The 252,257-nt window shown below is 38.5% G+C and overlaps 1 protein-coding gene across 9 annotated transcripts; it reads left to right on the top strand.

Moving 5' to 3' along the window:
* Nucleotides 1-60,605: 60,605 nt before the first annotated feature.
* On the top strand, nucleotides 60,606-249,889 carry CDC42BPA (CDC42 binding protein kinase alpha). 9 transcript variants are annotated; one of them, XM_054820846.1, is made up of 41 exons: nucleotides 60,606-61,049; nucleotides 61,850-62,074; nucleotides 119,176-119,267; nucleotides 125,158-125,241; nucleotides 129,827-129,922; nucleotides 134,225-134,373; nucleotides 164,456-164,549; nucleotides 165,318-165,518; nucleotides 166,103-166,351; nucleotides 169,914-169,993; nucleotides 171,077-171,243; nucleotides 171,706-171,828; nucleotides 176,944-177,077; nucleotides 178,699-178,941; nucleotides 179,182-179,292; nucleotides 186,274-186,521; nucleotides 191,444-191,549; nucleotides 193,273-193,397; nucleotides 200,392-200,497; nucleotides 201,116-201,264; nucleotides 203,247-203,338; nucleotides 206,039-206,115; nucleotides 207,284-207,331; nucleotides 211,206-211,244; nucleotides 214,372-214,491; nucleotides 215,166-215,246; nucleotides 217,317-217,422; nucleotides 218,188-218,324; nucleotides 218,986-219,125; nucleotides 220,004-220,085; nucleotides 221,261-221,477; nucleotides 222,227-222,289; nucleotides 223,221-223,814; nucleotides 225,748-225,845; nucleotides 227,463-227,547; nucleotides 229,279-229,402; nucleotides 230,710-230,827; nucleotides 237,421-237,606; nucleotides 242,574-242,691; nucleotides 243,584-243,741; nucleotides 244,943-249,889. In XM_054820846.1, exons 2-41 carry the CDS (start codon nucleotides 61,879-61,881, stop codon nucleotides 245,072-245,074), a joined length of 5,568 nt encoding a protein of 1,855 aa, XP_054676821.1. In that variant the 5' UTR covers nucleotides 60,606-61,049; nucleotides 61,850-61,878; the 3' UTR covers nucleotides 245,075-249,889. The 9 variants fall into 9 exon arrangements, with proteins under 9 accessions (XP_054676821.1, XP_054676823.1, XP_054676825.1 ...); XM_054820848.1 differs by lacking the exon at nucleotides 237,421-237,606 and adding an exon at nucleotides 237,214-237,282; XM_054820850.1 differs by lacking the exon at nucleotides 178,699-178,941.
* Nucleotides 249,890-252,257: the final 2,368 nt, after the last annotated feature.

Here is a 252,257-nt window from a genome sequence, read left to right as displayed (position 1 = left end):
AGAGCATCTGCTTATTTAAAAACTCCTCGATACATGCACATCAGTTAGTAGGCTCACTGCAAGACTATTTCACTGTTTTTCCTTAGAGTTTTAAAGCTACAGTGTCCTCCACCTGCGAGGACAAAATTTAAGCAGATATATATTTGTCCAGATAAAAGGAACTCTAGAGAACTGAAACTCTAGTCCAGCACCTCTTCTGATTTAAGACCATAATGTTTTCACTGGGCTCTTACACCCTTTGGACTTACCTTTTTTGGCTTAATCCTCACGTCCTGGATATTAGGTACACATTGCCAGTCAAACACAGAGGAAAGCCAATTCTTTGAATAATTTTTTGTCTTCCTTGGTGGTGGTTTCTTCTGGTTTCACCATTACACAATCATGCATTTTGCATTGCTTAAATCTTGCTATTTTTTCTTCCAAAGTAGTCGCAGAATTGTCCACAGACCCCCCAGACATGACATGCATTGGTTTCATGAACAAGATACTTAAATCCCTAGTTCCAGTTTAAAATTCCTCCACAAAACAGCACGATTCCAAAGTCTCATGGAAGTTTCCTAGCACTGCACTTAATCCTGTCTGCTCCATTCTGATATTTGTGACTTTGCTTTCCATTTTCAGTGTATCAGGCTTATTAGTTTCAGTGAGCTTTTCTGGTTTTCTTAAAATCCATGGGAAAGCACTGCATCAAAGTCTCCCTCCCAGGAACCTCTCTGACCAATTCATAAAACAGCAAAACCTAATTAAATTACCATTTTCAGAAACAGTCTTTCCTTCCGTATTGCTGAAATATGTCAGAGTGAATACAATACATACCTTTTTTTTTTAACCAGCTTTTATCTTCTGACTTATGTATTCTATTGCCCAGTCTATTTTATAACAAGTGTCAAACATTATCTCAGCACTTCTTTACAGGCATTCAGTGTGCTGAAAGTATAGTTCACAACAAACGTGTTCTTAACACCAGCTGCCTTAATCTACATTTGCAGTGAAGTTGTACATAGCTGAACCAGTGCTGACACCTATTGTCTGGCATCTCCCACTTTGTAACAGAAGAGTATTCAAAAAATGACACTTTTCTCCAAGAAATCTTCAGCTCTGTTGCTCTATATCTATGTGTAAATTTACACAAGCACTACCCTCACGTAGAAAGCATCCATCTCAAAATTAGTGTACACAAGCTTAGTACTCGTAAATAGTTTTGTAATATTTTAAATAACAATTATTACTCATAACCACAGGTAACATGTTACAGCAATCTTAAAGCAACTAGCCATTACAGCATTAACATGAAAATCAAACATGCTTAGTTTCCTAATCTGTGTTTTCCATAACACACAATGCTGCTCTTAGGTTTAAAGAACACTTGTAATCATGTCATCTCTTGTTTAAGGAATCCCACGTGCAAACTTTTGCCTAACCTTGGTGACAGCCTTATAGTTTAACTATCCCTTTCTGCTAAGCCAGTAAACAGTATCCTATCATAATTCATCACAATGGTAATTTTTGACCCATCAACCTACTACACGTGTCATATAAAAATAAAGATAATACATCCATGATAGTGACCTCTACATGCAGATTACACAGTAATGTAAAACTTCAGACCTCATCTCAACAGTGTCACTGATCACACAATACCAAATTCATTCATTCTCGCACCACCCTAATGGGATAGTGTATTACTATACCCATTTCACAAGCAAAGAACCAAGATGCCTAGAACAGGAATTTTTTAAATCCTCTAAACTCTGGAGCCTGAGAGCTTGTGCTGTTGAAGTCTCTTAGCCATTTTTGGAAATCCCACCCCAACCAGAACAGAGGATTACCAGAAATGACAGAAGTGAGTGGGGAAAAATCCCAACCAAACAAAATCAAAACAAACCAAAACAAAAACCCCAAACAAAACCAAACAAAAACCACAAAACCCCAAACCCTCAGTAAACTTCTATAACATAAGAACACCTCCATTAGCAGAGAACTCCCTTAAGTGAGCTAAAAATAAAAACTTTTGTCAACCAAATGCAAATCGTTTATGAGAGAAGGTATTCTGACTTACTAGTCAGTTAAAGTCTAGCAGGTCTCCCATTTTAGAAACCATCCCTTTGCCCATTCATAACTCAGACATGGATATGTTTCACAAGTTCAAAATTCCCTGCAGTCTCACTCGCAAGCTCAGAAAGCAGTTGATATTAGTCAAGAACAATAAAAAAAGCAGCTAGCTTTTCCCCTTCTAACTGGTTAATCCTGCAGATCTGGCTGTCGCAATCATAACGATAATCTGTTCTGCAGATGATCGTACACGTAGCTCAATAAATACAGTGAAATTTACAGAAACACCATTCCTGCCTAAGGAGTTTACCACCAGAATTAGGTAAATGCATCGAAGTTCAACAACAAACCAGTGCTGGAGGTAATGAAGGAAAAGGTTTAAAACAAAGGTGAGAAGGCCTGTTCGGTTGTTCTCACGTTCCTCTTACGGGAAATGGGAGGGAAGAAAGTACAGGCAGCTCTGAAGAGGATTCTATGGAGAAATTTATGAGGAGCAGTTCAGTAAAGCAGATAGTAAAGAAAACAAAGCCCCAAGTCACTGCTTTAATGCAGTACCCCATACATCAAGCTTCCAGTGTTTTCACATTAACTCTGTGTTCCTGCTCCCCTCTCTAATAACTGGATGACTTCTACAAATTTATGAAGCATCACTGTTGCTAAAACACGTGTACAGCATCTTTCAGCTGAAGTGGAAATAACTTGTTTACTTTCAATCTGGAGATCCCTGGGATATCCCTTCTGGGAGCATGCACTGGCACTCTTTTCAGGGATCTCAGCCTCCACCGGCTGAAAGAGTGTCAGCTATGAGGGCATACCAGGACTGTTAGGGCTTTACACATCCTATTTCTTCTTAAAGATTCCTTTTCAGGGCATGTTCAGTGTTGATTTGTTGCGAGAGTTCTCTGTGTAAGTTTAAAAAAAAAAAATCACACTATTGATTACAGACTCTGAATGTGAAGGCAGACAGCATTGCCTGAGGATGTCTGTTCTTCTCCCTTGGCACCGCCTCTTGACCACTGTTGAAGACAGGCTCCTGAAATAAGTGGACTTATCTGACTGGATAGGGACATTCATACTTTATTGGCAAAGCTTTCCCAAATATCTCAAAGCAATGCAATCTTTTCAGGATCCCAATACAGGCAGCAAACATATTACTTTGCAACAACAAAAAAATATCCAGAAAATTACCATATGAGTATGAAAGTAAGGTATTACTTAATTTTTCAAAGGCATTTGTCATGTTAAAAAAATCACAAGTTTTTAGACACCTCATAAGAAAGTGCATAATTCCTTTCTAGTTACAGATAGAGGTTTGAAAAAGATCATGGTCACACAGCAAATATAAATTGGAAATGCTCATTGAGGTTTGCAAGTGAATACTAGCTCATTACTCATGAATCACTAATCATTCAGTGTTCGGCTTACAATTGTATGAATATTGTCTAATTGTATGGATACATTTCATGAATTATGATCTCTTCACCTGCATTTGAAGATGGGTGGAGTTTAATTATAGTTCTTTTCCTAGTCCTACCACCTGGCTTCCTCTGACAGCAAGAAGAAATGAACTAAGTTAGCTAATTCTGCCTTCTGTTGTCACTAGTTGTCACTAGTCTTCAGAACAATTAGCAAAGCAAGACTTTTGTTTCAATTCATTTGCAGTTTCTTTCATAATTTAGTTCCAGTGGACCAAATGAAGGACATTTCAGATATCTGACTCAAAGCAACTTCTTTTCAAGCAGGCTTTAATATGTGTTCCTTGTCTTCATCAGCATTGCCTTCAGCAGCAGCTAACTTGACACACATCAGTTGTCTTTTACGTCCTTCCAGGATATCATGAGAGAGAAACTTCAGACACCTGTCCTGATAATCTAACTGAATAAAATCAGTAAGGTATTTTAACTTTTCTTCTTGGCCTTTCTTTCTCTTCATTTGCTGATGTTCTAGGAGTATCTTTTGTGTTTAGTCATTATAACTCTGTCCCAGGATGCACCAGAAGGATGCAGGGTCCCCTTACAGAGACCAGCTGCTATCTTTGTCACAAGCAGAAGCATTGTCTCCAGTGGGTGTTTCAAGGAGGAAAGGGGAAGAGGGCAGCTGCAACAATCATGTAGAGCTCTTCATTCTTCTGGACAGCTGCTAAAGTACCTCCTCTCTGACATCAAGTAATACCCTGATATTCCAAGATCACTGAGCAGGCAAGTAAGAGCTTCTGGACCAGTGTAAGTAAAAGCTAGTTCCCATACCTAGCTTGCATAGCACATGACTAATTTTCCACTGCTTTTCTTCACAGGAGACAGTCTCTACAGAGGTCTGCCTCACTTGTTTTCTTCTGCCACTATGAAGGTATGGGCAAATTTTGCTCAGGAGATCATTAAATCTAGTTTTATCTTGTCTATACACAGATGCAGTCTAGCATATGGCTTCTTGTCAAATAGCTGGTATCAGAGTTTGGATGTAAATTTATGTTTAATGTACTGTCCTAAACCTGTCAGGGCATCTGCACAAGTCCTCTGATTGCCCTATGCATTTCACTGCTAATCACTTTCTCATTTTAGAATGCAGTGTATTTTGGTGGACAGTTTGTTCAAAAGACAAGACATCTTCCACAGCTGTTTCTGCTCACAAAAAAGGCTTCCCAAATCAACCTAACATTTGACTGTTCTGTTTAGGAAGGATTTGTATGCCAAAAGCTTGCGAGCGTTCTCCAACTACTTAAGTTTGTCTAAGGAAAAAACTGCATCTCTTCACAGACCCTGCCTAAACAGAGACCTGAACATCTTAGCACCTTGTACTATGATTTCCTTCTAGCTCCCAACTAGCCTCTACCATTAAGATGACTGACAGTTGTCAAAAGTAGACTTAGACTCGACAAGTACGGCAAGTCAGTCCCCCAGAGAATTTCAGAAGAGCTTTGTTATCAATGATAACAGAGCTTTGTATCAGCAGATGCCATCATCGTTGCAACAGGCTAGTTGTCTCAAATTACAGCCATCATGGTCGTCTTGTATCCCCCAGATAGTTTTGATTTCTCTTCAAAACAAACTTAATCTAAATAACTTGCCACTAAATAATAGTAACAGACAAACATCAGGCAGGAAAGAAAGCTCCACTGGAAAAACATGGACAGTGCTGGCTCAAGAGCAATTGCTATAAATTCAGCATGAATCATTTAAGATGAAAATTAGAAAAGCCATAAACATTATAGCAGTAACGATGAAGAACACCCTTCCAAGAGAAGCAGTGCATGAAAGAAAGATTAACCACTTTCAAAATGAACCTTGAACAGCCTACAAACTGGCCAATGTTATGCATATATTACAGAAATTGTCCTGTGTTCCCCCTCCAATCCTACCAACAGATAGATTTTCTTAAGTCATGTTTCTGATATCCTACAGTCTTAACCTGAAATAAAAAAGCCTTCATACTCCCAAAGTTATTTTATTAAGATTGGTGAGGGAAGAAAGTTGACTGTACATAGGAAGCCTGGAATGATGTACATCTTAAACATTTCTATGAACCCCTGGCTACTCAGAAGCAATATTCTTAATTACCTGGATTATTTTCAAACACAAATACGTGATAGTAAGACCCGCTGCTTTCAGTGATAGACTTTATGCCCAAGTATGGACATTTCAACGGCACTGAACAGAAATCTTACATTTTCATCACTCCTGAAGCTTTCCTAATTCATGAAGAACAAGTTACCTCCACTTTTCAAGAATTCACTTGGAAACCAGCTAGAGATTAATGTATTCCCTCTATTACACTTCTTCCTATATTTGCATGATGAACTTACAGATCTCAAATACTTCTGATCATTTACCATGACTGCCCTTTGTACAACCTGATGACAAATATGACACACAGTTTTCATCTCCCTTTTGAATTGGAGTGGCTTCCTCTTATAAGACTGGTTTTCCCTCGCTGTTATTCTGTATCCTGCATTATTTTATATCTGAACACAAAAGATAGAGCTGATAGTTTTCATGGCTTGGCAGGAGGTTACTTAGCAGAATTCAAGCAGGCAAAATGAGGTTGAGATATCTACCAACAACAAATGAATTACAGGGCTGTTGCAATAAAATAGCCAGCATGACTAATGCAGACACCTAACTACAGTACAGATATACCTGTACTTTGAGGAGAATGCTGCTGATGCATCTTGATGTAAACACGATTAACCACCTTGTTAAATTAAGATGATAAGATGGGCTTTAACCAAACAGCTTAGAAAAATACTTGAAAAAAATGATGAAAGAGTAAGATAAAGTATAAAGATGTGTGCATAGGAATTCTCAAAGCTGCTTTTCCCAGGACAAGGTTAGGACTGTAAAAATTGATAACAGACTGCTAGTTGTTTTCTGCTCTGTTATCTCTATTACTAGCAATACAGGAACATCCAATCACATCTCTGACTGGCTTCTGAGTAAACACGTGATTTCTTTGCAATGATTTTTCAGTGATCCTTCCAGGAGATAAGTCAGATCTAGACAAAGCATCTAAAGTTTAAGTGGTCAGAGTAGCCAACATTACTCACTTTGTTAAAGGCAACACGAAAAGCTTTTATTCCCTTTAAAAAAGTATAAGCTATTCTATATAAATAAAACACAGTGGAGCTGAATCCAGAATTTCAAATCTATCACCCTTGAAGTCTATGTTGGTTCCAATCCTAAATTGGATTCCATACACAAAAGCTTTGGCATTTCTGTCCCAGGAGAGTTGCAGCAGTGGTCCTATAATATGATTGGATTTATTACCACGATAGAATACTTCCAGTAAGAGGGAGAGATTTCAGTTTCTGTGCCACAAAGCTTGCAATCTAAAACAAAAGCCTCTGAAGAAAAAAAAAAATAGGCTAAGAGAGCCCAGAGGAAAGACGTAGTTCTTATTATTTTTATGATAGTGATTACTGCAGCAGATAATAGCTTTTAGGAGGGACTAGCATGGAGCCTGTAACATGCAACCTGCTGCATATTCCATGTCTTACGGAATATTAAGCACAAAAATACAAACAACAACCTGCACTGAAAGCTGATATAACACAAGAAGAACTGACGGGATTCTAGCATCATCAACACCAAGCCATTGATATCAAATACCTAGATCCTAAGGAACTTCAATGGTCATCTGAATTAACCTCTTTTTTACACATCATTCCATATCACAGCTGTGCATGGCAGAAGCAATTTTTTTTATCAGCTATTTATTTTAGTGAATTTATCTATTGCACTCGTTAGCTAGTATTTGCATATATTCATGGATTTTTACTTGTTACATTTAATCCCCCTAGTCCAGAAGTTTATTACTGTCAGCCACTTTTACTGTGACAGTGAACAAAGATCAACAAGGCCCCAGCCTGCTAGTCTCTTTGCCAGTTCAGAGCATAGAGTCAGTCTCCACTCTACCCCTTCCACTTCAGACAAAGCAGCTACAGACTAGGGGAAGAACCGCAATCTAGCGGAACAACCGTAAGATCAAGGAGCTGCAGCCAATTAGGTACATGATAATTATTACTTTAGAAACAGCAAAAAGTGATGGTAGGCAGCCTTTCACTAGACTGTTCTGAAAGCCACATTTTATTCTCTGAAGGCAGGGTCCATTTCTTATACTTGTCTCTTCCTCTGAGATGCAGACCTTAACCAAGCTGGCCTTCAAACCCCCACTTTGATCTATCTATTGGAGTCATGCATTGAGATGTCTCCACTTTTCCATGAGTAGAAGCAATATTTGGACAATGACATTCAGTTATTTAAATAACCTAAAAGGTAGATAAAAAAGTGCACAAACCCTTCCTTTTAAAAGGAACATTCTTACAAGACCAGCCTTTTTACACTTCACACTTCTCATTTCTATGTGAATGAAAAAGCTAGTTTGAGTTTCTCATCTTACAGAAGATATTATTGCAGTGCAGAAAAGTTAGACCTGACCAAACAGCAGGACAAACAGTGACGACACCAAGGGTGAAATTTTAAAAAGTATTCAGTACCGAGCTCCTTTCTCACTACACTCAGTGGGAGAGAAGTTAAATAAACATCAAATGCTTTCTGAATAATTCCACCTAGTGAGAAACCACCCACTGTTTTCACTGAAACCAGAAACTGAACCCAGAACCTATACCCCGTTGACTGAAATGTAACATGTACATATCTTTACTTTGTTTACAGTTCCCAGCACTGATGCCTCAGCAAAAGGATGCAAAGTCAAAGTAAGATCAATTAAAACAACAGTAAACACACTAGACTCTTTTCCCACACTGACCTGAAAGGCATGAAAGCAACATAAACTTGAAGAACAATGCGAGTACTACCAATTTTCCTGGAAGGGTTTTGTTTTGTTTTCTAGAATAAGAAACAACTATGGAGTAGCTGCTTATTCTACAATGCATAATCCAGTGAATTTGCAAGAGTCAGAGAGTTTAGAAGGTTCAAAGCATACTGTGTTATTATAACTCCTAGATGTCCATTATACCTTATTTGGATAAATATTTGTAGCAAGTACAGCCACTCCAGTAATGTTGCAGTCCCCTAAGATATAAACTTAATGGTTTATTTATAGTTACTCACATCTCTTCTTTGTATCTCAGGAAAATCTCTTTAGCACAAGAAATGCTTTTTACATTAAAACTACTTTTTTTTATTAGTGTAGATAAAATTGAGTACCCATCAGTTTTGGGGCACCATTGATGACATCTTTGATTTGATATTTTTCCCATGCTTCAAATTTATCAGGTCTCCTAACTTGATCAGTGTTCATGTCAGCATTTCTCATAAGAAAAAACATAGCTGTCCCTGATCTCTGACCTACACTGACGTCAGAGGAAGTTTGGATGCAGAAAGATGACACAATGTTCAGGATAAACTAAAGGAAAAAAAAAATTTAAGAACTTTCATGGTCAGGGTCTGCTGATCTGTAAAAGCCCAACTCAGCAGCGACTTGGCAAAAGCAGACCACTATTAGGCAAGGAGAGGGAGCGGGTCCCAGAACTGGTCAGCTAGAGAGGTCAGCGGTGGGACTGCCGGGAACATCAAGGGCCTGGCAGATAGTGCCCAGGCCCTGTGCCCAGCGAGGGCAGGCAGGGATGGCCAGCGGGGCACCAGTAGGGTACTTTCTTGCCTGCCCTGCTCTTGCCACCCCACAGCAAGACCCCAGCTGTGGGATATGGTTTACCATCCACTGACGGCAGCTCCTCCATATCAAAGGCCTTGTGGAGACCAGCTTAAATGTGGCAAACCCTCTCAAAAGCAGACATTAAAAAAAGAAAGAGGAGATGCAAAAAAACCCAAAAAACCCAGACATCCCACTACTTATGTAAATGATAATGGTGAGCAAATATATACAGTATATGGAGCTTTAGTGGTTCTCCCTGCCCTTATCTCAGCCTGTGGCATGCCATCTGGTGGCTGTTGTTCGCAGCTTGAGATGGGTCCCTTAACAGTCTGGGAACACCCACTACTTCTAGAGGGGCCATGAGATAGACATGTAGGTAATGTAACCACTAAAAGCTGAAAAAGCCAATAGCTAGAGAACAGGAAGAACAGAGACACTTTTAAAGCCATTTTTTAAAAAATTATGAGCACAGGAAAATTTGATGAGACAAATAAGATACATTTGTTTCACTGGAAAAATGGTCTATTCATTAAAAAGTCCTCTGGCCCTACCCAGACTGACAAGGCACAGAAGGGTGGCTTCCTATCAGATTCAACTTTTCCTGCATTGCATAGGACACTTCAACAGCTGCCCTGACAAGCTATAAATAATTAACTTAATCCACATTGTGCAAGCAACAAGGCAAAAGATTACAAAATCCATTTATGCAATTGAGGCATGTTACATCGGGACACTCAGAATACAGCTCGGCAAGCTGACTGTCCTTTCCTAGTTTTTATAAATAAAATGGAAAACATTGAGAAATAAAATTTAGCTTATGCTATGTCTGTATTTAAAATACGGAACACCTATGTTGGAAGAAAAGAAAAATTGTTTTAAATACGCATTGAGATTCTGTCATACAGCATTACTGAAGCTGAACTTCAAAAAACATAACACAAAAATAGTTGTTTATTCTGTTTATTCCACTGCAAAAGCTGAAAGTGATCTGAAATCTGGCAATTGATATAAATCAGGGTAAGTAATCCATGACACTTTTTTCCTTCCCCCTTTCAATTTATGTTCTGGCAAAAAGATGACAGTTTTCCTGTAGGGTTTTTATTTTAAAAAAGCCTTCACAAGTCATTCCAGCACATTTTTCCTAATGCAGTGATAATGAAAACTTCTGCAAGTGTTCTCCACCATGCAAAAAATTTCCAAGCAATTGTGACTGACTAGTTACAATTATGAATACCATTCAAGCTTTTCAATATCATACAATTGATAGTATTCATTTCCTTGCCCAGAGAAGGCAAACTTGTCACTATTGCTTGGTGAGACTTTATAACCCTCTTCACTGACTCACAATGAAAAAAAAAAGACCAAATTCAGCACTTTTGTTATAGCCTTTCCATATACAGGATGTTTCAAGATCTTTTTATTCCACATCTCACATGCTATTTTAAATAAGCATCTTTAAGTGACAAGAGTGAGAATCATTGGAATGAAGAGCTGGTTGCAGAGTTATGGCAATGCATTGGAACTCCCTTTCCTCAAGGGAAAGGGGAAATCACTCTAGATGACACCATCATTAATAGGGCAAACCCCATACTTGGAAGAGCACAGGCAGGCAACACTCAGAAAATATAACAATGCTCTGATGAAGAGGTACTGAGTTATGAAATAAAAAGGTCTAGAGCTTTTTTCCAATGAGATGTCAGAGGACACTTATTTGATATCATATTTTGTATTGCAAGAGTCTTCTGCCAGCTCTCAGCACAGCATTCAGCCCAGGCCGAGCAGTTCCACAAAATGGAAACTGATCTTACAGGGCTGTTGGAGCCAGGCAGTCTTGCACTCCCAGGTGAATGTACCCAAGTTCAACAGGGGACTGTCTGTGCAAATATGCCTACAGATGAACTCCAGCAGGGGTCACAGTGTTCACACAGACATCTCATTTGTGATTATGACTAGGTATTTTGAGTTTCCCATCCAGCTCCACAGAACTTCTGGGCACAAGAAAGGAAAGGCTGGAACAGATGGATATTAATGTTTCCTTCTTGTTATTCCTCATTTCCTTCAGCTTTTAGTCTTACTCTTCCATAATCACTGCCTTAAGACCATGACTCTTACCCCTTTCAGCTGAGAGTTTTCACTCAATCTACTCTAATTCATCCAGAACTGTTCCTTCAAAGTTTCCAAACAGAATAATAAATATGCTTTGGCAGTGATTCCCCTAGAGAAGTCTCTTGAATGGATTCCACTACAGTATCTATACCTAAATCTTGTGCATCTCCACTAATTATCATGAATTCCTGAAAATCCTGGTTGATTCAGGACACATGCCATGTGGCTCAGTCTCTCCAGACCATGCCTGCTACTTGCTAGCCCGCAGAATCTCACTCCTCAGCAGATCACTGCTGCCTCAAGTTCCAAGCATGCTGTCTGAAGAAGATTGATTACCATTTGATCCAGGTTGTTTGTCTGGAAAGGGGATAACGTAATTTCCCTTCTTTACATTTGTCCCCTACTCAGTTGTCTCATTTCTGCTCTGCAGCTTACTGACTCACAGCTGGCTGACTGCTCCCTTCATATAGCCTTCCTGACAAACAGCTTGCATGTCTTTCATTTCGTTTCCTTCTCCTGGGCTACATTTCATAAGGACCATGCTTTAAAAAAAGCAATGTCCTCTATGTGACTTTTTCAAAATTTGTGATCGCTAAGGTGTGGTGGGTTTTTTTTTTACTGGCACATCTCATTGGTCACACATCAACAGAAACTTCCTTTTCCTTTCAATTACTGCTGGGGATCCTTAAGGCAGTTTAAAAGCAGCTAAAACCTGCCCAGATAAGCTGAAAACACATTGCAAACAAGTGTGTGTCAGGCATTCAGGTCTGCTGTGGACAGACAGAAAGTATACATTGTTCTAAAAAAACAAGACTGACTGCAGAAACAGCTCTTTGATCAGCACATTTAAATAACAAGTGCTTAGAAACCTGACTATCAAGTAATCAGATATATGCATTTAATATCTTATCCAGACATCTGATTCTACAGTTTTCCCTCCCTCCTGCTGCTATGACACTGAACTCCCTTCAGTGAATGTTTCATGACCACACTCACCAGAATTAGCTTCCATTCTTTTATTTTCAGCTGGTTCCTCGTCCATGGAGGAAATAAAACCCAAATACATACTCCATAAGTTTCATCTGCTTTTGAAACAAAAAAGTGCCCCTAACACATCAAGGATTTTGACAGACTCTGCACTTTCTTCCCCAGCTGGTAACTTCAGTCCCAATAACTTCCTAGTTCCAAGAAAGCATAACCAGCTTCTTCCATTTGGTGCAACATGAACCTCTACCACATTATCCGTTCGCCACTTCTGCATTTCCCAGCCTCTGATTAGTTTACCGTTTTCTTCCTGTGGTTCTTAGTCTTCAGCATCCAGAAAAACTGGTTTAAGCCCTCCTTTGTGTCTGTGCTTTTCTCCCCAAACAGTTAAAGTCTTTCAGTTGCCACCTCAACAGTACTTTTTCCCATAACCCAACAAGTTAGAGCCCCCAGTCAACTTCTAACACAGCTAAGCATTCCCCATCTAGACTTCTATGCTCAGCTTAGAAGATGTACCTGAATGCTTCTACTCTAATTTTCTGACCCCTGTAGTATTTCATAAGAGCTTAGGAACCCAGGAAACTGGCTGAGAACACAATCATCACCATGAAGAATCCACAGGTATGTCCATCTGGCACAAGACCTTAGGCCCCATTAGGGCAAAGTCTTGAATCATTACCCCCCACTGGCTTCCTTGAGGGTGAAGGCAATGAACCTTCATCCTTGGCTATGTAGTGCTCCTCTGCATCTCCCTTCTTATTTGTGACCTCAGTGGAGAGGAAACTTGGTTGCAGAAGAGACCATCATCTGGCAAGGGGGATGGTCAGTGTCCAGCTCCTTGGTGTGGAGCAGTGGGTTGTTCTCCTCACAGCAGTGTTGCTGCATTCCAGGATCAAGCCAGCTGGCTTCCTCCAGCTTTAGTGTCCGGCAGATGAAAACCATGTACTCCTACTTTTGCAATTCAGTCACCACCTACAGTAGCTGTTGTAGCTCATCTGGCAACTGGCATGTTTCACCTTGGGTGGTACCTCTTATCTGGCATTCCTTTAATAAAAGAATCAGAACTACATTCCCAACAAGTCAGGACCAGAACCAAGGTGGAGAGCTCCACAAAGACAGAAGCAGAAACAGCAATAGAGTGCCTTGTTTTCCTCCTTGAGAGGTGGAAAATAAGCACCTGTGGTCCACTCTCACCTGAGGAAGTCAGATGGTCTCTGCCAAACAGTAGTTAAGTTTTGTTTCCTTGCCACCCTACACCCTCTTAGTAGCCTAAAGAAAAAGTCTGCAATCCAGCATAGTTCACTATTTCTCCATTTGTTGGAAGTAAAAGCTCACTGTCATCAAGTTTTTTGGGCATAAAACAGCAGTAGACCCTAAATGAGCTTTTTCCTTTTCACACAGGTTTGGCTGCATGAGCACCATGTCCAAAGTCCCTGCTCTGCTAGACAGGAAACCATAAGATGAAGCATCCATACCAGCTTTGCCCAGCCTCTAACTTTTTCAATATGCATACAACCTTAGAAAGGAGCAATTTAGATCTAGCTGTGACTTCTCTAGCCCTAGACAATTTCTTCTAGTAACAAACTGCTTTGCCAGTTACAGCTTCCCTTTCTGTCCCATCCCATATCACATGATGTATCAGTTAAACCAGTGCAGTGGGAGTACAAAGAGCATAGCAATCTCTTCTTGCTAGAATTCTTGGACACCTCTCTTCCATCTCTCTCTACTTGGGCATCATTTAGTCTGCCACACCTATTTCCAGCTCCTTCAAACAAGGGCCCACCCCATCCTGTTGAAGAGTAAGGCAGCACCTACTGGAAGGCACTGACCTTGTTTAAACCATCTAAGTGATACCAGAACCACAGGTTAGTGCACGGGGGCAGGACTTGCCCCATGGCTTGATTAATAGTACTTCCGTAAGTATCAGTTACCAATATTACAGAATCTTCAGGCACATTAAAGAACGCCCAGCTAGCCATTTGCTAGTCAAGCAAATATTAGTATTGACTGAATTCTGAAGTCCACAAGCCATGCTTAACTCACAGCAAACCCTCCACAGCCAACTACACTTAGCTGTAATGTATGTGTGAAGTATGTGGATTGCTAGCATGGCCCAAGTCCAATATTGACAGAGAACTAGAGTCCCAATGACCCAAGCTAGCTACCTTGCTGCTGGAAAGCAAGAGACTGAAGTGTTACCTCATCATCCACTGGAATGGAGTGAGAAATGCTCCAGAGCCTAACTGGAGATGCAAGAAGAAATTAACATTTGGAAATATCACATTCCTCTTCTGAAGTTATGCAATCCCACAATGACAAAAACAACCTGAGAAACAGACATGGCAGAGGAATTGTGAAATCAGACCTGGGATACTACACATGCCACAGACTGATCCTTCAAAGAGTATACCAGAAACAAAGTAAATAAGATTTCTGCTCTGACTCACTCATAGGATACTTCAAATGACTAAATGGTACGCTATCAATGATGTCATTCTGAAGTTTTATACAAGTGTTTACAATTACCCAGGAATTGTTTATAAATTGGCAAACCAAAGGTGATGTCCATTTACAATATAATCCTATTGTATCCTCCTAGTGTGGCTCTGAAATTAATAGAATATGAACAGTAAACTTAAAGCCATCTGAACGGAACCCAATTTACCTATTAGGTACAGACTAAAAATTACACCTTACAGATGAAGTAGAGCACATATGAAAATATTGACATTTTGCCAAAGAAAACGTTGTAAGAAAAAAATTATAGGGCACAGAAATTGTCAAAAAACACTACAAAGCAACAGAGAACAAAAATGTTTGTGTATTTATTCATAGTGTTAAACTCATGTTGCTGATACACACAAGTCAACTACAGCAGTGACTTGAAAGCTGTATCTGTACAAAGTTGTGGAATGGTATCATCACAGAGGAAGCATCTTAAGACTTAGTTTTGGTCAAATGAACTGCTTAATAAAGCAAAAAATCCTAAAATTCCAAATACAGAAACTCTTTACTACAAACCATCAACTTACTTTTGGGTTGTTTTTTTTTTTTTTTGGGGGGGGGGGGGGGCGGGTAATGCATCTCCTGGAGAATTATAAAGTTAACCTTTTTTATCTCACATTTCCAATTAAGCTCACAGAGTCAATTATTAAAGGCTTAGAAGTTATAATTCAGATCTGAAATTTTACATCTTCAATGTGCATATTGAAGATTTGATTTGAGAAAAGCCTCTAGGAAATACCAGAATTCCTTTACATCTACTTTACTCAATGTTTTTAAGGTTGATTTGATTGAATCTATGCTTCAAAAACTTTAAGAAATTATTCATTATTTTTTGTGCATTATAGTACTGGGCCACATACTATTATTTCTCCATCTTCATGTTGCTATGCTACCAAGAGCTAAAGTAACCTAATAAACATTAATTAACATTTGCACAACACCCTGTAATGTGGTTACTTGCAGTTTTACAGACAGGAAAAGCTGAAACACTAAGAGGAACTTAGATCATGTAGTGAATCAGCAGTAGCACAGGAACAGAGACAATAAATCCTCATTCCCATTTCTACCATGTCTGGGCTAGGCCCTTTTTAAGTGACTAAACAAACCAACTAATTCTATTACTTCAAAGTATTGCTTCAAATTAATTTGTTGAAATTGATGTTACAGCTTTCCACCCAAAACTGATGGGTTTGATTTTCATTTGCCCTAGATTCTTATAAGAAAAATCAAAGTTTCTTCTTAAATTAGACAGCAGCCACTGCAATACTGCAGAGCTAAATTATGGAAGTTCCCATCATTTCACTTCCAGCTCCCACCTGCTTCTGTGGCAGAGTGGGCAGAGAAAGAGTTTTCCCGGTCTGCGTATACAGAAGTTTCCACTGGACTCCCCCAGTTGATCCAGCAACAGCCACAGGAGAAATCACTGATTACAGCTAGAGCTCTTCACTGTCTTTTTGCCTGCAAATTCTTTCTCTTTTCCAACAGTTACATTGTCCAGCTATATCTGAGAACATCTAGTACTTTTGGTTACAGCTTTACCTTCCCACATATCAATAAGTCAATCCACTCTAGCATTTTTAGAGCTGAACATCAGCTGTCAACTTCAAAGCTCTCCGAGGAGGAGGATCTGGCATGCATAAACTCCTACCCACGTGCTTTCAAGACACAATGAATGCTCTTCTGAAATGACACGGCCATCCAGGAAGAATTGTCCTGCAGAGACAAATCCAGTCCACACATCAGTTCAAACACTCCCGTCATGTGTAAGGATCACTTCCAGATGTGTTTATACCTCTTTTGAAGGTTTAATTTTGGACTATTAAAAGTTGGTTCAATCAAAAAAATTGCAAAAACTTGATGTCCTTCACCAAGGGACATGAAACTAAGTAGTTATGCAGATCGCTCTAAGGACTACCAATTGCACAAGCTTTGTAGAACCTTATTTGTCATTTTACCTTGCCAACTTGTTTGCATAATAGCTGGAAAGAGTGCTGATTAAATTTGTCCTGCAGTGTGATAGGCCAGTGCTAGCTTGCCTCTGGTTCAAAGCCAAAACATAGAATAAAGTGAAAGCTGATTTTTACAAATGCTTATCTTGTGCTTCATTAAGCTGCTAATGTTTCTCTTAAATTTAGGTAACTACTTCCTAGTTAGTATTTTACTAATTCCTGTAACATAACCAGAGCCCTTATCAACAGTTACACCAACTCTACTGCAGTTAAATCTTACCTTTTATTTCTCCAGTCTTCAGCAATTCTGCCTCTTGAAGTTTGTTCCTTTCAACTAGAGAACATGTCCAACCCAAAGTGATCTTCACTGATTTATGCCAATTAAGAATCTGAGAAGGTTTGCTGTTGCCTGAGATGCATACTTCTTACCGCTCCTTCTAGATTAATATCCATGGTTACCAGTGATGAAGTTCTCATGTATATTCAGTATATTGCTGATAAAATCAGCAAGATATGCAATTAGCAAGATACTATCTAAGATTTTGATTAAATTTTAACATTCAGAAGTTCTACATAAAGCTTTGTGCTGCTGGATCGAACAATTAATAAAACTTTGGTTGTAGCAGTTAGGCTCAGAACTTATTCTCCGTATTGTTGTAACAAGTTAGACATCCTGAAGTTTGCTAATCCTGGCAACGATATAATCAATAAAGCACTTGTGTTTATTCTAGAACTAGTACCATGAGATTTTGTGCCTGAAGTGCAGTCTACAGATGACACGTGATTCCCTAGTTATAATGAAGACAATTACAAGTAGCATCAAGCCAGTAATGATGATTTTACAGGTAACAGTATCCAGTCTATTTTCAGCTCAGACAATGAAATATCCTACAAATGTGTGTTTACAACCGCTTGGTGAAACCACAGTAAACTGAAGCAATTCAAACTAGCTCTGCTTTTTCCCCACTTCCATTTATAAAGAAAGTCATGAGATATCCATTATCATGAGATCTTTTTAGATTACAAATCCATCATTTGCAATAAATAATTGATGCTAACACTTTAATAAGTCACATGAAAGCACTCATTACTACCTGACTGGCTTCTGCTTGTGCTTAACCACAGTAGAAGCAAATTACTCCCGTGGCCTCCAATTGACTGACACACCTCAGAAAGCCTAACATCACTGTTAGGAGGTCATTTTTACAGATGTGTGTGCTCTCCCATCGCAATCACAAAAGATCAAACATTGACTGATTTAAGTAACCTGTTGTTTTGAGATGAGTATGTGAAGAATTAGCATGACCTTGATCCATCTTTGTGTAGCAAATATCTAGATGACCTATTAGTTGCAGCTTGCAACACTCTTTCCCACCTCTTCCCACTTAGGGTGAATGGCGCAACTCTGAGCAGAGCCAATGCACTTTGGAACATTCACCAAGGATTTTACTGTTCCCACAGAACACAATTGGTTTAAGGATTATTCATGACAGGAACACCCATGTCAGTCCTCTTGGCAAATGGCAGAAAGAAAATGCCAGAACTAAAGCTTTTTAAGAGTGCTCCTAAAGGTTAAGATTTTGTCCAAACACAGTGAGAGCCCACAAAGCATATTTTGATGAAACACAGTAACCTCACCTATAGTTACAGCAGTCACATGCCTTCAGGGAAGAGTTTATTAGGAACAGTGCTATCATCTAGCCCCTCCCTAGTTTAGTATTCCTCACAATACTTAATTTAACCACATCTAGTGAAATAAGCATACGCTCTCCTTTTTTTGCAAAGGATTAGATATGTTTATCATGTCAGTGATGAGGAAAATAGGGAAAAAAACCACACACAATGCCTTTCAAAAGAGGATGAAACTGATATTGAATATTTTCCTAGTTCAGGTTACCTTTGGTTGTTTCATGAAGGAAGTGTATTCAACCACGCAGAGCTTTTCAAATCTTCTAGTCACCTTCTTGCAAGTTCCAGTGTCAGACCTAGAGTTTCCTGGACATGCTAATCTATTGCTCAGACAGGCACTCCTCAAAAAATGGTTTGCAATATCCTTCTAAAGACAATATCTGTCACAGCATAGAAGTTCCAGGAAGCCGTATGTTTGAGTATTTACCCTGGCTAAACACTGCATTAACTCAAGCCATTTAATCTCTCATCTCCAAAGGCAACCATATTACCTTTCAAAAGCTATTTATATAATTTTGTCCTACTCTTTGCTTCTTCTTTTATTATTTTTGCAGCATGAAAAAATGTGCAAGCATATCTTCACCCTTGCAACATTACAGATTTTCTTTTCTAAGGCACCCAGACCCCACAGCCTCCCCAGCCATAGCACATCAGGAAATCCCTTCCCTGCAGTCTGTTACCCACCCACATTGATTATGCAGGTTGCTCTTCTCTGCAAAGACAACTACTTGCAATACCCTGCCAATTCCTTTCAAATCCAAGTTCTCCTGAATTCCAAGTCACTTTTCCCATATGCTAAGCATTCAGCCAAGCCCAAGGCAAAGACGTCTCACTGATGCTTATCTACATGACACAGTAAACTTCCCTAGCCCATATCCACTGCAGTGGCAGCGCTAATGTTTTTTAGCCCGTGGGAATCAGCAGATCATATCCATGAAAGACTTTCCTGACAGAACTGCTGTGTGCAGCTAATACAGGAGGCCTGTTTTTCTACCCCAGCTGTAGCTGCATCAGGAGAATCAAGGTAGGAGGAGCTAGTGTTCCCTCTTTGGACACAGGGACCCATTCTTCCGCTGCTGGAAAGGGGAATCTTGAAAGAGACAAAGGTCTGCTTCCTGTTTCATTCTGGCACCTCTGTGAGACCGGGGTGCATACAGTAGCCCACACACCATGTACATCCAGTAGGGCAGGCCCTTTGTCATGCTAGCCTGTTCACTAAGGCTAGTGGGAAATTTTAATTCAAAGTAAGAGCCTAGCACTGGGCTTCTTGGTTATACAAAAGCTAGATTTCAGACTATATCACAAAAACAAGATCATATCTTAGATTCATACTACACCAGTCACACCTCTTTCAGCTACTCTTGCTAGCTGTCCCAGAGAATGTATATGTAGAATGTACAGACTGCACCCTTTACTTGCCCTAAAGTCACCCTACCAACTTAAGGGCATGCTTTTGCCCCATAAATCAAAGAACTTAAGGAATGTCCTGAAGTTCCAGGATACTCTGCTGTTGCAGACATCTCTTCCCCCTTCAGTTTAAGGAGTTCAGGCAAGTCAGACAACAGGACTGCTAACAATGTCATGGGCTTGTTGCTGGTTTGTTTGGGGTTTTTTTGTTTGATTGGGTTTAAGTAAGCCAGTCAAGAAAGACTGTTCTTCATATCTCCGAACATTAGCTCAGCCTTCTCACTACTTTCCAGGCAGATAAGTCCAGCTGCATCTGTAACCATGAAATCTGATATGTAATATGTAAAAAATACCTGCAGTGAAGGTGTAAACCATTCATGACATGCAGCTCCTCAGACATGCCAGCATTTTTAGAAGACAATTAGTAGCAATAGTAGATGGATACTTTGACCTAGAAGGACATAAAAAAAAATAAACTGAGCAGATTGCCAAGAGACCTGCTAATTAACTTCTTCCAGGACCAGTCCATCAGCAGGATGTAGTTTTAAGCAATTAAGCATAGGAGATTTTCATAGCTTCACTGTTTCATTTTCTAACTGCTTTGCTCTAGCTACACACATATTGAACCTTGCACTGTGTTCCTTACACCAGCCTATCATAAAGGCATATCTTATCACTGCATTTCTATAGGCAGCTGGAATATAACATTAACAGTAAAGTCACTAGCTCAGATTTTAACGCACACCGCTGAGCTTTGCAGAGCATCCACAGAAGTTATGCCGGCGCAATATATCAGGACAGTTTCCCTCAGCTGAACTTAGCAAGCAAGAGTTAAAAAAGTTTTTCATCTAGCATTACAAAGGAGCATAGCTATGAGGGCTCCTCTTCACTCACTGAGCAATCTGCTGCTTTGCAATACTGCTAATTCCCCCACTCTTCTATTCCCACAGAAATCAAGAAAAACTTTATTAACAATATTTATAGGTTGCAGGCTGGGCTTTTATCTTTCTCAGAAACTTTGCAATTCAGACAATACAACTGAAGTTGTTCTCTTTCTCAATGGGAAACTAATCACCTATTTTACTCTCAGCTCCTAAAGAAGGCACCTACCTTCTAATTGTCCTTTGATAGTAGTGAAAAGCATACATTGAGTAAGAAAGTGAAAGTTATACCACAGGCAGATTAATTCAATGAACTCAGGAGTGGCTTTTGCAGACAAAAATCAACTTGCATTAGCAAGTTTGCCCTGATATGCTAGCCTAGGTCAGTACCTTTGCAGTCCAGCATGTCTGTTCTTTCAAGCTTCCTGCACTCACCAGCAGCTGCCACAGAGCTGCTTGTCCACCAGGCAGGAGGGAGCCAGCAGTCTTCCCCAAAGCCAGGGCTGCCAAATTTCTGACAGCACTGTGGCAAGTACTCCAAGCAGCCAGGGCAGGGCATGACCAGCTGCAGAGGAAGAGGCTTTGCTCCTGCTTATAGGGGGCTCAAGCCACAGATGCAGCAGCCCAGGCCTGCTTGCCAAGGGACACCAGAGCACCAGCCAGCCCTGGAGTCACAAAACACATCAGTCTCCCCATTCGGTCTCAGACCCCTTTGCATAGACTTGAGCCTTTGAACCTGAACCCCGGTTATGGGGAGGTTACACCAAGGGGGCTGCCAGCAGGACAAAAAGCTGCCAGGACCTGCACCGACTACTGGGAGGACACAGCCCACCTCATACTGCTCTGCCCCATGCATCTGTGGGAGGCTGGGACACAAGATACCCATCACCTTACAGGGTCTGCTCCATGCCAGGGGGAACACACAGATGCCACTGCCAGGGCTAGTCCCTAATCACTAGCAGGAGCCCAAGCTGGGAGGATGCCCAAGGAGGAGCCCATGGACACAGCTCATCCCAGCAGCTAGGAGGGGGCTCACACTGGGAGAGCACCAGTAGGAGCACTGGACTGGCTGCTCTGGAGCCATCTATGCTCACAGGCAGCTGCAGAGCTCCAGGTGACACACACCTTGACTGCAAGGCTGTCGCTCTCATTCTGCTCCCAGCACAGCCAGCCACAGACTCCAGACCTAGTTGTATGGGGGGAGGAGGTGGGGGCACATTGCCCAAAGTGCACAGAGTGGCTTACCTCCACCCTAGAACACAGGAGGCCCGGCCTAAGGCAGGAGTCAGCACTGACCTGTCGGTGCATCACCCAAAATATTCTACAGCATTTTGTTTGGTTTTAAATGGGAGAGGACACGTGCATTCAAGCTCCTGCACAGACACAATCAAACATCAACAGGTTCCCCAGAAGAGGAAGGCGACTGCAGTCAGCCAGGAGCAGGCGGCCATTTTGCTTACTCACCAGCAGGAGGAGCCTGTCAGGGACAGGGTGTGTGCTGGCCCACAGCGCCCAACAAGCCGAGGGGCTGCAGCGCTTGCCAGACGGCAAACGACGGAGGGGAGAGAGGGCTGCCGGGCCGCCCGAACCGCCGGCAGGGGCCATCGCAAGTGAGGTAGCTTGCGGTTCCCCGCCCCCAAAGGCGGGGGGGAACCACAGCTTGTCCCACCAAAACGCTGGGGTACCAGAGGAGCCACCACAGCAACACTCAACCACCAACCAGGGCTCTTCTTCCCTTTCCTCTGCATTTATTAACTATATACAGGTGCACTCAATTAGTTACCCTCTGCTGCGGGTGGGCTGCCCCAAAGTACAGCTGAAGGTAAAAAGCCTTATTTACTCTCCACTTTCCCTGTCATTCTTTTATAAATTTTTATTTTTTAATACCAACATGAATATTTTGCCTCGGGTGCAATGCCAGCAGTTTTTCAGTCAGGCACGCGCTAAAGCACTTGTTTTGTTATGCTCCACTGTGCTGCTTGTTGCTCAGCAGCCCCATGTCAAAGGATCAGCAAAGGGATCTCTGATGCTTTCTTACGTTCTCCTTAGGTTGAAGGAAATAAACATTTGTGCTAAGACTTGTGAAGAGAGTCATTGTGCCTGCTGGATACAGAGGCAGGGAAAGGGCAGACATTAAACCTCAGCTACCCCGTAAGCCCCCAAGAGGTATTGAATTCTGATGGGGGTGTTGTAGTCAAAGAAAAAACTTCTCCTATGGCAGAAATTTATCAGTCCTTTATTTTCCCCTATGAAGAATCTCATCCCTACGCCTTGCATTTAAAGACACATGCTTCTAATGAGTTATTCACCTCTCCACCTGACAGCTCAGTTAATTTGGGAAGCACTCATCTGACCCTACAAGCTTCTGGGTAGACACCACACTCCTGTCATCAACTGGGTGAGCAGCTTTAGGCAAAGTACAGCAATTGAAAAGAGCCATCACTGCCGTAGAGGTTATTAACCCTTCCCTGCAGAAAGAAGGGAACCTATGTAAACTGTCATTAGGATGGTGCATCATTGCAATACATTATTCATATGATGGTGGCATCAATAAGTTCCAGTAAAGTCATAATCTTCTCTGTTCTGTAAGTACATAGACCCAGCCCTAAATGCCTGAAATTTAAGTAGGTGAGACAGACAAAGAGTGTGGAAATGAGATATAAGAAATTAAATTGTTTTCCCAAGGTCACTCAAGAGGTCTGTGGCAAGCTGAAGAACAAAACCTGAGTCTGCATCTAGTTGTTAACCACAGAGGCCTCGTTCTCTCATCTCCCAGTCAGTGCGTCTGAAATGCTTTTTGCCTCCAGCCTTCCTCATCCTTGATGTCACTTCATTTCTGAGGTTTAGCTCCTGGCCTGTGCCACATTTGGCAGACACTGCCTACACATCACAGCCCTAGGAGCTGTTATGTTATTATAGTTGTCCATTTCAATAATGGTGCATGTGTCTGCTTTCCTTGTTTTGCCTTGTCATGTTGTCCATGACACCATGGACACCTTGTCCACCTGGTGTTTTTGAATTGTTTTTACAGGTTGCAATCCCATTCAAACCCAGGGCCTGATACACAGGTACTAGGAGTTGGATGAAGTAAGGATGATAGTGCTGCATCACAGATGTGCTTTCATCTGCCACCACACACAAAAAAGCCTCCTTAAAAAGCCTGTAAAGTCCAGAGTAAGTAATGTCAGAGTTTCCCAGAGCTACTACTTTTGAAACTCTAAGAGTTTCTTCACTAGGCTGTAATAGCAGAATGACCTATAAAGTGGGAAATGACTGTGTCCTGTTCAGCATTTGGGTAACCTATAAACACTCCTTATGAATCAGAGATACAGGTGGTAACAGTTTTTATTACTTGCTATCCGCCAGTGCTAAAATGCTACCAAGAAGTTAAGCAATGTATGTGTTTGATCGTCAGATCTGGTTCAGATTTGATAGCATCTAACAAAACATCTTTTACTTTTTTCAGTGTGGCTGCTGCTACAAAGCTCATGCATGAGAAACATTCCTATTTACAAAATCATCATCTCTCTATTTTTTTCCTGCTTATCAAACAGCATCACCGGGTGGGCCATTCTGAGTATGGGGGCAGTTTCTACACATCAAACTCATGAAAATGCAGGGATTCTCTCTGATCCTTGAGTGAGACGAGGACACCAGCTCACAAGCCAGCCCACGCAGCCTCTTTGGAGGCAGAAGGTGTTTGTTAACACTTAGGCCTCAGTAGCCTAGTTTACAGCTTCACCTGGGATAAGGAAATGTTTTGCCACTAGGCAGCCACCTCGAGATTCAGATCAGGTTAATGTAAACTGCAAACGAATGTATTTGTGATGTACGAAAAAGACAATGTAGAGAGAAATACTTATGAATGGTATACAGGTGAAGAAATTAAAGGAAAAAAAGTATAATGTATTTGCACCAGGTTGAAATTCTCAAAACACCTTTCCCTTATCACATCTGAACTATTGTTAATCTTTTCCTTATACACATACAGATTATTAATTAACACGTGAGGGGATCTTGACAGATTAAATTCCCTTCCTTCACTTACCTGTCTTTCTTAACAAGCTTTATATATTTCATAGTCATTTCAGAGATAGCCTCGATATTTTCTAACCAAACAAGGAAGTGAGAGAACATTTATTTTAATCAATAACAGTTAAAATCAGGACTCTTTGTTCTCCCTTAGAGTGTGTATTTCAGTTCAAAGCCTCTCCATCACTGAACTATGCATTTGATATCAAATTGTCCATAAAACACCTATGTTACAGGTATGTAACTAAAGTCATTAAGCTTATAGCTGATTCTTGCTCAAGACTGACCCTTTAGCATCTGTACTCTAATGATGTAATACCATCAACATACTCACAGATCTTCATTATATTAGGCAAACATTTCAGGCTCAGATTTCCTCTGCTCATATTTCTGCAAAGCTACAACAGCTTAATAGGTCACATTGGCAGCTTGTCCTAAAAGAAGCAAAAAGATAAGCCACTGCTTACCATGGGTGACAGGAAAGAGTTCTACACATATCTAGGCCCATGGAATCCATTAATTATCTTGATCTGTTAAAATACCATGCTTTTTTCTTTTCCTGGGATGCTTTTCAGTTTCTCAGCATAGAGCAAATCATGTGATAAAAGTCTTACTAGAATTCAGGGAATTCATACAACTTTGGGATTAGATTCTCTTTTACTTCAATTCTCTTGTTTGCCACACACATAACTTTTAGGACTATTTTCAGTATTACTTATGTCACCTGAGTCTCCCCCATTATATATGCACAGAGGAGAGGCAAATCATTAGGATGATAGATGCTACCAAACTGATTCCAGTATATCTGTCTTGTGCTGTCCAAAGCTACAAAGTGATGGCACTATCAGGCAATATGCAATGTAAGAAAAGTGAGGATTAAATTTACATCAGGCTCAGAGAAAGAGACTGCCTGTGCACCACCCAGCCTCGTAACTATTTCTAGTTGCTGTCAGCTTCCATGAGTGAAAACATGGGCAAGTAGTGACAGGACAAGGGGTAATGGCTTTAAACTGAAAGAGGGTAGATTTAGATTAGATATAAGGAAAAAATTCTTTACTGTGAGGGTGGTGAGGCACTGGAACAGGTTGCCCAGAGGAGCTGTGGATGCCCCATCCCTGGAAGTGTTCAAGGCCAGGTTGGATGGGGCTTTGGGCAACCTGGTCTAGTGGAGGGTGTCCCTGCCCGTGGCAGGGGAGATGGATGATCTTTAAGGTCCCTTCCAACCCAAACCATTTTATGATTCTATGATTCTATGCCAACATATGCTACAAGTCCCCAGTGGCGAGAGACATTGCAATAAGAGACAGACATCTTTGGCAACTACCAAACAGTGGCAATGGTTCCTCAGTGTATTTTCCCTAAACTTCATAATATCTTCATCTAATACAGCCCAATAAGCCAGTCTACAGGCAGGTCCTAATATTTGGCAAGTACCAGGTAACAATTTCATCTAAGTGAGATGAAAAGGAGTTATAAAATTATTTCACCAGGATAATGAATGTGTGCTTCTAGAGCTACAAATATTTTTTGAATAAGCAAGGTTAGTAGAACCCCTTATTTTTAAACCTGCCTACTGCTTCCTATTGCTGAGCCCCAATTTCAGTTGTTTATGCATTTATCAGCCAAACCTGCTGGGCTACAATTTTCCATACTAGGTGAAAAACTATTAGCCTTAGTCCCCCATTATTTGAAAACGTTCAATCAAAACTGTCAATCCATTTCTAAGAACAAGGCTAAGGGTTGATTTTGATGGTAAAAAATGACAGTGTTGACAGTTGTTTTCTTTGGGTGGGGGGTGTTGTTTTTTATTTTTATTAAAGGAAAGCTAGAGAAGCATTTTCTATGAAGAGTTTAAATTTTACCTGAACCTGGTGTTCCGTAGAAAATCTGCCCATGTTTGCACAAAATACAAAGCCTTTGAATGATGACAGTCTGTTTGTCTTCAGTAGAGTTATTTAATAGCTTAATCTAATGGCTAAAATTTCATCCTCGCTGACCGTGCATTCACACAACTCCTCTGCATGCCAAGGTTGTGCATGTATCACCCCCGCAGAGCAACTGTTGATGCCTAGACCTCATAGATCCTTTGTGTTACTGTTCTGTATGTTTATATGCCATCCTCATAAAAATACAGCCCAGGCCTTTGCGTGACAGAACTAAATTTTCTATGTTTTGTGTGTGCTAGCTACCTGTCAGCAGGGTTTCTGGGCCAGAGTGCTGCAAGGGCAAGGGAAAGCAGGGAGGTAGTTTGGGCAGTATGGGGAAGGAATGTGTCTTATTCTACAGCAGGACCCAACTGAAAACGTGGGAAATAAAGTCTGGGAAGTAAATTGGGAAAAAAATGTCTAGGCAACATAGCCTGGGATGGAGATGGCAGACTCTGCAAGGACTCTTTGAGGTCCATGGATAATAAGGAGGAGTTGGAGGACAACCAAAGGACTAAGGAAAGGAAGGAATGTAGGTTAACGCCAGAGAGAGGGAGAGGAACTAACAGAGTAAGTATATTACATCTGGGAACAACAGGGATGGAAGGTAATACATGGGGGAATGAGTGGATAAATCTATGCCCACCAGAATATTCCCCTCCAAGGTCTGGAAGGACAGGCAAGACCAATGAAACCTGCTTGAAAAGAGTCCTGACTCCTTTGAGTACTGATTCGCTAAAGCCATGACAGCCTCCTCCTGGTGAGGGCTCACCAGGATCCTCAGGAAATCTCTCTCTATTCAGCCTGACTGTGTTTTTAAACAGAGCAAATTTTAAAACAAGCCGAAAATGTGAAAGGAATATTTTTCACGTTGCACAGTCACCCCAAAGAGATTCCAAAATTGGCAGAAGAGCTCAACCAAAGCAGCCCAAAGCAAACAAAGGCACACACTAATTTCAGCTGGCTTTACCTAGCAAAACCAAAAAAAAAAAAAGAAAAAAGAAAAGAAGAGCCAACAGGCTGGTGGTGTGCATGGTTGTGAAAACAAACTTGTCACATTGAAGGTGGTGTTGCCACTCACTCAGGAGTCATACCAACCCACAGCAACTTTTTTCAGTCTCCCACTGTTACAACATGGGAGCATTCACCTGGGTCAGCCACTGGTATTCAGACTTTGCCGTGCTTTAGTTACTGCACAACCAACCAGCTCTGTAGGACAGTGTGGTTCTTGTACTGACAGTTACTCTTGCTTTATTTACACAGAGCAAATCTGTTGCTCATTGCAGTGGGAAGTTTTAAGAAAGGACAAACATGGGATTATCACTCAGAAATTATTGGCTTCTTTCTCTGTGCTCGGAGCCTTGTCCGAGGCCACCCACACAGACGTAGCTGGGGTTAGCCGGGGTTAGCTGGGGTTGCGTGCAGGAGTCCTGGGCTTCCAACCCCACGCTCAGTTACTCGTCCCCTCTGGCAACTCTGCTTGATATAGAGGCAATACTGTTGCAGATTTTCCTCAGCTGGCACCATGGGCATCCCCCAAGATGACTGATAGCAAGAGAAGTCCCTGCGTACTTTGATGCCTTTCTCTAATAATGACTAGATAACAAATCTATAAGTGGCCAGCCCGGCCACAGGCATACTGGGAGAGGTTTAGGGCAGTCCCATTAAGGTCAGCAGGTTCCCCCCAAACTGTTCCTGCGGAAGAGGGTGCACGGCCATGCTCGCTGTCTTGTTTGCTCACTAGTCAGTGGGGCCACAAGGAAAGCTTTGACATGTCAGATATTAATAAGCAAAGTGAATGTTCTCCTCAATCCCACAAGATGGCAGGAGGTGCTCAAAAATTCACCCTTGGTCAGCTGGAAGGGTTTTGCAGGCTTTTGTAGTTCTCCTCTGACAAGCCCTTGCTCTGTGAGGAGTTAAATGAAACCATATTTTTTAATAAGACAGGAGAAGCCTGGCAAAGGCGTATCAGCGAGTGTTCATGGATCTCTTAGGAGCAGTGGGGTGTTATGTCAGTGACTCGGCGGCACTGACAGACCCATGTGGGGAAGTGTTTCATGTGGGAACAATCTCCAGAATTTGCTTTCTTGTAAGGAGAAAAAAAAAAAAAAGAGAATGAGCAAACTAAAAGTGGTCAGAGGAAACTGCAACTGTCTTGTATGAAGTTTTTATTTTTAATATCAGAGGTTGCAGATACTCTGCCTGCAACATTCCTTACATTACTCACAGCATGAAGACATGAGAAAGCCACGAAAATTCAGACAGTTTGTCCAGAAAGGTCAATTTTTATTCCCTCTAGTTTACAGCTGACTTTCTCCCCCTGTTAAGCACTTTTTTTCCCAAGGACCTAATTAAAAGCAAGTTCCTGCACCACATCATATTCCACCCTTAGGATAATAATAATCCAAAGAGATCTGAAATGGCTGAATTCAGTACTAATTAATAGCCCTGTGAATGAGTCTGATACTTCATGTAAAAAATATAAAGAAAAGGTCACTGAAAATTGAATGAAGTTTCTATAGTGATATTTCTGATGCAGGAAGCACTGAAGATAGTTTTTGTGTCATCGCCTTCAGAAGGAAGAGAGAGGAAATAACCAAATGGATTTAAACACCCCAAAAGATGTCAGCTCAGCTACTTCAGTGAGTTTTCCTGTGACTGCAGAGAGTAACTCTTCACAGGCCAAAACTCCTCCCCTTCAACTGATGAAGGAGACTGAGCCCTGACCTGATGTGACCACTTGCAATTTGGGCTGGATGAAGCTCTTTGTCTGCAGAGGTGCCAGCTGGGCAGTGTGATGGGGACCCTGTCCTGCAGTGCTGAGGCAGAGGTCCGCTGTTTCTCACGATGCAATGCTGCAAGCAACAGTGCTACAAGATGTTAAAAAGAAGATTTATTTTTTTTATGCTCAGAGGGTAGTTCCTGACTGCCATTAAGTCTGCATTGTGGACCTGAATCTAAGAATAAGAGACCCTAAAGCACATTATTTATCCCTGATCTATCAAGTCTTCCCTTTCATGCCTTCTCCTCCAAACATTTTTATAGGGCTGAAGCCCCTGGCAGGCACCTTACGCCACTTAATATGTTGCTTCAATCTCCTAACTTAAAATACATTTTTTTAATTATAAACACTTAAACATTTATGGCATTTTTTCCTACGCTGCATCTGAAATATATACATATGTACTTTATTTCTCTGATCTCTGCTGTGCTACTTCAGCAGATATATTGTTGTATCTGATTTTTACTGACTAGGATACATTTTTTTGTAGACTTTCCAGAAATAGTTAATACTGTGGCACTGTCTTCGATGAAGTTATTCCAGGACACAGTGTCGTCTTATTTGACTGTTACTGTCTGTCCCCTTGTGGCCAGAAACCAGACTGAACTCAGCCTACAGATTGAAACGGATCATTTGCCTTGAGTAAGAAGGAGCAGCTTATTTTGCTGAAGAAGGAAGCTCTTGCATAGCATACTAGTCCCTAGAAAGCCTTAGATTTAACTGTTATGGAAGTAATTTTCAACTCCAAAATTCAGATTCCCTTTTTGAATATCCTGACAACTTGTCACATTCGTATCTGAACTCTAGGTTCTGGTATTATCCATTTGCAAGCAAAATCTGGATCCAGGCCTGAATTTTAAATAACTTTGGTGGTTGAATCGCTACAGAGGCATGGCCAAATTCAGAAATAATGGTTCTATTTCACAGGTTCTCATTCACAGTGAAACACACACAAAGTCTGGCTACATGTGTACAAAGCTTTGCACAAAAGAAGGTATGCAGAGAACGGAAAATAACCTTAGATTCTGTCCCAAAGTCTTTAGCCCCAAGCTGAAATGCCTGTGAGTTTTGTTCGGACAAATGCAATTAAGTCTTTCCTTCAGGTAGTTAACACTGTAAATTCAATTAACATTTTCTAAATTTTAAGTTGAGCAGCAACTGTAACAACAGATACTCTGAACATGAAGGTTTGGGAAGAACGATGCCCTCCTCAGCAAAATGTGAGAAGACAGAAGGATGCATAGGTGGGAGGCACTGTGTACTCTTAACGTGGGGGAAGACTCACGCTGCCTAGCAGAAAAGGAAACTGCCCAGAGCCGAGGAGCTGGAGTGAAAGGAGTTGCACAGTAGAGCGCCAAGAACAGAAATGAAGGGTCCTGGGTGTGAGACTACAGAGAGGACGAGGATTTGTGGACCTTTGATTTATCATCTGGAGTCACTTGGCAAACCTTCCTCTCTTCCTTTTACTCCTTCTGTGCTTTTAATTACCTCTGAGTAGAAAGACAGTTTTCAGAAGCAAGCCCATCTCACGAGGTGGACATACCATATGTACAGAGGCTTCCTCCCTCCTGATGCGTTTCCCGAAAGCTGCTCCTGGCAGCCCCAACGCTAATCCGTTTCAGTGATAGGGTTTCATGAAGCACCAAGCATACTCTTGGCAGGCAAACTGTTTGTGCATCTGGATGTAATAAGGAGCTAGACTCTAGCTAATGTGGTGGCTCAGCGCAGTGAGCCACCAGGCACAGGATGGTCAGTTTTTTCCTGCTGCTCAAGTTCAAATCACAGCAGCACATTGGAAGCTGGTTGTGGTGTGAGCCTCTCACTAAAAACGGCCAGGCCGCAGGGAGGGAAGGGAAAGGAAGGTCACCAGGAGTCAGTCGAACAGCTGGTTTCTGGCTAGAGGACTCTGAAGAGTGTGACAGTATCTCCCACCAGTGGAACTAACCAAGGCTCCCTCAACATGAACAGCACAAGCAAGAAAGGATCTTCACTGAGGTTGAGGAAGGAAGAACGAACCACCCTCCCAGAGGTCGGGGAGAAGAGACGTGGGCATGGCTGGTTTTGGTAACAAAGAGAAGGTTGGAGCAGAGTCCTCATGGCACTCCAGTGGAGCACTCTGCACCGCTGCGCTTCTGTGGAGGCTTTTAGTTTAATCTTTGTCACTGCAGGAGGACCCCAGCACGGCACTAGCTGGGCTGCTGCCGTTCCCCTGCAGGAACTGTTAACACAAGGGTGACGCTGGTGTAACGCAAGTTCTCCCTGCCAGCAGTAAGTGCTTAGAGGAACAGGCCTACCTAGGGTATAGCTGGTCTCCAGCACTGCTGAGCAGCAGAGGATGGCAGAATTTTGGTAAGGAAGGAAGGACCTTTGGGACTACTCTGAAACAAATTGGGCCCAAACCAGCTCACACCAGTCTCTAGGATCCCAGCTGCAATCTTTGCCCTTCTCTCCAGTCCTGCACCGATGCATATCCTCCTGACTCCATGTCTTCACTGCACACAGACAGAGAAATAAAGGAGAGCAAAAATGATCTTGCAGTTAAAAGTCATGCTGAAGAAGAGCAAGTTCTCTTTCCTACAGTTGAATTGGCTCTGCAGGGCTCACAGATGTTTTTTTCTTTAAAAAAATCCCAGTAAAGCCTTCATTTAAATGTTATTTAAGCAGATCTGACTCTTAAGATACATGCAAGAAACAGATGTGCAGAACAGGGAAGTGCCATTTTTATGGAGTGGTTCTTCAATGTTTGAGCCACACTAGATTACATTTGGAGTGTAAGCTCCTCAGCTACACCATGTAATATTTATAATAGTTTACAGCATATGGCCAAATCTTTTTTGCCAGTGAAGCCACATGCTGCTTTATCAACCTCAGCACAAGGTGGCAATATACCAAAATAAATGGGATATTAATACCTTGTTGCCCTACACTTTCCAGATATCCCACATTTCACCCTACATTAGATTTAGTTCTCTCTCTCTCTGTTGTTGCTCAAGCAAGGAGTTACTTCTCCCTTACTTTTATGTCCTGGGATGCAAGTTCAGGGAGTACAAGTCAGTGTAAGTTGTTTATCAGGCAGAGGCAGAGCCCATACCGTTGTCAAGTCCCCGAATCCCTCATGTTAGTGTTTTTCTCTGACACTCTGTCCCATATTTGGGCTTTGGGTAAGCTGACAGGAATGTAATTTCTATTTAAAGATACGCTGTCTGTTACTTTTATACTAAGTAATAAACGTGGGATTTGAAGAACAAGCACCAGGAAAAAAATGGTTGGACAACTTAAACGTTGAGTCACCTCTAATAAAACACCATTTTTTTTTTAAAAAAAAGCTATTCTTATGCACTTCCTCATAATCTTCCCCAAAAAATTTCCTTGGCCTGAAATTTCCCATGTTTGGTCTCAGCCCAAATGTGAATATGTAGATTCCTGCCAATTGTTTTCAGTCAGTTTTCAATTACATGAGGATGAAAAATAGACATTCCTTCCTATTCCTAGGACCAGGGCTATATTTTCCCATAGCTATGCTGAAGCAATCTGAACACTGAAACCTAAGTTCAGTTGTAAAAAACTATCAGTAGGGTACAATGCCTTCTGTGAGTCCAGGGAATCCTTTTTTAAGTTTTACAAATGCATTTTTGCCAAGGAAAAACGTTACACTTGCGCCTCCTTTCACATATGTGCTGCACGTGTATATTCAGTCATAGATAATTACTTATTGTTGAAAGCAAATGTATTCCTCCTTAGCCCCATTACCCTTCCTGAACATGCTCTTTGATAAAAGAGAAAACTGGATTCTGTTATCTCAATTTCTGCAGATGGCTTTCAAAAGTACTTAGGAGTAAGTAATTGTTTGACTCTTGGTGACTTTCAGCCATCATTCATGTATCTCTTTAATGTCCTCACCCTCATCCAAAATTCACGTTGAAGCTGATATTAATGTCGAGGAAAAAGCCAGAAAGGATCCAGACAGTGCTGAGAATAGGCAGTGAACTAAATGCAGCAGATATGATACAGAAAATTCTGCAACATTGTGTCGGAAACCTAACATATCACTCTCGCAATTTCTTTGCAGAGACAAAACCCCACCTGTGGTTGAACCACAACAGCATCTCTGCTAAATTGATGGGACACTTGTCTGAATTAAGGCTAATGTTTGCTTTTTTTAAGACTTGATTTAAAACACTGATGGTGACCTCCCTTCATATCTACTAATACAATTACCTCTCCACTTCCCAGTTTCCCAGCCCAGTGAAGCACAAGGCTGCTCCTCAGAATTTATTAAATACTTCTCTCACCCAGTAAGAGTATTTGTGCACTCAAGTGCTACTCAGTGCAACTAAGCATGACAGATTCAGCATCCTGCCTGTAAACAAGCTTTTCAAAATCTAAAGCCAAATGAAAGATGATAAATCCAATGAAAACATTTCGCTTATAATTCATAAGCCTTCACCCACTGTTTATAATCCACACACTGTAGTTTTGGGAGATGACATGAAGCGGATACCAATTACTGACAAATAAAGCAGGTTCAATGCTGCTTATCATTTCAGAAGTAAACAAGCCTAAGGGCAACCTTCAAAACTTTCAGATCCTTAATCATGACTTAAGGTTATTATTTAGGAACTACTCCTGATACCCTCTTTCATCCTGAATAACACCTTTTTTCTCCAATTATTCCCACTAATTTCAGTAATCTCACTCCTGCAGCAAAAGCCACAGTCAGGTTACAAATGCATGTCTTTTCAGATAGATTTCTCCTAAGCATGTGCAGAGCAAAAGGAAAGTAAAGGTGCAGGATCCAACCTCAGAAATAAGGAAGTGAGTTCTAGCAAGAATAAACTCCCGGAGAGGAAAGAAAAATGAGAGAGTGCAAAAGGAATGAACAAAAGAGATAAAGGCAGGAGAGGAGAATTTATCTTACACAAACAGAATTTGTGTTGGCCCATCCGTCCATGACACAAGCACTAATGAGGCTGCCCATTCAGGAGGCCTCAGATAAACATACAGATGGCCATTTAAACCACCACAATGGAGTATGTGTATTACGTGAGCCAGTGTTTTCACTTGGAGAGGGTAGAGAGGAAAAGACAGAGCACTGGAGATGATGAAGATAACAGGCCAGGATTATTGGACTTTTCCTATGCCTCAGCCTTCTTAAGTTCTTCTATGAAAATGCTCGTAAAGAACTGGACTATAAAAATTCCAGACTTTACTGTTGGCATAATTGATCTCAGATATGTCACCACAGAAGGAGACAGAGGAGTATTCATGTAAGACATACAAATCTTGGAGAGGAACCAAGTGTAATATATAATCTTTCCTTCCCAGAAAACCATTCATGGTGGTTTTGGAATAGATTTAGACTTTTAAAACCTGTTCTCTGACCTGCAGCACATTTCAAACAAAAAGCTCTCAGGATTACAATAAAGAACATTTGAGTTTGATAGTGTATTATTCATCTAGTTTCAAAATAATAATTCCTTGATGATACTTTCTTATTTCACAAAAAAGGGACTGAGGAACTTCCTCTTTAAAAGACCTTTCAAAGGATCTGAAATGTTACAATAACCAGAGACCAAATTCACAGCTGGCACAAGTGGGCTCTGCCCCATTTAAGTATGTGATCTGAGGCTTATAGAAACATTTTTGCTGTAGTTGGAGGTGTCTCCCAACACCATATAATTATTACAGTACCACTGCAAGAATTTTTAGAAGCCTGTTTTTTATTTATGCACCATACTGTATGTTTTTTAAAAAATATGTGGTGGTGGTGGTGTTATTGGCAGTTTACCCCTGGGGGTGGCTGGGAAAACCTGGTTTCTGTTTTGAGTCATTTTTTGCTTTGCAGCTTCCTCGCATTCCTCTTCACTTCCCTTCACAAATGCTGATCTTTGGCGGTCCTGAGCCGCCTTTTTCAATACCCTGTTGTCTCTCTTGTCTTCCTTCTCTAGGGAGTACAAAGTCTTACCTTCTCCTCTTCAAAGTTGTTGCCACGTCAGTAGTGACTGTATGATACACCTAGAGGCCACAACTGACATCAGAAGCCGTCATACAGCGTCGGACACAGATAGTCAGTCCCCTTTTATGACTCCTCTGCTATTGTTTTACACTGTCAGCATCTACCTTGTAAGCATCAGGACGTGTGGCCCAAACTGATTGCTAAGGGCTTGGTCTGTGGTCTCTTGACTGAACATCAAAGAGAGACTCACACTGGGTTCAGCAGGCTGCGAATCAGACCCGAAGACACCATCAGAAATCTCCATCAGGGTGTTAGAAAACCAGCTGAAGGAAAGCAAAATAAATTTTCCTGTGGAAATTAAACCCTATGCCCAAGCTGCTTACAAAGTTAGTCTTGAGAGGAGGGAATTGCTTGTCTAAACTCTGTGTGTGTCTGTGAGAGCATGAGCAAGAGACATCCTGTGGGCCTTTTAGAGGTTACATTTAGCTGCTTTGTGGCTGGTGCCAAATGTTTAGTAGCTGTGACTCATTGGCCGACTAGCTGTCTCAACGTCTTGCTTCATTGTCCTTTTCTCTTTGTAAGGGTTTCCCCTCACCCCCATCCAAGATGTCAAGAACAGTGATACCAGATGTAAGCAAAACGTTTTCCATCGTAGTGCATTACAGGACCTACAGGCATGCCTTGAATGAAGATTGCAGATGAAGTAGATGCTGTTAGACTGCTGAACACCTTGAGAGCAACGCTGACGGATGAAAGTGAATGCTCAAGGCAGTCTGCCTTGTTATATGGCCTCCAGGTGAATGAAGGATTAGTTGGTAAGATATTTTGAAATGTGCCTGTGCATAGCTCAGGAAGCAAGTCGGAGTTCCTTGTGAAACAGGCAGAGGCGTGTGGGATTTTGGGGGTACGTGTGAATACCCACAAGGTATTCAAGAGGAAAAGGAAACGGGGATATTCTGAAGCAATTTTATCAAACCACACACCAGTCCCTGCCCAGTTTTAAAGGAACAAAATGCAGTAGCTATTGGAGAGGAGCGATACATTGATGACTGTGTTCCTCAAAAGAGCTTGATAGGAGACAACAGCCATCCTTCTCATGAGACTCAGCACATGCTACCAGGGCAAGACATGCCCACGGACATCAGGACAGACGAACTAATGCTCCAGCTCAGCAGTGCTTCCAGAGGGGTAACGCTGTCAGCCTGGTGAGCTGACAGTCTCAGCTCTTGTGCAGAGATGTTCCACACTTCGCGGGACTAAGTTCCCAGCTTGAGGATATTAGGAGGCTGGCTGGAAAACCCCTCTCTAGACATGCTCAGTGCCAGAGAGGCAGTGACAAACAGACCCTGGGCAGGGAGTAAACCAGCAGCGTTTAGTGCTGTGGATATTGAAGGCTTTTGAGCTCATCTGACTCTCCCTAGGCAGGAAATTGCTAATTACCTTTCCATGGCAGGAGGAGTTCAGCTCCTCCAGGGCAGAGGAGTGAGAATTGGCCGTAATGACAGGAGGAGCGCACAGAACACTCTCTCCCTGGGTAGTGGAGGGGCTGAGCTGCAGCCAGCGTTTAAAGGCTGATTAGTATAACTGCTTGCAGTCACCACTTCTCAATTGCCCTTACCCTGGGAAAAATGAGATGCTGTCAGCATAAACCTTAAGAAAAAGAACAACAGAAATCAAATTATCTGTTTTCTTTTGATATTAAATCAATCATAATTTAAACAATTATATTAACAATAAGATTTTTTTTTTCTAGCCCTCCAGTGCTCCTTTTGAATTTTCCCCGCAATCCATGGTTTGGAAAATTTGGTTTCAGAATGAGTGAACTGTACATGCATTCAATAACGGCTTGAGTGGGGGTGAGGGGCATTGTTCCTAAAAAGAGCTGTGTGAATATTTTAAGTTATTGAGTAGGAGGGGTGGTAACAAGAACAATAGGAGAACTAAATTATTGTTATTTTGTCTCTTCTAGACCTCAATGCTGTCATGCAGTTGCCCTTTCCCCTAAAGCAGGGTTTGTCTCCCTGATGGGCTCTTCTGGGGAGCTGTCTGAGCTAACACAATTATTGTGTCAAACTCTTATCTCAGGGACCGAATAATGGAACCAGGCTTTGACTGACTGTCTCCTCTGATTGTTAATGAACTGGTTATTGCAATTAGCACTCATGTGCTTTTAGCTGGGTCTGGTGGAGGAGTGTGTTTAGAAAGCTCTCAGAGGAAAGAAGTAACTGGTAAGAAGCAGATGGATAAAAAAGGGGGAAATAAACTGTAAACAAAGAATATAAGGGGGATGCAGGAGGAAAAAAAAGAGAAGGAATAGGAAGAGAAGGGAAAAATTTCAAGGAATAGAATTTGCAAGAACATTTTCATGGTGTACTATTTATGCAGATCTTAAAAGACTGATAAAAGTGCAGGAAAAACGTGGACCTTTTCATCTGACTGCGGTTTAGCTCAAGGTGGTCACAAACACGGTTGCACGGTTGGTCCCACAGTCTTTGCTTAGAAGCAAATCACCCAGGTCAAGAGTGAACAGGAGAGGGCAGCATCGCTTTAAACTTATGGTAAGAGCTACCAGTGAGTTAAGTGTTTGGAGAACTGCATATGGACAAACAGATCATGATGGGTCACCAGGTAATAGATTTGATGAAGGGAGTTTGCCGGCAGGTAGCTCACTGGAAGAAATGCTTGCATGGAAAGAGGATAGAAGAAAAAGGGGGTCTTTGAAGTATAGAGTAGACAGCATGTGAACGTGGTATTTCAGCAGTGCTTTTGGCTTGGCTCAGTTTAACTGCTGAGTGAAGAATCGAAGCTTAGTGTTAGGCAGCATATACCTAACACAGAGACTTTTGGCAGTTCATTTAGTTACATTATATCTCATCCGAAGATCATAGAATCATAGAATCACAGAATGGTTTGGGTTGGAAGGGACCTCAAAGATCATCTAGTTCCAACCCCCCTGCTGTGGGCAGGGACACCCTCCACTAGACCACGTTGCTTAAAGCCCCATCCAACCTGGTCTTAAACACTTCCAGGGAGGGGGCATCCACAACCTCTCTGGGCAACCTGTTCCAGTGCCTCACCACCCTCACAGTAAAGAATTCCTCTCTAACATCTAATCTAAATCGACCCTCCTTCAGCTTAAACCCATTACCCCTTGTCCTGTCACTACACTCCCTGATAAACAGTCCCTCACCATCCTTCCTGTAGGTCCCCTTCAGGTACTGGTAAGCTGCAATTAGATCTCCCCGGAGCCACCTTTTCTCCAGGCTGAACAACCCCAACTCTCTCAGCCTGTCCTCATAGGAGAGGTGCTCCAGCCCTCTGATCAGCTTCGTGGCCTCCTCTGGACTCATTCCAACAGCTCCATGTCTCTCCTGCACTGGGGCCCCCAGAGCTGGACGCAGTACTCCAGGTGGGGTCTCACAGGAGTGGAGCAGAGGGGCAGGATCACCTCCCTCGACCTGCTGGTCACACCTCTTTTGATGCAGCCCAGGACACGGTTGGCTTTCTGGGCTGCAAGTGCACACTGCCGGCTCATGTTGAGCTTCTCATCAATCAATACCCCCAAGTCCTTCTCCTCAGGGCTGCTTTCGATCCATTCCTCGCCCAGCCTATAGTCGTGCTTGGGATTGCGCCGACCCACGTGCAGGACCTTGCACTTGGCCTTGTTGAACTTCATGCGGTTCACACGGGCCCACCTCTCCAGCCTGTCAAGGTCCCTCTGGATGGCATCCCTTCCCTCTAGCGTGTCAACCACACCACACGGCTTGGTGTCATTGGCAAACTTGCTGAGGGTGCACTGGATCCTACTGTCCATGTCGCCGACAAAGGTGTTAAACAGTGCCGGTCCCAGTACCGACCCCTGAGGAATGCCACTCGTCACTGTTCTCCACTTGGACATAGAGCTGTTGACCACAACTCTCTGCTGATTCAGCTTCAGCTGAAGGATCAATGCTCTGCTCTAATGTGTTGTTTCAAATCAATTTATTTGGTTATATAAATATATGAGAACATCTTACACTCTGGCAAAGATACAGTATCTTGGTTACATCAGTGAGAACTCCAATGTAGTGACTTTTAACAGAGGACAAAATTTGGTCCGTTAACTTTTATTTTTCTTCTCTGACAGCAGTTATTAAAGGCAGTTGTGGATTAATGAACTGCGCTGGGCAGGAGTTCTCTCTGACATATGACTTTTTCAAGTTATGCAGTGTGCAAAATCACATGGCAGAGAAATTCCCACCCACAAAAAATAGCCATACCTATCAGCTGCAATCTTGGCTCTGCTTCCTTTCTGCCGCTATGTTATGCCTACTTCAGTGAAGAGAGAGTAATTCTCTTTACAATTGATGGTTCTGCTAGTACATTACTAAATCTACACAGCCATACAGGATTTGCTGCACTGAACCCTTTTCAAATCAGGCTCACAATCCAGAGAGGAAGATGAGTGCTGTTTCAACAGAGGGTAATGGTACATTGGTTCCAAGGGAGTTATTTTGTTCAATCATTTTGCAATATAGGTGAATCACAGAAATCTTTTTCATTTCATAGACAATGTTTTAATATCTCTGTTCTATTCCCGAGGCATAGAATGAGAAAACTGGATTTTCATTTACTGAAGTTTGATGGTTAGTATTTCACCATCCATGTAAATTAATTGTTTGATCTCTCTGTGGAAATTATCAATAAAATACTGATAAGGAAGTCATCTTGGAGATGACTGTGTGAGAAGCCTGCGACTGAGAACACCAAATACACATAAACCTACATAAACCACCAAACATCTGTTCGAACATGGACTGAATTCTAGAAATACAGAGATAAACGACTGCCTGACCTTTTTATCAAAACAGACATTTCAAGTAACATTTTCTAATTGTAAAAGTATTTTTGATCCACTGTTTTGTTACCTGTGAAGTTGTATTTATTACACTTAGGATTTTCAGGGAAATGTTGAAATGGAAGTGGGTTTGGTTTAGTCTTTTGTTTGTTTAAAATTTGATGTTAAAAATACCTTTTTTTTCCATTCCATTATTTAATTTCAGTAGCTGTGCTAGAGTAAATGAACCATTATTACTGGCACATTATCATATAACTGAAGGATTGCATATGATTGAGGATAACTGAAATATGCTATTTTAACACATTTTCAGAATAATACTGCCAGATGCTCTTTAGTACTGAATGAAACATCTTATCTTTTCTACCCCAGTATGTAGGAGTAGCATTTGATGATTTAAAGGCAAGTTTCCATCAGTAGTCTCATCACATCATGAAAACTAAAAATATTGTGAAAGAAACACTAAGCCTCTAAATTTTCAAACAAAGAGGGGTCTGAAACAACGCTATCTTGGGTTTTCTGCTTTATGGTAATATTTTTGCTTTAAATATTCCGAATCAGAATGAAAAGTAGTATTTCAGTGTCAAATTTCCCAGAAAACAGAAATTCCATGCCTTGGCCAACTATACCAAATGAATGAGTAATCCATTTTCTCCCAGGCCCTCAGTTTTGTCAGCACTAAATTTACAGACAATCATTTTTTTAAGGAGATATGGGAGGAAATGCATAAATGCCAAGAATGTTTGTTCAGGGAAATGACACACCATCCTTTTCCCAACATCTGGTTATTCATGAAGGGCTGACAAATCTTCTTTTAGACTTATTAAGCATGAAGTTATCTATTCTGAAGGGATCTGTGATAAAAGCCATTTTTTTTCCTGTAGGGAAGTTTGAGCTGGAGCCGAAGGAGAGCTGCTTTTGTTGGTCCGTGGCTCAGGAGCATTAGCCGTCTTCCTCTCCAGGTCTCTATTTTTAGATGACCTCCAGTGCATTAGATCAAATGTATAAATTGGACGAGGTCAAACCGTCTCTGTCTGTGAATATGCAGCTCTCAGAGGTGTGGCGATGTCTGTGGAATTCAGTTAGCCAGTATTCACCTCAACCTTGTCAAAATCAGACTACAATGTCAGTCTTTCTATTAAACACAGGCCTAATAACCTTTTGACAATTTGAAGTTAAATTCTCATTTCATTTATGCTGATGTGGAGATGTCAGCAGATTTTTTTTTGCTTTTACATTGTCTTCCTTACTGTATTAGCAGCTCAATGCCATCATAAAAGGTCTTTGCAGGAAAAAGATTATCATTCCTGAGAACAGTAAAAACCCCATGATTTCTACTTTTGTAGCAATTTGATTTTATTCTAACCAGTGTCATCAGAGCAGATTTTATAAAATGGAGCATACTTGTGTGGGTATAGGTGTGTACTTATAAATATGCATGCACACAATTGATAGTACAACACTTATTAATTCATTATCCAGACAATAGAATAAGTTAAGTACACTTACTTAAGTTCTCTTTTGCAAAGCATGAGCCCTCTTTGCCCCACAGAGCTCTGAGTCACTTGAACATCGTGTGTCATTTGCTTAGCCCTTGTACCGAGAAGGGAATTTCACCTCAAAACTGCGCGCCGTGAACTGGCAGCCCTGAGCTCTGCAAGATTTATGTGAGGCTGCTGGTGGTGGTGTGTCACTTGGTAATGCAGGACTGTGTCTGTGGAGGGAATACCATGCAGTGTGGAGGCGAGCTAAAGAATTAAATGGGATGGGATTTGCATTAGAGCTTCACCAGGGTTAATCAGCTTTATCCCTGAAATCTGGCTGCAACTTGCTGATGGCTTCCTGCTCTGGTCAACAGAAACTCTAAGACTACGACATATAAAAATGCCTTGAAGAAATACAAGAGGAAAGGAAGCAATTATTCCAGTTCAGCTAGATAAGTGCCTAAGGGATCAGCTCCCTGTCTAAAAAGTGTACTGGCATTCTCAGCCTCATGACACGGATTCTGCGATGAAGAAAACCCACATATAGAATGAGGTCAAAAAGTTAGCTGTGAGTGTATTGTCTGGGCTTTATTTTAACCTTGCCTTATGTCTAAACCCAGATGACTGAAGCATTCTGCTAAGTCTTTGTTGCTTGCGATTACATATATTTTAAAGTATGTGGAAAGCTCTGTGGCTCCTTCTCTTCCAATGGAACTGGGGATTCAGTTCAGCAAGTATACGGGCTGATGGATACAAAGGTCACCAGTTACTTCTTGTGGCAAATTTGTTTGACTGAGTAGACCTCATTATTTATCCCGCATGCATCAAAAAGAACACCCAGCTTAGACTGAAATGTGTCTGGATTCACATTCATAGAGAGATGAGAATTGCCAGACTGGACTAGCCCAGTGTCAGTCCACATAGTCCAGCAATCTGTCTTTGATAATAACTAGCACCAGATACTGTAAAGGAAAAAAAAAGCCTCTACCGAGCAATAACCACAGTCATTAAAGTGTTTTACCCCAATCAGAGAGACGTTGGTGCCCAAAGCATGAGGTCTTTTCCAAACATTTGCTAATCCGGCTGGAACATTATCAATGTAAATGTCTGATTCTTTCCAGATCTTGCTTGCCTCTTCAGAGAAACCGTGTGGAATAAAAGAGCAGTTCGATGAAGGAGAAGAAAGAAATTTCCAAAATGTGGGATATAAACAAAGAAGGTTTGGGGCAGAATGAAAAATAAACAGAGAGAGTGTCTGGAGGGGAGGAGGGAATGAAAGAAAAATTCTGTCCTTTAAAAATAACACAGGCTTCCTTTATAGCTCGCAAACCAGTGAGGCTTACCTTACAGGGAATAGTTTATGACTCATACCCTGATTTGGAAGTCCAGCAGAGATCAGCAAGATGTCAAACCAAAATTCAGCTATCTCTGCAAATGTGCTGATCAAAGTTCTGCCCAAGACAGAGCAGCAGACACTGTGGATTATGTCGACTCAGTGAAGTCAGAGGTGACCATGGAGGATCTGCAAGCCCAGATCCTCTGCCCCTCGTCCTGCAGAATATGACGGTACAAGGGCTTGATGTAGAAAAGGGCTGGGATTTTATCTGCTCTGTAGCTCAAGAGGGTGGAAGGAAAATCTCACTTCACTGATAGCATAACGGTTGAAAGCTACAGTTGAACAGATTGAACTCTGAGAGTCATAACCTCAGATATAACAGAGAAACTCACTTTCTAGGGTTCTAATATTGTGAGATCTTCTCACAAATGTGGACTCCACACGTGATAAATAACCCTGCTTTTAGATCTCCTGAAAAAGTTTAAGGGCATAGCAAATGGCATTTGTAAAGACGATTTTTGTGCTGATAGATGGTAGTGCTGACATTTTGCATTTATTATTTAAGATTGTTTTGCACTTGTAGAAACAGTGAGTGAGTGCATTTTGAAACTCTGATGGTAATTTGACATTCACAAATTTCTTGTCACCTGGCAAAGTCTGTTAAAATGTTAGAAGCAATTATTTTAATCTTCCTGAAAATTAATCATACTTTAAAACATCGGTTCTGGAAATAAATTCTAAATGTTAATACTGATAAATTACCGTTGCGAATGGATCATTATGTAGAGGAAACATTTAGTTTAATTGGAGTTGTTCCTGAGCTACTCTACATTCATTATATGCTGCAAGAAGCTGAAAGCAAGTTCTGTCCTTTGAAGAAAAAGCTACAGTCCCATCCTGGTTTTAGCCTGTATTGTCAAGGGAGTAAGGGAAATCAGATCAGACTAGGCGCCTTGCTTGGATGGCAGTTTTTAATCCAGCAGACAATTCCAACCAAACTGGACAGAGCATTCACAGAGATTTAAGTTTTGGCAAAGTGGGCCAAAATAAAGACTTTACTGGGGCTCTCCCATCATGAAAAGAGACACTTCATGGGATACCACAGAATCTGCAAGAGACTGAGATTCGGTCTGCAAGGGATGAGGCTTCTTTGTGCAGCAGGACAGACATTCAGGAACATCTTTATGCAGCTGCTTCCTTGAAAGAGAAGCACATCATCCAAGGCTGCTAAAATACACCTGTTAAGTCATTTAACCTTTCCTTCCCTTGCACTACCTTGGTCCTGGCTCTATCCAAAGATAAACTAGCTGCAAATAGAGCAAAAAAGCTGTTTTCAACAACACTCTTTGGAGAAGTCCTGTGCTATGTTGGCAACACAGATGGATATGAAAAAGAAAAGCTGTGTAAAGCTGACACATAACTGGAACATCCTTAGACTAGGAAGATCTATTATTGACAGATCGTTCTTGCTGAAAACGCAGTATAAAGTGAACTTAACACTCTGAAAGCCAAGCCTGGGACCTGTTTCACATCGGTTTGGAGCCTGTTTTTGTGTGACCTTGAGCATCCTCAGCACCTGTGTTGTTTGGGCTGGAGGGCTCCCAGACCACTTTGATGAGCCCAAAGCACCGTGCAGAATTAGGCCCTGTGACTCCTCTGTGCCCCGGCACATACCAGAATCTCTACATTTCTGCAGGAGTTCCCAGCAAGCCAGATGCAAAGACACACTAGAGAAGCCTTGTCTGAAAGGTTACACTTCTGCTGCACAGCATGCACTAGCCATATACGAAGACAGCAGCCTGTTGGGTAACAACTCTAACATGGTCTCTGAAAGCCAACTTCTTCAGAGAAGACAAGGGTCTTAAAAAAATTCCTCCTGTATCTTCCACAGAAAAAGCATCAAGGGAGCTAGCTTCCAAATGCCAGGATCTCCTGGAAGTGCTGTTCATTTCTACAAAGGTCCTCATTTTTTCACTACCTCCAGCGGCACTGCTATGCTCCCATGTGTTGCACGCAGCGTAGCTCCTGTGCCTTTAAAAGACGGAACTGTCTCCTTACAGTCCACCGACTCCTCACCATTCCCTATGGCCCGCATGGCCAACATGATGGGGCAGCGCTACTTGACCTGACCATTTCTTTGATGAGGAAGCTTTTCTGCTAGAAAGCTGGCCAACAACACAGACTATTTCTACCCAGGCAGCCACATGGCCCCACAGTAAGAGCAGAGCTGGATTACATTCAAGGCCACGCATGGAGTCTAGGGTTCTGTGTCCCATCCCTGACGAAATGAACCAAGACCTTGAACTATTTCAAGCTACCACATAACCCTGACATGTTAACAACTTGGGCTGTTACTAAACTGGGTTAGATTCACATCCATGGATGAAGGTAAAAGGTTTTGTGTTCCATTACTGGTGCCAAACATTCTGTTTTCTTACTTGGCTCCTTTCATTACCTTGTTTTTCAAAGCTGTTAGAAAGCACCCATTAGCACTTCATTCTGTATAGCTAATCTAATAAAGGGACAAGTGAAGTGGGAGGAGGGAGAAGGTGGGCAGGAATTATTACCCAAATTAGGTGTTAAGCTTTGGCTTCTGCCCCCACCTTGGGTGAGGGTTACAAGGATTAGAGTGGAGAGAGGGAAAGGAACTTCTGTTTCTAAAGCATGACTATGAAAATAGACACACTGGTAACTATGAACAAAATGGAAAAATAAATACAGTCCATGAAGTAACACCATCGGGAAAACAAATGTTCTCAAAGAAAAATTTCAGAAACTGCATAATTCTCTGCAGCATGAAGCACTGAGAGCCAAGGTCTGTTTTTTTGGAAAAGTTCCTTTGCATCTGGATCCCCATCAGACTTGGAAGATGGAGAAGTCTAGGAGGGCTGTGGTTTGGAGTGCGCCGGCATTCTCATTGCATATTGTTCCATTTTCTTTGTAATAATAGCAGAAGTTTCATGTCTGACATAGCAAGTCTCCCCTCCTCTGTCTCACCTGAGATGTTTCCCACCATTGTCCAGACACTGAGGAACTGTAACAAAGCAAAAGCAGAATCTGGATATCAATCTCAAAGTGAGACTCAAATCACACACGGCACACAGACTACTTTTGAAGATTTGCTGTAGCATCAGGCACTGCTTTGCCTCAAGCCCTGCATTTGCAGTCGATGTGTGAGAAAGAGCTCGACACAGATAGCAGCAGAAACTGGGAAAAAAAAATCAGTATATACTAGCTCAATTCAACCCCTGAGCAGAAAATATTGTGGTGTATGGTGATGACTTCATGTTCCCAATGCTGACACAACAGCTGTTAGTTATGTCAGACCATTGTACCATGTAGCATTCGCCTAAGAACGGCAAAGCCAGTGCAGTGTATTTGTGTATAAAGCATTATAGAGCATCTCCCCTTTTGTGCCTCATCTTAACTCTGGTGCTGGTAATGCTGCCGTACAGCTAGGAACACCTGCAGATTTCCATAGTTAAAAAGTCATTGACAAACTGCATCTATCTTATGTGAATAAAGAATTCAAGCAAATTTCTCTTGTCACCTTTCCTCCTCTTCTGAGGAGGAGTTTCCATGAACTGAAGTCATGAGGCCTTTCTTGACACTGTCAGGAATAATCCCTGAACATAGTGGAAGGGTATTACAAAACCAAACAAAGTATATTTCAGTTACAAATTCCTGAGAACACCATCGCCCACAGACTGCAGAACAATTTTTGGGTTTAGGGAGTGATACATAATTTAAAAGTCATGCTCTTTGGGAATACAGGGAGAAAAATCTGCAGAGTTTATTGCCTTCCAGATTCTTAATTTTTTTCAGTCTGGTGGTAAAACAAACATTTTTATGCATTTGTTGACATGTCCAGTGTATTTGGCAACATGCAAAATGCTTGCTATTTGGGTCAGACAAGTGTCCTCAAAAACAAGGCAATCCAACAAACCTTCCAAGATGGGCAGTGCCGGACTCCATTCTCTTGGGTTCAGTGGAAGTGGCTGTTAAAGACAACCTGCAGCAAGCCCTAACTGCGGCCTCTGCGGGGAGCTGGGTCATCTGACTCAGCCTCCTCATCTTCTTCCTGACCGCTCAAGGTCAGACCCAGGAATCCACTGCCCTCCACGTGGGGCATGCGGAGAGGCAGCAATCTTCACCAGCTCCCTATCGCTGCCTCTTGGCCCCGGCCCCAGAACTGGCTGATACTCATTTGGCAATACACCCTGACTTCATGCCTCCCTGCTAGAAGTCACAGTAGAGAGACAGAAAAACAAATGGGCCACAAGAGCCAAACCTCTCTTCCCAAAACATAAGCCTGCGCATAAGAAGTGTTTCTGGTGCATTTGTATGAGCTTACTGCATGAATCGACTGAATGAACAGCTGTCTTTTTTGGGCATGCAAGAGATGCACCTCCTAGGTACCACTCCTCCCCTCCAGGTTCAGATTATCATAGGCAAAAAGAAGGATTTAGATCCTTGGTCCCCTCCCACCAAGCCCTACCCTCATTCTCTGCTTCAGCCTCCCTGGTTGCTTCTTTGTGTCACTGGTAGCCTGAAATTAGAAGCTGTTGTCTTGCTTGGCTGGTAATTGTACCTCCTTTAAAGAGGAATCTCATTGTATGAAAGTTCAAGAACTGAAGAAAAGTTTATCCTGGTTAGCAAGTTTGTTATCTTCACCACACTGACTCAAGGCAGTTTAAAATTAATATGGCACATATATCCGATGGAAACTCTCATATATATAATGGAAACTCTCCGTAGGCTTGAAAAAGGTTTGAAAGCTGTATTTACAAAGCATTACCTAGGCACTCTGTGAATACACTGTTTCTTTAAAATATAGCAGGTGGGATCCAAAGAGCAGATACATTTACAGATACGAAGATAGAAGATGATAACTTTTGTTAAGATCTCAGACATGGAGATATAATTCTCACAAACTGGTGTTTGAATCAACTGTTTTATCTCTCCAACGTAACCTTACATTGCACATTGTCCTCGTCAATTGGGTAAAAGCATTTCTTTGAGTGACAAACCTGTAAATCCACTTAATAGCTGTGAGATCGGTATTGCATTGTCTTTTCCTTGCTTTATCACATATATGTCACTCTACCAGCCTACTTGGATGACCAACTGTGTCATTTTAGGCGTGTACATTGTAAGACCCTAAGTGTACTTTTGAAGCTGTACTTAAGCAACAGCGTACTAATGAGATACGAGGTGCAACCTGGGGAACAGCAGCTGTCAAAACCATCACAACCAAACACACTCAGCCCATTTTTCTTGGTGACAAAGACATACGTGTTGAAATACATTCATATTTACATCAAATATTTATCAAATACTAGAATGCCTCAGTTTGCAGAATACATAAGCAGCATTCAGCACATGATTTCTCTCACTGCCACTTTCGTACTGGCAGCCAGGCAAACCCCAACGTACAAACACTGTTCCTTTCCCTCTCCAACGCTCCGCAGCTGCTGCATTTATGCAGTTCGCTATACAGTATTTTTCATCCCAGTGGAAAGCGCCTCTGATCTCTCTCTCCAGAGGCAAGGCACAGCCGTAAGACCCCACAGATGTGCGCACTGCAGGGGAACCAAAAGAGTTTGGGAATCGTCAGGTGAGGATGGTGGGAGACCAGGAGCGTGGAACACCCTCCGCGTTCCACCCACTGGAGCACTCCCACCAAATCCAGGTCGGGCCGCCCCGCGCAGCCTGGTGAGCACGGGAAGAAACATTTCTCTGCTGCGGTGCAAGCGTGGCCAATGTGCCCAAGAGGAAGCACTGTGGGACGGGCTGATCAGTCCCTGCTGTATTCCTAAAAGGGATGCACTGAAGCTAAAGAAGCGGATGGGCTGAAATCTTGTCCTAATTATGTTAATAGCAGTATTGTCATTGTCTTCAGTGGAGCTAGGCTTTCTCCACAGGGAACCTGCCAGAAAATCCCAATATACATTTATATTTTCCTGTTTCAGGATGAAAATTAGGTACAGCATGTATTTCACCCACTGGTGTACAGTTGTCACCGTGGAAACCCTGTTCAATAGAGTGTGAAAACTTTTACAGTATTGGCTGGCTTCATAGAGTGTTAAGCACCACTTTTTCCCCATTAACTTTATTACGGGTGCCATCATTCAAAAATTTGACTACCCACATGTGTACAAATAGCTGTAATTATACACATAGCTGCTACGTATGTCTCCTGAAACAAATCCTGTACTGTATTTCTCAATTCAATTCCGCTCTTTAAACATACCATGATGATCTAACAAGAACTTCTATATTTTTCCAAGCATATACTAATTACGTTTTCCATTGCAACATCCTATAAGCAGATACTGCCCCATTTTGGAAATGGGGAAAGCAGGGTACACAGGAGTCACAGACCTTGTCAAAACCACGCAGCCAAGTCCTGGCGGATTTGGGAATGGAATCCATGAGTCCTGACTCTTTAGTTCCCCTGCTCTGATCACCAGACAACACTCCCTTCCTCTGAAATAGGCTATTTTGATTGAAAACAGATGGTGTACATTTTTGGCACAAGGTTTGAACTATATTAAAATGCTCTGAATGAATATGGGCTTATATCATACCTATATATGTATACATGTATATACATGCATACTACATCTATGCATGCAGAAATAGGTATGAGTTAAGGACATATTAATTTACATATATCATATGCAAATGTAATGGATATGCTGAAAGATACTTAAGTGCAGTTGGACAGCTGACATACCTAAACACGTAAGCTGTATTCTTCGGTGGTATTGTAATTACACACTATGTATTCTTCTCTCTCTCTAAGCAACAGACTTCACATTGTTGATGGAGCATACACTTTGATGTAATGCATGTATTAATGGTTTTTATCATTTCATAAGAAATTTTAGTGTAGTTTCAGTAAGGGATGAATCACATCCTTTTTCATTAGCTCCAGGACCAATCTCCATCCTAGCTGAACAATGCACTTAGCGGACACCGCCTGCATTTGTAGTGGGTTTTTTCTGCAACTGAATTGTTATGTCTTATCTTTTGAATTTGCTCTTTCTGTCCTAAGATTTGCCCATCCATTAAGTCTTCTCTAAACAGTTTGTTTCCAGCTAAGGACTGGCAAATCCTGTCTTGGACTCGCTGTCTGTCAGGATTAAGCTCTTCCCACACATCATACCCTGGAGGAGATGACAAGTGCCAGTTTTTAATCACCCAATTCTTTGCCTGGTCACCTGCAACCTTGGGTCAGATAAAGATGGTCTGTCATATCAGCCAGCAAAGAGCTCAGGAGATCTTTCTAATGGTTGGAAATCACCAGAATGGGCTTGCATTGCTTGCTGTCTGCTGTGCAACCCCGGCAAAGATGGGAGGGTGAGCCTTGAAAGCTACTCACACGGGATACAGCCTACTCACAACTCTCTTTCCACAAACCCCTTTTCCACAATCCCTTCCCATTGACTGTATTTCCATTTCTTTTATTGGTCGACTGGATTTTCCCCTTCACTTACCGCAAAAGAGGTAAGGCAATAAGCCTTCAAATCCACAGTTATACAGGGGGAGCTGAAAACAGCTCATTCCCCACGGGTGCTAATCCTTTGTCTGCACATTGGCCCCAGCTACCTCACGCCTTATACACACAGAAAGTGAGCCAGAATTGGGGGCGAGATTAGAATTTGGGAATTCTATCTTTGCAGAAAGGGGAGCCTGAGCAAAAATAGTTATTTTGGTCTGTGCTAATTCCTGCTGGACTGACCCATGAGTGAGTAATAGAAAAAAGGAAATATCGCTGATACTCACTGCTCTTCAGTCTTTTTTGGTTCTAAATCTGCAGAACTCAGGAATCAGGAAATGCCTGCAGAAAGGTTTTGAGGAGGTCACAGAGACAGAAGTATGCTACAGTGCCACTTTATCTATAGATAAACAAAATATGGCCACTTATTATAAAGAAAAAAGAGTTTATTCTGTTTTGAAACTGTAGCTCAAAATCCGCAAAAAGTAACATTGGCATTTTCTGGTTTCACAAACAATGCTGCAACATAATATTAAGATCTCTGCAACTGTGCTTACAACATCTGCTAGCAGCTCTTAATCAGGAGAGTACCTTACCTCAGCCTTTATCTTGCATAGGGTGGATTAGCATGTTTAGATTTTCCTGTCTGTTTGTTATGCTACAAAACTAATATTCTGGCACAATCTATTCTTAGTAAAGATTTTTTATGCTAATTTGCTCTGTATCAAAAGATACAGTAAACATATGTAGTCAGGATAGCTCTCTTGCAATTCAATACATGAAGTTATTTTGCTCTAACTTTGCAACGCATAATATAAATTTCCAAGTAGAAAAAGTGTTAAAAGAAAAGTCTGTTCTTACAAACTATTACGTGGCAATCAGGCCTCTCTCATATCAATAAAAAGGTCTGCACAGTGACACTCTTGCCCTTTCTCTAGCCACCTTCTGCCAGGTAGGAGTCAGAGAATGCAAAACAGCCTTAAAAGCTCCATATCTGATTAGAGGAAATTCTCCCAGTGCAGGCTAGGCAGAGACTGCCAAAGGCTTTGTTCCAGTTCCCTTTTAATAAGCCATTGCAAAGGGGTCTGAGTTAATTTTTCAGGCTGCTGTATTGCATGAAAGTAACAGCCTGGACAAAATCCACTGGATTCACCTCCTACAGCAGGCCAGTGCTGGGAGGATGATGAGGCTGCTTGAAGGCAACACAGCCTGAGCCATTCTGGGCTGCTGGTTGTGTGCAGCGCTGGATCTTACTCCAGCTGGTTTCTGTGGGATTCAGACTACACTCTTGCCCTTTAAAGTGCAAGGGGACTCTCTGCTAATAAGGTACTTGAGGTTTTTCACGAATACCAAATAATCCAGAGACTAAAGAAAAATCGTAAGGAGAACGTAACATGAAATATATACCCAATGCAGCAGCCTGTTTTCTCTACAGCACTTTTCCCCTTCCGTGATGTTCTGAAGAGTTTTTTCATGTTCCCTCGTTATCTCCCTATCTTTACCAGTCAGAATAGATACACTATGATAAACATGCAGAGGAAACTAAGCCCCAGAACAACTCTGTGATTAGCCTGAGACTACTTGGTGAACTGGCTGGAGATGGGAAGACTGCCCAGCTCTCAGTAATCCACCCTTGGCCCCAATTCAGCAGAGCACTTAGGTACTTGTTTAACTTAAACAAGATACAGTGCTTTACTGTGAATCATAGACCTTTTTATTATTATCACTTTTACTGCAGGGTGAGGGAATTAAATCCTAGGAAAGGCCTTGAAGCAAACGGGAGCAATAAATTCAGCATCCTGAGGCTCTGCACCCCAGGTCTGTCGGAGTCCCCAACCAGAGGGAGGATGAGGTTCAGAGATGATGGCCCAGCTCATTTCCTCCTCCTGTAGGAGACAGCAGTGAGATTAGCAACTGTAGGATTGCTGCTGTGTAGAACTATGCTAGTCATAGCTGGAAGATAATTATCCATCCACTAGCCACTTTCCTCATTATTCAGTCAAGTGAGAAAATCTTCACTTTGTTGGAAAAGCCAAAAGAACAGCTAATAACTGCTGACGTCTTTTTTTTGAGAACGCACAACTATGGCTATCACTCTTCGTTGTAAAAATATAGATCTTTTCTTTATAGTATCTTCAAAAACCTTTTTTCATTACCTGTATGGAAACCCAGTTTTCACAGCCTCTGAAATGAAACCCTCCTCTTCAGGAGAGAGACAAGAAATCAGTCACAGTGAACACTGGACTCCACGTAATGAACGTAGCTGGACCTTGCTTCCTCCTGATGCACCACACATAGAAATTGTCAGTCTTCTGGACAAACTGGGCTGGTCTCCATGTCTGGGGAAGAAAAGGTTTGAGATATAGCTGTATTATGATTAATATTTCTATGGCAGATAAATACATTACTTGACTGAAGTTTTACAAACATTCAATTTCACATGATGATTTTAATTCATTTACTGTGTGCTTTGGCATAGATTGGGGATGCTAAAGGGGAGGCAGCAGCATCTCTGTGGTTGAGGCTGAAGCTAGCTTCCGTTATAGCACCCTATTTCCATCCCTTCATCATAACTTTGGCGTGGAAAGCTGCTTAAGTCTGAAGCTTGCCAGGTGTATTTTAGTCACTTTTGCAAAAACTGAGGAAAACCAGCCAAATGACTTTCAAGTTACGGGTTGTTTAAACTTACTCTGATTGGAAATATTTACTTTTAATTAGTATTTTTAGTCCTTGTCTTCGGTTTGATTGATTGAGTTGAATTAATGCAGTCCATAGCAACACTCCAACCTTAAGAAAATCTCACTGTAACTTAAACTTCTCCCCAGCTGAATGACTGTGACTGTAGAGCAATGTCTTCTTCCCGACCCGCGTGTGCCCCATTAGGAGAGGTCATTGTCCTTGATCCCCTCTCTGATGCTTGTCTTTGCCCATCTGCTGGAGACTGTCCCTCCTTTGGACGTCTTGGGAGGACTAAGTGAGCCCCAATTTATTTCAGCCAAGGCGAACTGGGTTACTTGAAACAATTACATGGTGATTTATTGCGAACCTTGCTCTCTTGCACTGATGCAGGTAGGGAATACTCATGCTGGCAGATCTGCTCTCACTTCTGTAGGAAAGGTTACCTTCACCGAGGGAGCACTATTAACAAAATGAAGCTGTAGCACTGGCCAGCAGCTCCTTCCGCAAGTACAGTTATTTCCAGTGCACAGGCCTTGCTATTGAGAGGGTCCGAGCCAGTGTTAGGTTCACACTTTTGATTAAACTAGTACAAATATTTGTCTTTCTCTACCTCAAAAAATACTTGGAATCACACTTCTAACCTTTCCGTATAATTAAATCCTCTTAATTTGTTTACAGTTTACAAAGAAAAATGGTCCACATTGTGCAAAGATATAAACCACTTTCATTATTCATAAATCTGAGTCCAACTAGTTTTGTTTGTTTCAGAAGGAATTATGAGCTCACTTATGTTCTTGCTGAGATCAGGGAGACTTTCTTGGTGTTGGCTTGAGTGGGATCATGACTGAACACCACATAACATTTTGAAATCATCTTCCATTGCCCACTTCTCTTCAAGATTTTCTTCTCTTTGGGAGGTGACCTAAAGTTACCTGCTGAGTGGCAAGAGGTCTTTATTTATAACAAATGCTTTCCACAAGTCTCTCAAGTTTTACAAAGCACTTCATTTTTCTATTAGTTTTCACCGCAGAAGGAATCAATCCACAAAATGTAGCACTGGCAAATATAAAGGTGCTGGTTTCTAGACATCGTTAGCTGCACTATTGCCATTCACCTGCTTAAAATGTGACGACTGATTGCAAATTTAATCCATGAAGAGAGAGATGGGGCTTGCTGCCTCCCTATCAAAATAAAATTTAGCAAACAAACTAAAAATGCTAATTGTTGATAAGCCACAGTATTGTGATTTCAATATGCAGACCATGATGGAGGTGTCTCTTTACATTAAGTGTCCTATCTCTGATTAAAACACTGACTTCTGCCTGAATTGCCACTGTCATCATTGTCTGTATCTATTTTCTCAATGAAATACATACTTTAGAGCCTTGTTGCTGTTTTGCAATTTTTAAGTTAAAAATAAATAACACATAAAATAGAGGTACCGCTGTTCTCAATATATCAATGTTCTTTCAATTAAGATTCAAATAAACCAAAATACTACTTCAAAACAAAAACTGCATTGGTCAGACTTCTGATCTGAAAACTCCACAACCTGGGGGAAATTGAGATCAGTGTGTGATCGCTCACACTCCCTTTTGTAATGAGCTGGGCACTCTGAGCCCTTCTCTGGTGTAAAGCTAACCCAGCTCAATCCACTCTGGCTCACATTCCAAATTATGCTTCTTGCTAGGCTTGTTTTCATCTAACTGCAGAATTTGCTGGTTTTTACAAATAAAGGGGTTTTTTTCCCCCCTCTCTCTCTTCAAAAGCTTCCTTCTCTTGCCAAACTCCCTGCCCTTGGCTTCCCCTTTCTAAATCACTCTTCCTTCCCATATGATCTCCAAATTAATCATCACTCTCCCTCCCTCTCTCCTCTCTATCCTATTTTCCTCACTTCATCCTGTTTCCTTCCCCCGTCAAAGATCTTTCAGTCACAAGTTTCCTCATTCCTCATCTCTTCCATCATTGTTACTTATATGACAGTAGCAGCTCGTTGCATTTTTTTTTTTTTAAATTTCTTTAACAGTTAGGTCCTCACTGCATTCATCTCTAAGTATACTCTTTTTAAAAAAGTCCATAATACAGTATTGAGTGTTCACCAGAAGAGGTACTAGTTTTAGAGGAACAGATATCAAAAGCCTTGGTTATGATCAGTAGAAACTATGAAACATTGCGAGTAGGCTTAGAAGCAGCTCTCATGACGAATTATTGTAATTGTAGGATGAGCAACACTAGTTTTGTACAGGCATCAGCCAAATGATGTACATGTAACCACTTTTATTTTGATTCAATGGATTTCTTCCCGTGCCTTGTGTGGTGGTGGCAGAAATTTGCATCCATCCAATTTCACAAACAAATACGTGGTCTTCCTGAGAACTCTTCAGTTTGAAAAGCCACTTGACCTGAGGAAGAGTTCTACCTCATTAAACAGCTTCATTAAAGGGACTGAAGTATCTTGAGGATGGATGCTTGCAAAGGTGGCATAACATGGGTAACGGATTCAGGAGACAGTGGAAGAAAACTTCAGTGTAGATAGAGGAATCCACACGAGAGAACTGGACTATGGAGGAACTAAAGGCTTGAAAAGTTGCAGACATTATAGACTACAAAAACATGAGAGAAAAGAAAATAAAAGAACAGTCTTAGATTGAACAGTCTTAGATTTATGTTGCTGAAGAAAGGAAAGAAAAAGAATCTCAGATTGCTACGCAGATGCTAATTAAGCTTTACAGCATCCCTAGGAGCTTTGGCAGGCTTGATCCCACTTTTACAGGAAAAAATGACATATCAAGAGATGAAACAGCATTGTCAGAGTGCAAACAGGGTCCTGTTTGGAGGCCAGCATGAGATATGATTTTGCTAAATTCCTAGTTTGCATCAGAAAAGCAGGATTCAAAATAATAGCAATTTCACACAGTTATAACTGTAATTGCATTGCTTTCTCTTCTCTTTAAACAGAGAGGCTGTCTTGTTTCTATTCAGAGCACAGCACCCCTGGACACTTCAGCAGGGCCAAAAGCACTTTATGTCTTCACAGAAAATTGTATCGTGGTGGTGGCCACGTTCTCATTAGTTTTAAATGAAGACTAAAAACCAGGGGAGTGAGGCCGATACAGAACCAGTGAAGTGAGATCAGTATGACGCAATTTGTCTCTGAGGTAAAATTAGTCAGTTTGGCCATTCACAGAAAATCGTTAAGGCTATAAATAAGACTCCAAAGACCAATAAAAGAAGCACGAAGGAAGAGAAAGATAATTCCATATTTACAATATGTATATATGCATACACATTTATGATCACTGTTTTGGGATTAGGTAAATAATAAGCATCAATTTTGCCAGGTACCATTTAACACTTGTACTTGGACTTGTCTGTAGACCTCACAGGAGAAATAGGTCTTGGCAAGACAGTTAGAGACGAAAAACATAATAGACTTACAAGTCTTTGAAAACATTAAAGCATGTTACCAAATGCATTATTATAGGTAGTGAGGCTAATTTAGTTCTGCAATAGTCATTAGTTTCAGTGAAGAGACCTCTCTGTCCACTGGGATTACGTTTGCCCCAGTAGTAAGATTTATGTGAAACTACAACGCTACAGATATTAGAACAAGTTTTGCTCACTTTACACATGTGAGTCTTCAGTGTCATCCTAGAGTGTAATCCATGTGTGCTCTGCCTGTAGTTACCTGCAATCTCTTATAATAACCAAAGTTATTACTACAGTTCAGACGACAGCTGTAGGACCCCTTCCAAATGGTACCATCACGTGTCTAAACAGACGTCCTCTACATTGGATGCCAGCACTGGTTTTGCATAGTACTGCCCAAGTTTTCCTCAGGAGATGAACTGCTATGTCAGTAAAAACAACGTATGTCTGTAAAGTGAAGTTTTGGATAACAGAAAAGCCTGGATGCAAAATTTTGTCAACACATAAAGGCCACTCTTGAGTACTTGTCACTAAGCATGTAACAGATCTACCAGTCGCAAGCATTTATTCATCTGTAGGGGAAGCGTATGGGAACTCTCTCGACCTGGGTCTCAGTCTCTTCTCCCAAGTAACAAGTGATAGGATGAGAGGAAATGGCCTCAAGTTGTGGCAGGGGAGGTTTAGATTGGGTATTAGGAAAAATTTCTTCACCGAAAGCGTTATTAAGCACTGGAACAGGCTGCCCAGGGAAGTGGTGAAGTCACCATCCTGGGAGGTATTTAAAAGACATATAGATGTGGCGCTTAGGGACGTGGTTTCATGGTGGACTTGGCAGTGCTAGGTTAACAGTTGGACTTGATGGTCTTAAAGGTCTTTTCCAACCTAAATGATTCTACGACTTTAGAAATGGTTTGCATGCCAAAAACAGCTATATCTGCAACATTTCACCCAAAACAACAAATCTCATGTCCCTGGAGAGAAAAGGCTGTTTATTATACTAACATTAAGTATTGCAACACTCAACATACACATTGTTAATACATAAACTCTCGTTTCAGCCATATCCTCCTCGTTTCCCACTATTCCCTGTGTTGCTATCAGCTTGCTTAATTTATTGTAAGATATAAATTCCTTATTATCATTAGTTACTTTTTAAGTACCGTAAACATTTGTAAAGCTAAGCAATAAGACGCAAATATTATTGTGATATTATTAAAATAAGACCAGGGTGAAACAAACACATGATAATTATGAAAGATACTGGGGTATGTTTGCACAACTTGGGAGTATTTTTAGGATACGGTCTATCTTAGTGACAGAACATACAAGAGGGAAGGAATTTCTGAGTGTTACACTAAATTCTTCTGTTGATTTTCTAAATATTCTGGACCAAAGTATCTCTTGCATTCTTTCTTATAAAACAGAGAAAATATTTTCCATCCCATGGGGGTATTGTGAGGATTACTCATCTGGTACATAGATAATTCCCAGCAAATAAAAATGCCGCTAGACATTGTTGGTATTACCTGTTCCTCACAGGATGGCTGACTACAGCCCAGTGGGCGCATCACCAGTTGTCGTGGGGACCACCTATATAGTTTTGGACAGGCTATCAAATGAGTAGAGAACAAATAATTCCTTGTCTTTTGTGTTCAATTGCAGCTTATGTAGCTCGATTTTAATAGAAAAATGTGTTGTGTACCTCTCGGAGCCTCACTCGAGCTGAAGACATGCTGAAAAGAACTGGCTTGATGTGCAACTTCAGTCAAGTGGTGCTGACAGAAACAGGGGTTTGGCTTCAAAACCAGAAATATAGGGAAAGTGAGTGCCTTTGTTAGGCATCCTTCCTTGTTTGCAAACACTTGGTCTGTGATTAAAACAAGGAAAGACTTTATTATCGGCAGAGGAAAACGCAGTAACATAAGTAAATAAGTGAAATATCCACACCCATTGTATCTCTGGCAGTAGTTCTTTAGTTCACTTCCCTACCAAGTGGTGCCAAAGACCAAGGAGTTAACATCCCTTTAACTCTTTGTCTTCTCCCTTTTCCCTCTGCAAGGCTATCAATGGTTAATGCATGTTCGGGATGAACTTGGCTGACTGTCTCCAAGCCCTATAGGAAGTGCTATCTGATCTGGTCCACCTACCCCCGGCAATAGCAATTTATTTTTATTGCCGTCATCAGGCGTCCCCCACCCCCAGCTTCAATCCTGATTTCCACAAGTTCAGCAGAGAGCCAGCAGGAAATACCTTACTTGCGCTGTAAAACCGCCTGTGTGCCACAGCTTCGCAGCAGGCTCCTACCGTGGAGGCACCACGGTGACTTGTTCAACGAAGGCTTTACTAGACGAGGACCAGCAGCACCCCAGATCCTTGCACAGGGCTCATGTCATACCAAGGGCGTACCCCAGTATGGGAAGGGAACCCTTCCCATAGTTTAATCCTATCTTCTACCATCACAAGCTCACTTAAATTTTTAGTAACGACGTTTCTTGGAGAGTTTCTGCGTAAAAAGCTTTTAGAATTAGAGTCTCTGCACATTTCTTCATTCACCAAGAGTTGGCAGGAGAATTTCTTCCTTCGAAAGGCCAGAGCTGGTGGATCCCCTTTCCCATGCTCACCACAGCAAGCAGACTCTTCCCTGCCTCACAGCCCATCTGTTCTGCCTTTTTGCTCGCGCAGGGCGGGGGTCACTGTCCTCTAGCTTTGCACCAGTGAGTTTACATACCGTTGAATGACTCTGAGCAAACATGTGAGATTTTCATTTAATCATATTGTGCATTCCATCTTCATGGGTGTATAAGACTGTTGATGTTTTGTATCAGCTGGTAAAAAGGCCAGTTTAGAAAAAATCAAACATATTATATAGATGCTTGTTATGGCAAAACCCAGCTGAGGGTCTTCTGTTATCAAAGCGAGGGAGCGGATGCCTGAGCCATTTTCCTCCCTGGAGCTCCAGCAGACAGAGGACTCGGCAGGCTTTCAGAGCATGCTGAACTTCACCTACGGCTGGCAACCCTCGGGGGCTGCACTGCCTTCCTCACGCTTCACCCGACTTCGGAGGAAGGACGAGCTGGAGTCACAGGTTGGCTTAGAGATGACATTAGCCTGAGTGCAACACTGCATCCTTTACACCTTTCGAGAGGAGAACCGCCACCATGTGCTGACAGGCGGCTGCCATTTTCCACCCCGGAGGCAGCCCGATCTCGGCGCCGAACAAGCCTGTTCCCCCGTGTGTGCTGGGGCAGCACGGCCGGCTCCTCGGGGAGGGAAGGCGCTTTGCAAGTGGGGACGGAACCGCCATGAACCGCCACGTTTTCTGTCACGTTTTTAATTGAGGCAGACGAGGTCGGTGCTCGCACCCGGAGGTCGGTGCTCAAAGGTTCGGCAGAGCCAACTGTGGAAAAGACAGACCAGGCAGGGCACTGCTTGCCCTGCCCGTCAGCCTTAATGAGGCTGTGTTTTTTAATGAAAGGCGTAATTGCCGGGGAGACAAGCCGGCAGGGCGGCTGAGGGGAACCGGGCCGGGGGCGGCCCGCGGCGGGGAAACGGCGGTGGCTCCGCTCGACGAGGGGAAAAGGCGGTGGCTCCGCTCGACGAGGGGAAAAGGCTCCGGACGGACCCCCGGCCGGGTCGGGGTAGCCTAGCCCGGGCGGCCACAGCCCGCGGGGCGTTGCGCGGCAGCGGCCTCTCCTCTCCTCTCCCGCCCTCCCCTCCGCCTCGGTCCGCCCGTATCCCTGCATTCCCTGCTGCAGCACCCCCCTCCTCCCCTCAATCCCATCAGTAGCGGCGGCCCCGGGTTTGGCTCCCCGCGCTGCGGCGGTGCTCGGCGGAGGCTCCCCCCCGCCGCGGCCGCCATGTTGGGCTGCTGCGAGCTCGGCGGCGGCGGCGGCTGCTGCTGTTGCGTGTGACCGCGGGAGGGAGGGAAGGAGGGAGCGGCGGGGGAGAGGAGGGCGCGGAAGCGGAGGGGAGGGAGGGAGGGCGCCGCCGTTACCCCTCCCCGCCGCCCCGCGCACGCACACACACCCCACACACGCACCGCGGGAGGATGCCCTTTGCCCGGGGGGGCGAAGCCGGGAGAGCATCTCACCGCCGGGAGTGAAGCCGCCGCCGCCGGGACCTCCCGGCCCGCAGCGTGCGGCCGGAGCGAGGACGCCGGCGCTTTACCCTCCACCCCAGGACGCGCACCCGGAGAAGGAGGAGCAGGAGGGCGCCGCCGCAGCAGCAGCAGCCATGGGAAGGATTTGACAGGGCTCGGAGCGCTTCCCAGCCGCCCCGCGGCGGTGCCGGTGTGTAGGGGCGCGCGTCCCGCCCGCCGCCCCTTGGCGCAGCGGAGGAGAAAGGGGCGACGATGAAGACTTTAGTTTTTTTGAATCACTGAAAAGCCTTAAAAGGAGACTCGGTAAGGAGGAGGAGGAGGAAGGGAAAGGCTGCCCGGGGCAGGACGTGGCTGCGCCCTGACGAGGGGCGGCCGGGGGGACCTGCGCCCCACCCCCACGGCGGGCGCGGTGGCCGCGGAGGCGCTGCCCGCCGGGGCCGGGGGGAGGCGGCGGGGGCGGCGGGGCTGCGCGGCCCCCTCCCTCCCTTCGCTGCCTTCCTCCCTCGCCGCCGGTGTGTGCCGTTTTCTTCTTCCTTTCGTGTATATAAATATATAAATACATATATATATTCTTTTTTTTTCCCTTCCCGTCCGTTCTGGGAAGTGAAACGCTAGTGCGAGCCGAAGGGGGCTGTTACACTTTAATGATGCGGTGGGGCTCCTCTCAGGATCGTGTTGCATGATCTGCATTTTGAATGAAGGAGAAGACCTTTTTAAATATATAAGTGCGTATGCCTGTGCACGCACAGTGAAATCGGTGTCAGTCGGTCTCGGTTGAATTTGAGTGCAATTATTACCATTAAAGCGTCAGAAGTGGCCATGTATTTTTTTTCCTTCTTATTAAGCGTATTAAAAGATATTTCTGTAGGGTAACTATTTTTCTCTCTTAAAAATGATGCATCCACAGATACACGCTCTATGCGTGTGTCTGAAACTCGCAGGGGTTTAGTTTCAGGCTGGGAACACCGAGGTGGGCTGGAAATTAAGCACCTCTACGATTTGACACTTGTTAAAAATACTGTTGACTTCTTTTTAAAGAGCAAAACCCTCAAAAGATTTTTTTTTGTTGTTTTATTTTTTGTTGGTTTTTATTTTTGGCAAAGTAATAATAATCATTAAAAAAGAAACCTCAATGCAAACTGAAACAACCATGTCTGGAGAAGTGCGTTTGAAGCAGTTGGAGCAGTTTATTTTGGATGGGCCAACTCAGACTAATGGGCAATGCTTCAGTGTGGAAACCTTGCTGGATATACTCATCTGCCTTTATGATGAATGTAATAATTCCCCTCTGAGAAGAGAGAAGAACATCCTTGAGTATCTAGAGTGGGGTAAGTTTGAATGTGTTTATTTTGTGTACATCCGTCTGTGTTCCTGTCTGCTTTGTATAATGGCTCTGTTATTTATGTGTAAGAGGGGATTGTTTATAACTCAGTGTTTTACTGGGAAGCGTTATCAGTTTTACTGTATTTAAATCTGGTGGTGGTGCTAAAAAGAAATCCATATTGGTTATTTGTCTTTGAGGTATGCATGTAAAACATTATTCCTTTTCTTCCTTTTCTTTTTTGACATGGATCAGACTCTGGTACATGAGGCATATTTGTTTGCCTTCAGGCCCAGCTGTTGAGTTTTGTATCCGAAAGTTGCTGGGAATATAGAAGGGTGAGGGATAAATTCTCTGATTTGCTTCTGCAGTCAAATCTATACTGCTTTAAAATAAAAGGTGTTGATCAACAAGAAAATCCTTCAGCTCTCTTAAGTGATCTGGGTTTGAAATGTCTGTGAAAATGGAGAAAATGTCATTCTCTTCTTTAACATAAAATCATTCCTGACTTGGATTGATTTTCCTGATGAGGAAAACAAAGTTGAAAAGCAGAATGAAATCATGTGTCCCCCCAGCACTATTTTGATTTTCTTTTTACGTTTTGGAGAATAGGGTATTTGCAGATTTTTTTAAATGAAAACATGTGGATGATAGCATTCCAGTTCTTCTTAAGTTGTCACAGATCTGGTTGTCTCTGTTGGTGTTTTTTTTTCTTCTTAATTCGTTTTCTTCCTCCTCCAAAACATAGATGCAAAACAGAAGATGCAGTTTGACATAAGAACCTTGATAAGAACGGTTACTGTATCTGACCTTCAAACTTCAAAGTCATGCTGCACTTCTGCATCTACATGCAGAACCATTTACCGTATTTGCTTTGTAATAAATACATCAGCAGGCCTCCTTTATTAAAAAAAAAAGTGTATTTTTGGCACGTGTAACAGGCGTTTGATTAATTAGCTGGTTGAGCTCTTCATAATGAAGTCACTGTTTTGATAACTGATCTAACAACTTGAGGCTGATATGTGTGTGTTTTATTTTCCTGCTCCTCACTGTAGTCATCCTGACATCTAAGGGACATCTGACTCAGTAATTAAGTTTCTTGTACTGTTCATATTGCACTGGTCTTTGTTTTCTTATTATCTGGAGAAACAGGCTATAATTAATGCGTTCTGGCTAAGGAGGAAATAGTAATTAAAAGTACTTCTGAAGAATCTTCCCTTTAAAACCGTCACTGTGGCATACAGAAGCTGTGGAAGACTAGGAAAATATGGTGGCTCCAAGGGTATATTGTATGTAGGAGCTTAGTGTAGTCTAGAGCGGATCTAGCCAGCTGATACCCTGTAAATTAATACTAAAAAAAAAAAAGCGAACCATATCAATATGATCAGAGTAACAGTGCATTTGGGACCCATCGCATTGGGCGCTGGTGCGTTCAGTGGTAGTTGTTTGATGGATAAATTCATCATTATAAGGCTCTGACAGAACCCGAAGATTTCTGTAATAAACTTTACAGGCTGCTGATGGAAATAATAGACTGGTTTGGAAAGGCTGGAATAAGGTTTCTTGCTGGCCTGTTTTTCCTGCTACTTTTCCACTCTCGTGCTCCAGCTGTGCCTTAGCAAGACTCTTGAGCTTCAGATGACACCGGTTCCTCCATTTTCAAGGCTGAGTTGCCCAAGTCCTCTGCTCCCAGCTTTGCTGCCTGGACTTCTACCCTGAGAATTTTTTCAAGAGGGTTTGTGAGGTGAAATGCAAAAGCAACGGTTTCTAGTACCTGTCGTTGGAAGCATCTCTCTGAATGATGTCTTTATCCTGCAAACACTCCTTTGAGTTGTCTCTTCTGAAAGCCAGCCCTCCTAGTGAAGCTGGTGGTCTCTGGCATTTCTGTTGAGGTTGGGGGGTTGGCAAAATCAGGTTCCTGCAGCGGTAGCATACCCTCCAGAGCTCTGGCACAGTGAAGTTACTAAGGGTACCCTGTTCTTTGATGTAATCGTGACCTCGCATATCTCTCTCCCCAAAAGGGGAAACAATGCAAGTGGTTGATTAGAGAGAGGTTATATGTGGTTTTAAAGTCTGAGATGTGCCGCGTAGTGGCAGAAGCGGAAGGCTGGTAAGCCAGAAGTTGTGGGCTCTGCCCCTGCCTCCCTCAGTGACTCGATGTTGAAGTGCTTTCAGCTCGGTTTTTCTTCACCTTCGCTATTTGAACAGTAGGGAAAATACCACCAATTTTACACCAGGCAGTTCTGAAAGCTGCTGTATGTGAAGTGTTCTTAGTTTTGAATGCACTGTATAAAATAGCGTGTGTTAATTTATTTTTCCCATCGGTGAAATAAAACTTGGTGCGTGGTATATCTACTGGAGAGTGTCAGTTGGCTGCTGTCTTGGAAGGATGTTTTGTAGGTTTATTGCAAGCATCCACAAATTCGCTTCATCATTATGAAGAGGGCAATCTGAAATTTTTGGAACTGGTCTTGGAATGGTTTGAACTGGTATATTTGTGCATTTAGAAATTGCAAAATACAGATTTACTCCTGAGAACTGTTCATCACCTTAACCTTAAACTGCTGTTTTAAATTAATCTTTCTAGAAGCAAAAAAGATTTATTTATATAGGTAGTTATTTTTAAGAAAAGGCTAATAAATAGCTGTTTGGTGATCACAGACTTGTGTTGAGCACAACAGCAAAAAAATTTGTCTTGCTTTGCAGTGGTGCAGTTTGGTTTGCTACCGTTTGGTTTTGTTGGGATTTTGGGGTGGGATTTTTGTGGGGGGTGGATATATATTTTTATTTAAGCCGTGCTAGGTCTGAGATGTTACATGCTGTATTTCGTGTAAGACTGAATATGCTAGGAGGTATTCTAGCATGGAAAAGCTAATGTAGACTTAGTGACAGCCATGTGACTGCTGCTGTATTTAGGGCACTAAGCAGCTTCGTGTTCAAGTCCTTGGATCTTTTAGGACTGTTTTATGAACTTGTTATCTAGATATCTGTAATATATTAAAAAATGGAGCAGGATGAAACATTTGAGCATCTGAACTGGTTGCTCATCTTTTGTTTTCATTTGATGTTGCAAGTTTACCTCAGCAAGTGGAGAAAGTAAGGTCTCTGCAATGCGAAGTCGAGTTTTACATTTTTGTAGGTTTTCAGTCTTTCTGAGGTGCTTGAAATGACATTAGACTGATTTGATGTGTCAGGTTAATTATTTTGTGATTTAGAAGCTGCATTACTTCTAAAATCCTTTTTGCTTAAAGTGAAATTGTAATTCCTTTGCCTATTTTAATACATTATTAGTTTTGTGATGTGTGAATAAGATGATTTGATTTTGTTGTTTATTTTATATATGTAGTTTATATGCAAAGACAACCACGGAAACAACTGGTGTATTTGAGTTCTGAGGGTTAAATCAGGGCATGTTTTGAGATGACGGGAAGGAAACATTTAGATTTGGCTTGTTCTATGTATTTGATGCTAGTTTTCATTTTTATCTCTAGTGATGGTTGTATTTGTGATATAGAAGCAGGATTGTCTAATTATAGCAACTGGAGCTTACCAGAAAAAGCTATTGAGAATTCCAAGCATTCTGTTTTTTCTTTTCTACATGTGTATGAGTTGCCACAATGACTCAAGACTGTGAGGGAGGTAATGAAGGCTCATAAGCCTTGAAAGAAAAATACAGTGATAGAAAGAAGCTTTTAGAGATGTTTTTGTTCTGGGAAAACTTCCTTTACAATAACAGCAATTTGAATTGGTTTTAAAAAGAAACTAGAACAATGTTATTTAGGATGCATTGGAAGAAAACTAGAATAAACTTCAAAATGTGTGGAGATATGAGGGAGGGAAGATGGAGGGCACTGCCAATAGCAGTGACTTGGTTGAATCTGTTCTCTTGCAGGAAGTAAACTGTCCTTTAGTGGGTTTTATGTTACTGTGGGGTTTTTGTTGTTGGGGGGTTTTTTTGTTTGGTTGTTTGTTTGGGGTTTTTTTTCTACCAAAGGAGGCTTTGGAAGATGGGTTAAATTGTCCTCATTTCATCTCTAGTAGAACTGAAATGTGGTGTACATGCAGTGCTGATGTGGTCATAGACTAGACTGTCATCATTGGTCTCATACTTCTGTCATTCAGATGTGCAGCATCTTTTCTGGCCATTAAAAATGATTCTATCATCATAAAACCATTTTTCAAGACAAAGTTGTGGAGAGGTTGTCTGAGTTTTCCTTGTGGTAGTCTCTCTCTCCCTCTCATGTTTTTTCTTAAGAAAAAATGGTATGCCTGTTTTGAAGTTAGGCTTGTTTTAAAATATCAGTAACAAAAGAAAACAGAATCTTGCTGTGGTCTCCTGTACCTCATCTGTGTTACCTGTCTGCTTGTAGGTCATGAAGGAAATCACAGGCATTTGCAGCTATGAGTTGCTTATATTTTGTTTTTAAAACAGGCTGTTAGAAAAAGTACTTCATTTAGGTCCTACTCTTAGCAGAGACAGCAGCAAAAGACTTTAGAACACTTAAAGCTGAGTACTTTTTTTATTAAAGTAGACTTCAGTGCTTAGTACTATTTAACCCATTAGAAATACATTTAAAAAATACATTTTAGGAATTATAATTGGTTTTTTTCTTATTATAGTCATACAACTGGGAAAATCTCTTCATCTGATTGACATAAGCGAAAACAGTTATTAAATTATTTTTGGGAAAGAATGAGCATCCTGCTTGACAAGGCCACATAATGTGCTTAAGCATATATCTAATTTTAAATGTGAGTTGTTTTACTGCCTGCAGCAGAGGTATACGGAGGTATGGGGATCCATCTATATTGAAGTCATTGTGGCATTCTTGATGCATAAATTTCTGTCTTTAATGACACTTTACTGCTTATTTACATAAATTATTGTTTCTGTTAAACAGTTGCAGCTAACAATTAAATGCTTTTTATTGATTAGGGTGAGAGAAGGAGGTTCTTCAATACTGGCAAATAGAAACGACCTTCAAATCTCCATGTTTCAGAATACTGTGTAAACAGCTTTTTAGAGGTGCAGTTTTATACCAAATTAATTGAAAAGAGAAAGAAATTGCAGGAAAGTATGTAGAATGGTTGCCTGTGCAGACCTTACTGTTAGGTAGCTCTGTGTTTAACCTCTGTACTTTTTGAGTTGGGACCTCTCTCACATTTATTTCCATTTTGATTTGTGTCTTGAACAGAGGAAACTAATTACTGGAAGTTAATCAACAGTTATGATGTGATCAAATGAGCTGTGAGGCCGTCCAGTTAATTCTACTTGGTTTGCATTAGGGTTAAAGACAGTTTCCAGTAGAGTGAGGCATTAACCCATTGTAACACATTTGTTTCTTAACACATTTACAGTATACCAAGTTTTTTAAACTTACTTTTACTTAATATTAACTTGTTGGGGTTTTTTTAAGGATGTTCTTTTTGGTTGTTTTTATTCCTTTGGGCTGGGGAAGTTTGGAGGTATTCAGAAGCTGCCTGAAAGGCTTTGGGATTTATGTATTTAGGTTGACTGATTTCTATCAGTGATGTCCTTTTTATTTCAGAGGAGTATGGCTTGCTTAGATAGAAAGCTAACTAATATTTCATTTTCAGGAATTTTAGGAATGCCTTTATTCTGTACGGAAATTCCTAGCATGCTTTGGTCTAATGGGGACAAATGGAGAAATACAATTATATGAGTTAGTCTGCTCAGTGGGCATTATCATCCTCATGACAACACAAGAAATTCCCTGTTTCTAAGACATTTCATGTTAAAGGGTTAATCCAATAGTTTTTCTGTGGGACGATCATAACTGTAAAGTGTACTGCTGAAGGTGTGTTTGAATTCTTAACCTCTGTGTAGCATATGACGCTGTGCTTGTGTTTACCTGATTAAACACCTTCCTTATCTTTTGGCCTTTCTCTCCTGAACTTTACTGACATACTCTTGTATAACCTGTAGTGTATTATTAGTTCACAGTTGGCTGAAGGAAGGATATTGTACTATAAGAACCATAAGCTTATTTGGCCCAGTATAGTTTAATACTTTTTTTTTATATATATATATATTTTCCCCACAAAGATCAAGAGAAACTACCTTTCTTTTTGAAGCTCTATCTTATGCCCACAGATCAGTGCTTGAATTCTGAATAGCAGCAGCAAATAAAAGTAACTTCACTTCTGAGTCATACCTGTGGCTGGATAGTCAGGTGCCAATGTTGTTTTGAAATTTTATTGTGAATAAATTGCAAATACAGAATTTCCAGATACAAAGTGGATGCAGGCTACTATCCTGGAAATTATTTTTCCCATATTATTTTCTGAAAGTGGACACTATAAATTATCCTGGATGCATTTTGGCAAAATATTAACCCATTCATAGCATCCCTAATTACTTTTATACTGTAAAAAACTTACCATCTTCATTCTTCATTTGCATAGAAAACTTCCAAAAGCAATTAGATCCTGTTGCTGAGCTGTAAAGTCTGACTGAAAAAGGTACAGTGGATAGCTGAGACAAAATTAAAAGAAAAGGCCAGCTTCTAGACTCCTAACTTTTATCTTTTGGCAAAGCAGGCCTTCCTGCCGTAAGCATTTGTGCTTGTTTAATTTTATTTTCTTTTTCTGGCTGAATAACTAGAATATTTTGTTCAACTCTGGTTTAACTTACCTCAAAACATTATTTTTCTGAAATCCTCATTAAGCTTGGGGAATGCCACTAATGTGGACTAAAATCTTTAAAAAACGCAAGTGAATTAGGTCAGTCATGTGCAATCTTTTGTTAACTACAAGATTTTTATTTCAAATAGTTTAAACATGACATTAGGCTTAATAATAACTGCTAAAATCTTCTATTCAGATGGGTCAGTTTGCTTTATTTCTAATAATACACCCTAATTAGGTTTACTAGTGGTCACCATGGATAAAATCCACATGTGGTGTATCCAGGCTCCTGATACTTTGTGTTTCATAATTCTTCCTTATCCCTATCCAGACTTCCAGTTTAATTTAAATTGGTTTTGTTACACAATATTGTAGGTTTCTTTTAGTCTTAGGGATAAACTTCTAAGTGCACCTTCTCTCCGCATCTTTTTGAAAAGTTTTTGATCTGGAGCTCGTAGATGTTATGAACTGCAGTATTTTGTAGGCCTTTTTGAGGAAAAAGCCCAACCTTTTAAATATATTTCTACCAAAGTGCTGAACAAAATATATGGTAATTCTTTTTGTAGAAAGACTAGGTGAGTTTAGAGTGGCATGCCAAAGGGGAGGGGAAGAAGCATTTGTAGATGTTAATAACAGTAATTACATTTCCTTCAAACGTTGTGGGATTAGACCAGCTACACTTTGTTGCTCTTTTGTTTGGTTTCTTTTCAGTCTCAGCAGTCTGGGCTTAGAGGAGGACGACTGTTGTCTTAGCTCGGCAGCTTGGAAGTACTTTGTTCTCAGAGTGGAGATGAGCAGGTTTTCTGTGTAAAGGGTTTTGTTTTATTTATTTATTTATTTTTAAAGTGTTCCCTCTCACTGTTGCCCTCGTTTCATCCTTTTCATCTTAAAATCCTACTTTATTTTAGGCTTGTGTGACTGTCCTGCTTGTGAGGTGTCCTCACCTGTGGTGAAGGGCCCGCAGGTCTCCATTTCTGAGTTCTTCCTCCTTTCCTTTCTGTGTGTTTTTTCATGGGTAATGTTATTCCAAAGCAAAGCTTTAATGTATTTACCTTTCTCCTGCTCTTCTTCCCCACTCCCATTCTGTTGTTTTTCATCGGAGCAAGATCTTAATTTCTCTTTCGAACATGATGTGGATATCCATGTGTCAGTCTCATCTTCCCATGGCCCAAATCTTGGTTTCTGGATTCTAACTTTTGTTTTTCTTGTGTTTCTCCTGAGTCATTTCCACTCTTTCATGATTTTGTTGGTCAGGTTCAAAATAGAGAGATTGTCCATAGAGAGTGGTAACAAAAAGAAGTCACCTGTGTGAGAAATAAGCACAGGTTTTACCCACAGGTGCACACACATAGCGTTTTCTGTAAGCACCCTGTTTATTTCTTGTTAGACCCAGTACATATCAATTGATTTACTATCGTGAATCATTTGTACTTGTAAGCTCTTGCAGAACTGGGGCCTTGGCTCTTTGTTCTGGCCATGAGTAAGCATCTGTGATCTGTTTTAGTCCTGCGGTCTAAATACGAAGTGACTTCAGTGGGAGTACAGCTTTATTATTGTAAGAGCTAAAACTAAAATAAAGAAGTGATGGGAAGGGTGGCAATGACTTTTGTTACAGGAATGCAAAGTGGTTTAAGAAAATGTCATTTGTGCTGTGGGGACACCGTAGTCCCAAGGTACTTCCTGCTCTTGCTCATTAAAGCCTTTTCACCTTTACCACCTGCCTTTTGTAAATAAAGCACTGTGTTGTTCGAATGTTTTGCGGGACACATAGTAACAAGAGGAGGAGGAAATAGAAGTTGGTATTTTAATTGTAACTTGCTGGTTTTATCTTGGGTGGGAGCTGACTTGATGGTGTCTTAGGGCTGGCTAAATCCACCAGTCTTTTTTTGCTGGTGCTTATGTGGGCAAAGGGACATAACCCAGTCAAAAACTAACACTGAAAAAACATGTTGAAATCTGTCGGATCCGGTTGTGTGAAGAGATTGTACTGGTGTTTGTGCAAAAGGAGGGGGCTAGGACTGTGACAGCCCAGGCTTCACCTCCTGCGGCTCCTGTGCTCCGTTTAGAGGCTGCCTCTCACATTCCCCCTAACATACAACGAAGCTACAATTTTGAACCAAATTTTGACATTACCACCTTCTTCTAACAGATATTTGGTGTAGAAATTCAGTGAGCCTTTTTGTTTCCACAACAGTTACCAAAACTTTTCTTCTTGCAATGAGAAAATGTCTAATCATGACTAGGGGTCTTCAAAATAGCTGTCTGATTTTGACGATGGCAATTCCTTGGAAAAAGAAGGCGTTGGTGTATTTGTGTGTTTTGTGGTATTTGGCATAGTATCACTCAGTGTCTTTAAACATTTTTCCTTGTACATTTTGTAACTGAAAGACAAGGATTCTTATATTAACAGACTTGGAATAGTTTTGTTCTATTTCCCTCAACTTTTAGAAAACACTTAACATCGTTCTATTTTCTGATAATTTAAAAGGATCCTTTTATAATTTTGGTAGGGAGTGACACAAAAGAGACTTGTTTTTGCTGTGATCTGATATGTTAGAGGGAAATTATAGAAGCTGCTTCCTACGCAAATAGAAATTTGCAGAGAAAATCATTATCGTTTAGCTGTGCTGTTTCTCTCCTAAGACGCTTTATTTTTTTCTGTGTCCCTCCACCCCCAATATTGACTATTTTTACCTTCATAGCTAGTAACTATCTTTGGCTAATTAAAGATGTATTTCTAAACTTCAGTATCTTTGCAAAAGCCATAATTTAACTCTTAAAATAAATTTGGGCAAGTTGTTTTTTTTCTAGATCCATGTACTTAGTAGGCTGGCTTTTTTGTTTTCTTTATACTCTTGTGTGTTAGCTGTTTTTCTGAAAGTAAGGAGTGACTTAATGTCTCTGCTGATGGTAATCCAGACTCTCAAAAAGCAAACTCTATTTAGAGTTAAGGTTACTAAGAGAAAATGGTATACTATGCATATTACCACAGCTGGTGTGTATTATTTTGTTAACTTGGTATTTCTTGGTTAACTTGATCCTCTAGTAACACTTTGACTTGAGAGAAGATGATCTGGGACCCAGTTGTTTCTAGTGACATAGTTTCTTAGCTCCTTCAGTGAATATCTGCACAAATACGCCATTGAGTATACGCTGCCTGAGTTCATGTGAACACCTGAAAAGTCTCTTCCTGGGTGATTTAGCAGAGATGTCATCTGATCTTATCGGTAGTAGCACACTGCTTTATCTGTGGGGAGGGGGGAAGGATACCGCAGGGGCAAGGAGTTGCTGATATGCTGTCTAGCTACACACTTCTTGAATTTTTACATTCCTTTTCTCCAAAACTAAGGTTATTTAATGGAATTAGTATTATTTACTGACAGTGTTACATTCACCTTGTGATCTTTGGCACTACCAGTAGAAGGGAATTTTTTCCAAGAAATGCTTGATATTAGTACTTAAAAAATTTGCTTTAATTTCACCATTAAGCTTTCTTCATAAGGGAACAATCCATTCTCAAGGGTTTTTTTTCTTTATCTTGGTCATGTAGTTTATGTTGTCAATAAATGTATTTAACCATGTATGTGGTTGTAGTTATAATTACAAAAGCTTCTTAAACACCCCAAAATCTACATGATATGTTGCTGCATGTTGACTGTTTCTAAAGCCTCAATACATTCAGTTCTAAGACATGCTGAATTTGTGGCACTAAAAGCTTTCAATGACATCAAACTGTCATATGATTATTCAAAACTTGTCGAATTTTGTTCCATGTGATCTTGTGACTTATTTTTTCCCCACCCACCTTAATTAAGAAGTAGAATGTTAATTGACAAGTCTTAGTGATGACTGCTTGTGTTCAGTAAAATTAAATTTTACATTTTAAAACACAGGAGTTAAGCAAATGTTATTCTGTCTCTAAAAGAAGCAGTTTCTTGCCTTGTGCCTTTCACTTTAGAGAGGAATTCCAACTTTTGGGCATTTCCTTTGATTTTTTTTTCCCCCCCCCCCCCAGTTTAAAGAAACCATTTTCTCTAATAAATCACTGTTGGATCTGGTTAGATCAAATTAATTCACTTGTTTGAGGCAAGTACTTTCTTTAGTAAAATAAAGTAGTTTTGATGTTATCCCCTGATTCTAAAGCAATAAAGAACACTTCGATAGATTTTCATGGCATTTTTGCTAATGTTAGGCTACCATTTGCTTTTGCTTTTACTTTAGATTTTCAATTTCTTTCAGGCACACCTCCAGTTCTTTCCGTATTCCTCTCCCACGGCACGTGAAGTCATATGCTCTTACACCGACTGGGCGCAAAGGTCATTCTTAGCACTGTTGCAGTGTCAGGGCTACAGAACCATTTCCTATGGGAAGCGGCAGAGGAAGCTTGCAGGAGATTGAAGACTGTGACTGAAGTAATTTTGGCAAAGCTACAAGGATTTCTTCTTGGTGTGCCGATTGTTGTTTTCAGTAACACCCCCACCATCATCCCCCTAAAAGCTTACGGCAGAATTTGCATTAGCTTCAAGAGAAGCCAGGTCAAGCATGTCAAACTGCACGTTTGAGTTAAGCATAAACACCTATCACAGGAGTTTGGGGTCCTTTGTGTGTGTGTGTTTATAAAAGCCATGTAGCTCTTCTGCATTGTGTCATACCTGATGTCCTTTCTCACTCAGAGTACCCAAATAAGACAGAAATATTTGAAATCTGTAAGCGTGCTATTTGCAGACATTTCGAGCCTCACAATTTCAGCCTAGGACTCTGTGAATAAGCCCAGATTCTCTTATTTGTCTCTGCCTTAGTGTCTGTCTCATACCATATTCTTCTAATCCTGGCACTTAAGGACTTATGTGCTATTTTTCCCTGCTGCTTTTTTCCTCTTTTAGAGAAAAACAGGCTCTCCAGTGAAAAGTACATTTCCCAGTCATAGGTGGTGTGTCAGGGCTTCAGAAAGTTAAGATGTCTCAATGAGGAAGGATTCACTTAGTGGATCTTTAGGAAGGAGGACTGTCTATCAAGATGAGTATTTGTAAAAGTATTAAATAGAAATTCAGATGTCATATTTAGAAGACTCTGTGTATAAATAGATATAGATTATATATAGGAAAACATTTTTTCAATTTTTTTTTTTTTTTTTTTTTTTTACAATAAACTTACAGACTTTTAAGTGGTAGGCGTTGACTTAGAGCCATGAGCCAAAACTGTGATGTCTGTCTGGTTGGAAGAAGAAAGCATTTGCAAGCCAAATTCAGCTCTCATTTAATGGAGATAAACATGAAGTTAAAGCACTGATTCCTGTGCGATATTACAGCAGTTCATATTTGCTGCTGAGCTTTTAAAGAAAGCCAAGCCGCTTACTTGAGGGCATTAACTAGTTAAGTATTTAAAACTGCAGTTCAAGTACTGTAGCTTTTTCTAGGCATCCAGAGAGATTATTTCCTTTATTTTGCTTTAATTTTTTTAAAGTATACTGTAAAACATGTATATTTCTTTTCAAGTTGGGAGGGTCTTAAATGTTCTTTTTTTTTCTTTAAATAGTATGATTCCTGGTGAGAAAGTCATTTACAATGATACTGGGAACTTGCATATATTGCCTTGAAAATCTGTTTGAGAAAAATAGGTGGTTATTAACATCTTAAATATCTCTGCAAAGAAATGGAGGCAGAGCTGTGATTTGTTGAAGGCCCTTCAAATATTCAGTGGAAAAGCAGTTTCTAGGATTCAGGTTTATGTGTATTCCTTCCAAATATTTTTCTTCAAAGTTTGTGAAATGTTTGCTGTGGAAATTCTTGAAGGTGTGGGTGGTTTGTAACTTCTGTGTGTCTAAGTGCTTTATTTATTTGCTTAAATTTTTAGCATACTGTTTGAGTATGCTTTTTCTTGGTGTCGTTACTTGAGAAAGCTTGGAATCTTATTTCTCTGGTCTTGTTGCTGTGATGTCCTCTTTCCTCCCTCTCCTGTAACTTTAGCATTGTACAACTCAGAGCAGCGGCAATTGTTTAATTTCTCATAAGGGAAGTGCTCTTTTCTGCAGCGGTCAAGTGGATGCTTGCCAGAATTGTGTTTTGAGCAACTGTTTATGGATGTTGAACTTGGACCTCCATAAAAATTAAGCTTCTTTTAACTCATACAGCAGTTGGTACCTCACCTATTCAAAAATCTTTCCTGCAGCCCCACGAAGTACATGCATTCCACTGGTATTGCAGAAAAGTTTTCCCAGAGTGTCTAAATAGCTCATATAAAATGTAATGTGTGCATTTAAATCTTGTCTCATACTCAGTATTTATGAAATAGGTCTGCACTGACTCCTGCTGCGTGTAGGGTTTGCTTAGCTTGAGTGGACTTTGGGGAAGACTGGTGGTGGTGGTGTTGGAGCAAGTAACTGTTAGACTGCAGAATTTAGTTCAGAGAGGAGAAAGGGAATTTGTACGTAACATTGCTACGCTAGAAAATTTTCCCTGTAAAACTTTGTATGCTTTCAGGAGGACAAATGTGATGACAAGAGAGATAACCAGAAACTTGATTATAATCTCCAGCTAACACTGGAAATTATCTCCTGGAAAGCTGTATGTGCATAGATATTGCTCAAAAAAGGCTTAACTGAAGGTTGAGGCAAGTCCTCTTAGAACGTTGTGTTTAGTCATCAGTTGAGGTAAAAAAGACAGTATAGGTAGGCAATTTCACAGTACGGTTACTTCTGTGGATCAGGAAATTTCCCCTCCCTACCCTTCCACCCCTCCTTTTTTTTCTGCCTGGTTCTCCTGAGTATCTGCTTCCTGCCTGTTCCCACTGCATGCTGAACTGCCCTGTGAGGAATTTATTTTAAAGCAACTGTACTAAGTGAAACTCAGCTTTCCATTAAGAATGGATGCTCTACATTTTTAGTTAATTTTTGTTTCGATATTTTGCGCTTAAGGACTTTTGAACACGTTCTGCAGGGTGCCCTGAGGTTGGTTGGTTGGTCAGTCTGTTTTTAGAGCAACTTAGTCATGACATGCCAGAAGGGAAGTGCTGAATTTTTCTTTTTTAAATAGTACTGCAAAATAAAAATTCAAGAACTATTCCAGAGATATTACTTTGCAGATAGCAGCTATGTCCCAGGCACAGTGTAATTTATGTAATACATAATGCTTTGCATCAGAAGTTATCATAATTTATTTATGGGGGAGTTTGTTTAATAAGGATATTTCGGAGTGATTTCACTGTCTCATTATAATTTGCATTTACTTTGTGTTTTATTTGTGGGGAAACATTTTGTACAAATCGCTGTAATTTGTCTTTTTGCTCTGCCAGATTCAAATGGCAAAAATTCTTGAAGTGTCCCAGGGTATGTAGTTGTTATATACCTGGAACAGAGGAATCGGAGCAGGCATTGAGTTTCTCCAAGTTCTTCAGTGAATGTACGGCAAAGGTTGGAATTTGCCTTCCATGGCCTACTGCCATAGTCAGCCCTTGCGTACACGTTCTGAACATGGGGAAGGAATAGCTATTCCTCTGTTCTACTATTGCACATTTAATATTTGTAAAATGAGTGATTTAGGGTTCTCATTCTCGATTTGGTATCGTAGGACTTTAGAAACTTGCCTGCTGTTCTTTCTTTTACAGTGTGGTGTGGAAGGTCATGAATGAAATGAAGCTCTGAGGTTATAGGCTTACTAAAATGAATTTGTTTTCTTGCTAGTGCACGGAGAGTGGAATGTGGGATTTTAGTCCAGTCTTGGCTTCATTAGCAGATGGATAGAGAAAAGTAACTTTTAATTAATTCTTTGATTGTTTAAAGTGAGCTTTCTTGGGGGAAAAAAACCAAACAAAAACCCAATGAAGTATTAAGACTTCAGCCTGACCACATGCCATCTGAAGTAATGGATAGTCATTCACAGCTGTGTAAAATCAAAGGCAGTCAGAACAGTAGTGGGTTTTAAAAATCTTCTTTTGGTATGGAACAGTAACATCTGAATGAAGTGCAAGCTAGTACAAAAGCAGATCCTACATCAGTATTTGTTTTGGAGAGCTTCAATAGCTCATTTGTGGTTTTCCTGCTTGTAAATAATGCAGTTAGCCCATCTCCTACTGAATGTTTTTATTCTTTGTATTTTCTGCTGATGAATGTATCCGAGTCTCTGAGTTGTATTAAGGAAGGGTATAGAGCCAGTTATGTGCTGATTTCTTGAGCTAAATCCCAACTTGCACAGAAGAACTTAATGTTCTCCTGGAGGTTCTTGGGTCCTGTCCTCCTTCTCTTCTCAATCCCGTGTAAGGGAGGAAGCTTTCTTTTATGTAGTATTAGTATAGTAAGTCCCTTCCATCTTGTGAGCTCAGTACTATAGTAGGTGAGCTGCGGATTAAATGGAGAGTAATTCCTTTATTCATCCCTTTGATGCTTTTTTCCCCTCTTGCTTCTTGTGTCTTTAATGGTAGCTGAGACCGAATTGCTGTGCTCAAGAATCTCCGTGAGTTTGTTAGCACAGTCAAAATAATCTTTGTTTTAAGGTACTTTTCTGCACCAAATATGATAATACTTTTCCTCAAAAATGCTATTGTGGATGGTTGCGCTGGAAAAAAGAGCCATGTTTCTCTCTTGTGATTTCATTAACTGTGTACTGTGCATCATTTTGGGGCTCATTAGCTGAGAAGAGTAGCTAGGATTCAAAACTTAAATACTTGAAGTAATCCAGTCATATTTTTCTTTCTGATGTTGTTCACAGTGGTAAGAGAAAGACCAATACAAGAAAAGTCAATGTGATAATTTTTCTTTCCTTTTTCTTTCAAGCCTGATAGCTCAGGAAGGAAACCTTACCATGAAAAGAGAATTGCCATTTCAGTGGTATTGTAGAGCACTGACCTTCTGGTTGTGTTCAGGGCACTGCCTTCTGCTTAGCTTCCGCACAACTGTGGAACACATGGCTGATGGTTCAGAACTGTCTTTCCATGTTTGTTAAGATTTATGAGTCATTCTTAAACAGTGTTTTGATGTGACCTAAACGTGCCTCTGTTCCCCCACTATAAGTATCTTGCTTTTGAATTATTTCAAAGCAATGACAGGATGTGTAGGACCAAGTCTTGCTTATCTAATTCTCAGAATTATTCCATGTGTAGGAGTGAAGTGTTTCACGCATTGAGTATGACTTGAACAGGATACAAGGATTGTTCTTGAGCTGTTTGACCTGGGATGCTGTTTCTCCTGAATTTGAGGATTTTATGTTATATGTGGAAAGATGTCTTCATCTCAAGCAGTCCCTAATAAGACCGGGAGCCAGTCGTACCTGTCATTTGGAAATGCAAGGCCTAATTAATGATTCTGTTACTGCTTTTTTGCTTGATATCAACTGGTATTTTGAAAGCACTTGCGGAAGTAGAATCCTTTCACACTCACTGGATGTTGAACATTTTTGCCCAGCCTCTTGGTTGCTGTTCCAGTGATTTACAGCTCAGCTCCACAGTTTGACATCTGCACACCTGAGGGCAGTGAACTGATTGTAGGGTGAGATGTATCTATGATAGCAGCAAGGCTAGGTTAAGAAGTTGAGGGAGATGTATTGTGTAACTGTACCTTGTTGAGCTGTCAGGAGGTTTTTATTTGTCTCTTCCCAGAAATACACCACCAGATCCTAATGGTGTAAGAATGGAGTAAAGAATGGCAATGTTAGTGTTAGGAAGAAATTTGCCTGGTGTTCTTTGTGCATCTATGATGTAATTTGGCTGCGTAAAAGCTTGAGCTAATTCTGGTTTTGCATTAAAGGTCAGAGAATTCCTTCTAGTCTGAAAGAAAGGGAATATGAGTATCACTTAGAGCTTTAGCCAAAATAGTCCATGTTGTACTTTATCCGCAAATGCAAAGGTAAGATGCATTCCAAATTACAATGGGGAGTCTTCCTGGGAATTGCTTTGCAGGTTAATGGTGTTCCTTTCTATACTTTTCTCTATTTGAGGGCACTTGAGCGTAGAATATGAAGCATCAGAGGCCAGGAAGAAGGAGCTGCAGGCAGGCAGTCTCTGCTGAGCCCCTGAACACGTTTTAAGCAGAGAAGAGAGGGAGGGTGTTTGCTGCACCTTCCAGGGGCTCTGCCAGATGTCAGGCCTGGGAGCATCCACTTCAGAAGGCTGGTAAAAATTGGCTTTAGGAGCAACTTGAAGGTGATTTTCGGTAGATGTATCCTGAATGTTACGTAAGTGGATTTTGCGTGAAAGCTTTGACATTATTTAAGTGATTATTAAATGACTTAAGAATACAGTAAAAATTTCTGAAAATTCGTTTTGTTGCTAGTATGTATCTATGATAGAAATACTGAAAGAAATCGTTAAAATTGTATAAATACAAACTGATAGAATTAATAATCTACCTGTGTGTATTCTATCTTGGTGTGTAGCTGTATGATTGTGGTGTTTTCCCTGTCCTCCCAGCATCTGTTTTGTGTATCACATAGGACAGTAGGGCTCTGGAAATTCATTCAGATTTTGTTGGGGTGTAAACTGTCAAAGTTAGCAGTTATGTAGGGAATGAAGTTGTGGTTTGCAGAAAAGGAAAATGTGGGGGGTTTTAGGGGGGAATTGAATGATGCAATGGAGAATTTGATTCTCTTGCTGACTGCTACAGAGGTGTTTTGTTTTTTTAATGTGATGCTAGATATTAACCACGTATTTTGTATGTAGCCACTAACTGTGCTTTCATCACCATATGGATCAGTTTGTTGACTTCCTGTGGTTTGACGAGAAGAGATACCGAGAACTCTCAGCTGTCACCGAAATCACTTGGAGCTCTGCTTTAAACTGTAAAGCTCTGTATAATGCTACGTGCTCTAAAAAGTTGTATATGGAATTCTAAAATTATTGGTTAATGTTGGATGACTACTTTTTCCCCTCATTTATTATGTCCCGATTCCTTTTGTCATAAAGGTGATAATATCACTGGCTCTTGGAAGGATATTTTGAAAGGTAGTGTATTTAGGATACTGCCATAAAGAGTGCATTTAACAATTTTTGTGAGAGTTAACAAATCTTGCTGCAGAATAAATAAGATGTACTGTTTTCAGGAAACACCTGAATATATCTTACCTGAGCATTGAAAAGGTTGTAGACTGTCATTGTTTTTATGTCCTCTAGTTTGTCACCATCCCAAACTTTAATGTTCTTCAGCATTGATGTCTTAACCCATTCTTGTTTGTTTTTTTTCTTTGACCCATCTTTGTCCGGTCAAAATTTTATTCCAATGAATTATCTTTGGTTTGTTGTTTTGTTTTTCTTTTTTTTTTTAACAGGGTATTCACTTTATAAATTGCACATTATAAGACATGCATGGAAATCATAATATATTTATTCTACCTACTTTATTGTTGTAGCTGTTCTTGATCAGAACAGACAGTTTCTCTGAACATAGCTCATGTCAATTTTGAGAACAGCTTCTGTTTTGGAAGAGATGAGTAGAATTTTTCTGAATTAAAATGAGGTGTGATGGAGCTACTGATAGCTGAGGGAAGGGAAAAATCTATCTAAAAGAAGTGGTGACAAGTTTCATTTGGCTTTGTCTCAATGTCACTATGTTTTGTAGATAGTTAAGGAGAGAGTGTACTGTGCCTAAAATAAGATAGTCTGTGTGTTAGAGAAGTGCGTTTTAGGGTGCATGTTGAAAATTCCTGTAGATTCAGTGAAAGTATGTAAATGTATTTAAAAGCTTCCAGAGAGGGATCCTGTATGCCTAAATTAGATGCTTTCCATCATATACTTCTCTCAGCCTTTAGGAGAGTGTAGTTCAGCTTTCACATAGTGCGCCTGTCAGTTTGCCTTAGCAACACTTTGCAGTTGATGCTGTTGTATCTTTGAACATCCAAAGGTAACTCTAATGCCATAGCCCAAAATATTTTTTTTTCCCTGTTCTTTTGAGGGAGGGGTGATCCTAGGGGAAGCTACAGCTGCAAGATGTTTCACTGTTTAAAGTAATGTGCCTCAGCCAGTAGGGAAGGAAGCCAGTGTTTCAATTCCAGCTCCAGTCACTTGTGGCTAGAAGACAGCATCCAGGCCCAAAGATAAAGGACATTCTGTATCTCTTCTGCTTCACCATTTTTGGGAAAAGAGCACTATGTTTTCCTTCTCCAGTGGTAGGTTTGTAGTAGGAATGTACTTTACCAAACCTTAAATTAAGAAGAAGCATAACACCGATTGTCTTTCCAAAATTCAAAGTATTGCTTTTTGTACTTTCCTCTTTTAAAATCTCACTGCTACAGAACAAAAACAAAGCAAGCTGCTTCTCAGTTAATCACAAGAACATTTAAAGCTGCGCTGCTGCCATAGTGCTGCGTATCTGGTACAGGAAAAACCTTTCTTTTGATGGAGATGTGGGCATCTTGAGCCCCTCTTCTGTCTTGATTATGCCTTAAACTGCTTCCATGTTACTATTTCATCAGCAGCCTCTCTTATTTAAAGTTTTCCTTGCCTCTGGCGATTCATTACTGTCTCCTTCGGACCCTTAGCTTGGAAGCTTACACACCATACGCCTTGCACTAGGCTTGATGTCTCTTAACTATGCTTAAAAGGATAGTGCAGTAATACCAGCATCGGATACTCAATCCACAGAGTTCCTGGCAGCCTGTCTGTATTTCACGTAGAGGTAGTGCTCTACCTGGGGAGGTACAGGTGACAACAGTGCAATTATACAGGTGGCAAAAAGGTTGCCGAACCTTGCTAATTTGTGCAGAATGATGCAAATTGCTTAGCAGATCTAGCAAGGGAAATTCAAGACAGAGTTTATTGGCAAATTAATATGATTTTTCTGATCGTATTTTCTGACTACTTCCATAGAAGTAGTCTGGAACCTGGAAAAGCAATACTTCTGTTCAGTCTGACTAGATTTGCAGGGTATGGGGAAATTGTCTACGGGACCTTCTTAATGGTCTTCTCTTTCAGGAATGAATTTTCATAGTATAGGTTTACCTTATCAAGTTTACCTAAAAGAGAAAAGAATTGGCACAGCCCTGTATTTTATTTTCTGCAGTGTTGTATGAGTCTCAGTCTTCATGTTTGATTCTAATCAAATTCCTTATACTTGCTTTCTCTGTTTTTTAGTTGCAAAATGTAGGCAACAGTTCCTATGTGCTTCTCAGGAGTCTTGAGACTTCCTTAGCCTTGTGGTATGTGATGCGCTTTGGAGAATTTACGCAAAATATAATGTTTAGTATTGAAAGCCATAAACTAAAAATTTAATCTCGATCTCTGTCATACTCTACTCCATTGATAGTCTCAGGTGAATGAAGGGTCCTGAGAACTAATTGAAGTGAATCTGTTGGAGTTTCCCACAAGCGATGCTCAGAGAGAACACTGGCAGAGACCAGGTCGTGGCCTGCATACCCCGTATTTGTGGGGGAACAAAACTCAGCGCGTGGGAGGGCTAAGCCGTTGTATTGCACTTCAGAGCTATCTGGAGTAATTTCTGTTATTTTTACCTGCACTCTCTTTTTAATGAGTGTTTTTAATGTGAAGTGTTGTGCAGTGTTGCTGCCTGCTTAGTTCTGCCAGAAGGATCTAATCTACAAATATACCCATGCTTACCACCTCACATGAAGGTATATTTAATCTATATTTTGGTTGTGGGTTTTGGGGTTTTCTTCTGGCTATGAGCCTGTTCTAGGCGAAAATGTGAGAAGTGGCACAGGTATGGAATCCAAAAGAAATCTGAAATGGTTCAAAGGTCTTAGCATTTCTTTTTAGAAGACGGTCTGTATTCAGATCTAGTCAATATTTTTAACTATTGTCAGCTTCTTAACCGAGTTTTTGTTTGTGGGCAAGCAGTAAAGCTTGTACTGAAAATAAGTTGAACACTTCTATTCTTAAGAACAAAAGCAAAATCCTCACGGTCGTGTTTTGCTGTTACCAAAGGGCTACCTGAGGTAGTGATCCATGTTTTGAAGTCAGCACTGAAGAAGAAATGCTGCTGCTAGTCCTATCTTCGCTGTTGATCTCATGCAATTGTAACGCATATTACTGTGATACAGTAATCATGTTGGTGTTGATATTTTATAAGCGAAATGTTGTTTTAAGCAGCACCTATGAAATTTGATTATTTCAAACTAAAGAAATGAAGGGTTTGTTTTTTTTTTTAAATAATGGAAACATGTCAATTGGCATGTGATACAGAAGAGAAGGTGTGTGGGTTTTGATGCAATTTATTCCAGCTCCCGTGTCTACATGCAAAAGGCATTAATAGACTTGTACAAAACTTCTGAGTTTAGGCAAACACTGTGTCATTGCCTGATTCATAATATTTACAAAAAGTCACTGTGTGCTCAGATATGACTGTGGTATCAAGCAAAGCTTGTTCATTAAATGTTTTTAAATGGGTTTTGAGATAAATTATCTTTTCTAGCAGCTCTAACAAAAGATAAATGGCTTTTCTGTTAAGTGTAGCCATTTTCTAATGAAACAGTTGTATGTACTGATTTTCTAATACTTTTTATTTAGAAATCTTTTTGGGCATTCACAGATAGATGGATAGTTGTGCGAGAACAAAGCACAGTCCAGTATAAAAAGAAGTGTTAGAATGTGAAAAATAAGTGTGAGTTTAATAACTGCTTCTGATCTGCTGTCCACTCAGGTAAAATAGGAATTATAGACTTAAAATAGATGTTTATATACATTAAAAAAAAAAAGAAATAAAACAAAATGTGTATTTTTCTACACAGAAAGTCTGCAATATATAAAGATAATTAGAGCTATGTGAGTGTCTAGGTATTTTGGTGTGTGGTGCCTTTTTTTTTTGCAAGACAGACTATCAGCTGGGTTTTCTTGTGTGTTTTCTTGTTTTAGTATTTCTGAAGGCTTAAAATAAAAAATATTGTAAAGAATTTTTGTGCATTAAAATCTGGATAATTTATTAATTTTATTAATATATTTTAGTTTTGGAAATTAATTGTGGGTAAAAGCTGAAGGAAGATGTTGCAGAGATTAAAAATCTATATTGTTCTTAATGCAGAAAAGCCGTTCCGTAGTGGTGAAACGTAACTGCAAACACTCCATGTTTCTCTGAGCACTTTCCTTTTCAGGAACGCATGACCACGCTTAATTTTGTTCCTGAAGTTAATTCTTGCATTGTGAATGGGATGCTAGAGGCATATAGCTTTCCATAAACAGATGGCAGCTTAGTGGAATTTGATTGTGGGGGACCAGATAGGAAGTAATTAAATGTTTGAGGTTTGGTGTTCCTGGGTTCATTTGAAGTACCTTAATGGACGTCTTTTGGTTTTGGAAGCCTGGCCCACTGCATGGGTAGGTAATGTCGAATGAATGACTGTTACCAAAGAGTGAAAATGGTGTTTGGGTGTTACTGTTATATTTGAAGAGCCTCATATAAAGGAAATTGAAGTGCTTTCCCACAGACCTTATTTGCTAAATCAAAGCTAATGCTAGTGCGTGGCCGAGAAAGACATCAGGTGGCTGGGCTTTTTTTCACACTTCAGAAATAGCCTTAGCGTATTATGATACTGCAATGCGCAGATGCGTTTATGGCAAAGCCGTTTTAGCAGTTTTCTTATATTTATTGTGTAGATTAGAAAGGGCCCACGGAGGGCTGCAGGGCAGTCCCTGCTCTGAGGTGCCTGAGGGGCCGGGTGGCTGCGGAACCGGCTGGAACCGGCCCGGCCCGTGGTGAGCAGCTCCTGCCTCTCCTCACAGAGACCGGCCCACAACCTCCCCCCGCGCTCCCGATGCCCCCACAGGGCACCCGAGGCACCTTAATAGGTGAAAATGGTAAGAAGTAGCCAAGAATCAGGGTTAAAATCGTTTTTGTTACATTGGATTAACGATCCCTTCTTAAATTTGTAATTAGGCAAGTAAAAGAGTATAGGTTGAGACGACTAGCACTGAAATTAAATGGTGTTAAATTATCCGCATTGCTGCACAGCCGTGTTTTCTGTCTCACGGTGCAACAAAACTGTAGAATTGTAATTGGATGTGGAATTGTAACAAAAATTTATCTTATTAATTCAAACAAATGAAAGAGTCAAGACTCCTTCTTCCCCCCCCCCGAATGCTTTCCAATTCTAGTTGAAAATTACTTGCCTATTGTGGAATCAACTTCGAACCTTCAGGTTTTAGGTCATTATGCATTAAGATTAAAGTTTATCAGTGTTGCTTTCAACCTTGTGAAGCTAGAGAGTTTGAAAGTTAACTTTTAGGACTATGAAGGGGCTTCGCTTGCCCACACTGAACTGAAAACTCTATGGTACAAAGTTTTTGTGTTGGGTCCGGCCCGTTGTGTGCTTCTGTCCCTTCTGCTGCCTTTTCTCAGAGGGGGTCAATAGCTGTTCTTTGGGTGCAGTTTAACCAGCAGTGATAATCAACAAATGCTGTCTCCATCATCCGCCTATGTGTTCAAAACACAGAGCAATCCGGAGCCGCCACCATCATCTCCATTTCTGTAGCCACAGAGCAGTCCCAGGAATGAGGCTTCCCCAGCTCCCGACACTTGAATTGGCTTGTTATATCCAGTGACACTCTCGAATGCATCTGCCTGATTCCTGCTGCTGATGGGGTTGGTGTTTGTAGGGCTAGTTTGCTACACATTGGTCGTGTGTCAAGGAATGTAACTGGTAATCTTGAAAGACTGTCTTTTGTCTAGCCCAAGCAGCACCTCATTATTATGAATATGAGCAGGCGTTAAATGCAGAGCCCATTTTCATTCTCTGGTATGTCCGTGTTGCATTATGCGATATTCTGCTGGTAAACAGCAACAGCTGATGAAATGTTAAGCAACTATAGTAATTTTAAGAACATTTCCATGTTTCTCAGACTCTTTTCCTGGTTCTGTTACTTGATAAGAAAAAATATTTACATCTAGGTATTAGTGGTATAGAAGTAACTTTTAAAATTTAGCACTGTATGTGTGGATTTTTATTAGCTTTCTGTTTTTCAGACCTATAAGGGAGCTTTTCATTTGACCATTTGAAGACCAAAGAATCTCTCTGATAGATGTTCAGTAACTACTACTAGACCATTTCCTGTTCTTCTGTGAAGTATATGTGTTGTATTTAAATGCCTTTAGGGACAATTTTTTAGCATGCGAACTCTCTTACTGGTTTGCCTACAAATTAGGCAAAATTAGCTCACAGCCGCTGTGGTAGAAGTCAGTCTTTTTTGATTGGGAACAAAGTACATAGAATGTAAAACAACAACAACCACAGAACCCTCTTTCTGCTCAATAATTGACTCTTAAAATTTATTTATTTTAATGAGGAAATGCTGAAAAGATATGTGAAAAGCTTGCAGTCTTGTATGCTGGTTAGTGATCAATCTTCGCTTTACCATGGATGCGAAATTTATATGCTCAGAAGGCTGGAATTACCTGTCCACCATTGGTCTTAGTAGATAAATAAGTATTCTGAAATTGCGAATTATAAAAAAGAATTTGCTGTATTTACTGGAATCATTGTTTTAAAATACAAATTAGCACTTGCTCTGACAACTACTGTGTTCATGAAAACCCTGCTGAGGAATAGCCTGCAGAACAATTTCTTCTAGTACAGTTGTTTTTAAGTAATCCCTGTCAACACTAGGCATTGAAAATGTGCTAGCTATGCTGTGGTCTGAAACAGCTGTCAAATGTAGTTTCTGGCACAAAGCCATCTTTAGATACTGTTGTATCCTGTTAATATAGAAAATGAAGAGATTATTTTCTTCCAAATTGGTTAGATTTGTGGTCACCAAGAAGAGGAAGAAAAGGTCCTGAGTTATAAATGAAAAGAAATTTGTTCAAGAAGGGTGTAAATGAGCCTTAATCTGTGGCTGCCTTTTTTCATGTTGTGAAGTGTTTCCCAAGTGTAAGGATGTACTTAGCCTCGTACTTTCCTGAGTCTGGGTCAAAGCTCATACTGCTCTTTGACTTTGGGCTAAGATAAGCCGTGCAATTGTAATTATAATGAAGTTACTAGATATCATCCAGAAAGTATATTTTTAAAAAAAGTAATTTCCAGATGCTTTGTCTTTTTGATGATCCAAAAAGTCAGTGCAAGCAACAATAAATTTGAGGTTAGAGAGAAATAGGAAAACAACTATAGTAGAGAATTCAGGAAGAAGACATTTGGGGGCGGCAAGTGTGTGCGCAGAAGGGGAAGTTGTTCTAAGGCACCTTCATGTCTTTTTCTACATACAGATTTCACCTTGGATAGGACTGTATATGTTCCAGTTGGCAGAATTCAGTTTACAAAACTGATTTTTTCATGGTAGCTAGATGACATCCCACAGAATCCTGAGTCGATACGAGAACTTAATAGTTCGGATAAGTATATGGGTTCCTCTCAGGGTCTTGAGTTTGGCAGAGTAGTTATGGTCCAGTAGAGGACACGAGGTCTTGCATGCATTCTTTACTTAAACCATATTAAAGAATCTTTACTAATAGGTAGCTTATATTTAGTTCTTGCTTCCTTTTGGTCACTATGGTGACTTTGCTCATCCCTGACAAAGCGTTTTCATTTTCATTTTCCTTGAATTGCAGAAATTAGAAATGACAAAACCCTGTTAGGATTAGATCATCCAGCACATTCCCTTGCCAATGAGGGATTTTCAGCGATTTCTTTCTGCCTTTTATTTTATGAAGTTCCTTATTGTATGCATCAAGGTTTTTACCAAAGGAAAACTGGATGAGGGCTTGTTTTGGAGCCTGTTAGTGAATTTTAGTGGATCAGAGCACTGTAACGTCATACCAGATCAATGTCATCTAGTCTTGGTTTAGACAAAATATCTTGTGTTAGGAGTTTCACGTTCTTTCAAAAGAATCGTTGTTAAAGGTGATGCTACAGGTTGTGTTTAAGTACTGTATTTACGTAGTTAATGTGAATAAATTCCTGTCTAGAAATCGCAGTTACATGTTATCTTTGCTTAGCCATTTTTCTGTAGTCAGTATGTGTCATTTGAAAACTACATGTATCTGTACTAATAGGTTTTCTCTACGTGATAACTAATATGGCAAAAAATAAATGAATCTAAAGATAGTGTCCATACTAAGAAAAAAAGGCAATACATAGACATCACATATGTCATGTTGAAATTGAGTGGGGATTTTTAAGTACAGTTTGAAGTGTTGTCTTGCACAGAATCCATCTGGTATGGGTTTTAACCATCTATTCCAGGTAATGAGCTGTGAAATTGCGTGGGACTGTATAAGCTGATTATATTCCATGGTTTACAGATGCTTAACTCTTTTTAACTCTTCATTTACTGTAAGCAAAATCGGTTGACATTTGTATGGCTTGTTGGCTGTTTATTTCAAGGTACTTATTTCTGAAAGACAGTAAATACTGTGTGTCCAATAGTAGGAATGTTGTTACAACAATTACGGTGCTGATGTTTATTTGGGTGTATAGCAGGGTGTGTTTTATGGAGAACATGGAAGGAGCCAATCCAAGGATATTTCCACTACATGCTTGTGTATTGATTTTTGTTAAAATTAGGTTTAAATAATGCAATAATTGTTGTATCCCAGTATGTAAATGTTACTCTTATGCTGTATTTAAGATATTTGTAGCTACTTGCAGTGTCTTCAACTTTTGGTCTTTTTAAGTATGCTATTTGCAGCCCTGTGCAGGTTGTATGCTAATATACATACACACTGGAAAATATTTCCATACCCTTCATTTCCTCCTCTTCTCCTTCCTACCTCATGTATTTGCATTATACCTTATGCAGTAATCAAGAACAGGACAGAGATATTGGCAATGTATCTATCTTAGTTTTTCTTTAGTTTGAAATCTTGGATTTCATAATTATTCAGTGAACCCACAAAGTGCATATTTTTATGGCTAATTTATGTATGCTGCTAATTTGATACCAGCTAGTACTATTTTACTGTTTGTCTAGATCAAATCAGATCTTCAGGTTGCAACTGTACAGATTATGTAACTTCTATTTATTGTAAGTATATTCATCAAATTGCCTAAACTGAAAGATGCCTGATGTTACACCTCATGACCTGCAAAATTTACTTATGGTAGAAATAAAGCACAACTGCTGTGTTAATGCATAGTCATTGCTCATCTGCAATTGTTCTTCTTAATCTCTTTGGTTTTCTGCTTTCACTAAATCTAAGCATTCTTTGTAGAAACTCATAGATTATTTGTGGTCTATGATATCACTGAGACTTGCGGAACTCTTTTCATGTAATACTGGTTGACGGATGAGTAAGTTCCTCATGGTTTCTTCCCACTTTGTCATAGGAAGTCACATTTAATTGATTATGTGACTGAAGAGTAATGATACAACCACAGGAAATCCTGTGGCTGAAACCAGTTTTGTTCTCTACTTACTTTTCGTAATAATTTTGTATTTGCAGAATGCTAGCTTTGATTTAGGACTGCATTGTGCTTTGACTTTAAAAAGGTGGTGCTTTTTGCAATGTACACACAGAACGACAGTTTTTGAGCTGGGGAGTCTTTTTTACAAAAGACCTAAAAGTAAATATAAGTATTGCTGGTAAGAATTTGTGGATGAATCTTGGCAATGTGGGTCACTTCAAACAAAATGAAAGCCAATAGTGTCAAATGCAAACACACCCAAAGGAAAAAAAAGTGTACTGTGCACATGCTATATTTGGAGATTTTGAAAGGTAAGGGGTGTATGGAGGCATGTAGGACTTCTTGATCAAGAACAGTTTATATCTTGTCTTGGAGCCCTTACTTTCAGGATATGGCAATATGCAAATTTCTAATTATTTTTTGTTTGGGACCTGCTCTTCTGTGACTTTTGAGGCACAGTAATAGCGTTGGTGGGTGTCAGTCTTTTTATAAAAAATTTCTGAAGGAATGGAAAGATGAGATTTTAGATACAGGTACAGATTTTTTTTTTCCTCTTTCCATTTTAAAGTAATTTAAATTACCACGCCAAGTAAAACTAGGGAAAGACACAATTCATCAGAATGCATTTGCTTTCTTCCTTGTACATGCTGTTACCATTAGGCCTTTTTCATCTATAAATTTGGGAAATATATGTATGCCTAAGATAAAAGAGCAAAGGAAGGATAAAATATTTTGAGAACATATCTCTTGGCCTCGTAGAGAGTGTGTGGCATTACCCTGACTTGACAGCCCTTATGAAAGGGGGATTATTGTGGTCACCAGAATGCTAAAGCAAGCTGCTAGTGTTTCCAAACTGAGGCATGACTTACTGGCAAGAAGGGAAGAAAACCAACCAACATAGGGAAAAAGGGACAAGAAATGCTGAAGTGCTGGGTGCCCCAAAGTACTGATATCTTCGAAATGCGTGGTCCTCAACTCCTGTGCTCTGGGCAACGACCATCTGATATTGTTGTGGCAGCGTACTCACTGGATGTGTACAGCTTTGGAGCTGTGTGGTGCTAGGGTTGCTGAACCTGGCCAGGAGCCCATGCTTCTGTGTCGCTCTCATACGTCATGAACTAGTGCAGGAGTAGGTATTGATCCCTAGCTCTTCAGTGAGATGTGGATAGCTGTAGCAGTGTTCCGCAATTTGAGTTGTTAGAATATACCTCTAAAGCTCCCTAAGGACACGTGCCCTCTGGGAAGTTATATGGAGACTTGAAAAAAGAGGGGAAGGAGGCAGTAATGGTACAGACAAATTGGGATGGCAATATGAAGCACAGTAGTTTGGGGAATGTTTATTTAATAGGAATTTCAGTTTCTTTTTTAATTTAAATTCTGTTCCTATAATTCTTTTTCTCTCTATTAGAGACTAGTACCGAGAGTGTTCAGTAGATCTAACAGAAATATTATCGGTAGAACTGTTGACCTCAGAAACTTAGGTGGTGGAAGTGCTGTACCAGCACGAATGACAAATTACCTGTTTATTCATACTGATACTAACAGTATTAGCGTGTGCTTCCTCTGTTGAGCTAAGCGTATGTATCTTAAAATGAAACTTAAAGCTCAGGAATAATAGAAATTAACTGAAGAGATTGATAATACCTGAAAATTGTCTGGAATAACTTGTGGAAAGTGGTCTTTCGGAACAAGTAGCATTAAGATTTTAAAAAAAGTAGTTGAAAGATTATTGAAAATGACTTTGCAGAATCTGGACTGAATTGACTTCATTTCCTTCCCCGCTTGAAGCATCAAGAACATTCTGTAATGTAATAATTTTTTGTTGTCATCAGTAATAAATTTGGGGAAGAATGGATTTATGATGCCAGATTATCTGGTTCAGAAGTCTGGGCCAGAGGTGGGAATGTGGGTGGCTCTGCTAGCCTGCTTGGGTCATCAGAGTGTGCCCATGAAATTTATCTATAAGAGTAGTCTAGATTTGATTTTTGGGAAAATTTCTTCTTTGAACTTGCTTCACAGCAAAGTGTAGGGATGTTTTCATAACATCTTACTTGAGCTATGTTTTTATGCTATTGTCCATGGAAAATCTAAAGATTGGCGAGGGGAAGTGCATAAATTGATGTTGATGATATGCAGTTCTAAGTGGCAAAATAGGTAAATGAATTCCTGTCATCCAGCATAGCTTAAAGCTTTGCAGAGTTAGCTCCTCTTTGTGAAAGTACTTCAGAGAAGTTTTAAGGCTATCCTGATTTAATCATAAAATACACTGTGTGGTCATATGAGGACTTAAACATAACCCCGCAAAAAAACCCCCAGTTTGACCATAGTGACCTTTAAAAGGATATCACTGAGCATGAGCTGTATGAGACTTGGAAATGGATGAAACTTAGCTTGTTTATGTCAGCTGGAGATCTGGACTAGTATTTAAACTGAAACAGTTTATTGGTTTGTTGGGGTTTTTTTCTCTAAGGAGTTATTAATGCACAGTACATAAACATAGAAACAAAGAGGAAACACCTTTTTCCTCGTAGCAATTGCAGGTCTAGTGAAAGTGGATGAAAGGAGTGAAAGTGATGAAAACTATGGTGGAGGGAAGAGAAATCATTCCTTGGAAAGACAGAGTGACTATCTGTAGCAATGTTATGAAAGATGTTCATAAACCATAGATGTGGACGTGGAGAGCAGGCAGAGCAAACAGCAAAGAGTTCTTATATCATAGACTCATAGAATGGTTTGAGTTGGAAGGGACCTTAAAGACCCTATGCAGACTCTATTCTATTGAAAGTATAGATTCAGCTGATTTACCAACATCAACTAAGGCTTTAGGTTCGTATTTTTCAGAAGGAAATATTTTCTATTTGTATTATGTTAAGGAGTAGACTATGCGAACTTACTTTGAATCAAGCATGTTCCCAATATTAGACACTATTTAGTGGTGGTAATGTTTTAATGCTTCCCCCCCCCAAATTAAATGCCTGGGAAACTAAATACTAAAAATCAGATTCACCGGTTAAGTGAAGGACGTGTTCATATTGCAAACATTCTTTCTAACTGGTGAAAATCTGTAGGTAGTGCCAAAACTTGTGCAGTAACGTTGTACCTAATTACACAACACACAGCTCTTAATGAAATCGTATGACTAAAGACCTGCAGAATCTGTAGGTTGTATTTAGTTTTAATTCATTTTATTCAACTATGTTTACATAGAATTATATGAATAATTATGCTATGTTCATACATACATGTATATGTATGTAGGTATGTGTATAGATGCAAACGTACATGCATACATATTTGTGTATTAAAAAAAAAAAGCCATCTGCGTGCTTTGGTACTTGGTCTTGGTTAGAATTTTAAAGCACAGTTCCATAAATTTCTGATACCCTCCAGAAACGTTTTAAACTCTTCATTCCCAGGGAGAATTAAGATTGTTTTCTGCTCAGTATATGGAAGAATCAAATAATTATCTCTGTGATTTAGTACTGGATTAGCTGCTATGTTGTGCATGTTAGGTTTTTTACCTTTTTTTATGTCTGATTTAAAGGCCACTGGAAAATGTGGAAAGATTCTGACTTCAAAGCTTTCAAAATCAGGCAGTAACTAAACTCAGAGTAGTATTTTACAGAAAAAATTACATTATCAGTTCAAGCTGTGATGTTCCAGGTGCTTAGGTTTTTTTTGTCTTCTACCTTTCTGCATATGTATAAAAATAGTAGATCAAACACTTTAACTGTGAAGTCAGTTCCTTTTTGGTATACATCATTGGTGTTGTAATAAGTACATATTGTAATGCCTGAATTCTAAAAATGAATAAATAAAATTGCCATAGTACTTAGTAGAAAAACAGATAAGTATTAAAGCAGCTCTTACACAAATGTACATACTTGATAGAAATTATATCAAATTATTTCTATAAGTCTGTGATTTTAATACCAGTATAAAATGGAACTTGTATTTTAGTGTTCTAGACTCTGTGCATACCAAATAAGATGAAAAAGCTATCAGGGAGGGGGGAGGACATTAGAGGGCAAAAGTATGTGTAATGTACACATAATTTTTTCTTACTGAGAAATACTGAGAAATTTTTCATTTTAAAAAAGTGTCACTGCCTGAAATAAAATTATATATTGCTATAAATATCTATACTATTCAGAATATATTATAATCTGTTATTTAGAATATTCTTAACTGAATTTTTGACCATTTAAAAGATTTTTAAATGTAGGATTTTCTATGGCAGTTTTTCCTGCTAAGTTTTAATATGTAGTGACTACTTTGAAGGTTAAAGAGAGCAGTATTTGTTAACTGCTCACAAATCTACATAATGTTATCTTATTTTGTATTTAAGTCTGTTTGAGATAACATTATTTGAAGGCTTTCCAACTGTTGTATACATTTGAACAATTTTCTTAGCATAAAAAGAACTAATTTCCAAGTCCTTGTGTAGGGAGAGAGTCATGAAGTTTTCCTTTTTGCTCTTCACTTTGAAATGGTTCCGTTTCCCCTCTACTAGCTCTTTGTTGGCAAAGGTAGCGAGACCTCTTCCCTCCAGGAGTAGCCTCTTATTTGTTTTTGTTTGCTTCTATCAGTCTAGTCTGCAAATAAATGTGTTATCACACAGACTTTATACTTGATTTTACTCTAACAAAACTTGTCAGCTCTCCTTATAAATGTTCCAGTCGCCGATGAGTCGTATTTGATATTTGCAGGGGGAGGGAAGGAATGTCTTTCATCGTTGCCATCAGTTGAACCGGAGTTTAAAATACAAGTTGAAGGTGGTTGGAAGTTGTGCAGTTTTTTATCTCCTAGAAGAAGCTCTAAGCTGTTGCACTTGATAGTAGTTCTGGGTAACCATCACATTACTGAAAATGTAATGTGCTGTTTCAGTCCTTGATTGGATCAGCACAACTGTCTTTACATGTGGGTTCCTGTTAAAGTACCTTTGCCTTTCTTGTAGTTATCGTAGTAGTATGAGCCATACTGCTGGCTCTCATGGGAGGTGGTTTGTCCCGTTGGCATTGCTGAGGTATGAATTTTGGAGGTCAGCAGAACAGCCTTGGGAAGAGTGGCAAGGGACAGGCGAAAGATCCTGTCCTGGTTGTTCTTGCATAGCACTGCTGCGCAGGCACTAGTGAGCTAGGGAATGATGCCTTTGTGCTTAAAAGCCTTATGCCATTTTTTGTTAGGTTTTTTGTTGTTTCTCTGCTTTGTGGGAAAGGTGCTGCATTTTCAAAAGGAAATTATTTAAACTGCTAACTCATCATTCTTACGCCTTGGCCCTTTATTTGCCATGAAGACTGTTTTCATGGAACCATAGAATGGTTTGTGTTGGAAGGGACCTCAAAGATCATCTAGTTCCAACCCCCCCACCATGGGCAGGGACACCCTCCACTAGACCAGGTTTCCCAAAGCCCCATCCAGCCTGGCGTTGAACGCTTCCAGGGATGGGGCATCAACAACTCCTCTGGGCAACCTGTTCCAGTGCCTCACCACCCTCATAGTGAAGAAGCTTTTTCTGCTTTGTGCTGTATTAGTGTTAGTTAATTGTGCTTTATCTAACTGATGAGAAATTCAGCTGTCTCCAGACAGTGGGGATATTTAGTTATGTAAAACATAGTAATCGCCAGATTTTTCAGTTAAAACATGACTTTCTGGGGCTATCCCAAATTTTAAAGTTGTGAGGTGTTTCCTTATATATGACTACAAACATAGAAGATTTTTAAGCAAGTGAAATCTCAAGATTTCTGCTATAGGTATAAAATGTTGAGGACCAAGCTCCAGGTGAACTTGTGTAGTCATGATCAGATACATGGTTGGAACATGGATACATGCTGTTGTGTAACTTAAAAATGGATGTACTGATCATAGAGTATGATCTAGTTGCTAAACTTTATCTCTTTCTCTTTCTTATCTAGAATATATGGTACTGTTGGTAGTTCAGTTTCTAATGAGAGCAGTTTTCGTGAGCTTTCAGTGCCCTTGTCAAAGAACTGAGTATCCAGTTGTGGGCATGTTTAATATGTTAACGTAAAAGAAACTGTAATACGTGGACTACATATTGACATTAGAAGGAAGTTGTGCCATTAACAAAAATATTAAAAGCTTGTTAAAACATTTTAAAGATATAACAACGTGGTTGGAGTAATTTAACACATTTTACAGGAAATTACGTTGTTAAATATGTAACTGGGCAGTACTGCTCCAGTTGTAGTAAACAAGTTGTCATGACCCTTTTTAACTTTAGAGATAAAAATGAAAGCTGGGAGATGGTTAAAAAGAGCTGTTCAGTAGTAAACATGAAGAATGTGTCGAGTCTTACAGGAGCTGCTACAGAAATGAAAGCTGCTTTGCTTTCTGAAATCTATTTCACTGTTGATCAAATGGCTTGTGTTTGGAGCCTTTGAAGAGTAGTGCCCATTATGGTCTGCAGGAGCAGCATTTGTCTCTAATTTTAACACCAGCTGACTGTTTCTTAAAAGACTGCAGCTGTTATTTACTCAGAGCAGTGTAACTAATTTGATTTTTTTTTTTGTCTGCTGCAGAGCTAATGAATCATTTTTGCTCCTTACTGGGTTATACACACATTTAAATTATTATTTCAAATGTTACGTTATTCTGAGGCCTTTTAAAGGGCCATGTTGTTGAGGTACTAAGTGTAATGTAAGTGAGATACCAAATATAATGTGCTTAATCAATACTGATTTCCTTTATTAATAATAATATTTTTCTCAGTTTATTGAATCCTATTTGTAAAGCAAGCAGATAATACAGCAACTGTGCACAACTTGTATCCCTTGAAGGTCATTTAGGCATCGTACCAGGAACATTGGAGAGGTATATTACCGAGCAGATTGCAATAGGAGTGGTTTCAGCTTGGGAGTCGGTGCAAATTGTGAGTTACAGGATTCTGTATCAGTGGTCATTTGAGAAGGTGTGGAACAACTTTTTGGCAGAGGTAGCTACTCTTTACTAGTACTGGCAAAGTAATACTGGCAGATCAGTGCAAAGCTGAATCTTTAGAGCTTGATTCCCAGTGTTGTGCAGCTTTTATTTCTTCACATATCTTCATTAGCATAAAAGCTAACAAAGCTAATCGGTATTCAAAGAGGATATTATGAAAGAAAATGCATACTACACACAAAGCAAGCATGGGACGTTTTGGTTAATACAGATAATGTTTTAATCTGTAAATAAGCATTAATGTCAGTACGCATCTGGAATGGACGTATTTCTCCACATACTTCAAATGTTCTTGGTTTGTTTTAGTTTTTAGGACAAAATGCTGTATATAGTAGTGTATTACAGCATAATTGCATGATTTTTCTGGTATCAGTTATTATGAGTAGGCTGTAGACAATTTAAACAAAATTGTGGCTGGAGGGTTTTTACTGCTGTCATTATTTGGATTTCCTGACCTGTTTGGTTTTTGCTTTTTTTTGTCATGATTCTGAGCACTTTGGAAAGATAGTTGGTGAACGTCTGTTATGAACTTCCATAGGAGAAATCAGTTCTGAACCTCTGAAGATTTTCTACTACATATTACTATGCTGTTCTCAGAAGTGGCATTGTTTTTCTGCTTATGCTACAGTTGTTATGAATATGCTTTAACAAAGCATTATGTGGTTAAAGTATCGACTGAATGTGGGGGAAAGCTGTAGCATTTTTCAAAGCCATGTCTATTAACAGGGGCTTTAATAACATAGATATTAAAGTAATGACAGTAAATTGAATGTCTGATTAGAGTTTCTGAAAAAGTGTCAGTTATAGGGATAATGTAAACAGCATTCAGAATCCCTTAACACTAGCTTTCTACCTTTTTGACTTAAAAAGAATTTCCACTGGAAATGTGGACTTCTGTACAGCACATCTAAGTTTGTGATATCCGTGTGTTTCTTTCAGTTACTCATGAACTTTTGCAGGCCCCAAAGTGTTCATAATACAGAGGTCAAAGACTAGTGAGTTAGAAGACTTATTTGACCTGCTGGTGGAAGGAAGACAGGGAAGAGAAATTGTGTATCCATCTGTTCTCTCCTTCAGGAATTTTTGTTCCTGACTAAAATAAAAGTAAATTGAAGAATGTTGGTAGGAGCGAACTCTGTTTGCGAGTACTCGGAGCAGTCTGTATGTAGATAGGTGATAAGGACTGAATTTTCCTCCCTTTGTTTTAATTCAAATAGCTGGAGTTATTCTGCAGTTGGAAATATTTTCTTGTATGTTCACAGACAAACAGGGATGACATTCTGACGATTTTACTTTGGAGCATGTGTGGCTGTGGACCATTGTAGATATTTTTAAATCGTATGACAAAAGGCTAGCAAATATAAAAGTGGCAACATTTTTGAAGTTCAAAGAAATATTCCCCACTGAAATTTAACACAACTGCTTTGTGTGTGTATGTTCTGCAATAGCTGTGCAATCACAAGCTTAGCATAGTCATGTTGAAATATCTATAGTTGATGTCTTGATCATGGAATCTGACTTGCAGGCCTTTGGCAGAAAGATCCTCTCATCCTCATTGGTGGTCAGGACAACTACATCTTTGATTTCTTTGCTGTTAATGCTGTTTATGTTAATTCATTTGCTAGTGCTTAATTAAAGCTGTAACTACTTAAGCACTTTCTTCAGAGTGTAGGAAGCATATTTAACAAACCTGATACTCTGCGGTGGCTGAATGTACCTGATCAGTCTGTATGTTTTGTTCACATGAGTAAGTATCCCAGAGGAAAGTTTTGCCAGGAAATATTCTGCCTTCCAGCTGTAATTGAATGGGCTTGAACAACAAGCTGAGACAGCTGGGTCCTGTTTTGGTCTTGATTTGTAGGGACCCAAGGGATTGGGAGAGTGGGAAAGGGATCCTGTGCCAGTTGAATGAGTTCAAATGAGGAAGAGCGCTTTACTCCCTCGGCTGCTCTGCATTTCTACTATTAATACAGCAATAAAGCCTATTCAAAGAGTTCTGTGTTCTTTGTGTTTTTTGAAAGAAGGTTTGTGTGCTTAGCTATTGTGTCTTTTTTGAAATTTAATGTCTTATCACATGAGGCAGAATTTTCCAGGTCAACCACCCAACTTTAATCATGAGGTCTTGTTGAGTGCAGGAAGGAAGCTGAGAAGTCCTTACAATAACCAAGGAATAACATCCTATTGGAAGTGTTCTTTCATGGGGTCATTCACATTATAATTAAGAAACCCCAAGAAACAACTAGTTAAAGCATTTGACTTCAATCTTGAGCAACTTTTTGAGTAGTTTAAGTCCTTGATGTATCTGTATTTAAAATGAGTTTTCTGTGGTGTTGAGGTATATGACAGCAGCTTTTCCCTAGTCGTTTTAAATGTTGCTCAGTTCTGAACATATACTTCAGATCACTGGAGGAAGGTCAAATTGCTGCTTTCAGAGGGAACCCTAAATCGAATTTTTGCAGATTACATTGAAAACTTTAACTGTTTGGTTAAACTTTGTATTTGTCTCAGGCTGACCTGTTGTTGACGAAAGTAAATAGCCATTTCTCCTAAGTGAATCAGGCTGTTTTAACAAATGGGTGTTTAAATTCTCCTGTCCAAATCCAGCTAATATGATTGCCCAATGAAAATAATACGAGGGTAGAAGTGAGGCAAAATGAACTACATCTAGTGATCAATCACGTATATTAAGAGTGAGAAGTATGCAGAGATTTGTGGAGGAACTGCTTATTTTTAAAAATAAAGCTAGAAAGAAGAGATCATGTCAGAAGAAAATAGCGTATCTATGCTACAGTATAAACCAGAAGATCCTGTGCTATGAGATTCATCCTAGCAGTACAATCTTACTAATGTTAAGGGAGGAACAGCTGTGTGCTGTGGTGGCTAGATCACTTCTGGTACTATGTCTGCCCTGGGTATTACTACATCATTGCCTGCAGTGTAGACAGGCTCTTAGTTTAGACACACCATCACAGAAAGATACATTCTCTTTTATTTATATGCTGACTTTTGAATACCTGATGTATACAGACAGCTGAATGTAGACCATCGAGTTGAATTTGTAGTAGCTCCTGGCTTTTCTTGTACGATAGTGTACCTCCATGGCTAGGGTTTTGCTGATGCTGTAGTGCAGTGGTGGGAAATCCAAATATAGAGGGCTCTAGTTAGTACAATGCTGTAGTGATTTTGTGGTAGGCATCCTCTAAGTTTACATGGGGCGGAAGCATGTTTATGCATTTATTCTGGTTCATCGGTATAATACAGTCTAATAGCCAGCTGATCTTGATGCTTTTTACTAAATAGTAATTTTGTTTATTTACCAAACCTAATAGTGTCTCTGTGTATCAGTGATTTGGTGCTCATTTGGTTGTTTGGATGTGTGGAGTTCTGAAAAGCTTTCCCATAAGCAGTTGTGTTCTTGCAAGTATGAGTTGTAAGCTAGCTTAGACAGTTAAGAACTTCTTGGCTAAAGAGCGTTTTTTAATTTTTGTCCCATATAATGTTTCATGTGTTCACAAATGATTATTATGCATGAGTATTGCAACTGTTAAGAAGTGTGAGTGTTGTCATCAGCTTTCTTTGGGGCAAAAAAGGTTATTCTCAAGAACTGTACAGTATGCAACATTTCTTCCAAATAAAACTTCACTTGATAACAACTAATTTTTATAAAAGGAAGTAGAAAAGATGCGACATGAAATTCTTCTGAAGCTGTTCTGCCATCTTTAGTTAAGAGTGACATTGGGCAGAAAATCCTATTGTCTTTTTCTGCCTCTAGATCAAGGAAAATGTTTTAGTTCTATTACATTTAAATTTTTCCCTAGGACAGAAGAGCAGAGTTTAAATAAACCAGACAAAGCCATTTTCTACAGTTTTTTCACATTCTCAAAGAAGAGTAGTTAACTCCTTAGTGGAGACTTTTTTTATTTGTTTTTTTTCTGGTCTCAAGGTACTCCACAGCGTTGCTTACAAGCAGGACTGGGAAAAGCTGGTTTACATCATGTCCAAGTGGATCTTTTTTAGGGGCAATCTTTCTGTTGTCAAGGTTGTTTGAAAATTTGAGAGAGGAAGGGGAGTAAAATGTTCTTAGAGCTAGTGCTGTGAAGGCTATATTTTGCAAAATATCTTACATTGGAGGTGGCACTTGCTTTACTTCAACCATGTAGCAGAGGGGCTTCTTAGTGTCAGGGTCATAGCTGGGGAGAGCATTCTGGGAGAATTATTTTTTTGTGAGGTAAAAGATCTATAGCATATGAATTTGGGAATTTTAGGTATAATTTTCTTGGAGATTAGAGGAGATAAACTAATTTAAAAACAAGTAATTGAAAATACAGTGTTTCAACTTCACCTTTTTTGTAACTTTTGTTTACAGCCAATACTAAAAGCATTTATACGTTTCTCTAGTGTACTAACAGGACTGCTAGCACTTTATTTATGTTTGTACATAGCTTTGCATATTATATCTCTTAGAGTGGTAACATATAATAAAAATAAATAGATATCTAATCCTCCTTTATGTCTTTAAAGATTAAATTTATACTTGATTATTTCTCTTACCTTGTTGATCCCTGCAATGAGTTTTATAGATTAAAACATCATACAAAAAATTTCAAGATTTAAATAAATAAAATCTTACTTGATGGATTGTCTGTACTGAATGTTTGGTAATATGCTTTAAAAGTCAATAGAAATCATTAGTATATATTTCATTTGAGACCTGATTTTTAGACTAGTGGCTTTTTAAATGCATATCATTAGAACAAATGTTGATGTGACAAGTATTAGTTGCTTTTGTTTAATTATTATTTATATTAATAAGAAGATACTGCTATTTAAGAAGTTGAGCAAGAAGCAAGGAAAGTGACTATCACCTTTTGCATAGCCAAATGTGACAGCTGTGTGTACTCTCCGTGTGTGCACATATACATCATATAAATAGCAACAGCAGTGTTGTGTGGAACTGGAGGGCAGGAGAATAGTGCGGTCACAAATTTTGCCGCTTTGGTTGCTATCTAGCCTAGTTTTTTTACTGTCAGGTACTTTTTAACTTTTAAATGGACAAAAGGAGAGAGTAGCAGAAGCCACTGACTAGAAGGAAGGAAGAAATAAAAGGAATGAAGAAATTTTATGTTCTTTTAGATGACTTTCTTGTTTCCTCTGGAGGGGAAATGAGGCTGATCATGTCAATAACAGTCCCCTAATATTATTGATTAAATAACGGTCTTGTTTCTATGGTACCTTTAACTATTTAGTTTTCAAAAACAGAGAGGAATATTCTTGTCTCATGGAAAAAAAAGGAATTGGTTATACTGGAGTAATATCAGAAGATTTCAAGAAGAAATATAATCTATTCAACAAGACCTCATGCTTCTTGTCAGATATGACTCGTTTTTTGCAGTTTTTCTTTCTGTTTATTGTATCTTTGTCTTTTATCTTGTGATTTGTGTTCCAATGAACAATTCAGTTTGAGTATACTTTTTATTTCAGGAAAATAATATAACTTTATATTGTTACTCAACTTTATGTGTATATTTTAAAATCTCTCTCCCAAACGAGGCAGAAATAGGTAAGATGGCTCTTGCAAAGTAGGTTTGATGTGGTAAGGTCTTTTTAAAATGCCAAACATCCTGGTTTTTCTATTAAAATTGCTCAGTTATCTATTTACTTAAATGTTTTCATCCATTTATTTATTCCAGTATGTTATTTTCATAAGTCAAAATGAAATAAGTCAAAATGTCATCTCAAAATGCCAATTTAAATTTTTTGAAAAATTCAGGCCTGTAATCTTCACAACAAATTTGTGTGCCTGTACACACACATACACACACACACACACGTGTGTGTGTGTGTGTATATATGTGTATATATAGCATTTGAAGTATTTCCCAAATAAAACTGGCCAGGAAATCATTATTTTCCCATGTGCAAAATGATAAAGGGTTCTCTTCTGTTTTGAATAAGTACAAAATGTTTATTTCTTGGATCAGTGAGAGAAATTACTACTCATGGGGCAAAAATTCGTTTACTCTGTCACATGTACTTCAAGGCTTATGGGATGGGGAACAAAGCAAGATTTTCTTTTCCTGGAGGCACAGAAGCAGAATTCAGAGTAGTTTTTTATCTACTACCTATATTTGATAAGGAAAGAATTGGAGAAGGAGCTAACCAAATCACCCTATAAACCTGCCTAACCCCAGTAAGTCATGGTAATTTTTCCTCCTCTCTACTTGACTTTAGGTAGTGGGAGAAATAGCAGATCATGTAGATTATATGCTGTAATGCTCTCAGATGCATCCTGATGACATCCGTCATGAATGCTCCCTTAAGCCTCTTTCATGCTTTATTAAAGCTCCAAACCACCATAGTGTTTCAAAGATGGGAGGTAGAGTTTAGTTCTTTAAAAGCAAACCAAAGCTGTTGTGGTTTAACCCAGCAGGCAGCTAAAACAACTACACAGCCGTTTGATCACTCCCCCCACCCCAGTGGGATGGGGGAGAAAATCGAAAAGAAAAAAGGTAAAACTCATGACTTGAGATAAAGCTTAATAGGACAGAAAAGGAAGAGAATAATAATGATGATGATGATGATAAAAGAATATACAAAAGAAGTGATGCACAGCACAGTAGCTCACCACCCAAAGCTGATGCTCAGTTAGTTCCTGAGCCACGTTGCCTCCCAGCTAACCCCCCAGTTATATACAGAGCATGATGTCATGTGATAGGGAATATCCCATGGCCAGTTTGGGTCAGCTGGCCTGGCTGTGCCCCCTCCCAGCTTCTTGGGTACCCCCCGCCTTCTCGTTGGCAGGGCAGTATGAGAAGCTGAAAAGTCCCTGATTGCTTGGCAACAACTAAAACATCAGTGTGTTACCAGCATTATTCTCATCCTAAATCCAAACCACAGCACTATGCCAGCTACTAGGAAGAAAATTAATTCTAGCTCAGCCAAAACCAGGACAAAACCCAAAAGATCTTTTATGGTCTCTGGGAAGAAATTGTTCATAACATTATTTTCACAGTGTTCCTTCCATTGCATACTTTTTCTTTGAGTTCAGATAGCGAGACTTCATGCATGAAGAAGGTGGTCCTTGTTCCTTAAATGGCTTTATGTACATAGCTTCACAGATTCTAGCCATCACATAGAGGAATATGATTTCCTGTTTGTACAGTGAGTTGGTTTAGATTAATTTACTAGTTAGGATTCTCTAATTTACTGGTCAGTTTTTGGAATGAATTAAAACTTACTGCTAGTAATTAGGAAATCATTGTATATGATGTCTGGGTAATTATGTTTAATTTTTTTAAAAAAATCCATGCAATCTTTGGTATTTAAATTGGTCATGTTTTCAAAAATAGTTCAGAATCTTTCAAGAAAATAGCTGACTTCTAGATTTAAAATAATGAGTCTGTAAAGGGTGATAAGAGTAGATACTAAAATTATTTCTTACAGATATAGTGAGATTGTTTGTAGTTGTATAGTCATTTTAACTTGGAAATGTCTGTTGTTCTTTTACAGCCAAAAGGATGGAGTCTGAGTTGTTTGCCTATTTTCTTCTAAAAGTTGAATGTAGCACAAGGGCCTCAACTGTTCTTTTGGTTATTCATCCCCCTACCCCCCCATGAACATTGTTACACTTCTAATATATTGCAGGGGGGGTTTTGCATAATGGCATTATAGTACTCTTCTGTGTCCACTTTCACCAAGTCTTCTAAGGTTCTCCACTGATAATGTATTTCTTGACCACTACATGCCCTTGCAGAATTTCAGGTGTACTAGGTCCTCTAATAACAGATATAAGTCACTGGTGTTGACATTGCAGTGTACTTGTGGTGTCTGGAAAAAAATGCAGCTTATCAGAAGAAAAAATACTTCGTTGAACCTCTGTTTGCTGGTTCCTTCAGAATTAAGTTAAAAATTTGGGAGCTCAGTTGTAAGCTTTTGATTCTGTTTTAGCATCCTGTTTGTTAACTATGTTACCTTTTGCTTACTGTTTTGAACTTACACTTCAAATCTATATTTTAAAAAAAACCCAAAACATAAAATCTGAGATTTTAGTTTCAGTTCATCTCTCCTGTAGCTTTGCAGCAGGTGAGGCATACTTCCCATCTTTTGTGGGAACACAGTGATGTCATCTGCTGAAGAGGGCGAGCGGTTGTAACGCTCTGCACAAAAGGATTTTTTGCTTGGCGTTTTTTTTTTGCTTGTTTTACCGGTACATCAGGGCTGCTGTTGTCTGAGTTTGGGGCCAGAAGGTGTTGAAATATGTTTGTTTGGTGTTGGTTTCATTTGATTTCTTCTGATGGTGCTGTCTCTCATATCCGCACAGGGCCTGGGCCGCAAGAATTTGGATGTGTCTGGAATAAACTTTATGCTGCTTTCACTCCCCAGATCATGGTACAGACGGAGAGGGAGACAGCCATTGAAAGTGCTTCAAAATTGCCTCCACTGTGCATGGGTTCAAAAAACAATGGGCCTTAAAAAGCAGAGCACCTCCTTGAAGGCTGTCCTCCTCCTTAGGTCTGCTCAGGCATCTGTTGTTTTGTCGTGGTTTTTTATTATTTACTTTTCTCACAGAGGATTCTGTAACTTATGTATAAATATCTTCATCTGGCTATGTAATTGTATTAAGATTCATGGGAATCTAGGTGCTTCTATGAGAGATAGGAACCTTTTAGAAGATTTTGGGTTTTTTCATAAAAAAAAAAATCAGTGTATTGTTTAAATGGGATGTTTGGCCACCAAACATAAATAGCAAGGCTAATTATTAATACTTACAATTTGCTTTTGTTAACTGTGGTGCTGGTTTGATATCAAATTGGATCTAGGTCTTAGGTTGCCACAGAAGTTGTGTCATCACTGGAGGACTGAAGCTCTCTTCCTGGAATGTATGTGACTTGGCCCCTGAATTTTGCAAAGTCAGCCTCTCTTTTGGGGGATTGTTTAAATGACACTCTGTGCATTATTTTCAAGCTTTTCTCTCCATCTCCCATAGAAAACAGTTAGTTTTCTAAATTTGAGAAGTTGTTTTTTTTTTTCTTCCCTTTGTGATCCTTTTGATTGAGATTTGTTTTGAGGTACTAAGTTGGTCTAAGAAACTTGGTGTTACCTACAGGCATGCTCTTCCTGTGGGAACTTCCATTCAGTGGAATATACATATATGTGTGGAATACACATACACACATGTATATATAAATAAAAATACACATACACACATGTATATATATAAATAAAAATATTGATAGCTCAGTTAACACAGACTATTTCCTATGATCTCTTGACAGTCATGGAAGAATGATAGATGAGGAGCAGGCTTGGTTGTAACTCCTTCAGTGATCTGTATCATAATTTTGTTATCACTGTTACTTCCGTTTGAGTGCAGCAACCTGTTTGCTTACTGGGATTCAGCTAACTATAAGCAAATTTCAGCCCTCCCACTATTCTTTACAGTATTACATCATTGGAAATTAATAGATTGACTTTCAGCTGGAGAGTGTGTATTTGTTAGTCCCCTAGGGATTCAGACTGCTGATTTCAGTGAGTTGTTGAATTCCTGCAGTGGCACTCATATGTCAAGCTTGAAGTCTGCTTCAATCTGTCAAGCTTCTAGGCTGCAGGACAGATTTTTTTTTCAGGAGGTAGATGTGGATGTGGAATTTAGGTTTTACAAAAATCAAAATTTCTTTTTTTGCCCATCTTAGATCTTCTGGAGCTGTGTTCAATCTATGTGTGTCCTTGAATAGAATCTCTAATGAGTCAGAAATTACTTTGCCTACTTCCTTAAGCCCTTGGGAGTAAATTTCATTAGGCCTTACTGATTGAAGTGTATCTAATGCATTTTCTTGTTTATTTAATCTTTATATTAGTATCAGCAGAGATATTTGTGATTTGATTGAGCCAAAAAAGTTGAAATGCCTTTATCTGTGGAAAAGTTACTCAGATTAAGGCACATTGGTCAGTACATTGTGGGGAAGCCTGCCCTGCCCTTATTTCAGACAGCTAGTGCTCATCAGTCCAGTAACTTTCACAAATACTAAATTCACATTTTTAAAAAAATGTACCAAAATAAGTGTAAACAGGGAAAATACTGCAGTGTGACTGGTTCTTAGCTTGACAGATGGAGCCCAGGCAAGCTATACTGCCAACTGGTAACAATGAGGAAAAACTAAAGCAAGTGTTGTCTGTTTTGATGACTAGCAACCCAAGTTACTGACAGTCACTGTTTCTTGAGTTCAAGTTGAATTCTTCTTGAGATTCAGAAGGATTTTAAGATGAAAGCATCCATTTATCCTGAGGTTTGTAAAGAAGCACTTTAACACAATATGGGTGAAAAGTTTGTGCAGCTTGTATACTTTACTATGATTAATATTGGTGCTACCATTTTTGACCATGAATTAAATCAAGTATTAATGTTGGGCTAAACTATATGCGCTTTCCATTCTTTCTTACATGCAGTAGTAGCCTTTTTAAATTAACAGTTGTGTTGACCTAGAGGTTCTGTTGACACTTGAAATAGTATCGAGTGGTTTATTATTTGAAATTTATAAAGGAGCAAGCAGTAATATACATCTCTGCAATGGATGTTGGTCCATAGTGGGTTGATACACAGAGGGGAGGCACCACTGTGGCTTATGTAGAAAACACAAGGGAAGAAAGAATCCCAGCTAGGGAAAACTCACAATGACTAGGAGAACATGCAGTAACTGACTCCAGTAGAAGGAGACTTCTGCAAGGGTTGTGTAAGTCATCTGAGAAAGTTTGATGTTGGATGAATTTTGATATTCAAGATCCCAACAACTTCATTGTAAGTTAGGTGTGTAAGGTGATGTTTGATTAAAAGATTATGAGAGATTTACCTGGAAATACTCAAAAGAATCTAGAGGAAAGTAATTTGATTTTAAACTTCCCTCAGAGTAACTTTTTAGAAGCAAGATATGAAGAAGTAGTAATTGTTCACATACACCGCTAAACTCTCTCTCTCTCTCTCAAATGTATGATCTATTTTATTTAAAAAGTTAAATTGTGACGATAAAGTTGCTTTATAATTGGAAGGTGAGACTTTCATGGTTAGATGTATATAAATACCTGTTTTACTAAGTCAGGAAACAATCATAATTAAAAGCAAGAAAATAAATGTTTTGAACACTTCTGATGGTATGTCATATCAAGGTGCTCCCTGTCATTAAAGTTTTGTTTACCCCTCTGTGTAAATAAGTAAAAATTGCAATGAAATACAAACAAAACAAGGAGTGAGGAAGTTGAAGGTCTTGTGTATATTCATTACTCCCTTTTAATGGACTTTGGACATCTTTCCAATACATGCTTAAATACTAAATTCTCATTCTCTGAAGTGCTCTTTCTTTTCCTTTCTTTTGTGATGAACCGTTGTGTATGCAAATTTCTCAATTCTAATTCTGTCTTGTGTGAAGTTGGCAGTTTGCATCAGGGTTGACGTAGTTTTGTAGTCACAGGTGTCCTGTTGATTTCAGTAGAAATTAAATCTTTGCATTCTTCTGAGCATTTGGGCCCAAGACATCTTGAAAACCCGTTGCAGTCATTTCCCAAATTAACGTGTATTATTTTCCTAGAAGAAATATTTTCTGGATGTCAGGTTTCTAGATGAAGGTTTCTCAGCTTCATAAAGTGAGATCTCACTTTACTGTTAATCATCTTTTCCATATTTGCATCTCAAAAGAAGTAAATCAGAGATTATATTACCTTGGAGTTGCTCAGACTTTATGCAAAGTATTAGTCAATTCTTTCCCCCCGCCACCCTCCCCGCCTTTTTTTTTTTTAATATCGCTTTGCTAAAAGAGCTGGAAGGAGTGGTCAGTTCCCAAGCAATTTTATCTGCTGGTTACACTAGCAGTCTGGACAGACACTTTTGATTAAAAAAACCCCCTAGAAAACAGAAAAACAACAAGCCCCCAGAAGTAATTCCATGAGCAGAAATGACTAATAAAGCTTGGTTTCCTGTTAATTGTGCCTTGTGGTTGATTTGAGTCCCTGAGTTTAAAGGTTTTGTTGCAATTACAGCACCTGTGCAGGAAGGAACTGTCATTGAAACATTTTCTGCGTAGTCATAACTGGTTCAAGTCAGGTGATGGGCAGAAGTTAAGAGGAGTCCTGGATTCAGACACGTGCTGTGACTGTGGGAGCTTTGCTTCCTTCCTATCTGTGTCACTTTCCTGACAGTGGTTCAAGTATATTTATGTGTAAGGGGTTTTGTTGGTGGTGATGATGCTTAGTCAAAATTCTTACTTTAAAAAAATAAATCCAGGTCTGTCTGAGAACACTCGTAAATCTAGAGGATGAAAATCAAATGTTTCTGAATACCACCTCTGTTACAATTCTTTGCAGAAAAATGTACACAATGGCTATTGTAAATACCAGCCTTCCGTTTGCTGCTGTATGTAAAATTTTTAATTTATGTGCCATCATTATTTGAAAAAATAACAAGAAAGTAATCCCAAAATACCTTATTGTATCAAAGAGTCCTTTCCATTTAGGCAGTTAGATAAACAACCCATTTCCTCTGAATGAATATTGCTAAAGTTGCTTTCAGTAGTTACTATATCTGGACTGAATTCACGTTTCCAGGTGTGTGTTTCTTATTGTACAGATGTTTTTTTGAATGCACTTGGAGATAAACGAAGAATGTTTTAACAGCCAGATGATTATTATATATTTATGATAAATAGAGAAATATTTGGGTGGAAAGAAGTATCAATATAGAAAGTTGGCAAGGTATGGATAGGTATGAACAGTGGATGAGTTCAGTCTGAGTTGTTGAGGCGGAAGCGCATTTTGAATTTTTGCATGGGTGTTGCATATGGATGTTAAATTTTCCCTTATGTTTGACGTAATAGAGGCCTCAGAAAATTACATTCAGTGTGCATAATCAGTTTTATTTGCTGCGATATAATTAGAGAATTTGAGTAACAAATGGAAGTGTTTGGGGTTTTTTGGGTTTGGTGGTTTTTTTTAGTTTTTTTGATAAGCAATGCTGCAAAGCTAAAACTAACAGAAATATTTTATAGTAAGTTCTGAGTAAATATAGGGTAACAATCTAAAAAATAGGTGTTAATGAGGGCCAGGAGTTGCCACACTTCCCTAAAGGATTTGAGATCAGAAAAAAACAATGTTCAGAGTGTGGGAGGGAAAACATTACAGTTCTCATGTTTTTTGTAATAGTTAGGGAGTGCAGTGTGTTATTATGCAAGTAATCTAGGTTTGACCTAGGACTTGACCCATTTGTCGAGAATGGTTTAAAAATAACAAGCTCCGTTTGGCAATTACATGGATGGGTACAGTCATAACCCATACCTTGAAATATAACTAATTCCAAATATACATTTGATGCTTCATTATGACTAATCTTTTTGTTTTTAGTAATAGCATCTTTGCACTGTTTTCATATGGATAAGTGTTAAGAATTTGTAGGATTCAGATTTCAGAAAGTTTTGACCATCTTTCACATTGTTGTTAACTTTGCACTAATTTAATGTGTTGCTCAAGAACATGGACTAAAGTCTGGAGGAAGAGGAGGTGTCATGATCAGGTGTTTGAACTGGGGACTTGTGCTGAACAGGGAAAGACAATGAAATAATGGATTTAGTCATATAATGTGGAACATTATAAAAGAAATGCTTATGTTTGTTTGCATTTTACTGTGAACTACTTAACTTGCTCTTTTGCGATCTGTGGAACAAGGTGACATTTTGAAAAGTGAGCTAGGAATACACCTCCCTACAAGTAGTTTTTTGGTAGAACAAACCTTCTATAATCTAATTCCAGAGTGAAAAGTAATGAATTCCTAGCATTCATTTTGCTTATGACTTAATTATGACTTATATTTTAAAAATGTTTTAGTACCTGTAACTGGAATCCATTTTTATTAGAGTGCAGTTGCCATTTAAATATTTATATGAAGTAGCTAGATTGATAATATTTAAAAATTACAGGCACTAAGTAAAACTTGTGTATGTTACCTACTTCTGAAATGTGGTTGCTTTATTGAGGTAACTAAATGAGTATCCCTCTCCTGAAAACTGCTGCGTTTGTATAGAAATTATTGAATTGGTGTTCTGTGTGCTTCTGAAAATGTGTCCAACTTCCATATTATCCCATTTCTTATCTCTATCTTGTTTGTGTGTGCTATGTCTTGCCATGGCCTTTCCTTCCATGTTTCTAGTAAACAAAACTTTTGAGATAAAACTTGGGTAAAAGCATTCAAAGAATTTTCAGAACTCAGTGGATATTTTATCTATTTAGTATCACAGCTTGTGAAACATTTCTTCTCCAGTGTGTGATGCATACAAATCCATCTTTCCTGTCCACATTTGAGGGAAAAATCACACAAAATTTTATAAAAATGTCTAGAACTTGAAGGTGAAGAACAGTTTGTATTTATACTAATTCTTCTTTTTTATTAGTTTATAGTTTGAAACTGAAGCACTTAATCCTTCATTTAAGGAAGAATGTTAGTTTCACTTTATGCCTCCTCTTTTTATCTTAAACTGATAAATAAAACCAAGTAATTGTATCTTGTTATAAAATTACTGGATTGTCATAGATAAATTGACTTTAATCAGTGTAGTAATAAGCAAATGTTTACGTAGCCTATTGTAACAGGCATACAGCAATACAATTCTGTGTTGCTGTAGGGAATAAAATTCAAAAAAGACTCTTAATTTAGACTCAGCCCCGCAAATACATGCATGCAAGAGTTCATGGTTTTGAGGTCTCTCTTATTTCTGACTTGGCGTCAGTGGGGATACTGAGATAGATGCTCAGTAGCATGGAAGTTCAGATGTACTGCTTAGCGCATCCCTTCACTTGATTCATTAGGAACTCGGCATAATTCGAAACAATATGCCCTTAAAGGGTGGTTTGAAAACCTTTTAATGTGTAGGTAATATAAGCATAAGGAGGCCGAAAAAATTAACAGAGAAACTAAATTAAAAGCAGGTTAAAGTTTCTCTTTGGTTTCATAAAGAATTTGATCCATCAATGATCTGGGTTCCAGAATTACTATTCGCTACATCCTTGGTGGTACAAAGGAGGTGTGGATCAAAGCAAAAAGGGCTGTGGTACAAGAATCTCTTATGCATGTACATGTGTGCGCAAAGATGTACGTGGTTTATGTGGGGACTTACTACTTACAGAAAATGTATACTATAGGGTAGTTACAGGTCTTGGGAAATGTATTTGTCATCTTCAAAGTCAAGATTCTGTTGAAAGTTTGATTTGTATTAATGGACATCGTTGATCTCTTTTGAAGTAGTAGTAGATTTTAATGATTCAACTGCAATGAAGATTGAATGATTAAAATTACCATGAGTTGAAATGCGGTCAAAATAAAAATATCTTAATCAGCATTATTTTACAGTGATCACTTAATCAGGAAGAAAGCAAAGATGATGGTAGTTGAGAAATAGAGTGCCGGATCTGGTGCACAGTTAGGTACTTAAGCATTATGATATGGTCTTTATTCTCAAGTGGGCCAAATCAAGTTTATTATAGGCAATTTACATTCTAATGACACTGAACTTTGTGATGATTAATTATTTTTTAATTTTAATTATGTTAGTTTTAAGGTAACTCTTTATGAGTTCTGAAGTTCTAAGGTCTTTGAAGATCTTTAAAGGAGTGCTGTTAGTTTAATAAAGGAATATTGTTATAGTCACAATTTCCTAAAATGTGGTAAAACACTTCTATATTATTACAGTATGAAGCAGAATTTCTAGATGATTATTTTTTATTTTTTAAATGAGAGGATTATTTGAATTATAAATAAAATATATATTGAACAATTCTTTAATTAAGGATGCAAAACCATAACTGCAGAACAAAGAAAATGACAGAATTAATGATGGCTCCATAACTACCTTGAGAGAGTACCTATTGCGGGCTTCCGTTGTGACCACAAAATACCTGTTCTTTAGAGTGAAGCACTGTTACTTGACACGCAGTCATCCTTTCCCCCCTCCCCCCAAATTTTCTGTGTGGTTGCACACTCTTTGTTTATTGCATAATACTAGATTTTTTTTTTTTCTCTGATATTCATCAACACATAATCTTTCATGAACAGTAAGATAGTATTTTTCAAGAGCCTGGTCAGATTAGATGGTGGTACTACTATTTTACGTAATAAAAAGTAATCCATTGAGGGTCTAAGAATTTTACCTAAATAATTCATTTTTGATGCCTGGTTTATTTTGATTTTTCAGAACCTTTAGTAGTTCTAAACACAGGTCTGATTGATTTTTTTATTTACAGCTTAAATGTCCAGCATTTTTTGGCAGTTAAATACCAGCATATTGAGCTACATGTCAAATACTGAGGAATGAGCTTGACTGTCAGAAGCGTGATTTTAATTGTCTTGTCTCCAGCTCTATGACAGCATGAGGTATGGAGTCTAAGCAGCGTTCTGCTTTATGAGTGTAAGACCACCTTTCTCCTTTTCCTTTCTTAGCCTTTCAAGTTTTTTAAATACCACAAAACTTTTTTTTTTCCTGCTCTTGATTTGCTCTCAGAGCATTTCTGCCCTCTTTACTAGGTGGAACAGGAGTCCTACAGCAAAGATTTTATGGACCATGCTACAAGAATTGCATCAGAAGTCCACTGCACAGCACAATGAATTAAAGTTCAATATTTCACTTTGCTGCTAGTATAATAATATTTAAACATAGGGTGGTTTACTGAAATTCTTGTGATGAGAAAGAATGGTAATATAAAAAAAATGGCCATATCTTGATGTGGTGTGGAAGTGTTGCCCAGATCTGCAGTGGGTGTTTCATGAATGCAGGGATTATTTTTCATCTGAGTCTGGGGAGGGAAAAAACAGAAGTACTCTCGTATGTTTGGGAAAGATATTTTATTTCTCTCTCTGATTTTAAAGTTCCTGTTGAAGAATCTTTTGTGGTAGCTGTAGCCAAAGATGGCTGGATGGTCTCCACTTGACCTAGATGAGAACAGATTACTTTTTTTTTTTTTTCTTTCTTTCTTTCTTTCCCCAAGATGAACAGGATCCAGAATACTCTGTCTATACTATAGTACAGGAATTTGTGGACATGCTTCTCATTCTTGGAAAATGCCAGATTCTTAACTTGTACTTACAGATGTTGGCACTTAACTGTTCATCAGGAAAAACATGTTAAAAGTGTTCTGAGGGAGTGAAAACTGAATCTTAACTGCTAAAACTGAGAAGGATATTTGTGGCTTATGTTTTTACATCGCCTTAACTAATGTTCTGTGGTTCAGCTGCTATCACTGTTGACTACAGTGTTTTGCCCCTGGTTTCCTCCAGAGAGTTGGCAGAAACTGCAAGAAAGCTTTCTTGCACTGTTGTGCCAGTCTTCAGTTGAGTGGAGAGATTTCTTTTCCATCTTCTCTCAATTACATTAGGCTTTAAGCAGCTCTGCTTTGCTGATTGTCAATTATTTCTCTTTTGTTTTGAGAAATACTGTTTATTTTGGGAGGAGTATTCTCTCACACCTCCTTTCTGGAGTTTTTGGAAACCTCCAGTTATGGTCTGTCTTCACTCAAAAATGCTATTTGCACATTTCATAATCACAGCTGATAGAAGCCAGTGGAAAAGAAATACCTTGGGTTTGGACTGTGTCTGTAAAATAAAAACACTTGTTAAATTCCTTCCAGGAATGTAGGAGAAATTTTAAAACTGCAGAATGCTTTTAAAAAACAAAGCTATCAATGTATTATTTTGTTCTTTATTTTTTAATTTTTTGATTTTTTCAAGGACAGCATTAGGAAGAATTGGGGAGCCTTCTGGCATTCAGTTAAGTGACAATCTCTTAGGTTATGTGATTTTTCTCCTTTGCATGGGAAAGCTCTGCATGTAATTTTATAATTATTTTTAACTAGTGAAGGAAAGGAGGCTTTATCTTGAAATGGCAAGCAGCTAGTTTCCCATGGTGGTTGTTTTCCAATCTATTTCCTTCATAATGAACTTCCACCATGCCTATTGACAATTCTGGTGGATGCAGCTTTTAATTTCTATGTCTTTGGTTTGACATGGTATTTTACATTGAACAGTGCAGTGGGCAGAAGGCTGGGTTTGTTGTGCGATACCTGGATCACTAAGGAAGCACGTTTTGTCATTCCTTTGGGAAGTGGGTATCTTACTGAGACCTGCCAGTCGAGGTCGTAGTCTTCTATCAGAGCAGAGTTAGCCAGCCTGTTTATCCCAAAAGCAGCTATGGCATCAGTGAGGCACCAAGAGGAATCCCTAAATGCTGTCCCATTCTGATTTGTTTTCTCTTTAAATCAGTTGTGGGGACCCATTTTCAATTGCTGCTCCAAGTCTGCAGCACTTTCTTTAAACACTCAACATGATCTTCATCTCACTTGGGTTTGATTTCAACCCATGGCTACACCGGCTCTGGTTTGCTGCAGTGCCTTGCTGGGGAGGGCAAAGGGCACTAGCAGGTGAGGGAGGAGGAAGGAGCTCACCACTAGCTCCTTCTCCCCAGCCAGTAGGTTAGCCCTCAAAAAATCTGAATTTCAGGGCTAGCCCTGCCTGAGCTCTGCAGACAGAAACTGGGAGCTGGAGGAAGAGAGAGCAAGGCAGGAGCATGAGACTAACTTTGCAAATAAAGCATCCAATACTGCTGTTTTATTATTTTGATATTGTCTGGTATCATGTGTATAATCATCAAACTAAACTGTATTGGGTTATCAACCATGTTGCAGTCCTCCCTGTGTCCGCTCTTCAGGAGATTGACTTTTATCTCCAAGAGTTTAAAAATTAAACTCCTTGGTATTAAACGTGCTGTAAATAATGCTAGTAACTGCTCCTCCCCCCCCCCCAATATGATAAACAGACTGTTGAAGCTCAATGTCATTACTGCAGGAACCATTGTTTTGCCTCTCTTCTGTTGGACAGTTGTTGTAATTGTAATAAAATCCTCCCTTCTCAGGGCCAGGGGGTAGGACATATGCTTCTCTGTATGCCTGGCTTGGCACCTGGAGTCCTGCTGACTGTTTTTCTGTGTGCTTAACATGTTACTTCAGGTGAAGTTCTAGTTAAATCTTGACTGGAAAACTAAATTTCAAACACTTGTAGAATTCTCCTTTTACTGATTTTTATTGTTTGAATGTATTATAAACATAAATGGAATGAATGACTAGAACATAAAATGTGGGCAAAGACCCACAGAGACTTTAAATAACTTGAAGGAATAGTCATGACAGGTTCACCTTGTTTGAAAAAAGAGCTTAGCTTACTACTTCAGTACATCGGTTACCCCTGAGGGTGAATTGGGAGATTGGTTTTTCTTGCCATGTATAACCGACTGAATAAGTGCGAGAAATCTTGCCAAGAGGGTGGTGGTGCAATTTTCCCAGGCAGGGTGAGACCAAAAGTATTTGGCCAGGTGGGGTGGCTAATGTTTTTGTATAACAGTTTTTATAGATAGTCTTATCTATCCATCTCCTCCACGGTGATTGATAGCAACATAGAATATTTTTCAGAGTAACCTCCTCCACAGACTCTATGTATGACTTGCCAGCTTGTGGCCATAGAGAGCATGCTGGGGAAATTTGAAAGTTTTATATAACGAACTTGGTTTTCGGCCGAGTTGAAAATCCAGGAGGAGCCAGGGGACATGCTGCCCACACTTACTCTCTGGTTTGGAGGAGGAAGAATCTGATTTGACACAGCAAAGTCCTGGTCCCTGATCTGTATCCCACATGGCTAGCAACCTTGCAAAGGGATGTCTGTGTGGAAAAAAATCAGCTATCCCTCTGTGTATTTCTGTAGGTTGAATGAAGCACCAAAGGAAATGCCCAGACTGCCTTTTGCTCTCAAAAAGCTGCAAAGCAGCCAGCGTGTCGCTCTGGTATCAACAATCAATGAAACTGCAGCTCCTTGTGAAAAAAAGGATGTTGTTTTCTGGATGGGGATGTAAACAGGAGAGGGCTGTGTACCTGTATGTTTTAATAGAGCTGCATTGCAGGGACCCCTTTGATCACATTGCATTTTGAAAAGTGGTCTCTGACCTTACAGTTTGCTGTCTTTATAACAACTCCTGTGACACTGCCAAACTGGTTGCAAAAAGTCTGCCTGTTAACCTCATAGTCTGGAAAGCTGGATGCATGAAACGGCTGTCTGAAGAGATGCCTTCCAAGACCCTTGGCCAGGCCAAGTTTTCTGTACTTAAGATTGCTGTTGCCACAAGAACAGCAGATGTTTGTGCAGCAGACAAACAACATTGATGATAAAGCAAATTGACCTTTTTTGGAACAAGCTATTTGGAGTGCATTCCTAGGGCAATTCTTTTTTTTTTTTTCTTTTCTTCCTTCCCTCATTCGTTCTTTTCTTGGACTGTATCTTTCTTCATACAACTGCTTGGCTATACGTTGACATGTCTGTTGCTAGAGGTGATAAAAAAATTAGAGAAGGATTTACAAACTTTTCCACTAACACTGATACTACAAATCATTAAACCTAATCCAAACCTATTTTTGTCGACTGTATTTTACTGAAGTAGTTATAATGATATTTATTTTTCCAGTGTCCCTATGGGAACCCTGGAAGATTCCAAAATGTAATAATTAAAGAATGACAGGCCTTTCCTTACAATATAAAGTGAGGAAGAGTTTTGTGGTTTAAACAGCTATGCTGTTGCTTGTTAACAAGATATTTTGCCTTGTACTCTGGCCAGGCCTATAATGGTCAAAAAATGTTGAAGTTGAGAACTACAAGTTTGTTTTCAATCAGTTGTTTTTTAAGTTAAAAGGCTTTAATGGCTTGTTTTAATTTGTTCAGTAGTATTTGTCAGTAGTATTAATATTTGTATTAAATCACTTGGTACAGTACAGCTGAGGCTGTCCCTGTAAGGCAGTACATTTTGTTGTCACTTATTTTTTCTATTGCAAGACTTTCGTTCTAAGGTACAAAAGATTAATTGAAGGTTCAGGGAGTCTCTGTGAACTTGAGTAATATACTTCTGTTTAAATTACATTTTAAAAAGTATTTTAAATCTCATATTAAACCTGTATTTTAATTGTATAATTAAAAATTTTGGAAAAAAGCATTATAAATTAAAAGTAAAAATCTCACTAAAGTAAAAATCTCAGTGTCGTAGGGCTGCGTCTTTACTATTTGGACCTAACCCCTAGCTTTTTTAATCATAAGCTGATGTCCCTGTAGTTATAACAAATATAACTCCTGGTAGAGAATTGATTCCTGGTGTCTGAGGAATTTTAGAAAAATTGACTAAGTTCAGACTTTGGCACCTCTGAGATTTTTAAAGGATTTCATCCATCATACCAGTAACATTAGTGGAGGCATGCATGCTGTATGGCTTAACAGGAGAAACGTAAGACCCTGCATTTTTGCATCGTTGTTTTTCAAATGTGATTTACAATGCTAATTTATGGACTAGCATAAAGAAGTTTTGTGGGGGTTTTTTAGGTATTAAAATACAGGTAGTTTGCATCTTGACTTAATTTATAAAATTGCTTTGCTGAATAGTAGGCAGTAGACTTTTGGATTTTGTAGTGCCTTGAAGGGGTGTTTGTTAATATCAAAATTCTAAATTGAATGGTGATTATCTGTATCAGTATTAGGGTTTGGGTTTTTTTTTAGCAGGATTAGTTCATAACATTAGAAAGACAAAATACTGAATTCTAGGAGAACCTAAATTGGGTTTCTTACATGTGTCTAGATATAATTAGGTTGTTATGTAGGGTCATTTGCTTTTGGAGCTTTTGAAAAGAAATTGCCATTTCTGTTTAGAAATATTATTCTGGACAAATTGTTCTGCAATATGGTACCTGTTACAACTCTTCACTGCAAATAAAGCTGTACTAATTCCTTCAGTCTCTGTATAGATAGAAGTGGACATAGATGGGTCCCTGTACCATGAAAGCTAAAAAGGTTTTTCTGGGCCATGTAAAATGGCTATTTTATGATGGGCTTTTTTGTTTCTATCTTGATCCAAGTATGTGATGGTCAGTGCCTGGTCTGTTACAAAAAGTACTGTCCCTGTTCTATAGATGTGAAACTATGGGTGAAGTATCTGAAGTTGCTTGTTTAGGAAAGTTGGGAAAGACTGCCTTTGAGCCAGAAATTGACCTGGATGTTTTCTGAGACCCATTCCAGTCCTGCATACACTGGGTTATACAACCTTCTTTTAGGGGCAACTTTTATGGACCATATTTACTGAAGTTTCTGTTTTAGTAATAGATTTCACTTGTGTAAAATATTAAACATGATTTTAAAACAGTTATTTTTAAAAGAACTTCTTTTTTCTGCTTATTTAAAGTTTTGTGCGTTTTTTTTCTTCTTTTTTTAACCAAATGTGTTACATGGTTTTTGAGGTAGAGTTATCAGTAACTTGGATGTTTGTGTGCATGCAAAGAGCGTGTATGAATGAACTGGTACTGGTTAGTTGTAGCCGTAAATGTGGCTGAAAGATGGGAACAGTCTTTCTGATACTGTTTCATTGCAGAGAACACTGGGGTTACCTGACTGGAATACAATACCTTATTTTGTTTACTGCTTTCAAAGATATAAAAGGGGGGAAAAAGAAGAGGGAAATTAAGCTTAACTTTATATACATGGGATTTTTCTACTGAGTGTGTTAATAATGTCTTGAGTACAACTATTCTTGCTTCCAGAAGTCAAGAATTGACTGTTAAGTGTCCCCTATGTTGAAGAAGTGGTCTCCAAAAATATTGCATAATACATCGTCTAGGCCAATATTGCCCTTCCAGTTATCATTTATCAGCATTTTAATTTTTCATTGAATACAATATTGCTTTGCTGTTTTTAATTAATATTGTCGAAAGCAAACTCCTCATTATATTATACTTTGCTTTTGCAACCAGAGCTAGTAATATATAGCACAGATGCAGTGGATGTCTATGAACTCAAAAGGCTGTAGAAAAATATAGTCAGTTTGACTTTTTTATTTCCCCTTTCTTTTTTTTCTTTAAAAAACAAAAAACAAACCAAAAGCAAACTTCATAAACATTTTCTCACAGCAGTTTTGGCTTAGTTCTTACTGGTCGTTATTTCTAGCTTTAAACTTCATTATATTACATTAGGAAATACAGATATATAAGCAAAACAGTCTTATTTTCAGGGCTCCAATTACATCTATTTTATGTTACTGTTATCTTGTTTGGTCTTTTGGTTTTGGTGTAGGGGTTTTGTGTTGTTGGTTTTTGTTTTGTTTTGTTTTTAAATGATTGATATTTTCCTTTGTTTCAGCCAAACCTTTTACATCTAAAGTGAAACAGATGCGACTACATAAAGAAGATTTTGAAATCCTGAAGGTGATTGGTCGAGGAGCCTTTGGGGAGGTATGTCTGTGAAGGAGGTGAAAGGAAGGGTTTGAATAATGCTTTTGCAAATCTGCAGCACAGAGGAGAGACAGTTAATAGCAATATGATGTACAGGGTTTTACATTATTTAGGCATAATGGATATTGTAGGCCTACCTAATGTTTGATGCAAGTACATTTTGATTTATACATTCTTTGACAGCTCTTTTTAAGTCTCTTAAATTTTGAGAGAAGGCAAGTTCACATGGATTAAAAGACCATGTTTCAACTGTCTGATGATAAATCATTTGCTTAACTGTAATTCTTTCCAGTCAGTAGGTGGAGGCTAGTGAGCTACTGATGGTATAAAAATTTAGCCATTTCTAATCATCCTAATATCCAAATAGTCTGAAAGTAGTTTTCAGCAACTTAAATAGCCAAATACTGCTATTGACATTCTAAGAACACAGAGAAATCTCTCTACTCATGTCACTTAATTTCCTGTTTTTCATGAATGTTTGAATATTTTTCCTGTATGAGAGCATCTTTGAGGCTCTATGGCATGTGACAGAGAACAGTTGGTTTCAGCTTCACTTACATGTTTGCATCATGTGTGAAAATTAGTCTTTACGAAGTAGTCTGTGGTTATAGAAGAATAGACTTCTCTAAGTAGTACGTTAGGAACAGGAATTTTTACTGTAGTGTGTGTCACTACATACTCTGATGCCTACATGCAAATGTCATCATTAGGCAACTGTAAAAATAACAATAAAAGAGGAGTATTTATTTAGCTACTTTATCACTTTTTGTTGGTTTCGCTTCATCTGGAGTAATGCTTCTTTATAAAGGATACTGAAGGCTGAAGTTACTCATGGGTAATTTATCTTTAGTCTGAACCTCTGCCACAGAGAGAATGTTGCATTCTCTGTTTTGACGTAAATGCTTCTGCTTATAACATTGGCTTTTCTCAGTGCTGCCACGGCAGTTGCAGCTGAGTTCATGTACAGATTGTATAAGAGGTAAGAAAAATCACTGATGTGGGTGCATTCTTGTCAGAAGAATCCTATGTGAAACCTGCCTTATATTGTGTTTTTAAGAGAAGTCACTTTTGTCTGCTAAATCAGCATCAAACTCTACAGCAGCTAAACCACAAAAAACCTGTGGCTCTTTCTCAGGAAGCTTCTTTGTGGTGAATCATCCCATGAATAGTGAGAGCATAACTTTCCCCATCCTTCTGGGGACAGTCTGTGTAATTGGTTAGTTCTCCTCTTTTAGCAACAGTGTTTGTTTCTAATTCCTTATCTGAGAAACATAGCATGACCCTACTTAACTGTCAGAATCTTCAGTAAGGGGAAGACTGAAGTTCTTTCAGTGAAGATGTTTGGGTTTATATGTTCTTGAAGTAGGACTTCCTAAATATTTGCAAGGATGTATGTTAAATTTTGTTACTAACTTACAGAAGACAAGTTTCCAGTCCTACAGAGACATTTGTCTAAGAAAACGAGTTCTATATGAAATCACTAATGTTCCTTTAAAATAACTAGTAAATATCCAAGCAAGGTTGAAAAAAGGACAACCAAATTTTACTGCTACTTAAGCCACCGAAAGCTATATTAATATTAAATTGCAGAATACTTGTATGATTCAGTGGACTACAGTAGTTTACTGAGACAGATTAAGAAATCTGTAAGAATGTATTTTCTTTCCAGCAAACTATAAATGAGACCAAGGTTACTCTGGGTTATTGGGAGGAGTAATTTTTGTCTCCTGAATCAACATAATTCTGAAATTCTGTAGACTGCAAACTTAGTGCAAGTTTTCTTTGGCACAGTCTCAGACTTGTTCTTATTTTGATTTTACGCTACTCATTTTCTTCAATTTGCATAGTCAAGAAATATTTCCCTTTTTGTTTTTACAAGTTTGATGTACAGAAAAAGTAGTTTAAACTAGTTATTGCTTATAACTGTAAGAGTTCATTGTTCCTAGTGTTCTTTTTCCCCTTACCCTGCTTGCTGCCAGTCTGAGAATGCTTCCTTTTTGTCGAATTAATGACGTGCCGCTTCCCTCTCTGTGCATACATTTACTTATTTAAAATTTTATGTAAGAGACTGCTGTCTTTAGAAAACACAGATGTTTTGCTTGGAGGAGGAGGATTATCCTGGTAAAATTAATAATGTGGGCATCAAGTGTTTCATTGTGCTGGCTTCAGGCAGCATGGTTTGAAAAACTTAACAACCAACTCTAAACAAGAAGACTTTAAACTTGGGAGCTGAAGAATGCTACTGGGAAAGGTGAAGCAGCTGGGCAACAGCCCTTAGCAGCGGTGTGTCTCAGCACTATAAAAGTGCAGCTTATTTGAAGGTTCTAGCTGATACTGAAATTTTCAGTTGATTCTATTTTTGCTTTTTAAAAAAAAGTTCAGTGCTTGCTTATGCAAGCAAATACTATGTCATTATGTTGTTGATATATTGAAGATGATGAATTTTGTAGCTCCAAGAACTAGTTAGTTACTCCTAAATTTTGGCATCCAGTTATGAACAGTAACATTTCCTCTTCCTGTTTCCGGAGGACTGCCTACTCACGATGAACAAGAAAAGCAATGCTGAGTGCAGAGTCTTTTTTTTATTATTATTATTATTATTAAATTTTATTTTTCATGGTTTTTCTTCCTTTTTTCTTTTTTTCTTTTTTTAATTGCAATTTTAATAGCTTCTGGTTTAGCTTTTTTCTGTATAAGGCTGTTGTTTTTTAAGCAAAGGAAATATGCAAACATGTACCATAGAGACAAGTAACCAAGTTTGGGGCAGAAGGTGTCTGACAGCATGCCAGACTGTATTGCTCTTTGTGGGAAATATGGAAAACTGCTGGAAGAATGGAAAAAAAAACCTATCTGACTAAACCAAAATGTTTACATCAGCACATAGCAATCATTTTTTGTTGGGCTGCTCACAGGAAAATATAAATTTAAAAAAAAACCCCAACCTTTAAAAGTCTAATTGTAAGAAATTCCAGTAGCAAGACACTTGAGGATAACTAGACAGGAATGATTACCCTTTTTTCTGTCCTGACAGCTTCATTAGGGAAGGGAGAAGATCAAAACAGCACTCTGAGTATTTGGGCCTTTGTATACATGGTATATACCTCTGTGTGTGTATGTAAACACTGCCTGGGTCTGCAATCATGTTTCAGAAATTTTTGTTACAAGTAAAAAATGCATCAGACTCCTCATTGCTGAAGTGGCAGGTATTTCTTTCACAGTGTTGAAATAAGCATTTTAGAATTTACCTTCATAAAGCACTGAGACACCCCCAAAAAGATGCTGTGATTGCAGAAAAATGATGATGTTTGTGATCTTTTTTTTATTTGGGGTGTGTGGTCGTTATTGATATGGAATAACATTAATGACTTTCACAGACTAAAAGACTGCTTCTTGACTGATTGTAAACACAGCTGGCAAACATGAGTTTATTTTTGTTCTTTAGTCACTCTTCAATACTATTACACGTTCACAGAAGGTACCAAGCCCTTGATCTTGTCATTGAAGGCCTTATGCTCCAGCTGTTAACCAAAGGCAGTGCTGTAGCTCTTTTGGTTGTGTCCAAGCGAATGCTGGATAGGAGACTACAAATTTAGGCAGCTGTGTAATTTAACTTATGTCTTTCAATAACCAAGTCTTTTGCAGAATAACACAACCTTTCACTGAGCATACTACAGGCAAGAAATGAAATCCTGAAGTTGAACTTGAAATACCTGTATTCTCCTATGCCTCTGGCCGCCTATACTACAATGGTTAATGGTGGGGAAAAACTTATTTTTCATGCTGGGCAGCAGCAGCAGCAGTCCAGTCAGCTCTAGGACCAGCCTTTTAATTTTTCCCAGCAACAATCACAAGGACCTTTAAGGAAAGGTCTTTAGGGAAGAATTACACTGTAGCTTCATAGCACAGACTGCATCATGCTGAGAGGGTCCCTGTCATCCAAGATATGGTACAGTTTGAAAGCTGACTAGTTTCAATGTTAAGGCTTTCTCCTCCTGCCATTTCTCATTAGAAATCGATACAGATATGGCTTATCAGAGTTTCAAGCTAGTTTTAGCTAGTAAAGTAAGAGGAGACTCAAGATTCAGATCTGCATTGAGGGTTATGTATTACTGCAGAGGATTCATCTTTCCTTCTGAAGGAAAATTGTGATGCTCAGTCTTGGGGTACCATGCGCAGAAGAATAGACAAGAGTAGACATTCTTTATGAATTAAAATTAGATTATAGTCTGAAGTAACAATCTATTTTTGTGTTTCAAATCTGAAAGTACCTTGATGGATCCCAAGTCTGGATTTGAACCTCAGTTTTTATACATGAAGTAATCTTTAACAATTTCAGTTCCTAAACTAGTTTAAACAAGTAGATGTAGTACTTTTCTGTCTTCTCTCCTTATTTTTAACTGCCCCCCACTCCCACCTCCCCACAACCCCAGAAGGCAGCAGTGTCAAGAGCAGGGCTGATAATGAGTTGCTGCGCATATGGGAAGTGACAACTGCTTCATCCATGAATCTATAGCTAAGCAAGAGGTACACTTTTAGATATGCTTTAGTTTAGACATCTGAGTATTGCAGTCCTTCAGCCTGTGCTTTTGCCATGTTCATGAAGCTGTTGCAGCTGATGACACATTTCAAGATGGTTGAAAGAGGTTTGCATGACACTTTCTTCAAACTGTCTGATCCTGTATTTTGTTTTCTGTTATCGCTGTCTTCACACATAGCTGGCTTACTGATTATGAAAGAGGTGGAAGGAATGTAGGATTCAACCTTAGTATTTTTTTGTCACTGGCCTGCAGGATGAAGGTGATGGTAATCTGTGTGACAGCATGTTGGTTTGTAACCAGATGCACACAGAAATAAACTTTTATCTCCTTAAGCCTTAAGATTTATTTGAAAAGGAAGAGGCAGAACGGAATAGTTGGAGAATGGTTGTTAAAATGGATTGATTGTTGGACTTCTCTATAATTGAGATGGTAGTGTAGTGGTCTGGTCTAGTTCTGATCAGCAGCTGGGTCTGTGGCAGATTCATGGCCATTTTGGGAAAGATACTTAGCTTTCTGTACCAGGGAAGCCTGAACTGTGAAAACATGTTTGTGTAAACTTCTTCCCTCCCTCTTTCCTAAAAATATTCCATGTTAGCTTTTATTATAGCTAAACAAAACCATAATATTCTCAGAAAAGGACTGTGTCACTTGGCTTTGATATATATAATTACATAAGCCTATGGTATATAATGTTTCAGAAGCAATAAGAGGGAGGGGAGCTTGTGTTTCCTAAGTTTTATTTCTCTAGAAAATGTGGATTTCACTGTTTCCCTGCCACTGACAACAGATGTGATAAAGAGCTCCTTGAACTTCAGGTGGAAAAATGTGAAGTAATACATTACTATATCTTTGAAGGACGTCTAGTTCATTATTTGAAATAAGAGTGGAAGTTGTTTTATGGCAAACCTAGAGTCTAATTTGTGTCTAAAACCTAAAAGATACTGTTTATTTTGTTTTAGAAACTACCATGTAGTTGTCTTTTCTTGGAGGTTCTGTGATTTAAATTATTGTGCAGGACTGGAAGGGTAAGTCCAAGAACATAAAGCATACAGTTGGTGATAGCTGCATGATAGTATGATAGAGCAAGAAGTGTGATGGTGAGAAATGCCATTGTCCATCTACAATCACCTAGAAAAATGATACATAATGAAAGCTTAAAATAGACTTGAAACTTTCACAGAATAAATATCCTGTACTGTTGTGATGTTACTCTTTCTTGACGGTGATGGTATGGTATTGTGTGGATAGTAAGGCTAACTGTCCACAACACTGGAAAAAAAAAATCCTCCAGAAATTAAAACAATATGCATTTTCATGTTTTAACTTATTTGTCTTTCATTTACCTTTTCCAGGTTGCAGTAGTAAAACTGAAGAATGCAGATAAGGTTTTTGCCATGAAGATACTTAATAAGTGGGAGATGCTGAAGAGAGCTGAAGTAAGATTACAGAAATGTTTTCTATAATCATGCATCTTCTTACTGTGTTAAATTGTTACCTCTCTTTCCACGAGACTCTGTGTGTATGGAGGGATTGAGGAGGTGCTTCACTACTTACTGACAGTATGAAGATTAAAATTAAGTTTAAAGCAGTTCATCAGAAGGGTTAAAATGGCATGGAATCTTGACTTAGGTGGGGCTGTTTCAGACATTATACCTTTTCTGTAATTGCCCAAGAATTACTAACTATACAAGCAGTCTTTTAATGCATGTATCCCAGTTAGGAATGTAGTCTTTAGCAAGTATTTTCCATGGTGAAAGGTAATTACTGAGCTATAACTCACCAAGCCTATTAGTTTATCTATAGTTAGAACTTAGTCAAGGTCCAATTTGAAGACTGAAAAATCAGAAAGATAAAAGTTTCACATTCATTTGTGTGTTTCATAAAAATGTCCATCTGCAAAAATTTGTGATGAAAAGTTCCTCATTAAAGCTTGAGTCCATTCTGTGTTCTGAAAACAGTGGAACAGCTCTTTCACCAGCCCTGCTTTGCCTTGGGTTCCTACTTTCATTATACAACCCCACTCTTCAGACTCCTCAATATATGTCCCTGGATTCCTTTGGAAAGAAACTTATAAAATACAGTCTATACCTGAAGACTTGTGCATTAATTTTAAATAGAACATGTATCAAACTCTTTAAATTGTTTTGAAATTCTTCATCTATGCATACTAAAAATAAACTGCCTAAAAAATAGACTCATAAAAATACAGCTCAGTGTCTTAACACATACAAATTACCAAATGGCCAAGTTGCTTTGGCTGTTGGGCTTTTAGTTTGGACAGTGCGAGCACTATCTTGGTGTCTTTTCCAACTTGTCAGATTGAATTATCTCTAACCTCAGTTTTTATTTGAGACTTCAACTTTGCTACTCTCAGACTGCCTTGCTGTTCAGTTGCTTCCAAGTTTGCTCCGATTTCCGCATTTATGTTTTAATTATATCTTGTTAGGAAATGAGATCAATGGGAAACCATCACACTTTAAAAAAAAAACACACCACCACAAAACGTATCCAGACAAAGCCCATTTCTGATGTATGCACATCCTGTCTCTTTTAATGGAAATGTTATCACATTAAAAAGTATAAATGGCATGCAGATTGTGGTTAGATGTGCACAATGTGTTTCCTCTTTATCCAGAAATTATTCAGATACTGAGTAATCTGGCATTAGTCTCGATAGAAAGAGGTATTTCTCTCCAAGACAGATGTCATTACTCTAAGTTTGATTATTTCAGTGAAAAAGGAAAGACTAGAAATAAAGTTCCACTCTATTTTTAAATGTACCCTTTTAAAGTCAGTTTAAAAGCTATTTCTTTCCATTAAAATACAGTTATAAATAGGTTTGAAAGATTTTTCTCTATGCAAGGTATTAAAAATACCCTTCCCATGGGTCCAGCTGAATTTCTGAAAGTCTGAACCGTTAGCCTAAAAAGAATTACAGCTATGTTTTTCCATGTATTTGTAACCCATGGGTATGCAGTGGAAAGAGAACCATCTGGAGTGAAAATGCATTACAAAGCATGACCTTCAACAACTGTAACCTGTCGTTTTTAAATGTTGATGAACGCATCTCGCTTGTTACTACTGCTAGGAAAAATGACTCATTTTGACTCTTAGCAATGTGCTGCACTAACACTGAAATACACAGGAAAATCATACAGTCCAAAAATGCAAGACAAGCGTATAGGTAGGTGTATACGTAAATGGCAGAAATAAGTTGTTCATATATCCCTGTGTCGACTTTGTGGGAAGCGGGAGTCATTTGTAAAAGCAGGAAGGGAGTATGTTCTCAGGGGCTTGCAAATGCGAGATTAAGGTTGATGACCACAAGCTCTGTGAGTAATTGTATGCAAAAACTTTGCTACAGTGAAATTATACAGGTTGCAAGGTCGGTGTTCTCTTTTGTATTATAAAGAGCAGAAGTTTTCCAAATACTTGCCACTGTTGAAAACTCAGAGATGTGATGTAGAACTGGGAACGTTACTGATAGAAGGAGTTCCTGACAGTGTGCGACAGCTTGCTGTTACACTCCCAAACCTGTCACTCTGAGTGTTGACAATCACTTACAGTTACATGTGCGCCACGGCAGTGCCACATGAGGCTCAGGAGAGACCAGGACAAATATTACGCAGCACGGAAGCAGTCAGCACTCCCAGGAGGTGCTAACTCTGAGCTTTAAGGACATAAGCACCAAATAGCTGAGCAGCCTGAATTCTTTGCTGGTTGAAGGCCACGATAACAGTATAGATACAACCGAAGCACTTAGTTGGCTTTGCTGCGACAGAGACTTGGATCAGGTGACCTCTGGAGGTCCCTGCCAACAAGTCAAGGAGACCGTGCCTAGGAAAGATGAGGTGCAATGTTGAAATAATGAAAGACACAAAAAAAAAGGCTTCATTTAAAAAAACCCAAAACTTAATTGAGCTATGTTACAGTAATTACAAGAACCGCTGCTACCATCCTCTCCCCCCCCCCCCCTTTTTTTTTTCCTCCCCCATGAATTAATGTAAAGGCTATGAATCACTTTGACTCTTTGGCTGTTACTGTGTCAGCTGTGATCTACTGTGGTAATAGCTGTTGCTATCAGCTCTAGGCATATTGCCTGGAGGTGGGTGTCTAGAGTGCTCAAGGAATGCATGGTCTTTTGTTAAATCATGGCAAAAACCAGTGGAATTATATAAACTCTCTGTAGTAACTAATCCTGTGAATTGTGTCATAACAAGTAGAGACACTATGTGTCATTTATCCTTGTGAAAACAAGAGTTCATAGCATCTCTCTGAAATATGTCAAGAGTTTACAAACAAGGAAGGAAAAACATCAAGCTGAAGCATAGAACAGCTTTGCTTCATTCTGAAGATCCTCCTTTCTCCTTCCCCCACCCCCAAGTCCATTTTTCATTTAATAACCTTTGAGGGTATTTGGTTAAAGTATGTTTTTTTTCTCAGATTTCACTGATTTATCTCATACATTGTGCTATGATGAAAGTGTACCATCTTTTTTTTTTTCTTGATCTGTTTTATTCTTACTGTATTTACCGAAACAAGAGTTGGTATGGTTTATTTGCATGGAGGAAGGAATTATTTTCTGCTCTGTTTTTACGGCATGTATTCTTGTGCAAAGCTCAATTTAAATGCTACTTCACTTTTCATTTTTCACTCTCCAAATCTCACAGTCAACAATAACCATATCAGAGTTCTCATATTTGCCTGTTGTTTTTGGAAATTAAATTGGAAAAGTATAAAGAAAAGCCTTGATTTTCCTTTAAATTTAGCTGTCTCCTAAGATGGAAGAGACAGAGCATGGTTCAAAGCGATGAAACATCTTTGTGAAGTAGCAGAGTGTGCTGGAAGAGATTATGGTCTGTGTTTTTCTCTAACTCTCCATCTGCCTTCTAAATAGAGCCCATGCAATTATTATTCGTTCTTTCACACTGTCTGTTAGACCTTTTTCTGAACAAAATTTTGTTGGCTTTGCTATTTGGTGCCTTTTGTTTTCTTGTGATATTCACTTGAGAACTCAGTCTCTTCAAAACATTTATCATACTTCTTTGCTATAGTTTCTTTTTGGCTTCTCATTTCTTTGGTCATTTTCCTCTGTCATTCTGCAGTGCTGCTTTTGCTGAGGTATTTTATTCACTTCTTGGGGCAGGTTGCAAGACCTCCATTGAATTAACTGCCTTCCTGCTTTCCAGTTGGTTATTTTCTTCACTTTTTATCTTCTTTTGTTTCATACAAACCTGTGTTGTTGTTCTTAGGTATTCCTTAGCATTTCTTGGCAGTTCTTGTTCTTCCTCTGTTCCATTTACTGTGAAGGCACCTTTTGCCTCCTGTGTTTCTTTCCAATATATTGAGGGGAGGTCCTCCTGGATGTCTTGTCATATGGCTTGTATCTGGCAAGAGCAATATTCAGTTCTGTCCTACTTTTCCTGAGCAAAAAGTGTGGAGAAAACCCCAACTGGTTAATGATTATCAAATTATGACTACATGGAAGTTATTGGCAGCTACTTTCAAATGAAAACAACAGCCTTGCTTGTGTGAAAATTCAAGTGTAAAACTAGGCTAATGGCACGATGAGGTAAAACAATGACACAAGACTCTAGATCCTAGTTCTTTAACTCCTATTGCAGTTATAATTTTATAATGCCATTACTGATTGTTTTTTTCAATCTTATATTGCTATTGTGTCATTATTGATACTTGATTTCAAAATCTGTATGTACAAAAAAGACAAGATTTTGACTTGGTATTTTTAGACAATGGGAAGCAGCAGCTTATTTCTCCCTTTGCATCATTTAACAATATAGACAAGTACAACTGTTTAAATTTTAAGAAGGTGGACTTTTCTGATACCTAGTTTTTCATAGATTTTTGGCATGCTGGGAGAGTGTAGTAAATGACTTTTTAACTGAGAGGCAGTTTTGAATTTTTTTCCCTGAAATATTAATGTTAAAACATAGTCAACTTGCAAAATGTGTTTCTTTATATTTTTTATTTAAAACCTGTAATTATTTTTCTCCCCTTCAGACAGCCTGTTTTCGAGAAGAGAGAGATGTGTTAGTGAATGGAGATAACCAGTGGATCACAACATTACACTATGCATTCCAGGATGAAAACTATTTAGTGAGTGTTGCTTTTATGTATATATGGATGGAAATGCAGATTCTTAGTTGTGGTTTGAGGCAGAAATATAGTTTGTTTATTTTTAAATTTTGTGTTCTGGACTGTACAGACCATGTGAGGATATGTGATTTTGTGCATAAGATTCTGAAGAGTGGTCAAAAACTTTTAAAGTTTTGCTATATATATCTCAGGAATGCAGCTTTGTTTACTAAACCACTTGGCATTTGTTGGTTGTATTTATGCCTGAAAAAGTAAACAACTACACACTGATAGATTTTGCTTATTTGGGTTTTAGTGCCCTGTGCTGTGGATTCTATATCATTAGTAAGTTCTAATGTTTTCTTAAAAATCTACTGTGCAGTCATAATCTTTTTTCCCCCTAATGTGTCCAATAAAAGAAGTGCTATACATGGAATTCTTGCAGAATTGCAGTGCTTTTTGCCATGATACTGCTTTCTGTTCTGTCAGCTCAGATACTTGGAGATCCATGGATTTTGGTGGAGTTTATGTAGAAACAGGGCTCTGCATTTGTGAATCTGTCGGCTTAAATACCTCCCAGCCAGCTTCATGCTTTGTTAATGTGGACAGTAAAAATAATGTCATGTTTTATGTAATTCTGATATTACTATTAACAGTATTTCAAAGAGAATATTATATATACTGCAACAGCCTGCTAGAATTTGTATTAATTTTTGCCAGTTTCCTTATTTTCACTAAGCACAGAGCATCTTCTGTTCTTTATTTTTGATAGTCTGCTAACAGGACCTAGTTTTGCAGCCTGCTGGGGAAAATATCAGTAATACTGGTTTTCATCGTTGTAATGTGAACGTATAGCTAGCTCTCTATGTGCTTTTTATTAAAATAAAATTTAACAGACGTGGCCTTTTAAAAAAGAATAAAAATCTGTGTAGATTGAGCAGTAGATGTGGTTGAGCACTGGATGTTGTTTACCTTGACTTAGTAACGCCTTTGACACTGTCTGCCGTAACATCATCATAGACGAGCTGAGAAAGTATGCATTAGATAAGCAACAGTGAGGTGGATTTAAAAACTGGCTGAACTACTGGGCCCATGGAGTCGTGGTCAGTGACACAAAGTCCAGCTGGAGGCCAGTCAGTGGTGGTGCACCCCAGGGCTCAATACTGGTGCCCACATCTTCTTTAAATGACCTGGACAATGGGATCGTGATAAAGAAGGAGAAGTGACTAATAGGCCAGATGGCTGTGTTGTCATTCAGGTGGACCTCACTAGACTGGAGAACTGGGCAGAGAGAAATCTCATGAAGTTCAAGAAAGGGAAATGCAATGTCCTGCATCGGGGGTGGAATGAAATAAACGCAGTACATTCTGGGAGCCAACCAGCTGGAAAGCAGCTTTGCTTGAGTTCTGTGTGGATAACAAGCTGACCATAAGCCAGCAATGCACCCTCACAGCAAAAAAATATAGAATATACTGGACTGCAAGGTAAAGTGTTGCCAGCAGGTCAGTGGAGGTCCTTCCTCTCTGCTGAGCCCTGGTGCAGCTGCACCTGAAGTATCATGTCCAGTTCTGGGCTCCCCAGTGCAGAAGAGAGATAGAGCTACTGGCACAAGTCCAGTTCAAGGCCAGAAAGATGATTAAGCTACTGGAGCATTTTTCATGTAAGGAGAGGCTGAGAGAGCAGGAATTCTTCAGCCCAGATCAGTGAAGCATTGGTGCGCTTATCCTCAATGTGTATAAGTACCTGATGGGAGGGAGTGAAGACAAGGGAGCCAGATTCCTCTCAGTAGTGTCTGGTGACAGGACAGCAGACAGTGGACACAAACTGAAACACGTGGAATTTCATCTGAACACAAGAAACCACTTTTTTACTGTGACGGTGGTCAAACACTGGAACATGTTACCTGGAGAAATTGTGGAGTCTCCATCCTTAGAGATACTCAAAACCCGGATGGGCACAGTCCTCATCAGCCTGCTCTAGCTGACCCTACTAGAGCAGGTGAGGTTGGAGTAGATGATCTCAAAATGTCTCTTCTGACCTAAACGAGTCTGTGATTTAGGATTAAATGCCCATGTTAAACTTCCACTAGTTACTAGAATTTAATGTCCTTAAACCTGTGCTTTTTCTTTCTCTTGGAAAGATGATGCTGTTGTACAGTAGTATTTTTAGAAGTATTTCAGACTTGAATAGAACTGGATGGTTGTGTGCATTTAGAAAGTATTTTTAAAGCTTTTTAAAAAACCAACTCTTTTTAAGGACATGGATTTTGACATTGGATGGCACGCTATACATTGACTGAATTGTTTTGTTAAAAAATAAGTTGAAAACTTAGCTCTGGTTCCTATACATGTGTTTAACCTCAAGTGCACAACTTAATACAGTTTAAATGTTGGCATGTTCGAGGAGTTGAGGGTTTCCTTGTGCTTAGGACACTGTGTTGCTCTTGCAAAATGGGAGGTGCAGCATCCTATATTGTAAGAGCCAAAATGCCTTTATTTTGGTATATCCAGTTACTGAGTTGTACTGCTTTTAAAAATGCTGAAGAAAGAGTGCAGAGATCCCACATCAATTATGAGAATCTTAAGAAGTTTTTCTCAATGTACATTCAAAGCAACGAGTTAAGCTCTTGCAGATCTCACTAGATAGTGTATCAGTTAATAATAATTATATTAAGTTCCAAAGGCTTAATGTATTTTCTAAAACTGTAAAACATGAGAATCTAATACTGTAGATCTTGTTTCACAGGGAGTGTAGGAGCACCACTGAATAGAAGATATTTATCTTGTGTAAGGCTCATGAGGATAATTTAAGAAGTTTACTATTCATGTCACAAAGCAACAGATGAGATTTTGATTGTCAGCAAGAATTTTGTGGAAACGCATTCTGTGCTTTCTTCATGCACTTGGAATCAGTGAAGATGCCCAGGTTATTCTGTATCAAATTGTTAAAATCTTTGTTCATCACTTTTATTATTATGGAAAGTATGAGGGAAAAGAAACAGGCATAAGATTTCTGCCTGTCTCACATCTTCCTTATAGCTGGTATAATTTTGCAGATTTTTTCCACGTGTTTTAATTTCTTTTTCTGAAGGTGAGAAAGACAACAGAAAGAACAAATGAGGAGAACTATTTATAAAAAGTCACTTTAAATTGCTTTACCCAAATTTTAAAGAATCAATTTGGGATATACGTTATTGCATCTTTATTTTTTTTTTTTATTACTTGTGATTCATTATGCACTATTGTTAAGAGTCACTGCTTCAAATGTGGATATATGCTGCCTTCCTGGAAGCAGAGGTTGGAACTCTAGGCAAAAGCTTTCAGTTACTATATACTTTAATAGGAAACTATGCTAATTAGTCTGTCCACAATGATGTTTGAAAGTAACGTTATAGCAGTAGGTGTTAAATTAGATTGCTTATAATTAGTTAGTTATAATTAGTTTGATTTTTGTCTTTTCCCCATTTGCCCTTCTAGTTGCTCTTCCACAATTAAAACAAACCAAACTAAGATAAAAAGGTATTAATGGTGAGTTTGCTTTGTCCAGTCATTTTGACCATGTCTCTAAAGGAAGTGGCATTTTGTTCTACCATAATATAGTAAAATGGATAAAAGTTCTGGTCTCTTTCAAGTCTTTGCATCTGATTCAATGGCAAGCAGGTTTTATGTTTCATTAATAAATCAGAAATCAAGTGTATTTTTCCCTATCAGCTCAGTTAGAGAAGGTGACACCTTCCACTGTATGTTGAGAGATCCTGTATTGTATGCAATGTCAACAATACCTGGAATTGTACTGTCAGCCATTGGAAGTCTCTTAATCTTTGCCTTAATCTGAGTCGTCTAAAGACTTTTTTTTCCCGAAATGAGAAAAGATGATGGTAGGAAAAAGAGAAAGGGAAGCCTGGGAAATTAGGGCCCTTAAATAAGATCCCAAGTTAACACAGTTGGTTTTGTTTTTATAGGTCTGTACTTTAATCCTTTACTCCTTTTGCATTCTATCAAAGGATATCATTTTTATAGGAGAATCCAGGGTATCTAAATATTTTATGGTTGCTGATGAGACAGTGGATGAAGCTGATATTGTTTGGCATGAGGCTTACTGTATTTGGAGAAGAAGAAATATGAAAAATATTCAAGTAGGTTAAATTTTAAAATGCGGCTGAACCAGCTACATTTTTTTTAGAACATCTAAGCATCTCGGTTAGCTTTTTTAATGCCCACAATAATTTTATAATTTTTATGCTTAAATTCATTTTTAGTGTCTGATTCACTCAATAAATTGTTTCCCCCCCCCCCGTGTTTTCTTATCATTCCCACTCCATAGTACCTGGTTATGGATTACTATGTTGGAGGAGACCTGCTTACATTGCTCAGCAAGTTTGAGGACAGACTACCTGAAGATATGGCTCGTTTTTATTTGGCTGAAATGGTGATAGCTATTGATTCAGTTCATCAGTTGCATTATGTTCACAGGTAAGTAATTTAAGCTCCAAATTCCTTTTGGGGTTATGGGGAGTTACTTGATGGAGTGAAAATAACTCCTGTTAAAGAGTTTAAGCTAGTAACAAGTATTTGCTGTTATAGTAAGACTGATAGAACTGACCTCCCTACATCTTGTGGTTATTGAGAACTGTTGCTAACCTTGTACCATATGGTCAGAGACATGAATGAATATTTGAATGTATATGATGAATCTTGCACACTGGCATGATTCAAAGTTAATGATCTGTAATTTATAAAAGCAAAACTGGAAACCTGTTTGTGAAATATGATCAGCTTTGAACAGGTTTATTAAAGGTCAGATTCTATTTCTTAATCAATTTGTTCAATCTATATGGAAGTTGGAAACACACCATTCTGTGGTCTGCTTTGGATTGTTTTCATCATTTTCTTTTGGACTTAATCAAATTATCTTTAAATAAAAGCATTTTGCTAAATAAGTGGAAGTACTTGAATTGTGGTACTTACCTTGTTATATTAAAAAAATATATATTCTGTTCAAAGGAAAATATTAAGTCATTTGTGTCTAGCTTTTTTGGAGGCCATGATTTTTCCACAAAACTGCCATCATCTTTTGTTTAGTGTATCATTCTCTACTGAATTCTATGGTAGTTCTTGTATGCAGACCAAAAGATAACCTTACAAGAGGCAGAATTTTCAAATGCGCTCAATAGATGTACTTTGACAGAAATTAGGAGGAAAACTCCCAATTGTTTAAGCTGAATCATTGAGTTGGCAGAATGAGCTTGTTTGATACGACCATGTATTGCCCTTGATCAGAGTCTATACTGGCCATTCCTTCTTTTACTGTTCCCACTTGACTGCTTCACTCCAGAGAAAGGGGGGTTTTTTGCCCTAAAGGCATATTGCGCTTGATTTTGTTTTGTTACTGGACTGTGTTTTGTTTCCACTGAGATTGTGGGTTTTCATGAAAGAGCTGTAGCGAGGAGTGCTTTAAGAAGGGGTGGTGCTAAGCTGCAAATTGCTCTTCTGGAATATTTTGAAGTCTGCTACTTTTGTTGAAGAACCGTGTCTACCTGCTAGAAAGAGCTCTTTATGATAATGCTTTGTGGAAAAAAACCCCAAGCAGACTATTTTTTTAAGCAATTTTCTTGAATTTTAAAGATTTCGGTTGTGTATTTTCTGAGAAACTGTTCGCTTAGGACCTGATGTGAAAGGTTGTTGTATTCAGTTTAATTTGGATCTAACTTTTAAAATGTGTTTGTGGGTAAATTGTTGAGATGCTGTCTACTGTTAGCAGGTGGAGAGTACTTCATCTACTACATAAACTGTTGTATTTTACCCAATAAGTCTGCATATGTGGTAGTAACTCTTCCCAAAAGAACAGATGCCCACCATCTCCACCTTTTCCTCCAAACAGATCAAAACCTTTGTAATACAGCACTGTTAGTACGTAATATGCAGCAGATGTGGTTTCCGTCCTCCAATAGCTAGTGTCCCCAAGATGAAATAGGTGTTGATGTAAAATTTTGATAGAAAATTCAGTACCACTGCGGTTCAAAACAACATACTAATTATTATGCTCGGATATTTATTACTATGTATGTTTAACAAAAACAAAAAAGCCCCTATACATTCCCAGTCATTTGTTTGATTTGTGGCTTTACTGGTGAGGTTCCCATGTTTATGAAATTCTAACTGCCACTTTGGCACTTTATCGTTAATACTGCTGTAATACAATGCCTGTTTATAGGGGGATGTTTTGCAAAGGTTAAAAAATGTAAAGAGCGCTTGAATATATGTTAAATGATCAGCCTTTGAAACGAAACTCATTCCACTGTTAGTTTTATTAGGATGTTTGCAACTGGTAATGCAAAAGAAAGGAAAAGAAAACACATCATCTAAATGCCACTAAATGCTCTTTTCCTGAAAGTTTAACTGTGGTGGCCACATCCTTTTTGGGAGTGTGCTGCACGCAGGAAAGGACATAGGAGAAGGAGGGGGAAAGTACTACTAAAAGACAGATAATGATGTCACAACTGTAGTAGTGGTATTTCAGATGAATAGCCAATATGCATCAGGATTTGATCTGAGTTGTAGCTAGTGAACTAGAAATCATGCTTTAGGCATGTTTTGTTCCAGTTTTTTTCATACAATGAGATAGCAGATTGTTTTGGTTTGTTTCCTTTTAGTGCCCCAGTTCTTTCAGGATAGATTTCCACATTAACCATACATAGTGTTGTACTTTGAAGATAATTTTCTTTTTCTCTGAATGTTTTTGTATCTTTTAGAAATTGTATTTCTGTTTTTTATTCTTAGTGTGCCGCTCCTCTTGCTTTTTTCTATTGTTAATCACTTTTCTGTTGTCAGTTGATTTTTGTTTAGGAATGATAGGAATTGCAGTGGTAATTGGTGTGCAGACCACTCCAATGTCAAATGCAAGTCAGTTACTTTTCTTTCCTAAAGTACATTGGCCAAGGTGCTCAAACATCAAATACAAACAACCTCAGCATTAATTAAATGAAATTGCTATGATTGTATTTCAGGTTTAGGAGTTCCAAATTTGAATGCCATTTCTGCACCAGAATTGTGGAATTATGGGATGAAATTATAGTGGGAAGGAGATCAAAATCTAGATATTAGTAGAATTGTGCAGAGAAATTGCATGATGTTTTCAAAGTTGTCTCCTGATACCTACTGAATTGAAGAAGGAGAAAAGTTGCTAGCTGAAAATAACATCAGTACTACTGCTTTCAGGATATTCTTAAATTTTTTTTTCCTAGTTTTACCTGTTTTTTAGTTTAAATAAATGTGTGATAGAATGTTTGTGAGGTAACATCAATCAGAACACAAAACTTTGATAATTTTTCATTTCTGATCAATTCATTTCTGTGAGCAAATCATGTGGTATTTTACTTGATAGCTAAATGTGATGGCTCAGAATGTTAATAAAACGGCCTTTTCTTTAATGTGTATCTTAGCTTTTGCTATTGTTATAAATGCACCAGTGCTGGCATTACCAAATGGCATTGACAGCTCCAAGACTAGCTTTAGAAAGAAAACTTCATCTAAGTTAAGTATATGTGCAGATGTTCACAATGAGGAAGAAAGCATGTATGTATATTTCTCAGAAATGCACGACTTGGGAGTTCGTGTAAAGCTTATACCTGCCCCTGATACCTTAAATTACTGATTTGTACTAATGAAGTGATACTTACTTGTAGGCCAAGGTTAAATATTGTCTTGTGCCAGTTTTTTTCTGCAAACTGTAGTATCGCACAGAATAAGATTTTACATTTATTAGGAATCAACATCAATTTGTGTTTTATAGATTTGTAGCACTTTTTTATTGTTGGGTTTTTTTGGCTAAAAAAGCCTCCACATGCATTAATATTGATTTCAGTTTCAAGGTTGTGTTGTTACTTAATTCCTCATGACGTATGTTAAAAGCTTATATTTGCATGCATTATCAAATATCCAGGTGTGGGCTGGAGTAAAACTCATATTAGCTTAAGCTGGGTAGCTACACTTTATTTATGCATGTTGCATTACTTCAAACATCTAAAATTTGTTTTTCTTACAACTGAAACTTTTAACTCCATAAAAAAATTATTTTATTGGTGAGCCAGGTTTTCTCTCCATTTTATGTAAGGTGGAAATTGAGGTGTAAAATGCTTGGTTTTGTCTAAATCCTTTTAAGAAAAAAGACTTTAGAAGGCCTGGTTGCCACTGGAAGAAGTTTCCCCTGAGGACTGCAGAAGGTACCCTCTGGGCACGTACCTGTCCTAGGCACAGCGAGTGTGCCACGGGTGGCTTTGCATGCCTCTTCAGTGTGCCTGTGCTGCTGCCTTTCGTGCTGTCTTTAGCAAGGGTACATCTAAGTCTGTCCTAAATATCATTTGGGACATTCCAGCTTCTTGAACAGTACAGAATTATAAGTGTTAATGTGCTTAAGTCATTTACATCTTGACTTTCTTTCCTCCATCTATTTGTTCTGTGCAGGGTTGCAGAGTGATTCAGTTCAGAGCAAATTTCCAGCTAGGGAGTGTTCAACATTTAGGCTCATGATCCTTCAGACCACTGCAAAAATATTCATTTAAAATAGTTTTCATATATTGGCACACACCCACATTAAACAGTCTTCTTTTTCTATTGAATGGTAAAACAATCCTCACTTACCTTCTTACTAAGAAAATATTTTGAAAGGATTATGAAGCACCTATGTTAATTATTATTTTTGTTGGTTAAGTTTATGGGAGGATAGTTAAGACTACAGGGCAAACTCTCAAGTTACATACATTTCAGATGTCATCTTTTGCATGTGAAAAGATAGGCATGCAAAGCATAAACACACCTACTTCCATAAGGTATAAGAGATTACAGTTAGCTTGATTAGTCTGTTTCTGGATTTCTGGTTGCCACTGTCTTTTAGTCTGGAGGATTTTAGCATTCTAAACCACCAGATGCATTTTTTTCCTTCTCTTTCCATTTTCTTTATCGGCTTCTGAAATTTAAGTTGGGCTTCACTGGAACATTTGACTTCTTAAAATGTAGAGCAACAGAATTCTCTGTGGAAGTGACATCCTTTCTGAGAAATACTGAACATAAGGGAATAAATCCGTTAGAGGGATAAAAGAACTGTCTATTCCCTATCAAGCCAGCCTCTTCTTTGCTTTTTATGAGAAGGTACTATTTGTCCTCAGTAAAAATCATCTTAGGGACATCCCTGAAATATTTACTGCAGTTAGCAGGCAGCTGAAATCTGGGATTCTTTGTAGGATGCATTTCACTTTCAACTATAAGTTTCAGCGCCAGGATATCCATTTTTGACTTGCTGAATAAGTGGTTTTCTGTCTTCTGGGTGTGGCCCATCTTTCCTGATCATTAATTTGCTTAAGTGGAAAATTTGGGGGTGGAAGGCCTATCTAGGGAGTTAGCTCTATTGCACGGTATGTCTGAGTTGAGTTGGCACAAGGATGAGCCAAGTGCTCTGGCCTTTGGTAAAGTGAACCCTAATTGTGGGTTTGAAAGAAAGCAACAACATATTTTAAATGTTTACCAAACTTTGCAACAGACATAATGTGGAACACACACATGAAGATGTCCTTACAAAGTGCTGAGAGTGAAGGAAACAGGGCTAGAAAAATAAGGAAAAAATAACAAGATTCTTTTCATAGTCTACTGAAAATGTATTGCTTTGAAATGTTGCATGGTTTAGTTTTACATGGAAAACGGCAGGACAGAAAGTTATTTCAGTGGGTATGTGGTAAGCTAGTGCTTCCTTACAAGGTATTGCTTTACAGAGAAAGGGGTTCTGTGAGTTTAGGCTCTGTGTTTCCTCTCCATTTTTTACCGATGAGGGGCTGTAAACAAAGTTCATCTTTACAGACTCTGGGCTTTTGTTTTGCCCTGTGACCCTGTATCTTCTAAACCCTGGCAGCTGCTCCCATAGTACCCCCTCAGGGTGGCATCCCACCTGCAGTGAGGACTCTGTGAGGTTAATGCTGTTTGACTAGAATTTGTTGGTAGGATTTCTGAAGGAGCCTGTGATGACCTAGAAGTATTTTGAAATAAAAGACTCGTATATGCTTGGAGTGCCGAGAGCTAGTGGATCACCCTGGCTGTGCCATCATGTAGAAGGCAAATGCTTTCTTACAGTATACCGTGTAGTGGGAGTGTTAATTTAAGTGAAAGCTGTGTAACGGGTGACTGAGCTAGCACAGACCTATATTCTGTGTTATTTGAGCAGAAGGAATTTAGAAACCCTAACTCCAGTGCCTGAAGCGATAGTAGCCTTGAGTAGTCCTTTCAGCAAAGGTGCTTTTAAAACATATCCTTCGTCCTTTTTTTCTCCCATTGTTCCTCTCTCCCTAAGACCCAAGCTCCAAACATCCCTTCTGCTCTGCTAAAATAAAGTTTTATGGGGCTGTGCAGTGAGCTGAACAAGGACACTGGTCCAAGTTAGAAGTAACTTTACATTTTAACTAACCTGGGTCAATTTTCCAATCCGGTTGATGGAGAAGGAGAATAGGAGAAAATAGCTTTGAGCTGGTCTTTCCAATAAAATCTGTGTTCATCGCATTGTGCCTGTTTTTTTCCTTATGTCTGTTGAGTGGTACTTGAGATATCTGGCTATTTATTCAACAGTATGATTTTAAAGAAAAAGGGACACAAGAACCAGTTGGAGATGGGGTATCTTACATGTAGTTAGCCATAATACCCTCAGAAATAAACCTTCCTCTTTCATGTCTGATACCTACCTCCTAAGAAAGGAAATTCTTGATTATAGTCAGTTGAGGAAGGCCAGCAAGACAGGGAGCGCACCCCTCTGTTCTTTCTTGTGAGTCCCTACCAGTCCTTTAGCTAGGACAATTACACCTTTATTAGAAAGCAGACTCATAGGAAAAGGAGGAATGTGTAGATGAAGATTTTCTTTTCTTTTTTTATGTAGATTGGTATATCTTCTGGGTGCCGTTGCTTGAAAGGCAGATGGCTGTGAGCACTGTGATGGATGTGTCAGATGGTATGTAATCCAGTTTAGGTAGAAATTGGATGTGGTTGTCATAAAACAGAACTAAGTAAACCCTCCTAAAAGTGAAAATGAGACAGACAGACAAGAAATAAAGTTTGATTGAAAAGGGTCCTTTTTAACCTTGTGCCTTAATGGGAAAATTCCTAATGCCAGAAGTCTTACATAAACCCACCTTGGTCTTGCCTTCCAAGTAATAATGTTTTTATAGCAAGGCTCAGTAGATGCTAAATGTGATGGAACTTTCCAAGAGATACTGCTGCCTCTAGCATAAAGATTCATTTGACTTCTGTGGTGTTTGCAGAAAAAAAAGTCCACATTAGAACCATCATAGAGCTGATCTGGTTCAGTGTCTTATGAAGTTGGAGGTGTTTTCAGAATTTCAGAACTTCTTTTGAAGAGATAACATTTCCATTTGCAAGCTGTTTTTATGTGAGTTAAGCTATAATTTTACACTCATTCTTTTCTGATTATTTCAGACCTGGAAATATTTTCTCTTACTACTATCTTTGATATCCAAAATCAACATCGGAAAAGTAGGACAAAAACATTTTCCTTATTTCTGAATTTTTAGTCCTAGTGACTGTGGTTCTGAGGGTGTAATTAGCTCGTTGTTTGGTGGCTGAGGATAGAGTTGGTAACTCACACTTTCAGGGATTTTGTTCCCGTTTATAAAGTTCAGAAGGATGCAGGCAGAAACGAGGGTGGCAGTTGTGTGATGGAGTCTTCATTATTCTCAGGTTTTTTGTTATCTTAGGAGGAGACTCACTGCCTCGTGTTTTGTCTTCTGCAGACTTTCCATTTCATTATCTCTTTGTGGAACACAGTATTTATTTCGTAACTACCTCCTTTCATAGTGTCTCAAATTTTCATTTATTAATAGCCTATGTGTTCCTCAAGTTCCTCCTTAGGATGCTTTTATTTTATTTATGATTATGGGCCCTTTGCTTCTTTCTTTTTATTTGAAAGACAGTTGGTTTTATTCTATTAGATTAGATCAGATTAGAACGTGCACAGGACAAATTCGTTATCCTCTGAATTTGAGTGTCATTTAGTTTTGTCATTGCATAAATAAGCAATAATAATTTGGCTTTATAGTTTGATATTTCTGCAGTGTTAGTATAAAACCATAACATTGAGATGCTTGAATATGTTATAGGAAGTGTTTTAAACCATTGTCTTTTACCTAGTTTCTTGCCAGGGCATTCTTCACAGTGAGTATTTGATGGATTTGGAGTGAGAATGTCTTCACTATTTGAACTTTCAGATCTGACAAGTAGAAATTTGGTGTTTGAATTTCTGAATTAAATTGCTGTTGCCCCAACCACTAAATGTAATACTTCTTTTTCTTCCTTGCAATTATAATAAGATACCAGTGCAAGAGTCTGATTCTTGAAAAGGCAGATAAGGAAGTATCAGTCCAAATCACCTTGTCTGCATTGAAGCTGTTCTACAGTAAGCATTTCCCTGTTACCTTTTCAGAAGAGCTGTTTTGTTGTTAAAGAGCCTACCTCGTGTTCCTTTTTAATGACAGCAAAATGCTACTAGGTTTTAACTTCTTACATGAGAAAAAATAGGACACTTAGCATCCTGCAAATTAGAATACTGCTTACAAAGCAGATGCTTGTGTAAGGTCATGCTTGGTTCAGTTATGGAAGGCTTCGTGGCTGGGGTCAGGGAAGCAAGACCTTGTGGAGCTTTATCTGAAAAGATGTATTAAAATCTTTATTGACTCAGGTGCTGTGATGTTTATGCTGTTCAGTTTTTCTTTATTAGCAACTGGGGGGCAGCCTTTAGCATTTCCTCGTGCAGCAGGAAGCAGTGATATTACTGCCACTGTAACTCAGTAATGCTTAATCAGATACAGTGTGTAAAGTCCAGGAAAAGGGCATTAGAAAGGTACAAAAGAGAAAATACTAGCTGGAAGAGAAGAAAAAAAAGGGGAGAAGGGGCTAAAATCTGAGCCGGTGTAACAGTAGCAAAGTTATGTCTTCCTCATATAGGAAATTGACCTTTTAGCACAGAAAGGAATTTACTTGGCAAGTACAGCTCTTTTACGGTTCTGCTTAAGTTTAAGGGCTGAAAATTCAGGCCTTCAGTTCCTATCTAAGATATTAAAAAAATATGTGTTTGTTTTATTTTTATGCAAGCATTGTGCCTTATGATTTATGTTAAAAGAAGAAAGTATATTACATATGCAACTTGAATGCAAAGACTTTTTCATTAACACTATCCTTTATTCTTAATAAGTGTAGTTTTTAGTGTGTTTGAGCAAACAGTGCACTCTATTTTTATTATTTTTAAAGTTCTGGAGGTACTGGGATGCATTCAGACCAAATGCTTTTCTTCCTTTAGAGCCTCTGGCTACTGTTCCTCAGTCTCTTGCTGTCAGGAGTTTTAGGCAGATGTTACAGTGCTTATTATATCTGGATCATGCTTGTCAATATGGTTTGTTTTCTAACAACAATGAAAGCAAAAAAACCCAAGCCATATCAAACTATTTATATATTATGTCTGTTATTACATGGCATAGTAGAAGAACAGTAGACATATGCTTCAAACTTGGTCTAGCTTATTCCTGCATGTTTCCTTGGCTTTTGGTTGGAATAAAGATTGTCTTACAAGTTGAACCTACCTAAACACATTCTGAATGGTTTGTGGGATGAGAGTCTTTTAGGATACATCTTTATTCTCTTCCTTCATTTCTGTTTTGTAAGAATAATGAAGGTATTGTTTTCATATTCTTTCCCTCAAATTATTATCTTTTTTTCTGTGATTTAAAAATGACGGGGCCTATCTATTAAATAGAGTTATTGTTTTTTCTGAAAAGTTGCTTTAAAAATCTATGAAATATTCCTGTATAAACGCATGAAAGCGCAGTTTTGGTCTCTAGTGCAGTGATCTTCTAGGAAAAGCGCATTCTTACAGTCCTTCTCAGATGCCAGAGATATCATAGACTAATTTAATGCTCATTTTACATATAAATATATTGGTATGTTATGTTTATACAAGCACACTTCATTTTTAATACGCTTACTTGTGTATATGCTGCAATATTTTTGCTTAGCAAAAGATAAATTGTTACTAGAACTACTTTCCATACTGATTAATCTGGTACACCAAAAACTTTCTACAGCCTGCAGCTGCATGCTAAGGATGTAAAAGGCTGTCTTAGTGCCTAAAAAGAGGTAACTTTACAGAGTGCCGCATGGATGACACAGTGATAAGCAGAAGCTGTGAGAGCTGTACAAAAACCAAAGAAGCAAGAGCTTGAAATTGTCAGTGATTCTTGACAATTAAGTGGTGAACAGGGTCAGCTGCACATCAGATGGCATCCCAGTGAGGTGTATGGGAGTTCTATATGCTCTGTCTGGGAATTTAAAGATAGCTAATGATATCCTCATTTAATATATGAAGAAAGTAGGGTACAGGTGTAGTGCAAAATAAACGCAGTGTGTTATTTCATATGGTGGACATAGTTTCATTTTTATAGCAGAGCTATGGAGTGTCAGTCCAGGTTAATTTTGTCTCTGACTTTGTAGGAATAGTTACAGCCAAGCTACAACAGAGAGTAAGTTGAACTTCTGGATTATGAATACTTCAAAAAAGGCTAGTAGGTTTTGGGACTGCAATAAATAAGGCAAGATAAGAAATCCACTTGTGCTGTACTTCAAAGACTGGTTTTCATAATGGGAAAATGTTGGAAAATGGAAAAATTGGAAAAGATAATGTTTCTTTATTTACATGTGGGTCTAACTCGGGTTTAGTAGTCGTGATAAAGAACTAAATTTCTGTACCACGACTACTTCATTTTAGTTTGTCTCATACTATTGGAGCTACACTTACGTTTTGGCACATGTTTGGTAGCCTGATTGAAATTTCTTATGTGCAAGTTAAAATTTTAGGGATTTCTTTTGCAGATCACAATTTTTGAAGTAGTTTTTCATGCCAATTTTGCGTATGGTCATTCTTCAGATTGTTGGTCACTCTTGAAATTGTCAGACAACTTTCAACTTTCTGAAACTTTAATGACAAGGACTATAAATAATATTCCAGATGACATTTCAGAAAGAACTTGTATAGGTGAAGTTTCTGCTGTTACACTCAGTAGGCAAGTATTTACATTTTACACTGTTAAATTTAATCCAATTTCTGTTATTGCAGTCTTCAGTTTAGTAATTTCTGTATGTCTGATATTTCAGTCTTCCCTAGTGTTACTGTGGCTTTCCAGCTTTGTGGTATCTGTGTATTTTATTAGCATGCATTTATTTTTGTGCCAAGGTTATTAACTAAAACGTTAAATCAGTTTCAAAACTGACCCGGGAAGATTACCACTCATAATCTTCCTCTGATTTTATTTCCTCTTTGAGCACTACCCATTGTCATCTCTCTCTTAGCCAGTTCCTTACCAATACCTTTATTAGTGCTGTCATTCGTTCTTCCAGTGGCACTCTTTGTCTTCTGAAAAAAATCTATTGAAATGTTTTAATACAGGATTTTGTCACAAGTCATAATACTATGACCAAAATTACCTGATCCTAATGAATTGCACATGCAGAGGGATTTACATTTTGCTCCCAGTATTTGCATGGTCTAACATGGTATTCTTCATAATCATTGTAAATATTATGCATTATATTTAAGGAAGTGAAAGTTGTATAATATTAGTACAGTCTACATGTTTTCTGTCTGATTAATTGCAATAGCTCCAAATAACATTCTCTTCCTACTCACTTGCATCACAAAGCCAGTATTCCTTTTTAAGAATGTAGAACCCAAAAAGATATAGGAAATTAAATAACAAAAGCATGATTTATAGTGATAGCTTTTGTCCAGTGTACCCAGAAAAGAAATTATTGTCAAGTTGCAGCTCTTTCATTCAGTCTTTGCTTACCTTGTTGCTTTAACCTGAAAAATATTTGTCTGAGATTCTGTATTACTAATGTCATGATTGCTTTTGACAGTCAAACACTTCTGAATGCTGAAATGAAAACTTAAATGTCGTAAGTGGGATTAACTTGTCTCTTATCAAAAAATTAGAAGGGTTCCGAGGGCGTCATAGGCAAGAAATGCAACAGTTGTGTGTTGTAGTATTGAACTTCAAACTAGACCTTTGCCTCCTTTCTCACAGATTTAATTCCAATTAAGGAAAACTGATTTCTAATAAATGATGATGCCTGACCTTAACATGCCTAAGATTAAATTTAAATAATAATAAAAAAGTATGTGTCATCAACAATTATCCCAGCTCCATTAGAAACACAAGCAAACATAGAAGTTGCTCAGTGTGGTTCCCCTGGGGAGATGAGCATTCTGTTTCCCCATTTTGCTTGTTCTGTCATTTATCTGCTTTTTCTGTGAACATACCAACACCCAGAATTTCCGTCCCGTATTTTTAAGTGAGTTAGTAACTTCTATACTCTACCAGTATCTAAATGAATGCAAAACAGCTTGCTGATTTCCCTACTTATCTTCTGAATCTGTTGCCATAATCTTTCTGCGCTGCTGCCTGCCAAAACTGTGCTGTTTCAATGTATTTGTGTCTTTCTTCCTCCCAGTTTAGACTGACCACTTGACATCAGATCTCTAACATGCCGAAACATTTTGGAGATTATCATGTAAACCCCCTAGATTTTCACTCTAAGTGTGTGTCTTCCTGTTGCAGGTAGTGATTTCTGTGGGTTAGAAAGTGTCATATAACATTTTGGCTGTGCTTGTGCGATTCAGATCAATAAGTGTTTCACAAACATGTTTTGGCTCTATTATTACTTCCCAATTTCCTAGTACCAGATTGGCACAATTTAACATGTATATAGACTATCATTAGCAGCATCAAAAATCTTCTAATTCCTCTGTTCTAGAGAGAGTGATGAAATAATAGAGTTGTTCTGAAACATCAGGAAATTGCCGTTGCCACATGAAAACGGAGAATATCTTGAGCTGGGATGAAGAAGTTTCTGGTATCCTGTTAGAAATTTTGACACAATCCTGATGTAGTTCTTGGGTTCTGTTGTGACTGAAATTCTCTATAACTGGTCTGCTTGAACACAGTGCAGCAGTTAAGGAAGACCAAATGTACATTTAAGGTTAAAATGCAGTTAGTGTGTGAAATAGTTGAGATACGCATGCTTGTGTGGGATTCATAACGCAGGCTTCAAATTCATTTGTATTTTATGGCAATGAGAGTTCTAGGCTGAAAGTGTCTGATGGTGTGATACTAGTTTGTACAACATTCAAATAACATCAGTAATAATCTTATTGAGATTTGTAATTACATTTGCATAATATATTAAGCAGAACTTTGAATACCTTATCTACTGTGTGCTACTTCACAGGAGGTCAGAGCTAGTCCCTTCAATAGGCTTTATTAAGGAGCTTGAAAGCTGACCATAGGCAGATAACAGGAAACTGGAAAATTGGGTCTAGCTGAGAGGAAAAACAGAATTCAACTGGTAAATCCTTGTTACTTTCCTAAAGAACTGACCTTCTCTCAGTATTGCATACTTTATAAAAGTTTCAATAACTGATGGTTGTCTTTTGTCATTATATTATTTTTAGGATCTTGCAACAAAGTCTTTAAAACACTAATACAACTGAAATGTAGGAAAAAAAGCCACAAAATTCTCAGAATTTACCTAGCAAGATGCATGTGACTTGTTTTAGAAGAAGAATATCTTGAAGCAGATAGCTGAATTACTTGCCCAGTCTGGTCTTGCAAGTCAGCTGATTGACCTGGTGCCAGGGAGGAGGATTTCACGTCAATAAAATATTTGAGTTGAATTGAACCTCAGTAGATGCAGTTTTAGGAGAATGGCAGAGGCTTTTTTGTAAACTTCTAGTCTAATTGATCTTCCAGAGCCATGATTTTATGTCAGTGAGTGTGTATTCATGACATTCAAATCTCGATGCTGGGTTTTTGTTTTGTTACATGAAAGAAATGTAAGTCAGGCAGTACTTTCTCACTATTGTATAGTTTGTATACTATTCAGGTCCTGATCCATGAGAAGAAAGAAGATAATTTATGTAGATATTTTAAGGAATGTTTTTATTTATTAAAGGAATCAAGAATCAAGTTGTCTGTCTATTGGCTGGACAGTGCTGGAACGTCTTGTCTAGATGAAGCTTTGGCCAAGAAAGGTTAGACCAGATGATCCTTGAGGTCCCTTCCAACCTGATATTCTCTGATTATTCTATGATCTATTTAGAACAGGTCGTCTCAAGTTGAGTACTAAAAACTCAGTATTTAAACACCGTCCATTGCTTTCTGATGTTTCAAAACAGAATAGGTGTTTTTCTTTGAATCTGTGGGGGAAAAAAAAAAAGGTGTCAGACATGTAGGTAACTTCACTTAATTATGAAGCATTGTTTTCTCAGAATACTTTGTCAAGAACTGTGGAAAAACTTTTCCTGTTTTTAAAACACCCTGCTGGAAGCCATTTGACTGGTGGCGAGATCAGAAAAGTCTCTCCTGGTTGGACCTGAGGCTCAGGCACCAGTACGAATGATCTGTGATTCCACAGTTTTGATTAAAATTGAGTAAAATTTTTACTTTGTTTTTTACTCAGACTTTTCCTGAAGCAGATCAAATATAAGACATGTCCAAGGAAAGTTCTTGATTAACTCTGCTTATGTATCATGGTAATAAATCATTTGTAGATGTAATTGGTCTACATGCTAGTTTAAGTTCTGAACCGCTGTTCCCTGCTTTAAAAAATTTGCTTTTCAATTTCGTTTCCAGAGAGAGGAAAGCAATGCTTGAGTCTCAGCCAGACGATGATGATTAATATAGACATTAATCAAGGCCCATAAGTTCAAATATCAATCAATGCTATAAAAACAAGTGTCAAAACTAGCTAAAACTGCTCGTTACGTGAGTTCTGAAATACACGTTCTGTAACATTACATATAGCCAAGGACTTGCTGTCAGTCTCCTTGTTAACCATTAGCTGCACAGTAGATAACTAATTCTACTTAACAAGGCAAGCAACAATGAGATTAACTGTAGTTTAAGTGACTGAAAATAGCAACTTTGATCCTCCAAGCGACAAGCTGTTTAAATGGAGGAGGATACTAGACAGAAAACAAACATGGGAGTGAGGGAAACAAGAAGGGGAGGAAGATATTGAGTGACTTCTGAGGGTGGTGGGGTGTGTGTTTATTGTACTTTTGAGTATTCCAGAATAACTTATTGTTTGAAGATTGTATTCTCTGACTTTCTTTTAAAAGCGTGAGTTCAACGCCAGCTTTCCCTCAGTAGCTGCACTTATTTGAATTTGTCTTTAATACAACACTTGTGATTTAGGCATATCACATCATTCAGGTCTTAATCTCTATTTAAAACAATGAGCAGTGCTGTGAAGTGCGTAGTTCCCTACTATATGTATTCTCATTGTAACTTCTCAATATAAATTCTGTTGTATTGTGTTATTGGATCTAAAAAAGGCAAAGCTTGAATCACTTTCCATAGTTTTCATTGAGATGCAGGCTTCTGGTTCACTTTGCTTCAGCAAATTTGACAGAACCTGTCTCTTGCCACCTTCCCCTTCAGCTGTCTGCACAGGCTGCTGCTTTTCAGCATTTTAAAGACTCAAAAATTCTCTGACAAACTCCTTCCTTTTGCAGTTAATGACTTTTGTATGAACACTGAATGTCAAAAAGCACAGTAGGAAAAAAATATTAATAAAATTGACTGTTATTTAAATAATCAACCATCAGGCTAGGAATTTGAAGCACATCCTCACGTGGGTCACATCCTCCTGTTCACTGTTTTCTGCCCTTTCCATTCTGTTTCCATATATGTTCGTGCTGTACAGCAAAGGTTCACAGAGCTGGTCTTTCTGAGGGGAAAAAAAAAAAATCCACAGACTGTATCCCATCTTGCTTGGTATTCTATGGTCAGATGAAGGATCATAGCGCTTCAGGTTTGGATGGTTGTGTGGGTGAGACTGACATGCCAGATGTGGTGTTTGACCAGACACGCGCTACCTTCCTGGTCAGGACTCTGAAGCTGAGCAACTAGGCCTTGTGTTTACTTTTCAACCTTTAAAAATTATTTTGGAGTCCTGAGTGATATAGTAAAGAAAAAAAAATTACAACATGACAGAGGTGGGAGGATTTGTATGTTTCTTTGTGTTTTCCACATTCATGTCTCTCTTCAGTTCTTTCTACTGGTGGGTTCTTCCACCCCGTGTGCTGTTCTTCCTGTGGAGGACTTGATTGATAAGGTCATAGAATCATAGAATGGTTTGGGTTGGAAGGGACCTTAAAGACCATCTAGTTCCAACCCCCCTGCTGCGGGCAGGGACACCCTCCACTAGACCATGTTGCCCAAGGCCCCATCCAACCTGGTCTTAAACACTTCCAGGGAGGGGGCATCCACAACCTCTCTGGGCAACCTGTTCCAGTGCCTCACCACTCTAACAGTAAAGAATTTCTTCCTAACATCTAATCTAAATTGACCCTCCTTCAGCTTGAACCCATTACCCCTTGTCCTGTCACTACACTCCCTGATAAACAGTCCCTCACCATCCTTCCTGTAGGCCCCTTCAGGTACTGGTAAGCTGCAATTAGATCTCCCCGGAGCCACCTTTTCTCCAGGCTGAACAACCCCAACTCTCTCAGCCTGTCCTCATAGGAGAGGTGCTCCAGCCCTCTGATCAGCTTCGTGGCCTCCTCTGGACTCATTCCAACAGCTCCATGTCTCTCCTGTACTGGGGCCCCCAGAGCTGGACGCAGTACTCCAGGTGGGGTCTCACAAGAGTGGAGCAGAGGGGCAGGATCACCTCCCTCGACCTGCTGGTCCCGTTTCATGGGAGGGTCATGATATGATTCTTCACTTGGCTATGGAATAGCATACAGGAAACAGTACAGTCCTCTGCTGCTTCTTTCTTTTTGGTATAAAGCCTTGCAAGTGTACACTCCTATAAGGCACTCGTGCTTTTTCTTGCTGCCTCCAGCAAGGCTTTGATTCAGCCTGTATCAACATTGGCCAGGTTGAACTAGCAGCTATTCATGTGGTTCACATGGAAAGAATAATAACAAGAAATAATCTCAGTTGCCAGTGAAATACAGTTTTTCTTCCTTCCCTTGCACACATACATAGATGTGCTTTCACACTTGCTCTTACTCTTTTTCTCTGTACCTAAAACTCAAAAATGCATTTCTTGTATTTAATGATAGTATCTTCTGCTATATTTTAACCACTTGTGAATACAATTCCTTCAATGCCATTATTCATTAGTGCATTTAATTTTTTGTAAATAACCAAAAGGTAATAAATACAATGCCATATTTGCAATACAGTAAAGAACATGATCAAGCTGAGGAGAAGCAAGAGAGGTTATCCTAAATTTAATTTTATTATTTAACAGTAGTAGGTTCTTTGTTCTCTGCTGTTCTACTTTTTACTCACTGAAAAGGAATCTTCTTTCCTATTAGCATTTAACCTATATTCTGTTAATTTAGGGCACAGTTAAGTAGAAGACATATTCGGAAAAGCCATGCTTTTGTCTGTTGTTCTTCAGTAGTTCCCCCCTCCCCCCCCCCTTTTTTTTTTTTGGAGGGGGTAGATATTCTTATCAACACTGACTTCCATTAAAAAAAGAGCAATCACAAGTATCTGTGTAACTGCTGAGTAAACCTTTTTTGGATGAAGGAAGAAGAAAGCAAAAGATCTATTGCAGCACATTAAAATGGCTGTACAGTAGTATTGTTTTCTGGAACATTTTTCTTCCTGCTGGGCAGGAGGGTCTTTCAAACAATATGTGAAATCCAAAGCCATACTAGCCTGAGGGAAGAACAATAAAATATATAGGATATAACAGTGCTTCTTCACGTGCTTGCAACAGCTATGGCAAGTATTTGATGTATATATTTGTTCTCTTGGGATGGCATTGGTTTTCTTCTCATTGTAAACCCTTTTTTTTTTTAGCCTCCAGGGTTTACTTTGCAGCCTTTGCATCTTATCTTTGTTCTGTTTCCCACATAACTTAGGAACAAGAAACAATTTATTTAAATTTTTGTAATGTGTTCTTTATTCCTTTATGTTTTATGCGTCTTTAAAGTATGTTCTACATTCTTCTGTGTGTTTTCTCCTCCCCCCCTTTAATATATTTTTATAGCTTCATCGTGATTTTTATTGCTGATCGGTACACGGGTGGGAGAGGGATAAGATCAACCTCATATTAAGACTGTATATCCTTCCTTTGGCAAAATGAAAAGCATCCAGTTATCTCAGAACTCATTTCTGTAGACCTCCCTTTCCCTTACCTCCCATTATTTTTAGTGTATTTGTGTCTGTATTTATTCCCGGAGCAAGATAGAAAAGAACTAGGGAAGAGTTGCTGTGGGATGCATATGGAACCAGCAGGTTGGTTTGTTTCATCAGTCCCAGAAATTTTCTAGTGATCTGCAACTAACAACTCGCTTCAGCTCAGGGCGTTTAAAAATATCCCTGATAATTAAAAACCATATATGTGTGTCTTACACACAAACATATATGTAAGAATATATATTAATTGTTAAATTGTCCAGACAGCTTCTAAGTGAATGTTCTTCTGTGAATTGCTTTCTTAGTATCATCAGTGCATTTAAACCCCCATTTTTGTAGTATTTTTTTGACTGTCATCATCAGAACCAATCAAGTCCTCAGTTCATATTGTCTAATTTACTCCCAGAATTATTCAATGCAATCAGCTGTTTCAGAGACTATGTATGGTTGTGCAGAAATGCAGAGAGCAGAGATTGCATATCTAAAAAGAGAATCAAAAAGAAAGAAAGCATTTATCGGCCTAGAAATATGTGTTAAAGTTTTCTAGCCTAGGTAGTAATTTACAGTACAACAGCTGGGCATATTCTGGATTCCTCTTTAGCCTCTTCTTTCAGGATTTCTTTGACAGATGGCACTCACAGATGGACATAACATTCTTAAGGAGCTTACTCTTTCTACTCCTTTACCCGCCAGTAACTCATGATACTATTAGAAATCTAAAAGCTTTGACATGAATTAGCCTTACTTAGCAGACTTTAATTTTTTAATCTTTAGAATATGCTGCAGGGTAGTGGTTATGGAGTTCTTAATCTGTTTACTTAAGTTCTTAGAAGCCAAAATGGAATTCCAGTAAAGTTGATATGGCAAAACATGGCACGTACACAGTCTTTTTTTTTTTTTTTTTAATTGTCATAATAATATTTTTATTCCTATCTTTTGGAGGAAAAGGGTAGAATGATACAAAAGAGTACAGTTCAGCAACCCAGAAATAGCTCTGTCAACTGAAGCTCACAGAGTTCAAACAAGCTGCTTGGTATTTTGTTGTAATTACATTGAAATCCTAAGTGAATAAACCTAATATTTAAAGTTGGGTGGTCAGTGAAACTTGTTTCTGCCACCATCAGCTTAAATTAGTTTGTTTTTTTAGTAAGTATTTTAAAGTATCATCTAATAGACTGCCACAAAAAAGACCAAACTGTGTTCAAGATATTTGAATACACTTCAATGGTAGTTAAATTTGTCTGCCACGTACTTAGTGTTGTTTCTCAATATTCATGCAACTTTGGGCTTGAACTTGAAGGCCATTATTCCCTCAAAGGTTTACTCAAATGGCCATTTTCTCTGATGAATGTTGTTGGTGTGGAGTTTCTGTTGAGGAATGTGAAACTATAAGCAGAATGATCAGATCCAAAAAAAGCATTGTGACAGCTGGGCAGGTTAGAGAGGCGAGAATAGTGAGTGCCCTCAGCCAGGTCCTCCACTGTATGTATTCGTAGCTTATTTGAAAACTAGAACACCAGATGGAGGTAGAGAAATGAAATCAGGTTTTTTGTTTTGTTTTCTAAATGCCGTGTAAATTAAAGGTTCCCAACTCTTTCTTCACAAATAGTACATAGCCCACCATGGCAAAACTTCTGGTTCACAGCCCATTTTCAGCTGGGTTTTTTTTTTTTTTTTTTTTCATTCAGGGCCCCTCTGGTGTAGGCTGCTTGCTAGGTGAGCAATCCACTCCCTGCCATCACTTTTTTCCCAGAGGCTCCTTCATTTCAAGTTATTGTTGTATTTTCAGTGTAGGCACAGTTAATTAGTCACACAAAAGTATAATTTAAACACCTGTTTTGAACTCTTCTGTCTGCAAGTCGTTGGTTCTGAAGAACCATCGATAAGCAAACAGTCCTGACTTAAATCCTTCTCTTTTGGATATATTTGTGTACTCTGTTCTAGTGCCTGTATATTCCTGAGAATATTCTTTTGTAATAATAAAGAAGTATGCATGTAGTTACTGCAAATTTACAAACAGTTTAGCTAAGGAAAACATAGTGAGAAAAGCAATCTGTGCACTGGAATATGAAGTTCAGATAAGCAGTCTGGGCCAGAATAGTGCCTAGTTTGCATCTTCAGCAAATTCCATATATATTTTACCACCTAAAAGTCTTACTATAAACCTTGCCTCGCTGCTGATGGTTTAAAAAAAATAAAAATTTCTTGTGTTCTTGTGCTTGTTAAGTTCAAAATTGTTGTACAGTTTCAATATGATTAACTGGGGAGTCAGGATGGGGAGAGTCCTCAGTTAAGAAAAGACATTAGGGGAAGCTGGAGCTCCTGATGTGAGAGCAAACCATATGATGAAGTAATATTTCAATAGAATAAACCAGCTAGCTGATCCTTTAACGTTATCTGACAGTAGGTGTACACTCTTCTTGAAGTTGGTATGTGAAAGGAAGAGGCTGCTTTGGGACAACAGAGCTATGGTGGTTATGCTGTGCCCTGCCGTAGCTGCAGACTCGTGTGCTGAAGCCGTTCGTACGAGGAGATGAGTCTCCTCTGATATCCAGGGCTGCTTATGCAGAGAAAACCTGTGCGGAGGACCAGTGATGTGGGTGGCCACTCGTGTAATGTTATCTAATGGCTTGAGGCCAATCTTGCCAGCGTTTATTATCTTAACAGCGTCAGCAATGTGAAAGACTAATGTTGATTGCCGAGCATTTGGGGATAAATAGGGGCTTTCTGTTTGTCAGACTTTAGAGCAGGAAAAGGAAGTTTCTCATTTTAACAAATTTTGTGGGCCTGACCACTACTAAATGTCGGGAAACAAGCATGACAATTTTGTGTTTTTACCTGTCATATCCTTGTAGAACTGAGAGAGAGACTTTGCCAATTTTTGTTTTATGAACTGCAATTTCCAGTGCAAAAGCAGGCATGTTATTAATATTGAGGCTAAAGACTCATTCTGTCTTGAACCACAAGAACTCAGAAATACATATGCTGTTACAATTGAATATATAGTATCTTGGTGTTACTTCATTTCAGAATTAGATTTGGGGAGCTTTGATACAATATAACGAGAATGTTGTTATTGAAATGAAATGGAAAAGGCAGCTTTAATCATAATTTGAGAATCGCAGGATGGTTGAGGTTGGAAGGGACCTCTTCAGATCAGCTAGTCCAATCCTCCTGCTCAGGGCAGGGCCAGTGAGAGCAGATTGCCAAGCACCATGTCCAGTTGGATTTTAAGTAGTCCTTTCAAATTAACCGTAATTCTGGATTGACTTTGATCAATGAATGGCATAGTACCTCCTGACCTTTAGGGTATTATTCTGTAGTTATGTTATAACTTGTCTTGTTGCATGTAAGAATATTTATCTCATTTCCTGAGCATTGTCTCCTTTTTGAGTTTTAAAAATTGCATTCAGTTAGTAGCAATTTTTACTAATTTCTTATGCTGATGTTTGGACTTCTCGAATGAAGTACTTGTTTTTCAAATTGGCTTTTGTTTCTAAAAAAAATAAAAACCATTCCTGTATTGTTTCTCCCATCTTTTTGCTTGCACACCTTTCAAAACTTTTATGCTTGTGCCTCAAATATTTTGCATCCTGAGACCATCATAAATAGCTATTTGAAATTACTAAAATAACGTGAAAAGAAATACAGTACAAGGCTCTCATGTTTTTATGCATGAATTTTTACTCAACAGTACTATTCTGTTCAAGATCAAGGCATTATTAAACATTCAAATGTGTGCCCAATTTATATTTGAGTCCCTACAAGTTTTTTGCTCTAATACTAACAACTCAGGTACAAGACAACCCTGAGGAAACCTACCGAGTTACTAGCTTCTATATTCTTGCTCTACTGTAAGAGGCCAGTTCATTTTTTTGGGTTTTTCATTTGTTTGGGTTTTTTTGATGGTTCCAATCTTTGGTAGTCAGACTATTTCAATTAACTTTTTTTTTAATTTGAACTTCTACCAATTTCAGGATGCACTGAATATCAGACTTTCCATTATGTGCATGATTGTTCGTTGTAAGGAATTGTCTTTCTGCTAATGTCTACAAGTCTTATTTTTTCTTTCATAGGTGTTTAAAATGACATTTGTAAATCAGCATTGTAAGGTACTAAATTTAAAATGGTTTGAAATGACACAGTGTGTTCCTGGTTTTAGTCTGTAAAACTGACAAGACAATAGAAGTAATCCTTAAACATCAAGACATCACAAGTGACTTTGCTCTGACATCTCTTCGAAATACTGCATGAGGGGCCTAGCCCGGATGTGAGGGTTTTCTCTGTAGATATCTGGTTCTGTCAGTGGATTAGCATTTTAGATGAAAGACAATAGCTACAGGGAATATGTAGCTGCCAAGCACTTATCAAAAAGAATTTTTCAAATCAGTCCTTATACTTAATTTTTTAAAAGAAGGGAAAAATTTGGATATAAGCAGCTTTTAAAAATAATTATCCTTGGTTTAGAGCTGTTACCATATTTGAGAGATCCATTATTTGAAAGCAAATACATATGCACAAAGGCCACAGGGAGACATTTTTCTAAGGGAAATTAATTCTAGGACGTTACAGTATGATGCGGTGGAGCATATATTTATAAGCCAGTAACTGCACTCAGTTCAAGTGTTCAGGAATGAGTATCAGTGCCCGAACAAACTCAGGATGTATGTGTGTTGGCTGATGTACTCATTCCCTGTTGTTTGTTATTATTTCCTTTATTAGCATTTGAAATTCATAAAGAAGGTTGGATACCATAAGGTAAATACTGTGTTGTGTCCAGAACACTTGTCTGAGTGGCAGAAGTTAAAGAGCAGGATGGAACTGTAGAGAAAAGGACTGGGAGAGGACTTGGAGAGGTCAGATAATACTTTGCTGCTGCTGCTAGGCAAGATCAAACTATAGCTAAACCACTCTTGACAGACGTTTGTCTAACCAGTTCTTAAAAAAAATACAGCAATGGAGATGGTGAAATTTCCCTAAGCGATTTGTTCCAGTGTCCTACTCTTGTTATTATGAAAGTGTTTTCTAATGTCTTGTCTAAGTATCTTTCACTGGGAATTAAATTCATTACTACTTGTGTTGCCCACACTCAGTGTGGATAACAATTCGCCTTAGTGTTTCTTGCATTGTATACTTCAAGCCTGTGGTGCAAGTTCTTTGTAGTAAGAGGAATGCAATTACCTTATTTTTAGTGGACCCAGGAGCTATTTCTCTCAATCTGGATTAGGGATTAAAAAAGTACACTTTGGCAGAACATGTAGGCTTAAACCAAGTAAGTTTGGATCCAGTACCTCATTCTGTATGTGATGTAGCACATGTGCTGCATCTAGTATATGAAACTTGATTTCTGTGTTGTCTTTCATTTATTTTGTAATATTACTAAGAATAAAACTTGGTTAGGATGTGTAACAGTATAAATATAAAATTGCACACACTGATCAATAAATAATGACTAGATCACGGATCTAGAACCTTTATTGTCTTAGTTTGGTTGATGTTTCCTAGTAATTGATGGGAGACTGTCCCCTGACTTTAATGAGATTCATCTAAATCTCCTGCTGGTGGGAGCAGCAAAATTCTTTTAGTGGAGGTGAATTACTGGGTGTTCCTGGAACAACACATACAAAATGATTTATTATCAAGAGTTAATGAGAAAACAAGGGAGTTTTACAGTATTAAGATACTGTTTAAGAAAAAAAAAAAAAGTTGAGCCTTCTCATTGTAACTTTAAAATAAGATTGTTTATAGCATTTTTTCCATGTACCTGCTTTGCTTATTAAGGCTTAAATCCTAAAGTGTTTAGTCTTTGACTGTTCCTACTGACTGCCCGTCTACTATGTCTTTGTCTTTCAGTTGCAAGCTTTAGTTTGTCAGCTTTATATGAAGCAGGTGTTGTTTAGTATACAAACATGATGCAACTGTTTGGGTGCTATGTAAATACTAAGGTTGTGATCAAAGTTATTTAAATGATTTTGTATTCAATTGAAACATGTACATTTTTGATTCCACCCAAAAGTGGGGTAGTGTCTGTTTAGGAGCAGGCACCGTAGAGTCTTGATAAGAGGCATGGTTAATGAGGTACAACATATTCCAGTTCTCTCATGCTGCTATTTTGTGCAGCCTATCTTATTGGGATTACTAAAGAATATCTGCCGACTGTCCAAATCTAATTTGGCTCATTGCACGTCGGTCTTTCTGCCAGATGGAACATATTTCTAGTTTTTTTCACTAGAATTCAGATAAACTTTAGTTGGCAGAATATGGCAACTTTGGCTTTGATATAACCCAGTACAGTGTGATGGAAAATAGAAATAAGCTCCTGGACATCAATGCCCGTAGATTTGTCTTTAAAAAAATGCATCAATTGACGAGCATTCCTGATCGAAGTTCACCAGCTGTTTCACTCTGCATATCTTAAGCGCGTTGTCAGTATGGCATCGCTGAATACCTTAATAAAAACTTCACAGGCACCAGATTTTCTCCTTCCATTGGAATGCTGCCAAAACCAAATGTATTCATTTTTTATCATGGATATAGCATTTCTGTGTGAAGATAAGAGGAGTGTGGAAGACAAGTCTGCCTGAAACAACAGAGGGGAGTGACATAAACAGTTTGCCAAACTTCTGTCCTGACTATGGAGGATAATCCTGTGTTCTGAAGGAATTTTGGATAAAAAGTCCAGGCATTCTGGCAGTAAGGTCTTGGTTATGTTTTTTTAGAGCAGGTAACTTGGCAAAGGATAACATTTCTTGTTCTAAGAGTGGATAATTATAACCATTGATGTCTGCTTTTAACCTTTTGATTTATACTTTTGGGGAATGCTCTTGCATGTATAATGAGAAAATAATGTGCTGTGAAATCCTCAATTAGTAATAAGTTGTCTGGATCAGTTTCTCTGTGCCAGCAGTTACACCTGAAACTAATTTATTTTTCTCTTCTGCTGGTATTTTAATTTGCATTGGTAGCATTAAAAAAATACTGTTCATGTGAAGATTTCACAGACAAATAATTTAATGTAAGTTATTCACTTTGTTCTTTACTGTTCAAGGACAACATGTCTTGGAGTGTGTGACCTGTTTAGGAAAACTAATTAATTTCCACGCTTTTCTAATGTTAACATTAGAAATAAAAAATTGTTCTCTAAATTATCCCTTTCTTATCCGGTAGGCTAAAATAAACTGGTAGCTCAGCTATCAAATCGCTCCTTTGATTTCAGACAGGTCCATTTTTTTCTTCAGGCTCAGCTCACAGTGCAGTTGTTGAATTTAGAACCACATAAGCCCCTTTATTGTCATTTCAGTTCTGCTGCTTTTTTAAGAGCTCAGCTGTGTATGTGAGGATGGTCCATTAGCATCTGAAATGTTTATTCCAATGAGGACATATTGGACATACTGAGAAGTGTCCTCTTGCATCATCGGCCACCTTTTCTTGATATTAGTTACAGAGAAGCACTCACCTTTTCCTCCATTTCTGCCTGATCTTTTTTTTAAAAAAAAAAAAAAGAAAAAAAAAGAAAAACTACTTTACAAATGAACAAGCAAAGCAAGCACATTCTGCGTCATAACCGCACAGTCACCAAGAATAGGGATCTCTACTGGTCACAAACTCTTTAATGCCAGAAGGGTTTTTGTCATGTAAACTTAAATACGTGGGCCTGTGAGTTGGTCCATTGGCATCGTCTTTGTTTAGTGTCTGACACAACTGCTGCTTAATCATTGTGTTACAGTTCTTGCATTAAATGTCACTCTATTTTTGATGTATCTTCCTTTCTGTTTGTCTGGTCCCCTGCCTCCATGAGGTTGCCCATGAAACAAAATTAGCTTAAGATTCTTCCGGAATCTGTTGCTTCCTGTGCTGTAGACCTGAGGAACTCCATGTGGCCTTGCAAATAACTGAATAACATTGATTCACAGAATGACATAGATGAACCTCAAGAACAGGTATACTTTGAAACCATAAGATGATCAGATAATTTAAGTTGGAAGGAACTTAAGAAGGTTGTCTAGTCTAAATTTCAATACGTAAGACCTCACGATTCCTTAAGTTTTGGTTAGTATCAGAAATGAGTCCAGGAAAAAAAATACCTTCACATGTATTAAAAATTCTTTTTAGTTTGTTTTACAGCTGGAATGTGCTACGGATTTAGCATGTCTCAGAGGGAATACTTTTTCTTGAGTCTTACTGAACAAATGAAATTCTACTCTGGATCATTAACAGAGAAATCAAAATGAATGGCAATAATCCAGATGTCTGCTGTAGTCTCATTTAAGAATGTTGTTTATATTAACACAGTTAGTATGTAAAATGTTTGGGTTTTAATTATGGCTTAAGAAAGTAAACTGTTTTAAGGAGAGGTGAGTGAAGTCATCCGCGTAAACATGCCATCTGAAGAACAGCTCCCCAAATTAAACTAAGCAGCATGATGGAAAATGATCCATTAAAGATTTTTCAAATTTTTTTCATAAGCCTCCACACTCATTTTCTGTGCAAGTGAAGTTTCCAGTATCCCACAGACTGTTTATTCCTATAGCATTCTCCAGATGAACAGAAGCAAATAACGAAAATCTGCAAAACAAATACAAAGAGCATCACTTTATCTGAGCTGCTGTGCAGTGCTGATTTTCTCCTACAGTCAAGGCCAATGCAGCTCGAAAAAATAGAAGGCACTCCTGTACTCTGTGTGGGAGTCATGGTTTAAATGGACACACATGTTTTTAAAGTTTGTTTGGTCCAGACTTCTGGCTCCTTTGATGCTGGTATATCACTCAGCAGAACAGTAGTCTCTGCTCATTTCACATCCTCAGGTGGCAATGCTACAAAAAAGTTGATTTAAGGAAGGTTTGTATTTCTTTGGGTATGCTGGGTACCTGTGTCCCCTTAATTCACTGTGGAGTGCATTTGAAGGACTTGATTTGTACCAAGTCCAACTCTGGCAATGTGCACCCATTGCACGTTGGACTTACCACAGAAGTTGCTCTTAAGAGTAGGGCTGAGCTGTCTGGGACTTGGTAGAACTCAGGATCTCCACAGGATACAGTGGCATCAGAGCAACTCCCCCAATTCAGTACTTGTTCCCACTATAAATCTGGTTCATAAAATGGCTTCCAAATTCTTATACTTCTTGACACTGAATTATTATTTCATATTTCAAGTGAGCAGACTTTTTTATTTTATTATAGTGAACTAATTACAGGGTTATTAGAGTATTAGTGCTCCATAGCCTTCTAGCCAGATGAGATTAGTTGCTTGACTAAGCACCAGTGTTATCGTTGAGTGATGTTGAAATGGTTTGCCTGCAATCACCCAGTAACTCTTATCTACGGAGATTCAGCTCAGTGATCTATTCACTAAACCATGTAAGTTTTCATAATTTGCTCATTACTTTTGCCAGATTTTAGCTACTCGGTCTGGAATTTTCTTTCCTTAGGATCTGCCTGAAGCAATAAGTGTCACTTCTTTCATCAAGAAACATGCATTGCTTTTCCTATATAGATTTTAAATTAATAAAATAATTCTTACAAGCCCTGTGAGAAATTCTTCTGCTCTGGGATATGGATGCACCGTTGAAATCCAGGAGAGAATCTTCTTTGAGTCATGGACGTATTTTCATTCTTCTGACCTCCACCTAGATATTTGTGGGTTAACCCCCCCCCCCAATATGCCAGTTATGAGTTTCAATCAATCATATGCAGAGTTTGGTCCCTAAATGCTTTTTAAGTTTTTTCTGCTGTAGGTTTGCACTGTTTCAGAACTGTAAGAATGAAGGGACTTGCCCTGCAATTTTGTGAGATGTTGGTAGACACTAGAGACAGCATGGAGGCTCTTTGTTGTTAATAGTGTTCTTCCTTTTAGTGCCAAAGAAGATTCCTGTGCAACAGGGAAGAATTGGACATGAGGAAAGGCGATAGTAAGGACTAGAGGAATACGAAGCCAGCAGGAATGGGAAAGGGATCTGGGAAGTCACTATGGGGAAATGCTGACTGCTGAGATCTGAGATGGGAGATAAAAAAATCCATTAGTTGAATGTGTACATGTAGGACAAGTAGGACTTAGGAGCGAAGAAGCTGAGAGTGAAAGAAGGAAATAAAAGGGGAAGAGATTTGGGGTTGATAGGCTGTGGAGGATTGGACATCTCAACTTTTGAGGTGAGTCTAGGAGGCAGGGGATGATAAGAATAAAAGTGCAGCCTAGATGGAAGCGTGGGAAGAGGGAACAAGTTCATACAGCGCAGAAACTGGGATAAGCCAGGGAATGTGGAGTGGGTGTGAAGATGGAAGACCATGCTCTGTTTAGAACAGGAGAAGAATCAGTTCTGATCACTAAAGGAGAGTCACCAGATGTTGTTCAAAACAAAAACCTGCAACAAAACTCATAATTCTAATGGAATCTAACAACTGCAGGCTCAGTAGAGATGCGTGTTTTATGACATATTATTTTTCCCCATAATAACCACCTTCAAACTCTTCAGTTACACTGGCAATAATTACTCCCCTTCCTTGTTCCCCTCTGGGGCTCATAATTTTCTTAACTTTCCCTTTGCTTATAGCCTACTCTGCTCTGCAGGTGCCAGCAATTCTTGTCTTTCAAACTGTCTTTTATTAACATAGCTCACTCGAATTCAGAACAGTTGTTCATAACCCATACCTTCTGTTACAAGAGCCAAAAAGAATTTGTATGCATTAAGTTGGTCTCTTTTTTTTTTTCCTTCACTGTAAAAATTGTTCTTATGAGCCTTATGAACTTCTCTTTGCAAGAAATACTTGTTCCTCTGAGTGCTTTCAGTGTTCTTTGTAGGTTTGTTTTTGCACAGTGGTGACAACAGAGTGAGATTTTTCATGTTTTCTGCTGGTTTGTGAGATCGAATGGGGGAGGTTGGTGTGATGATGATGATGATTATTTCTCTTGGGAATATATTAAAAGATAGAACACGGATAAATGGAGCCTCAAGGGTGACTCATGTTTTTGTTTAGCTTGAACTAAGTCCAGCTTCTAAGAGGAACTTGATTTTTAGGTGCATGTTTTTGCAAAGTGTTTTAAACTGAAGTTATAATTCCAGAGGTCTCAATAGCATGTGTTTGTTTTTATTTAGGAACATGTTTAAGGAATGTTTTTGGTGGGTGAATGTAAAATAAATAAAACTATCTCAAGCTGGAGGTTGCAATTCTTTGGCATATTCAATGTCAGCAAAAATCAAATGGAAGAATGTTACTTAGAGAATGAACTCAGTTAATCTTTATGATTTACTTTGTAAGGAATTGTCTTTGCGCTCAGTTGCAAGATGCAAAAGTATGATTTCTTAAGTAGTGTTTGCTTTTTACTTTGTAAAGGGTTCTCCATGTTTGGAAGGTGGCTACAATTTATTTTCAGCCAGGGTTACTGCCTGCTTGTCTTTGGGTAACACAAATTCAGAAAGTACTTTTCTTCAACTTACTGTTACCATATTAATTGTCACTGAGCGTATAACAGCGTGACACCTTTGTGCCATTGCTTCTATAATGTTGTTCAAGGTGTGGTTCTAATTTTTCGGTCATTATAAATTCTCAGTAAACGTCGTTTATAACTCAGTTTTTATTCAAACAAACAAAAAAAAACACCAACAAAACCTTGTTCTCATGTGCAATGTGAATATCTTAGCTTGTGAATATTTTGAAATTTGTCTACAAAGCAATTGATGACATTAATTTATAAGTTGTTAGGGGAATGAGGGAAAGTCAGGCTCCACTTTTTTTTGTTTCTTTTAGGGGATTTGATTATGTCTTGTAAATGACTTCACTGAGAAAGTATTCATGGTACTTTATTCATACAGTTATAATTTACCTTTTGAATATAATAGATAAGGTTAGAGTAAGAATGTAATAATGTCACATTTTTAAAATGTAGTTTAATGGATATTTCTAATTACTATACTTTAATGAAAAGGAATTTCAACACTTGAAACTAGTTTGCAAGCTGAACAATAAATGCCCCTCTGGTAACTTAGCATATATGCTTTCATCCTAGTCAGCTGCATACTGGCGGGCATATGTATGTTTTCAGTATACATAGGTATCTGTAAAACAGAGACAAAGAAATTGACCACACAATTCTTGCTAAAATTAACAGACATTATCTGATTTGATCCACAGCCCCTGTCATGAAACGTCCCTGGTGCAAATTCCATCATATGATGAGTGATTGTGTTCTGTCTGCTGATCTGGTGCTGGGTTTGAATGTTAAGGGTGTTGCAGAGTTAATGCTTGGACTATATGTTATGCAATACATTTTTGTACTAATTCTGAAATGTGTTTTATTTGCAGGGATATTAAACCAGACAACATTTTGATGGATATGAATGGACATATTCGATTAGCAGATTTTGGTTCTTGTTTGAAACTGATGGAAGATGGAACGGTAAATTAGAGAGAGTGATATATTCCTAAACACCTTTTCTTCAGTCCTTTGCTAGCTGCTAAAAATGTGTGCTAATAAAGGGAAAAGGTGCCTTATGTTGAACAAAACGGAATTGTAATGATATTGATATGTGACTAACCTCGACTGCACTTTGCTTGGATTTACTGTATATTAAAAGCTTTTTAGATGCATATAGTCAAGTCATGAATAAATAAAGAGAAGCTGCACCATCAACACTGAGTAGGTATTTGTTGATGAACTATGAATCTCAGTTTTGAGCTCTGAGCTCTAATCTTTATTGAAAATGTAAGCTTTAATATAAGCAGGATGAGATGTAATTAGCATATCATCATATTTTAGTAGTATATTTAAACTTGCACAGTATATAGTAGGTGTGATTAGAATGTAATGCTAGCGTGTTAATCATGTTCCAGAGTGTTACAAAGTATTTGAGTTAATATATCTGATCACTTAATCTAAAACTACTTAATAACAACTCTGAGCCTAAGAATTGACAGTTTTGTTCTTTCTCTGTTATTAAATATTTGTAAGAGTTGAGCAAAAGTATGTTATTGGCATGTCTGTTAATGTAGAGCCTCGGATGCTTATGTATTTCTTTATGAATTTAAAAGCATTTTTGTTGTGTTTAGTTGTTATTGTCATAACCAGAACACTAGGCTAAATTTATATATGCATGCACAGTGCCACAAACAGCAGTGTCTGTAATGATGGAAGTTGATTTTAGTCCTGGAAATGTAACTTTTACAGGTCCAATCTTCAGTGGCAGTTGGAACACCGGACTACATCTCTCCAGAAATCTTGCAGGCCATGGAAGATGGAAAAGGGAAGTATGGGCCCGAGTGTGACTGGTGGTCCCTAGGCGTTTGCATGTATGAAATGCTTTATGGAGAAACGCCCTTTTATGCTGAGTCCTTGGTGGAGACCTATGGGAAAATAATGAACCACAAAGTTAGTGCACTTTCTGTCTCTCTCTCTCTAAGCTATTTTTTTAATAAGTAATAGGGTAACTTGGAGGCTTATTTAAAAATGAGTTTTTATATACTAATTACGTTAACATTCATAAATGTAGAAAAAATATGTTTCCATATAGTAAGTTTGTGGTTGTGGATTGCAGATGGCTTTGCTTTAGGATAAAGCAGTTCAAAACTAAAAATTTGGATTTGGAAACATGGCTGTTAGTTCACTCTATGGAGTAAATCTTGGCTATGTTACATCACTCCTTTTGCATTACGTTTTTCTGGCGAGATCCATTGGTTGGCTTATGTGGAAGATTCTTAAATGTTCTTCCACATGGAGGTAGCTGTAGAATTCAACAGTGTAAGAGAAAGTTAAATAAAGAAGAAAAATTAGGAGACAAAAAATTTCAATAGTTTCTATCCTTTGGGGAAGTCTTTTTCCTAGAAACCTTACTACATGTATTTAAGAAGTGGAGTATTTGCACACTTCTTTTTCTAGACGATAATCATCATTAAGAAGGGTAATTTTTCCAACTTTTTCTTGGTAATAAATTATTTTCTCTTTTAATCTTTAAGGAGAGGTTTCAGTTTCCTGCTCAAGTGACAGATGTCTCTGAAAGTGCAAAGGACCTCATCCGAAGGCTCATTTGTAGCAGAGAGCATCGACTTGGACAAAATGGGATAGAAGACTTCAAGAACCATCCATTTTTTGCTGGGATTGATTGGGACAACATTAGAAACTGTGAGGCACCTTACATCCCAGAAGTCAGCAGCCCCACTGATACATCAAACTTTGACGTGGATGATGATTGCTTAAAAAATTCTGTAAGTATAGAATTAACATTTTGACAAATCAGCTTTTGTAGTATACGTTACAACAAAATATATGTAAATGGCAGTTCATTTCCATGTGTTCACTGTGTTCTGCATAAACATCAAAGTGCTGCTTTGAAGAACTGTGGGGGGAATACTTTCATAGTTCGGAGACTGCTCCTCCAACAAGGATAACTGCGGATCAATTTTGTAAATTCATTGTAACTTTACACCTATTTGACACATACATCTGTTATTTGCAGTGACAAGTTCTTAATGCCTATGTCTATAAAGAATAATATATTTACATGTAGGTAGTCTGCAAGACACAGTATTTCTAGCAGGGCATTGCTGAGACTTGTGCTAAGTTTGCATAATGCATTTTATTGTAGCGCTGTACTCTAATTGCTCGTATCTCTGTCAGATTCCATTCAGTTTATTCTCACTAAAATTCTTCCAGCCTGTTTTCTGACTTGAGTGGAGTTTTGGGAAGTTCAGGAGAAACGTTACAGCCATTTCTTCAGGAACAGTCTTAGTGAGAAATTATTTTGCCTTTGCTTAAAACGCTTTGCAACTGTTGATTTTTAACAGCTTTAGTGTTTCTATGCTTTTGAACAGGAACTTTGAGAGATGATAGAGGTCTTAGCATCAGAGGAATGCCTTGCGTTGTCTCCTTGGAAATACTTTTTTCTTTTTTTTTGGTGTTTGTTGAAAGATGCAGAAACTTGCTGTTCACATGTGAGGTGAAGCTTTTTCACCATTTTTGCTTTTGTTTTCTGAACTGCCCTGCGTGTGCGTCTCACTCCCACTGAGTTTCCTGGACCTGCAGATAAGTGATAGGCAATATGAATTGATGTGGGCAGGATGATCATTATTTGCATTCCCTTTCTTCCAACTGCATGATAAAACATGGAAAACACTTTGGATTAATTTCAGTGGTAGACATATGTGGTGTGAAAGGTCTCAGAGTCCTTTGATACAAGCAAATCAGTCTAGCTGCTTAGGCCAACTTTAATTTTTTTCATTTTTTCCTCAATTTTTCCTCACTTGCATCTGGTATTGCCCATCTCCCTTCACAATTAAAGTATTTTTATCTTAAAACTTTTTAATACAGTCTTCAGATATCTGTTTATACATTATTTTGTCCAGGAACAGCTGTCAGGGTTGGGTGGCAGGAGTGGATGCTGTGTGTAGCAAGTCTTTGTGAAGCTGAAATACCTTTTGGAGGTTATTCATGCATTCTAATGTTGGCCAGTCCAGGGGGTCTTCCGTTTTAGAGCCTGATCTCCCAGCTGAGGCACTCAGATGATGCCTCTGCGGTGTGAATGTTTTCTCATTGTAAAGAAGCAGGGAACTGCAGGTGAAGAAGGAGTGCTTCTGTGATGAGTTACTGGACTCAGACATGAAAGCAGAGTCCAATTCTTAATGCGCTTTAGACTTTGGGGGGTGAAAAGCAATGCCATTGAACTGTCGAGATGAACGGTAGTTTCTGGAGCTTCCTTTTCAGTTTTGTCATTTGAAACATGTGAATGTAGTTTTTTGTTTTGTTTAATTTAAGGTTATATTTTTACCATTTCTTTCTGTGCCTAGCATCTCTGGAAAAAACCCTCTAGCCTGAGGCATTGCATGATTGAGGATATTTTACATTTTTTGCTTCAACTAGTGGACATTGTATTTAATATTACTTCCCCTCAAATTCTTACATAAAACTTGGAGGTGTCTTCCCTGCCATATTTCATACACATCTTGTGAGGAAAGTTCACATACTTGCATTACTATCACAGAAGTCAACACCACAGACAAGCCCATGAGACTTGTTTTGTTTTTTTCCTTAAAATTCTTTGCAAGGTTTGAATGGCATACAACAAATGAGGAATGCCCAGTGCTGAAGATAAAAGGCAATGTTGAAAAGCCATGATTGTTATTGTTCTGCCTGAACTGGGAATGAGACTGTGGTCCCATCAAAAAATTATATATGTAATAGTGAAACTCAAACAGTATGTTAAAAGTACACAGAAACACAAAGGGCAAAACAGTGTTTTTAGGCAGCCTAAATTCTGCAGGTTTTTAGCTTTTAGCTATTTGGTTTAGTAGCCTTACTGATAGGCATGACAGACAGATTCAGTTATAATTTTGTTAGTATGATAATACAGTTGAATTCACACAAGTAGCAGGAAATAAGTATTTTGATCTCTGACAAAGAATCAGCAAAGAAACAAAGTCTCGTACAGAACTTTACATTGTTATCAATAGATACGGTATTTTAGAACCAACGTTGTTACCTGTGTGTCACTGAAAACTGTCATATTGGCCGTTAAAATTGTACAATTATGCATTTGGTTTAAAGTTATTCATTAAGATGGTTTTGCAACTCAAATCTATGAAATATGAAAATAAAATATGGAGGAAAAGTAAAGAATTTTACTTTTCCTAACCATAGTGTGTAATAATTGATATTTTTATTATATATTAGTGAAAAGTTAAGCCTTTGTAATTTGGTCTTGTCCTTAGTTTCCAAAATGCCCAACAATGTAGACTTGATGTACTTGCACAATCTAGCCGTGTCATTGGTGTTGCTATTTATTCTGGGAACTCTTTTTTCAATGTGAAGATTTGTCTGCTAAAAGGTCAAGGTTGTGATGTAATATAGCTGATACCACCACTGAAAAGGTAATTTTGGATTTCCTTTGAATACAAGCTTGTTCTAACCTGCTGAGTTTTATATGTAAAAATGTACAACTCATTCCTTTCTTCTTTTTTTTTTTTTTGTTTGAAAAAAATCATTATGTTACTTTTCCTTAAAATTTAGAAACTTCTAGCACTTTCAGCGTGATAATCTTCTTCTTAGGGAGTTTCTTTTCATGGTCATTATGGCCATACGTAGTATAGCAACATACACCTTGCATCTTGGGGTTAAACAGGAAACTTTTAACAGGGTATCTAAGAATGTTAGAACTTATAATGGTTCAAGTTATATAGCAACAGGGTTATTTTAGCCTGAGGAGAAGCTCAAAGATTTGTCTTGGTTTGTAGTTCTTTGTCTTGCAGGAAAAAGGAGCAATGAAGGGGAAAAAATGGTGAAAGCACTAATGGGATTAGAAAACCCTGTTGTATTACTTCTTTCTAGTAAATGTGTGACTATTGTTCTCTCCAAATAGAGATGGCCCGCTCAGAAGTGGGATTGGTAAATCTACACGTAGTAAGCCCTGCTGACTAAATAGCAGATAGGAGTATAGGAGGGAATAAAAGGTGATACTCTTTGTGCTAAGAGCTTCTTGGAAAAAAGAAGGAATAAATTGGCTTTTGATATGTGTAATATTCTGTTTTCCTCTAACGATAGCCTGTTTAATTAGAAAAACATTTTTATGCCAGCACGCTGTATTTTTGTGTATTGCATGCTATTATGAATAGATTTAGATGATGCCGTTTCATATTTGGGCTGTGGATAAGGATGACTGTGAATATAGTTAATATGATATTATCACTAACACTTCACATACGGTTAAACTCAAAAATCTTTTTCTTTTAAGTTCGGTAGGATATTACTTACTCAACTGTCCTATTGTTTTTCTAGGAAACAATGCCTCCACCATCACACACTGCATTTTCTGGCCATCATTTACCATTTGTGGGTTTCACATATACGAGTAGCTGGTAAGTCAAGAGTTCCAAAATTATCTGTAGGATAGTTACAAAATATCTTAAGTTTCTGTCTCTGAAACCAACTGCAAACAGATACCAAAGAATGTGGTTTATTGAGGAAATTACTAGGCCATAATCTAAAATGTTGTCTGTCCAAAAGAATGAGCTTTCTGCAGGTAAAATTTACATGAATTTGAAAGTCAGCACCTGTGTTCGGAGGATTTTTGTTGAGAAAGGTGGTTTTCAGACAGTGTATGAAGTCAAATGCATATGACAAAGTTAAGACCAGATGTGTGGATCCAGAGAGAACTTAGCTTATTAGACTTTAAAAACAGTTTTATTTCTAGTCCTTTGACACTCTTCTAAGTCTGAATGGAAATTTTAAAGAAAAACACTTCTATTGATGTTTAGTATTAGTGTGGTATCTGTCAGGTTCGACTCTACTGCTAAATTAAACAGTAACAAGGAAGTCCATATATGCTCCTTGATCATTTATGAAAATAAATAAATAGAAAATGTTTGCAACCATTGAAAAACCAGGCCTATGTTTCTGCAAACTTGTGTGCTTAATGCTGGCTATGTGTGTGACCTGTCCTGTAGACTTCAAAAGGATTATTTGCATTAGCAGTAGTATGTGTATGTGAGTACTCACGGTTTCAGGGCCGCAGCATTTCTGATATGTACGTGCCCTAGTTGTCATGTGATAATTTCCCACCATTTGTTGTGATTCTCGTCTTTAAAGTACTTGGGAAACTTGATTAATTATTTTGAAATAAACTGGTATTGTAACCTTACTGTTGAGATTGTTGCTTTTTTGCTTTCTGGCTAACGTAGAATGTCCATAATGATGATTTTTAATCAGGAGTTCATTCACTTTTATGTAATAAAAAATGCATTGAGGAGATGAGTCATCCTGGGTAAAAATTATTTCAAATTTTAATGAGCACGTGCTAACAAGGTATTATTTGACTGTATAGTAAATTACATAGTAATTAACAATTTAAACAACTATTTGTTGGTTGATATATTTTTTTAAATTACTTTAAACGTGACCTGTTATAAAATCTAATACTGTTTAATTTTCCCCCCCTCCAGTGTGCTTTCAGACCGCAGCTGTCTAAGACTGACAGCTGGACCACCCTCCATGGATCTTGATGCCAGCATTCAAAGAACTTTGGAGGATAGTTTAGCAACAGAAGCTTATGAGAGGAGAATAAGACGTCTAGAACAGGAAAAGCTTGAACTTAGTAGAAAACTGCAAGGTATAGTCATTAAAAAAAAAATAAAATCATTCAATCACTTCTTTGAAATAGATTAGCTTGCAGCTTTGTAAGGTATGGTTTATACTGTGGAAAAAAAAATACACCTCCTGGAATGCTTTCTAGCAGAAAGAATTCTCTTCGTTATTTCCGTTGACAAATTAAACTTCCTTTATTCTTTATGCTTGAAATATCCTATGTATGCAATTTCTATAACATGCTAACTTCGTTCACACTGTGCCTTGGTTACTATGGCATAAAGATTTCATTCTTAAAACTTCTAAGAACTTAGTTTGTCCAGCTGACAATTAATGGAAAAATGGGCACTTAGTAGTTGGAAATTTATAAATTGTAGAATCCTCAGTGGAGGGGCATTTTGGCATGTCTTAATTTATCAGTGATATCTTTTTGACTTCCTTAGATGTCAGGCATGTAATTTGTCCCTCTCTCTTCCATCCTTTCTAGAATCCACCCAGACAGTCCAGGCTCTGCAGTATTCAACAGTAGATGGCCCAATAACAGCAAGCAAAGATTTAGAAATTAAAAGTTTGAAAGAAGAAATTGAAAAGTTGAAGAAACAGGTAACAGGTATGTTTTAAAAATGTGAAAACTGTAACAAGAAACAATATTTTGACAAGATTTTTTTTCCTCATATAATGTTAGTTTTACTTTGCTTTCTAAGAGAGTCTTCCAGTCTAATTTTACTTCTCATTTTATCCTTTGCTCTTCATTGGTAGCTCAGTATTTTCTACAAATTCAGCTTAATATTCAGTTCTTCAGTAATTCCAGTTGCAAGAGAGAAGGAAGATTTCAATGACTTCTGCTCTTATTAGTGGTAAAGTTCCATTAGTTTTAAATTGTGGTGTTGCTAATTGACATGGATGTGAATGAGGCTCTACCTGAGAATCTGTGAAACCATGACCAATTTCTTTAGTACTACTATTCTTTCTTTCTTTCCTCCTGCAATGTGTACTGCAAGAGCAGGTGGAGCACTTGTTTGGTTGTTTATGGCAGTATCAAAAATCAGTGCAGTCCTTGCAGAAGTCATAGTTACTGTAGAATATCTTAGCATTCCTTGCTTTGTACATCTCCGCACTCGGGCATGCAGGTACATAGGCAGTAAAGTGGAAGGAAGGAAGGTGCTGTTTCTTGCTTACATGAGTAAATGTGAGGGGTGAAGACTTTAGCCTAGCAGTTTTAATAGTATTAAAATATTTGATGGAAGGTGATGCGTTATGATTTAAGCATCAATTGATTTTTTTCATTATCCCATTTTCTGTTGAATTTTCCTTGGAAGAGCCAAATTTGTGACGTGTCATCACAATTTTGATTATGTTTTCTTTGAAACCACAGAGGTTTATAGCGTGCAGTTGCTTAGTGCATTGTAACTGCATGTGGAGTAAAAGCTAGTTCAAACTGGAGATGTGGTTTCCTGAGTATTTTGTTGGGACACTACTTCTAGAAGAGTGGGTTATCTGGGAGGTGGGCTGTGTGCATGAAACTAGAGTGATACTGAGTTTTTCAAGTGGCAGGGAGTAGTGAAGGGGTGTTTTCCGTGAGAGAGGATGCTATGGGCTGTGCTGCAGTTCCATGAGCAGCAGAACTGACCAAACAGAACTCTGCCACCAAAATGGGTCCTGCTCACAGCTGTGTGCCCTCTCCTCTCTCTGTGCCTTCCCCAGGCACTCTCTTGAGTTTAATTCACTCAATTAAACAAGGAAAGAACTATCTAGACAGAGAATTTAATCAATTCATGATCTGATAAATTAGCACAAGCTGGGCAGTAGGCGCATATGAGGAAAGGGAGATGAGGGGGGAAGAACCACCTTTCAGCTCTGCTGTCAATGAGCTATCATTTCTTACAAAACTGAACATTTATTTCCTTTCCATTTAATTCCTTTGCTTCTGAGAGCTCATGAAGATTTTACAGTAACTAAAAATGTGGCTATCAAGTACCTCAGTACTTTTAAGTTTGAAAAGTGGTTTTGAAATCTGTGCAGATAAAGAGCTGAATTTCTTTAATTAATGTCATACTGCCTTTCTTTAGAACTCCCAAACTAGTCACAAAGCAAAGATCTACTTATCCCAGTATCCTGTGTCTTTACAGAGGCTACTGGAGACATTTATGGAAAGATTCAAAGAAATTCAATATATCCAAATCCATCTTTTTCCAGCCTTCTTCTCCCAGGTTCTGGCAATTCATGTTTTAAGCACTTCCAGAGGGAAAGCTTCTGTTGCACCACCATGTTGAATAGAGTTGTTATTGAGCCAATTTGCTGTCTGTTTACCTAATATCTTTTTAGCCTACTTTAAAGGCTAGCTACTAATACTAATTTTCAGTATTCTTGATTTGATGCTCTGAATTAAAGGGCATTTTCTTTCATAGTGATTCATAGCATAGGACTTCTGCTATCCTGCCCCGTAAGAGTTTCTTCAAAATAGGATCTTGAGAGCAGAAACATCTTCAAAGAGAAAGAAAGGAAGTACAGCAAGATGGTTTTTATTTAAGAACATCAACAAGATAGATAGAGACCGTTAGGTATCAGGACTAGACCCATAGAAACAGGGAGGACAAATCTGATTCCTCTTGTCAATCCAAATAGGAAAATGTCTGCATTTTATGCGAGAGGAAAATCAGACACAAGTAATGGTAGATGGATCTCTATTATAATATGTCCACATCTTACCTGTGGCAAGGGAAGAAACCCAGGGAGAAGGGTTGGAGGAACCAACAAGAAAGATTTGTTCTGGTTTGTATTTGTGAAAAGACTTCATTCAGTTCCTGAAAGTGTCGGGAATGCCAGCAGCGACACCCACAGAAAGAACAACTTGAACTTAACTTCCAGACATTTTTAGTTGGTGTCTTTAGATTCTGCTGCTACATTATGAGGCAGAAGCATGCTGTGTATGAACTGCATACTACAGCACATAGATTATATACTGTTAAACTTGTGTAGTCTGAAAAAGGTCTGTTATACAATTGGGCAGCTGTTCAGCATGATGCAGCAGGTTTGTATTGTGCCATAAGCATTATTTTTGGATGTGAACATGGCTTAACTAGCTCAGGGAGGATCGCTCTGGTTTGAGTGATGCCATGTTGGCCCTGTGTCAGGGACAAAGGTTTTTGTGAAGTTTCTCTCCAGCCAAAATGTCCCTCCGCTTGCTGCTGTAATGGGGGAAAAAGACAGCACGATCAGAAACTTCTGCAGCAATGCTCATCTCTGGTTTTGGCTCTTTAGGACCACTGAAAAGCAACTGAAAAAACAACAGCTTTTGAATGGGACCAACCCTTCCTAGAAAAGCATCAGGATCAGCTTTAAATTCTATTTTATTCTTGACTATTGAGCTGCAACTTAGATTTTAGTTCATTGCTGAAGGTATTACTCTCTTCCTTTGGTAATAAAAAAAAAAAAAAAAAATGTGGGAACGTTCCCCAACATAACTGATATCCCTTTTCACATTTAAAAGCAGTCAATGTCTGGTGAGGCTGTTAATATTGAGAAGGTTTTCCCTTAAGTATCCATTAAGAATTTTCTGCTTCATGCCACATATATATTGTATATTTATTCCTAGATACAATACGTGCTTTTGTTTTTTCATGTTGGAAGTGAATAATGTGATCAACTGAGGAAGATGTAGAGTTGTCTAATCCATCCCCAGTCACCACATAACTTTCCCAGTATATATTTGAATGCCTTGTCTGGTCCGGTCAATACAGCCATTAGTTAGAAGACACTCATTTGTGCCTGGAGTTGTAACTAATACAAGCTAATTTGATAAAATTGGGAAAAGAGAGTTGTATTTTGCTTTATTTTATGGGGGGTGGGGGGGGTGTGGGAGATTTTTAAAACGAAATTAATGACAGAATACAGGCACAGAACAAATGGTGGTCATGTCTGAATGCTTCCAAATTTAGGGGAGAGAGTTCCAGGTTTTCTGGTTAGCCTTTAAAATATCTAAATTTCCAAATCTAGATCTGATGAACCTCAAGAAGGTTCAGTTCAGGTGCAAGAGCTGAACTTAATGCTTTGGGCTTATCTCTTGGGCAATTAAATGTAACATAATAACATCCTATGCCGAGTGTTTGCATATATTAGCTAAAATGTTAGCAATAACTAGGGTGATTAGATGGAAAATTACCATTGACTACACATATGTCACAACTAGCTTTTGGTTATATTCTTTAACCTATTTTACTGTGTCTTCTGGAGCTGTAAGAGTAAACACCTGCTTAAAAAGGTAATAAAACATGAACATGGAATCATGTCAAATTCAGGAGTGTCACCAGGGGGACCTTAGAAAAATACATTTTTCTTGTCTATCTGGTTTTCCAGGAAATGACAAGCTAGCATATGCTTTCAATTTTTGAGGTCAAAGTTATAATTTTTGTTCGCTAAGTTACATAGGAGAAAACTTTGAGGAATCTTTAATATTGCCAAGTATGTAAAGGGCAGCGATGGAAGAAGAAAACAGAGCTGTGGAACAAAGTAGTTCATGCATGGAAGAGAGATTTATCTTGGCTCAGCAGAGCCATATATAAACTTCCTTTTTGCTGGTGACTTCAGAGTAGACTACATAAGAGAGGCAGTTAATAATTTCTGGCTTTGAGCTACATCTCTTGTTTAAGTGCATTCTTTTAAATTTTTAAACAAAACTCGATGAATTAAAACAATAGTGAATATTTGTCTGGGTATAAGGCAATGGTATTAATTTGCTTATAAAATTCTTGTGTTTCAGAAATTGCAGCTCTTAGAAATGTATGCCTGTCTCATAGGATGGCATTTATAAAAATGTAGTAAAAGGCTCTTGTTAAGAGTATAGATGGGTTCCTGTTCTGTGGGTAAATATGTATGGTCTGAAGACCTGCCATAACTGAAATCAAAGGCAAAATGTCCAGCGATTCAGTGGAACTTGGAATTAACCTGCCTTCATACATATCTTGCTTTAAATTTGTGTTTTTAAGTGAAGGACTCAGAGGGGAAAAAACACCCACTAGCTAGCAATTTTCACTTGCCGTATTTTATAGAGTTCAACTTTTCATGTTGTAGCATTTGAACGTATTTATATGACATTATTTAGCTGTGGCTTAGAAATGTACTTTCATTGTGTAACTGACAGTTGGTAAGAAACTGGCTGTAATCCTTTTCCTGTATTTATAGTAGTAATAAAGCAGATCACATAAACACAAGTGGTTTTCACACTCAAAATAAGTAAAATCATCTGAAGTTAATTTTAAGTGTATCAACAGGAGAATGCTTGCCAGCTCTTGAGCGACCCCTTACTTTTACTGTTTCTTTCTGGGGGAACTTGGGAGGAGGAGGGAGACTGTTTATAATTACAGTGTAATAAAAGATGCATTATATATTGTATCACAGTGCGTAAAAGTCAAATGTATAGGTCATGTTAAAGCATACATTACAGAATTATGTATAGTGTATGATTAGTAATGTGAAAAGACAAGTTATCATTTTTAGTGTTGTTTTGCAGCAAGCTGTGACCTTTCATTCTGTTGTGTTAAAAGCAGATAAAGGGAGCTGAAACAACCTACTCCCTATTCTAAACCAGATAAGAATTGCATTATTTTGTGGTTAAATGGAAGCCAGAACAAATACTGAAGGGGCTTTGAGCAGCTAGACTATGCTATTCTAGAATGATGATTTTTTTTTTTTCTTAATATATTTAGAAGTCTGCTGTTTTTTCTAGATTCTGGTCAGCTAGAACAGCAACTTGAGGAGGCCAGCACTGCGAGGCGGGAGTTGGATGATGCTTCCAGACAAATAAAGGCTTTTGAGAAACAGGTCAGAACGCTGAAGCAAGAGAGGGAAGATCTTAATAAGGTAAAAGCATTTTGTCAGTAACTCTTCTAAACCCTAAAGACTGTTTTATTTTTGTTCGTTTTGCTTGAAATAACTTTCAAGTGTAAAATTAATGAGCAGACAACAAATGCGTACCGTGACCTACTTTGCTTTCTATCTCTTTTTTTGAAGACAAGGACACTATTTAACACATTGTATGTATGACTGCTGGGTGGTCCTAGGTGACTGCTTCCAGGTAGCAAACAACTCCATGATTCAAATTGCATGGTGGCTGCACAGAAGGTTTTATAGCTTCAGATTAAGGTGATAAAGGTAGTGGTTAGAAGACAGAGTAGAGAAGAACTATTCCAGACAACTAATTTAATCTGAAGTATGGGTGAGACTGTAGCAGGGGAAAAAATGTTAAGAATAGAGATGTGAAAAGTTGCCCAAATATGAAGATTGAAAAGTAATTTGAAATAACTACATTTAAAGAATACTGGGGTTTATTTCTTCTTCTTCTCTGTCTCCCCAATTCCTTGTTTTCTTATTTATAATATACTGTCTTTCATGGCTCTTTTTTGTAGTCATGGTTAGATCAACCTGTAATCAGGTGTGAAATACATTAGCCTGTTTCTCATCATGATTATATTGGCCTAGTATTTTAGAGGCCACACTCAATGTCGGTGTGCCAGCTGTATTTAACACTGTTTCTTTTAACCCTTAAAGCTCTTCAAACCTTGAAAGCTGCTGGTTTGTCCAAGAAAGACCATCTCTCTTCTAAAACAACTTGCAGTTACTAGGACCTCTTTTTAACGACCTTAGAAAATGCTTTCAAATTGATATAGATGTCAACAGTGCCAAATACTAATTCTTCCTGCTGCTGCTCTTTTCATCCTCAGACTTGCTTTTCCTTGCTTCTTTGTTCTGCTCCATTTTGACTGAACACCATTAAACCATTTAAACTGTTGTGGTCCCTCATTCATAGTGTAGTAGCACAGATCCATGACACAGCAAGCTCTGTGAAGGTGTTGTGCTGTAGAGTTATCACAGCACTAGCAGTATTGTTTCATGTGGATTCTTTTAAAAAAATAATTATCATATATTGCTGTTGATCATCACAGTGTTTTGTTACCTGAAACTTTCTGTAATATTTGATATTGTGGTACAGTGTGTGGAACTCATACCTGCCATTGCAGGTCAGTTTTCAAAAGCTTCTAAAGTAGAAATTTTCATAGAGCAGAGTTTTCCATTCAATGAATGCAAAACCTTTTTTTTAATCATATAGCAGTTGAGATAAGTACCATTCTTTTTATTCATTTAAGTAGTTCTTGAAAAACTATGCTAATGACATTTTTTAATTAAGAAAACAAGGTATTTTTATGTTTTAATGCAAGTGCTTGAAAGCCTTTCTGTTTAACCTATAATGGAGTAAATTCCTACTTGTTTTACGTTTATGCAATTTTACTAACTTTAGTAGTGTAAAACCTGGCCTCTTTCCTTATTTACAGAGGCATACAATCTGTATCGTAGATGCATTCATGAAAAGCAATGAATATGTAGTTTCTGTTCACTCTGGAGAAAGCGTTAGATGCTCATCCAAAGACAGAATTGGCCTTGCAGCTTTCTAGGTTTATTACTTAATTCTTTTTTTAAACTGTAGGAACTGGCAGAGTCTAGTGACAGATTAAAATCCCAAGCCAAAGAGCTGAAAGATGCACACAGCCAGCGGAAATTGGCAATGCAGGAGTTCTCAGAGATGAACGAGCGGCTGACAGACTTGCACTCTCAAAAACAAAAGCTTGCCCGCCAGCTCCGAGATAAGGAGGAAGAAATGGAAGTGGTGATGCAAAAAGTAGAAAGTTTAAGGCAAGAGTTACGCAGGACAGAGAGACTTAAAAAAGAAGTAAGTGGTGAGAAGACTGTTTAGAATCTATGAAATAGTAGTTATATGTAAGGTTTTCTGACAAAGTAATTTTTTTATGTTGTCTGTAAATCTTTAACTCTTGGTTGTTTAAAACAGTACTGATTTTTGTTTTCTAAGAATTTGAAGTGTCCAGTTTAGTGCTGAAGATTTATCTCTTATATTGAAAATCATCAATAGATTTTGAAAAAAATCCTATTAAAAATGTATGTACTTTTGTAGCTGGAAGTCCAAGCTGAAGCTGCAGCTGCTGAGGCATCCAAAGACAGGAAATTGCGAGAGAGGAGTGAACAGTACTCTAAACAGTTGGAAAGTGAAGTAGAAGGGCTAAAGGTTAGTCTGTTTTGATATTAACACCTGCAAACTTACCAATCACCTAGGACTTGGATCTGTTTGATTGCTTTCAGATGTAGGACAAAAGGGTATTGTCAGTTTGTCACTTCAGTTGATGCTTGATATTAATGCAAGCACACATCGCATTATTGTCCAGAAAAATGAACATTTGCCTAATGCATTTTTCAGGCCAGTGTGTTCGCTGCTCACTGAAGTATTTCCTAATGCTTGATGTTTTCTTACCAAATTGCTTCCATTATTACTTTGTTTAACTTTACCTGTTGAGTATTTGAAGATAAACCTGCACCCAGGCAGGTTTCTGTATAGGTATTTTGTGTACTGTGTTGTTCCTCAGTATGTAAGTCCAAAGAAAGATGGTTTCCTCCACAATAGATGTCACCTGAGGTAACTGTAAAGGAAAAGTTTTAGTGCATTCAGCTTCTCAGCCAGAAGTTGAGATATTTTTGCACAAGAACAGCATTGAGCATGAAGACTTTGTTTATATTGATGAGATTGCTCACACTTGTATGTGGTTTTTAGGAGCAGAAATTTGAGTAAGCTGTTAACTGTTATTTTATTCTATGATTTAGCATTTTGTACAGTGCTCTGAAGAAATTAGACTTGCTCAAAAATTGAATAAGAGTGTTTTTCATTTCCACATGAGGATTTCTGTTCAGTAAAATCCTATTCCTAATGTTTTGTCTAGTAGGATAATTCTAAAATTTTTGTGCAAAATGTCAGGTTAGGCCTATTCTGGTCTTAATTTACATGAATAACTGGCGTGGGGTGGGGGTGGCAGCAGTTATTAGAATTCTGTGGAACATTTGTCAACGTTAAGTCACTGCACAGAAAATTTGGGGTTGCTTTGCAAACTTTATTTTATTTTGCCTTCCTTTGTTAAATGAAAATGAGGAAATTCATTCAGTATGAATTTTGGATTTATAAAGTTTCTATTGCTGTGAATTCACATTGTTATCTAAATAGTAAGATGTATTTCTTCTGCTTTCATAAATTTTTGCCATCAGCAACGAGTTTGTATGACAGTTTAAGAGATGAGAGGAATTTATTGGAAATCTATTGAGAATAAATGATACGCTGATTTATAACAACAGGGCAAGTTGGTCGGAAGAGGAAAGGGGACTTGTAGCTTTCTTAGTAATATTTCACAGTACAGTAAGCACACTCTGGATCACTTGTGGTTGTTGTGATACTGTATTATCCATTCAGTAAAAACTCTGCATGGCTTCTTAGTTAAGTTCAGGAGGCTATCACAGAGAAAAGGTCAATATTTAAAGAAAAAAGGGAAGTTTCTCCAAATGAGGAGAATAGAAAAGCCCATAAATGATGGCAGGTTAAGTGTAAACACGATGTTAAGGGCTAAATAAAGAGAATTTAGAGAGCACTTTGCAAATGATGCTCAGTGTGATTGTGGCAAGTTCTTTAAATCAAAAGTAGAAAGCCACCTTAGGAAACTCATGGGGTACTTGTTGGCAGGGATGAAAAAGGTAACCTCCGAGTTGATAGGGCTGTGGCAGAAATGTTCAACGAGTTTTTGGTGTGTCAGACTTCACTGCTGAAGCAGGGGAGATTGCCACACAGAGTGTGTTCTTTGCAGCAGGTTAGTCAGATGAGCTGGATCAGGCTGAGGATGATGTGCAGGAAGCGTTAGAGATGGCAGGTGAGTCAGATGTGAAGGCACCTGGAGCGGTGATCTCGCCAAAGGCATTCTGAAGGAACTTGGGTGAGAACTGAGAGAACTGCTGGCCAGGATGTGCACCCTATTATTACAGATGGCCCGCTGTGCCACTGTGACTCTCATCCGGAAGATCCTGGGAACTGCAGAGGAGTGGGTGCGACTTCCTTAGGGAAGAGGTAGAGGCTGTAGTAAAGAAAAAGGTCAGTGAGCTCATGCATGAAGCAGAGCCTATTGGGAGGAAGGAAATGTGCCTTCTGTCCAGCCGAGTCCTGTGACATTGACCTGCCAGGGTTCTGCAAAATTGTCAGTAAGTGTGTGGACGAAGGAGATCCAGTGGATGTCATGTATTATTTATATTTTCAAAAAAATCAGGCTCAATATGAGTTGGCAGTGTGCCCTGGCAGCCAAGAGGGCAAACCGCATCCTGGTGTGCATTAAACAGCATCTCCTATCTGTGTGTGAAGAGATGCATTGTATCCCAGTTGCACCATTTGTCCACTTGAAACAGGCATGTATGAAAACTTCTATGTGGATGTCACTCTTAAATTTGGGCAGGAAGAAGCTGAGGGGAAATCATGTTTAAGGTTTACAAAATCACAAAGGTAGCGGATAAGGTGAATGAAAATGGCTGCTTACCAAACCCTACAATACTACAGCTGAGGGGCACTGATGAAGCAAACAGGACATGCATTTAATACAGTACTTTGTCACACAATGAGGAGTGAACTCCTGGAACTTGTTGCCACAGGAGTTTGTGGTTGTGACAGTATCAGTAGGTTCATAAAAGGGATTAGACAAATTGATGAACACCAGGTCCTCAGACCATGCGGAGAGGTACCATCTAACACCTTTTGTCCAACAGTTGTTGTATTTCAAGGGGGATGGACCTCATAAAAAAGGCAGGCCTGGGTGCTGTCCCCAAATAGCCATTGCTTTCGGGAAGGTACTGGTCTGACCCAGTAAGGCATCTCTCAAGGTTGTTCTTCGCAGTGAAGCTGAATGCGTTACTGGAATGGTAAGAGTAGTGAAAGCAACCGTATGAGTAAGTGAAGAAGTTAATGACTTGGACCACATGTTGGAGGAAGGTACCAAAAGAAACCGGTTACCATTTGTACTATATTTCTGATTCTAAACAAGCTTCCGTTAACGTTGAAAAATAAAGCTATACATAACAGTGGAAGAGGGCTTTCATTTTCATCAGAGCAATATTTATAATACCTACAAATCTCTGTCTGTTCTATCGGTAGATAGATGTATTTATTATTAGTTTTTAGGGCATTTTATAGGCGTGGTAGAAGATCTTACACTTGCTGTTTACTTCAGTAAACAGTTATAAAGTCTTAGGTGTATATATTCAGACAGTCAAAACTTGGTTTCTGGACTGAATTACAGATACAGAAGAGGTATATTGGGTGAGTCGATTTTGGGCAAACTAGGCAATTTTTCATGCTAATTTGTACAGCTGTTTTATTTTTTGTTCTTTTGTAAGTTCATTTCAAGCAAATTTAGACTAAATTTTGCATGTTGAATATTTAGGTAGCATATTGAAAATTAAATTCTCAACTCTTACCTTCCTACCTGAGCAACAACAGATTACTCAATTGAGAGGAGTAATATAGTAATCCACATAAATGATAATTAATAGGATTGTAATAAGGAAGATTGCATCTTTCTTAATATGTTGCATTTGGCAAATATTTATACCATAAAACTTTGTGCTATTGGCATCACAATCCTAAATAGGATTCTTCGTATTCTTAACCAAGGTAAATTATTATTGCCATCTGCAATGGGCAAGATACAAGCCTTGAAGCAATACAAAATAGCACTTGTAACAAAAGGCTAATCTCATTAAAGATGAGTGTCCTGGTTTTGGCTGGGATAGAGTTGATTTTCTTTCTAGTAGCCCCTATACTGCTGTGTTTCGGATTTAGGATGAGAATAATGTTGATGACACACTGATGTTTTTAGTAGTTGCTGGGTAGTTGTAGTGTCTACGCTAGGTCAAGGACTTTTCAGCTTCCCATGCCCTGCCAGGTGCAACAGAAGCTGGGAGAGCACAGCCAGGACACTGACCCAGGCTGGCCAAAGATATTCCTTACTATATATAACATCATGCTCCGTATTTAACTTGGGAAGCTAGCCGGGAGGTGGGATCACTGCTCGGAAACAGACTGGGCATTGGGGATCTTTTTTTTCCTCAGGTGGTGAGCAGGTTGTATTTGTGCATCAGATTGTTGTTATTGCTATTATCTTCCTTTGTTACCCTATTAAACTGTCTTAATTTCAATCTACAAGGTTGGTTCTTTTCCCATTCTCCTCCCCATCCCACTGGGGTAGGGAGGGGTGAGCAAGTGGCTGCGTGGTGCTTTGTTACTGGCAGGTGTTAAACCACGATAGTCCTTCTTGGTGCCCAACATGAGGCACGAAGGGTTGAGATAAGAACAGATCTGACCAAAGTGTGTTAAAACAAATTTATTATAAGAAGTTATTAAATTAGTTTAATCATTGCTGGTCTGCTGATCACAACATTGTTTTATTTGTTCCCTGAGTTGTTCTCAGAGTTGTGTTATGTAACACCTTACTTGCCATATATACTGGTTATCAGTGTTTATGTATGCTTTATCACCTCTGGGTGCTGGATTAAGGTTATTGCTCTGCTGTATTGTGTACCACTGGCTTATGGTGTGATAAAATCATTGATCGTCGGACCAATCTGGTATTTGTACTCAGCGGTGGCGGATGGCGCACAGAGCGGAGCGACAGCAGTGGTTTCATGTCTGTACTTCAGGAGCCATCTGTTGGAAGCTATTAATAATCACACTTTTTACTTTTTCTCCTTGGAGAGCCAATACATGGGGGAGACACCTTCCTTTACCTTCCCCTTCTTCTCCAGGCTAATTACTATAGCTCTTGAGACTGTTGAATATCCTTGGGATGTTGGGACCAGCATGCTTCTATTGCTAGTTCTCCTGAATGTGGTTCAGGTCTTGTTTAGGGTTAAACAATTATTTAAGAATACCACCTGGATATCAACCCCCGCGACAGGCACTGCGGCTACTCAAACCTCGGCGATAAGCACTGCAGCTGAACCAGAGAACCAACATATACCGGTATCAGTCGCCCCTATACACAAGAAGAAATGGACATGAAAGTCAGCTTGTTTAGTAAAGGATGATGAAACAGGGCCATCACAAGAGCAGGAGGAAGAGACAGAACTGCTCTATTATTGCAGTATTTAATGGTTATTCTTTATTCTTCAAGTGCAAAACTCGATGTCTGTTAATGTTGCAATTATGGTATCCATAGTACGTGATATACATGTCAATACATACAGCAATATTTACAACACTGCTGTCAGATTGGACTATTCAGCTTCATAACTGCCTAATGAAAGAGCTGCTGTGTTGAGGTTTTTTTGTTTGGGTTTTTGTGTGTGTCTGTGTGTGTGCGAGAGAGGGAAGACTTCCAGAGCAGAGTTATGGCATCTAACTATCTGTGTGCCAAGAGATGCATTATGTCTCAGTTGCACCATTTGTCCACTTGAAACAGGCATGTATGAAAACATCTATTTGGAATTTGTGCTTACAGCAATTCAAAATCTATTCTTTGTTTACTATTTTACTCTAGTTCTGTAAGCCACTGTACAATACCATCCAGCTCTCTTTTCTACAGCACCATCTGTGTTATGGTCTTAATAGTATCTTTTCGTTGTGGGAAAAAATGTGAAATACCTTTTGAAACATTTTATGTACCTGATAGATGATGTTGCAAAGCCTAAACTTTTTATGTGCTCCATTGCCATTTACGTGTCGGCAATTTGGCATGTTGGGCAGTAACAAACAAGTTCAGTAGTTAACTGCCTGTGCGTGAAAGAAAATTCCTATACTTCCTTTTTTTTTGTTTTTTTTTTTTTTTTTAAAAAAAAATCTTTCTTTCTCCAAACCATCTCCTGTTAGGATGGCATCTTCTTTCTCCAGTTACCATCGTGAGGGTGGGATTTTACTCTTAGATCAAAACAGATAGCCGTTTTGATGAGTTAGAGAAAACAATGCAGTAGCAGCACATATCTGGCTCATACGTTTAGGGGGTTTTGCAGTGTTCTGCTGACACTAACAGCAAGGCCCAGCTTTCTCATAGAATTTGTCATGGTAGAAATTCAGCTCATCTGAATGTTCTACAGGGCCATTTAGCTCTTAAAGTCTATTCATACACTGGCAAAAGAAAATTACCCAAAGCCATGTTTAATTAAGGGTGACGGAGAGGATTTTAACATCTCATGGTAAAAATGGAGGTATAATTAACAAAATATTTTCGATCCTCCTGAAGGTGTGAGACAGCTACTCTAAGGAAGTAGGTTTTCCAGTTACCTGCCCTTTCTCAAAACACCATGTTTTTTTTAAGTAATTTCCTTTCCTTGGACTACCTTTAATTACATATTTTAAAAAATAGAAAAAATTCCAAACCAGGTTATACATGTGTTTACATTAAAAAGTATTTCCACACTTGGATTTCAGTGCATGTCATGCCACTATCTCATTTTGAACCTGATCTTGCTCCTCCTCTATGTTATGGCAGGACATTGAGTTTAGTGAGTGCAGCATTTGGTGCAAATGTGTATGTATCCTGAAGCAGTGTGTAAAGACTATTGAAATGCCAGAAGACCTCACTAAGAGAGCTATGCAGCTGCGAAAAGTGAAGTAATTACTCTTATTGTTTAAAGCTTGTTTCTTCCTATTAATGCACTATGATGTAAATGGTCAGTTTAAGTAAAATAGGTCAGGTTTCCCTCCTGACTGATGCAATCCATATAGTCTTTCTGTAGCTAGATTTTAGCCTTCAATTAAACCTCTGCTTGTCTTAGTATAGCTTTTCCACAAGTTATTTCTGCTTTAAAGTATATTGACTGTATATCATAGTCCTTATTCTCCATTCCTGAAAGTCACTTGAACTTCTTGCTGTCAACCGTGTGAGTGGAAGCATAAAAATGTTCTAATTCTTTGGTCACTTTCTGACTGCATGTAAAGGGAGTCAGAATGTGGCCAGAGGTGTTTAAAGTGATGATCAGATTTTCCATGGCTTGAAAACTATTACTGCATTTAAATCACAAAATGATACAGAGTATAGTTCAGATTTATGCTCTAATAATTTTCAAAAAAATTGAAATAGACATGTTAGCTCAAGTCTGTAATGGGATATTTTCTAAATATAGACATAAATAGTGAGTTGTTATTAAGCATCATTTTCAGCATTCTTGAGGACTAACTTGGGACTGTTTATTTTAGCAAAAACAGGTTGGTCGCTCACCTGGGGTAAGCAGTATAGAACACCAGCAAGAAATCACCAAATTAAAGGCAGACCTGGAAAAGAAAAGTGTTTTCTATGAAGAGGAGCTATCTAAACGTGAAATAATGCATGCTAATGAAATAAAAAGTCTGAAGAAAGAACTGCGGGATGCAGAGAGCCAGCAGCTTGCCCTCAAGAAGGAGATCATGATTTTGAAAGACAAGTTAGAGAAAACCAGGAGAGAAAAGTGAGTACTGTGTGGAATTTACCTTTAAGCTCAAAATATCTTTGAAGTCCCCTAGTATGTTTCCAAACACACTATCACCTCCTTAATTGTAGTGCAGACAGGTGCATTTTAACTGAGCTAACGCCAGGGTTGGAAATAATCACCTTTAGAAATAAAATGGAACAAAGAAATCCACATCCCTGTACTGAAACAGTTAATTTTGCACCAGAATTCTTGTACTGGTTGACCATTCCAAGTTGTGTAACTTGAGGAGTTGCAGCTTATGTTGCAGTTTAAAATATTTTTTGACGGTTTTTTCTGTTTGATATTTTCATCTTTTGATGCAAAACTAATGTGTTAGAGATCAACTATTGCTTACATTTCTGCCAGCACAGGAACAGTCACTTAATGCGGACTAAGGCTAATCCTTGCTGGGTTCCATCCAGTGTTAGCATCAGTCATCAGACTACTGTAGGCATAAGCTGCTTTATCTCTTCTGACATGGTAATTTGTCAGGACCTGCTTTCTTCTCTCCCACGTGGTGGAGCTTATAACTGGCCTTGAGAATGTTCCTTGAGGCATTCATCAATAAAACCAAGTTTTTCTGGTGGATAGTGTAGTAACGGAAATAGTCATAAATTGCATGTTTTCATTTTCATTCATAAAAAATTCCGAATGCTTTATCTAACATAGATGGTTCTTTTTGCTGCTGTAGTAAGATGGCATACTAGAAAAACCATGGCTAAGCTTTCAGCAGGAGCTTCTCCAAGCTATAGCGGGTCCTTATATTTAAGTAGTAAAGTAAAGAATTTTTCAAAAAAGCTTATGCAAATGGAGGTGGAAACACTGCCTCTCTGGTAAATGGTTTCCAGCAGAGGAAGTAGATCATACAGCCTAGAATGCAGTGGATGAACTGTTTCTTCCTACAGTACAGCTATTCATAGGCTGGACATATTATCACAGTCATTTGCTGCTTTGTTCTAGGTTGAGAGGTAAAACTTGCATCAGCAGCATGTTTTCATTGTACTACAACTTAATGGTCTTGCTGACCTATGAATTATAAATGCACAAAAGGCTATGCCGTCTTGTAATATATGAAGGTGATAGTATGGTACTCTTTTAATGCCATATCAGTCCAGTAGTGTCTCAGGAGGAGGACTATTCAAGAAAGAATCATTAGTACCTTTTTCTGCAGACTAAACTGTTGCTAAAGGTCATGCCTCCAAACACTGAACAGACCAAAAACTTCTTGGAGTTGTATCAGAACCATTCTAATGCTGTACAGCTGCAAAAGTTCTAACTAGATGTTCATCTGGTGAGATAACAAATGGCCTAACAACACTGATCTGCGTCATTCTAGCTAGTTCATAAACTTTCTTTCAATCTAGTTTCTCTCTATAAATAAAAAAAGAACTGGATGCAAATCTAAAATGAGTGCTGACATAACCATGTGTTTCCGTATATGTATTTCAAGTGTTGGTGTAACAGAACATTTTAAAGTATGAACAGAAGTGTGTCACATAACCAGAATCCAACATTTGGCACTTAATGGGAAAGGCTTCAGCATCATACGAAGTCAGGTGTCCAAGCACATGATGAGTGATTAATGAAGATCTGATCTTAACTGAGTTCTGTTAACCAAATCTGCAGAATCTCATGCAAGTATTAGGACTCCATAGAAATGCCGAAGTCCACTATTCACGGTGTGCTACAGATTGTCTTCTGTAGTAGTGCAGGGATTTATGAGGGAAGCTTAAATATTAGGAATGGAGGAATTGCTGTTGCTGCTCGATTCTCAGTATTTGGTAGTTTTTCTTAAGAGAACATGGATTTTTTTGTTTCTGCTGACACATATTGTTCTTAGCTTTTGTAAGCAGGCGTGCAAAGCTTTTTGTTAGTCTGCCAGTACAGAGGTGTTCAATGGAAGTGTTGAAAAGGAAGCACCTGGAGGCTTTGTGCTGAAATTAGTGGAATTATTTCAACAATAGGCCTGGGGTGGGTGTGGGGTTGAAGTGTGCGTATACGGTTTGGGAAAAAAAGTTTAGTAGTCTGAAAATAATCTTTAGTAGGTATTTAAAAAAAAAAAAAGGCTTTGATAAGAGGATGCAGTTGCATTACTTCATAAAGGCTATAGTAGAGCGTGAATAAGAGCTTAGTCAAAATCTGTATGTACTTCTTTTATGTACCTTACATGGTGGTGGTTTCTGTTTCATTTTTTAAAATAAGTATTTTTTTCTTTGTTTCCTTCAAATTTAAGCTTTCTTTTGCTATTTCAACAGTGTAAGTCTTTAAGGGAGAGAAACTACCTTTCTGCACAAAACAATTGCCTTTTGCTAAAGTCTGATAAACTGCATGCTATTAAAATTGGGAACATAGGAACACAATATCAGGCCAGCGATCTGTGTAGCACAATATTCCATTTCTTAGAATTGTCATTATGAAATATTTCAGAAGAAGGTGCAAGAAACTGTGTAAAATAAATCATGTTTGTAGAAGTTTCTTTTAAGCTTGTCATTTAATGATAGATTTATAAAGCAGAGAGCTTTATAAAACAGCGTTTGCTGTTTTTAAATTGTGCGATCTAAAGAAGCCTGAGGGCTGGTGTTTGTTTCAGGTCTACTTTTCTTGGTTTCAAAGCAGTAAGATAAAATATTTCTCCACTTTGTACAGCTGCAATAAAGAGCTGGAGTGACAAAGTGATACCATAAAGCTGTATTTCACATTGCTTGCATGTGGTTTGCTATAGTTATTTTACTGATAAAAAGAAAGCTGGATCATGTATGAATTCTTAAACTTAAAGAGCAGATACATAGCTAAATTTTAGCTGAGAGAAGAAATTTGATGGGAGAGGAAGATGCCAGGCTTCAAAGCAAATGTGTTATTTTGATCTTCCTGGCTGTCCAAGGTATGCCTATGGGGTCTGTCACAGTTCTGTGGTTTGCTGCATTGGTATTTGGGTATGATGGATTGTACCCACATTCTCCTCTGTTTAAAGTTTACCACCTTTGTTTCTATATTACACTATAGCAATCTGACTTACTGGGTTAGTGACAATCACCAGTTGAGTTAAGAACATAAAATACAGAAAGCTACAACTATGTTGGCCTCCTTTACCAATCCAAAGCTTCCTTAATCCACCACCATTTATGACTGCTTTGAGCCAAGAACAAGTTTTAGACAAATACAGAATAAAAATCCCTAAACAAAACCATAAAACCATAAAAGCTAAATAAATAAAAGAAATTAATTAAAAATTAGTTTGGTCTACTGTCTGAGAAATTAGCTTTGAATCTATGCCTTGCAAACAGAAGCAGAACCTGTTATTAATTCCCCTGACAGCCAATGCTTTAATCTCTTCCTGCCTTTTCCCTAGGCTGCTCATCATATGCCTGGAATCTGTTGATAGAGAAAAGGAGTGGTGGTGAATTTCAAAGTTGGCGTTTAAACAGTAACGATAGTATGTTACTTTGCTAGGATGTAGTGTTATGTTTCAAAGGATGCCTAGCAACATAGAATTTCACCATGAGTCTTACATGCTGTACTAGATTTCAAAGAGTGGTTGAAGCACTAAATGAATTTCAAATTAGGAATAGGAAATTCAAACCAGCATTAGTCTTAGCTGGGTTCACTGTAGCCACTGACACTTCTCATCTTTTAAGGGTGTTCTCTCTATTTGGCAGAGTTGTAGTTCAGCATCTCAGAAGAAGAGGCGAGGATGTAATTTCTCTGTTGCACAATGTAAAATTCTAATTGGTATCCAGAAAAAAATTTGCAATGTTCAAGACAAGGTTTCCACTGAATTTTATTTTTACAGAGCTAACCGTTTATACTGGATGTTTTTTCAAACCTTTTCAGGCTGGGCAGTGGTATTTGCTAAATGGATATTTACTGTATCTGTGACATTTATAGTATAATTCCATCAACCTACTGATGAACTTTGTACCAATTACCTGAATAATTGGTGAAGCAGTGAATACAAGATGCCACAATGTCATCTTACTGAACCTTTGCAAATGTAGTGAGTCTCAACAGCATGGATTTGAGGTGGGAGTTACACCTCTGCAAAATTGAAGTCCACCACTTTAATGAAATGATGATGTTTTTTGGCAAACAGAGGACCTGTAGTTTCATTTATTTTCAGATTCTCATATTCATTGTGCAAAATCAAAGTTGTTGTTAAGCAGAATCAAACCAAGGGTTCTCCTCTACTGAATGACATCCACAGGAGAAGGGAAGGGTTGGGGGAAACAGCTACTTTGAAACTCTTTCTCAGCAAGAATGGTCCAAACTTGCTCTAGAATCCGGTGATACTAGGAGTGTATAGGTTATCCATTCACTTTTTGCTGATAGTAAGTATACAGTAACTGAATTAACACTTCAAATGTATCTTCTGGCTGTTCTAAATTGCCCAAAGACCACTGCCGATACAAGCTTTTCTGATGAGATCCAGCCCCAAGTGCTCTAATTTAGCTTCTGTGTGTTCTGGTTTCATATGTGGTCATTTCTGCCTGTTATTCTGTGTGGACTGCAGAACTGTAGAAATGTGTATAGTTAAAATAACATTTCTGTGAGCTGAGAATTTACCCTGAATGTCTCAGAATATCGACACACACTTTGGCTTGCAGAATTACAGCTGCTCAATGTTTGAAGGATTCATCTAAAGAATAAAATATGTATAAGTGGATTGATAAACATTAGCTCAGTGGAGCTCTGTTAATTCTGTGCTGAAGAAAAGATCATTGTTTAATGATAAAATTCAACAGACTGTCTCATAGTCCTAAGATGGTAGTACAATATATTACTCGCTTAGTTTTAATAGGCTGTGGTATTATCAATGTAATACTTTCAGCCAGCATGTGCGTTGGTCTTTATGTATTTAGGTAAATAGTGTGATGAGTTTTAGAATAGGAAGCTTTCTAATTCTGCTTCATTTTATTTCTTAGCCAAAGTGAAAGGGAGGAATTTGAAACAGAGTTCAAACAGAAGTATGAACGAGAAAAGCTTCTGCTAACAGAGGAAAACAAAAAACTTTCAAATGAACTTGATAAGGTAAGCGCTGATTAGTTGAGTCCTGAGTTTACAACTTTTGGATGCTATGTACAAATTTGATGATACAGAGCTGTACTGGTTATTACTAACTCTTGATAGCAAAAATTAATATTACACAAAAGGTGGTGATTAATGCTTGATTTGACTAGAGAGTACATGTGTCTGAATTTGAGAATGTGTGCATGTGTGTGTATATATATATGCATGTATGTGTATTTATGTTTAGGAATTGAGTTAGATGGTCTTAAGTTTGGTAGGATTGGTTTTAGATAATATCTCAAGGGGGGAAAAAATATTATTTCATTGTATGACCCAAATATAAAAATACATAGTGATGTGTTTACATAGTGTATATTTGCATGTCAATTATTGTTAAATAACAGGGCCCCTCCTGCCTATTGAAATTAAGTGTTACTTTGAGATATTAAAAAAATACAAATGATAAGGCGTATTAATTGAAGTGTATTGAGCAAGGAATAATTACTTTTTGTGCATTTAGATTATCTCTTTATTGTTCATTTTGACAGGTTATTCAAGTTCATTGTGGATTAGCCAAGTCTTGCTAAACTTGTCTATTCTTTTTTGTAATGCATTAAATTTTCTAAAAATATGATGAAAGTAGTGCTCTTCAAAGTAAGCATATTTGCATGTCAGTGTTCAAATTAAAGTATATTTTCATACCAGTATAAGCAGTATACTATATATGCCTATATGTAGGTTTAGCCCAAGAACAGTAAGAGACTAGTCTCTTTGAATGTTGGGGGTTTTTTTCTTAAATTTGGTTAGCTTTGTATTTTTCTTCTCAAATGACATTTAATATATAGGCATATTTAAATCATAAGCCTATTTAAATGATAAATATGGAGTGGAGTATTCATACTAGGAGTAAAAAGAGTAGACTAGATTAAAAATTGATATTTTTTCATCATTTTGAGTTGTTAATATATTTCAGTACTAAAGGAAGCCTTTCACATGAGATTCATTCTGCTAAGCAGGCCTTCCTATAAAGTCTATCTGATCTCTGATTCCGGTTTGACTTTCTGAATAATCATTTAGCATAATGAAGGTTTAGTTCTCAATACCAACTCAGGTTAGCTGTGGCTTTTGTCTTGCAGAATGTGCATGTATGAATGACAGCTATGTGAATGTAAGTGAGGTTAATTGCTAGGTATAACATATTGTACTTACAGATGTGCATTTAATTTTAATTTCCCTGTTTGCAAGTAAGTAAAAAGAAAAATTGAGGAATGTGAGACACCTAGAGAATCTTGGGACTGAGTTGCACTTGTATCTGTTAAGCCTCCCATTCTCTATGGTTACTAAACAAGGGAGATGTTCGGCAGTTTTATCTGAGCTATAACAATTTTTGTGCCTTTGCTTTGTTCTTTTAATGTAGTTTTTCTACATTCCGCACCTATATGGTGCAAAGCAGAGACCTTCTAAGAGTTGTAGAGGTATTTGGAGACTAATTCCCAAAACCTAATTAATTTGTTAAAGTAAAAATGTAGTTCTAGTCCTTACAAATGGCCTTTCAGTACAGCTAAGTTTATACACGAGATGAGATTCTGACTTTTATTGTTACATGGTGTTTGTTGTGATGGATGGTACCAATTTTTAAAGCAGATGGACGATGTGGGAGAAGGGAACACATGGTTTTGAGTCTGCACAGAGATGGAGTCACAGCAGCTTATGCATTTAACAAGTTGTTTAAATTCTCATTCAGCTCACCACCATGTTTGAGAGGCTGAGTATGAATAACCGGCAGCTGGAAGAAGAGATGAGAGACCTGGCTGATAAAAAAGAGTCTGTGGCCCACTGGGAGGCCCAAATTACTGAGATCATCCAATGGTGAGTATCTGCTCTAGTGTCATTGCAGAATCCCCTGTGGTAGGGCTGTTACTGAGCTTTTGCCTTTGCACATGGCACTTGCAAGTGCTTGGGTGAAATCTCACACTCACCTGGGATTCTGCTGTGGTTTTGCTTGAGATTTTAATAATATCCAAATCCAGAAAATTGTGTTCCTCCTTAAGAGCAAAAGTGTCTTAGCAAATACAACTTTTTTAAGTTCGGAAGAATCATGGCCGTTGGGTGTGGCTTGTGGCTTTGGAAGAATGCTGGAAGGAGTCATGTGCTGAGCTCACGCCTCCGAGAGGGAACAAGCCTGGGAAAAGCAGTGGCTGAGAGTGTGTGTGTCTCGGCATTTGTTTCCTTTATCTGCTTGGCATGTGGCAGAATGAAACCAATACGGTGCAATTTTTATGTGACTTTTTTACAAGGAGGGCATTTGAGACTTCCACAAAGCCAGTCAAGTGATGTTTCTAATAATACTTTTGCTAAATAATGATATTATGTATCTAAGTTCTTCCGTCCAGTTCTAATAAATGAAGGAGAAAAAAACCCAAAATACAAGTTGAACCTATTAAGAGAAAAAGATTGTTTTATCTAGGTGGTCTTTGTTTCTCCTCTCCATGCCTGCTTCTCTCCCCTCCTCTTTTATGGTCCATTGCAGTGTTTAGCATCTACAAAATCAGTTTGCATCCATTTTTTTACAGATCATCCACTTCTGTGAAGATTTCATCATCATACACTAATCTTTTTTCGGTTTGCTATTTGATTCCCCCCCCGCACCACCATTTTTCCTGTCTCAGTGAAAAAAATCTAATTGGTTGTGTCAAAGCAAAAATGGGAAATATTTGGTTTTGAATATAGCCATGTGAATACATTACCAGAAAGAAGGGCTGTTCTCTGGGTTTCTGGAAGTGTTTTAAACAGTGTTTGTTACATAAAATTATGTAACACTGGTCTGTGTCATGAAGTCCATAGTGTCTCAAGGCATTGTATTCACAGCAGAGGTTAAAAAATTTAAAGGATCCACTTTGTGGGTGTTCCTTTTAAATCTTGTCTCTCATAACTGTGAGTGCAGTAGATGGCCTGTGTCACAGAAATAAACAAACAACCAAAACCCAAACCAAAACCCCATAAAAGTTGTTTAAAGGAACAGTTAATTTATAGCCAATCAGAAATGCTTACTCAGAAAAAAAGAGAAGGTAACAGGAGAGACAAGTCTGTTATTTCACGTTCCATGTTGTTTTAAGGTAATGCTTATCTGCCTTAATGCACCAAGGTAACCAAACCCCATTTTTCAGATTTACATGTGAAAGCACTCATAAAGATCAGCAGTTCTGGAAAAAGACAAGTCAGAATTAGTTGTGGATTGTTTTACTTAACACTATGTAAAAATGTACCAACAGTATCATCCCTTTTCCAATATATGAGACTCTTTAATATTTTAAGTTGTACTACCAATGTGGTTCAGGTATATAATAAAGCATCTTGCACGTATTAGAGATGTTGCTGGGGGATAAAAGATATTTGGGATTGAGTTTTTTGTTATCTCTAAGGATACTTAGTGACAAAAGATCAGGAACATGCAAGACTAACTTTCTGAATAAAAGATACTATTTTACTGATCCCTTACGATAATATAGTGTCTTTTAAAAAGCATGGAACTAAAAACTAAAGAATTATGAGGAAAAAATAGAAGTACTGTGGGCAAACATTAGGGAGATTAAAAAAAATCTGACTTGGTCCAATTTTTAATCACTGTACACATCTCTCTTTTCCTTCCATACTTCTCCCTGCTTACGTCAATTTTTTTTTTCAGCTATGTGAGGCCGTATCTTGGCTCACTTTTTTTTCCTTACTATGTTTAGATTTTTCCATGTGTTACCCAGATAATCTGGTAATGTTCATCTGCTTTCCTTAGTATTCAATACTGCATTCTGAAACTAGGCCCTTCTCTGGGGACTTTTTGCTGTGGAACATGGGGTGCTATATGAAGTGTTTAAACATCTATAATAATGTTAAACATTTTAAAAGATAAAAACTAATTTTGAAGAAAACTAATCTTATTTAATCAGTCACAAGCCTGTTTTCCTCAGAAGAACATGCAATTTAAATCCATACCTGTCCACCTCTTCAGTATGACAACAGAATGCCTTGGAGCTAGCAAAGTAGGGTAGAGCTTGTATGCTCCCTCTTCAAAACTATCAGATTTTTCACATAATAATTACTTTAAAATATGTATTTTGGGTGCATGCTTTCTACTTCTTAAAAATGGGGTTTGCCTACCATCTTCTTTTTGTCCCATGATTCATGAAGGGTAGGAGGCAGTAGGTGAAATTAATTACTGGTTTTGTAAATTGTTTGCTCAGCTCCCTGTAATAGTTCAAGTGATTTATTCTAGCCCTGGTTTAAGTTACACAAGCCCAAGGAGTCCATCATTTCCTTTGAGTGCTTTGCTATCTAAGAGAGAATCTCTGTCAGGAAATCTGCCCCGCTATTCGAGTCCGCTTGAGTGGGTGAGGTAGTTGCTTTCTTCACAACTCCTTGGGCCCTTCTAAATTATTCTTTCTTTTAGATTTTATAACTTGCAACTAATTTTAATGGCCTATCATGTTCCCTTTAGCCTTTCCCTGCTTTCTTACTGTGCTCTCTTGCATCTTGTTTAGAGCAAATGTACAAAAGCTTTTTTATTTTTGTTGTTGTTACCACAAGATACCATAAATACAGCCAAACTCTTAATAGAAACACTTGAATCAAACTTTCATTGCAAATTCTAATGTGGTAGCAATAGACCCTCACGGATCATTCAGCCTTAATGGAGCTATTATATTGACAAGTTTATATTAGCCAAATCACTCATCATTCATTGACAAGAGTAAGAAATATTGAGGGTTTTATAGTCAGCTATAAATTTTCCTATGGGAGATGGGAAAGAGATTCATTGCATCGGAGGTTAATGCAGTCCCTTTAAAAAGGGATCTTTTAAAAAATCATGGTACAGTATTTTTGGTCTGATGCAGAAAGGAGGTCGATGGAAATCGTGGTAGTGATTCCCAGAGTACTTGGCAAGAATCTTATTAGTCTCTCTGGGAGGGATTCATGTAACCTAGTTCTGGAAATCCTAAGGTAGACAACTAAAATAAATCCCATGACTAGTACTGTAGAAGTCTATTTTACTTCCTACTGATCGAAAAGGAAGCTTAGACAACTAGTTCAAATGAAGAATTCTGCATTGTTGAGTATGTTTATATGGACAAGCTAAATCCCACCTGATTTTACCCATAGAGTGGATGTCAGGCTGAGATTCAGCTCAGGCCAGAAGCTGTGACTGTTGTTTACCAGAAGATTCAGTTAGTATTCTCCTTGTTGACTAGATATCTTTCTAATCAACTGCAGCGTGGTTAATTTTTATCTTAAATATTGATTACAATTTAAAACAACAACAACAAAGAAACCAACCAAAAAATAACAACACAAAACAAAGAAAACCCTTCTGCATTAAATCAAACATAAAACAGTCCCAGAGTTGTTACTTGAATTCTGAAAACTGCTCTCAGAAGAAAGCACACAGAAATTGTGGAAAAGGTTTAGAGAATGATGGTACTTTGAAGAAATAGCAACGTTCTGGGGAAACTGAATTGTGTAAGAAACTCAAAACATGAAAATTTCTGAGATGCATTCTGTTTGAGGTAAGAACCAGAAGCTAATTATCTATAAAATAGAAATTCTGGAGGGCAGGTGGAAATTTCAGGGTTTGGAAGAAGAATGAAATGTGAAAATTTTTAGAGAAGTAGTTTTAAAAACAAATTTTGTCTGAGAAGGAAGAGGGGAAAGAAATAATTAAGTTGGAGGTTTTGAGCATAGTGGTATGAAGACAGAAACGTAAAAGCCTTGAGAAACTGCAGGAGAATTGGGAGTCATGGCTCTCGGACTTCCTTGGGGTTTTTAAATCAGGTGAGATGCAGCTTTGGTATAAGACCCCAGGGCTTGAGACCCCTCCTGTTCAGCAAAAATCTCTAGTCCTCTGGGTTCATTTTGTATGGTAAAGTATCCCGAACAGGGACAGGGAGAGACTCTGACTTTCCTAGCAGCCTGACAAGTAGCACACTGGATATTAGTCAATGGTTATTTGAAGGTTGTTGTAATGTTGGCTCCAGCCAAAATCTTAAATTTAATTTTACAGGAATTTGGACTATATCACTGTTCTAGATTCTTGGTAGTTAACGAACTAAACTTGCAAGGGCACTTATATATGAAAACAGAAGAGTTAATCTAATCTAAATTTTCAGTGAAGAAAGGAGTGACTCTTGAGTGGAACCTGAAGAACTTTTCTTTCTTATGTCTGTTGTTGTGCTTATTAGGGCTCTCTGTAAGAGTGGGGGCAAGGAGAGAAATGTAGTAAGAGTAACTTTACCGTTGTTGCTCTATCCTTTTTTTTTAAAAAAAAAAAAAAAAAAAGCTAACCAACCAAACCACAGCAAACCAGTAAGAAATCAAAAAAATTCCCAAGAGCTCCTGGCTTCACATAATGTTAGTTCAGTGTATCTCATTATCGAGAGAATGTTGCCATCTACTGGACAACAAAACTGTATCTCAGCTCCAAATTGTACTGTTTTTATTTACCATCTTTAAGAGTCTGAGTTTCCTTGAACTCAGTATAGATATTTGCAAAAATTGGCTTTATACGTATATTTTCATTTTCTAGATTTCTACATGTTCTGCGGAGCATCTCTCTGAGGTTATTGCATGTGCAGCTTTTCAGCACTTAGAGCCTGAAGGTTCTGTGTATCATACACCAAATAATTCAAGTGTTTTCTCACTTACCATAAGGAAGGATCTATATGGCATGATAAAATTTGGCCAAGAAATTGGACATTTAAAGTTTCGCAACTTTAATGAAAAAGTTAAAAAATAAGGTACAAATTAAAATTTATTTTTAATCTGACATTGTCCCTTCTTTTCTGCAAAGATTTAACTTGTTATGAAAAATAGAGAAGATCAAGTGTTGATTCTTAAATCTCTTTACCCTTCTTGTACATCAGGAAAACTTACTTTCTCACCTTGAGAGCCTCACATTCTTTTCATTCCTGCTTACACTCTTTTCTTTTTACTAGGTATTTAATTATGCACCCACCAGCACCACCCCCAAAAGTATCTTATGCTACTTCTCACTCTTTTGCCCACTCTTATACCCTGAGTGGTTTGTATAGGCCAAGATTACCTGTATCTGGTCATCAAAATGTGTCATCCAGAATGTTACCGGGAAAAAAAGTTGGTATGCTGCTTCCGTTGAGTTCCAGTATACCTTGGGAAAAACACTGACTCATTAATATCAAAACTCTCACTGACTTTAACAGAGGCAGGACATGTGTGGGTTTTTTTTCTAGGCTCCTCCCAACTTCTTGAACTAAATTGTAAGCAGGAAAAAAAGAAGATCAAGCCCAAAGCACAAATAAGTGCTTACTTTTTCATGTTGGGTGTGAGTTTTGTGGCAAATGGTCACTATTTTTGCATTAGCCTCCTCTATATTAAAGCAATGTTCCATATATAAGTCTTAAACTGTGCACCCAGAAGTCACTGCAACCTGTAGATGTTTAGCCCCTAAGAGCACTATGGGAAAGCTCAGAGTATGTGCTCTCTCTCTTTGTTGCCTCCTGGTGACTATCTATAAATCTTTGTTAAAACACTGTATTATTTTAATTAAATGATGGTAAATTGCAAGTAGCACCATTTCCATATTCACTGTATGAACCCCGTGGCATCAACCAGAGAAACTTACATTGCTTTATAGGTATGGAGGGGGAATCACTTTCCGCAGAAAGGTGACTAAGAGAGAAATTCATCCTTCTGCACAACTCATCTCCAGTCCAACATGCTAAAGAAAGATCAGGAAGCAAGGATAAATTAATTTCCATGAAGTAGAAAAACTATTTTCCCACTTTCCTATCAGTTATTTAAAACTATTTGAAGTTCATTTCTTAGAGCACATCCTAAACATTTCTGTGGTTAGTGTTGATAGATCTAGCTGTGATCAAGCTGTGGTATTAGGGTGGTGGTCTCCAAGACCAGCTCAGAGACTTGAGTACGCCCTGGTGCTGCAGAACGTAGGTGGTTGTTCTGTGGGCAGGGTGAGTGCATTCAGACCCAGGCACGTAAGGTGAAAGGGAGTGGGTGGGGTGGGGTTTTGGGTGTTTGGGATTTTTTTCTGTTTGTTTGTTTTAAATTTTTCATGAGCTATTTAGTTTCAGTGAGGTAATTTTTTAGCAACTTTCTTTTCTATGTTAATACCTGAGGCAAAGTGAAGAAAGAACCGTCTGCCGTGATTAATCATAGAAAGGTGTTTTTTCTTTGTAACTGATGATCAAAGAATCTGAAAAACAGACATGTCTCCTCCTTGATGTCTTTACACCCAGAAAACTTGTCTTAGTAGAAAGAAAACTCAGGGGATGAGAGCGCCTCGTTTGGCTTATGCTGTTTAATACCGTTAGGATTAGACTCTTCCTATTTAATTAGCATTTCTTGAAATAATGTCCCTGTTTGATTCTAACTACTAGTTCTCACAGTCAATTGATACAGTGAAGTCAGCCACTAGTTCCAACATTATGTGGATGGTTGAATGTTAATTATTGGTTATAAATTTTGCCTTAATTTACTCCCTAAAAAAATAGGTTGAATCCTGAAAGGTTTCTTTCCTATAGTCTCAATTTCAGGTAGCTGACATTTATGCTGAGACATGTATTATTTAGATACGTAGTTCTTCAGTCTTTATTCCTTGTCTCAGTGATGCTTATTGTTTAATGGAACTCTGCAAAGCAGCAAAGGCTTAGTTTTATGTGGTTTTCTGTATTGTGGTTTTTTGTTGTTTTTTCTTTATGCTTTATGATTTTTGTATTCTGCTTTTTTCTGTTTCTGGTTGCTATTTTGTTGAAGGGACATTTGTTTTTTTTCTCTGGATTCTTTGGTTAAAACACCCTTTTCTTCTAATGTAATTGTTTAGGGTAAGTGATGAAAAAGATGCTCGAGGTTATCTTCAAGCCTTGGCCTCTAAAATGACAGAAGAACTAGAGGCCCTGAGGAACTCCAGTTTGGGTGCAAGAGCTACAGTAAGACACTACTTCCATATGTCAGATTTTTTTGTTGTTGTTTGAAAAAACACTAATTTTATAGTTTCAACTGCAGTAATAACCTGTCTGTAAGAGTCTGCGTTAGTCAAAAGTTAAACTTCCCTAGAGTTTCCCTTGTGAATAACTGAATAGCAAATTTATTGTATAAAGATATTGGTGTTTAATTAATTGATATAATGTGATTTTATCTATGATATTGTTCAAGTAGCCACTTTATAGTCATGTATGAATTTGTTGAAGGAAATCTATACTTTGGGTCACGAAAGCCTTAAAATCTTTCACTTGTGAAATGTGAATGTCCTTCATAGCTGTCATTTGAGTTGAGGCACATGAAAACTAGAATTCACAAAATCTCTTTGCTTTTGAGATCATGACAGCATAAGACATTCATCTTGCCTGTATAGTACTTGAGTTTAAAAAGAATAATATTAATAATAATACTCTTTATTTTTTTAATTTTAGATTACTTTGGAATTAATGAACTCTTCTGTTAAGAACATAATAGACTGAGAACGTAATTGTTGAAGTTTGTTACGTTCCTCATTTTCTGCATTCTTGCCTCTTACTCTTTCTTCTCTCTTTTTTATTCTTTACTAGGACATGCCCTGGAAGATGCGCCGCTTTGCAAAACTGGATATGTCTGCAAGGTTGGAACTACAGTCTGCACTTGATGCTGAAATCCGAGCCAAACAGGCTATTCAAGATGAGCTGAATAAAGTTAAAGCTTCCTGTATATCTACAGAATGGTAAGACTGAATTGTTCTAATGGAAATTTACTTGGCTACCTCCCAGGGAGTGTCATCAAATAATGATTTTAACTATCTTGTCTGTCAAAATTTGATAATGAATGATATGCCAGGATCTTATGTGAAAAAAAGACCACGTGTGTCTTCATTTTCTAAGTAGCTGAACACTTACTGGGAAAACCTGAAACTTTTGAGGGGAATTTGAGGGGACGCTTTCTCTTTAGTAATATGATCTCTCCTAGTTGTGATAGCAAGTTCAAATGCAAGCAGAGTTTGGGTTTTTATCTTAGAACATACTCTTTTCCATTCTATTGATAGCTGCATTGGGTTAACTGACAAGAATCAATTCTTGCATACTGATTTGCACAGTAATAAGATGAGCTTATGGAAGATTATGAATTCTTTTATTTCCTCCTCAGAACTCTCTCCCCACCCCCTCCCCCCTTGAATTACAAAATTTATTCTGACTTGGGTGAATGCCTGAAGCAGGGGAATAGTAGGAAAACATTCCATTTCTAGGTCTCCAGCTTCAATCTAGCTCAGTTCAACACTGCCCAAAAGAGCTATGGAAATCTCTTGGAGACCTGTGAGCACAGCTCTAGTGGCATGAGATTTCTTCATAGCACCCACCATTGAAACTGTCGTTTCTTTGGTAGCTTGGCCAGAGAAATCAAAGACAAAACATGAGCTTTTCTATGCCTACAAGAGAATCCTTGAAATTGGAGTTGGGGCATGTTTAAGAATGAGCTTGCACTGCTGCTAGCCATTGCAAGTAACTTCTGGAAAATAAAGGCTTGAATTTCTTTAGCTGTAGTTCTAATTCCTTTTACTAGCTGTTAACTCTATTAAGTGAAGAGATTTTAATACATGAAATGCAAAACTATGATCAAATACAGAGTACATATTCTTTGCATAGTTCCTGTGATATGTTGTAATTAGAGTTACACTAAAACATGGCAAATTTGCCTCAAGAAGAAAATTGGTCCTGTACTATGATACGATAGTAGTTAACGTTTCCAAATTACGAATGCCACTGGGCTGGGGATGCAGTGTTAGTCCTTTGAGTTGGTGTAGGTTGAAGTAGGCACTCAAGCTGAAGTAGGACTTCTGAGCCTCATCTTAGATGCACGCCCATTCTGTTCCTCATACTGCTTTCTCTACAAAAACAATTTTTACAGTAACAATTCTCTCATCTTGCAGTGTCTAAGGACATAGATAGACAATACAAGGCATGGAAATGGCTGCTAGCAGAGAAGGTATGGGATGTGGTGTAAGGATTTCAAATACAAGCAAAATGAAGAATTTCTCTTCAGTTGTATTTGAGGAACACTGACTTGTTTTGCAGCTTTAGAAAAGCAGTTGGACAGAGCTGAAATTGAAGTATGTAACCTGTAAAGTGGGAATACTTTGTCCACTTTACTTGGCTGTGTTTCAGGCCAGGTAACATGATGACAGGCAGCATTGTAGATCCTCTGACAACAGGAGAACCAGTGTTTGCTTTGATAGGCAAAGATGAGAAGTGCGGTAGAAATGCATAGTAGCGTTACCTATCAGCTGTGAATTGGAAAGCACTGAAACAACTAACTGTAGAGTAACTGAGAAGAAAAGTAGTTCAACGTAATCGATTAGTATCACAGGCACTGTGAATTAACGAATAAAAAAACCCAACAATTTTAAGCTTAAAAATACATGTGGTCATCTTTTCTCATTCACAGGATACAGGCTTACACAACTATTCATAAATTAGACACCTGAGCCTATTTAATATGTAAACAGGGCAATTAATTGCCTGTTGCCTTTTTTTTAAGATACCATACTAAACAGGTCCTAATAGATTTCTGAATTCATTCTCACGTTTGATGACATCATGAAGCTTCCTGAGCTTTAATTTTTAAATACCATGCAAAGATGGACAAAAAAACCTGACTTGCATAATGGGTTCTCACTATTTACATAGGTTTTTTGTTTGTATTGTTTTGAAGTAAATTGCAAGAATCTGAGAAGAAGAACATGGAACTGTTGACAGATATCGAAAGGCTGAAGAAGGAGACAGAAGAGCTTAGATCAGAAAAGGGTATGGCAACTGATATCCAAGTAAATAACATGTTTCACATTCGTGGGTATATCTTATCAATTAAGTGTCACCTTGCAACTAAACTATTTCACCAACAGACTTTGGCATACAAAACGTGAGCACTACAATTGAATGTCAAGATATACCCACAGAAATTGCATTTGCACCTCTAATATGTACTTGTAATACACTTCAGTTTTGTTGATATACTTGAAAACCAGTAAGGTGTTATTTGAGTTGGAACTGCATTATTTTTATTTGGCATGTGTATGGTCATTTATTGCCAGAAAACTGTTAGAAGTATGGATATATTTGTTGGGGTTTTTTCCCCTTTTGATGATGGGTGAAGGTATTTACACTTCAATACTGATCAGTGTTCTTCATCTATGAATGTTTGGGCCCGTCTACACAAAGAGTAAACAATTGCAGAGGCATTCATAGCATTCATTTGTTTCTCGGATGACTTCGTTGATTGGCTTTGTAACCACGTAGCGAGCAGCATGGTTGTGTTTGCTTTGCTGTGGTATTAAGAGTATGTTCTGGGATTTCTAGAGCATCTGTCTAGCACTATTTCGTATTGTTGCTGGGAGAAGAGACTTTTTGGTAATTCTGAAAGGAAAAAAAATCATTGAGAGATGATTAATGGTTTGGCTGATTCTTTGCAGTTCCTGCAGTAGCTTTAATATTTGTATCTTATGAGTCACATGGGAAGGAGTGATTTTTCAGGCCAATTGGAATTACTTAATTTTCTGTAGGGAACTGTTTGAACTCCAGAGTTTCAAAACCCTGGCAACAGTTGCTGCATAGGGATGTCAAATATTGTTCAGCCTTTGCAACCTAACAGCATGCCAATGTATTGTAGTTAACATTCATCTCCTATATATATAGACCTCCAGGTGCTGGTTGACTGGTAAAAATAATACAAACTTATATAGAACATTAAAAAATGACTGGTGCCAATTAGCAAATAAGACTTAAGGAATTGATATTTGTTTGTCTTGATGCTTAGCACTGATATCAGGATTATGCTTCTTCCAAGAGCTTGGAGAAGAACTCTTGATAGCATCTCCCTGGAGACAATAATGATTTGTCATGTTTAACTTTCATTTGTAGATCCTTGAACTGTCTAAAATACTATGCATGGTAACTGAACTTCCAAAGTTGTCTTTTACAGAAGGAAAGGAAAATTTTCCGTAATGTTTTACCCTGTATTTTTTCCAGTGTTTAAAACCTTATTGGTTTTGTGAAAATAGAGATAACAATTTACTCTTTTCTTATTGAAAAAAAAAAAAAAAAGAAAATATACTGTTCAAGGAAAAGTTACTTATCATGCTTTTTCCCAGAAGTAGATTAATAAGATTGTACTGCTATCATTCAAATATTTTGAAAGAAATACACCTTAATCCAAAATCCTTATTATCTTTGGAATTTATTTTCTCTTATTAGAAGAAATATATCGAAATTTGAATCATGAACTGTGTGGAGGATTCAGATGTAGTCAATATACAGTGGTAGAGTAACTTCCTGTGTGTGGAAATTGATTTCTAGGAAGGGATTACTTAGATTAACACTTGAATCCTTTGCTGTTTATAAATGTGTTCCAGAAACTTAGGAGAGTGGGCAAGAAGATTGCTAAAAATGATTCCGTAAAGTAGCAAGTAATTTGAGAGTTGGTTTTAATATTTTACTGAGATTGCAGTGTGTTTATATTTTAAAGACGAAAGGGTTCTTTGTAACTTACTTGTTCAGTGTGGGTTATATTTAGAGCAAACAAAGTGATAAGGCCAGTTAGAGCAAGACACTAACATTTTTTTAAAAGAAATAAGTGACCTTTGATAGCATTAGTCTTTTGAGATGCACACAGTCCTGCAGGCTCTGGTTATAAGAAGTAGACATATATATGTGTATATATATAATGTATTTAGAGTGTTCAGGAAGCTAGAGTTTGTACATATCTGTGATTTATAGATGCACAAAGAAAAAAAGAAAAAAAAAAAAAAGATGTGTCCGTTGAAGCAAGTTAAAATAACGGTCAAGATGTGCCAGCCTCTGCGGCTCCAGAGGATGCAGCGTTCCTGCTCTGCTTACTCCCTGAAAACCATGTAAATGGTGTAGCGCGACAGATGCATTTGACTCTTTACCCAGGATCATGTTACTCCTGGACGTTCAAAAGTGAGAGATGGCAGACAGGCATAGAGCATGGGTCAAGGAACCCGTGTTATTTGGAAATGCAGTGTGTTCCTCAAATAGCCTGTTCTGTACATTTTTGTGGAACCTCACCATTTGCTAAGGCTGTCTTGTCGCGGTAACCTATCCAGCGTGTGACTAGAGCAGGGTGACACCTGCTCTGTTAGTGTGTGTGCCTGTATGGCAGGCAGTGCATGTTGCAGATGGACATAAGCACATTAGAAACCTGTGCCTTCTGCATAATAGACACGTACGTAGAGTATGTTTTCGTGTTGAGTTCACGCCCCGTACGTCCTAGCTTGGAAAAGGTTAATTAAACATACGCTGCTGTCTTAGTAGGTATGTGTGTATTAAAAAAATCTTTTACTCTGGAAAACAGACCAAATGTGACAACTCATTTTAAAAAAAATGTAGGTGGTTCAGGTGGATACCCAAACCCTGATTCAGCAAGGCAAAGGTCCTCCATGAAAAGATCATTTTTCTGTAGCTTAAAAGCCTGCTGCTGTTTTCTAGGTGTAAAGCACCAAGACTCACAGAATTCTTTCTTGGCATTTTTGAATGCGCCTACCTCTGCTCTGGATCAATTTGAAGTAAGTGTACAGCTATTCTAACTCTCTGTTAAGTCAGTGGAATTACTGCTGTTCTGTGCGGGTTATATGCATATTCGTTGAGAGTTTGCTACTGTATTTTAATCATACTGCCTTATTTATTTTTGTGTATAATATGTGAGAATTGTTTGTCATTTACAGTGCTGGCTGTCTACTCCTGAACACAAGTAATCATAGTGAATTCTCTCACAAATCCTGAATGCAGAAATTTTCCTGATTTTTGTAGTGACCATAAAAAGCAGAGTTGTTCGAATGGCCTTACTTTGTGTTCAGAAAAATGCTAAGTAATGCAGATACTGGTTTGGTAAAAATGAGGGAAAATACCTAAATAATCCTTGAATGCATTCCATGAAGTCATTGGTACTGTATATTTATTAGGTTGTTTTCATCTTCTATTCATTTTACACAGATCTGTAAAATCCAGATAATTACTATTCATCTCCTCTCCACAGAACCTATATACTTAAAAAAATCTGTTTAATTCCTTTGTCACTTTTAGAAAAAAAGACCAGTTTAGGTAGAAAACCTGGAAGACAAAAATTGAAATGATACTGTCTGTTTCATATCTTCTTTTTTTATCAACAGTAAGCAATGCATCACTTTTCTTTTGAATGAATAGCTGGGGTGAAATATTGGTTATACTGAATTCAGAGGGGACAAGGCACCACCTTTACAGTTACACGGTCTAAAATTTGCCACTGGTTTTTTTCCTGATGAGTGTATGAGGTCATCACATTTAGCTATGGAAGAGCATAATCCCTGATGTTATTGATGTTCCAAAATTTACTTTCTTTTCATTGTGTATTCATTAATTCATTGTTCTCTCTTGAAGTCCTCACAATTAATAGCTCTTTTTAAATTTTCTTTTTAATTATTTACCTTATAAGTTACTTTCAATATAAAAATCCTGTCAGAGTATAGGAATATTATTTTATTAAGTGAATGCTGCAAAAACGTTGGGTTTTATACAGGTAGTTTATTAATTAATTGTCTATGAAAGGCAATTAATGAAAACTTACTGAGGTAACTGTTACTGGCACTAGTTATTTACAGTTCTTTATTTTTGCACTTTCATTTATACTGAATGGTTTTCTTCATCCATCTCTTTCTCTCTCTCTCTCTTTTTTTACTGCTGTTTTCATTAAAATAGGATTCCTTTTCCTCCTCTTCATCCTCATTGATTGATTTTATGGATGACGTAAGTCTTTGACTTTCAAACCAGTAAATCCCTAATAACAGAGATCAGTTAATTGATTTGGAATAGTAAAACATTAATGCAGTCAACTTCAAAAAATCTGCAAGTGCAGTGGTGAACAGAATATTTCTATAATAGCATACTCACACCTATTTATATTGATAGACGTTCAGTTTTAAAGTAATAGCTTTTCTTTAGGTGCGAGTGAAGAATTCTTAATTGCAAACAGTTTTTCTAATGGGGACAAGCTGCTTTTCGGCCTTATCTACAGATACGGCCTGTGGAAAATGGTTCCAAAGTCACTAGCACGTTTATTTCATTTAGTTCTATTGCTTCATATTATTACTTTATCGTTTAGTTGTTTCCAAAAGTTTTCTGATCACTTCAGTGAAAATGTTTTCCTTGCTTACAGTTAATTTCTGTTTGCTCAAATAAAATCTTGTCTCTTTTTTAGCCTGTCTTGTAAGAAGTAATTTTCATTTTAACTGAAGTGAACTTGTACTTTTTATTACCATTTGAGATGCTAGTTTTCTGTCAGGGCAGTGTTTAAATATTTACCCTAGTTAACTGCATACTAAGGGAATTGAGTTAAAAGCTGAAAATTGACTGCATTATATTTCTTCCAAACTCAAGGAGTAGTCACATAAAAGTAAATAATAATAAGCTTTTTAAAATCCAAGTATATACTATGCATCCATGGTAGAGAACCATCCATTACAACTCTGTAGGTATGTTGTGTGTGTACGTCTGTGTGTGCTTGTATATATGTGTATACCCATACACTCATATTTATACATATGTATTTAAAATAGTATAATCCTATTTGCCTTAAAACATGATATAATTAAATTTATTCTAGAAATGTCTGCTGTGAAGGGTGTAACAAAGAGAGTATATATAGTATATGGGCCTATTCGATGGATTGCATTTCCTTCCACAAACTCTGAAAGAATGCTTTTCTTCTAGATGCTTTTTTTTCTATAAATCAGGTATATACCTTAGACAAAATGTGAAGGTAGATCTGTGGTACCGTAGTAGAAGGTATTTATCCGCATTTTTGTATAGCATATAGAAAACCTTGCCTTGCTGGTATTGTTGGAATTTTCTTATATAAAAGAAATTAAGAATACAGTTTCCTGTCATGTTACATCTGCAATAAATGAGTAATATTTATATCCTTTATCTGGATTAAAGAAGTGTTTGCTGTGTTGCCTGAGTATTAGGAACACTAAGTTTGTATTGGCAGGTTCTTCCATAGAAAGTTACCTTTAAAAATGTCTAATACTCTCTCCTAAAAGCTAAGTTAAAAAAGAAATGAAGTACATAAGTGGCAGAGTAGCTGACAACGCTCTGTTTTTCAAAGGGAAGCTTAGGACAAGAAGGTTTTCCTGGTTGCCATCTAGTTAGTTTTGAAGGACATCAGTACTCGATTTTGTATTTATTGTTAGTTGTTTTGGTTTTTTTAAAGAAGGCAGCAATTTTTTTTCCACAAGCATTTTGACAAGATCACTTTTTTTCATCTGTGCAAGTGAATAATTTTCAACTGTTGGCGTACATCCTTTAAGACATTCTTCTTGATCAGTCCACCCCGATCAAGTCTTTTCAGATACCCATCTTTTAGTCTTTGGTAAAACTCTAGGTATTGGTGTGTATATTGTTGCATGTGAATGACTTAATACACACAGAATCAAACTTCCCGTATTACATCTTCAATCTGAGTCCAACAGGAGCGTTTTTTTCCTTGGTTGCCTTGGGCAAGAGTACATTTCTGGACTGGACTGGCCAGGGGCCAACGTCTCTAACACCAGGACAGATTTCTTTCTCATCTGGCTAAACTGCAAAAAAAGAGAATTGACAGTTCAAAGTTAGGAAGAGTACCTTGCAGACAGATACAAGGCTTGTTGAGTTACCTGTCTTTCTAATAAAGAGAAATAAAGCTGATGTCCATGTTAGTAGGTGAAAGGTGGTATAATTAAGTTGTGCTTAAAGTCTGTTCTGCATCTTTCATTTATTGGACAATTACAGGATTCATTCATAGCAAGATTCATAATATACAGCCTCTGAATTATCAGAATGTTTATTTATGTTTTAGCTTATTGAGTTGGTTAAATATCAATGTATTAGGCAGACTTAAATGAAAATAAGGGTATTAAAAAACCCCTCCCCACAGGATGTGACCTCCATTTCCTTTCCAGTGTTTCTTTTTGACAGTAGTTACCTTGAAGGGCAGTGTTTCTTGTAGCATTTTGAGAAGAATTAATCTGTGCTCGGTCAAACCTGAGAAGTGTGTAGGTTCTTAATATAAAGACCAAGGAAAAATTAGAAGTCCTTCAGTCAGACTCATGCAGTGCTGCAATATTTATGGGTTTCAGGAAAGTCTCTTCTCTAATCGAGAACCCAAAGTAAATATTATTAATGGCCCATATTGTTTCTCCAGCCTCTGTGCTTGGAATGACAGACAGAGTGTAAGATAATATGCTGTTGCAGTTACGTAGCACTCTTTGCAAGATCTCTGAATTCTATTTAACATGTAGATGTGCAAGCAGCCCTGAGTTTGGCCCACTGGTTATGTTTGGAGTTTACTGTGGTGGGTATGTCTTCTGTGTCTGCCATCCAAATACCGTAACTGTTTATAGCACTCTGTGAATGCCTGGAGTCAATTCTAATTGTTTCAGTGAGGAAACCAGTAGCTTTGCAATTTTTTCTGGAGAGAAGTAAAAATAAATATCCTGCTGCCTCTGTAGCCTGCAGATGCTGAGCAAGAAAAGTAGTAGCTCATTATTTAGATGAGTAGCAGTCACGGTTGGTTCCAGCTATCCATCCTCAAATCAGGTTGGCAGAATCGATGCCTAAATTCTTGTAGCTGTGAAAGCTCACGCGTTCAGAAACGATCTTGTATCTCCTGTGCAGGGGGGAGGGTGCAAAGGGCAGTAGGAATGGGTTTTGCTGTCCCTGGTTTCTGATTTTGATGGGGAGGGAAGTCACCCCCAGTGACTAATATACTCATTTCTAAATCTTTGCCGCTGTTTCTCCTGTGCGTTGCAGGCTGTCTCTCAGTAATGTTGTCTAGGCGTTAAGTCTCCTGTGTTCGCTACAAGTGTCCGATAATGGAAGTGTTGGGTTTTGGTTTTTTGCCAGGTGGATATTTGTGTATCTCACTAGCAGCTAGAAGCAATCAACTTGTTTTATTTAAAGATGAATTTGTGATTATTTAATAACAATAAAATGGAGTCCCATTTTCCCTTGACATACTTATTTTCCTTACTTGCTAGAAAATACTATTTTTCCCCTGTTATCAACAGATTACAAATTAAAAGTAGATTTTTTTTTTTTAAAGTCCTCCTGCAATTTGTACTCACATGCAGTTCCCATGGGCTTTGTTTGGACTAAACAAATCTGAACTTTGTAAGTAACCACAGAATAAATTGTGTTCTGAATTCTCCTTATTAAACAGAATAAGCCATAGTACTGTGTGGTGAGAGCCCTGACTCTACCTGCACATCCATAATTAAGTTTAGAATAATTCTGGTTCTTAAGGATACTTTAAATTGGACATACTGCGCCTCCAAGAGTTTGCCTTATTCCTCTTATTCAAAGTACAGAGATGCTAACTGCAAATTATTAGCGTAATGTAGTCTGCCGATTCACTGCTATTGTCCGGTGTAAAACTACAGACTTTAAAATAACTGTTTCTTTTATTTTGATGTTTCTTTCCTCTTGTTGCCCCAGAATATCTTGTTTTCAAAATACTTGTAAAAATGAACATGTTTGTGTGTGTCTAAACACTACCTCTGGAGATACAGAGCGACAAATTCTGAGCTGATGTATGTGTCACTATTTGGTTTTGTAACATATTCTCCTCCTTTCTTTGTTAAAGCGCTCTCCTTCCTGTATTCCAGCTAACAAAGGCAGACGTGTAAGAGGCTGTCCTACTCTATGTGGCCCTTTATTTTTTGCCTGTTGTGTACATGCCTTTGTTTAATGTATGGATCATGTATTTAGCTCACTGCATGTTTTGTGCTGCTGCTACCGTTTGCTGCTGCTGCTGTGCTTTTTGTTGTTTTACAGCTGTGGGCTAAAAAGCTTTCGGAGTATTTCATTTGGTAATCCTGTGAGCAGAATATCACAGTAACGAGAGAAGATGCTTTGGATACTTTCTCATTTCAGTATGAAAGTTCTTTGTGAAAGCTGATCAGGTAGATGCAGGTTGGGAAGATGAGCAAATGTCTAATGAGGGACCGTTTGTTTCCTTGCCCTTAGCAGAAGGCACGTATTGAGTTATGGGAATTGCCTGTAGAAGGCAAAAGTTTGGCATTTGGGAGGCATGTCATAGCAAATGATAGAGAATATCACAGGACAAAGATAAATAAATGGAAAGTAGGGAACTGAGTAAATTGGAGCATCAGGAGGGCAGGCAAAATTCATACAAGGAAAAACAGAGTTGGATGTGTTGTAGTCTGCTAAGCTGGAAAGCTCTATGGTGTTTCAAAAATCAAGGTGCATTTTTAAACATGATGTTATCAATGCTTTGTCAGACTGAATTGGTACCAGGTACGCTATATCCATTTTAAACTCATACTGTCACTTTTGTTTCTTTTATACACATACAATGATAGCAATAGGAAAGCATACAAAGCATTCGTATTGCATATTCAATAAATAAGCAATAGTGCCCAACAGCTCTAATAATGACCTTACCTATACAGTTCAAAGCACACCACTCAGTGTCTTAGGCAAGCTTACGGTAAGTGCTTGTTTTTGTCGGCTGTGGCTCCAATTCAGAAGTTCACCTCTCTTCACCATGTTGATATGCTGGACAGCTTTGACTCAGACCTACACAGGTGACACCATATAGACAACTAAGCACAGTCCTGTGGAAGACAAAAAGGCTATTACAATTTGATAGGAAATACTGAAACATGCTTTTGATAATCCAGTGGATTAGTTTAAAACTAATTTTAATGGTGTTAATACGGTCCACATAAACTTTTGGCCGTAGTTGAGTCAGGTTGCTTTTGTACTTAATTCTTCTCACTAAAGCAAGGAGTCTGGAAATTACTGCAGCAATACAGCTTAAGGCCCTGTTTCTGCAGTCTAAGTGGTGGTTAAATTGCCTTCAAATTCTGTAATGGTAGATCAGGTTCTGTGTGTTTTGCAGGCTTTTTATGTTCATAAGTAAAGTAAAAATACATTTGTTACTGGTTCAGCAGTTGTCTTCAACCACAAAAGCTTTGTAGCACATTCCAGAAAAGTTCCATCGTTTATGTTATGCTTATATTACATTTTTTAAGAGACACCATGAAAATTCTTTGGTATGCAGATGCTACTTTGAAAGGGAAAGCCTTTGGAGTATCTGGAAACATTTATGAAATGATAGATTAGATCTCTCAACTTGCAGAAGAAAAGGAATGTCTGTTTCTTGCTACGAAAAATTTGCCTGTAGTTGCTCATTGGGCTTATTTTTTTAACACCACTTTTAAGAAGGTAGAATTTTTCAAGGTAAACAGTCTTTGAGTGGACTCTAAGTTATGATGTGTTTAGACTCGACTAAAAAAAAAGTTTTAAATCACTGAAACATGTTATGTGTCTGGGCATTTACTACTTAAAGGCATCAATGTTTCTAATACTGGATAAAGCTTCCAATTATTATTTGCGTCTGATAAATCTGAGCACAAAATGTTTGCTTTACTGCTGATTTTTGCCTCAATGCTTGAAACACATGATCTATGTGTAGAAAACAGGTGTTATCCCAGTTTGAGCATTTCCCATTTTCATTACAGAAAGACTTGCAGGCATCTTAGTATGCCTAAATTGATTAAGCTGATGTGCATTCTCCACTAGATTTTATTTTTTTTAAGGCTGTGATAAAACTAGAAGCCATCAAAATTAACTCACTACTATTAAAAAAAAAAAAAGAGGAAAAGTAAAAAGAAAAAACTGTAACTGCACCTGTTCACTACCATGACTGAGTTTCTGGAGAACAGGACTGTATATGCATGTATCAGATTGGCTTGGCAATATATTTCATTCCCAAAAAGTAGTAAAGTTTGTGGAATTCTTAGTATGGTGTCAGTGGCAAATGGAATAGAAAACCCTGGAATGTTCAAATGCTTTCTGTAAACATCGCTGCATATTTTAGTTTGTGTGCAAGCTAGGCAAATCCTTAGCGACGGGGAACTGACGATAGCGTTGCTCCAGAAAAGCCAGACATGCTATGGAGCCTTCTGTAGGCCTCCAGCTTTTAGTTTTATTATTAGTGAAGAAAACCATCCTCATCTTGCTTTAATTAAAAAAAACCCCAAAACATAGAAAACTTTGATGTGAAGATGTCTTGTTTTCAAGGAAGAATCCTGCATTCCCTGATTTTTATTTTTTTTAGTTGCACTGACAAAAGATGACTTGTTATCCAAGATACCTGGTCGTACTTATATTCCTTGTTGTTCAGTAAAGTTCTGTGTTGGGCTTAGTTTCATTGTATATCAAGCACTAGGAAAATAGTCTCCTGAAGAAACTGTATTCCTGGTAAGGATGTCTTTGTAGTTCAGACAGGACACAAAAACCCCCTCAATTCTCTATGTATGTAATTAACACTAACCTAAGGAAATATGTTGTTTGCTCTGCCTTTTCCCCTTATTTTCTCCTAAATATGTTTGCAGTGATTTACATGGGCTATATAGGAATTCATTTCTAACAAATCTCTACTACCAGTGGACAAAACCCAGTAGTGTTTAGAAAACAGTCACCCTTTTAAAATGCTGAATTACAAATCTCTTCCAGTGTCTATCAGGCCCCTGAACTAGCAGCTCTTATGCATGTGCTCACCTCTCAGCAGAAGCCTTGGCGTGTTCGTGTTCAATAATTTTCATTGCATTGTTAATACCTTAATTAGGAAGTTGCTTAAAACTGAATTTTTATCCTCTCAGTTCTCTCTTAGGAGTTCTACTGTTCCCATATCTTATTTTGGTAAGAGTCAAGAATTCTTTTTTAATGATGTCTTTGATTTATTTTTTCGGTTGTTTTTTTCTCTTGAATTGTTCTCCTAGATTGACTCAGTTGAGAATTTCACATTGTCTAATACTCCATCACGGGATGAAGATAGCAAGTCTCACCTCCATTCAAGGTCAAGGTCTCCTTCTACAGCTAGTGAGATTGAACCAATCGAGGTACCTCAGTGTTGATAATTTTTTTTTTTTTTTGAGTAATGGTTTCATTCATATAACAGTTGCTATTGCAAATAATTTTGTTTAAGCTCACTCCTCTGAAGAGACTATTTAAGACTTTGTAAAATAGCCTTCTGCACTAGTGGTGAACTGTATTTTGGGGAATGTTGCATTTTCTTTCTCATACAGTTAATTGATTAGGGAAGGGAACTGTGTTGAATCAATTATTAGATACAGTCTCTCTTCTTAACATATCTTCAATCATGAATATTTAAGAAATGTTGTCGCACAGGTAATGTTATACTGTAGTTTGTAAGAGCACGTTTTGGAGTCCTGATGAAAATCTTGGCAATGTGAAATAATATCCAGGCTTTGCAACAATAATAATGTATCCCTTTCCCTGTTAAAAAAATTAGCTCTGATTATTTTACATTAGAAAAGATTCAACCAAATGTTTAAGATAATACAAAGTTTTTTGACATTTAAGAGATGTATCTTGCATGTTTTGCTGAGAAGATTTGCTTTTCCAAGTCCTTTCCTGTGTTACTCAGTTTAATTTCATTGCTTGTATGTTTGGGGATAGGGTCTGTGGGATGTTGTAGTGTTTTTACTTTATTCAAGCTATGTTTGATAGTGTGTATTTGATGTCTTACTGATCCTTTGGGGACTACGTTCAGGTTACAGATCATCCTCCCCGTTCAATTCACACACCAACCATGAGGACAGCATATATTGGATCGGGACTCTCTGCACCAAAGGTATTCAGTCAAGCATTCGCACTTTTTATACAGGAAAAATATCACTCCTGGGCAACAGCTTCAGGAGAACTGTTTATCACAGTAATCTTACAGGAGCTGCCTAGAAGGGTTGTTTATATGCAAGCTGGTTGCTTTCTAAAATTTAAAACCTCTCATTCTTATGTTATGTGGTGTGACGAGTTGTACTAGGCATTCCACTCCAGCAGCATTTGATGATAGGAAAAACAGTAGTTTGGACATTAGAAAGCGATAAGCGAACCAGAATGTGAAGGAAGAAAGAGACTTCATAGAGAGAGAGTGTTTTCCAGCATCTGTCTGACCAACCTGCCTCTGTCCTCTGCGTACAATAAAACTGATGCCTCTATGGGCCGGTCTTGGATTAGCACAACTGTGTGCTAATTAGATGATTATTTTTGAGAAAAGGCAAAGAGTAAGCCTAAAATGAAACTGTAGATTTGCATTTTTTATAAGCAATGTAGAGTGAGCACTACAGCCAGCACTGCAGCACTGGGCTGGGAGAAGGAATTCCAGTTTTTCTGTCTTCTGGCTTTTTACTTGCATAAATACTGATCTTACGTCAGCTGTTAACGTTAATTTGCCATTGGCCAAATGAGCCAGTTAGTGTATGGTAATTCACAGTGAACTGTGTATTTTCAAGCAAATGAGGAATAAGATACGATATATTACAGGAAAAATTTTCTCATAAAAGTTTCAGAAGTGCCTCAATGGCTTAGGAATCTTCTGTATATTAAAAAAATGACAGTTTTTCTGCAATTAATCAATAAAGTATGTCTTTCTAACAGAACATCTCTGTTTTGATATCTCTGCTTTGATAAATTGAGAAGCAGCAAAAGACTTTGTGTAAAGGAAAGCTAAGTTTGAGCAGGCAGTGTTCTAATGACAGCATCTTAGGAGATCAATTTAAAAAAACACTGTATGTGCACTTGAAATAATGTGAAACAGATTTTACTGTGCACATTTCATTTTTGCAAATATTTTTGCTAAGTGATGATTTGCTTTCTAATTTATTATGTTCCCTAAAGAACCTTTATGATTGCATCCATTTTTAAAGCTAAGTATTGTTTCCCTGCAAGTTTCAAAACAAGACATCCATCTGTAGACAGAAAGCTTCCATTGTAACAGTAAAGCTGTCATTAAATATGGATGAAGTTTGAGCCCTTAGCTGTGATACCTTATGCTGTGAAAAACAGGAAAGAATAAAATTTTAATATACCTACCCATTAAAGTAGTCTGCAAAATTGTTATATTTCAGATCGCAGACATTATCCGTGTTGTTTAGACAGCCTTTGCGTTCACCCTTTCTCCACCCACCAGTTGTTAGTTTGCTGGGAGTTTTATTAGAAAAGCAAAGCAGCTTCCTGGATTTTATATAAGGACTTTTATGAATCATACAACCACATTATGTAATCATTTAGCCTTGATATCATAGCATCAGCACTGCCATCCTTGAGGGCAGAGAGAGAATTAAAACACTTACTCATGTAGTCTGTGTTCCCAAGAACTAACAGGAAGAAAAGACCTTTCAAAATCAACATCATCTATACTCTTATTTTTAAATTGAGTGTTCTGAAATTGCCTGTGCCTGACATCATGAAACTGAACTTTCTAGCATAAAAATTAGAATTTTCAAAAAGTTTGATGTTTTGCTTTAAACTAAGGCAATGCTCCTTACAGAGGAATGTCGAATTTGCAGCTTAGAAAATACTGTGGTGGGTTGACCTTGGCTGACCGCCAGGTGCCCACCGAGCACGTTCCTACACACGTGCAACTTCAAGAGCAGAATGGAATAATTTTGGCAACTGTCCTATCTGCAATGGAAGCAAGCTCATATTGAGAGACAAGGTCCAGTTTCCATAGTTTCGTTTAGAGGATGGTTTAAATTATCACTAACAATTACTGATAAGGAATATTTTTCAGCCCAGATCTCATTTCAGTAAACACATACAAGCTACCTTTTTAAATCCACCTATGCACTCTTATATCTATGAAAAAATAACTGTTCTTCAGAAGTGTTAGAGGTATTAACATCCTTGTCTGCTTGTTTCACAGCCTAAAGCCCACCAGTTTGTAGTGAAGTCATTTAACACACCAACAAAATGCAATCAGTGCACATCTCTGATGGTTGGTTTAATACGACAGGGCTGTACTTGTGAAGGTAAGCACTTGTGAGGGCAGGAAGTGTGAACTGAAGTTCTCATAGATGCAAATTGCACAGTAAATGTTGTGGTGTGATAATGCAGAAGTCTTCTGTTTATATTTTGAATAATAGAATATATTTTTGTGCTTCTGTCTTTTAACAGTAGAAGCCAAACAGTTTGAACATCTTGCGTAACAGATTAGTTAGTTATCTAGGGACATGCTTATTCTAGTTGGTGGTAGAAGAGCTTAGTTCAATTTACTGAAAATAGCAATAAGGGGCCACAGTCAGTGGTCAGGTATGCTGGCAGCAGATTCGCTTTCTGACTCAGGGCAAAATGTAAGACAGCTTTGCCATTCAGTACCAATTTTGCTTCTTTCCAGGACTAATTTGTTCTAGTTTTGTATGTGCACAGAATGGCACTCATGAATTAGAGGAGCTTCCAGCTTTTCATTTACTAGTAGAGTTGGGCCTAGAGGAAATCATAGAGATTATCTCAGTATGAGCTTCTGATTAAGCTCTTTCTTACATGGATGAAACCAGACCACGTATCTGTAGACCTCTGAAACTGAGAAAATCAGAATTTAGAGCAGATTAAAGCATGAACGGCTGCTCTGCACAGACTTAGATTTCTGTCTCAGTGTAGCAAAGCTCAGTGAAACTATTCAGTTGTTGGTCAAAAAAAGGGAGGATTCCTTTATAAACGTCATCAACGTTATCATAGCTTTTGCACTGCACAAGAAATAACCATCAAATCTTTTTGTGTTTTGTCCTCCTCACAAGTATGTGGATTCTCTTGCCACGTGACATGTGCAGACAAGGCTCCTGCAGTATGTCCAATCCCTCCCGAACAGACTAAGGGGCCTTTGGGAATAGATCCACAGAAAGGCATAGGAACAGCTTATGAAGGACATGTCCGAGTAAGTATCAGGTAGCTGTGTTTGGGGCATTTATATTAAATTTGTTGTTTTCCAGAGCTGGAATTAAACTCTAACTGGGGCATTGTGGAGGATGGATTCAATTATACCTTAAAGTAACAGTTTGGAAGCCGGAACCTAAATTTTCACAAAGCATCTCTTAGCGTTTTCAACAGTAATTCTCGCTCCATCTGTGTCGGCCATTGTACTTTGAGTTGGTCTTGAATAGTCTATCTCTAGAGATCAGATCATCTTCCAGGGCCTGTGAGTTTTTGAGTCTTTCTGTTGATGCTAGTACTGTCTGGGATCGTAGGTGTGGATACTTGCACATAAATACTAAAATTACTCCACATAGTTTTGGCCGTATTCCTGTTGGCCAACTAGGGATGGGTTTCTTTCTCTATATTTATTCATATAGCTTTGAGTTTGTGAAATAAGAAGAAAGAATCTGTGTTGCTATAAATTTTTAAAATAATATGTTGTGGTATCTGTGTGGCTGTGTTTGATGCTCTTACTGTACCTGTGCTATTGCTTATGTTGCTTAATGTTATCACTGAATAAAAGCTTGTCAGCCTAGATGAGAGAATTGATTTTTATACTGACTGTTTGATTTTTGATTGCATGCAAACTTACAGAGAGTTGATCAGAATTTATTTTGTTAAAGGTACCAAAACCAGCTGGAGTAAAGAAAGGTTGGCAGAGAGCGCTGGCAGTGATCTGTGATTTTAAACTCTTCCTATATGATGTAGCAGAAGGAAAAGCATCCCAGCCCAGCGTGATAGTGAGTCAGGTCATAGACATGAGGTAAGCTGTTTGGTCCTGAGTGGGAGCTTTTCAGAGGCACTGGGAGGTTTTTTCCTGCTTTTCCTTTTTGTGAAGTCAGTAAGCAAGCTCCAGAGCTTTTATGAAACACTGTAATCAGTGTTGAGAGCCTCTAATTTTCTGGAAAAAAGCTGTATTTGCAGTTAGCCTGAACTACACTTGTGTGTTCATATGTGGCAATTTAAACTTCCATTACTACATCATGTGCCAAAATGTATCTGTTCAGCTGTGTAGGAGATCTGGGATGAATAAAGAAGAAAAATACATTCTTTTGGGGTTGAATAGAATTTTGAAAGGACAGATAAAACTTTATTATAGGATAAAACTAATACAGTTTTTGATTCAGAAGGGCCAAAGAGTTTATTCCCACTGTCTTCAGTATTACTGAAATACTACCAACTTCACTGAAGGTTGAGAACATTTAACATACCAGCGAAGTAAAGCTTTTCTCTGAACTAGCTTAGTGTTTATCCAGGAAGTCTCAAACAACTGTAGCTTATAGCTTCTAGTGCGTTTGGATTTTTTTATGAAAGAGTTGGAGAGGTTCTTGGTCCAGGCTTATTTTTTAAGTTTGATTTTCTTTATTTTTTTTAAAGATTTTAATTTAAACAGACAAAACCCAGATACTCTGAATAGATCAGAATATCAACATTTATGAGGAATTAATTATGCAACATTGCATTTGTGAGTTTCATCTGCAGATAAAGAGGAAAGGATAATTTTAAAATTAGATCTCAGTGCTGTCTTGTTGTGTCCTTCACAAAACAAGGCTATTGGTACTATGGAAATATAAGTAAAAAACCAAGCATACAGATTTTACTCTTTAACAATTTTCCAATTATGTTTGTGATGTCCATAAGGGATGAAGAATTCTCAGTGAGTTCTGTCTTGGCCTCAGATGTCATCCATGCAAATCGAAAAGATATCCCCTGTATCTTTAGGGTAAGTATTATGTCTTGAACCTAGTAACCCACAAGTACAGAGTTTCCCAGTGTGATGTACGGTGTGCATTCACTGACAGCTTGCTAGTATTTTATTTCATTTGCACATTCTGGCCGTGTGGTATGCATGGCAGCAGCAGCAATGCATAAGGATCTGTACATATATCATTTTCCTGGTAAAAAAATAGCACTGGTACATTTAGACAAGCTCTCATCTTCCCTTTAGTGGGTTTTATTTTTTTAACCTTCACAATAAGACGTACTTTTCTTAACCTCCTGTTAGTCATTTGGAATTCTTCTGTTCTTCATCACCTTCTACATTTTCATTTCCTAAAGTTGCCTTCTGCTTCTCATTTAATTTGTTGTGTTATTCGTGAAGCTTTTATTTTATGTGTTTTCTTCGTAAATATGCATTTGATCTCTGCAAACTCTCATTCATCAGGTAGTCAGTACAGAAATCTAGTGTAAAATGCTCATCAAAATTTATGTCTGTTATCTACTATCAGGATTTTGCCATCATTGGCTTTTTCTAATATTATTTTTACTAGATAGTCTATTGAAGTTTGACCTCAATGAAATATCTTTGGTCTCTTATTGATTCCCCTATCATTTCTTTACTATGCTGTTGTGTTTCACTCCTTGTTTTTCCGGCTTTCAGACTGTGCATCAGTCTGCATGCTGAGAGGAGATAAACCTACAAAAGGAGCTTTCATTTTTATCTATAGTAGCTGTACCAAATACATGAAAAGGATCATAGATCATTCTTCCATAAAGACCATTCCTGTTGCATTAAATTATTACAGAAAAAATTATTGGTCTTAAAAAAAAAAAAACCCAGAATATTTTGTAAGAAATGCTTTTCATTATAGAATTGCTGTGAGAAACCGATTACTACCTTATTTAGGGCAGACATTTCCATATTATAGAATAAATACAAATGCATTTAGAATAAAGCCAATGTTTTCTCTGTTCTTTGCTGAGTTATTCACATCTACAAGTTTTTCTGCTGTGGGTTCTTGATTGAGATAGTGTTTTCTATTAACTGAGTCTAAATTTTTGCATTCTTAGTTCAGACAGCTAATTAGAAGGGCATATACAGGCATCTGATACCCTTGTAGAAATGATCATGATGAAATTTTTTATTGCTTATAAAATATATATTTCAAAATTTTCCAGGTCACAGCTTCCCAGCTCTCTGCATCCAGTAATAAGTGTTCAATCCTGATTCTAGCAGACGGTGAGAATGAAAAAAGCAAATGGGTAGGAGTGCTGAATGAATTGCATAGGATCTTGAAGAAGAACAAACTCAAAGACCGCTCAGTGTATGTTCCCAAAGAAGCTTATGACAGCACCTTACCCCTCATCAAAACAACACAATCAGCAGCAATCATAGGTATGAAATAAGAAGAAAACTCTAAGGAAAACTGGTATGCTAAAAGCATGATTTTTGCAAAAACATGTTACAATGCCATTATCTACTGAATAAAGAATGAAACATAGTGGGTTTATTCCATATGTAAACATGTATGGATTTGAGAGAGAAGTGCAGTTCACCACCCAGTACTTTTGTCAGATCTGTAAGAATATTCCCCCTATTCACACACATTCATAATTATGAATAATTTTGACTGAGAATTGGGCATTGCTCTTTTGTTATTCTGTAAACATAATTCCTTAACTGGGCAAAATTAGCATTATAGAATAGATGTAAATAACTGACTTTACAAAGTCTGCTTGTGGGACTAGAGAGAAAATGTAAAAGCAGAGAATGAATTCAGTAATTTTAAATGTTATTGCATAAAATATGTTAAACTTGGATTATTTAAATAATTTAAAGGTGATATTATAGTTATTTCAAAGTCAATAGTACACTTATGTGCTCTGAATGGTTTGTTAAAAATTATGTTTCTTGGTATTACTTATACTAACAGGAGAAAAGACTTATTTTTTCAGAAATTTGAAAGATTGGGAGGTTACCAGTGGGTTTTTTGTTACATGAATGTGTTGGATTTGGCTTTATATTTGTTTATTTCAAGATATTAAACTGCCTCTGTTAATCAGATTTATCACTACTGTCGAAGAAGTATTTCCAAAGAAAAATAACTTTTTTTTCCTTTTTTTTTTTTTCCCTTGATATCGTAGACCATGAAAGGATAGCGTTGGGGAACGAAGAAGGGTTATTTGTTGTGCATGTCACCAAAGACGGTAAGAGATTAGGAACTGGTAATTACAATTTCCGTAATACTAAATAATCAGAAAGTGACTTTGCAACTTTTTTTTGCTTTCAATATCCTCTGATTTCATTTTTCTCAACTTACTACATTATCAGCTGGACAACTCCACATGAGAGTTGATAATCAAGGTGTTCTGTGTGCTTTCTGGTTTGGGTATCCTTTCCAGTAACAGAGGTCTAGCATCTGGAATGTAGCTGAAGCGTTTGTTCCCTTGTTTGAAGCAGGCTCAATACTGAATTCAGACGAGGTTGCCCAGGGCTCTGTCAAGTCGGGCCTTGAAAATCCCCAAGGAAAGAGGTTCCACAGTCTCTCTGGGCTGCCTGTTGCAAAGTGTAATTCTTCTCACAATGAAATGTTTTCTTCGTATATCCAGTTGGAACCTCCCCCTGTTTCAATTTGTGACCAGGGTATCCTCTTCTCCTGCTCTGCACCTCAGTAAGGAGCCTGGCTCAATCTTTTCTGTAACCTGCTTCTTGGTATTGGAAATTAAAACTTACGTTCAGTATTGTAAAGAGATGCAATGACAGATGCCCAAGCTAATTCAACAAGCAACATGTTTAATTGTATGTTTCAGTTCTTTGAGGGTTTCCCTTTACTCAGTAGTTTTGCGGCTATAATCTGTTTTTTGAAACGAATACTGAAATAATAGAGTGGTTGTTATTGCATGGGATCTGCTCCTCTTTTTCTGATGAGGAAAAGCCAAAGGTCTATCCAGCATTGCCACATGTAGTATTATTAAAATACAAGTTTTGATTCTGTCCTTTTTAATATTGCAGGGAAGCAATAAAGTGAATTTCTTGGGTTTACTTCATAGTTTATCTTTACAAGTAGAGATGGTTTAATCAATTCACACTTCAACACTATTTACTTGGATTTGGGGGGTTTTGTTTTGTTTTTTTTAGAGATTATCCGTGTTGGTGACAATAAGAAGGTTCATCAGATTGAGCTTATCCCAAATGAACAGCTCATTGCAGTAATCTCAGGACGAAACCGTCACGTGCGGCTTTTCCCTATGGCTGCCCTGGATGGAAGGGAGACTGAGTTTTATAAGCTGGCAGAGACAAAAGGCTGTCAGTCAATAGTTTCTGGACATGTGCGCCATGGAGCTCTTACGTGCCTGTGTGTAGCTATGAAAAGGCAGGTCCTCTGTTATGAACTAAATCAGAGTAAGACACGTCACAAAAAGATCAAGGAGATCCAAGTCCAGGGGAATGTCCAGTGGATGTCAATCTTCAGCGACCGTCTTTGTGTGGGCTACCAGTCAGGTTTCTTAAAATATCCCCTTCACGGAGAAGGGAGCCCATACAGTCTACTCCATCCAGATGACCACACACTATCATTTATCTCACAGCAGCCAACTGATGCCATCTGTGCAGTCGAAATCTCAAATAAAGAATACCTGCTGTGTTTTAGCAGCGTAGGGGTTTACGTTGACTGCCAGGGCCGAAGATCTAGACAACAAGAGTTGATGTGGCCCGCAACTCCATCTTCTTGCTGTAAGTTGCCATGTGTCTCAGTGTACTTGCTGTTGTACATTGAAGTGATCACTGCTTGTATTAATATCCACAGGAAGTGAAGTTCAAGGATAATTACCTGACAGGTAAATGAACGCTCTCAGCTTCTGTCAGCATGTTTAATCTAGTCAGAGGGTTTAATCCTGACCACACTTATGCTAGTTTTGACAGCTCTTTCACTGACCTACACTGCTGTAGCACAAAGAGGAATCACGGCTCAGGATTTCTCACTCTGATGTCCAATTTCTAAACACATGGCCTGAGCTCTAAACCAGCTGAAAGCGTCGGGCCTTACAGAGGCTAGTGGGATCTTTAGGCATTTGCTACCACTGATACTGGACTGTTGTTATTTAAAGTCTGAAAATTTGATTGTACTTTGGCTCAGCATTGTGATTCAAGCTTTCTGGATGTTCAGAGTCATCTAGATCTGGTAGTTTGACTTGCTTTTCTCTAATGGTGTTTATTCCTACTTACTGGGTTTTTTCTTTTCTTTACTTACTCCTTCAAACTCTTTTCCTCTGCAGTTTTTATTGACACTCTTCTCACTCATTCATCTCCTCTCTTCGCTTTTTTAAAACATCAGGTTTTAAGTTTTTCCCCCCTCCCTCTTCCCTTCCAAAATACAATGTATGGCAGGCAGTATAAAAAATATCTTTCATAACCATAAGGCAAAAATACTGTAAGTTTTCAATATTTCAGTTTCCAGCAAGAACTGTGTTAAACATTTATTGCACGATTTTTCAAAGCTGGGGCTTTATCTTTGTGACAGTTGGAGTTAAAAAAAAAAAACCCTTCAATGCCTATATTCTTCTTTTTAACATCTTTCTGAATGCAAATAAAGATTAACTAAATTTGTCCTCAGCGTATCTGTGAATGAGCCCAGTCTCATGTTGATTTTTAAAATAGTCTGCCTTCTTACCTCACTGTGACAGCAGTACAGTCACACTGCAGCGGAGAGGAATGTTTCACCTTGTCTCAGTGCAGCTCCTTCTGAGCGTGGAAGGAGCAGCTCTTACAGGCTGTGTGTCACTTCTGGTTTTCAAGCAAGAGTGTGATTATTACAATGGATTCAGAGAACGAATCAATCGAAATGAAAGCTTTTGTGATAGATCGAAAACCAGGTATTTTCACATGTCGTTCATCTATACTGGTCATTGATATCTGCGAAAGTTTTTTGATTGCCTTAAATGAAGTGACTTGATGTTAATTCAGAATGGGGGTATATTTTATAGCAAAACCTGTTACATTTAAACACAAATTGGATGCTCTTGACAGTCTTGGCAGACCATGACAGTCTTGTTGCTGACATGGAAATACTGAATTCTTTTTTAGAAGTGGTCCCAGTGGAACAAATTTTATCCTGGGGAAATGCTACTCTTGAGTAGCACAAGAATTCTCTTTACAATCCAGAAAATAAGAGAACTAAAGCTAGAAGGAAACATGAAGATTTTTATGACTGTGTCATGGTGCTTAGCTCCAACTGATGTTCATTTAGTACAGAGTCCAAAGACTAAAAGCTCAGTTCATTCAAATGACAGTTATTCAATAATGACAATATATTTTCCTACCACATCATTTAGAAAATACAAGCTCTTAAAAATAGGGCTTTTAGAAGAAAAAACTTTGAACCACATCAGTGTTTGGCAGAACAAACTGCAATCCCCTGCAGTTCAAAGAGGAGTTTGGTTCTGCAAAGTTAAAAGAAAAGTCACAGAGGTTATAGAGTTTTTTGGTGTTGGTTTGCCTTCAGAATAAATTTCGTGATAATTTTTGAGTTAAAACATATTTTGCAAAGATTGTTGCTATATTGTGGGGTTATATTTTTTTGTAATAAATATGGTTAAACATAAGAAATTGTATATTTTGAGTCCTGTCTAAAAAGCACATGACATTATACCTAATCCTTCCCTCTCAGGTTACAATGCACCATACCTCTCTGTGTACAGTGAAAATGCAATTGATATCTTCGACGTGAACTCCATGGAGTGGATTCAGACTATTCCTCTCAAAAAGGTAACGTGCTTTGTCAATGTCAGTGAAAGGTCTAGACTCAGTATTGCTTTGCTACAGTCATACTGGGTTTTTTAAGCACGTTAGAAGCCATCATTAAAACTGTGGTTTAAACATAATTGAACTAAAGAAGAGCTACTGTAAAGAAACCAGTGCTTTTTGGTCAAAATAAAATACACAAAATGTGTTTTGCATGTGGTTTCACTGGTTGAGATGAGTGGTCAGTCTGGAGCATATGAGTATGTTAGACTTACTGATATTATCGTAGGGAGCAGTTTCTTGGTATTAATTGCATGTGGCTTCACTGGGACTGATTGCATCTATGTTATTGCCAGAAGATGGTGAATGTCAAGATAATTAAACAGGCCTTCAAAACACTACCTTCTGCTGCTTTAGAACATAGTAGACAGATAAGGTTAGAACATTTCGGTTCAACCAGTACAAATATTAAAACCAGGATGGATGTCAGGTTTGGATCACTTTGATCAAAGGAAAGTTTTTGAAAACTGACACTTCCTTGGTATTTAGGAGGTGTTTGCTCAGTTGTATTTGGAAAGAAAAAAGAAAAGTGTTTCTTCTCCCATAGTTTAGACCGACTTCAACTTTGTGTTAGTGTCAAAATAATTCCTTTAACTGGCATTCCAGTGACATAGAACTGCAAGAAATTGTCCTTGTGGTCTTGGGTTAGTCATTCAGTCTCTGCATATCAATTTCCCACGTCAGAGCAGATATTATGGCAATGCTGTAAGGATAAATAATGCAAAAATCAAGGTGCTCAGCTCTTAACCGTCTTAAGGAGAGAAGAATAATCTGGCCTTTTAAAGGAAATTTCCTCTACTCTTTCTGATGTCCAAACTTTGAGTTATTAAGCAGTCAGAGCGTTTTTTTCCTGCACAGCAGAATGTGATTTAGTACTTTGATCAATATTTGGCTCGACTGGCCATTTAATGAATGAAGTTACCTTCAACAAAGAAGAATTGCTACATCTAGGAGACTCAAAAATGGCAATTTATTATGAAGAGTTTGTTTCTAACGCAATTTGCAGACTCGGAGGGTGAAATGCTTCTTTCATTTTGAAGTTGGAAATCACCAATACAATCTGTATGTACTCTTATCAAGTTGCAAAGCATAGCTGTGACATGATACTAACACAAAATAAAAGCACTGCATATTGCTTTGTGCATCTAATAGACAAAATGGAATTGTTATATAAAGTAGACTTCTAACAGAACTATTTATTTAAATGCTGGGAGGACTGGTGTTAAGCTGTTAAGCCTGTGTCTGTAAGTGGAATTTTAGGCAAGTCTGTACTTGTTCTCCAAACAGAAGTTTAAAATCTAAAATTGTTTTTAACTCTGCTTGGTGGCTTTAATGACTCACAATTGTTATTCTTGAGAGCAGGCATGTGTTACTGGAGGTGGGAGACACTTCTTCCACCAGCCTGCAATTCTTCTGTGGAGCAGACTTTGCTCTGGCCAATTACGCTCTTCTGCTCCCTGGTTGGTTTTATAACAGTGCTCCTTTTACAGAGTTTATAATGCACCTTGGAGCTTTCAGAATAAGATGCACTATATAAATGTGAGTTATTAGTATTACACGGACTGATTTTCCTTGTTTCAGGTACGACCCTTGAATACAGAAGGATCACTAAACCTTTTGGGCCTGGAGACAGTTAGATTAATATATTTCAAAAACAAAATGGCAGGTAAGTAAAAAGCAGATTTTCATCATGCAAATTTTTGTTTAGAAAGAACATTTTTCTTTGGCCTGGATCTGTGCATTGTAGAAAGTGGTCTCTCAAACGTATGCGTGCTTCTTAATTTGGGAGAAAGCCAAAGCTTATAGATTCCACAGTGATTGCAGTGATGTCTGCTAGGCAGCTACTCTGAACCGGTTTTTCCCCTTTTGAATATTCAGTGAAGACTTGAATGAAGAAATAAAAAATAGAAGGACTAGACACTCCCTCTAAATCTAGGATCACCTGCTAGAACACTATCTAAAAATGCCTGCACAATTAAAGGCTTTAATAGTGATCTTGGGAGTACTAGATTAAAATTAATATTATACTTAACCTATACAAACCTTTCCCAAGGATCAGGAAGTAATATAAAATTATATATTCATAACTTGCTATTAGGGCCACATACAATAATGTGCCAAAGTTTTAGCTTCAGAATTCTATTTTTGTTATGAGTCTTTTTGATCTTTTTTTTTTTTTGACCCCATTTCATAAGCTTGCTCCTGAGTAATTTCCTTAACCTATTTGTTTAACCTCTTAGGTGGAGAGGGAATGTGCTTTATTTTAACAATCAAAAGCTATAATTTTTTTAACAACTATTCTGAAAATAGTGGAAATAAACACTCTAGAAACATATACTGCTGTTGGCAATGTTTCAGCGTTTATTTAAATTGCTAGCAAATTATTACAAAAGGAATGACAGTGGTAGAGAGGAGCAATATGGTGGACATACCTATAAAGAATTTTCAAGTCTTAATAAATATTGAACATTAAAAGTAGAGTAGAAGAGTTAAAAAAAAAAAAAAAACACCAGAGAGCATGGGATCAGAAGTGAGTAAGGCTGATGCTTTGCTCCTGTACACTTCTCACTGCCTTTCAGAAAGGAAGGTTGCCAAACAGTAAAGTATCCTCCAGGTGTGACTCCATAAAAATCTGCAAGTTTTTTTTCCTGAAGCCACTTACCTAGTAAATCCCACACTTCATGAAATTTCCAGTTGATCTTAAGGAAAGAAGAGATTTCAGTTTCATACAAAAACAGTTTTGGCAGTGAGCAGTAGGTGTTGGGTATGTTCAAGCTTATTAAGCGTAACTTTAGTCTCCATCTGTATAAAACAAGACAGAGCAGTTGCAGCGTTCATTCGAAGTAACGCACCTATTGTATGATTGTCACTGACATTTCGTGTCTTTAATAAAGATGCCTTGGCCAGACCTACACATGTGGGGAAAAAAATCTTCCCTTTTCCCATAGTTATACCAAAATACATCAGTGTTCAAACTTTTCAAAAGGAGTAGTCTTTCTGGAGCAGGGAATGAATGAAAAAGAATCTCGCATTGAGTTTCCAGACAACTGTCAGAACGAGACTGTTCTAGTGATTTTCAGTGAGAACTGCCAATGAAAATTTGAGATAGAGGACTGAGATCCTTTCCTGCCCAACCGAAGTGTTTTGTTTGAAAGAATTAATCACAATATTTTGAGAACATAGTCATGGCAGCTTGTGTGTGATGAAGGGTTAAGTCTGTTGCTATGTAACAGAGTAGATAGTGACCCATAAATCAAGGAGCATTTGTTCAGGTTTGATGGCAGATGGGTGGTGTCCAACACTAGCAAGAGCAGAGGGAGAAAATGTCTTTGAATTCAAATTCCATGAATACCTAATGAAGTATCCCACTGGATCATCATATTTATATTGATTTCAGAGGGCGATGAACTGGTAGTTCCTGAGACATCAGATAACAGCCGGAAACAAATGGTTCGAAACATCAACAACAAGCGCCGCTATTCATTCAGAGTACCAGAGGAGGAGAGGATGCAGCAGAGGAGGTCGGTATTCAACATGTACTTGTCTTCTGTACATGCCTGTAGGCCCTGAAGGACAGTGACCGATGCCAATGTAGTACTTCATTTGTTGCCTTCTGGAATGCCCATTCAGATGTTTCTGTCTCTTCACTACCGCCTTAATCCTCAACGTTTAATTTGTGTTAATACCAGTTTGGATATTGATGTGCACTGGATACACAAGTATTCATTAGTTCAAATTGATTATGTGAAACAGCTGTAATTTGGAATGCATGTCTCCACATACTGTATATAGGTACATAGGTGTGCACATTTACTGTATATATAAAGATCCATAATAAACACTTTGCAAAAGGAGATTACGTTGCTAACTATGCGTATGGATTAATTACTTTCAGACTCTGGTTCTGCTTTTCTTTCTGAAGGCAATTCTACTCTCAGCAGTATTCCAAGGCATCTGCTTTTTGATTTATAGATTTAACTACATAAACATTCTATAAATCTCAGAAAACTCACATCTTCAGAGGACATAGGACTTCAGGATGTGTTTCTAATAGAAGTCTTTAACAGGTCACAAATACTTTCCTAAATGGCAATAAAAATAGGCCTGCACTACTCACAGTGTTCGTAGAGGATGTTACTGACCATTTACTATCACTCACTAAAGATGACCTGCTACTGTGCTAAGCTACACTCCAAGAACTGAGTCTTTCAGTTTTCTAACTTCCAACGTCTTCCACCGATGGCTGGCTCCTAGCTTTCTTTTCTTTTTGGCTCTAAGGAAAGTAACAGCTGTGTACAGTGGAGATAAATATTCCAGTTCTTGTCCTTGCCTTTACTGAGCTGGTCGCAGTTTGGTCTTTTAAAATTTTATTTATTCTGGGTTCTGAAATGCATCCTTGCCATTTTGAAGAGCTTTTAATTCTGACTACAGACTGAGAAAGGTACTGCAGTATTATTTTAATTCTATTTTCATATCTTGTACTTCATTTTCATCTCCACTTTGTAATACATCACAAATGAGTTCTGCTTTTATTCATCTTACAGAGCTTTTTATCAGCTCATAGTGGTTGTATATTCTTTGAATGTTAGTAACTACTGGGTGTGGGCTATTAGCCTGCAAACAGCATTCTTTTGTTTTGGCCCCTTGTCCTCTCTTCAAGCTGGAAGCTTGTCCATGCTAGTGCTGATAGCAAGGGTTTATCGCTGTTAGCATGGTTAAATAGTTAATTTCCATTTAAAAGTAGCTGATAATCAAAGCTGTACATGTTTTATAAATGTCCATCCTTGCCTTGAAGGAAATACCTAAACAAAAGTATTTTCTCTTCCAGGGAGATGCTACGCGATCCAGAAATGAGAAATAAATTAATTTCTAACCCAACTAATTTTAACCACATAGCACATATGGGTCCAGGAGATGGTATACAGATTCTCAAAGACCTCCCAATGGTAAGTACAAAAGTACATGTGAGAGTGAGTGACTGCAATTCAGGCTGCTAGTAAGTGAGAGAAAGACAAGTACAATTTTAAAAGTATATTCAGGGTGTTGATGGATTTCATATCAGGAGCAGTGTAACTAGGGAAATGGAGCTGAACATGCTCTGTTGTATGTGACAAAATTTAAACAAAGAGGATGACACTTAAGCATCAAGAGTAAGAGGAGAAGTGGCCAATGCCTCCTGGGTTTTAAGGCAGGTTGGCCTCTCAGTGTTGATGGTAATTTTTATGACCCCTATGAAGGGACAAAATTAAGAGGATTTGGGCCTGTGTTCCATGTGGGAATGGAAAGAGAAAGTTCTTTCTCCGTGAACTGTATTACTGTAAGTTCAATTCCTTTCTTCTCTTCCTATATTTAGCTCCAATTTAGCCTCTCTCTTTACAGCCTCTTTTCCTCAGACAGTGAAATTGTAGCAGTTCAACAGTGTGTGGTGCCCAGATAAGATGCTATTTTTCACTTTCTCTCCAAATTAACTAGTCTCAGTGAAACAGAGCTTCTTACATAAAAACTGACCTTTTAAGTTGAAAAATGGAAAAAGAAAACATATAATAGCACACACACGTTTGTTTCCACGAAACCTTATGTAGGGAATCCTCACCTGGAAGTTACTGAAATTTTTGAGGAGCTAAAGACCAATTAATATTTTGTTCATAGGAGAGTATCATACTGCTTGCTTCAAGCTACCTTGAGCATCTTAGAATCGTAGAATCGTTTAGGTTGGAAAAGACCTTCTAAGATCGAGTCCAACCGTTATCCTGGCACTGCCCCGTCCAACCACTAAGCCATGTCCCTAAGCACCACATCTACACGTCTTTTAAATACCCCTGGGGTATTTAAAATATATAATACTTTATATAAAATATATCATACTTCCGTGGGCAGCATGTTTCAGTGCTTAATAACCTTTTCGGTGAAGAAATTTTTCCTAATATCCAATCTAAACCTCCCCGGCACAATTTGAGGCCGTTTCCTCTTGTCTTGTCACTTGTTACTTGGGAGAAGAGACCAACACCCACCTGGCTACAACCTCCTGTCAGGTAGTTGTAGGGTCTTGTTGTGTGTTCTGTATTGTTTTCTAAACTTTTCCACAGTGACACAGATGTGAGTCAGAAGATGCAAATTAGCACTGTAAGAAAGATCAAATGATATGATATCAAACAGATTATACGAGTACCACCATAAGACATAGGCATTAGTACACAAGTGCTGTCTAAAATGATCATCATTATTACTTGGAGTTTGTGCAGAATGCAGGAAGTAGATGCTGAAATTGGGATTTTCAGATGCTGAAAAGCCCAAAGGAAACAACAATAAGACTGGAAAATAAAGTGGGCCGTGCAGTTGCACTAGTTGAGAAGCTTATGAGCATAACCTCTGGTCTCCAGATACTCATTTTACCTCACTTTTGCAGCAAATGGTACTTTTCTGTTACACTTCACCGTAAAGTCTACACATTGTACGTGAGCCCTTCTGGCACTGTGTTTTCCTTAGATGAGAATATGCAAGGAAAGGAAAGAATTTACTTTAAATCTCATACTAGAGACACTCAGAAACCTCTCAATAACAAATATATTCAGTGCAAATAAGCAACAAACATTGTGTGTATGTTTATAAGTGAATAAATACAAAAAATGAAGGAGCTGGTTCTAGAAAACGCGTAACAAATCCAAGGGAAGTTGGCAGGTAGTGTTTATCTTACCTGGATGTGAGTATAGATGTCTAACGTTAAACAGCGAATGATAATTTGCTTCGGGATGTAGATCAGAACCTTTTTTTCACTTTTCCATTTCTGATGGGTTCTTTAAAATAATTCTGGCTCTTCCCAAGCAAAGAAAATAAAGGTAGGGCAAAAGACATCCCATTTCACACCATCAGTAGCTGAAAGTTCATGGGAATCAAAAGCTGCAAGGACTCTTAATCAAGCCCCAAATCTGGCAAGTGTAAAATGAGGAATGATTTTATCTATAAAAGGGGATTTTCTAGACTTACAGGGATTAATATTTCTTCAGCTATGTAATCTCTAAATGGCTTTTTGCTTTAAATTCATTCTAATTATGCAAGCTTTGTATTGCTCACAGGTCATATTTGAAGTTAGGACTGGTACTTTGCTTCTTACCAATCAGTATGAGGTTTTGAAAGAAATTCATGAGTCATTTTCCACACTTAAATGTGATGAGAAGACATTAGAAAATGTGTACAATATAGAATTGATTTCTGCCCTTGTTCCACTGTTGCAGCTTCTTTTCTTTTTAAAGTTACTATTAAAAACTCCTTTTTGCAAGTAGGTATCAATCTTAATGCTGGGAGATGTCACTGCAGATAAAGCAAATTCGACAGGTATTTTTCCAGCACCTCCTTGCAATATCATATTGTACTTGTATTCCTAACTTAACGGATACAGAATTGCGTCAATCATGAGACTTGAAAGTATGTGAATTTGAAAGTGTAACCTGAGATTAGGAAATAAATGTTCTGTCAAGAGCTACTTCAGTCCAGGCAGCTTTTTCTTTTCCAGCAGCTTCCTGTAAGGTACTTGGCTGGACTAAGTTTTCATTTAGACTGTTCCAAACTACCTACTTTGTTTCTCAGGCACAAAAATAGAAGAAAAGGACTTGTGCATACATATGATGTTATGTATTGAGTCTAATGTTTTATTTGAAAGATATATTTAGAATTAAAAGAGAGGATGGAAATAGAAAGGACATTCCCTGGAGAATGAGTACACAAGGTAAAGAATACTCATCCAACCCTGTGTACAGTTCATCTGTGTGGCAGTTTCTTTACAAAGACCTGGAATTATTTCACTAGATTCATACCTTGTTCCAAAAATGTGAATAGATTTTTTTTTTTTCTTTTTTTGTGCGTCTTAGCATGTGTGATGATTTTGCAACTGGAACATCATCTTCATATTTCTAAATAGATTAGTATGTTGCAGAAGTAGTAGTATTTATCTTTAAAGAATTATGGGAAATACTGCAACATTTTGCTTTGTTGGGTGCCTGTTTCTGTTTATGAAAGTGGATGATAAAATATGTTTTTGTATTTAAAGAGGGCTACCACTAGGGGGAACAAGTAGTGCAAGGTGAATAGTTTTCTCAAATTCTCTTCACCCAACTGTTTTAGGTGATATAGATTCTTTTTTTATGAGACACTGGAATGCAGAAAGTGTATGAAGGAATGGAGTGGGCCTTTTTATTTGTAGTTTCTTCCAACTTATTTGAGCAATTTCAAATTTGGCTGGATCTACTGATACAAATTTGTTCATCCAGCGTGACCTTTCACTGAAGTCAGTATAGTGCTATGTAGGCAGGACGGTCCTTAGTAATAAGTAGGTCTTAATAGAGAATAGATATTTTGATCTCTGTGTTGGATGAGATTGTCACAAACTAAATAGCCGGCTCAGCCTAGCTTTTATCTAGCATCCATAGACGAACTTTACAAAGCAAGTGACAATTTTTACATGTATGTATGTATTTATTTGTGAATATATACATATTCACTTTATATATGCATTGTGAATCCAATCAAAAAATATCTCTGCAGTCCCACTAACCTGCCTCTGCTGCCTTTTTCAGAGGAAATGCCAAAAATTGAACGAAGTGCAGAATTAGAACTGGTAGCAATGACCCTTGCATGGCAGGGCTGCGGTATGTCGGTGGCGGGAGAGGATGTATGCTCGTGGTGCCTTAACCCGTGGCATAACTGCCTGCTGGATGCAGAGCCAACAGGAGCTTGCTTGCTCTCTGCTCACTACTGTTTTTTAATAATGTCTTTTAAAAGACCAACTTTGGAGAGTTTAATTTGTATTGTAAGTGTGCAAAATGAAAATTGGATAAATGGAATGTTTTAAACTCAGGCTACTTGATATGTTGTATCAGATGCCAACATACGTGCAACGTATCTGTCTGCATGTGATTGCCATTGCTGATGCAGCCACACAGGGAGGAAAGATGCTTTCTCTGTGCGTTGTTTCCAGGGTCTTGGTATGCAATAGTCACATGACATGAACAGTGAGATATGTTTATGGCAAATTGTGGTCTGTTAACCTAGTCCCACACTGTTCTCTCCATGAACAGACACCCTTGACTTCAGTGTAGTCCTGTGTTTGGGCAGAAGTGAACGTGCCCAAGGCCCAGAGTGAGATAAGATTTAAGAGAGAAAATATTAGAGGTTATCAGGCAATTGTAAATTTGCATCCTTCTTTTCTTCATGGCAAGCAATACTCAGGGGTCTGGCTTTGACAAGCAAGTTTGTGGGCTACAACACAACAGAAACCGGAAGTTCTTGTTGGCTATTAACAGAGCCATAATCACTACATATTTGTGTATGATTGATGTAGATACTAGATCTGGGTCATTGTCTTGTTTTGTACAATTTAGAATCGTTCCTGTTAGTATATCCCCAAACTTATTTATTTACATGTTTTTCTTCCCTAGCAGCCTGTCACCAATTAACTGGCCGTACAGTCTGGCCTCCCTTCTGCCCTCTTGTCCCTTGAAGCCACTTTATCGTGGATGCTCCTTTGTAGTGAAGATCTGAAATCTGGAACTGCACTTACTGCAGCACAGACCACCTCTCTGTGTACATCAGATGTACAGGATTGATTTTGCTTTCATATTCTGCATGCCTAAGTATTTTACATACAAAAGCTAGTCTTGACTGCCATTATATTTGAACATTATGCTTCAGTTTGACCTCATTATACATGAGCCATTATACTTTCATTCTAGATGACATGTGAAGCTTTGCTTGTTTCAAATGAGAAACTTTTAGAGTAAATGAATATTTACCCATATTTGGTATTCTTTAAAGAAAGTGGGAGCCCCTGCATGCATCTAATGGTGGAGTCCATGGAGAAAGTTCCGTGGAAGATCATTTTAAAAATGTTGCCTTATCGTGGCTTTCTCACATTCATGAATGCTGGCTAAATATTTTCATGTTCTGCAGTTGGTCTACCCTCTGCTTTTTAGCTTGTGATTTTAGACACTCCCTTTTCTCCCTTATTGGCTTTTAGGAACATAGCTGGCTTTGCTGCCAGTTCTCTGTTGTGAGCAGATAACTCAGCAAAGTCTGCTTTCCTGGACCATTCTTGGAATGGTGGCTTCTCCTACTGATATTTAGATGCTGCTAAACTTACTAATAACAATTTAATATATCTCATATGCCATAATGTGATAATTGATGTTTTGGTTAACATGCAAAGCCTCATAATAACTGTGTGTTTAAAAAAAAAAAAAAGTTGGATTTTACCAGCTGAAATGAAAAGAACAGTAACAATAATGTTTGATAATATGTATTGGGATGTGACGTAATGTTCTTCCAGACTTTAATACGTTCCACATACAAAAAGTAGTGCCTTAGGTTTAGTGGAGGGGTAAGCTGTATTTTTACCATATTTTATTTTTTTAAGTCCTAACATTTCTAATGTTACTCAGATCTGTTTGTTTTAAGGTGATGAAATCAGTTGGACAAGGGGGGGAGAAAATTAGAAGTTAGAAATTAGAGAAGGTGTTCTGGTGGCCGTTGGGCAAACCATCCCCTTGCAGGCTGACCTGCTGAACATGTAGAGGTGGCACAGGGAGGGAGACCAAGCCTTGAAATGTTCTTCCATTAAATCTGGATTTAGATGACTTTAAATTACAAGAACACTTATGTCAGCACATTCTGTAGAGATGAATTAGAAATTGTTTCTGTTTAACTTGCAGGATTATTTCTCCCCTCTCTTTCTTTACGTCACACTTGGGAGCACATTGCTCAGTTGACCTATGAAAAACATTTGAATTTCCCAATACTTTTGCACCTTATATGATAAGGGCCTAGTCTTCTGCAGCGCAGAGACAGCGGTGCAAAGTCTGTTCATCACGAAACCGCTGTAAGGCTTCAGTGAGTGTGCGGAAGGACATAGGCCTTGTGTCGTCTGTCTACAGCGGAGTAAATTGTCCCAGTTGTCTGACACTTCCCACCCAACTTGTGTCCCTATCCTGTCAAAACACTGTTCCCTCCTGTTAGAAATACTCTGTGTTTGTTGTATGGGTGATACTTAATTTTAATGGAATCGCTAAAATGCATGAATAACAGAAGGAAATCTCCTACGATCTTTAACTGTTGTGTATTCTCATCTTTTCTTCTCCCCACACCATCTCACCTGTGTTCACCTTCCTTTGTTTGTGTTATGTCTATTTTAGATTGTAAGCTCCTCAAGGCAGGGAACTGATGCTTCTCAACTGTCTGTAAAGCACCTTTTACAACTGTGGTGCTCTTTGAAATATCAAATAATAATAAATATTAGAATCGATTCCCAATGAGTTAAAAGTTTTATTTGTTTTTCATGTTTTAGCAACAGCAAAGGTGGCAGGCCCATATGACACCATGTAAGGAAGGTGCTCAGAGGACTGGGGGTGACAATGTAAGAACCTGTGTGTTGATGGGCGAGCAGGGTTGCTGTTTGGCTGTCCTTCAGTGTTTGACCGCTCTTGCGGACTGCTGTTGCCGATGTAACCTGTACAACCATCCTTCATGGCTTTCTCTCTGTTGTCTTTGATAGCAGCGTTCCCCTTATCAATTTCCTCATCATCAGTCCCGTCTGATCTCCTCTCCGAGCAACTTTGAGCACATCTACCACATGACTGTTAATTCAGCCGAAAAATTCCTCTCTTACGATTCCATAAACCCTGCATTTTCCCCGCCTCCACGCTCTGTCCTCGGTACTCCAGACTTTATGACTCTGAGGGTATGAACGGCTGAGTCAGGTGTTCACTCTACTAACACTGTGTGGTTTTCCTTTTGCCTGGCTATTAACATGGGAGAAAAACCCTCGTAAGTGGTTTCCTTCACTCCTTAACTTTCTTCTGTCCCAGCTGATTTATTTTCTGCTATCAGCTGTGGTCTTTCCACAGCTCTGACATGCCAAGAAACAGATACTTCATGGCTTTAAAAAAAAAAAAAAAGAAAAAAGTGTATAACAAGTGGGCTGAACCTTTTGCTATGAGAATAGCATTTTTAACCACCAGGAAGGATGTGGGAATTTTGAATGACACATTCTCTGTTCCACAGTCTTCATCCTCCAGCAGTCAGTGGCAGGATACTGTGTGTCAGGTTGCATTATGAAGAGGTTCTGGATCTGTCTATGTTGGACCAGATTTTCAAACTGTTTATGATTAAATCACGTGGAGTGCAAGAATTTTTACACAGTACTGTATACAGATTGAGAGAGAGATACAGGTTGTGCCTCAGACAGTTTCTAGCTTAAAGTAAGTGAAGTTAAAACGTGTACAAGCAAGATCAAAAATTAAAGATAATGGCAACTTGCTGATGTAGAGCCTCTTAATCCTGGTAGTTGTAAGCAGAGGCTGAGGTAAAGATACTGTTCTGTAGATATCCTTCCAGTTGGAATGTAAATTGGGGGGATGGAAGTAGTCTCTTTTCTTGTATTGTGCATCCTGGTCTGACCCCATGGGGGTTGCTAGGTGCTATAGAAATACAAGCCATACTAAAACAGGTGCACAAGTACGTGTTGTGCATTGTAATTGTGCACCGTGCTGTGGCCTGCAGTTCTGCTTGGGACAGATTTGCAGGTAAATCAGGAATAATCTGTGAGGTAGATGTATGTGATGATGGTTGGTTGCTCAGGGTTTGTATGGGTCTGAGCCATGTCTGTTCCTGTAATGGAAACGCTGCTGTTGGTTTCTGTGGCCTTTGGGCACCCTTCAGACACATATGGCAAACCTTCACTGCTAGACCGCTTCGAGTGCCTTTTGGTTGCTGTTCTAGATCCCTATCACTGGGAAGGTTTTTGGATACATGCCTGCATACAACACTAGAGAGAATTTAGAAATGCAGGAGAAAACTAACCTCTTCCATATGGCTCCAAAACAAATTTGCACAGCTAAGCTTTGGTCATGTGTCACTGTTGTGAAATCCCAATTGTCACAACCATTAATATTCAAAAATGAAGTTGCAGCGTTTTGGAAAACGTGCCTTGTGATGACAGGTCTGTATCCGTCCTGGCTTTTCTGGTAGGAGGAGAGATGGACATATACCAGAGGAATGCTCTATTGAAATGCAAAAAAAAAAAATTTAAAAAAAATTGTTAAGCCAAATTGAAAATTTTTTTTCTCTTAGAGGGTCATTATAGGGTCACCGAAGATGTATTTCAGTTCTAGGTTTAACAGGGGTTTTTTAATCCAACTGTACTATAAATTTTTCTATGTTTAATATGCAGTGATGTATCACCGGACTGTGAGCCACCCTCTACCTTCCCTTCCTCATGTGAGTAGTCTCCCTAGGATCAGTAAGGAATGACCCCTGGTGTTTCAGACAATAATTCTTAATTTTTGCTTCAGGAGCATCCTTCATCCTAACGTTACAGCCAAAGAGCATAAATTGGAGGAAAAAAGTGAAGTGGGTAACTTGGAATGTCGAGATCTTGTACTTGTTAGCTCCTTAGAGCACTAGAGGTTTAGTCTTGTATGAAGAAAAGCATTTGTCTCCTTTGTGACTTGAGGGTAGAGATGCTGTAAGCTGTATGGAAAGCAAGGCTGAGAGTTTTGGTTTCATGTCTGTCCATCCTCCCTTTGTGTTTGGAAATTTAGTGTAAGAAGGGTAGCACTCCCTCCGAGGGGACCATGGTCCCAGGTATGGATAGGATATTGGAACAAGAACAGCATCGAATCCATACGGGAGTTGAAAAATGACCTGTTAAAGTAGGTTTGTAGAGTCTGTCATATTACTTCATGGAAGAATTAAAAGCTTAGGTTTGCCATGTAATGAACAGAACACTAAAACAAAAAACCCAAAACCACAGCACACAGCACGATGGACAGAGAAACCACAGGCAAACCATTTCCTCTGGGTGCTGTAACTGTTTAGTTAGACCCTATCTGTATGTTCTGGCCCCAGTGCCCGAGAAGGCAGCGTGGGAGCAGTTAGTGTGGGTGCAAGACCTGAGGCTCAGTGACACTGCAGAGCCGCGAGCGTGGCAGCGATTGCAAGTACATAACCCGCAGCTCCACGGCAGCTCGGTTCTCTGGCTGGGAATGGGATGCACTGAACTAATTTGGGTGTCTCACCCTGTTTCACAGTGATTAACCTGGCTCAGCAAGCAGCTTCTCTGCTGCTTTTTTTTTTTTCTCTTCTCTCACCTTTCTTCATTTGGTTCAGCAGTGGGAATGAATTTTCCTGCTAGGATTTGAATTGTTGCTCTAAATGAGGGGTTTTTGTCTCTTTAAAGCAAGCTCAGGTTTCTTTTTTTTTTCCCCCTCTTTATTTTTAACTTGCTGCATTTTGCTGCTTTATAACTACCGCTAATAACCGCCGTTTTGAGTCCCCTTTCTGCATCGTGTACATATCACTTCCAGGGGTTTTGGTCCGTAATGCCAGGGTCTCTGGCATGTGCTTATTTCATTTTTAAAACAAAGAACAATGACAGATTTGCTTTGTGGAGAAACTTTCTATGAGGAATTACATGGACTTTGCAAACTGCAGTCATGAAAAATAATCATCGTTAGAATACACTATTAAAGTAAATGAGCCTTTTTTCACACACCCACCTGTTCCCTCCTTCCCCTGATGCCTGTATGTTGTCTGCTCAGTCACTGTTAAGGAGGTTAATTGCCTTATCATTAAACATAATTGTTCTCTTTGCAAAATGAACTATTGTAGGTTTATACAAGTACAAAAGAGCTTCCTTGCAACCTCAGTGCACACACTGGTGTGGTGCTGCACTTGGCTTTCCTTCATTTCTCAAAACACAGCGGTAACTTATTCCTTAGCCCATTAGTTCCTTTGTGTATTGTCAGGGGAGCCTCCATTGTTTATGTACAACCGGGATGCTCATGCTCTTATCTGTAACTCAGATTGTTTATTGCCTGGTGAAGGACACAACAGCAGAAATTTTGTACTACAAAGTAGGTTGGTTGTTCACATTAAAAAAAACCAAAAAACCAAACAAAAACCCAAACAAGGTGGGGAAGGTAAGCAAGAGACAGCAGTGTGATCCCACAAATGATTTAAGAGACTTTTTTAAGCCTTCAGGTAAAAATCCTCTTTGAGAATAGAGCAGCAATGGATGAGGGGAGAATTAAACAGGGCATTCATTCGCAAGGTCTCTGATGCTCTTCTGTTGGTGTTTGAGAGAGATCTGGGAACAGGATGAGAGATTTTCTTTCTTTCTTGTTTGTTGCATGTTAAAAATCAGCCATGTCTCGCCCACTGGGAGAATGAGAAGCAAAGGGTTGACTTTAGAGCAAAGGGGTCTGTTATAGCAATGACTAAGGATCATTGTAAGACTGGATTGACAGCAGGTTGGTAACAATTATCTGATAAAGTCTGAACAGTATAAAATCCGTTCATTACAAAGCCTCTATTTAATTATCCATTTTAAAACACAGATAGAGAAATGGGCAGTATCTGAAGGGTCTCTGAGAAGACCCTTGTGGGGGGCAGAATCTTTGTTCTGGTCTGACATTTCCATAACATCCTAGCTTAAAAAGGCATTGCAATTGCAACTGTTTTATGTGTGGCTACTTATCTCAGGGTGAGGATGGGGAAATAATTAAATATAAATAGGAAGAAATTAACAATTATTGCAGGGGGTGTTTTGTAAAGTGGAAATAAAGTAAAGCTCAGAGCTACCTGCAGGTCTTTTCACATTCAGCATCTGTAAAGGTTCCTAAATCTAATTCTAGTTAGTGCTAATGACTTAATAGTGCAAATCATGTTAGGAGCAGGATGAAGTCTCATATTTAGCCAGAGCTTAAATGATAGGCATGGACATTAGAAAGTCTCTCTGCACTAAGAAGCCAGCTCGTATACAGAGAGGTGGGATAAATAAGCTAAGAAGCCTTTTCCAGCTAAGGTCAGCTCTAAGTTAACAGAAGCAGAAATAAAATCTCGCAGAACACACTTCATAGTACTATTTCCCCTTCTTTTAAAGACAGCTTATGTTTAAGGAACTACTGTATCCAAATAAAGAAATGGTTTTATCTCTTCCCTCAGTAAAGGACCACTTCAGTCACTTACCAATTCAGAAAATCACACTGGAACTCTCAGGATGCAAAACAGGAGCAAAAATAAAAATACATAGAAAAACAGTGGTATGTGCTCTGGTCATCCTCTTTGAGCAGCCTCAAACAGGAGGCTGAATCTCACTTTGGCTCTACTGGTGTACGTCTGGAGTAATGCTGTTAATACCTTTGGAATTACATAAGGAATTGAAATACAGATTGATCCACTAGTGTGTTCATAACTCTGCAGGCATTAGGGATGAACATAGTTATTGTATACAGTTACACGTGCATGGCACAAATGATGGCATTGAAGAGAGAAATTTTAATAAGATCTTGGAAGCTTGTGTTTGGAAAGAATGCATTATACAAGATAACTTGAATATATCAATAGCAGCTTAATTAGGCTTGCAAACCATAATTTCAAGGAAATTCTTGAATTATTAGACATACTCATTCAGTTGTCTGCATATGTCCATGTAATTCAGCGCTTCACTATTGTGTTGCGTGTGCTTCCACTCTCTGCACTAAACTGCAGAATATTATTTTGCAAATTTTGCTGACTTGCTGCCCAGATAATTCGGCTTTTGGTAAGATTGGGATTTTAATGTATTTTGGAGCCTTCCTTCATAACATCCAAGTTTGAGCCAGCAGTCAATAAGTAAATATTTTGTTGTGTGTGTCTGCATTGCAGAATCTTCGGCCTCAGGAAAGTCGGACCGTATTCAGTGGCTCTGTCAGTATCCCATCAATCACGAAATCCCGCACAGAACCAGGACGATCGATGAGCGCAAGCAGCGGCTTAGCAGCACGTAAGCAAGCAGAACTTTGTTGCTTTGGGGTCTAGGCACTAGTATTGTAGGGAAAAGGCTACCTGCATTTGCTTCTATCCATAATGCCACCGGTCAGGATTTTCAGAAGTGAAATACTGACTGTATTCCCGTTGAGGGCAAGCACAGTATTTTAATCTTACTTTCAAAGGACCACATGAATAAGCAGCCAGCACTTTTCAGACTCCCACATTTGTAATTTCTCAGATTTTAAAAACTGACGTTAGAATTAAAATTTCATTCTTACCCTTGGCACTACTTTGCTGCTGCTTAAGTGTTTTAAATCAGTGGCAAGTTGTTCACAAGCTCCATGGTTAACTTTGTTGCTGAACTGTGTAGAGTTCTTGATGCCTCTCCTGCTGCTAGTGCAAAGAGAAAGCAATAGAAAAGTAGGTGCTGGTATGGAAGAGTTGCATTGAAAGAGGCAAGACCAGTGGCCCAAATTTTCTAGGTTTTTTCCCTTCCTGTGGCACACACCGCATTTGTTGCACATAACCAACTGCTTGCAGAAAGCGCGTGTCTGCTGTAGCCTGTACCTGCCATACAACCCACCTGCTCCCTGAGAAAGAGGCCACTGGAACTAGGCTGCCACCACAGCAGTTTCTACAACTGCTGTCTTTGTCAGGAACACAGTGACTGTGTCTGTGCTGGGTAAAGTGTGCTAATGCTGACATGCCAAGGGGGAGACCAGGGAATCCCTAGGAAAAACTGCAGCAGGCAGCAGACAAGATAAAAGCCCACACAGCCCACAAGCCATGAGCTGAGCATCTTGGGATATGCTGGAGGAAAGCAGAACCAACCAGAGAAGCAGCCAACCAATTTCTAGTACCTTGAGCAGGCATCTGTAACAGTTTAATTCCTTCGCGTGTTTTAGGATCGTCCGCACAAAACGGCAGTGCTTTGCGGAGGGAATTCTCAGGAGGTAGCTATGGAGCAAAGCGTCAGCCTATGGCATCGCCCTCGGATGGTTCCTTATCCTCTGGTGGCCTGGACCAAGGCAGTGACGCACCAACAAGGGACTACGAGCGGGAGGTGAGTGACAGGAGAAAGAGGAGAAATTTAAATGCGTTGATAAAGATGAGGAAGTTAAATTCTGCCATGGGTTTGGCTGCAGGTTCGGGAGTCGTTGACAAAGACTTGGGTTTCCTGTATTTCAGGCTATCTTGACGAAAGACTTTGGTCAAACTGTGTCAACTCTGGTCCTGGTATTTAACATCCAGAAAACACTCTCTGCGCTCCGTTCCTGGAGATATGTGGGTAGCGAGGCTCCCAAAAATACTGGCCCAGTAGAGTAACAGCTTGATAGTGACCTATCGCAGCTTGAAATGGTGATATTCCTTCTGCCCTTTATTTGCAAAGACTTTTAAGCTATCTTAGCAACCATTTCACAGGAGACATTTTGTACTCAGAGTGACTGAAGTTACCAAGGTAATTTAAGAATTATCATACAATAATTTAATTTAGAGCAGAAACTGGATTTAAGAATTTATATTCTGTGCAGAACAAGGCTAACATTATGATAGGACTGCAATCCTGCCCAGTGCTAAACTCAGTCCCTCCAACCAAGAATGTTTTACATGGGAGGGTTCAATCTGAAGTTGACCAAAACTTCCCCAGCCCATTTTCTTACCAAGGAGTTAGAAAATCAGCAATCACACAGGCTTTTCATTATACTGAATATATCTTTCCAGTTGAAGCTGGAAGGCAACTGTCAACCCAAACTCAAGCTCAGACATAGTTGCATTCTACTGTACTCTGGAAGATTCAACTGGAGTGACTTGATAGGATGCTTTGCATTAATATCGTAGGATTGACATAGAAGAGGTAGCTGTGGTGAAGCCCGTACCACAAAGATTTCTCAGTTTAGTGCAAGAGCATCTCAGATCATAATCTGTGAAAAGGCAGCAGCCACCATAGCATCACAAGCAACCTGAAGTTGCACACTCTGCTGATCAAGAGGCCCTCAGCGACGTGCAGACTGCAAGAATCCCACAGGCGCCGTGTCCTTATGTCAGCATCAGTTATGCCTAAAGCAGAGTGATCTGACCACTTACTCTTTAAGTCTCCCTGGACCAGTAAATTCTGAGCAAAAAAAATTCCTTGGTGTTTTTGGACATGAGCAAAATACATAGAGGCCTCTGAATCCAGTCACCTCTTGCTCAGACACCCTCAGTCACTCTCAAACTTGCTGTCCTGTTACTTACCGGTGTTGTTCTGTGTCTTTGGGCTGCAGGACTCTGACTCTCCAAGACACTCTACTGCATCGAACAGCTCCAACCTCAGCAGCCCTCCCAGCCCAGTTTCTCCTCACAAGACCAAGAGCCTCTCCCTGGAGAGCTCTGACCACGTGAGTTGGGACTCATGAACTGCTTCAGCATTCAGATTTGACATCACAGCAGCTTGCTGTCCCCATGGCTGTCCCCTTCACTTGTTCCAGTGCTCACCTTCATCATCCTAACCCTCCCCATTCCCTGTCTGAAAGTGATCTGGGAGTGGGGTATAGAGGAAGGTAAAAGCTGGTCGTCTTCAGCACTGTTTGGCACTGCCTCAGCGCCCTTCCCCAGATTTGACAGCAGCAAATGAGCAAAGCTAGGGTGTTGGTAAATACCAGATGCTGTAGATTTGTATTAGTATTGGTTTCATTTTTGTGGTTACAGCTGCTTCATTTTTAAAGACATATTTATCCCACCCCCCCTTCCACTTCCCAAAAAGTAGCTTAAGTAGACCAGACCAGTATCAACAAGAGAAAATTCAGAGGGATTTTGTTTTCATACAATAGCTCATTGTACTGTACAAAAGTAGCACAGACCCCTTCCCCTGCATGGGGAATGATCAGTATGTCAGAGGCACATAAAAGCTTTCAGCCACCATGTTTGAATGTTAATCTGATTGTCGCCAGCAAATCCTTATTGATTAAAATGATGCATATTTTACTACAGTACAGAGTTTAAATAAATACGCAGATGTTAGAGTAAAATACGTATGTATATATTCAAAGAAAAAAAAGCATTGTGTATGCAGCAGAAGATGGATGCTTATTTAAGAGAGCCTTTAATTTAAGATTTGTGTTGTCCCTGTTTTCATGCTCGGTAATATACAGACTTGGAGGCCTGGCCTAAAACCTTTTGCAGGACAGATACTCCTTTTGCGTAGCACTCGCTGCGCTGCTGGGAGAGGTCCCTGCAGTGCTTTCACAACATTTCTTTACTTCTGGTGGTAGCATAACTGAAGCTATAATTCCTACTTTCATGTTAATCCCCATCCTTTGCGAAAATGACGACGATTGGAAAGCAACCCCCTGCCCCGACAACCAAGGGCACCAGTCAGCCAGGTGGCTGCCCTGGTTTCTCCTGTGCTAGCTGTGCGGCTGAGGAACCTTATGGCATGCTACAGCAGAGGTCCTTAAGGCAGCAAGGGAGTTCATTGCGGCAGGATTCAGCAGGAAAACTTTCCCTGGGTCAGCCTTTGAGCGGGTCTAACTCGGAAGGGAGCAGTCTTCCACATCTCCTCGACCATCCCTAACCAGAAAACTGTTACTGTTGTTACCAAATACTGGTTGCTAATACCCATCAGCCAAATGAGTGCCCTTAGCTCAAAGCTAGCCGTGGCTGGCTATGCTGTCACTGTAGCAACGAAGAACCTTGAAGACTGACCTCACACTGTTCACACTGTGGTAGTCAAAGATGCCTAGTCACCCACCACTGCCACGCTGGCAAGGTTGGTTTTCCTCTCCCTCCCCACCCATGCTGTGGGTTTGTGCAATTTGCAGTTGTTTCTATGTGCTCACCTGCTGTTTGGTTCCAATAGCAGGTCAGGTCGGAGGGCAGAAAGTAATGCGGTGGAAGACAGAGCCCACTGAAGTTGCAAATATAAATAAAAAGCAGAAGCTGGTCATGCAGCCAACAGAATAAAGTGAGACTGATGTACAAATGGATGGTAAGAGGAAGATCTCTCTTTAGTTAGCAAGGCAGATGTGTGTTTCATTTGGGAGTGTGTTCAAATGAGCCTCTCTTCTCAGTAGTGCTGATGCTGGCTCTATATTATGACCATACTCAAACACGTAAGGGCTTTTTGTATTTAGAATACTGGTTTTTGTGGGTTTCGGAAACTTGTTATGGCTCTTATTAAACCATTCCGTATTCTTGCAGTCAGCAGTATGTAGTGTTTCACCCACACAGAGATGTTTGGAGTTTTCCAGTTTCTGCCTCCCCTAATGGAAGTTATGGGTAAGTTCAAACCACGTGCAGTCATTTCCAGGTATGATCTAAATGTGAAATAGGGAATGAGACACAGATCATTTAATCCATTTAATCATGCTGGGTCTCCTAGGTAAGATTTCTCTTTCATTCTGAATCAAGAGGCTTGTCCAAGTTTAAGTTCACTCTACGTCATTTTGGGACAGGAATTCAAGAATTTGTTTAGAAACCATCCTATCAAAAGCCTCTCTCTCCCCTGTTTGGGTTTTTCAGAGTAGCAAGCTGGTTGTGGTGTTTGTTTTCACTTCAAAGCTACTACTTTTGCAAGTCTGGCATTTAATATGAAAAAGCTTTAGCAAACAGCTAAGCACTTGAAATTAATTCCTCCCAGAATAGTTTTCAGTCTGAGGGACAGATAGGCAGGGCATTATTGGCATTATTAAAATTCCACATCAGCTTCTTTTTAAAGGCTGCATATTGCTTCAAGTATAGCCACTGCTTTTTCCCCACAATTCCCTCCTTTTGGTGAAGCATGTCCACATACTTTTCAAAGCCTTTGCAGGCTAAGTTTTGTATTTACTGTATGTTGTATTTAAACATTAATCTTATTTTGATGTTGAGAGATGGCATTTAAACAGCAGTCATTTAAGATAGAGCAGCCTGCGTGGCAGTCCCGAGAGAGGGTCACTGGATCTTTTTTTTTTTGTGGATTTTTTTTTTTGCAGTTGAGCTAATGCTCTATCTGAAAATTGGAACCCAAAGAGCCACAACACAGCAAATGATTAAATCGAGTAAACCCCTATGTTTACTCTGTTACGGTGCCTGCAACCTATTGATATAAAAAAACTGACATTTTCAGGCAGAGCGTAGGTCAGCTGTGTTACAAAACTAAGCTCCAGAGGATGAGCACGCCACAGGCCTACACTATTTGTACACCACAATTTCTAAGCCTTGGTAGTCTCCTTTAGGATTACTATATTTAATCATTAGAGTTTGGTACTGTGCATTTTTATACGCATCTGTTCAAAAGAGAAACAGCAACTGTTCTCTCAGTTGAAAAGCAAATGACCACATCACTTATTTGAAAAGAGAAAAATTGTCCTAGGACTTGAATAGTTTTATATATTTGGGGACCATTTGATTATACACTCAATTATAAACCACACTCATCTTTTTTTTGTTGGTATGAACACTGAAAACATATGCATACTGTAGCTGAGCTTTTTTAATACTCATTGGGCTGGGAAAAGTAACTTGGTCATTTGAACTGTAAGACTCTTGACTGGTATCTCAAAGTTGTCTCTTAAGGTTTGATGTTTGCTACTTTGCACTGTAGCATTGCTTCAACTTCACAGTTAGAGGGCTGCATTTTGTTCAGGGAGCTTAAAATCTCCCATTGAATTTTTGACTGTAGCATATGTTCTCTGTACACAGTATGTATCTAGCTGATTTTTTCCTTTTGGCTGAGACTGAAGGTGTTTGCATTTTTGACGCTGCTTAAACATATGGGTTATTGGGTTTTTGCATTTTTTTTTCCTCTTTTGATGGCAACAAAGGATCTGAACAGATTCAGGCAGCTACTAAGGATTCCAGGTTATAGAATGAAAAAGGTTTGGTAAATAGTTTTCCCCTGCACGTGTGCGCTCAGAGTTACGTGGCTTCCTTCCACATTTCATAAACCCAAATGCAGGGTTATAGTATTCTCTTCTCTATTGCCTTTGACCTGTAGAAGACAACTGGTGGTTTCAAAAAAAAAAAAAACCACAACGTTCGTTCCTGAGGCTGTGGTGAAGCAGTTGCTTCTTTTCCTCTCAATTAGTTGCTGTGGCTTGTTATGAATGTGCATTTTGCCCATTTTAACAAGTTTCAAAACTGAGTCAGGAATGTTACCTCTTTGATTTGATTCTGATAAAATTACAAGCCAGGTGAGTTATTCTCAGGTATACAGCAGAGGGAAGTTAAGGGTCTTTTCATACCAAAAAAAGTCCAAAAAGTAGAGTGTATTTATAGAAATCTAGTTTAACTGCATCTAACTGGTTCATGGAGTGTGCCAGCCTTTCAGAATAAAACAGTTGGAGTATTAACACAGGAACAGATTCTGGCACCATATTGTCCTGCATGGCCAGACCCTGAATGACAGGAAAAACATGCTCTTGGGTAGAAGGTTGGATTGGGTTTTTTGTTTTGTTTCATTTTATGCACAGTTTAATTTTAAATGAATACATTAAGGGTAAAATTTATTGCAGTGCAAGTACCCACTCCTCCTGAGCCTTAGTCTGAGAATCAAAGTGGCACAGAGTAGCTTCTGCTGTGGTTTTTTTTGTTAATAGGAGTCATTTCCATAGAGGAAATGGGACAACTTTCTGCACTAACACAAACTGCACCCTTCCATGTGCTTTGTGTTCACACTGCATTCGATAAACAGCCCCAGAAACCACTCTGCTGCAGGCTTTCCAGTCTAAATTCCAACTCTACTTTGTCTTTCATTCCAGCCGCAGCTCAGTACAACCTATTTTCATTCTGCATTTAAGAAAGTCTCATCCACAGGGAAGAAATCCACAAACAAACCAGTGTTGGTATTTCAGAGCAATTATACCTGCCTTTTTATGTATGACAGTTTCATATCATTTATTTTTAAAATATGTTTTTTAGGTTTTTCATTGTAATATTATTGTACAGTTTTGCATGGCATAGATGTAATCACTTTTTTGTTTTAGAGTATAAAAGCTGACAAGTGTGCGTGTGGGGGAAAGATTCTGCTTTTTGCCTCTTCTCACTATTTTGTTTAATGCCCTCAATGTTGTAGGGGACATTGTAAGAGATTCTCTGCTACAGAACAATGATGTAGATTCTTTTGCACAGAAATATTTAAGGTGGAAAAGTCAACAATGTAAAAATGACTTACCACCAATATTTTATGTTGGTAACACACTTAATATTAACCTACTTTGATGTACTGCAATAAAACAGGGAACTGTTAGAAATGCAGATGTTTTGTCTTTTTTTCCTACCTCCCCCTGTTAAGCTTTGAGGAGCAAATGGAAAGGGGAATGATGGTGTTCTTGAAGATAAAACCAGCGTGTTGTAACACATCTGCACAACTACACAGTGGGAAGAAAAGGAATAGATGAAAAAATCTGTTTAGCTCTAGCAGCTTTCAGAAAAAAATTACTAGAACTTTTTTGAAAATTCCAAATCAAGCCACTTTATATTTTGGTATAATGAACTTCAGCTACAGTTTTCCTGACCTTTTTCTTAGGTCATCTGCTCTGTGTCAATAGTTATTGTTTCTGATGTTCCTTCTTCATTTAGGTACACATCAAATGTTTCAGCTGCCCTAGTGTTAGAGGCTGGATTCTTACTTATGTCTGAGCTACCAGCAGCAGATTGGCTTTCATGCATCTTTTAAGTGCATCTCTGAATACCTGTGAAATTTGGCATGTGCCCTGATGACCCTTTCACATCATCCACCAGTTCCTCACAAGTCAGCCTGGGCTTTTCTCCATACCAGAGACTGTCTGTCAGGACATCTTCCTCTTCATTCATTACCCTTTTGGTAAAAGTCCTAGCTTTGATGACATACTTCAGTCACACCCTCTGCAGCAGGAATACAGGACTGTGCTGTTACTCATCCTGTGTTGCCAGCAGTGCCAACCTGGGCACTGCCCTGCTAGGAAAGACTGTCAGCAATCCCCTCCAGGAACAGTCAGCATGCTTCCCACTTCTTACATGGCCACAGGCTACCTTACTCAAACTTCTGATCCTGTCCCTCTCCTTCAGTCAAAATGATTACTTTCTCAGCCCCTGACTCTAGCTTATGTGGATTTAAGCCCCTTGGCTCATCCCTTTCAGGCCACTGCAGGTCCCTCCTAGCTGCTGTAGCTCTGAAATACCATCTGTTTCCTGTGCTCTTTTACACTCAGTGCTGTATTTCTGATTTCCCAGGGTTCCAGTTGCACCATCACAGCTGTGAAGGTCTTGGGAAATAGGCCTTCTACTGTCAAGGGATTTGGACATTAGAAAAGCAGAAAGTGAACTGCATGTTAGGCTTCCTGTTCAGCTCCTCATTTTCGGTTTTGATGCAGCAGCCAGGTTGACTAAAGAAACAAGGTAGGAAAATCACTGCTACTACATGTAGCCTGAATCCTGATTCGTTAGAATGGAAAACCCTGTTTTCAAAGCAGCAGATTTAACTTCCTGCTTGCCCTGTGGAACAAAACAACTGTTTTCTGCAAGAGGATTTTTCTAGAACTTAGAAGCTTACTATAGCACAGAAATGTTTACATCCTCAACCTACATGTGTAGTTCAAGCAAATGCCGTAGCTGGTACAGAATAAGCAGCTGTAATCAAGTGTTCTTGCTCACTGTAAAACATCATGACTTTTTGGACTTGAAGCCAGAGCACAGTGTCTCTGGCTCACCTTTTCTCCACAGCTGTTACACTGACATGCAATTCCTCATGTCATAAATCTCTATAGACAAAACTATAAAAGTTATTAATGCTTTTAGAACATTCACAAAAGGCCAAGAGAATTAGGGACTGAGAGCTCTAATTAGCTCTCTTAATAAAGAAACATCTTCTACTTGTTGCTACCCTTTAGGCAAATACAAAACAACTCCATTTGTTCAGCTTGATGTTATTATTAAACACACTCTCTCCCAAGGGAAGGGAAATGTGTGCTGAGAGTTGAACACTCATGCCCCAGCATGGTATACAAAACATACCAATCTCACCTTGTTGTGCTTACTGGAAAAGTGAACTGTAATGCTCTTCCAGTTATTTTGCCTCTTTTTTTTTTTTTTTTTTGCAAGTTCTCTGAACATACTGGCTGAGTCTTCAGGTTCAGAAATTCTGCTCTGAAGCTCACCTAATCCAATTCCCTTGTCAGCATTTTATACTTTGTTCTTTAACCTTTAACATAAACATTTAACATCTGAATTCCACTGGTTTTACAAGCTGCAAGGTCTAGATCCAAAGGAGAAAAACTAAACTATGTCTATCCGAACCCAGAACAACAAGGAAAGTTACTCTATCAGTGTGCAAAGTTAAACAGCTTAATGCAAATCTATTACTTCACTGAACAGCAGAGTTCACTCTTCTCAAAGGGTTACTTTTAGCTGAACTAAACAGTACTGGATCTCTCTCAAGTGTTAAATGAAGCAGTTTATGATTTGGGAATAAAGATAATACAATAACCTGTTCTATTTCTCAAAGGTCCCTCTTGAGAGGGATCATTTATTCACTTACCTGTTCTTTACCTCTGGAAGTGTCAGCAGCCAGGATTTCTTACGTACTGAAGTTTAAGATCATACCACCTCTGCATTCCTGGGCTGTGTTAGCTGAGTAGGACC

Source organism: Grus americana, chromosome 3 (assembly GCF_028858705.1).
Source record: "Grus americana isolate bGruAme1 chromosome 3, bGruAme1.mat, whole genome shotgun sequence".
Taxonomy (NCBI): domain Eukaryota; kingdom Metazoa; phylum Chordata; class Aves; order Gruiformes; family Gruidae; genus Grus; species Grus americana.
The sequence above is the reverse complement of the archived record's forward strand: the minus strand, read 5'-3'. Positions and strand labels throughout refer to the sequence as shown.

Coding starts and splice junctions, on each gene's coding strand:
- CDC42BPA (XM_054820846.1), top strand. CDS start 61,879: ATGCAAACTGAAACAACCATGTCTGGAGAAGTGCGTTTGAAGCAGTTG. Junction 206,116..207,283: donor CTGCTCTGGATCAATTTGAA/GTAAGTGTACAG, acceptor TCATTAAAATAG/GATTCCTTTTCCTCCTCTTC. Junction 243,742..244,942: donor CAAGGGACTACGAGCGGGAG/GTGAGTGACAGG, acceptor TTTGGGCTGCAG/GACTCTGACTCTCCAAGACA.